Here is a 288358-nt window from a genome sequence, read left to right on the forward strand (position 1 = left end):
CATAGCTTTGACTATATGGACCTTTGTTGGCAAAGTAATTTCTCTGCTTTTTAATATGCTGTCTAGGTTTGTCATAGCTTTCCCTCCAATAATCAAGCATCTTTTAATGTCATGGCTGAAGTGATTTTGGAGTCCGTGGTGATTTTGGAGCCCAAGAAAATAAAATTTGTCACCGCTTCCACTTTTTCCTCTTCTATTTGCCATGAAGTGATGGGACTGGATGCCATGATATTGGTTTTATGAATGTTGAGTTTTAAGCCAGCTTTTTCACTCTCCTCTTTCACCTTTATCAAGAGATTCTGGGAGAACAAGATGGTGCAGGAGTAGGTGGACATGGAGTACATCTCTCTTCATGGATACATCAGGAATACACCTTCAGACACAGAAGTGCATACAGCTGAGAGAGGACAGGAGGACCTGATGAACAGAAAAGAATACATAGAACCACGCAAAACTCAGGCCTGCATGGAAGGGAGGCTGAGACCTCAGCACCAGCCATGCCTCCTGCCCTGGAGGCCCCACCCTGCCTTTCCTGAACTCTGAATTGGATCCTCCAACTGGCCTCCCATCTGTCTGGCCTCAGACCAGCCTGAGCAGAGGCACACGTGGCTCGTCTCCTCATGTTTCAATCCCATCATTCCCCCTCCTCAGCTTCCTTCCTCTCGCCACTTCTGCCCTATGACAATGTGACAGTGTGCTCTGCTGCAGAAACAGATGTGCCTGACCGCACGGGCAGCTTTGATGCTGTCATGGAAAAAAAAGCAAGAGGGAACAAGAGGCAGAGTGTGCCCACCTGGGCCCTGGAACATGAGCCAGAGGGCTGCACATGCAATAACACAGGAGAACACACCAAAACATGACACAGCCCCGCCCCTTTCAAATGACCAGAGCCTGCAGCCCAACACGGCAGACCCTTCCTTGCTCTCTGGCAGATGGAAGCATTGGTCAGGCTTGCCAAGCTTGAGTTTAAAAAAAAGAAGACCCTGGAGGGAGCTTGGTGAACCTCTGACTCTGCTCTCAGCCCAAGAATAGAGCCCAAACAGTGGAAATTGTTCTCTTTCATATCCAGCCAAGGAGCCCTAGAGCAGAGAAGGTGGAAGATCTAAGGGGAGCCATGCTTAGGGAAGCCCCAGGTGTGCCTCTTAGGAGGAGTGGGCCTTGAGGACTTGATAACTTGTTTGTATCTCCTATTCCATGTCTGTAAAATTAGCCTAATGACACCCCACGGGCTGACTGTATTAAAGGAGAAAATAAGCAAGTTAAAAAAAAAAAAAGGTTCTGTAGATCCTCTTCACTTTCTGCCATTAGAATGGTATCATCTGCACATCTGAGGCTGTTGATGTTTCTCCCGGCAATCTTGATTCCAGCTTGTGCTTCGTCTAGCCTGGCATTTCCCATGATGTACTCTGCATATAAGCTAAATAAGCAGAGTGACAATTTACAGCCTTGTCATATTCCTTTCCCAATTTTGAATCACTCAGTTGTTTCATGTCCAGTTTTAACTGTTGCTTCTTGACCCACATACAGGTTTCTTAGGAGACAGATAATGTGGTCTGGTATTCTCATCTCTTTAAGACTTTTCCACAGTTTCTGGTGATCCACACAGTCGAGACTTTAGCATAGTCAGTGAAGCAGCAGTAGATATTTTTCTGGAATTCCCTTGCTTTTTCAATGATCCAGCAGATGTTGGCATTTTGATCTCTGGTTCCTCTGCCTTTTTTAAACACAGCTTGAACATCTGGAAGTTCTCGGTTTACATACTGCTGAAGCATAGCTTGAAGAATTTTGAGCATAATCCTGCTGGCTTGTGAAATGAGCACAATTTTATGTTAGTTTGCACATTCTTTGTCATTGCCCTTCTTTGGGATTGGAATGAAAACTGACCTCTTCTAGTTCTGTGGCCATTGCTGAATTTTCCAAATTTGCTGGCATATTGAGTGTAGCACTTAACAGCATCATCTTTTAGGATATTAAATAGCTCAGCTGGAATTCTGTCATCTCCACTAGCTTTGTTCATAGTAATATTTCTGAAGGCCTACTTCACACTCCAGGATGTCTGGCTCTAGGTGAATGATCACACCATTGTGGTTATCCGGGTCATTAAGACCTTTTTTGTATAGTTCTTCTGTTCTTGCCACCTCTTCTTAATCTCTTCTACTTCTGTTAGGTCCTTATAGTTTCTGTCCTTTATCGAGCCCATCTTTGCATGAAATGTTCCTTTGGTATCTCTGATTTTCTTGAAGAGATCTCTAGTCTTTCCCATTCTATTGCTTGCCTCTATTTCTTTGCATTGTTCATTTAAGAAGGCTTTCTTATCTCTCCTTGCTATTCTCTGGAACTCTGCTTTCCCTTTCTCCCTTGCGTTTTGCTTCTCTTCTTTTCTCAGCTATTTGTAAGGCCTCCTCAAACAACCACTTTGCCTTCTTGTGTCTTTTTTTCTCTGGGGTGGCTTTGGTCACTGCTCTCTGTATAGTGTTATGAACCTCTGTACATAGTTGTTCAGGCACTTTGTCTATCAGATCTAATCCCTTGAATCTATCCATCACTGCCACTACATAATCATAAGGGATTTGATTTAGGTAATACCTGAATAGCCAAGTGACTTTCCCTTTCTTCAATTTAAGCTTGAATTTTGCAATAAAGAGCTCATGATCTGAGCCATAGTCAGCTCCCAGTCTTATTTTTGCTGACTGTATGGAGCTTCTCTATCTTAGGCTACAAAGCATATAATCAGTCTGATTTTGGTCTTGACCATTTGGTGAAATCCATGTGTATAGTCATCCCTTTTGTTGTTAGAAGAAGAGTATTTGCTATGACCCTTGTGTTCTCTTGACAAAATTCTGTTATCCTTTGCACTGCTTCATTTTATAATTCAAGGCCAAACTTGTGTATTACTCCAGGTAGCTCTTGACTTCCTACTTTTGCATTCCAATCCCCTATAATGGAAAAGACATCTTTTTTTAATGTTAGTTTTAGAAGATGTTGTAGTTCCTCACAGAACCGGTCAACTTCAGCTTCTTCAGCATTAGTGGATGGGGGCATAGACTTGGATTACTGTGATATTGAATGGTTTGCCTTGGAAACGAACCAAGATCATTCTGTTGTTTTTGAGATGGCACCCAAGTACTGCATTTCAGACTCTCTTATTGACTGTGAGGGCTACTCCTTTTCTTTTAAGGAATTCTTGCCCACAGTAGTAGATATAACGGTCATCTGAATGAAAGTCACCCATTCGGGTCCATTTTAGTTCAGATTCCTAAGATGTCAATGTTTACTCTTTCCATCTCTTACTTGACCACGTTCAGTTTACCTTGATTCATGAACCTAACAATCCAGGTTCCTATGCAACGTTGTTCTTTACAGTACCAGACTTTACTTTCACCACCAGACACATCTACAGCTGAGCGTCATTTCTGCTTTGGCCCAGCCGCTTCATTCTTTCTAGAGCTAGTAGTAATTGCCCTCTTGTTCTTCCCCAGTAGCATATTGGATACTTTCTGACCGGGGGGGCAGATATGACATCTTCCAGTGTCATATCTTTTTGCCTTTTCATACTGTTCATAGGGCTCTTGGAGCAAGAATGCTAGAGTGGTTTGCCATTTCCTCCTCCAGTGACCACTTTTTGGCAGAACTCTTCACTGTGACTTATCCGTCTTGGGTGGCCCTGCACTGCAAGCTCGTAGCTTCATTGGGTTATAAAAGCCCCTTTACCACAACAAGACTGTAATCCATGCAGGGGATTCCTAGGGGGCACAGTGGTAAAGCATCCACTGCCAATGCAGGAGATGCGAGTATGATCCCTGGATTGGGAATACCCCCTGGAGTAGGAAATGCTTCCAGTATTCTTGCCTGGAAAATTCCATGGATAAAGGAGCCTGGGCAGACTACATCCATGGGGTCACAAAGAGTCAGACACCATTAGCACGCACATATGCATGTGAGTACAGAATGGGTTTAAGGGTATCAGTGTTTACTCTCATGATCTCATGGCTGTCTGGGAGCTGTGCTCACTGCCACTGCCCAGCATCATGAGAGAATCACACCATGTATTGCTAGCCTGGGAAAAGATCAGAATTTGAAATATGGTTTTTACTGAATGCATATCACCTTCACACCAACATAAAGTTGAAAAAATTTTAAGTTAAACCATCCTAAGTTGGGACTGTCTGTAGTATTTATTTATATATAAGAGCCATGCTTGAATCAGTATAATATTGAAAACTCTTAAATGGAGTTCTGTTGTTTCTCCACATAAACTAGCCTTAAAAATGCTAGGATAAATATAAATTCTCTGAAATTATTTTAATCTGACTTATTACTATCATGGTGTCCCTCTCTGGTGGATTTTACTCTTAGGGTCACACTGACTCCAGGTATTCCAGTATAATTTGGCATATGCCAAACTTATTCAAAAAGAAGGAAATTATGGTTTTTCTATTAAAACTCAGTAAACATCTTATAACCTCATCACAGAGAGACAATTTAGAGCTAGTATCACCTTTAGGAGCCAACTTCCTCAAGAGCTGTCAGGCTGAGAAAATTCTTTAGGTGCCTGGTAGGAGAGAATAATCTTGTGTTGAGATTCTTGTCAGCTCAAAGAACTTGCTCTCAAAGCCTTGCAGTCCCCAAACTTTGCCTTCTTGGAACATTCAGAGCAGCCCTGACTCTTTACAAAATACAGTGACAGGAGCAGATATGGGTACTTGATTTTCTGAAGCAGCCTTTTGCATATCCAACTAAATTAAGGAGCATAAGCATCTGCTTTAAATGCAGAATCTCCCTTACAAAGTTAAGGGCTTGAGGGGAAAAAAAGACAAGGTAAAGTACTTTTTAGGATCTTTTCTTTTAAACCTTTCATTTTACATTGGGGTATAGCCAGTTAACAAACAGTGTTATAATAGTTTCAGGTGAACAGCGAAGGGACTCAGCCATACACACACATGTATCGGTTCTCCCCAAACTCCCCTCCCATCCAGGCTGTCACATAACAGCAGAGTTCCATGTGACATACAGTAGGTCCTTGTTAGTTATCCATTTTTTATGTAGCAGTGTGTACATGTCCATCCCAAACTCCCTATCTCATTCCCCCTGTCCTTTTCCCCAGCAACCATAAGCTCATTCTCTTAAGTCTGTGAACCTGTTTCTGTTTTATAAGAAAGAATATTTGTATCATTTCTTTTTATATGCTGCATATATAAGGAAAGTCATACAATATTTCTCCTGTCTTCAGTCAGTATCACACTCTGTAGGCCCATCCACATTGCTGCAAATGGCATTATTTCATCCTTTTAAATGGCTGAGTAATATTCCATTGTATATATGTACCAGTCTTCTTTAACCATTCCTCTGTTGATGGACATTTAGGTTGCCTCCATGTCTTGTCTATTGTAAATAGTACTGTGATGAGCACTGGGGTGCTGTAGCCTTTCAGATCATGTTCCCACCCCCCACCCCCCACCCCATATATAGGCCCAGGAGTGGGACTGCAGAGTTATATGGTAACTCTGTAGTTTTTTAAGGAATCTTTATACTATTCTGCATAGTGACTGTACCAGTTTACATTCCCACCAACAGTGTGGGAGGGTTCCCTTCTCTCCATACCCTCTCCAGCATTTATTGTTTGTGGATTTTTTGTGTGTGTGATAGCTATCCTGGCTCGTGTGAGGTGATACCTCATTGTAGTTTTGATTTGCATTTCTGTAATAATTAGTGGTGTTGAACATCTTTTCACGTGCCTTTGGCCATTTGTATGTCTTCTTTGGAAAAATGTCTATTTAGGTCTTCTGTCCATTTTTTGAGTGCGTTGTTAATATTTTATACATTGTTGTTTATGTTATGTTGTTTATATATTTTATATAACATCACAAGCTGTTTATAAATTTTGGAGACCAGTCCCCTTGTTGGTCACATCATTTGCAAATATTTTCTCCTGATCTGTGGGTCGTTTTTCTGTTTTGTTTATTGTTTCCTTTGCTGTGCAAAAGCTTTTAAGTAGGTCCCATTTGTTTATTTTTGTTTTTATTTCCATTATTATGGGAGATGGATTGAAAAAGATATGCTACAATTTATGTCAGTGTTTTCTGCCTTTCTTTTCCTCTAGGAGTTTTGTAGTGTCTGGTCTCACATTTAGGCCTTTAATTGTAGAGTCTTTCTTTAAAAGATGATGAAAGTGTTACGAAAATAAGTATCCAGAAGGTTTTACTGAACAAGCATAAATATGACTGAGAAATAAACCTTTGGTTTTTGTCTTTTATTAGAATCCAATGTAATTGGAAGGGAAGTTTTCTGCAGTAACTTTAAAGGTAACTCTACTAATTTTTTTAAAAAGAGATACAAATTATAGAGTGGGTTTTAATGATTTTCTAGAATTATTTATAATGGCATAATAATCCCAACAAGTATCAACTCAAATATCCATTAGAAGAGCAAATATTATCTAAATTATGACACATACATACATGGGTACATCATATAGTTTTGTTTAAAAAAATATTAGTTTCAAAGTGATTCGACCATTTTGCATTCCCACCAGCAAGGCATGAGTTCCAGTTGCTTCATATCCTTGTCAGCACTTCCCATTGTCAATTTTTAAAAATCTTAGCCATTCTAGTGGGTGTGTAGTGGTATTTCATTGTAATTTTATTTTGCTTTTCTTTGACGATGATGAGTATTGAGCATCTTTTCATGTGCTTATTGACCATTCATATATTTCTTTTGTGAAGTGTCTTCAAATCTTTTGCCTCCTTTTTTTTTTTTTTTTTTTTTAATTTTTTACTGAGTTTTAAGAGATCTTTATATGTATTCTGGGAACAAGTTCTTTTTCAGTTACCTGCTTGAAAGTATTTTCTTCTACTCTATGGGTTGCCTTGTCATTTTCTTAACTGTGTTTTTTAAAGAGCAACAGTTTTTAATTTTAAAGAAATCCATTTCATCAATATTTTATGGTTCATGCTTTTTGTGCCCTGTTTTAGAAATCTTTGTCTAACACAAGATCACAAAGATTTCCTTCAAATTTTTCTTTTAGAAACATAATATTTAAGTTTAAAATTTCAGTTCCATTTAGATTCATTCTGAGTTAATTTCTGTGTATGATATGAAGGGTTTGAAGTTTTTTTTCTCATACAGATAACCAGTTGCTATTATTTTTGTAAAGTTAAATTCTCACCACCTAACCCAGTTTCATTCCTCAGCACTCAACTTAAGAGGACTGAAAACATATCCACACAAAAATTCGTACAGCCGTGTTTATAGTCAGCTTGTCAAGAAATGTAAACAGCTCAAATTGTCCATCAGTTAGTGAACAGATAAATTGTGGGATAATCATATTATGGAATAGTACTCAGCAATAAAAAGTCATAGGCTATATATGCAACACGAATAATCTCAATGATACAGGACTTGAAAGCAGTCAGACACAAAGGCTGCGTGATGTGTTCCATTAGACGACATTCTAATAGAGGCAACGTGACAGTGACGGCGCAGATCGATGACTGCCCTGAGGCTGGCAGTCAGGGTAAGAAACTGGCTGGAAACGGGCGTGAGAAAACCGTTCAGGGCACAGACGATGTCTGTCATGACGAGCTGTCTACATTACTGGATGTAATTGCCAAAACTCTGTTTGTAAAATGGGAAAGTGTTATTGTGTGTATATCTTAATAAATCTATGAACAGGAGAAAATGGAAAAGGAAGTAAGTGAAATTTTTTAAGAGAGACTCTTCCTGGAGAATTGATACTTTTAGCATTCTGTAATGACCTTCTATAAAAATAACACCTGAGATGCACAATTCATTGAGCAGTATGACCCTGTTATTGTACAGGAGACTTATTTTTTTCTTTAAAGTATTTTATATTGGGGTATAACTGAATAATGTTGTGACAGTTTTAGGTGAACAGCAAAGGGATTCAGTCATGCATGGATCATTCTTATTGCATGCATGCTAAGTCGCTTCAATTAATGTCTGACTTTGCGACCCCATGGCCTGAAGCCCTCCAGATTCTTCTGTCCATGGGATTCTCCAGGCAAGAATACTGGAGTGGGTTGCCATGTCCTTTTCCAGGGGCTCTTCCCAACGCAGGGATTGAACCATTGTCTCAAGTCTCCTGCACTGGCAGGCAGGTTCTTTACCATTAACGCCACCTGGGAGGCCCAGAAGGAGGGAAGGTCCTTGCCATAGGAGGGTCAGTCATTGAGAAATCCCTGATTTTCAAAGGAGAAACAGCCAACAAGTTTTAGAACAGGGTTGTTATATATTCAGCTAAGACCTTGGCTGTGCTTACATACCAGATGCCCCCACTCATCTCTCCCAGATTCTGAATAAAAATCCTAAACCTGCCCTGGTCCATCCTGTAGAGACAGGCTGTGTGCTATGCAGAATCAACAAATGAACAATGTGGGAAATCACTCCAAAAATAAAAAGCCTTGCACACAGCTTGAGGAGGACCCAAGACGTGGGGGAAAGGGGAGAGGGCTGACTCGAGACAGTGGTGTTTAATTTACGAAAGGACAGAGGCCCAGCTACCCTCAGGACTGCTGCAGGGCAGGAGCTGGCACTAGAGCAACCTGCGTTCCTCTACAGACTTACTGATGTAGTGGTGGGGTCTCGGCGCAGAGGAACTGCTCTGCGGTCCTACGATTAGGTGGCCATGATTTAGTGAGCCCCTGGAGCTGTGACCTTCACAAGTGCTTCTCAGATTGGTTCCCCCAGCCCTTAGGAGAGACAAGAAGGTACTGGAATTGGGTATTGTTATTCTTCCATGTTGGCAAAATAGTTTGCTAAGGGTGGGCCTTGTTAAGAAGATATATTTACATATGGCTACTTTTCTACTCTCTCTGCTCAAAAAGTGAGGATTTTTTTTCTCCTGTCTTTACTGAGAAGCTGCTAGGGTTCCAGGAGGTAAATCTCATGAAAGTGTGGGAACCCTCCTAAGACTGGGCACCCCTGCCATTTTTAACTCTCAAACTTGTCCAACTGAGGCCTCCAGCAATTTGTTAATTATAGATTAGGTTTTCCTGTCCTGGTACTGGGGCTTCCCAGGTGGCTCAGGGGTAAAGAATCCGCCTGCCAGTGTAGGAGGCATGGGTTCAATCCCCGGTTGGGAAGATCCCCTGGAGAAGAAAATGGCAACCCACTCCAGTAGCCTTGCCTGGAAAATCATATGGACAGAGGAGCCTAGCAGGCAGCAGTCCATGGGGTCACAAAAGAGTTGGACAGGACTTAGCGACTAAAAACCAAAAGCCTGGTTGTGGTTACCTGCTGCTGGCCTTCTGCTCCTCCAGGAGGTTGTGATTCTCTGTATCTGCTTGTCTGTCTCTTCAGCTCGAGGGGCAGCAGTTTGCCCTGAACAAACTTCAGTTCTCTGGTGGATCTAAGAAGAGCTGTTGATTTTCAGTTTGCTCAGCTGTTTTCTTATTGTGTTAAAGGGATAGCTGCCTTCCAGGCTCCTTAAATGCTAGACAAGATTCTGAAGTTTTAAACACTTCTCTCTGAGTGGTAACAGTATCAGTGTTCTGTGTTTTTTTCTGGTACTTTCTGTACCTTTGTACTTTTCTTACTTTCCACATTTTCTACAATGTGCATATATTTATTTTATTAGAAAAAAGGAAAATAAATGTTCTCAGAAAAAGTTTTAAGTGAATTTAATCCCTGTTGATGTGGAGGAAAATAAGGCAAGTTGCAGAGAATAGTACTGTACTTAAGAAACAAACTGAACATTCAACCCCAGCACAGCTTACTATCTATATTAACATGACTTTACAATTCCGTTGTCATCATTAGCATAATTGAAGTTTTTCAGGAAAACCTTGCCCCGGCAAATAATTATTGTCTATTATATAAGCTTCCTATAAGACACGTCAGCTCTTCAGGAGAAAGCAACATAGTTAATGGATAGCTATGCCCTAAGACTCTTAGATTGCCCCCTCAAAATCCTTACCTTACTCCTTCCACAGTCCTAAACTGTGTATCACAGTTTTTACCCAGTCTTAACCAAAATCAGATTTCAAGAAAATCCAACCTTGACTTTCCTTCTCAAACTACCAAAGCTCAATTAAGGCAGTGGGTTCCCTTACCACAGTAAGCAGTGAGTTCCACTTCATCTTCTTATTAGGTTACACTGGTGATAGCTGGGGAGCTGGCCTTTGACGGTGTATGTTTCTGTGTGTGTGTGTGTTTTAATGTGAGGAAGAACAGGCAGAAGTAATCACATCAAGCTATTAAAGCTGATTGCCTGGTAGGGGTGAATTCCAAATTAATTTTCTTTGTATTTCACTCGTTGTGGTGGACATATGTCCATTTTATCATCTTGGAGGAGAAATTTAAAGGTTTAACAAGACAATTTAAAATGCGTATTTTTCTGGTGGGGCACTATGAGTCCAGTCTCTCTAAGGTTTATAGTCTCACAGTAAGCATTGCTTCACAGCAGTTATTGAGTTCACAAAGAGGCCTCTGTTGAATGGATAAATAACAAAGTCCTACTATACAGCACATGGAACTATATTCAAAATCCTATGATGAACCATAATGAAAAATATGAAAAAGCGTGTGTATATATGTGTATGAATGAATCACTTTGCTGTACAGTAGAAACTAGTACAACATTGTAAATCAACTACACTTCAATAAAATATGCTTTGAAAAATGACAGAGGCCTCTTTCTAGTATATATATATTTTTAAAAAGAAACCAATGTTTATAAACAGGAATGCTGGTTTTTCCATAGTCTTGACTTAGTTGTCTTGCTTTCTTCAACTTGGAAAACCCCTTTGGAAAATTCTTACTGAAAATGATGCAGAATACAGATACTGTTTTGCATAAAGGGCTTAGTCACTAGGAACATGTCAACTCCACCCTCTGTTAATAAGCTCAGTGTCCTAAACCACACCAGTGATGAGTAGAGCTCACCTGGGCACAGATCTAGCAGTTCTAGACAAACCAGTCGTCGGTTCTTGCCCTGCGCTGCTTCATGTTTGATGACCTCTCCCCAAGTATAACAGAGACTGAAACCCTGCGATTCATGTACTGTATGACAGAATGTGTGAATAAGGACAGAAATGTTACTTTATCTGGTTTGATGTGGCTCTTATTTAGCAAATTTTAAGCAGAGGAATAGACTAGGCCATTCCTCCAGCGTATCTGTAGAGTGAGATTGACTCTTACTATAATATTCTCATGGGAACTACATTTATTCATAAGGAGAGAATATGTCTCCAGCTTTCTGCTAAGAAGACCAAAAATATTTCCCCCAAGTATTATAGTTTATCAGTCTGAATGAGGTTCAAGTTAAGCACAATTGAAGCTTGCATCCTGGTAACCTATATGACAGAAAAGCTGTGTCAGAAAGAGAAAAAAATATTCAGACTTTTCAGTTATTTCCATTTATATTGGTTTTACCAGAATGATGATTGTGTGATGGATGTACATGCCTGTACCAGTGATCTAAATCAGGATCAGGACCACTGTGGCCTCATACTGTTCCCCAAGAGTGAAATAATGGGGATTAAGAATCTGATAGCTTTAGCAGTGGTCCTTTGATTTGAGCATGACCAGAATCACCTGGAGGGCCCTAGTGCCATCCACGTCAGCGGGATCTCAGGGGCCTTTAGGATCCAATGGCAGCTGGGTGTAAAGGACAAGGTATTAACCCTTGTGGAGTGGCTTGTCACCAAGAGAAAGAACCAAGGTAGTGGAGGAGCCGAGCCAAGAAAACCAGATAGAGGAAAGTTCCATTCTAAGTCATGGAAACCAAACACCTAAGCCAGGACTCATTTGTAAGCCTGGTAATATCAGCAGCTGCCAAACAAAGGGGTACCTGGAGCTTATCAGTAAGATCAGTTCCAGGCTTCACTCACTGGGGAGGTAGGGAAGCTGCAAGGAAGATGGGTTTTGGAGGCAAACAAATCTTAACTTTCAAATTATGCTTTGGGGCACTGGCCATAGCTTCAGTCTCTCCTTTGCATCATCCTTATTTATGGAAAGGGAATAAGAACTATGCCTTCTTCCCAGGGTTCTTGTAATTAAATAATTCTAGTAAAAGATCAAGTACATTGCCTGATACTCTTAGCTTCCTTCTTCTGTTCCTGGAAAACTTTTGCTTTTGGAAAGAACGAAGCCTACCCCTGGGCTCAGCTACTGGAAACAGACAAGGTGGATGCTGTGACCAGGTTAAAAATAGGCGGATGTGCAGATGCCTCTTAGTCATGCATGATCACGTTCCCTGCCAGCTCACTAGTGTTCTAAGAGCCACCTTCTGCCTTTCCTTTCTACTTTAGCCAGGGAGAACAACACAGCAAGACAGCAGGAGAGAAATCAGAGAACATCCTTCACCCATAGACGTCCTAAACCATAAAGACAATGGTTTGGATGGCTTTAGAACAGTAGTGCCTTTAATAGCAAATCATCTCAATAAGAAAAACTAATGTGGTTTATTCTTTCCTGGGAGTCTGCAGTCCTACGGTGGTCAGCAAACTAAACAAGCCAAGAAGGGAAACCAACACATTCTGCAATGCTTAAACTGGAAATTCAGACCTGAGTGGACATTTAGAAAGACAGGAATTTTGCAGGAGGATTGCATTTTGTGTGGGTCAAATTTCCTTCAAGATTCAAAGAAAGATGCATTGGCAGTTCCTCATATTATGAAAGTAAGAATCCCATAGTTCTCCTTAGACATTTCTAAGAAATGAAGTTTCCACCAACTAATGCGTTAGAGACAAGAGAAAATGCTTCCATTCTGGTCCTTGTCATTGGTTAAGAATCAAGTGGGTGGGGGTGGGATGGGATAGAGTAGTCATTAATGAACCCTAGTAGAAAGGTATATGGGGTGTTCATTGAACCAGTCTTTGAAAATGAGCAATTTTCTGATGTTTCTAAATTAATATGAATATAGATTTACTAAATACCAAGGTATAAATCTATATTATCATAGATAGGCATACTTCATTTTACTGCGCTTTGCCTTATTGTGCTTTGTAGATACTGTGTTTTTCGCAAATTGAAGGTTTGTGGGGACCCCCGCCTCCAGCAAGTCTGTTAGTACTACTTTCCAGTAGCGTTTGCTCGCTTCATGCTTCTGTGTCACGTGTTAGTGGTTCTGATGCTTTCTCATTATTATACGTGTTGTGGTGATCTGTGATCTGATTATTACTACCATGACTTGCTGAAGCCTCAGATGATGGTTAGAAGGTATGTATGTTATTTTTTAGACATAATGCTATTGCACACTCAATGCTGTTATACACTTAAGACTAGAGTATAGTGCAAACTGAACTTTACATGCAATGGGAAGCCAAAAACTCGTGGGACTCACTCTATTGTGCTGTTCACTGTGTTGATCTAGAACTGGACCTGCAGTATATCTGAGGTGTACCTGTGGATTTTCTGGTAAGTAAATGGAAGTTAAACCACTAGAAAAGGTTGAGCGGGGCTTAGTGTGACTCAGTCCATGGCATCATCAGTCCTGTTATGTAAGTTTAAAGTCACACAAGCAATAAACTCTGCTCCCTTGCAACACACCGGTTCATTCTAGGGGATACTCTTAGTCTTAAAGAATTTTTTCCTACCATCTGCACTGTAGAAAGAGCTTGCCTGGCCCTCTGCAGGAGACGCTTACTCAGGCACCAGGGTTTTAATCTCCCAGAACTCAAAAACCAGAGGCAGTGTTTGTTGAGCTCAGTTATATCTTTATTAGGAAAGCACCAACACCACATTCTTGGAAATTACTGGAATTTTATTTGCCTCAGGCTTATGACTTGCAACCAAAGACATTGTGCAAAGAAAGCAAAGATTAAGTACACTTTAGGGAGAAGGAGACGATACACGTTGGTAACATAGGAGATAAGGTTGACAAAAGAAGCCATCCATTACACTATATAGATTGCAATATTCAATAGCGATTTCAACAAAACTTTTTTTAAAATCAAGAGCGAAAAAATTAAGCAATGTTTACAGTAGACATAAATCTTATACAATTCAAAAAGCATTTTTTTTTTTCAGATCATAGAGCATAAAATGGAAAAATGTCTATGTAGGTGAAGTCTAACTACTGTACATTTATCACCTATTAAAGTTGCTTATATGTACCACAGTGTAAAAAAAAACAATACCAAACAAATAAAAACCTTGAAAATTGCCTGATGAAAAATAAAATAACCAGTGGCTTTTAATGGCTTCTCCTGGTTATCAGTGCTACAAAAAGACAAAAATCTTCTCATTTGAACAGGTGATAAAACCAGGCACAATCAAACTGTTACCAAATTAGACCCACCCATAGAAATATACCATCCACCCACATTTTTTCCATCAAAAGCTTTTTTGTTTTAATCTTTGAGGCCCATTTGGTCACAATATGTTACAAAGGTTTGTGTATGCGTGTGTGTTTTTTTACACCATGATATCATATGTTTGTCTGGCACTATTCTAAAGCTAGTTTATAGATGATAATGATATAGAAACGACCCAGTGCCCATAAGAGAAATGAACTCACTGGGTAGAGACGAGAGAGGGGAAGAAGGAGTTCCATTCTACCAAGAAAAAAATGTCCGTAGTGATCACTCATCATCAGTCCCACTGGCTTCAGATTGTTCCTAAAAGTAAATGTAGGACAGAAAGACAATAAGCCATGGAGAGGCAATGTGGAAAAGAAATGACATTGTGGAAACAGTTAACCCTGCTAGTAAAGAGGCATCAACAGGCTCTGTGCTGAAAAGGGGAGCTCCTACTTGGAAACCCCAAAGCAGTGCCAGCCGTCTGTTGCAGAGCTGTGCTCTCTTGCAGTTGGGTATGAAAAGTTCACGGCCTATGGTTTCTTTATGGCTCTGCTGGATCTTTGTTGCTGTGCGAGGGCTTTCTCTAGCTGCGGCTCTAGAGTGCGGGCCCAGCAGTTGTGGCACGTGGGCTTACCTGGACCATGGCATGTAGAGTCCTCCTGGAGCAGGGACTGAATCTGTGTCTCCTGCATTGGCAGGCAGACTCCCAACCGCTGGACCACCGGGGAAGCTCATGGCTAGTGGTTTCTATTTTGAGCATTATTGTTAGAAAATCCATGGGCTTCCCAGGTGGTGCAGTGGTAAAGAATCCACCTACCACTGCAAGAGATGTGGGTTCAGTCACTGGGTCGGGATGATCTCTTGGAGGAGGGAGTGGCAACCTGCTGCAGTATTCTTGCCTGGAAAATCCCATGGAGAGCAGGCTACAGTCCATGGGGTTGCAAAGAGTCAGACATGACTGAGCATGCACACATTGGCAAGGGAGAATAAAGTACTGTGCCTTTGATTTTAGGATTTTAAATGTATTTGAAAATGCTTGTGTCAAGGGTTCAGGCTGGGTGGGGTGGGATAAGAATGCTAAACTTTTCTCAACAGACCTCAATGGCAAATATGTTGAAGGAAAATCAAACTAGCATACATTCGAACATGGAAAATTAACTTTCCAGAAAGCAAAAGAAGGGGATTGCTGGTAGGGAACTTGGAAGTCCTCTGGAAAGTGAATGAAATGGAGAGCCCTTCAGAAGGCACTGTATTAGAAGCTACCTGGGCTGCCCACAGAGTCAAGGGCAGCACCCCAGACTGAGCTATCCTCTTTGGGTCTGAAATCAGCCTCTGCTGTTTACTTACATGACCTGCAGTAAAACACACATAACATAGATAAGCACTGATTTCTGTAGTAAGGTGAGATTGACATGTATCTTAGGATTATGATAAGCATTAAGTATGGTACCATATGAGATGGTCCTTATGTCAGGACCTGGCTCCATCAATGCACCCTGAATTTTTCAAATTTTAAAAATAACACCTCTAGGTATGTAAAATTCATCTGAGTTCTTTGTATGGCACCTGAAGTAGCAACTCAGATCCAAAACTCTGACATCCTATCACTTTTTCTCAGCCTCTCATGTAATGGTTATTTCCTCCGTATACCACTATATACTAGGTATGCTGGGTGGTATGGCTATAAAATATTAACCGGCCATGCAAAAAACTCTATTTGTAAGTAGGCACTGGGAAGATAAAGGGAAAGAGGGAACTTGATTTAGCAGTTTTTCATTTTTGAAGACAATAAACAAAGCCCCAAATTCTTTGTTATAAATGACGCAGCTCAGTTCACAACCCTCAATAATGAAATCTCACCAAATCTTTACATTTTCAATTCTGAGTAATAAAGCATAGAGGGTGGAAGGCGCATGGGCGTACGAGAGGGAAACAGAAGTGGGGAGGGCTTCCCAACTTCAGCGAAGACAGCCGTACTTACATTTTCATCTTGCTCTTCATCGCTGTCAAAATCGCTCACCACGGGCTTGGCTTTTCCTCGGTTTGGCCTTTTCTTGCCTTTTCCTTTGTCCCGGCCTTTCTCATCCTTTTTATTGAGCTTGATTTTCACCTTAACAGATTTCGCTACAATGAAACCAAACGGACAGCAATGAGGAATCACAGGGGAATCTTTTCACAAGTAGTAAAATGATCCCAGCCTACAGATGACAGACTGCCCAGAATGTCCTTGACTCATGCCTGTTCTCCAGTGGCTGATCCAATTATAGTTAGCACTCTTTCACTTGCAAATGTGTCTTGGTTTGCATGATAAGTTACATAGTCACCCTAAACATGCAACTAGACGGAATGGGGTCCCAGAGGGAAGCTGCGCTGGGTCATTTTCCAGGTCTCTTGATGGCTGAACAGGGATCTTCCTAATAACCAGGATGGTGAAAGCTGCCTTACTGACTGCATGGAGGGGTATGGGCATTTTTTAAAAGAGAACTTTGACATTAAAAAACGTACGTAAGTGTAAAAGGGTTTTTTTAAAAAAACCAATGATTTTACTGTTTAAATAACTCCATTTGACTTAAAAAGTTAACAGCACAGCAAGGTACAAAATGGAAAGTAAAAACAAACAAATGAATTTGAAAGCTTTTTTCTCTCTTCTCTAGTCTCTCTTCCTACTGTTTTCTTTCTGGTGATTATTTCCAGAAAAAGTAGTATACATCCCTATTTGCAAATATATTCATCCCTGTGTGTGTGTATGAATCTCTATAGATGACATAAAATTCCATATAATTCTGTATACAGAGAATATAAAGAATACAAGTATACACACATACAGAAAGATGGCACCCATTTCCACTTTCACAGAACTGTTCTGAGGATAGAAATAAAAACATTTGGAAGAAAGAGGTCAAAGTGTTATACCACAATTACAGGTATACATCCCAAGGTACACAGAAAATCTGTCCTCCAGCATTGTTCTGGGACAGGTGTCCCTAGAACAGCATTTTCAGGATTGGATGATGAGGTGACTGAGAATGAATGTCTCTCATTCAAACTCCTTTTGTTGGAATATCATGTCTGGTGGTGTCTTGAGACCCTAGAAATAGATAATTGTCATGGAGGCAATCAGCTCTGGAGGGAATCTCAGAGATGAGAACTTTTCAGACTCCTATGAAGGGGGAGAGACCCACTGAACATTTCCAGAGATTAAGTCTTCCATGGACATGTAGGCTGACAAAAAGGATGAGACACAGCTGTTCTGAAGGGTAGGGACAACATATGCCCTCCCCCTATCCCAAATAGGGCAGAAGCCGGCAAATCCTAGTGCACAAAACAGTATTTCTAGTCCAGGCTTCTTCCATCTACCATACCCACATGTCTGCCGCTTAATGAGCTATAAGGCAGGGACACGTTGCTTTGGGTAGAGTCATTTAGGACAGGAAGAAGAGACTGGGCATGAGAAGGTCTGCCTATTAATGGAAATGTGTGTAAGATGTGAAGGCCTTTAAATTTAAAAAATAGTAATTTGGAAAGAAAAAGTGTACTACCTTTCCCTATACAGGTGTAGTTCTTCCTGACACAGGAGTACAGGAAATCCATGAAAGTCAGGAAAAGGCAGAAGATGGGCAGCAAAGGCGAGAAAGTACATGCTCAAGAACACAATCTAAATACTTACAGGAGTGGTGGGCACTGGAAAGCCATCAGGGTCGTGAGTCAGTGGATTGTGTTCCTCCACAAAACCCACCTAAAAGGCTGCCACAGGCTACTAGGCTAAGAAACTGGCCCTTTAAGCAGACGGGCCCTTTAAACAGCATTCTAAGGCTCTATGCTACCACCACATAGACCTGTGACAAGTTCTAATTAACCAGGGTGGTAGGCAGAATGATGATGCCTCCCAGAGATGTCCCTGTCCTAATCCTCAGACCCTGTCAATACATTCACTTTGCACTGCAGCAGGGAGCATACCGTAATCCCTTGGGATGGGGAGATTATCCTAGACCAACCAGGTAGGCTCAGTCTAATCACAGGTCCTTCAAAGTGGAAGAAGAGGAGCTCCCGGTTCAAGATGATGACACAAGAAGAGGCTGAACTCGCCTCCTCCCACAGACACACTGAATGTAAGCTACAAATGGGACAACTGCCTCTGAAAAAGATGCAGAAACTGGCCGAGGGACACCTCCACACCGGGCAAATGAGGCAGGTAAGAGGAGCGAAGAGGCTGAGACATAATCTCACAGCAAACCCGACCCCTGGTGCAGTGACCCACAGCTGGTCCAGATCCAGGGATTCCTAAATAAGGGAAAACCCAAAGAGACGCCCACTGACACATACTGTAATTAGAATGTCAAAACTTAAAAAACCTTAACAGCAGCAAAAATAACTTAGGCACAAGGGAACCCCTGAGAAGACTAGCAGTAGATTAAGCAGAACTGGGTAATAACCTATGTGGGGAAAGAATCTGAAAAAGAATGGATGCATGTCTGTGTACAACTGAATCACTTTTCCGTGCAGCTGAAGCTAGCACAGCACTGCAAGTCAACTATACTGCAATATGAAATAAAGTGTTTTAAAAATGGACATTTGTGACAGCATGGATGCACCAAGAGGGCAATATGCTAAATGAAATAAATCAGAGAGCAAAAGATACTGTACAATTTCACTTATATGTGAGATTAAAAACTAAACAGATATGGTGGTCGCAGAGATGGGGTGGGAAATGGGTGAAGGGAATCAAAAGGTATACCTCTCCAGTTATAAATAAGTCATGGGGTTTAAGGTAAGCAGGGTGAGTACAGTGAATATTGTACTGCATATCTGAAATGTGCTAAGAGTACATCTTCAAAGTTCCTGTCACGAAAAAAAAAATTTTTTTTCTAATTATGTGGTGATGGATGTCAAGGAGATTTACTGTGATCATTTCAAAATATACACAAATATGGCATCATTATGCTGTATATTTGAACCTAATATATACGTTATACCTCAACAACAAAAAGACTGTGGATGAAGAGGAGGCAGAAGAGAGGGTCAAAGAGATGCAACATGAGAAGGAGACACGAGATGGATTCTCCCCTGGAACCCCCACAAAGGAACGCAGGCTGCTAACACCTCGATTTTGGCCCAGAGAGACCCCCAGCAAACTTGTGACCTACAGAAGTGAGACAGTAAGTGTAAGTTGTACTGAGGCTTGTTTGCGGTCATTTGTTAGAGTTGCCATAGAAAGTTAATACACTAAGTCTCAGGAGAGGTTAGGGAAAAAGTCAACTGATAGCTGGGATACGAAGGGAGCTATTTGAAAACAGATTAGCAATCTCGCTCTAAAATTCGGAACTGTTTAGCTAGAAAAAATTATGTCGACTTACTCATCAAACACTAGGATATAAAAACTAGGGAGTAACCAGACGAAACCGAAAAAGGTGAAACTAGTACTTAAGGGGCAGAATCACTAAAGAGAATAATCCCGAGAGCAGATGCGGGTGTGGGGAAACACTTAAGTGCTCTGCTGACAAAGATGTCAGCTCCATTCTCTGTGGCAATACGTAGGCATCAGATGTGTTTTTAAAATGTGTGCGGTGATTTATGGGTAAGAATGTTCAGACAGCATTATTCAGAGTGAGATTACTCCCTGTTGGTACATTCATTAATGGGTGTTCGTATATATGGCTGTATAAAAACCTCTTTGCTGTGGGAAAATGTTCCTAATAGAAAAACCATGCTACAAAACAGTGTGTGATTCTTCTATAAATATTTGTGTGTAGAAAAAAACTGGAAGGCAACTGGAGTTAAATGTATATCGGGTGATGGAATTTTACCAATTTTCTTTTCTTAAAAATATTTTCCAAGTTGTCTGTACTAAGCATGTATCTAATAAAAAAATTTTAAAGCATACCTATACTGTTTTATCTAGAAGACTATAATTACTTTGAGAGGAAGTATGGGGTGAAAACATAATTAGGTAAGGAGAAATTTTAGATGTTTTCAAGGCAGCCTTAACCTTTGAAATAATATGGTTACCCATCCAGGCTGGCACTAGATTAAGACTAGGGAGATTCTTGCCTTGGGTGAAAAACTTGAGAGGGCTCCAAGATTCAGTAACCAAGATAAATACCAGTCGATGCGATGTTTTAAAAGCTCAAAATTCATGGCCAAAAAAACCCCATGATGAATAAAATATCACAACTTAGAAGACAGGATCAGTATCTGATCCACGAAGGACAAAATGCACCACAGTCTGAGTGTCAAGGTGGTGATTCTCAAAGTGCAGTGCTGGATGCACCCCCCGAGCACCCAGTGGAGACACGAGCCTCCCAGACCCCACTGCAGGCAACCGAGTCAGAAACTCAGGGGTGGAGCCCAGCAGCCACCCAGATTAGAGACCCACCGTGCTGGGTAACAGCAAGGTGGTATTAGCAGCCGCGCTGGTAGAAAACGTCTATTACACTGATTTCCAAAGGCAACATTCAGTGTGTGCTGTGAGCCTGGCCACATGCTACGCTCTTGCGTGGTTGGAGGTGTATCTAGAAGCTCAGTTTTACACAGGCGGACGCTGAGCTCCAGCAAGGTTAAGTCCACTGCCAGGGTTGCCCAGAAAGGCCACAGAAGACCAAGGCCTAAATCCAGATCTGCCTGACTCTCACATCTGCCCTGTGAGAAACGACACAGGTGGCCAGGGCCCAAGGAAGTGGAGACACCACGTGGACTCACCCTCTGACTCCGACTCTTCTTCATCTTCCTCTTCCTCCTCTTCATTGCTTTCATCCTCACTCTCTTCCTCTTTGGCAATTTTCTGCCGAGCGCTTTTAAACACTGACTGTAAGACGATGGAGTCTTCATAGATCTAAGGGGTCAAAATAGCAACCGTTAAAAACCCCAATCTGAGGGCCTGAAATTCACAAATGCAGCGTGCTCTTTTCTTCCTTGTGCCCACACCTCTGACACCCAACAGGAAAACACCAAACTCAGATCTACAGAGAGATTCTTATTGGAAAAGTCCACATAGCTGAACTAATTTCAGCATCTGTGTGTGTGCACACATGCTTGAGAGGGAAGGGTGGGCTTCTCATTTTTGACAGCAAGACTAGAGGACAGCAAAAATGTCCTCTCATTTTTGACAGCAAGACTAGTGTTTAAAAAAATGTTATTTCTTAAGAGATCAAATTTGTGGTTACCAGAGGCAGGGGTAGGGGAAGATAGAATTGGATGAAGGTAGTCAAAAGACTGGAGAAGCAAATGGCACCCCACTCCAGTACTCTTGCCTGGAGAATCCCATGGACGGAGAAGCCTGGTAGGCTGCAGACCATGGGGTCGCCAAGAGTCGGACACAACTGAGCGACTTCCCTTTCACTTTTCACTTTCCTGCATTGGAGAAGGAAATGGCAACCCACTCCAGTGTTCTTGCCTGGAGAATCCCAGGGACGGGGGAGCCTGGTGGGCTGCCATCTATGGGGTCGCACAGAGGCGGACACAACTGAAGCGACTTAGCAGCAGCAGTCAAAAGATACAAACATCTAGTTATAAGACAAATAGTTACAGGGATGTAAGGTACTATATGGTAAATATAATCAATACTGCTGTACATTTTATATGAATGTTGTTAAGAAAGTAAATCTAAGTTCTCATTACAAAGAAACATATTTTTTTCTATTTCTTTGATTTTATATCTATATGAGATGATGGATATTCACTAAACTTACTGTGGCAATCATTTCATGATTTATGTAAGTAAAATTATACTGTACACTATAAACTTACACAGTACCTTAGGTCACTAAAATCTCAATAAATCTAGAAGGAAAAAATAAATCAAACTGTATTTCTTAAATTGTTCCATCAAGTACTGTGGTATAGCAACTTTTTTTTTAAAGGTGCAATTCTCCTAACAAAAATGGAAAACCATTATTTATTACTGACTTTATCTGTGCCAGCCAACAGTATTGCAATAAATGCTTTATTTCTAGTGTATGCACATATGTGAGGACAGCCCTGTGCGGTTGCTGAGAGAACTCTAAAGTTCAAAAATGGCCCTTTTCCTCAAAAAACAGAAGTACCATATGATCCAGCAAGCCCATTCCAGATATATACCCAAAGGAACTGAAAGCAGAGTCCCGAAGAGATGCATACACACCCCTGTTTACAATAGCACTGTTCACAGTAGCCGAGAGGTAGAAGCAGACCACATTTCATCCATAGAGGTATGGATAAACAAAATGAGGTATCCATATGGTGGAATATCACTCAGCCTTAAAAAGGAAAGAAGTCCTGTTACATGCTATACGACATGGATGAACTTTGAGGACTCGATGCTAGGTGAAATAATAAGCCACTCACAGACAGACAAATACTGTGTGATCCCTTATGAGCTGTCTAGAATAGTCAAATTCATAGAAAGAGAAGGTAGAACAGTGTTTGGTGGAAAGATTACAGAGTTTCACTTTTACAAGGTGAAAAAGTTCTGGAGATCTATTGCACAACAATGAAAATACCCTTCATGCTGCTGAGCTGTACACTTAAAAATGGTAAAGAAACACTGGGATGGGGCCACTGGGGCAGAATTTCGCCAGAGACACTATAGTTTAGCTGGATCTTAAAGGTGAGGATGATCCTATCAGGGGTCAGAAAGAGGGGTTTTTAGGAAAGGGGAGCAAAGGAAAAGATGAGGGGGCAAGAATCACAAAGATGTGTCTGGAGTGGAGCCATCATCAATTTCCTGGTTATGACATGGGATGGCTGTTATGCAAGATGTTCCTATCAAGCAACTCTGTATTTATATTCTTTCCTGCAACTGCATGTGTATCTGGGGAAGTGGGTGTTTACGGGACCTGTCTTATTGGACTATGAACTGTTTAGGTTGAGGAACAGCAAGGAGTGAGGATATAACCTCAGAAAGCAGACTATGATGATTAAATTCATTCTACATTTTAATAGTACGTGGGGAAGCTCAAAGCTTGGTGGGCAGTGGACAGAATAAGAAGGTGCTTAGAGAAAGATAAACCAACATCCAGGTGGGTCTGGGAGGGAAGCCAGTCGAGAGGCCATTTATCACCCCAGGTCAGGGGTGAGGCCGTGTGGCAAACGGGGGGTGGTGGGTCAGGGTGAATATCACGATGCAGCCACAGTCCTGTGAAGAAGCTCCAGTCTACCCACAAACCGTAAGCAGGCATTCACGAAACCCTTCCGTACTGAGCCTCGGACTTAACCGTGTCCTAGTTTTCACCTTCAATTTCTTTGACGAAGGCTTGCTTTCAAGACCTGTTGTTTTGGTCAAAATAACACTAATATTAAGTCCCATTAACTGGAAAGGTATATAGTCTGTTCAAGGCACATTCTGAGGAGGCCCACATTCTCCAATTTAGTGACTAGGACTGACATGAAGATTAAAAAGCCTGATCAGGAAAGAGGCCTAAGGAATTTGATGGTGGTTTAACACTGCATTGGTTGGCAGACACGCTGGCCTGCCTTCATGTTCTTTCTGCTTCCTGAGTATGAGAGCATAGATGGGAAAAGGAGAGTTCCTACAAAAGGTGAGTGGAATTGAGGTGTAATTAAAGCGAGAGTGTCCTCCACCTACTTATTTTAATAGAATTACTTAGACTCTTATACCCACTAACTGCAGAGAAAGAAAGTAAAGAGAATTGCAGCTGACCTGATAAAAAAGCATTTTGGTAACAATTAGAGGTGATGGTTGTTTTTGCTATATAATTTTTGTTTTAAAAGAAAATAACAGTTTCAGCTCCCGAGGCAAAGTTACAATCAGAAAACCCAAGGTAAATATAACCAAATACACCATTTCTATAAAAGCAAAGATTGTACCTCTAGCTTTTAGGCATTATATTACGTTATGAACTTAAATTCCTCCTCTGGTTAAAAGCCAGGCCTTGAAAGGGAAGCACAAGTAGGAACTAGCATGGATACGGTACCAAGGAGCTGGCAGTAATGTAAAAATGCCAAAGCCTCGACTGACTTACACAGGTAAGTAACACGGAAAGATCGGCTTTGATTTTTCCTTTTCTTCTGCCAGGATAGAAAATATTTTGCTGAAAACAACACAGGCATGTTTAAGGTTAAACATGTCTCACCTGGGATCCCTCCAAGTTGAATGTCTGAGCATTGTGACAGAGGAGCATGACGTCTTTCTCCAGGTCACCCAGGCTCCGGTACTTATGATTACGAATTCTTTCCTGATGGAAATTTTGGGTAAAACAGAGTCGGGGGTGGAGGGGGGGCGGGGGGGGCGGTGGTGGCGCAGGGGTGGGGGAGGGTGGAGGTAGAAATACAACAATCAATACTTGGTTAACGAAGCCTGATCTCCCCTTTGTCTTCCCAGTAGACAGTCCTGCCAGAAAGGTGGGGCTACACAACCCCAGGGGGCGCCATCCACAGAGACCACCCTGCTTCCAAGGGGCAGTGAGGAGCATGTGACAGGAGCCTGTAAGAGCTCTGGGGTCATGGGAGCAATCTGAGACTTCTTAAACAAAATGCAGCGTAATCACTATGAACCCTCAATACGATGATTAAATAACGTACATCTAAAGGCACAGGAACATCCTGACCTTTTTAGTGCTGAGCCCTGGTGGGTGTCAGGGGCAGTAAGATAGGTCACCACTGTCAGGTCCTAATAATTACAATTTTTTCAACCTATTAACATTTCTATTTTATTTAAGAAATAAAAGTTTGTAAACAAAAGATGTACCTTTATTTTTTTGAAATCCACCGGTTTCCTAATTAATTCATAATATTCTGGTAATTCTTTTCTTGAAGGTAACTGAATGAAGACTTCACTGAGCTGTCGCCCTGAACTGTAGGGTGGGGGAAACACACAGAACCATAACAGATCACGCACTGCTGAGACAAACTTGTGTTCTCTTTCAGAAAATGTCAAGAAAGCAAAGGGCATCCCATGCATAGAAACATGGGGCTCTTTAGAGCAAAGAAAATCCTACGACTAACGCTATGAGAGATTAGTCCCTGGTGCTAACTTCAAAATCACACGAAAATACCAGTAGGTCTCCACTTCTGTCATATACGTATGGGAAGTCCACAGAGTGAATCTCTTGAGTTTGATACAAATATTTAAAATATCCCATTCCACCAAAAATTCCATTTCTAAATGAGTAATAATTGAATTGGTTATAAAAAAAATAAATACATGGACTTTCTTTCCATACCCCTTTGTTTTCACATTCACTGTATATTCAGAAAATAGTATGTGAGAACATACTCTGGAAATTCACATGAAAAGCTTTTGTATGAACTAGGGCTGTCTTATCTTTGCAGTCTTATTCCTTTGAGAGCATTTTTACACACTGTGAACCACACGTACCTTTATTATTATTTGCCGGAGGAACCCCTTCATCTTGCCTAACTCCATTTTGTGTGTATGAAGTAATTTGTGCAGAAAAGAACAAACATATTTAGCAAGTGTGGCTGCCTCATGCGCCTGGGATCAGTGCTGTACCCTCCCCCCGACCCCCTCAATTCATGGTAGCTTTATTTGAAAGCACATTTAATAGCAACAAATCTGCACATTTTGTAATTTTGAGAAACAGACTATAATACAATATAAGCATTTAACATTACTTAATGTTAGAAGCAGACACAATCAAAGGAACAAGATATAATTGAGGCTCAGGATCCTATTTTCTGACTGAGCCTATCTAGATCAATAACAGCTTGGGAGATATGGTATAGTCATTTTTCACAAAAATCTCACTTCCCTTACTATGCCATCTCCACTTCTTTTGTGAAGCCAGAAATACATGTAAAAAATAAAAATAAATCACTGCCATGTAAATTTTGGAAGGTAATCCTAGGAGTGAGTGATAATGCTAGAAGCAGCAGCAGAGAATGAGTGACAATATGCTGTTTTAATCTATAGTCCCAGTCGTATAATTAAAAAATAATCATAATGACAGTTATCATAAAAAAGGCATGCGCAGTAACTCAAATGGTTGCCTAGCAACCAGTGGGGAAAATGCTGAAGTGCAAAGGGGCCTGCATAAATTAACCGAAAATCCTGTCAAAGGGATGGGTGAGTTTTTCTGTGATACTGGGTCAGTATTTAGTTTTATTTTTTAATGCATATACAGGCCTCATGAATACTAAAACCAGGGGCTAACCCACGAGGTATAAGAAGACTGGACTTTGATAGGAAGCTGGATTTTAAAGATTACTGTGGCAAGAACCAAGGTGTTCTCTTGCCCTCAGCCACCCCTACCTCCCATTTGAGGTTGAGAAATGTGACGGTACCACCATGTATTATACCATATAGAATATGAAAAAAGCCATTTCATTTGCTGTCACCTTTGACACAGGGCCACAATCTCTGGTCTGTTTTTCTTTCTCCCATTCTGAGACTTAAATACACAAACATTTCACCAGTCTGTTAATGAATATCTGAAAGGCAATACAGGAACTTATAGATATTCATTTTTCTGTTTACAATTGGCATTCTTTATACCCTAGCAACAGTCAGACCTCTCTGTAATTTTGGATTTAACACCTGACCCTCAGTGACATCTTCAGTGTCATTTTCTACATTGCCAACAGATGGTGTTATTTTTCTATTGACGGATTACAAGTATATCTTTGCTGTGTACACCTGTGATGGACATCCTCTCAATTTCATCTGTGCTACTAGAGAAGTAGGAAAGAAGCAGTTTGCACTGAGGGTGTGGTAAAGCTCTTTTCATCAGGGACAGAATGGCTCAAACAATCTCGATCTGATGTCCTGGTCCCAAGACATATTCTAGAACCTATGAAGGAGACAAGTCCAGAGTTATCTATGCTCAATAAAAGAGACAGCTGAATGTCCTGAAACTCAGGACCAATACCTGTAAAATGACATAAATTTACTTGGTTTCAAAAACAAAGGCTCATGTGGCTTAATATTCCTATCTCACTTTGTTTATCCTCCCCCCACCCCCAACACCTCCGAAGAACCAAGGACCAGAGCTGAAGGAAGACCTGGACACCATCTAAGGAAACCTTCTTGTGGTTTCACTAGAACCATCTCCATTCAAACCCCTCAGTCTGGCTTTCAGAGCCCTCCTCAGCTCCTTCTCTGCAAACCCCGTGTCTGTCCTGCTAATGTGACTCTTCTGGTCAGAACAGCCTCTCTATGCATACTCCCAAGTACGTCAGCCGATCCCCTCTTTATCACAAATTCCAAGTCTCCCACCTCTCACTCCATGGCTAGAACATTCTCTATCCTTTCCTCCCTTCAAATATTCCATGATCCATCCAGGATCAAGAAACTGTTCTCCTCAATTAAACAACTCTTGGTACCTTGCTGCTCAGAACTTAATTCTATGTATGTTGGGTTTTCTCTCTCCTCCACAGAGCATGGGAACACTTTACGTGCAGTCAGAACCCTTCCCCCATCTCTTATCAGAGGGGATAATTCTCATTTCAACCCCAGGCAGGAAATGTCAGGTGGTCCTGAAGGACATTCAGCTTTTATATAACCTATAGAATGCACGAGGTAGCTGGACCACTTGCTAATGTTGTTATGATAACTTATTTTCCCCTAAATTAAAGGTTTTTTTAAAAAGGTAAAAAAAAAAAAAAGAAGGCAGCCTGACAGAGTTTTAAATTCTTGGCATTTCTTTCTCAAACTTAAGCTGAACAAATGCTTTTTCAATATACCTTCTCAAATACTTTTTTTCTTCACTGCCAGGAAGTTTTTTTCCCCTAAAGTACAGAACAATGGACTAATTGTACAATGATTTGCAGAAGGTGTTCCATTTCTTATCCTACCCCCAAGGCATTTTCCATTATGTCATTTTATACATTTAAGGCTTGAGCAGAAATTATAATTTCCAAGTGTGCTGTTTGCCATGGCAAAAGTGATACCCGTCCCCCTCCTCCAAAATGGTCTGATTTCCCACGTATTTCATACAACAGTCTATCACAGAATAAGAAATGTGATCCTATAAGATGTAGGGAGTGGAGAAGTAGAATAACCTAAAATACAAACATAAAGGAACCCACTGCATTTAACAGAGTTCGCAGGTGCTGGTGGGCAAACACATTTCCTCTCCAGAGGTCAAAGAGACACCTGGCTATGCTGTCATGGTACATGAGATAGAAAAGCCCTACATGCCACTATGCTAATGGCGGTTTGCAAGTCCTGCATGTAGAGTTTACATGCTTACACACACACACGCACACACGAGATTTGCTTTGCTGTGCTTCATCTGGGAGCCAGTTTTTCTCCCATTACCTCCACAAACAGAATGGCAAGAATTTCACATCTCTTCTACTGTGACTTTAAAATGATGATTACAGACATTATAAATGTCACATAAATATCAGGTCTACCTCTGATTACAGTTTAGGTAAAGCTGGAAGAGTGCATAAGGCTGTAATACTAGCTTAGAAACCTACTCCTTTAAAATGCTGGCTGCTGCTGCTGCTAAGTCGCTTCAGTCGTGTCCGACTCTATGCGACCCCAGAGACGGCAGCCCACCAGGCTCCCCTGTCCCTGGGATTCTCCAAGCAAGAACACTGGAGTGGGTTGCCATTTCCCTCTCCAATGCATGAAAGTGAAAAGTGAAAGTGAAGTCGCTCAGTCGTGTCCAACTCTTCGCGATTCCATGGACTGCAGCCTACCAGGCTCCTCCGTCCATGGGATTTTCCAGGCAAGAGTACTGGAGTGGGGTGCCATCGCCTTCTCCGAAAATGCTGGCTAGTATGTGTTTAATGATATTGGTTAAGGGTCCTTTTAAAAACATTTTTTTGGCTGCTTCATGATTTGTGTTTTTACCTGCCAAAGCTGATCTACTGACAAGAATGCCTAATGGATACTTCTGGAAAAGTAATCTCAACTAAAGCTGAAATAGGTTTTGTTTATATTTTTTTATATTTAATGAATGAATATAAAAATGTATGGTTTTCTTGCCTCCATAAGAAAATTTCATCCTGATTTAGAACACCCACTTGTAGTTGGAAAGGTTTCACAGAAAATTATTAGAGTCCTAAAGGAGTCAAACATAGGAAATCATTTGAGAAGAAAACCATAAAAACTGGGTCAGCATAGGAGGGCAGTAGGTGAAAGCATGTGTCTTTTTATAGGGTCAGATTCCTATAGGGTTTAGTAAATACCATTTAAAAATACACTTAGATCTGAGTAGCACTTTGCTTATCCGGGAAGCCCCCAGAAACCTGAGCCAGTCATACAGCAGGGGTCAGAGCACTTGCACTCTGCATTCTCTGCTGAGGCCTCTCATCTGAATCTTACTGAGTACTGACGGACAATACCGATAACTCCCAACAAGCCTGAGAATCTGACTTCCCGGCTTCTTGAAGCATATAGGAGGTAATACCAAAACAGAATGGGATGTGGGCTGACTAGCTTTTGGTAGTGGAATGGATAGCTGTGAAAATTACCCCAAGGGTTGTTTAAGGACTAGATATACAATGTGCCTATCAACCAAAATAAGGTTACCCCAGGTTTATGCAAGGTACATGCCCCAAAGTTAGGAGACTTAAAGGGCTCGCTCAGCTCAATAAGAAAAGCACCAAGGCTCTAACAAGTCTTCAATGCAATCATACTCTGATGTATGGTTTTGTGATTGGTAATCTACTCTAGGCAGAAATATGGATAAAGATATATACATATGTATATCATATGTACATGTAAAGATGTTCATCACAGGATTATTTAAAATAAGGCAGCCAATATGCTAAACAATTAGGGGAAAAAACAAGTGAGGGAATGCTAGAATCTAAAATTATGTAGTTTTAAATTATGTGCCTTAAAAGACAGGAAAAATGCTCAGTATGACATTCAATGGAAAAAAACCAACAGGATAGCAAATTGTAAATGCAATACACATTTCAACTACGTTTTTTAAAAGGCATGAACTAAGGACCAGAAGGAGAAATGTCAGAGCATAAATAAACATTAATAATAATGTGCTCTTGTTCAACAAAATGAAGATTTACAATCTAATATGATTTGGAACCATACTGTCATCCATAAATAAAGTAGACCTCAAACACTTTCCTGGGTTGCCTTCTTTGAAAGCATGCTATAAGTCAAAAATCTAATTTGATTTTTCCCAGAGAAACGTCGTCTGAGGAGCATATGACCAAGTATTGTTTATGTCACCGTAAACAGCACAGTTCGTCACCTGGCACCTTTTAACTCTTCCATATAAAGCCAAATAAACAGAATAATAGAACAATAATTCCATAAATTTTTTATTTTAAAAAAGTAGATTTTAACAGAATCTACTGTATAAAGTTCCTATCTATTCCTTCAGAATTTCCTCATTGAACTTACAACGAAGTAAGTTCTCACTGAACTTACAGCAAAGCAAAGGTGATGACCAGGACATGAGGTTTGGAGTATTATTTATTTATTGTGTATTTGGACAAGCATTTTGAGGAGACGACTGAGAAGATTTATCATCCGTCACTTGGCTTTTTAGAAATACTGACTTGGACCATCTAGTTTCCTCTTCTCTTTCTTTCCCACAACGCTTCATCACAGCAGGTGGAGGCACGGAATTCTAACTGTCCACCTGTCTCAAGGAGACGCTGCTTCCTTGGTCAGCTTTTGTCACCTCATCTTGGAGACTCAGAAGTGACTCGAAGGAAGCCTTACTTTCCAAAGGTAAGAACTCACCTTCCCTTCCACTGAATATTCTGTCCTTTGATCTCTCCCCAGGTCTCTAACTTCGTAATGTTAAAAAAAAAAAAATGCTTCAAAGCTTTTGGCTGAATTGTGATCAAGCTCAAAAAGCACAAAGCTTTTGCAGGCAAACAAAATCCAATGGCTCTCTCCCTGAGCTGCAGATCCCAAATGCCACTCTGTTAAAGTGGTGTGCCCGTGTGTTGCAGCGAGCACCCCAAGCGTGCTTTTTCCTCTAATGGCCGTTTTAGGAAATTCTTAAGGAAGACACGTGAGGTGTGATTCTAAAGAAACGAGGCAGATATTTTTCCTATGGGTGTATAAGAACATTTATGCCTAACAACTGTCCTCTTTCAGAATGATCCATTTTAAAATCAAAAGACAGAGAGTGGTTTTGAAGACAGCTTATCAGCCCTGTAAGAAAGTCAGTTTTCTTGTTTCTAGCTGGGGCTTTTTCCCCTGCCTCAGAGAGAGGTTGCTTGTGCTGGTTGTCCTGAAGCTTTGAGAGGCAGAGACCCTGGGCTCCTGGGCTAGGCTGAAGCTTGGAGCCCCGGGGAGGCCTTCTGTGCCTCAGAAAGCGGATGGGCCAAGTTTATTTGTGGGCTGCCCACCTGCTGTACATGGTTAAAATTGGCTGAGCATCATTAATAAGTGTCAAGTCACCAGGAAGCAAAGAGCGGCATATCCCAGTACACATCTGAGAGTATCAGTACTGTTTAAGGAGGGCAAAATTAAGTCCTGGTATCCACATTTCCCTGAGCTGACTCTCTCAGGACTAAATGCAACTTCTGAGCCCTCATTTCCCAATAAGTGTGCCCTATGGAAGACGAGCTTAATGGATCATTAACAGTGTTCCCTGGACAGGGGGCGGGAAATGCTGAGTTAAAGGAAGTTCAACTGGCTACTTTGTAGCAAAACACCTCCGGGGCTTTAACCACACTGGGAATTCTCCAAGAAGCCTCAGGACTAGAACCTCTAGTGAGGACCATACTCTTGAGAAAAAGCACTGCCGGGGAACATCACCTGAGGCTCTGATTTCCTCACTCGCGCTGCTAGTACACGAGTGCACAGTCGCTCAGTTGTGTCCAATTCTTTGTGACCCCATGGACCCATGGACTGTAGCCTGCCAGGCTCCTCTGCCTATGGGATTCTCCAGGCAAGAATACTGGCGTGGGTTGCCATGCCCTCTTCCAGGGGAAAATACAAGACAGACTGCCAGCCCTGTCTGTGAGCCCACAGTACCCAAACTGAGTAAGGGAAGAAAGCTTCTTCACCTAGAACTAAAATTCTCTGAGCATCTCCACTTGGTTATGCTTGTATTTCATGGCAATTTCTCTGTAATCTAATTAAATGAAAAGGGTCCTGCTTGAGCCTGAGGTCTGGTCACAGCTTCCCTCCCTCATTTAAAGAAATACTGAATGTCTGGTGCCAATGTTGCTAAAAATAAATATTGTCTAAAAGAGCTTCTTGGCTGGTCCTTAAGGGCTAGTCAATACTAACAACATAATCACAACATTAAGGGCTGTTAATAGCCATGGAGAGAGTTTAGATTTCCTAGGATGGCATATGTGGGGCTGGGTACCACAGGCCACCTTTTTCAGCCCTATTTCTGTAAATATACATTTCACCAGATCCACTTACCACTCAGGACAGAGAACCAGGAGTTTAAAGTTCTCCTCCACCTCACATCTGGGCTGCCCCAAAGTCCTGTGATCACACCTCTGAATACTCGTTCTCTCGCTCCCACACCCGCCGCCCTGTCCAGTGCTATGTCCCTCTTCTCTTGCACCCACTCACACTGAGAGGTGTATGGTCTCTAGAAGGGGTCCCGCTTTTCTCTACCTCCTCCCTGGCTGCCTACACATACATGGGCCTCCTCACCTCGCTCCCCCCACCTTGCTTCCCCCACCACACCCCTAGCTACTTTGGGGGGATTTACACTCCCCCCACAAGCCACCGACTGACTTGGCTTCCGCCGTGCCTACCCTCTCACCTGGCATGTACACTTGATTCAGACGATAGATCGGTGTTACTCCCTTATATAAGTCTTTCCAACTATGCTTTAAGGCATTTCATTTTACTCATCCCTCCCCCGCCCCATTCTCAATACTTACACAGAGACTGACATGTAGAAAATGCTCAGTGCTTTTGAACACATGGAGGGATTTTTTTTAAGAATTTTTAAAAATTAATCATAATGCAAGCTCTGAACAACATGTCTTAAACTAAGGCTTCTGGGGAGAAGCAGCATACGTGACAGTAAGGGGCCAGACAGGCTTGGAAGAGTCCCGAGGAAGCAAACGTCACCCCCTTCTATGCCTCTGGAAGCTGCAGTTTAAATGTATTTTCAAAAGATTTATCTGGGTCCTAACTATATACAGTCATGTCGTCTCCTCAGAAAGCCTAGGCATGACCCTAGGGGCCCTTAATACCCTTTAAAGTTATTAATCCACTTTTCATGGTCACATGACTATACTGATGGAAGCCGGGCAGTGGGGTGAAGGAGCTTCTGCCTGTTCCTGTGCACTGCACCAGGCATGGAGCCTGCATTATGCCTTTTAGACCCTAAAGCTTCCTTTCTACATCCTGATGGTGGAAACATTTGCCGTGTTGGTTCATATCAAGCCCCCAGAAGTCAAGGGTTTCTTGTTTCACTTCTGAAATTTGAACCCAGAACGAGTTCTTTCTCATAGTGGCAAAACCAGAACACCATTCTTGACACCTCTTAGTACCCAGTATGGTTTGTGTGTCTGGCTTCCAGGATTGATCACTGTTAACTAAGAAACATCAAAAAAATGACAATCTCGTCCAACAGCTTCATCTCCATACAGATATAGGGGGTATGAATCACCCTGATATTTAACCTCCCTATACAAACGGAGTGCCACAGCCGGTGACGGTATCTGTTCTGCAATGCTGCTTGGATTCTTCTTCCTTCTAGCCCCAAACTGGGGGGAAAAATGCCATAAGGGACATTTCTGAGGCAACTGACAAAGTGGAACATGATGGCAAAATACTGTATCGATGTATATATATTTTTAAGTACAGGCTGACCAAAAGGGGGAAAGAAGTTATTTCACTATACTAATAGCAACTCCTCACCCTTTGTCATGGCTGCACACCCCTCTCTCCCAACCGACATCATGTCATTCTCACAAAGTCTCCAAGAGAAAAGCATTTCCTCCACCCGACAGAAGCAGAGCACACGAAGGTTAAACAGGCTGCCTGAGGCTGCTTAGACCATAGGCGACGGGTAAGCCTGAAGTCGCGCCCTGAACCCAAGCTAGTGACAGACTGTCCGCACAGGTGACCGCACGGGGTCGGACAGCGCGGGGAGCACGCGCGCACAGCACCCGGCACTTTCCATTAAGCTTCGAACCGAGACAGCGCAGAGCTAAGAGGCCCGCGGGATGGAAGGCGGAAGCCGCGCTTAAAGAGGAGGGGAAGCCACAGAAACCCATGTCCGGTGGGAGGGTCCCGCTGGTGGCGCGGCTCCTGATGCCTTTGTAAGAAGCGCATTTACAGGATGGACACGCCCAAATGAAAACACAGCACGAACAGAAGCCGCAACATCTGTGCCTCCATCGCCCACTACAAGCAGGGATGATCAGGAGGCCACTGGAGGGATCTGCTTCGAAGGCCGGGTGGTGGGCCAAGGGATACCTGTATATAGAGACACAGGAATACAAGACAGATCCTGACCTGTTTCCTTCTATTTCCAACTGAGAATTACTGGGCACCTTCTCCACGTTACACCTGTGGTAGAGTAAAAAGAACACTTGAGTCAGAAGACCTGGGTCCTTATCCCAGCCCGGCTGCTTCCTCCTAGGCTGGTGACCTCTGGCGGTTCATGTCACACTTCACGCCTCAGTATAATCACCTACCTACCTTGCCCACCTCAGGGGTTCGCTGGCAAGATGACTGGGGACTTTTCCTGCCTCTTCCAAACAAGTCAATGCCTGCTACTCTGGTCCCATCTCCCTCTACACATTCCCATCAGTTGTGCTAGAAGCAGTGGGAGACAGGTAGCGTCTGCTTGGTGGGTGTGGGGGTGGTCTTAGGAAGGCAGCTTTAGCCTACCCGAGTCTAGCTCCTCATTTGTAAAATGGGGTGAGTACTTACCTCAGACAGCTGTTGTGCCCATGAGACAGGATGCTGTACTTTGCTACAGCGGTCAGCACCCAGAGGGGCCCTGAACCCTAACTCGGTTTCTGAGCACCATCTCGGTAGTCGGATCACAGAGTTAATCTCCAGCTCATCTTCAACTGGAAATGACAACCACCACACAAGAGAGGGCGCTGGCCTCTAGGGAAAGCCTCTTCAGTTGAGGATTTTGAAACTGCCCTTCTGGTGTCCCTTTGTGTGGTGGCAGAGAAGTAGGCTTCCCTGGTAGCTCAGATGGTAAAGAATCTGCCTGCAATGCAGGAGACCCAGGTTCGATCCCTGGGTCAGGAAGATTCTCTGGAGAAAGGGAATGGCTACCCACTCCAGTATTCTTGCCTGGAGAATTCCCTGGACAGAGGAGCCTGGTGGGCGACAGTCCATGGGATTGCAGAGTCAGACATGACTGAGTGACTAACACTTTAACTTTTTTCAGAGAAGTAGCTGAGAGGTGTGACACAGCTGGGAAAACCGCCCCCATCCCCTCTAGGTCTTTCTCCAGGCATAGACGGTGCCTTTGGCATACAGAGCCCATGTACAGCCACGTACACGTCCGTCCTCAGGGACACTGCCCACTCTGCCCCAGGAGAGCGGGAGGCAAGGCAGAGATAAACCCGAGAGAGAGGAGCCAAAGTACAAGACCATGCTGGAAAAGCAGAGTCAGTCAGCTGGAATGTGTGACATACAAGGGAAAGCTGCATGGTGGAAAATGAAGTCAAGAAGGTCCTAGGGCCAGATCACGGAAGACTGTCTTTCCCACGGTAGGAAGTTTGGTCACCATCGGTGAGGCGATGAGGAGCTACTGCGAGTTCTTAATCTGACAAGAGGGATTCCATGTCTCTGAGAGAAGGCAGGCCATCCACACACGGCCAGTGATGAGGGTGAGGGCCTGATGCAGACAGAGGGTGAAGACACAGAAGCAGTGAAGGGCCTGGGAGAAATGCTGAGGAAACTCTGTATGTAAGGGGATGTTGGGAATAAGGCACAGCATTGGGAGTGCTCTTTTCATGACACATTTGGGATCTTGGGTTGGTGATGGTCTTAACCAAGGGGATACAGAAGCTGAAACAGACTGTGTGGTGTCAGAATATGTAAGAGTGAAGAACATCCTGGGAATGACATATAGCACGGTAGACACATCACAAGACATGCTGCAGATACCCTGGAGAAGGGTGGGCATGGTTCCTGGACCTGGGACTGACCGAGATGACAGCTCATTAGGGAAGGGAAGCTCTGAACAGAGGAGATTCCAACAGAATAATTTCAAATGATTCTGTTAGAGTGTGGAAGGACAGACCTATGTGGGTGAGCAACCTGACTGGAAAAAAGTACAAGCAAAACAAAAAAGCTTATTAAATAATGGTATGAATTTGGCTTTAAAAATGTACACTGTGCTCAGTCTGTGTCCAACTCTTTGCAACCCCATGGACTGTAGCCCGCCAGGCTCCTTTGTCCATGGCATTTCCCAGGCAAGAATACTGGAGTAGATTGCCATTTCTTCCTCCAGGGGAAAAATGTATGTTCCTACAAATGTATCTTAAAAGACAGTATGAACACTGGTGTGAATAGTCCATCTTGGATGGAAGCCTCAGGATGATACCTGAGGGAAAGCCTTTGACATCATAAATACCTAAATGTACTCCAGGTAGAGCACTCTGAAAAGAAAATATTTAAAGAAAAGGCAACTTTTTAAAGGAAGAGTCTGTCCCTTCTGGAGTGTGGTTTGACTATATGTGGCCCTTTAAAACAGTAGCCCAGCCTCACTCAAAATTAGGGAAATGCTACAAGAGACTCTCCATTTGCAAAAAGGAGTCTGTGTACAGGAATGAAACAAGTACTCTTGGTCCTTGGGTTTGCGGTTTCCCAAGTCCTTGCAAAGGTACTATAATGTACCAGGGTAAAAATGCTGGCTCTCTTGTCCCAGGTAAATGTAGCGATAATGATGTGTATTTTTTCCCCTAAAAGGAATCATGTGTGTGCATGTTCAGTCACTCAGTGATGTCCAACTCTTTGCTACCCATGGATTGTAGCCCTCCAGACTCCTTTCTCCATGGAATTTTCCAGGCAAGGATATTGGAGTGGGTTGCCATTTCCTCCTCCAGGGGATCTTCCCGACCTAGCAAATGAACCCATGTCTCCCGCACTGCAGGCAGATTCTTTACCACTGAACCACCTGGGAAGCCCCCAAAGGGACCATAAACACCAGATAATGTTATCATAGTCTTATGTAAAGGGCTCACATGACCCCTACTTCCCAGAAATCCCCTGGCCGCTTGCCTGTTCAGAACCATCTCCCCCACCGCAGGGCAAGCTAGTAGAAGCAAGTCCTGTGAGTTTTTTAACCCTCTGGCACTCAAGGCTGGAAAGGAGGTGGGGGGGGATGCAATTAATATTTCCAGGATCAATAAATGATTTTCTACAATGTGGGGAGAGCTAAGATTCAGAACATGCTGAAGCTTTCCACCAATCCTGAAGATATCATCAGGGTTTATTAAAATGAGGGTCAAGAAGAAGACAGACTAGCCTTGGGGAAGAGAGAAGAGCCTGAAGGGCATGAAGGAGAAAAGAGCCCTTCGGCCACCCCCCGGATGCCCCGCTGGGTGCCAGGGTTAGGCAGGTGTCTCCCAGCTCCCCACTGCTCCCAAGTCCATTTGCAGGGCTGCACCTGAAGTCCAGACCCTCTGGAGACAGCAGAGCCCCTCCTCAAGGAACGCTCCTGCCAGTCTTCAAACAGCTGCTAGAGGGGGAGGAGGTGCCGATAACCTCCTCATGCCCTGTTTCCAGATTCTTCAGGAATGTGAACAATGCTCAGATTTGAAAAGCAAGGCATAAGAAATGTCGGACAAAAGCTACTCATAGGAGAGTCGATAGAGCCTATCAAGCCATTTCAAATGAGTTCAAGTGTCCAGTTGCAAACTAATTACATCCTGAAAGAGTAAGTAGATTGCTTCTGCTAATGATGTTTAAGAAATCACAGAGAATAGAATCAGGAGACTAGAGATAAGCAAATGTCCCGCTTTCAAAAGGAGAAGGGAAACTCGAGAGGGCTGTGCTTGATGTGGACCTCGGGTCAAAATTTCGGAGAAATTATTCAGATGCCACAGGGCTATTTAGAGAAGATAAATAACATCATTAAGTACTGGTAGGGGGTCTCTGAGAGAAAGCCATGGCAAGCTAACCTCATTTCATTCTTTCAGCAGGGTTTCTAGGTTGATGGATTGGGGAGGCCAGAAATACAGTATATCTTGGGTTTAACTTTTTTTGATAACCTTGAGAAAGGAGAGATAAGTGTAGGTGACAATGACAGCATGGCCATGTAAAGTTCACAGATGGTCCATCAACTTTAAAGATTACTGATTAATAAATGCACGTCAACCTTAAGTGACTTTTCAGGGGCATGTTATAGAGGACGTGTCCTTTGCCCTCTAGAAGTTTCTCGGCAATAGCTTATAGCAAACCTCTGGATGACAGCAACAACTTGGGAAAACAAGTCAACGTGTCTTTTTTTAAAAGAGGGCATAAAACTCAGTGTTACATCAATGGACCAGAACGATGGGACAACAATCAGTAAGATGAAACTAGACAGGAATAAGAATAAGCAGATACAGGATAAAGACAAAAGTCAAAGGTTTAGCTGAAGGCTAACCTTGGCAGCATTCATGTGAGAAAAGAAATGTGTGTATGTGCTGCAGGGGAGTGAGTTTTTCAGCAAGCCATGTTTTCAATGGGAGTTAACTCTGAGTCAAGGTTGGTGGAGAAAGTTAACACATTCCTGAGTGATGGTAACAGAATTTTGGTGTCCAGAAAAAGAAGGCTACCGAGCATCCTGCAACTAGCCGCCAAGGGAGTCCTTCTGGAGTTCCGGGTGCCATGTTTTTAATGGGGCACTAAGGAAGCAAACTGTGTCTAAGGAAGGGGACGAGGGTGGCCCAAGTCCAGGCTTCACTCAGACGGCAAAGTGAGGCGTTTCAACTTGAAGGAGAATGGCTTGAGGCTGATATGTTTATGCATATTTTAAAGGCTATTTCTCAGAATGAGAAGACTGACTCTCTGAAGTTCCAAGCAGAACAAATAGCTAGAAGTCAGAGGGCTGAGTCTGTCTTAATATAGGAAATGCCTGTCGTGTTTAGGGCTGTCCTTTGGTGTCGTGAATGGCTTCCTGACACAGTGAGCTGAGGCTGGGCGTGTCCACACGAGGTTAGGTGATAGTCTGCTGGGGGTGACACAGGGAGACACAGCTGGGAAACTGGACCAGACAGAGCCGAAACCCCTTCAATACTAAGAATCCCCTCTGGGAAACTCCCTCCTTATCTCAGGAACTATAAGCCATGCCTCTAGACTGGGAATAGCTCCCCCAGACCCCATTCTTCACCATCTTATTCTCCATCTCTTCACAGGGGCGATTTTAGAGGGTACAGATGTAGACTGGGATAAGTCCCTTTTCCAAGAAGTAAAGACCCTTAGGTTACATATCGTATTAACTGACAGTACAATTTTAAAAGCTTTCTATGTAAGCACGCTTAATAAATCAAAACAAAGCCCTCCAACACTACCTCACATCAAGTTTTCTACTGGAGATATAAGATGATGAGAATGGCAATAATAGACCAGTGCTACCTCTAGTAGAGACGGCTGTAGAGAGATTTCATATTTGTGTCACATAGGATTATTGGCTTTTTTCTGGGGGGGGCAGGGTGTCACATTTTTGAAAAGTACCTCTCTAAAAAAATTAGGTCTGGCACTGAAAACAAAAGCAATAAGTAGATACTTAAATTATCCTTGTTCTTTTTAAAAATATAAAGCTACATCTGTCCCGAAATCATGCAAGAACTTTGGGGGGAAAAAAAAGAAGACTGTCTCCTAAGAGCTAATTAATTCTTATATATTAGTTAAATATAGATGCCCGTTCTTATTTAATATTCTATTAATCTCCAGGACTATCAGAGCCCTAACATTTGACTGAGGTGATGGGAAGGAGGTTGGTCCAGGTGGTATTTCTTTCACAGGTAGGTTGAATTACTATATTAGTCGCTGACTTTACGGGTGCAAAAATCTCAACACATGGAGAAGTACATTTCTCGGCAGCATTTTCTAAAACCAAAAATATGATGTATCTAATTAAAGGCGCTCCTAATTTGAGTGACTCCTACTTGAGCGCCAAATTTGGTAAGAGACATAAAAAACATAGAGTAAGCTTTTTTTCTAGAGGATGACTAACACGAAATGCATATGAAACATGCAGAATGTACTTCCCAGAACATACCTAAATGTGGGTGCTAATAGAATAAGTACTTTAAGGAAAAGTAAAATAAATAAAACCAATGAAAGAGGAAAAAAACAAATGATTCAATGCCTGCATGTTGAAATATTTAAATATCCTCGCTCTGTAGTACAACCAAAGGCATGCTCCATCATCAGTCCCAGGGAAACTGCATGTTCCTGGTTTTAGAAATTACAGTATGAAAACCGTATGAGCAAGGACATTTTCTTTATGGTGCTCAGAGCTCCGCTCACCCACCTGATTTGCTATAAATAGTCTGAAAGGCTGATTATTAATAATTAAACTGTTCAAAGAGCTATATTAACTCATCAAATCCTCCTAACACCTCTAGAGGCAGGTACTGTAATCACTCCATTTTGTGGACGAGGAAACTGAGGGTCAGGGAGGTTAAGTCAGTTGCCCAGCTGCCCCACAGGCAGTAAATGGTAGAGTTCGGATTGGAATGCAGGTAGTTAAGCCAAGACCAGAGCTTAAACTACTGTGCTATGCTTAGCTGAGGTTTAAGGGAGAGACCTTCATATGACTCTGTATTTGGGGGTGGTTTTTGGAAAAGTTGTCAGCCTATGGCCCTGTGCATCAGCAAATCACAAACCCAAAAGGTTACGGAGCTGGCAGGTGATCTAAAGGAGTGAAATGAGCCAGGAATGAAAAATACAACGATAAATGACAACCGACACTCCACACTGGAGGGATGATAGCGGCCGGTGGGGACGGTGGCCATCCAGAGAGGGACAGCCCACGGGGGAGGGGGGGCAACGGCCAATTCTCTGCTCTGACGGGTACCTTAGAGGAGCCTAGGGACAGTGCTGCTGCCAGACTTTTAGGTGTTTCAAAAAAGGTGGTGATGCTGGTGGGGTGGGGGAACCCTGATGCTTTATAGGAATTCTCGCTAGATTTATGTGCTTGCTTTAAAAAAGAAAGAAAAAAAAAGAAATATAAAACAAAACAATCTGTTGGCAGTATGTGGTTTACCGGGTGGTGACCTCTTTTATACCATTAAAGGAAGAGATAGACATCACCTGGAATAAAAGGACTTTCTAAACCTCCAAGGACTTCCTTGGCTCTTCTCAGTGTTCCGGCAGACCTAGGCTCACTCAGCAGGTCATGAACACAATGCCTGTTAAACATCAAGGCACACCTGGTCAAAGCCACAGACGTGTCTCTCTCCAGAGACAAAGGCAAAAAGTTAGAGGTATATGCAGAATGACACCCTCTACTTATTTCTCTCTATGCCAGGAGCTAATAAATAAGGTCTAAGTGTCCAAACTGACTTCCTGGAAACGATTTCTGCCTCCAGCCAACCTACCAGTATAGCCAAGAAGGGACAGAGACTTGACAGAGAGCACGACTTATGCTTGGGTGACAAGTCTGCGTGTTCACCTGGGCAAAGAATGATCTCGTGGCCAAACTTCCTTTCCTAGATTACTGTCACTCCCCCATGTCAATGAACATCTTATCCAGACGTGATGTAATGGGGCCGCCCTTTGTAGCCACTTTAGAATTCTCAAAGGAAATGACTTAAAAAAAAAAAGAAAAGAAAAGAAAACAGTGAGAACAGTAAGCAGGAGGGAACCCGAGACACCCGGGAGGGAAAGAGGCCCGAGAACTTCAGACTCTGTTCACACACAGTTGCGCCTATTCCCCTTTCACTGTTTTCTGAGAAGTCTTTATATTTTCTGTAAGGAGCTATTAATAAAACCCTATGGTTGAAAATTTCTTGCTTGTTCTACTTAATCTTTATGATGAGGTTTTCTTCCTCCTACAAAAACATGTGCTAAAGTTACAGTGAAGGACTAAAAGCACAACTTAAGTTATTTGTGGCAAACAATTCCAGGTATACAGAGCAGCAGAGTTAATATCAAAGGTTTCTGGTAACTAAAAATTGATTCATGACACTAGGAAACCAAGACATAAAATGTGTTTTTTCTCATCAGTTTTTTCAACTGAAATGAGATGTGACCTTCCAATTAAAACTGCATCACATGATTACTGAATAGAAACCAAATCAACTAACCAAAATGTAGCCTAATTTATCAACTACATACAGCTGCTTGACATCTCAAAACATCTTTACTTTGGTTTTCAAATAATTGTTTACTGTTTAAAAATGGCCTGGAGATAGTGTCTGGTACAGATTTCTCAAAGTTCACATTCAAAAGCTCCATGAAAAAGAGATAAAGTTGCTGGAAAACCATCCTCTTTAGGTAGGGTTATTAGGAAGAAGGAGATGGCTTGAACAAGTGCTCAGAAATTTATATGGAAGGATTGAAAAGAGTGAAATTATACCTTTGGCTTGAGTTGTTAGAGGGGGAAAAAAAGTCTTAGCATAGTTAAGGTGAATATTCACGTTAAGACTTTGTTTTAAACCAAACCGACGCTTCCATCAAAATACCTTGGAAGGAAAGAAGAACCGGTATTTTGATGGAAGCATCGGTTTGGTTTAAAACAAAGTCTTAACGTGAATATTCACCTTAAATGTGCTAAGACTTTTTTTTCCCCTCTAACAATTCAAGCCAAAGGAATAATTTCACTCTGTTTCCAATCCTTCCATACAAATGATGGTTATTTCGGAAATCCCTTAGGGTTTTGTTTTGTTTTTTAATTTTGTCATCTAAACTCCTATTTCCAAATATCTTACATAATACCTGGTAAAACATCATACAAAATATCAAGTGTAGCCTCTCTAAATTGCATCCAAGTTTACTGATACCTCTGGAGCAAAAACCATAAACCAGGAGGAAGAAAGGGCCCTAGAACCCAGGGTGCACCCCGATGGATCATGCTCTGCAGGCAGCAGCACGTGTGGTCTTGGTGAAGACGACGGAGGTGAGGGACTGAGTGCTCACCTGTCTTTGTAGTTTATCACCGTGTCAATGATCGCATTCATCTGCTTCGTCAGTTTAGGGGGATTTGGTGACAGCTTCTCAGCTGGAGGGCGACCTCTCCTCTTCTTGGCCTTCTCCACATCTTCTTTTGCAGGATCTTTATCCACGTTTCTTCGTCTTTTTCGCTTCTTAAGCCGGACTTCCTCTTCCATTTCTTCCAAATTGCCGTCTTCAATGGCCTGTTAATTGGAAATGAAGGAGAAAAATTCAAGACAAGAGAATACTAAAAAGAAAAAAAAAATTAGATAATTAGAACAAAATGAAACAAACAAAGTAGAAATTAACAGTAATCAGTGAAATAAGAAGAAAAATAGAAAACCACCATATTGGATAAATGTATCTTTAACCCAAGTCTTATTTCCTGATCAAAATATGTGAAGGCCCGAAACACTAATAGCAAAGAATGTGACAAATACGAAGAGATTTATACATTTAAGTGTTTGAAGATAACTAAAACCAAATGACATTTCAGCTCGATGTAGGAAAAAGACCTTTACTGTCTTATTTCTGTAGAGAGTCAAAGGTAAACTGAAACAAGGGGTGAATGAGGAAAAAATTTCCCTAAGATTGCATCCTTACATTCATATAAGCTTTGACCTTCTCTTCTTTGAGGTTTTACATCAATTTATTCATGATTCACAACGTAAGTCAAAATTCCATCCAGATTTTCTTCTAACATAGCAATTAGTAAACAAGGAAACGGGAAGTACAAAGCCACATTCCTGGGTAAACGCACTTAAATCATCCGATAAAGAACACACACACTCACAAACAAAAAACACTTTTTTCCAATTACCTGCAAACGCTTGCTTTAAACCAGAGCCAGCAGCACTAGTGCAGAGAGATAATAAAATAGCTATAAAAACAACCAGGTATAAGAAGAAGCCTGTTCATAATGGGCTAAGAGATCCATGTGACAGACCCAGAAGTTTAAACTTTTTTCCCCCTCCTGGTTAATCTCAAAACTTAAGGAAAATAAAGGGAAAGGAAAAACTGCAAAGAAAAAAACAGCAATAGATAAGAGAAAATTTGACCATGGAAAAGAAAATTTTTAAAAAGACCTTTAAATTGCATATCAAGATTGGTTTCTCACACAAAATAACTGATGTTGTTATTTGTTCCTCCTGCCTCTCAATATTGCCTCCAGTATGCAAATGCTAATCAATCCTTTCTCGTAGCTGAAAAGAGCTCTAATCATAAGGCAATTACCTTCATTTCTCCACAGCACCAAACATGGCTAATATTTATGATCATGTGAGTATAACAATCAATATAAAGAGTGATTACAGCTCAGACATAATTTCTTTCACTTATGTACAATGCCTTCTGAAAAAGAAAGGTTTTGTGAAGAAAACCTGGTGCAGAACACAAAACAACCTGGCATGTTAAAAATGCCAGTGGGATTTCAGAAAGAAAAAAATAGGCTTTCTATGCATCTTCCAATGTGCAAACCCAGAGAAGCAACATGCACACAGACAGAATCCTAAAGGGACAGCCTGAGCCCAGGCCTTAATAATCAAAAGACAATTTCCATCACGATCCTACAGTGTGCAGATAACCACTATGAAGGAGGCAAGGTCTGATGAGTTATGAGGAAAAAGAAAAAAGAAGGAAGAAAAAAAAAAAAGCTCCACGTTATTTCATTAATATTCATTTGACTAAAAGCAGGACACCCACTATACAGCTAAACACACTGCAGCTAAAGCGAAGATTAAGAAAAGGAAATTTGTCCCGCAAATCTTGGAGGCTGAACATGCTAATAATAAATACAGCATGCAAGGCTGTCAACAGTTAATGGTATTGCTCTCCTCAAGCACCCAGTTACACACAGAAATACGGAGAACACCGGCTTTTGATGTGTTACACACCTACACATGCCTGGGATGTAGTTCTACTGAATCTTCAAGACGGCAACGAAAAAGGATATTTACCTTACCACTATCAGCAGGCCGGCTATCGGAAATCACAGTTAGTGGGGATAAAATTAACAAGCCAGCAAAGCAGCGAGCTGCTAGTCTCTTCATCAGCTGATCAGGAAAAAAAAGAGAGCTGGGGAAAGGCTATGTTTTCATATACAAGTAATTTTATTTTACTGAAAATTTAATACTGAAAGGATTGTGGAGACTCAAATCTGCTGTTTCATTCTACCTACTACAAGGCCCGAAGCCTTCCTCCTTCAGCCTGTTTTAATATTGACAACTACTTATCATATTTTTTTTTCCCCCTGATTATTCCAGGCAGCAGAATTAGAGATTTTTAGCTCAGGTGGTTTCTCATTCTTACTCACATTTGAACAATTAAGCCAATAAGAAAACAAATTAATATTCAAATTTATATAAAAAAAAAAACAGGTATGCTTTTTTTTGTATTTTAAAGCTTATTTTAGTGCTTTAAGAAAATAGGCTGCGTGGTTTTGGAGCAGTCTAAGATGATTTTTTTTTTGATAAAAGAATTATTTCATTAAATGCATGTAAGTTAAAGCAATGTGCATGTTCTCAAGTTTAAGTATTTTAATACAATATATTATTCTCTTTAAAGAAAATCCCAAACAACTGTGACACTTCACTTTCAGTTTCATGCTGTAAAATTTTTCATTGTTTTTCTTTTCTGGGGGATAAATGGAGAGGGGGGAAGTTGTGAAAGGATATTTCTCCTCTTACCCCTCCCTTAATTTTGCAAGAATGGAACAAACCATAAGCTTGTGATATTTGGACTTCTCAATCTCTAAATCTGGGAGTAGCTAAGAAGCGAAAACAAATTAAACTGCAAAAAGAACCAGGGAGACCATTTTTATTACAATTGCTAATACGTGCAGATTCTTATTAAATTTAGGGTTTGGAATTACAAGGAAACACACAAAGTACTGACCATTATTCCCCTTAAATTAAGGTTTTATGCAGGAATGCAGAGAACTACAAAACATTTTCCCTCCTCCCCAAAGACCCCAAACACATCCATATGCAGTGCTTTATGTTCAGGGATTTCTAAGGGTCTTTTTCTAATGGAAATCAATTCACTAAATATTTCCCAGTGCTTCTCGCACTTAAGAGAGTGGAGTAAGATTACTCCAGCCTGAAAGTAAAATTATTCATGGAAAATTTAAAATTGTTCTCCTCTTTTAAAAAAAAAAATATTTATTCAACTGGCTTCACTGACACTACTCAGGGCTAGGGGCTAGTGACACACACACAAAACTTGCTACACAATGCTCAAGTACTACCCCACAAAGAATTCCCTTCCAAACCTTTTACCAGCACAATATTGAAATAAATCACAGAAGCAAACCCCCAGTTTCCGACTGGTGACGTGTTGCGCAAGAGTGCGAGCCCTAATTCAACATACAGACGGCTCCCATGCTGAACTGCCTCTAGATTTAATGAAGTGAATAGGAAGGAAGTCGGGGAAAAAAAGTGTACAAATAAGAAATTAACGCTTTCCTTCCCTACCCAAACGGTGAGACACAACTATAGCGAAGTTTGCTGAGGCGCTTCTTCCCTTAAAGGCACACGGCACCCATTTGGCTCCCGAAGTCGCTAAGAAAGAAAAAAACCCTTCTGGTGATAAAAAATCCCCAGCCAAGTTAAAATAGTTAAGCTTATTTCAGCCTGCGTTTTTTTTTCCTGAATGAAGCTGGGAATTACTCCTTCTTCCACTGGATGGCAACCTTCTTCCCCCCACCCCCTTTTTTCTCTTTCTCTTTCAATTTAAAAAAAAATTTTTTTAAAGAATACATGATGATGACACAGGATATTCAAGGATAAGATACAGAGTGGCTTTTTCCTCAATCAGTTAAGAAAGCAGTGTGTGTGTGTGTATGTGTGTAGGTTCTGATCATAAAATGCAGGATAAGGTTGGTGTGTGTGTGTGTGTTTGTATGTATGCAGGTTCTGATCATAAAATGCAGGAGACAGTCGGTATGTGTGTGTGTGTGTGTGTGTGTGTGTGCATCCATGTGTGTGTGTAGTAGGTTCTGATCGTAAAATGCAGGAGAAGGTTGGGGTGTGTGTGTGTGTGTATGTGTGTTTGTGTGTGTAGGTTCTGAACATAAAATGCAGGAGGAGACAGTCCGTGGAGACGGTCGGTAGTACAGGATTAGCTGTTTTAAAGCAAACAGTTTGCAGCTTACAGAGCACATGGCAGACCCGGGAATAAGCCACACGTGGGTCCAGCCATGCCCCCCTCTGTCATCCCGACACACACTAAGTCTTAGTGAAAGATGAACAGTCCAGAAAGTGCGCATTATCCTGACTCTTCTCAACCCCAGGGTACAGCGAGGTGCTGTTATATGTTACTCCACGATGCCAGGCAGCAGCAGAAGGGATCCATGACTATGAATAGGTGAACAGGGACGAGCAAACAAAAGCCACAAGCCAGCTCTGGGCACACCGTTTCCCTGTGGCTGTCTTTTCCACTCAGCATCTCCAAACACACCGAGCTGTGTGGCACAGCCCTCACAGTGGAACAGACCATCTTCAGAAAAACTAAATGGAGGAATTCGAAAGCAATTCTAGACAATGCATGGATGATCTTTTTGGAGATGAAATAGGAAATTCCGTATTCTAAATTCAAATATCTGGTATTTAAATATCTGCCCCCTGACAAGGTTTCTCTCTGTGTGTTTCTTCTCTTTACCCCCTGTTTCTCTGGGGGTCCTTCTCCCTTAGGACTCTAATTGGATTCCAGAAGGCCCTCAGATGCTGCTGGAGGTAGGGGTGAGGGTTACAGAACTGAGGGCTAAGCAGTAAAGACAGAGGATTGGTGCCAATTACATGTCAATTCCACTGCTTCCTGCGGACCACTAAACTTCATTCCAATATTCAGGGAGACTAGACCTCCCTCAAGCCCTGCTAAGACCTAGAAGCAAATAATACAGGTAATGATCCCCCCAGACAACCAGGGGAATAGGAGCAGCGACTACAACCAAAAAGTGGCATTTTAAAGAAAATTCAAGATTTCATGGATAAGAAACATTTTTATAATAGGAATATTTAACAACAACAAAAATTGAACATGGAGCTCTTGCTCAAAATGCCACAATCATTTCAGTCACTCGGTTTCATAACGACTATAGCAATTTTGGATACAGAATTTCAGATCCATGGCAGAAACTGGACAATTGTTTTTGATTATCATATGAAAATTAATAAAGGGAAGCCTCATGAAAATGGAGTCAGGAGGCCAAAAGGGGGAGCTCTCACAAAGCACCACTGCATGTCAATCACAGGAAGAACTGTCAGATTCAGACCCTGAGAAGAATCATCAACAGGACAGATTCACCAGTTACAGGACCTGACTGGAACAGATATTTGGTTGACCTTTGAACAACACAGGTTTGAACTGTGTGAGTCCACTTGCACACCGATTTTTACCAGTAGGAACTACTACAGCACTACATGATCTGCAGTTGGTTTAATCCCAAGTTGGGTGCAGAGGACCTGCAGGTGTGGGGGCCCACTCTAAGTTACACACAGATTTCTGACCGCAGAGAGGGCTGGCACTCCTAACCCCCGCACTGCCCAGGCTCAACTGTACACTGCATCTCCTATAAGACAACCACTACCCCAGCAACCCAGCCGGTGAGAAACCATTATCACTCCAAACCCTTCCTTTTCTCCAAACAACCCTCCCCAACTTCTTCCTTTTTATCCATTAAAGAACACTCCTCTCCTTTGTTTGTTGGACTTGTCTATGATTTTTGTTACAGCATGGTTGTCCTGAAACATAATTCTATGCTATTCCTGAACAAACTCATTTTTGCTGATAAAATAACTTTTATTTTTGAGGTCAACAATTACCACCCCTGCCCCAAGCCATCTGTTAGGTCAATATGCATAAAATCAAATTTCCAGAGGTAAAATAAGCAAGACACAAAAAGACAAATATTGTACAATTCCATGTACATCAAAAAGGATAGCAGTGGTCCTCAGGGGTCAAACAGATAGGGGTGTGAGAACTGACTGATTAATGAGTACAGAATTTCAGTTTGAGATGATGAAAAATTTCTGGAGCAGAGAACAGTGGTAGGTACACAATAATGTACTGAAGTATACACTTAAAGAGTGGTTAAAATTATACATTTTACGCTATGTGTTTTTTATCCCAACAAAAAAAGTCCCTGTAAAAGAAAACAAATTCAACATTAAGGAAAAATCCCCAACAACTGCAGGTTCATACATGTTCCTTGCACCTCAGCACATAATGCTGTGAAATCTTGCGAGTTTTCCTTCCAAACTCAAACTTTACAATATTTCAACAAGAAGCACGTTTGGTCTTGTCCTGGCCAATGACTAGAAGCCTTTTCAGAAATCTTCAATTACTCACTCATTCAGTGTTATTAAGGAAACATCCATGATGTAAGGAAATTCCCGTACACAAGACATACCTGTTCACAAACTTTGTACCATTGTTACCAAATGCCTCAAACACTCAAGAATTGAAACAAATTAATCTGAAGGCTAAGAATTTTAGCACAGTTTTAAAACAAAATTTTTTCCTCTGGGGTTCAATTAACTGATGACAATTTTATAGACCCCCATTTCTTAATTCACTCATCTGTGAGGCAAATCAGAGGCCAGCTGAGTTCCCTGCTCTCCCTAAGTTGGGGACTGAGATGGACAATGTTGGCCACTCAGGGAAAGCAGATGGAGCCTCAGTTTAACTCAATTTCTGATACTGAGAGCTTTTCAGTTTCTTGTTTGATCACTTTAGATCACATTCGCAACAATGATCCAAGGCTCTTTCTTTCCCTCTGATAGCATAAGGAAGCCACAGAAGGAGACCTGGAGAGGAGTGGGGAAAGGGGGCCACTCTTTATACAGTGAGACAGAGTAAATTAGTACCTATTTCAGGTAAAAGAAACTTGAGGTTAGAAGAGGGAAAAAAATACATGGATTATTAAAATTATAAGCATGGGATTCTCCAGGCAAGAATACTGGCGTGGGTAACCATTCCCTTCTCCAGGGGATCTTCCCAACCCAGGGATCAAACCCACATCTCCCTCATTGCAGGCAGATTCTTAACCATCTGAGCCACCAGGGAAACCCCATAAAAGTTATTTAAGCTTCAAGATCAACTATGTACCTTTGTGGCAGTAGTAAACATAATGCTCTATTCAGAGAATGACTTGGATGCAGGGGAGGGTGGTCCCCCAAACTTCTGGCCCCATCACTCCTGCCACATTATAAACACAGTGCATTAACACCTTTGTTAGGCACGTGTTACACTTCAGCTCCCTTGGTGGAATCAACCACAGAGCCCAAGAGAGAACTTGGGAGCCTGTGAAAGCAGCTTAGAGCAACAGTGGAGAATTAAAGAAATACATGTCGGCTCTCTTACCCCAAGACCATTCACCAGTCACTATCAACTCCTAACAGACAAAACTTCACCTGCTTCTTTCCATAGCAGAGCTTCTCCGGGGGCCTAGACCACCTGTGTACTTGGAGGTTCTCAGGATATTAAAAAGGAAGAAGAAGAAGACATGCAGAAAGAATTGTGGCATAATTTCAAAGCTTACAAAGAATAATTTAATGCATCTGAGACTGAATGATTAGGGGTGTAACCTCATTGAGAGATGACGACAAATGGTGAAGTGCAGGTCCTGGGGTCAAATAATCAATACTTTTCTGGGTTTTCCTGTGACAGGCTGTCCGTGAAGCTTACAGGCCACCAGCACAAGACCAGTTCTCTGTCTGTAAACCCACCACGATTAAAGCATCAAATTCAAAGGAATTCAAATGGGGGCAAGGGTGAGAACAGGACACTTGTTCTGCTTAGGGCAGATGCAAAGAAGGCCACCAAGAGCCAAGTTCCAAGCGAGGAGACCACAAAGGTAAAGCAACATGAGAAATCAGGAGCACGGTGACTGGAGGCCATCTCTTAGAGGAAGGAAAGAGCATCAATTTCAATAAACCTGAAGACGCATGGCATCGTGAATCCTTCTCAGCTACTGCTGCCATCGCCACGGACATCGGGGTCCGTGGTTCACAGGCTGCTCACCGTGCTGCTGGGTGCTTCATGCTTTATACACATTTGCTCATTTCATCCTTACAACAACCCCCTTAGGTCCTGTTATCCTCCTCATGTTATAGGTGAGGAAACTCAGGCATGCAGAGATGAAGCATACCGTACTGGATCAAGAGATACAAACTACTCTATAAAGTAGGTGAACGACAAGGACACACTGCAGAGCACAGGGAACCGCAGCCGTTATCTTGTAATAACTTTTAATGGACTACAGTCTGTAAAAATACTAAATCACTATGCTGTGCACCCCAAATTAATGTAAGATTGTAAATCAACTATACTTCAATTAAAAAATTGAGCGGTGTAAACTCTAGAAGTCTGACTGCATAAGCCCTACGCACATTGGGAGGTTACTCTACTTCACAGAACAAAGGATGTCTCTGAGCCACCAAAGTGAAAGTGTAAGTTGCTCAGTCATGTCCGACTCTTTGCAACCCCATGGACTATACGGACCATGGAATTCTCCAGGCCAGAATACTGGAGTGGGTAAGCTGTTCCTTTCTCCGGGGGATCTTCCCAACCCAGGGATCAAATCCGGGTCTCCTGCATTGCAGGCAGATTCTTTACCAACTGAGCTATCTGGGAAATATAAGCCACCAAGAAGAGGCTAAATTATGCTCAGGCTTAGGTGAATAATACAGTCAAGAACATTGCATGGTACATCTTGGGAAGACTTCGGCAAAGACAGAAACACGCACGCACATGTGTGCTTACATACATGGCACACAGATGGACACACACACACGTACACAGTCCTTGCTTTGCATGGAAGTGAGGGACATAAAAATGACTATACAAGCTGAGACTGAACAAAGTCATTCTGATGATCAACGGGAAAATTATGGTCATTTTATGACACTGACAAATCCATGTCAAAGCATTAACTCATTGTGGGTTATGCATGTACAGGGGAATTAAAAACATAGTAAAATGAGTATTTAGTACCCTAATTTAAAACATGAGAAATATGGCATTAAAATGGTAAAAAAAAAATCTATCCAGAACATTTGGATAGCACTTGCCTTCTTATTTTCATCAAATAGCTTAGGATACAGACCAAGACCCTTTTCTAAGCCTTGGCAAATTGCCAAGAATCAGCTTTCAACATTTTATGCTTTGCCCTTTCAATGTTGTGAATCCCCCTCACGTTCCTTTAATGTGTTTTTTTGGTCTGTTTGGTACTGTCACTTCCTCTGGGACATCTTCGTCCTTTCCATCACGACTGTTTTCTTCATTACGTCATTAAGTTTGCCTTACTAAGTTTCTCTGGCTGAATATCTAGAGTCCACTCCAAAGGCCCCTGTGTGAGCCTATGTCTTTCTTCATTTAAGGTGAGGGTGGACCTTCTGATAAGGTGGTCCTCCAAGAAAGATCTGTCTAGGGTTTGGTTGCAAAGAGTCAGATACGACTGAGCAACTGAAACTGAACTGAACTGAACTGAGGTCATTGCTGCTGCTGCTGCTGCTGCTGCTAAGTCACTTCAGTCATGGCCGACTCTGTGCAACCCCAGAGACAGCAGCCCACCAGGCTGCGCCGTCCCTGGGATTCTTCAGGCAAGAACACTGGAGTGGGTTGCCATTTCCTTCTCCAATGCATGAAAGTCAAAAGTGAAAGTGAAGTCGTTCAGTCATGTCCGACTCCTAGCGACCCCATGGAATGCAGCCTACCAGGCTCCTCCATCCATGGGATTTTCCAGGCAAGAGTACTGGAGTGGGTTGCCACTGCCTTCTCCCTGAGGTCATTCAGTTCAGTTTAGTCGCTAAGTCGTGTCTGACTCTTTGGGACCCCATGAATCACAGCATGCCAGGCCTCCCTGTCCTTCACCAACTCCCGGAGTTCACTCAGACTCACGTCTATCGAGTCAGTGATGCCATCCAGCCATCTCATCCTCTGTCGTCCCCTTCTCCTCCTGCCCCCAATCCCTCCCAGCATCACAGTCTTTTCCAATGAGTCAACTCTTCGCGTGAGGTGGCCAAAGTATTGGAGTTTCAGCTTTAGCATCAGTCCTTCCAAAGAAATCCCAGGGCTGATCTCCTTCAGAATGGACTGGTTGGATCTCCTTGCAGTCCAAGGGACTCTCAAGAGTCTTCTCCAACACCACAGTTCAAAAGCGTCAATTCTTCAGCCCTCAGCCTTCTTCACAGTCCAACTCTCACATCCATACATGACCACAGGAAAAACCATAGCCTTGACTAGACGGACCTTTGTTGGCAAAGTAATGTCTCTGCTTTTGAATATGCTATCTAGGTTGGTTATAACTTTCCTTCCAAGGAGTAAGCGTCTTTTAATTTCATGGCTGCAGTCACCATCTGCAGTGATTTTGGAGCCCCAAAAAATAAAGTCTGAAACTGTTTCCACTGTTTCCCCATCTATTTCCCATGAAGTGATGGGACCGGATGCCATGATCTTCGTTTTCTGAAAGTTGAGCTTTAAGCCAACTTTTTCACTCTCCTCTTTCACTTTCATCAAGAGGCTCTTTAGTTCCTCTTCACTTTCTGCCATAAGAGTGGTGTCATCTGCATATCTGAGGTTATTGATATTTCTCCTGGCAATCTTGATTCCACCTTGTGTTTCTTCCAGTCCAGCGTTTCTATGATGTACTCTGCATAGAAGTTAAAGAAGCAGGGTGACAATATACAGCCTTGACGTACTCCTTTTCCTATTTGGAACCAGTCTGTTGTTTCATGTCCAGTTCTAACTGTTGCTTCCTGACCTGCATACAGATTTCTCAAGAGGCAGGTCAGGTGGTCTGGTATTCCCATCTCTTGAAGAATTTTCCACAGTTTATTGTGATCCGCACAGGCAAAGGCTTTGGCATGGTCAATAAAGCAGAAATAGATGTTTTTCTGGAACTCTCTTGCTTTTTTCCATGATCCAGCGGATGTTGGCAATTTGATCTCTGGTTCCTCTGCCTTTTCTAAAACCAGCTTGAACATCTGGAAGTTCATGGTTCACATATTGCTGAAGCCTGGCTTGGAGAACTTTGAGCATTACTTTACTAGCGTGTGAGATGAGTGCAATTGCACAGTAGTTTGAGCATTCTTTGGCATTGCCTTTATTTGGGATTGGAATGAAAACTGACCTTTTCCAGTCCTGTGGCCACTGCTGAGTTTTCCAAATTTGCTGGCATATTGAATGTAGCACTTTCACAGCATCATCTTTCAGGATTTGAAATAGCTCAACTGGAATTCCATCACCTCCACTAGCTTTTTTTGTAATGATGCTTTCTAAGGCCACTTGACTTCACATTCCAGGATGTCTGGCTCTAGGTCAGTGATCACACCATCCTGAGGTCATTAGGGTGGGTGCTAATCCAATATGAGTGGTGTCCTCCTAAGAGGAGAGGATTAGGACACAGACACAGGACACTGCCAGTACCTTGATCTCAGACGTCTTGCCTCCAGAACAATGACAAAGTCAGTTTTTGTTGTTTAAGCCGCTCGGTATGTTCTATTTCGTTTGGTAGCCCTGGCAAACTAATATAGATGATAACTGGAATCTCTTATTTGAGGGACTGATTTTTTTAACTGTATCATGATAATGAACATTTGTAAGTAATGCAATCAGTTAAGTTCAGTCGCTCAGTCGTGTCTGACTCTTTGTGACCCCATGAATCGCAGCACGCCAGGCCTCCCTATCCATCACCAACTCCCGGAGTTTCCTCAAACTCATGTCCATCGAGTCAGTGATGCCATCCAACCATCTCATCCTGTCGGCCCCTCCTCCTCCTGCTCCCAATCCCTCCCAACATCAGGGTCTTTTCCAATGAGTCAACTCTTTGCATGAGGTGGCCAAAGTATTGGAGTTTCAGCTTTAGCATCAGGCCTTCCAATGAACACCCAAGACTGATCTCCTTTAGGATGGACTGGTTGGATCTCCTTGCAGTCCAAGGGACTCTCAAGAGTCTTCTCCAACACCACAGTTCAAAAGCATCAATTCTTTGGTGCTCAACTTTCTTCACAGTCTAATTCTCACATCCATACATGACCACTGGAAAAACCATAGCCTTGACTAGACAGACCTTTGTTGGCAAAGTAATGTCTCTCCTTTTAATATGCTATCTAGGTTGGTCATAACTTTCCTTCCAAGAAGTAAGCATCTTTTAATTTTATGGCTGCAATCACCATCTGCAGTGATTTTCGAGCCCCCAAAAATAAAGTCAGCCACTGTTTCCCCATCCACCTATTTCCCATGAAGTGATGGGACCGGATGCCATGATCTTCGTTTTCTGAATATTGAGCTTTAAGCCAACTTTTGCAATGGGGCAGAGCAAAACCTGCTTGTATGTATATAAAACATTCCTTTGAATAAGTGATGGCAGTCTTTATCTTTCATGCCTGGAGTGTAAGGGGAGCTGTCCTGCTCTCAGTTCATCCTGCCTGGATCTACGTTCCAGATCAGGCAACTTCTCCCTGCCCTGGTCTCACCCCGTGGGTCTGAGAATGGGCCCCTGTTCTCGGGATTGCCTGTCTTCAGGCTTGTGCAGGGCCTGGCCTGAGGGTCTCTGCATAAGCCCAAGTGAGACTGACTGGCTGGGGTAGTTCTCTTCTCTTCGGAATTTGAACTACAAATGTGAAAGAGCATACCCACACTGGTGTGAGAGTTGAAGCTGAATGAGGTCATGAGGTAGCACATGCACTTGGGATGTTATTACTATTAACAATGAACAAACAGGAAACATAAGATGCAAAGAGTTTACTGTGCAAAGGAGAAACAATAGCTGGTCCCAAGGAGACTGAAATTCCATAAACACCATGCACACAAGCATCTGGTTAGGCTACATAGATGGACGTGTATGAACACACATACATATATACATGCATACACACACACACATTAAGAGTGTCAGGAGAGGAATATCTGGTTCCAGTTAAAGTTGAGAAGCCAATTGGGAAATGTACAATAATTTTAGATTTAGATTTACTCAAGTTGTATCTATATGGTACTCCTAAGTATATATAAGATTATTTGCCAAATTTGACTATCCTGCTTTATTTAATACTAAGTCAATAAAGCAAAAAATTCTAAACAGAATTTTGAGCTCCTATTAGCTAAGCAATATACATATGTTGCAAGTGCAATTTGCAATGCAATAAATTTTACAATGAATCTCTACTTTTAAAGCACAAACAAACAAGACCGAGGGAACTATGACCAGGTTTTACTAGTAAACACACTTAGCACTTTTCTGGTCTTGCTTGGTTTCCATAGCTCTGTGGCACCCTAAGCCAGGACTAGCAGTTTTGCTGGGAATCCCCAGCTGAAATTAACACAGAATCGGAGATCCCGTCAACCAAGACAGCGTCAGCAATTGGCATGGGGCAGACAAACATTGGGACAGGCTTTAATGGGCAGTGGCATTCCATTATAGATGACAATCCCTAAAATGCATCCTAGAAACAGAGCATCTAGGGAAAATCTTACGAGATGCACCTCTGAGTAAACTTGAAGGCAGCCAGCATAGTCTCTTAATGGACCTCCACCTAAGACTCTGCTCACGGTACCGGCCTTCTGCTCTCTCCACCTCACTCTGTACCAACACTCAGCTGTGTCACCCAACATTTTGATGCTAGTTATGCTTGTTACTGGAACTACATAAATGTGGGCTTCCCAGGTGGCACTGGCGGTAAAGAACCTGCCTGCCAATGCAGGAGACTTAAGAGACCCGTGTTTTGAACCCTGGGTTGAGGAAGATCCCCTGGAGGACAGCATGGCAACCTACTCCAGCAGTCTTGCCTGGAGAATCCCATGGACAGAGGAGCCTGGCGGGCTAGAGTCCATAGAGTCGCAAACAGTCTAAAACAGCTGAAGTGACAGCACAAACACACAGCTATGAAAAGAAATAGGATTCTTACTTCTACAAAACAGTGAGCGTAACCAAAGACTCCATAAAAAATGAGTTGCTTAAAAACAAAGTACTGTTGAAGTTGGCAAAGGCTAGACTCCTATAATTTGGAAAGGACCTGCCTTCACTCCCTGGTGGCTCAGAGGATAAAGCGTCTGCCTGCAATGCAGGAGACCCGGGTTCGATCCCTGCGTTGGGAAGATCTCCTGGAGAAGGAAATGGAAACCCACTCCAGTATTCTTGCCTGGAGAATCCCATGGACAGAGGAGCCTGGTGGGCTACAGTCCACGGGATCGCAAAGAGTCAGACACGACTGAGCGACTTAACTTTCTTTCTTGCCTTCACTGTGCTTTGTTAGTTTCAGGATTCCCCCTAATGGGTGGGTTAGTTAATTAGACCGAGGAATCCTTTCATGATGTATATATCTATCAAATAATCACAATGTATACTTTATATCTTATAGTTTTGTTAATTATACTGGAATAAAGCTAAAGCTTTTTTTCTCCCCCCACCCAAAGATTCTCACTCTAAAAACAGCAATACTGGAAATCCTATGTGATACATAATGGGTATTACTTATGCAAGATAGACTACTGTATTCTATCAAGCAGACTCAGAGGAAACCCAAGCCTTCCCTCAAAACTGTGACAAACAGACATATCTTATTTTTTTCCTTGAAGCTTTCATCTACATACAAGTGAGATGTGTATCATTTTCTACCCTTAACTAATATTTTCATTGACAGACTGGCTACTGGGTCTGATTATTTCAGTTAAGGTGGCTTCTGCTGTATTTTTCTTTTTGGAACAGGGGTCACAAAGAAAGGCCTATTAGCTTGCCTGTTCTTTTTTGTCATCCAGTCCTCTTCTCCCCTGCAATAAGATGGAATAGCTCCATTCTGAGTATTTCGGATGTTATTATGGGCCACACCCCATTGGTCAGATTTTACATACCCTTTTCATCACGGGATTGCCCTATTTGCATTCTTAAGTTTTCCTCAGTGAATCAGTTCAAGTCTCTTGCCTGGAGCGTTGGGATGCCCCTGACCTGGTCATCCCCCTTCTGACCTGCCTGATCTCCTGGCATGCGAACCCAGCGAGAATAACAGGATGAAGCCTGGGAGCTCCCCAGAGCACGCTATGCTTCTTCCCCACTTGGTGATTTCTCACGGTCCCCTCTGGAGTGTCTTTCACAAATCCTTACATCCATGATTGTCCTGCTTTCCTCCAGCTGTGAGACTTTCTTTTTTTTTCCTAACAGAGACCTTGCCTTATTTTTCTGTTTCCCTACAGAATCTAGCTTAGCATTGGGAGGGAAAAGTCAGGGAACAGAATGACAACTGAACACAAACTCAACTTCTAGACAGAGTTCCCTGTGAAAACTGCTCTTAGGTCATCTACCAGCTTACCAAACACTGCGACTGAATTCAAGTGCATTTGTTTTAGATATTTCTGTATTAATCAAGTACAAAGTTTCCAACTCTAGCGTCAAACTCGTATCTTCCCTGCATCGCCCTCTAGTCTTCATGCCACTTCTCACCTCCCTGTTAGCATCAACTTCTCGAGTCATCAATACTGATGAATCTCCTTCCTGACCATATAAATTCCTTTAGCAACCAAAACACTGACATTTTTCCAAACCTGCCCAAAGCCTCCTATATCCCGTTTCTATTCATCACCTCTAAACCTGTTTTGTTTCCTTTCTCTTCCATTGCTCCTTACTTAAAATCTTTCCATCCTTCAACGCTCCGGTTTTGGAACTTCCTACTTTTTTTCTCCACATTTTCCTTCCTGTGACTACAGATTCTCCCAGTTTTTCTTAGGCCTGCTTCTCTTTTGTTCTGGCTGTAACTATGCAGTCAGTGTAACTGTGTGGTCAGTGGCCCCTTCTGAGTACACAGCAGGCATCACTAATACGTCTGATGTCCTCATCAGCCACAGGCGAGATGTCTCTTAGCGAGCCTAGGAGGACTTGCCTCTGGGGCGCTTCCAAAGTGCTTTCCTGGAGGGGCTGTGAGACACACCCTGGAAGGCTCCTACGTGGGGTGTCTTCTGCTGAGCAGCCTGGACAGACTCACAAGCCTCCGTGTGTCGAATGCTTTCTGAGCAGCCCCTAACTACTGATGGCCGGTACCTGTGACGCGTCCAGTCCCCTATTTTGAATGTAGAATATTCTATGGAGATCCAAATTGGCCCTGGCTTCAAGTATGACCTCAATGCTCTCAGTTTCAAAAATTCTCCCTCCAGCCTGGCCTTACCAATCAAGATTTCCAATATCCTACCAAAAAGTTCCAAATTAAATCATTTTCTTCCGACAGAGTGAATATTTCTCTTCTGAATCCTTCTATTTCATTGAAGGGCAGCAGCATCCCCTACTCCCATCCCCAATTATCCGGAAGAGAAACCTTTAAAATTGTCGACTGTCCTTATTATAATCTATGTCCTGTCAGCCACCACGGTTTACCTCTAAAATAGTTCATCGATAGTTGTTTCCTTCCCTTTGGTCTGGTCTTCTCTTCACAGGGTCAAGTATAATGGCCTCCCTTAGGGGTGTCCCTCATCCTCTCTCTGGGGCCCTTTATATTCATCCTTTATAATGAAAACGGTTATCTTTTCTTGATCTAAAAGGAGGGACAGATCACTCATTCTCAGATTTCAGAAAGGTTCAGACTCCCCATTCTTTCTATGGAGAGGATAAAGAATATAGCCCAAATTCTTTGGTCCCGCAGAGCCTCATCTCAGTTTTTCTTCTCCACTCCCATTCCTATAAAAACTCTGCTCCCAACACACAGGGTTAGAGTAGCACGTGCCACATGCCCATGACTCCTCACGCATCCCTTCGATGGGCACCTGCTTCTCCTGGTCCCTCTTTCCTACCAAACCACGCTTGCCTTTTAAGAAATGGCCAAGCTGCCATTTCATTCATAGTACTATGCTTGACCGCTCTTTCCCCTGTTCTTTCATAGTATATTATATTACAGGTACTTTTAGTCACCATTTATTTAAATCTTCTTGGTATGAGCTTTGGCTTTGTCTTAAAATATGTCTGACATGGAAGCAACCTAAATGCCCATTGATACAGAGGTGGATAAAGAAGCCGTGGTACATACACGCAATGGAATATTACTCGGCCAGAAAAAAGAAAAAAAAAAACAGTATCATTTGCAGAGATGTGGATGGACCCAGAGGGTATCACACAGAGTGAAGTTTAGTTAGAAAGAGAAAAACAAGTATTGAATAGTATCACTTACATCATGGAATCTAGGAAAATGGTAGAGATGAACTTATTTGCAAAGCTGAAAGAGAGTCACAGATGTAGAGAACAAACTTACAGTTACCAAGGGGTGAAGGGAGTGGCAGGATGGATTGGGAGACTGGGATTGGCATATATACACTACATGTATAAAACAGGTAATAATGAGAACTGACTGTGCTGACCTAACTTGGGAAGTGAAAGTTGCTCAGTCGTGTCTGACTCTTTGCAACCCCATGGACTATGCAGTCTATGGAATTCTCCAGGTCAGATTACTGGAGTGGATAGCCTTTCCCTTCTCCAGAGGATCTTCCCAGCCCAGGGATAGAAGCCAGGTTTCCCGCATTGCAGGTGGATTCTTTACCAGCTGAGCCTCAAGGGAAGCCCAAGAATACTGGAGTGGGTAGCCTATCCCTTCTCCAGTGGATCTTCCCAACCCAGGAATTGAACCAGAGTCTCCTGCATTGCAGGCAGATTCTTTACCAACTGAGCTATCAGGGAAGCGCCATTTAGAAGGAAATTTAGAAAAGAGGGATATATGTATACATATGACTGCTTCACTTTGCTGTTACAGCAAGAAACACAACCTTGTAAAGCAACTATATTCTAATAAAAAATAACAAAAAGTCTAAACCTCCTATCAGTCTGAAATTGCTTTTGGAAGTTTTAAAAAAGTCATTTTAATAAAAATAGCCTTCCAAAGCATTTAGATTGAGGCCTTGCTCAACCAGTGGGACCCCCAAATCTTACTGAAATAAAATTAAGTCTTTATTGTTTACTCTTCTGCTTTCTCAAAATGACAGGGTTTACCAAGGAAGTGCATTCTAAGGTCTGGCTTAAAAGATTACTGTTTAAGGAAAGGCTGCAGGATTATACAGTGAATTATACTAAGCCAGATAAATGGGGCAAAATGAAGATTTTTGGTTTTGTTTGCCCTGCTCGAGCCCTCCTCTTTAAACTGCCTCTATTTTAATTGGTAATTATAAAATCTTTTGTCTCAATCCAGCTTTGAGAGTCAAATGGTTTAAATAAGATATTCAACCCCATTGGCAGAAAGGACCTTCTAAGCCGGACTAGTGATGAATCACCCCTACTTAGCTCAGAGGCAGAACCATGTGGATGACTCAAGTGAACAGGTAAGAAGGAAAAAGGGAGGCGCCTGGCCCACCAGAAACCAGGCAACAAGGAGGGTAAAGGAAGTACCCAGAGCCTGCTGCTGGGGAGGAAGTGAAGTGTTACTCACTCAGTCATGTCCGATTCTTTTGAGACCCCATGGACTGTACCTCTGTCCATGGCATTCTCCAGGCAAGAATACTGGAGTAGGTAGCCATCCCCTTCTCTAGGGGATCTTCCCGACCCAGGGACTGAACCTGGGCCTCCTGCATTGCAGGCAGCTTCTTAACCATCTGAGCCACCAGGGAAACTGGGTAGAAGGAAGTCCACAAAGGAGGCCTTTCTGGAGGAGCGGTGGGGTTAACGGCGTTCATGAGGTGTGTCTTACATCCCATCCAGAAGCTTTCTTGATATTTGCAAGCAGTGAGTTCTCCCAGGGTCATTAAGAGATTCATCTGTTGCTGATCTGACCTGAGCTCCTGAACCTTTTCAAGAAGCAGCCAAAACAACAGGCCAGGAGGACACACACTGACTGAGCAAAGGGGCTGTGAACTGGGAGGTGATTTATTTAATATCTTTCTTTTACCAAACCCCACACTCCCACAGACTTGCACTGATGTGCATTTTCAAAATCTTTAAGGCAATACATTCAACATTCCATATTAAAATACATATATACGAAATGCTGGGCTTCCCTGATGGTCCAGTGACTAAGAATCTGCCTTGCAATGCAAGGGACACTGGTTCTATCCCTGGTATTGGGAAAGACCCCACATGCCTTGGGGCAGCTAAGCCCGTGTGCCACAACTACTGAACCTGCAAGCTACAACGACTGAAGCCTGAGAGCCCAGAGCCTGTGCTCTGCAACGAGAGAAGCCGCTGCAATGAGAAGCCCTCACACCCCAACTAGAGAGTAGCCCCTGCTCTCCGCAGCTAGAGGATGAAGCGATGAAGACCCAGTGCGGGTAAAAATTAATATCTTAATAAAAGTTGCTCAGTTGTGTCCGACTTTTTGTGACCCAATAGACTGTAGCCCCCTAGGCTCCTCTGTCCATGGAATTTCCCAGGCAAGAATACTGGATTGAGTTGCCATTTCCTTCTCTAGGAGACCTTCCTGACTCAGGGATCCAACCTGTGTCTCTTACATTGGCAGGCGGATTCTTTACCACTGAGTCACCAGGGAAGCCTCCCCATGACCATCTATCACGCTCGAAGTGAATTTTTAGGATTTACTCTTTTGGTAACTTTCAAGTGTGCTCTGTGATATTACTAACTATAGTCTGAATATACCATGCTGTATATTCTATCGCCACAACTTAGTTATTTTATAACTGGAAGTTTGTATCTCCTGATCCCTTCACCCATTTCTGCCCACTCCCTAACCGTCCTCTTCTCTGACAGTCATCACTGTATTCTCTATGATTTTGGTTTTGTTTGTTCATTTGCTTTGTTTCTAAATTCCACATAAACATGAAATCATATAGTATGTCTTTCTCTGACTTATTTCACTCAGTGTAAGCCCCTCAAGGTCCATCCATGTTACTTAAAATGGCAACACTTCTGTTTTCTTTGAGGTGAATATAATTCCACTGCATGTATATACCACATTTCCTTTATCCATTCACCCACTGATGGACACTTAGGTTGTTCCTGTATCTTGTCTATTGTAAGTAACACTGCAGTAAACATGGGGGTGCATATATCTTTTCAAGATAGTGATTCTGTTTCCTTTGGATAAATACCCAGAAGTGGAATTGCTGGATCATATCATAGTTTTATCTTAAGTTTCTTGAGGAACCTCCATACTGTTTTCCATAGTGGTTGTACCAGTTAAGATTCCCACCAGCAGGAAGATCTCCTCTTTTCCAAATTCTCACCAACACTCGTTAATTCCTGTCTTTTTGAGAACTGCCATTCTAAGAAGTAGAACTGACCTTGTGGTTTTGATTTGCAGTTGCTTTATGTGGAGTCATGCTGTTGTCTGTTGGCCACCTGCATATCCTTTTTTGTACAAATGCCTATTTAGATGGCTCAATTGGATGCTGACCCTTGATGGATATATAATTTGCAAATATTCTCTCCGATTCAGTAGGCTGTCCTTTCATTCTCTTGACGGTTTCCTTTGCTGTGCAGAAACTTCTTACTTTGTTTATTTTTGTTTTTGTTGCCTTTTCTTTTGGAGTCAGATACAAAATTTGTCACCAATGTGACAAATAGCTTACTGCCTATGCTTTTTTTTTTTTTTTCTAGGAGTTTTAATGCTTCAGATCTTACATTTAAGTCCTTGATCCATTTGGAGTTAATTTTTGTGTATAGTGAAAAATAATGGTCTCATTTTATTCTTTTGCTGTCCAGTCATCCCAATACCATTTACTGAAGAGAACTTTCTTCCCCCCTTGTATATTCTTGTACTGCTGTCATAAAGTGATTGGCTATCTACACGCGGCTCAGATAGTAAAGCATCCGCCTGCAATGTGGGAGACCTGGGTTCGATCTCTGGGTTGGGAAGATCCCCTGAAGGAGGGCATGGCAACCCACTCCTGTACTCTTGCCTGGAGAATCCCCACGGACAGAGGAGCCTGGTGGGCTACAGTCCATGTCGCAGAGTCAGACACGACTGAGCAACTAAGCACAGCACAGGACATGGGCTTATTTCTGGGTTCTTTATTCTGTTTCACTGATCTATTGTACTGATTTTACACCAACAAAAATAACATTTTTATTACTATAGCTTTGTGATATAGTTCAAAATTGGGGAGCGTGATGCCTCCAGATTTGCTCTTCTTTCTCAGGATAACTTTAGCTATTCAGGACTTTTGTGGTTCTATAAAAATTTCAGTATTGTTGTATTTCTGAAAAATGTCTTTGGAATTGATAAGGATTGCACTGAATCTGTCTACTGCTTTGAGTAATATGGACATTTGGCATTATTAATTCTTCCAATCCAAATAGATTTCCATTTCTTGTGTCTTCTTCAGTGTATTTCATCAGTGACATAGTTTTCAGAATATAGGTCTTTCACCTCTTTGGTTAAATTTATTCCTAGGTATTTTATTATTTTTGATACAATTGTAAAGGGGATAGTCCTCTTTCTGATAATTCGTTGTCAGTGCATAGAAATGCACTTAATTTTTGTATGCTATTGATTTGACTGAATAAACCTGTCACCTTACTGAATTCATTCATTACTGAGTTCTAACAGTTTTCTTTGTGAAACTGAAAAGCCACAGTTGAAAGTGAGGGGAAACAGGTTGTGAAACCTGAAATGGAGAAATAAAAGCCCTGTTTATGAGAAGAAGCAAAAATTGCTACTCCAGTGTGGGGAGGCATGCCCCCACATGTGTCTTAATGGCTCTAAAAACAAAAAGTCCTTTAGCAGTGGGTGCCCAGGAAAACAGGGTGTTCTTCAGACTGATTGGAAGGACATGCAAATACAGCTGACAACAGGCTGGGGCCTGATGGGCATCATGGGTTGGGATTTACTGAAACTGTGGAGAGCCAACCCTCATAACAGGTTAAAAATACATCTGAATGCAACGGCACCACAGTAATCCCTGTCTGTGATTTTACTTGGCTCCTTTTCCAACCTGGGTATGTGAAGGTCAACAAGATTACAGGTGACTCTATTTTCTTACCCCTCTTCCATATTTCTCCTTATGCTTTTATGATGGAGAGAATCCCTCCAAATAAATTTTATTTTAAACATTGCGTGCATGCATGCTATGTCACGTCTGACTTTGTGCGACCCTATGGACTATGGCCCATCAGGCTCCCCTGTCCATGGGATTCTCCAGCGAAGAATACTGGAGTGGCTGCTTTTTCCTTCTCTGGGGGATCTTCATGACCCAGGGATTGAACCCACGTCTCTTACATCTCTTGCATTAGCAGGAGCGTTCTTTACCACCAGCACCACTTGTGAAGCCCTATTTTAACTGTTACTTTTCTTAAAAAAATATCTAGCTCTGGGTGCTGACTACAGAAATGCAAAAGACACAATTTATAAAACTACTAATAAATAGTCATTCATTAGATTTGTGTAACATAATAAAATAAAACCCCTACACTGGGTTTCTTAATTCTTTTGCAAAACAAATGTTCATGCCAGGGATTCCCCTGGAATGTTGACACTGTAGTCTGTTAGACGCCACGATATCCTTCCCAGACCTTCCAATAATATCCCATGACATTAGTGCATTTTTTTAAATTAAAGTAAATGCAAACAGATTTGGTCTTGATAATTTGGCAAGGAGACTTGATATGTTTCAATGAACAAAATAAATCCATGCAGCAGCTGTTACGTACTCCGCTTAGTAGAAGGGATTTAAAAAATGATGAGGTGGGCTATTTCTTTTTGATGACAGTGTGCTAGAAAAGTCTTTGGTCTTGGTCTATATGGAGGTGCTGAAGCCCCCAACTCCCTGAGTACAGAAAGTAGCTTCCTTTGGCAGGTAAGTGTTCCCTTCTGGCTCCACCATGCTAGTGTCCTGGCCATCATATATATATTATATCAGCACCCAGGACTCAGCTCAGCTCTCCAACAGTTACTAACACCCAGGCAGTCCTGGACACTGATCACGCACTGAGTCCACTAACACGCCTCGTCAGCCTGCACTTCTGAGAGAAAGCCTGGCTAAGAACAAGGAGAAGAATCCCTCACCCCTGACCCCTCTGAGTTTTAGTTCCTGAGGGTTAAGTCTCAGTTGGAGCCAGACCCACACAGTCCATTCTAGGGCTGCCAAAGACAAAAATCGAGGAAGGAGGCAAGCAGGTGAGATGGGCCAGGCTCTTATCCTCACCCCCATCCCTCACTTCATGACTCCAATGTGCAGATAAGGAAACAGGCCAGGGAGGTGAGGTGACTTATCTAAGATGTCACACAACAAAACAACAACACATCTGGAACCGGAGCCCCAACATCCCGATGCCTCAGGCTTGTCATCCCACTAAAATAGGAGAGGCAAGCTGGGCAAGAAGAACAGAACCACTGGAAGCCGTGATAAAGCTGAAGTTTTGAGGATATCATTTTAAATGTGTGTGTGTGTGTGTGTGTGTGTGTGTGTACACGCTCAGTTTCTCAGTTGTGTCCGACTCTTTGCAACCCTATGAACTGCCTGCTAGGCTCCTCTGTCCATGGGACTTTTCAGGCAAGAATACTGGAGTGGGTTGCCATTTCCTTTTCCAGGGCATCTTCCCAATCTAGGGATCAAATCCATTTCTCTTGCACCTCCTGCAAGTGGCAGGTGGATTCTTCACCACTGCACCACCTGGGAAGCCCATCATTTAAAATAATCTTTGGAAAATGTTCTATATTCAAGGTCCAAGGGAAAAATATTTTTAAAAAACAGCATTGTGCATTAGGAATATACTTTTTACGATGGACTATGAGCACAGTGACCTTAAATATTAGATTTCAGTAGGAGTGGCAAAACAAGAATCAAGCTTTGTCTGCAGGAAAGTTTCACGGTCCCGTCAACAATTTCTCATGATTGTGACAATTCAACACTCTTTAACAGAAAGTAAGAAAGGCATCCATCTAAAAGGTACATGGCCTTATGCTTAAGATCACCATTTTCCATTGGACACTCTCTTGTACAAAAATAGAAATGAAAATCCAATTAATTTAGTACTTTCTATTTTGTCTTTTCAAAAGACAAAATAGAAAGTTTTGTCTAATCTAACGCAGGTTAGAAAGGTTTGTCTAATCTAATGCAGGTTAGATTAGATATGTCAATTTGGTTTTTGCTTAAAAAGAAATAAGGGCTTACGCTAGAAGACAGCTGTTGTAAAATCTATAAGAATTTCCAAGGAATAGCTGGATTGAAGCGATGGTTGTACTTTTATGCATATTTAAATACTCTTCATCAATGTGTTCTGAAATTAGAACAGAGCCTTTAAAATCTTGAAAAGCTCAAGAGCACTTATGTCAAAAGCACGTATCTTTAGAAATTTTTAAGTAAGAAATCTTTACATGAAGACACAGACCATGCACTTAATGGGAAAGAATGTCAGTTATTTCTACCTTGATCTATATTTGTAAATAACACAGGATTCTACTGCCTTAACCAAAAAAACATGAAGTGTAAGCAAATACCCTCTCTGAGCCCTCATCTCTGGCTGGTACATTCACTTATTTACCAATATCTATGGAGAAGGCAATGGCACCCCACTCCAGTACTCTTGCCTGGAAAAATCCCATGGACGGAGGAGCCTGGTAGGCTGCAATCCATGGGGTCGCTAGGAGTCGGACACAACTGAGCGACTTCACTTTCAGTTTTCACTTTCATGCAAAGGAGAAGGAAATGGCAACCCACTCCAGTGTTCTTGCCTGGAGAATCCCAGGGACGGGGAGCCTAGTGGGCTGCCATCTATGGGGTCACACAGAGTCGGACATGACTGAATCGACTTAGCATAGCATAGCATGGAGTGCTTACTGTGCACAAGGCATTGCCCTACTGCTGGGATACGGCTGTGGACTAGACAGGCGAGGACCCTGGCTTTCCTGGAGCTTGGTACCAGTGGAAGAAGCCAATGACATAACCTTTAGACGGTGGCAAGGGCTGCAAAGAAGATTAACGCAGGTTATGCGACAGCTGCTGGCAGGGCCTGGCTCTTTAAGCTGGGGCAGTCGGGGAGGGTCTGTCTGGAAAGAGAGCATGAGGGCAAGGAGCTGGCCACATGGTAGTTAGGGAAGGAGCCTTGCTGGAAGTGTCCAGGAAGACAAGCCAGTGTGGCGGCCACCCAGAGAACAAGAGAAGAAGATGACATTCTAGGGCCAGGCAGAGGCCGGATGGCCATGGCCTTGGAGACCATGTTAAAGTGCCTGGATTCAATTATATACGCAGTGGGAGGCTGCTGGAGGGGTGATGTGGGGAGCGGGGCTGGGGGTAGGGGGTGGTCACAGCTGCAATCTGCTTTGGGAAGTGCCCTCCGACTTCTCTGAGGAGCCACCTGAACTGTCCTGAACAAAGAGGAGAGCTATTCTCTAAAACATCGGCAATCTGCAAGTGTCACATGCTTCCTTCAGCTCATGATGTTGGCCTCTAACGCTACAAGATCCAACCCTTCTTCCTTTTGTCAAAGTGGATGGGGGATGAACTGTGTTGTATTTTTCCTCCACTGGAGGCCAAGCAGGGTGGGGAGACCCTTGAGGAGCACAGGGGTGGCTGTTGGGGAGGCTTGGGTCTCCCAGAAGCATCCAAGAGATGAACGCTGTTGCCAACCATGTCTGGAGGTCACACCATGTGCCAAAGAGCAGCTGCCCTTCCATCCTCCAGAGTCTGAGGATGGGGGGAAGGGGAGAAATCATAAATAATGCCCCCAGAGATGTGACACTGAAAGTCTAGGGTGAAGGAGGATGGATATTTCTTAAACTCTACTGATTTCCTCAACAGTTAAAAGCCCTACAAGTCAGAACATCTCACAATCTGTTCTAATCTCTATTAATTCCCATCTGTGTACACTTAGAGACCTGCTCTTGACAAGCTCTTTAAGGTGGCTAAGTGTGCAATATTATCTCTAATAGCATCTCTCAAGTCTGACTCTTAATTGCTCTAATAAGGCGGGCCAGCACGGTGAGGAACACTAGCTCAACAATTAACACTACTTTCCCCATGCTTGCACCGTGTGGAGCTCAACCTGCTCACCGTTCAATAAATGGGCGTTGAATGGAATGTGCTTTTTAACAGCCTCCCCCAATGGACCCACTGATCAGAAAGCAGGGGATGCTCATTACTAAAAGCACAGTAAAAAGGAAAAGGAAAGCGGCTTCATGTGATTTCCGAGGTTGTCTTTAGGTAGGTGGAGGGGGACCCAGCACAGCAAAGAGAATCCAGCTCCACCCAGATCAAGAAACCAAGGTGACACACTGAGGTGGCAGCAGGGCCGGAATGCACAGACCAGCTTCCTGACTGCCAGCCCCCGGCCCTTCCTGCAGCCACGGAGGGTTAAGTAGAAAACCAGAGTCCAGAGAGTTTATAGCTGCATGAGTACAGGTTGGCTGGCTTGAGGTGAGTAAGCCTGTGCACATGCTCCATAACATACTCAGTAAGGAATCGTGTTGCCCTCCTTAATTCCATTAATGGTAAGGACGGGGGCCTCTTCACTCCTTTTACCTTTCTTCTGTAGGATTCAAGACACACAACAGAACTATTTTATTTCTTCTTTTCCTACCATCTAGGTATTCTCTGAAATAATTTAATACTTTTTCCTTAATAGCTAATTTTTTTTTTTTTGGTAATCATTAAATGCCAGGTTCTATGGTACACATATGCAAACTTCAGAAAATTATATGAAGGACCTATGATTTTCCCATTTCTATAACAAAGCTACAGGAAGGTTATACTAGGCACCCCAGGTCACAGAGCAAAATAGGTGGAGCTGGGATTTAAAAAAGCCTGGTTCATCAGATTCCAAGGTTTAGTCTCTTAACCATGATCCTATATGCCCTTGAGAGGCAGCGATCAAAGATACAGTTGCGTCAGTAAAGTTCCCTGCTCTATCTCTAACTTCCTAAAACAGCTGTGCCCTCCCCAGCTCTCACTGGGAGAATGAAGTCATTTCACAGTGTATACCTGTCCCAAAACATTACATGGTACACCTTAAGGATATACATCTTTTGTCAAAAATAAACATATTTTTAAAAAAGATTTATTGTCGTAGCTTTATGGATTTAAAAAACAAAAACAAAAAAGAATGGGACAAGAACCAAATCTTGATTCAGAAGAGCAGCCATATTTCTAAAACATCTATCTCTAAGCATTATCTCTAAGATAATGTGAACTGATGTGGGCTCCTTAGTATCGGTATGCCAGGTCCAATTCCCATGGTTACTTTCAATGTCTGCGTTAGATTTCAGAGCTAAACCTGTATATCAAAAGGTTAAAACTTGAGACTAGAATTTCCAGGCATCACAGTTTTAAGAACCAATTGAAACAAGTCTCTGTCACTTCTCAGCCTTTAGTATTTAGTATTTTAGATGATCCTCTGAGGACACTTTCTTCCATTAAACCAACCCTATTGAGTTTTGACCAAAGGGTACATATCAGATCCAATCGCTGTGAAAACAATCTAGCCCATTGATTTAAGAATAAAATAAAAAGTACATAAATTTATCAAAATTCATTTACTACGATCACATGTTTCCCCCAGACAATTCACAACTCTGATCACCATTGGTTAGTTCAGTACTTCCTCCTAAAGTGCTGAAGGACCTTGAATTTGGCAAAACCCAAATCCATTTGCTAGGGTCTTAGCTCTCCCTTGTGTATAAAAACGGAAATGCAGCTTGCTAGCCATTTTGCCCCAGTAAACTGACGATCCAATTTGAAAAGCTAAAAAATGCCACGTGGGAAAAGAAAAAGAAAATACAATTTTATGTCTTTTAAACAAAAAGCAAGGGAAGGTGATACAAAGTGACAAAACAAGAGAGGGGGGAAATACTAAAGGTATTACGCACATCATACTGTAGACGCTGCTGAGGCTGGAGCTCCAATACTTGGGCCACCTGATGTGAAGTCGACTGGAAAAGACCCAGGTGCTAGGAAAGACTGAAGGCAGGAGGAGAAGGGGACGACAGAGGATGCGGTGGTTGGATGGCATCACCGATTCAATGGACATGAGTTTGAGCAAACTCTAGGAGACAGTGAAGGACAGGGAAGCCTGTCGTACTGCAGTCCATGGAGTCGCAAAGAGTCAGACACAACTTGGCAACTGAGCAACAACAGCAATACCTTAGATGAAGGACCCTCCCAAACCTTGCCAGTATAGAATAAAGTCTTTGGGGAGAAAAGGACGTCTTACAGAATCTCTGATGTTCTCAGCTGTGATTATACCTAGGAGACCCCAGCTCCTAATTTCAGGCTGTATCACATCATACTTAATCCAGCCCAAACAGAGGAGACATTATTCTGTTTCAACGATTTCCTGAGAGAGAGGAAAAATTCTCTTCATATAAACCAGGAAATATTTTTTATTATTTCTCATTATATCTTTCAACAAAGTTTCAAATATCTTATTTAAAATCCCAACTTCTTTAAACTTTCTCAGTACTTTTTCCAGATCTTCGTGGCTAACTCTCGGTGGATTTCTCTGCCTTTTTCCCACGGAGGGTTTGGCAGAGGCTGCTTATAACGGAAAGCTGACTAACAGACCTCCTCCTTACTTGCACCCTGGTATAGCACAGCCTTTCAAGGCAGACAGGGAAACTCCACTAGGAGGTGTCACATTTTACTTCACTGATCTCCTCTACTATTTTATGGTTCAGGAGTCTCTTACTCTGTTATCTCCACTGCGCACTGTGGGAAGGGGAGACCCCACCAAAAATTCCTTTGGTGGTCAGTCCCTGGTGGCTCAGCGGTAAAGAATCCACCTGCCAATGCTGGAGACACAGGTTCAACCCCTGGGTTAGGAAGATCCCCTGAAGTAGGAAATGGCAACCCTCTCTAGTATTTTTGTCTGGGAAATCCCATGGACAGAAGGAGCCTGGAGAGCTACAGCTCGTGGGTTTGCAAAACAGTCGGACAGGACTTAGCACCTAAACACACATACAGACCTAACTATCGAGATGTCACTCTGGCACCAAAATTGTGGGAAACTCAAGCTCTTCTCTGGTGACAGACTGGTTGAGGGGAAAAAGATGTTCTGTGCTGCCTTTCCTTAAGGTCTGGAAATCCTAGGGCTTCTAAAACTAGCTGTCTCTCTTGGGAGACTGAAAGATCCGAGAATGTGAGTCTTAGCCCCATTATTTAGATAACATGGTCTGGGGCCCGACAGTGCAGGGCACTGTAGGAACAGAGCTCATATCATCACCAGGAGCTTACAAAACCAAAAGAAACATCCTTACACTCATATGTAAGGACCGCACCATAAGAAGAGACCCCACCAAGTAAGGAACCTTTTCAAATGACAGTTTCGAGGCATCAGATCCACTGTGAAACAAAAGCAGACTCCAAAGTTCCTTCCCTCTGTCGGGCTGGCAATGAAATATTATACAGAGCACATCATTTAGACTGCATTCCAATTATCCTCAAGTGCTGCAGGGCACAAATCACTCACTCGGCAATTAAATAAATTCTGGGATGTCACTAAATGTTTAGGAAGGGAAGGATTCTGAAGTTGGCAGAAGGACCAAAGGAACAGGAAGAATAGGAAAGCCAGGCATTCCATCATTCACCCTCCGCCCACTGTTAAGCTTTACAGACACCCCAGTTTTATGGGGCTCCCGCCTCAGTCATGATTATGATACTAGGAACAGCACAGCCCGTGCATGTTAGAAACACCTGGCCCAACGGGCTCATCCGACGTCTGCCAATTTAGGTCTATGAATGCCTGCCCTCAAAGATGTTTTTCCAAGAAATTATCAACATGAGCCAATTATTGGTTATGTGGAAACACACACACACAATACAGTTGAGCACTGTTACCACTGTGGGTACTCCATGGGAAAGCTATAAAATGGTAATTGACATAATACTTTTAAAACCACATTAATATTCTCTTCCATACTTTCTCAAGGGATCATTCCTTGTTCAGGGGAGCCACCTATTGCCTTGAGTAGGATTAGGGCAAAGTTAATATGCAAAGACAAAAAAAGACAAAACACCACCACTGACTTCCACAACAGGACTTGTGGTCCTACCAGCAGACAGCAGTCTAAACCAGGCTGTTGGAGAGGAGTTTCCTCAATTCTGAAGGCTCTTTGCAATTAGGAGGGGAGACTGCTGAACAGGGATCCCCAGAACCGCTCTAGAATCCACAGTGAAGAGCACCACGGCCAGGCCATGTGTGTATGGGAAGTTGCAATGTGACAGGAAGGCAGGATAGGGAGCCTTTTGCCAGGAGGAAAAGGGGGTTAAGAGGAAGAGAGGTAAGACATGAGCCCTGAGGACTTTGTTACCTGTAGTATAAGCCGCTGCGCCAGCTCCCTCCTTAGGGAGGAGATTCCAATGATGACTCTGCACACGGAAGCTCTGTGGAGCTTGCTGGTTGGTGTGTACACTGCTGTGCCAGGAGGGGTGCCGTCTGGTTCCATGGGGTGAGGGCAGGGAAGCTGGGTACCCTCCCTGAGACCATCCTGTGTGCTACTTCATTTGGTTGGCCCTCCCAATTTGTATCCTTCATAACAAAGCTGTAACCACCAGAGGTACTTTCTGGATCCACTGTAGCAAATTACTGAACCCGAGAGAGTCATGAGAACCCCCTGAATTTAGAGTCAGTCGGTCAGTAGTGCAGGTGGCCCAGGGATCCCCGCAGTGCGGCTGGCCACCAAAGTAAGCCCGGTCTTACTGGGGACTGAGCCCTTTAACTTGTGGGGTCTAAGTCCAGGTAGTTCAATACACCTAGCTAGGGCAATACACCTAGCTAGGGCTGAATGGAATATTCACTCTTCAGGCCCCAAACCTGGTATATTTTGCGGGGGCAGTGCAGGGAACAAGAGGAATGAGGCAGCAAAGATGCCCAGAGGTAGATTTACTATGAAGGCCATGGAGTGTGGGCTTTAGGATTCTCACTTTACCCGCACCTCCCAAGGCTCCAGGAAGGTCCCTCACAGTGCATTCATATAGTCAGATACTTTGACAGATATTGCAAAAGTAAGGCATTTTTGTATCACTTGTTTTAAAGAGCTTCCTGACTCACCCAACTATCAAATTCTAGAAGCTTCAGGCTTGATAACTCCCTGGTGGTGAGACTGTGATTTTTTTTTTTTTTACAAAATGGGGCTGGACTCTCCTGGATGCTCCAGCACACTGGGAAGAAAGCAACTAAGAGCTTTCAGATTCCCAACTAGAGCGCAAAAGAGCTGAGAGCACTAAGAGACCAGAGAAGCGGAGCGTCTTCATGAGATTTCAGGAAAGCTGACCAATGGAGACTGGGTAGGACCCCAGACTTTAACAGCACATGTCATCACAGACACCAGAAGATGGGACTGGCTGCATGTCACGACCTCCAGCGACAGGACAGACTGGGAGTCCTGTGCTGAGCCCAGCAGAGACGCACAGGACAGGGCACCTGCCCCAGTGTCATGATAAAACCCCAGCATCTACCTTTATCCAGATGCCATCTTGGGAAGGAAGATAGCCAGGAACCCCTACAAGGGGAGAAAAACATCCCACGGGAGGCATGGATGTTGACCTGACTATCCCCAAAAGACGAAGTTCACTTGAGACTGCCTAACACCAAAGAAATTAAGGTTTCCTCAATGGAGACAGGAATTTCAAAACAACTTTAAAAACCTTAAAAAAAAAAAAAAGTCAAATTGAGCTTTGTTTGAAATTGTGATCCTCTTCACTTAAAATAACATGAATACAGAAAAATTTTTTAAATCTTCCAACTCAACAGATTGTCTAAAGGACACTGTGGGAATTTTTAGCATACTATGATTATAAAATAAAATTTGTTTGTGATGAAACCATAATAAAATTTTCAAAGAAAATGGCCATAGCACTTCAATTCAACCTAAGTGTTCTGAGGCAGACACTGCAATCTTGTCACCAAAATCCTACCTTCCTGGGCTCACAGCCAGACCACAGTTCTCAGCCGCCCTTATAGCTAACGTGGTCCCAGGATGGCGTTCTAGCTAATGGGATGTGAGCGGAAGTCACGGAGGCCTATTCACTTAGAGTCCTTAGAACTCAGCACATACTACTCTCTGTGGTGTTCCCCGATTGGCTCAAGGGGATGGAGATGCTGAGGCTTGACAGAGTCCCTCCAGCCTCGATCCCTGAACAGCCCAGGGTGGAACGGTTGCTTCTACCAACCAGAAACACCCACCTTCAATTTTTACCTGAGAAATACAATTCTACTTAACTCTTTTGGACAGGCCCCTGAATAGGGCAGGTTTAGGTCCATCTACTGCCGAGGTGAACACTACCTGGGGCAATATTCTCACACATCAATCCTGGGCTATTTCATGTGGCAACCAATGAAATCAATGGGCCTTACTATTTGCACACGGAAGTCCAACCAAGATGCAGCATGTTAATCAATCGGGAAGGCAGGTATGTCAACAATGACCAAGAAAACTAGCAAGTTGTATTCGATCTGTTACAGAAGAATAGGCCAAGAAAAGTGAGAGTATGAGGAGAAATGTGATTAGTGTTTACTCGTGAAGGGATCAAAGGTGTGGTGGCAATTAAGCTGGGCCCTGGAGGATGAGGGAAGTGCCAAAGAAAGAGGAATGTAGGGAAGTTCATTCTAACGGCATTTGAGTCCTCAAACGTTTCATCCAGTGGGAGGTGATGCTAAAAACAGAAAAAATATTGTTCTGTTCACCCCCAGGGAATAGGATCAGGACCAGCGAGCAGCAGCTATAAGGAAAGAGGATTCTGTTCAAAGGGAAGAAGAACTAACAGTTGGGGCTGACCACTGGAAGGGCTGTGCAGACAAAAGGCAGAGTGTCTCCTCTACGGATGGTCAGCCTCTTGGCACAGGTGCCGTGGAGGATGTGATTTAAGTGTAGGACAGGGAGCTGTTCCACTGAGCTGTCTTCCAACTCAGGGACTCTATGTATCTCTGATGCCTCTGCCAAGCCGGCTTTGCACAACATTTCCAGGAGGGAGAATTATTTTAGCCCTGTTACAGTATTTCTTATAGAACAGTCTTTGCCAAGTTCCCTTTCAAGGCTGCGTTGCTTAGGTTCACCCAGTGTGTTCAATCATCAGCCAGTAGAGAACATCTCTGCACATTAGGCCCACGAGAGCCCCTTGCATAAAATTTTATTATCAAGAAAGAGCTTAATAAGCTGATATTAAACAGGATGGCCGCTGGTGAACAAGTAAACAAACGATGGATGGTAAGCATCTGTTTGAACGCCGAGGCCATGCAGCATCCCGCGTTAATCGCACGGCCTGGTCAATGGCAAGTTATCAACTCACGCTGAATATGGAGACACAGTTTCCAAGAGATGGGATTACAAAAAGGCATATTACAATAAAGCTGCCCTGAGAACAGTTTTATCCTTCTTGGGTGACTTGGTATCTTGCGAGGCACCTTAAGGTGAAAATTATGAACATCAATTTCATAGCATAGTTTCGTAAAACAAACTAGTTTTCCATTTTTAGACATACATGTTCCTTTCATTCAGTTCAGTTCAGTCACTCAGTCGTGTCCGACTCTTTGCGACCCTGTGAATCGCAGCACGCCAGGCCTCCCTGTCCATCACCAACTCCCGGAGTTCACCCAGACTCACGTCCATCGAGTCAGTGATGCCATCCAGCCATCTCATCCTCTGTTGTCCCCTTCTCCTCCTGCCCCCAATCCCTCCCAGCATCACAGTCTTTTCCAATGAGTCAACTCTTCGCATGAGGTGGCCAAAGTATTGGAGTTTCAGCTTTAGCATCATTCCTTCCAAAGAAATCCCAGGGCTGATCTCCTTCAGAATGGACCGGTTGGCAAAAGAATGTGAACCGAGTGAAGAAACACTAGACCAAAAAAAAAAGGAAGTCTACAAGATACACAATACTACCCTAACATGACTGGTAAATTAGTAACTTTCCACTTTCTTCTTATAAGTTTATCACTTCATCTTCAGAAGCGTTCATGGAGTTTCTACCGTGTGGCAGCACAGCGCTCATCGCAAGTGGTATAAACTGAAGAAGAGAAAAAATGAGGTATTCTAACCTTGAAAACTTTCTAGGATTCATAACGCTATTTACTTGAAGAGCATTTTCCATTGATTATTCAAAAAAGGATACATTCAGCTACCTTCTTGCCCAATAAACAAGATTATTTTGCTTGTAGTGTCTGGAAATTATACATTTATAAGACAGACTTTAAAATGCTGGCCTAGGTTCTTGTCTCATTTCCTATAATAATATCCAGGTAGTTAATTTATTGCTCACATAAAAGAGAATGGGAAAAGAATTTCCCCTAGCTCTGAAATGAGTATTAAGCAAAAACTCTTCCCATTAGCGAATGGATCTTAATTATGCAACTACAACCTCACAACAGTGAAACAAAAGAAATTCACAAAACCATACTCTGAGGCCACTGGAATGCCTGGATGTGAGAGTAAAACCACCACACAAAAGTTACATTTCACATGTCACAGTTCACCCATAGAGATAAGCCATGCTTTCCTTGTCCCTTTCTTCTCAGGATACCACAGACGTCAATCTTTTCAAAATTCAGATCATTCTCTCTCATCATACGACAGCCTGAGTAAATCACCTCTCAACTGGGGCCGAGACCTGTCTGCCTGTGTTATCCAATCTCAAAACTCTTCCTCCGTGGCCCTCCCACCCACCTACCTACTTACAGCCTGGGTCCTAAAATCCACGTTTTACAAAGCTTGGGAACCGCATTCCCTTCTGATAAAATGAACAACTCACAAAAACAGCTTCTATTTTGTTTGGTTTTCACCCAACCATGCTTACTATTTCCAGCACGCATTTACCGGCCCTGCCTGGAATGCACATCCCAGCCTGTTCTGTCTGCCTTGGTTCTAAGTCTGTGCCCAAAAACGAAAGTGCGGCTAAACCTTCAAAGGTCATGCTCACGTGGGCATTCACACACGTGGCTCCTAGGAGCAGTTTGATATTTCTGTGCTCAAACAGTCTGAGATCACAGACCTCAGTCAAAACGAGGAATCGACATTTTCCAAAGCAGGGAAACAAAAAAACAATCCAAACTATAGAATACCATTTCCAAGTGTCAGTGACCCAAGTCCCAGGCCCAGGCTGCATCTGCAAGGGACGGATCAGATCAAGCCAACACCAAGCTCCCAAATGCATCAGCATTCACTGATTCTGTTGTTTCTAGCCAGCTGTGCGACCTTGCAGAGTCACCTAACCTCTCTGGGCCTCAGCAAAACCAAGAGAGTACAAAGGCACCTTCCAGTGCTAATGTTATGTGCGTCTAGGAAACCGCAATGTAGTCAGAAGAGACTGCTGTCCTGAATTCTCTCAGCAAGACCTGCAAAAGTGAAACTCTGATTAAAGAACATAAAATGAGGGGGAACAACGAAAAAGACTTCAAAAGCCCACTTCCACATTTTGATTCTAACTCCAAGTGAGGCATGACCAGGCAATCACAAGTCATAAAACATTAGCGGGTCTCATAGCTCTCATAATCCTATGTTTCCAGTGACCAATTCTGCTCTCGCAAAACAACTCCTCATTATCTTCCAATGAATTGCAGAATGACTCCGCTGCAAGAGCAAAATGACTTTTCTGTGTTCAAGAGCCCCTTCTCTTCAAAGGGGCAACCAGTCCACCTCAAACGGGTCCAGCCACAGGCCTCTGATTTTACCGAGCCAACAACGCCCCACAGAGCAGGAAGTCGAGAAAGCCACACCTACCCTCAGCCACTGCTTCTCCGTGAGGGCATCGCTGTAGTCCACGTCCCGCCGCTGGCGAGACCCCCTCCCAAAGATCTTCTCCTCCTCCTCTTCACACGTCAGCCGTTCCACCTCGGCGTCATCTTTAATAATCCACGAGGGCAGCTCGTCTTCCTCCATCAGGCGGGGCTTGCGTTTCGGGTTCCGGGCATCCTCTCTCCGCCGGTCCATGTCCATGCGCTGGAAGGATGAACAGAAGTCTCACCAAAAGGCAAGGGGATTCTGTACAGTGTAGACTTAGCAACAGGTAAGTCTCTTTGCAAGTCACCTCCTATGGCTCAGGGCCCCTTCGGCATCCCCCACGGAGCTTCTGTGCTCTGACTTGTTCTAGCTCATCCCTAAGGCCAAAATCTCTTCCCTTCCCCTGTACCCATCTTTGAAATTTATTTAAGTACTTAAAAAAATACTCCTTAAAAAATTCCTTTTCTTAGTTTATGTGGGTGCAAAAGCTCCCCCTTAAGTAACACTGAGAAAATTCAAATTGGGGGTGTATTTTAAAAATATAACAGCAGAAATTGATATAATATTATTATAAATCAACTATTTCAATTTTTTAAAAAATGAGTTAAAAATATGAGCCCTGGTGATACAACTCATTGCTGCACTGGTGTAAAAGTATTCTTCAGGAATATAAAATAGAAAGTTCATTAAGAAAATTTCCTGTACCTCAACAGGGCTCATGCTTTTAATCAGACAACCAGGAAGAGTTAGTCATCAAGTGTCACTATAAAATAGCCACCCTCAGTTGGACCTGGACATGTGAGCACATAACTGGTTTATTAGTCAGTCAGTCGTGAATGTCTTCAATTTTCAGTGTACCCTGGGCTCTGGCAGAGGAATGTCCCTCAGTTCTTCAAGTTTCAAAAAGCTTAGCTCTTATGAAAATATTATGCCACAGAGTGACAGATGTCAAAGGAAATCTCATCTCAACTGATGTAAGTGAAGTGGCTTCCTTTCAACAGTCTTCAAAATGCCTATATCCCCAGGTCCTATTTTCCTTTTTAAAAATCCAGTGCACTAGTAAATAAAGTGCCATGTATTTGCCTTTAACCTATAACTAAAGAATGTGATGGTTAAAAAAAGCAAAACCTCCACTGAATTGCTGTATACATTCGTTATATGTGTCTATCACTGGCGAGACCATTTCTACAACAAACAGACCATTAACCATTAAATGATTCACCTTTTCCCTCTTCCTTCAGCTCTACTGTACTGAAATGAGAATTCAATATTAATTTTTTCTTAAGTGCTAAAACTGGTAACAGGATATAAAAGAAATTTCTGTTCAAGTCCAAACGGGATCTCTAGAATCTATTTAAAGTTCAGAGTTCCTTAAACTAGGCTTCAGCATTTTTGGAAATCATTAACTTCCCAAGATGGGCTGGGCTTGGAGCATGGCGGAGTCCCATCAGTAGATAAATGTGGCCGTCCTGTTCTGTCATCTGCTATAGTTAGCTGGAGAGGTTGCTCTTAATCCTGCCTCCTAATGCTCTGGTATCAGAAACGGGATCCAACAAACCTTTGGAATCAGCACACAGAGGATGCTTAGTTAACAGTGCAATCTAAACAGGGGCCTCTCAAGGTCATTTCCTAATAGTTATTAGATAGTATTCAAGAAAAATCATTTTTTGTTAAGGCACTGTACGGAGACAGCAAAACATCACCACTTCAGTTTTTGGTTATATGATTAGCATTTCCCATACCAAGACTCGTAAAATGACTTATGCCATGCTGCTGCTGCTGAATCACTTCAGTCGTGTCCGACTCTGTGCGATCCCATAGACGGCAGCCCACCAGGTTCCCCTGTCCCTGGGATTCTCCAGGCAAGAACACTGGAGTGGGTTGCCATTTCCTTCTCCAATGCATGAAAGTGAAAAGTGAAAGTGAAGTTGCTCAGTCGTGTCCGACCCTCAGCGACCCCATGGACTGCAGCCTACCAGGCTCCTCCATCCATGGGATTTTCCAGGCAAGAGTACTGGAGTGGGGTGCCATTGCCTTCTCCGTTATGCCATGCATTAGTCCACAAATGAGAAAATAATTCTCTTCTAATATAAAAGAAAATAAATTGCACTGCTTTTTTTTTCTTGTAGAAAGAATGCAAAAAAAATTTTTGATGAAATTTTTAATAAGATTAAAGTTCTTATGACTGTAACTCTTCCCAAAGATTTCTACTTACAGAAGACAAGTACAAAATCTGAAGCTCATATGCAAGTAAGATTAATTTATCATTTAGCTATTACATGAATATGTTTTGTCTTAACACCCAATAACCTTATGCTAATGTGTATGATTATTTTTAAGGGGAAATAATAATGCCTCTGTAGGGAACAGAGCAGCTTAAAAGCTTTCTAAAGCTTTTAAAATGTTAGTATGTTAGCACAACGTTTCAGACATGAATCTTGGCCTGTCAAAAATCTCTTTTAGTTAAAATTCATAGGTAATCAGTATAAGAGATAACTTTCTGAAGTCAGTTTTGGAACGAGACAACAAGAAAAAATATTCAAAATAAAGGTTTTATTTTAAAGAGATTATCTGCATAAAGTATATTATTTAACTACAGTGCCTAGGATACAAAAATCAAGTAATATGTCTGTATTACTATATGGTCTTCCCTGGTGGCTCAGACAGTAAAGAATCCGCCTGCAATGAGGGAGACCTGGATTTGATCCCTGAGTTGGGAAGATCCCCTGGAGGAGGGCATAGCAACACACATGAGTATTCTTGCCTGGAGAATCCCCATGGACAGAGGAGCCTGGCAGAGCTAACTTAAAAAAAAAAAAAAATAGTGGATTAAGAGTTTAAAATTTTGAATTCCAAATCTAGCTCACATTCCATTCTTGTTTCTCACTGCAGTTTTTAATCTGAACTGGCAAGGATTCAATTTGATTTCCTGCCCCCTGGTGGAGGTGCTAATGAATAGTGAATTGGCCAAAGGCAGCAGGCTGATTAAAAGACTTTAAAAAACCAACACAAGGCAAACCAAACCAAAGCAAAGCAAACCAAAAATCTGTATTATCCAAAAATGAGAAGCCAACCTTTAAGAAACCAGCACATGTTGACAAAATGAAAATGCCCACAGAAAAGCCTTCCATAGCCAGCTTCACCTGTTCCCAGTTAAAAGAAGGCTGAGCCTTGGCCAGACATCCAATCTTTTTTCTTTTTTCCGAGGCTTTCAATTTTTACAAATACCCAGCCAGAAAGGCAGAAAAGAGAAGTACTCCTTTTCCCTTATCTCCCGGCTGCTGATGGAAACCTCCATCTCTGGGCCTAATCTGATTTGAATAATGGCAGATAGCTTATCCTTTCCAAGGGCCTCAAGAGTGTCTGAGGCTATAGCGGTACTGAATTATTGCCAATCGGTGATCAGCCAAGGAAGCTGAAGGCCTCTTGCCTCGGTGTTCCCCAGTCATCTACATTTTAATAAGCTCCTCAAGGAGAGAAAAGATTAGTCTATTTCCTAAGTGTATCTCTAATCTCCCCAAACAGAGAATAATCTACAAAGGTGGTGATCGGCAGTCTGAGTTAAGAAATTTAGGTTTTATGAACACCCTGTGTTGACCATGCTGGTAAAGTCTTCTTTCTGTCATTTTTCTTCAAAGTGGCCTTACTATGGGTAGGATCGTTCATTTTATAGGGCAGGGGGAGAGTGAGCATCTCAGGGTAGGAGCTAGTCCTGTGGCTACCTAAAAATTTCCTGAGAAAGAATTAACTGTCCTTTATCTTGAATCATGGTGTGTGAGCACAATCATTGTTCCCAAGACAAAAGTCACAAAAATAACGTAAGCTTTCACACAGCTGGGACTCCCTTCTCAGACTGTCTAGGCTGAAGAGGTGGAAATTGCAAACTCTGTGGGTCATATTTGGCCCAGGGTCATATTTTACTTGGCTTGAAGTGTTAAAGTATAATAAAAAAAATCTAATTTAGTTGCAAACATCTTGCAATCCAGAGAGTGAATACAAAAACCTCACTTTTTAGTTTCTCTTGAAAAGCTGGAATTTCTGACTACATGGGACGTTCAGCTCTGTCTCCCTGAGACAAAACAACTCCCTTTGTTCACCCTTCACCACCATCCACTCACCCCTGTCCACATGCTTCCCTCATGCCCCTCTGTCTGAGACCTGGGGGCTTCAAATTTGGGGGCTTTGATTGGGGGTTCCCCAGCATTTATTCACTCACTCCACAGACAGGCTAAATGTTAGGAAGATCAAAAGATTAAACACATTGAGCGGAGCCTTTTTAGGTCCTGACCTATGCTGACATCCTCATGAGGCCTGAAATTTTGCAAATATTTATTAAGCATCTATTATGTGCCAGTAACTGGTCTGAGCACTGGGGACACAGAGGTAAATAAGATAGCTATAGTTAATGCCTTAAGAATACAATCAAATATGATGTCTGAGGGCCTCACTCACTAGCCAAGAGCCTTGCTTCCTTCCCTACTGACCTTGTGGCAGACATACATCAAATTCAGGTTTTGGCAAGATTACAGATGATTATGTATCCTGGAAAGTCAATGTTGAAACATCATGGACATTAAATTTTCAAATGTCAAGGTTCTTTGCATCTGCGTTATACCAGTGAAAGGAAACCAATTTAGATCTTTAAGGGAAAGCTATACCTTGATGCAGACCTAGAAGGTTGCTTCCCAGAACCTGCCTGCCAATACAGGAGATGAGAGACATGGGTTTGATCCTGGGGTCAGGCAGATCCCCTGGAGGAGGGCACGGCAACCCACTCCAGTATTCTTGCCTGGAGAATCCATGGACAGAGGAGCCTGGTGGGCTAAGGTCCACAGGGTCGCAAAGAGTCGGATATGACTGAACCAATTTAGCATGCACACCTTGAATCTTACCTAGAAGGTTGCTTAGGGAGGCTCTCTTCAACAGGAAGAAAAGGAAGGAGGTCATCTCAGTTCCTGTCCTCCTACTGTCCCCCTGCCCCCTCCAGGGAACATATTTGTTTGGAGCCCTAAGGAGACAGCTAGGGAATAGCTGTGAACTCTGCCTGGAGGAGCAGGGCAGGTTCCCTGAAGGATGCCTCCCAGCATTAGAAATGAGCTGGAAGCGGGGGTGTGTCTGTGGTAAGCTGGGGACCACACTGCCTGTCCTGAGGGTTCAGCTGCTACTCAGCCCTAGCCAAATGCTTCCATCAGAGGTGGGCCTGGTATTACGGCCCATGCTCATTTTCAAGAGAAGCCAGAAATCAGGATTCTTTTTTGTGTTGGCAACAGACTTCAAATTTTTAAAAAACACAGCATGGGCCAAACAAAATATGTCTGCAGGCTAAATCCAGCTAGTTTGCAGCCTCTGAACTGAAGGAAAAGGCTCAAGCTTTACAAATGAAATTTGGCCAGGGCACACAGGCCCCAGACATCGTGCATTTAACAGAAGGCGGCGGGGAGGGAATGAGGCATTTGTTTCCATGCTTTTCTGTAACATTACCATAAAAAGATCAAATTCCTCCTCTCGTCGAGCAATCATTTGGTTCAGAGTCTCGTCGTCGGGCACTTCATCTTCTTCCTGGGATTAAGAATAGAACAGAAGAGAATGAGTTAGCAGGCTTCCAGGAGAGAGGTTGGACAACTGGGGTGAGGTACCAATGACTAAGGTGAATCTCCAGAGGTGATTCTCCAGACCAATGGGACCCCATTTCAAGCCAGAAAGAAAACAGAAGGGTCATTTGCCATAAGTATTTTGCAAGCAATTCAAAGCATCTTTCCAGAGCAAAAACTGTTTAGGCAGGAAACAGTACACTCTAAGAAATACCAGTTCTTTTGAGGGTGGGAGGGGGTGTACCTTGATTCCCTTAATTTAATTTTATTTTTTTGGCCATACAGCACAGGATGCGGGATCTTAGTTCCCTGACCAGGGATCAAACCCATGCTCCCTGCATTTGGAGTATGGAGTTTTAACCACTGGCCCACCAGGGAAGTCCCTTGATTTCCTTACTTTTAAAACAGGTTACTTACTGTCTCCCTGCCTCAACGACCTCATCTGTAAAATGGGCATGACATTTACTCCACAGAGTAGATGTAGGATTTAAATAAGGAAATCCCCATGAGAATGGGTCTAGCATTAATTCTTTTAATTCCATTAACCTTATGCGCGATATAAATGCTTATCTTCAGAGCTTTATGAAGAACACGAGTATGTGAAACTTAGTGATAAGACACAAAGCAAGACCACAAAAATCACATGGATATATGTGTCAAATACATAGCCTTTAAAATATGTTTAATCAATGTATTTCAGTGGGCACTATTATGCAACTGTTACAGCTGTGGTTGTGACAACTCAAAAGGTATCAATAACAAGCCCCCCACAAAACTCTTCTTAATGCAAATAATTTAAATGAGGTAGAGAAAGCAATTAAACAAGGCCTCACATTTTCATTTTATAATATGTTAGACCAAGGCACATTACATATCTGAAAATTCCTCAGAAACCAACAGTTCTAAAAGTTTTTAGAAATGTTATTCTATAAATTTCACACTTAAAAGATTCCAGAGGTTGGGTAGATACTACAAAGCTTACAATCCAAAATGCTTTTTATTATATGCTGAGTGAGCTTGTTAAAAATCAAATGGGGAATTTCAGTGTATTAGCAGAGGGAAGAAAGGGAAGCCCAGAACTTCAAACATCCAGTTTCCCAAGTCATATTGATACATTCAAAATGAGGCAACTTGTTCCAGAAAGAGTATGAGTGTCCTAGCAGCTTAAAGGAGATGCCTCTGTCCCAAGACAATGCCTGGTGCACTGTGTCAGAAATGAATGCAGGTCAGTAACGTAAAAACTGATGACTCAAGATAAAATTACTTGTGAAAAACTTATGCTAGTTCATCTCTTGATGGAAGGCAATTTGTCTAAATACATTATTATATTTCATCTGACAAAGAAATAGACTAGTTAGAGTGGGCTGTGACTACAAGACACAAAGAATTTGGTTAGTATATCCTCTGGTGAAAAGATGTCCGGCTTTGTCCACCCTATTCCTAGGATCATGTTATCCCCTCATAGCCTATATAGTGTCAGGTTGGACTTCTCCCAAGCCCAAGATGAAAAGATGCTCTTGTAAACTGGCAAGAAGCCTGGCTTTCACAGAGCACACACTGGCTGGCAAGTGGGCAATACATCTGCTTGGTTTCCTTATGGCCTAGTGAGTGCTCCATGATCCATCAACCACGGAGATAGCTGCTGCAGATACTCAGGATCAGAGACCCTGACTGCAGGCGATCAGGGTCCACAAACATCTTCACATCAGGACACGTGCTATCCAGAAAATGGTAACATTTGTCCGACACACAGACAGCCTGGAAGGGGTGTGGAGCCCCAGCAAGTCTGCTCAGTTAGAAGCAACTGGAATCAGATTCCACTGAAGACTCCACCTGGTGGCCCTCAGACCTTTGGTCCTGTCCACAACATCCATGAGCATATTTGGTCCCTGCCAAGTGGTTCTGGACAAATACCAAAGAGCTTTTGGTGTGGACCAAATGTCTTATAGATTAAATGTCTTAACGGATGTTTTGGATAGGACCAAATGTCCTGCAAGGGCCCTGAGGACTAGGAGAGGTCAACATCTCCCTGAGGTCTCAGAAGGTTGCAAAGTTACAGGCAACACTAGATTCCAGCTAACACAGGTCGGGGTTATTTCCACAAGGCCTACATAAAACAAAACAAGCAAAAATGTCATGGAGACGCCTAGCTGAATATCAACTCTGCGTATTATTTTATTTTTTTAAATTTCCAACTGTGTAAAAAATAAAAAATAAATCACCTGACAACCTGATTCTAAATCTGTATCAAATATTCAATTTTGAGAATCAAATCTGTATCAAACATTCAATTCCTAGAATCAAATGTAGCAAATTACTTAAGATCAAAATTTTAAAAATATGAGTGAATGTATGTACATATGCATTTTCATCATTTTAGTGAAATCTAACATATAACTAATCAAATATATAAGACTGACAAGTGAAGAGGCATAACAGAAAAGTGCTCTTCAATTTGCAAAAAGATTCATTTCAGGATTCTTTTAAATATCAAGAACTACTTCACATTTCAACTTATTTCAGAAAAAAAAGTAAATGAGGTTTTTGAAAGAATCTGGCTTATAATTTATAGAAGATTTAAAAAACATTCTACTTAAGGCAAAATCAAACTATAGTTGACCTTGAACAGCTGTGACTAGTCCATGCATATATTATAGGGGACCCTTTGGACCCATGATTCCTCTGCATCCCCAGATTCAACCAACTACAGATGCATGTAGTGCTGTATTATTTAGTATGGAAAACATCTGCATGTAAGTGGACCCACACAGTTCAAACTGTGTTGTTTAAAGGTTAACTGTATATCTAATATACGCAATGAAAATAGTATTCCACATGAATATGTAAGACCAACCCATTTTTCCATTTATAAACATGGGCACACCAAACCAAATCTGTCCATCCCAAGTTAATCTTGTGATAAGGACTGATGCTGGTATTTTGTATTGTCTTATAGATTACGTACTATCTCTTAACTCTTTCAAACCCATTTGGGAATGAAAATGTAGTAACGAATGACTAAGACTAACAATCTAAAAAAACACAGCTACCCAAAGATTCCCCGAGAGAAACAAAATCGATGCATTCTTGGAACAATGTTGGCAAATAAAAAGAGATTTCTTTTTGTCAGTAATTTTCTCAGTCTTTGGTCAGCTCTTAATAGGAGAATTTGGAGTGGAGGTTAAGATCATTCTTTTTCCAGTAGAAGTATGACTCAAAGAGCTAAAGATAGCTGCAAGGGCTTCTCCTACAAACATATTGAAGTTCTGTGATCCCTGATCAAAAAGCAAGAGAGAAAAAGGGCTCTGAAGGATGGAGAGAGAAAAGGCAAGGAGGAGCCCCTCGGTTTTGTCTAGTCTCATCTAGCAGCTTCTTTCAAGAGGCCTTTCTGCAATTCTGCATCCTCCCTACAGAGGGCAGCACTCACAGTACAATCGAGCGTGCAGGTAGCATCTCTCTGGCAGAAACCAGGGAAGCACCCACTAGCCAAGCCTTCAGGTCCCTCTAGCAGCTGCTTTTAAGACACTTGTCTGGATAAGTTTCACAGGCTTTCTGTGAAATTTTTATAGGGGCAAGATAGCGGCTAATTTATTCATTTAATTAACACCAGCCCAGGAAATGCTTTAAAGAACAAAGAGGTCCTTCTTAACCCTCGCAAGACTCAAGGTCACTGACTTCTAGACTCGCCTTTCTGCCGTACCTCATTTTCCTCTTCGTGCTCCAGTATGGCCTGCAGGAAGGCCCTCCGCTCATGGCTGGAAGACTTCTGATCAAACATGCCCGCCTGGATCACCTTCTGATCCACATTCAGCTTGTACTTGGCGGCGGCGAGGATCTTCTCCTCCACGCTGTTGACCGTGCAGAGTCTCAGCACGCGGACCTCGTTTTGCTGGCCAATGCGGTGAGCGCGGTCCTGCGCCTGCAAGTCCTGTTGGAGAGAACCACATACTTGAGGGCCAATGCATTTGGGTTAGTGGCCGCGTCGCCCACCCGAGAGGAAACCAGGGAGGCGTTAATTAATCCACCTTTACTAATGCAAGATTCTGCTTACATTTATAAAATATACAAGCTACCTTCCTTCGAAAAATTCAAGGTCATTGCTAGCTGAGGGAACCTGAGTTCAAATTAACCAAGCCAACTGAAATACATCAGGTTTTGAAATCCAGGTCTCAAGATGGTTTTTTGTTGTTGTTCTTGTTGTTTGTTTTTAATGTGTCCCTAGGTTCACCAAATTTGTCCCTAACTAAAAAATAAATAAATAAATTTGATGTCACAAGTATGACTTCGATATTAACTACAACTAATCCTAAGTTTCGGAGATCTTCCCTGGTGGCTCAGATGGTAAAGCGTCCACCCACAATGCAGGAGACCTGGGTTCGATCCCTGGGTTGGGAAGATCCCCTGGAGAAGGAAATGGCAACCCACTCCAGTATTCTTGCCTGGAGAATCCCATGGACAGAGGACCCTCATAGGCTACATGGGGTCGCAGAGTCAGACACGACTGAGCGACTTCACTTTCACTTTCAACCCTAAATTGCAGGTTTAAAGTGAAAGTGAAAGTGTTTGTGGCTCAGCCCTGTCTGACTCTTTGCAACCCCATGGACTGTGTGGCCTGCTAGGCTCCTCTGTCCATGGAGTTCTAGCAAGAACACTGGTATGGGTTGCCATTCTCTTCTCTGGGGGATCTTCCTGACCCAGGAATCAAACCCAGGTTTCCCTCATTGCAGGCAGATTCTTTACCATCTGAGCCACCAGGGAAGCTGGTTGCAGGGTTAAAGGAAGGTGTTAAAGATGATTATTAAGATACTGCTGAATTATACACTCATACATTATACACATATCACACATTGTTCATAAAATGATTGTCCATGTAGCAAATTTTCTGGGATCTAATTCAAATAATCAAAGACTCAACCTTTAGTTTGGGGGAATGAAAGGGAAAGCTAGTCGAGTGGTAAACAAGTCAACATTCGGGAGATAGAAATTTGGCACTGTGTATCAAAAGTGTTAAAATTGATTGTGGTCCTTAACTTAGAAATTCCACTTCTGAAAATGCATCCTAAGGGAATAATCATGCATATGCACAAAGATTTACAATAAGGATGCACCTTTCAGCATTATATATTATTTTAAAAAGCAGAATTAAGTAAACATTCAACAGTAACAGATTGGTGAAATAAATTAGTCTTCTACCATATGTGCCAAGATAGTACATTAAAATTATACTGCAGAAAACTTAATGACACAAAGCTATAATATGTGAAAACTGCAAGTTACATATGAGTATGTACGTTATGCTCTATGTGCATATATTTATCTATACCAAGAAAAGGGAGAAAGGACAAATACTAAGAAGCCAATAATATTTACATGCATTGGAGAAGGAAATGGCAACCCACTCCAGTGTTCTTGCCTGGAGAATCCCAGGGACGGGGGAGCCTGGTGGGCTGCCGTCTCTGGGGTCGCACAGAGTTGGACACAACTGAAGCGACCTAGCAGCAGCAGCAAAATTATAGGTGTTGTTACATTTTCTTCATTTTATTTTCATGTGGTTTGGCAATTTTTTTTCTGCTTTGACTATATATTACTCTTGTAATAAAAAAATAAGGTTTTAATGAAATCTTTAAATAAAAACCTTCATAAAGCTATGAGGCAGAGTTACCTAATTTTAAGGCCACATAAAAACTTGTTGGCATGTTACTTTTATTTCGGTCCAGGTAATGGCTTCTGGGCCAATGTTAATTAGTTGTTTCCATGTGTCCTCCATTAAACCCATGTACATTTTTAGGGCAAAGGTCTGTCCCGTATCCTGCATCCCTGGCATCTTGAAAAATTTTTTTGCACAGAGCTGATACTCCATAGCTATAAGGCCATCATCCTGACAAGATGAGTTTCCTGGTCACTCATGCAGCTGTAAGACACAACAAGCTGAAGCCTGCCCAGGAGACCTGACTTTGCTGGCCCTTTACAATTAAATGACTAATTGGGCAAAAGTTTTTTCTCAGAAGATATCTGAATGGGAGAGCTAAACTATGAAGACAGCTGGGACTCATCCAAATTAGATTAGTTTCCAAAGAGGGGAAAGTGAGGAAGATCATTAAAAGCCGAAGGTATAGAGTCACTAGGGAGGAAACCCTACACTTCGTTTCCAAGCCCTGAGTCCGGTCCTCTCTCTCCACACATCTTCACCAGAAGGGCTGAGCAGCAGCCGAGTTGGGAAGTTCTGTGCCATCCGCCCCGATTATTTCCCAGAAGAGGGGTCGAATACCGATTCCAGAATAGGCCCAGTGGCAAATATTCCAGGCTCCCTGGGTCAAGAGCAAACATTGAGCAACTGTTCCTACCGAAGGCTGATACTCATTTTTCTTTCTTTTTCAATTGCACATTTTATATGTAAAAATGTGAGAATCATTCTTTGCTTGTATTGTGGTCCAGACTCAGGTGGTTGGCCAGACTTACCCCTGGGTTATAGTTTGAGCCTGTCCTAGAAGATGCTGATAAAACATAAAATACTAAGGTCCAGCTTGCAGCAGATTATGACAGGTGAGGAAGTGGAGAGCACGGACCATCTACAAACACGGGAACAAGTTCTTGAACCCTTGGGAGCTTGTTGCCATTACGTTTTTGCTGGTGGTGGAGGTGGTGGTGGTGGTGTTTTTTCACATGTTTAACATGATCTGTTTGGAAAATAGCAAAAATGACTATTTCTAGGCTGAAGTTTATGCAAGGTAAGCCTGTGGGCTTCCATGCCAAAAATAGGGGGAAATATCAATATTATGACAAAGAGGTAAGTATTACAATCACTGAATGGATTATTTACCATTTCTGCGGTCTTAGAGATCTGGAACCCCATCACACTGATTTAGGTGTGATGATATCTGAAGATAAGAACACAGCCTGAGAAAAGGACCTCCAAAGTAACTGTGCTGTTGACCTCTCTGTAATAACAACACAGCTCCTGCTCCACGGGTTAAAGTAAATAAAATAAAGTAAATACCCGTGTTTCTCTTAGAAGTTTGGAAATGAGAGTCCTGGTGACTCCAAAAGGTTTTAGTGATAATTCCACATTCGTATGTTCTATCTTTGACTTTAGCAATGGCCTCCAATTAGCAATTTTAAGGCCAGAATCTTCAACCTGTCAACCTATGTCAAATTAACCCCCTTTCACCAATGTGCCTTAATTTTGATTCAATGCAATAAAGAATAATTACAGGAAAAAAGTGTTTCTTCAATACATGCTGAAGCCAAGATGGAAAAAGAACTCTACAACTTTTATTTGGAGGGGGAGGTAACATTTATGCAAGTGTACAGGGTTGAAAGAACCCAAAGCCAGGATTTAAACCCTAACTTAGACATGGGTGTGAATCCTGGCTGTGCTTCCTGGGTTTCTTTACAGATAAAATACTCTGAGGATTACCTGAAATGAGGTATGCAAAGTGCCTCATAGTATCTGGGAGAGTTGTTGTTTAGTAAAAGTTAGTTCTCCTGCCTTTTAAATGAAAAATTAGTGTTCATCTGTATCACTCTAAGATCACTGATTTCTGAAAATTAAAAAAATAAGTCTGCCCAAACTAATGGCCATGTTTAAATAACAGGCATGAAAGAAAAAAAAATCTAGTCATTCTAGTTAACCAAATCAGGTGGAAATGAATCTACCTACGGCAGATATATAAATATCTGCAGAAATATATGGCCCAGTGCGAGGAATTTGGGATAAATTAGACCAGAGGAAATGTGGGGGTCTGTGTTTTGTTGCCCAAGTTTCAATTCACATGCATTGTGAACTGTTAGGCATGCATGTAACTTACTTTGATTCTGGGGTTCCATTTTAGCTACTGTTCATAAACGTGTGTGTGTGTGTGTGTGTGTGTGTGTGTGTGTGTGTGTGACAGAGAGGTAGAGACAGAAACGCATGGATGTCCCAGCATCCTTTCTCATGGTATACTAGCATTTCTGGAAACTAGATTTCCTTGGATTCTTAGCATAAACACTGTGCCAATGAGGGTGAACAGCTGAGATGCCACAGAAGTGTTTATCCTGGAAGATAAAATCTAGTGAACTCTCCATTCACCTACACCCAGGTTACTGTATCTCATTGAATATTTAGGCAGCAGCAACGAGGGTGATGTAAACAGCCAGGCAGACTGAGCGTCCTGGGAGGAGGGGAATCACACATCCTTCCCTAGATACTTAGCCTAGCTCAGTGCCCATGGCATAACAGCCCTTCAAAAAATGTTTGTGGAACATTTACCACGACAAGAGGAAAACTGTGGGTTTCTCCTGGGTCTCCCTGTGATTTGGAAAGAAATATGGGATATAAAAATATACAAGGCATATAAGACTATCTCCCGAAGACTAATACACTATATGCTGGTCACCTGTGACCCTTTTCAGGGTGAGAAAATTTCAAAAGGAACTCGACTTTAATGTCATCACTGAGAAAGAATGGCTGGTGGGCACATGCAGTGGTCAAGGCTGGTGGCCACCCAAAGGTTTGGAATCACTGCTTTATTCTTGAAGTCAGGGATCCCCAGATGTGTGAGGAAGTCTGTGTCTGAATCTCCCGGAAGCTTGTGTATAGGGAAGTCTAGACAAGTGGGAAGACCCTACAAAATTAAGGGTGAGGTGCAGGGAATGACAAGCAGGCATGGCTGTTTTTAAAAAGCTCCCTCGTAATTCTAATGCATCTGAACTCCACTTCCTGACAAAAACAACTTCTGTAAGCCTTTTCCACCCAATCTTCACAAGAACCTATGAGATGGTATGATTCTGCGTATTTATAGTCCATGAGACCTGTACAGGAAGGAGTCCAGGTTAAGCTGATGTAGAATTCACCTTCCTATGTGAGAGCTGCAGTTCTCTTTACTACTGTGAATCCATATTTGTTCCAATATGAATCTAATCCTCAAAAATATCACCCTGCATGTGTGCTAAGTCGCTTCATTCATTTTCAACTCTTTGCAACTCTATGAACTGTAGCCCACCAGGCTCCTCTGTCTATGGGATTTTCCAGGCAAGAATACTTGAGTAGGTGTCCATGCCCTCCTTCAGGGAATTTTCCCGACCCAGGGATCAAACCTGCATTTCTTACGTGTCCCGCACTGACAGGCAGGTTCTTTACCACTAGCACCACCCGGGGAGCCTGAATATTGCTCTACTGAGTATCTTATAGGCAGGTATACTACCTACCTCCCAGACGAAACTGCCACAAGGGACCTATTCTATTTGTTTTTTTAGTAGCTGCTCATAGAATATTCTATGCATTTTATTTATTTATTTTTTCTTCTTCTTTTTTTATTTTTATTTTTATTTTTTTTTTATTTTTAAACTTTACATAATTGTATTAGTTTTGCCAAATATCAAAATGAATCCGCCACAGGTATACATGTGTTCCCCATCCCGAACCCTCCTCCCTCCTCCCTCCCCATACCATCCCTCTGGGCCGTCCTAGTGCACCAGCCCCAAGCATCCAGCATCGTGCATCAAACCTGGACTGGCAACTCGTTTCCTACATGATATTTTACATGTTTCATTGCCATTCTCCCAAATCTTCCCACCCTCTCCCTCTCCCATTTTAAAAAATTGAAGTATAGTTGATTTAAAATGTTTTAGGTGTACAGAATAGAATATTTTTTGACGACGATTTTAAATAAAACACACAGAATAAAAACCTAATATACAAATTGTTTGACCTTGGGGGACATTATTTCCAGCTTTCTAGGACTCATTTTTACCAGGTGACTCAGATGGTAAAAAATCCGCCTGCCACTGCAGACCCAGGTTCAAGCCCTGGGTCAGGAAGACTCCCTGGAGAAGGGAATGGCTACCCACTCGAGTATTCTTGCATGGAGAATTCCAAGGACAGAGGAGCCTGGTGGGTTACAGTCCACGTGTCCACAAAGAGTTGGACACAACTGAGCAACTAACACTTTCAAATACACTTTGCTCAGTGGCAATCCCAGGAGATGGGGGATGGAGGGGCTTAAAATGAAGGGGAACCTTGAGTTTTTGTCCTGCAAACTTGAACTCTTCAAAGGCACACCAAAGGCATGTGTAAGACGTCTCAATATCTATGTTTCAAGGGATATAAGAAAGTAGACATAACAATGTGTTGGACTGTTTTCCCTTTGGAGACATGGTCCACTTGTTTAGGAATGTGCTCTGCCCCATAAATGCATATGAGGGAACCGCTAGCCTCCCCAGTCTTCTCCAGAAGGGAGGCTAGGGCACCAAAGGCAGAGAGATGCACACCTGATGAGGATTCCAGTCGCTGTCAAAGATGACCACAGTATCAGCGGCCTGGAGATTCAAGCCCAGGCCTCCAGCTCTTGTGCTCAGCAAGAAAATGAAATACTGGGACCCAGGTTCATTGAATTTCTTTAGCAAAGCAGCACGATCTTCAGACTTGGTGGTACCTGAAGGGATGAGAAAAATAAATTTGCCAATTAACTCCTGTCTGAAAATGGCACAGAGCTAGACAAAAGGGCCTGCTTCCTTGAGAAACAGACTCAGACTCCTCTTAGTATTGGTGAGGAAACCCCTAAGGTTTTTGCACTTTTGAAAGGAAAACTGAACATCTTGCAATTAGAAAAAAGAAAGAGATAGTAAGAGACTTTTCTCTAATCAAGAAGGAATGCTCTATCTACTCCTCATTGTTCCAAAATATTGAAAAGAGTTTAAATATTCTTATAGGGAATCTGTGAAACTTACAAATCTTGTAACATTCTTACGTTAACCTAAAACTCGGTGAAAACATTTTCCGGATTTATTTTCATGCTTGAAAACACCAAATAACTTAAAAAATATACACACACACACACGTTTAAAAGGATTATTATAATGGCTTAAAGCTACTTTGCCAGTCGACTTTAGAGTGGGGACTTGTTTATGCCCAAGAGAATGGAAACAAAAGGAAATTGATTTCTACTATATTTTGCCATTCGGATGGCTACTGAGCATGATCTGGCTAGTAAAAACATAAAATGTGAATGGAATATTTTTATACTTTTTAGCAAGACTTGAAACCAAAATAATTTTTTAAAAAAAGCAATCTCTGGGTCAGTTCTCATGCTGACATTCTGAACTGTTCAGTTCAAAGGATATAAACTAAAGACAAATAAAGCTGCAGGTAATACACTTGGCAATGGATCACCCCATGGTGTCTGATGAGACTCCAAAATAGTGAATAAGCAGGGAGTATGCAACCCCAGAATACAGAGTCCACTTTTGGGCATGAAGAACATATTCTGGGGTTTCATACTCTCTGCTTATTTAGTATTTTGGAGTCTCATCAAACATCATGGGGTGAGCCATGGCCAGGTGTATTACCTGCTGCTTTGTTTGGATTTAGACCAAAATGCAGTACTTGGGGGCAATCTAAAAAAATCAATAGAATGATCTCAGTTCATTTCCAAGGCAAACTATTCAACATCACAGTAATCCATGTCTACACCCCAACCACTGATGCCAAAGAAGCTGAAGTTGACTGGTTCTGTGAAGACCTACAAGACCTTCTAGAACTAATACAAAAAAAAAAAAAAAGGTGTCCTTTTCATCATAGGGAAATGGAATGCAAAAGTAGGAAGTCAAGAGATACCCAGGATAACAGCCAACTTTGGCTTTGGAGTACAAAATGAAGCAGGCAAAAGCTAACAAGAGTTTTAGCAAGAGAACACTGGTCATAGCAAACACTTTTTCCCAACAATATAAGAGATGGCTCTACACATGAACATAACCAGATGGTCAATACCAAAATCAGATTATGTTCTTTGCAGCTGAAGATGGAGAAGTTCTATACAGTCAGCAAAAACAAGACCTGGAGCTGACTGTGGCTCAGATCATAAGCGCCTTATTACAAAATTCAGACTTAAATTGAAGAAAGTAGGGAAAACCACTAGGCCATCCAGGTACGACCTAAATCAAATCCCTTATGATTATACAGTGTAAGTGACAAATAGATTCAAAAGGATTAGATCTGATAGACAGAGTGCCTGAAGAACTATGGATGGAGGTTCATAGCATTGTATAGGAGGTGGTGACCAAAACCATACCCAAGAAAAACAAATGTAAGAAGGCAAAGTGATTGAGGAAGCTTTACAAATAGCTAAGGAAACAAAAGACATGAAAGTCAAGGAAGAAAGGGAGAGTAGTCACCCAACTGAATGCAGAGTTCCAGAGAATAGCAAGGAGAGATAGGAAGGCCTTCTTAAGTGAACAATGAAAAGAAATAGAGAAAAACAATAGACTAGAAAAGACCAGAGATCTCTTCAATAAAATCAGAGATACCAAGGCAACATTTCATGCAAGGATGAGCACAATAAAGGACAGAAATGGTAAGGAACTTAACAGAAGCAGAAGGGATTAAGAAGAGGTGACAAGAATACACAGAAGAACTATACAAAAAAAGTCTTAACGACTGGGATAACCACGATGGTGTGGTCACTCACCTAGAGCCAGACATTCTGGAGTGTGAAGTCAAGTGGGCCTTAGGAAGCATTACTACCAGCAAAGCTAGTGGAGGTGATGGAATTCCAGTTGAGGTATTTCAAATGCTACAAGATGACACTCTCAAAGTGCTGCACTCAACGTGTCAGCAAATTTGGAAGTCAGCAGTGGCCACAGGACTGGAAAAGGTCAGTTTTCATTCCAATCCCAAAGAAAAGCAATGCCAAAGACTGTTTAAACTATGATACAACTGCACTCATTTCACATGCTAGCAAGGTTATGCTCAAAATCCTACAAGCTAGGCATCAGCAGTATGTGAGCCAGGAACTTCCATATGTACCAGCTGGGTTTATAAAAGGCAGAGGAACCAGAGATCAAATTGCCAACCTTCATTGGATCATGGAGAAAGTAAGGGAGTTTCAGAAAAACATCTACTCCTGCTTCTTTGACTATGCTAAAGCCTTGGTGTGGATCGCAACAAACTATGGAGAATTCTTCAAGAGCTGAGAATACCAGACCTCCTTACCTGTTTCTTGAGCAACTTGTATGTGGGCCAAGAAACAACAGTTAGAACAATACATTGAACAATGGAATGGTTCAGAATTGGAAAAGGAGTACAAGGCTGTATATTGTCACCCTGCTTATTTAACTTCTATGCAGAGTACATCATGTGAAATGCTGGGCTAGATGAATCACAAGCTGGAATTAAGATTTCTGGTAGAAATATCAATAACCTCAGATATGCAGATGATACTACCTCTTATGCCAGAAAGTGAAGAGGAACTAAAAAGCCCTCTTGATGAGGGTGAATAAGGAGAGTGAAAAAGCTGGCTTGACACTCAATAGTCAAAAAACTTGATCATGGCATCCAGTCCCATCACTTCAAGGCAAAGGAGAAAAAGTAGACACAGTGACAGATTTTATTTTCTTGGGCTCCAAAATCACTGTGGATGGTAACTGTAGCCATAAAAACAAAAGACGCTTGCTCCCTGGAAGGAAAGCTATGACAAATGTAGACAGAGTCTTAAGAAGCAGAGACACCACTTTGCCAACAAAGGTGCATATAGTCAAAGCTACGGTTTTTCCAGTGGTCACATACGGATGTGAGAATTGGTCCGTAACGAAGGCTAAGCACCAAAGAATTGATGCTTTCAAATTGTGGTGTTGGAGAAAACTCTTGAGAGTCCCTGTATAGCAAGGAGATCAAACCAGTCAATCCTAAAAGAAATCAACCCTGAATATTCATTTGAAGCACTAATGCTGAAACTTCAATACTTTGGCCACCTGATGCGCAGAGCCGACTCTTGGAAAAGACCATGATGCTGGGAAAGATCAAGGGCAGGGGAAGGGGGCGACAGAGGATGAGATGGTTGGGTGGCATCACTGACTTAACGGACATGAATTTGAGCAAACTCCAGGAGACAGGTGAGGATAGAGGAGGCTGGTGGGCTACAGTCCACGGGGTTTCAAAGAGTCGGACACAACTTAGTTACTGAACAACAACATCACAAAGGTCCCCAGATTTGCATTCCAAATCTGTCCCTTACTCACAAAGTGTTTGTAGTGTATTCACCTGGCCATTTCATGAACTGCATTGGGGAAAAGGAAAAAAAAAAAATCCTATGATATTCCACCTGAATATATTTTACCAGAAAAATGTAGCTGCAGAGTTTTGAAAAAGGCTTTAGGCTGTTGGGAAATATGTATGCATATTACTTGATAGTCACTAACTGCCTGCTATACAAATATTATTTCTACATTATTTCTATTAGTTCTTTTTTTAAGGATGAAAATATACCCGCAATTTATTTCAGAGGATTAAAACATTTAAGTGACTGCAGCTGATGGAACTGAGTTACTGTGGAGGTTCAAGTTCCCAAATATGAGGGGAATCTGTCTTTCACATTAATAAAAATAGTACTCTCCTGTGGTGGGGGAGGGGATGTAGTTTCTGAATATAGCAAACGGGGATTAGAAACCAGGTCCTTTGGGTGTCCCCATTCAATGGAGAAATGTTCTTTAGAGCTCATTTTACTTTCTAAATCAGATTTCCAGTTGAGAAACCTGGTCAAACCTTTCAGTGATGAACTGCAAAAATTTAGATTTGCAGGGAAGGACACAAAATGTGTTTTGTTGAACAATGTTTCAAAAATGTGGTGTCCTTCTTTCTTTTATATGGTGTCCTTTCTTTTATGTTCAGAACCAGCATTCTGAGATCACAGTGAACTGTGTGCTCACAATGACAATGGAAGGCAAGTTCCGTTCTATCATGAAACCTTTTTGCTACATCATCTGTCCAGATACAGTGATTTTTTTAAAAAAATTATTGGTTCACATTTCACCCTCTGTCACAAATAGCCACAGAAACAAGCAAATAAAAATCTTTCCAATATGGGGAAATAAGACATTCCCAGAGATAACAGTACAGTCAGCTCTTTGTAGTCTTGGGTTGCACATTCAGGGATTCAACTAAGAGTGGATCAAAAGTATTTGGAATTTTTAAAAAATACTATAAAGTTCCCCAAAGCATAATTTGAATTAGCTGAGCACCAGCAATGATTTACACAGCATTCATATTGTATTAGGTATAATAAGTAATCTAGAGATGATTTAAATTATATGAAAGGACTTCCCTGGTGGTCCAGGGGTTAAAAATCCACCTGCCAATGCAGGAGACACAGGTTTGATCCATGGTCTGGGAAGATTCCACGTGTCTTGGGTTAACTGAGCCCGTGAGCCACAGCTACTGAATCTGCATGCTGCAACTTCTCAGCCTGTGTGCCCCAGAGCCTGTGCTCTGCAACAAGAGAAGCCCCCACTCAATGCAACTAGAGAAAGCCTATGCAGAGCAACGAAGACCCAGCACAGCAAAGAATAAATAAAATTAATAAGTAAAAAAATTTTTTTAATGTTATAAAAATACATAAAGTATATGGGAGGATGTGCATAGGTTATATGTAAATATTGTACCAGTTTATATCAGGGACTTGAGCATCTGCGGATTCTAGTATTTGTGGGGGTCCTGGAACCAGTCCCTGACTTGATACTGAGGAATGAGGGACCAACTGTATACACAGCATGGAACCTGACAAATTATAAGGCCAGGAAAAGATGTGATTGAGTTACTTCTCATGCAAAGCTATGGCATTTCTTATGACAAGGTTCAGAATTTTCTGGATTACTATTTCCATTAGTCAAAGGTTCCCCGAGCCAAGATATTTGCTGATCATCAGCAATCTTTGGCATACTGCTCAAGGAGATTCAAACTACCATGTCAGGGTTTATTTCCAGCCTAAGAAATGCTGCTTGTATATGGGCACAGGATTTAAAGTGTATCAAGTCCAGGTTCTTTTAGACTTTGATGCAGAACATAACCAAGAATACAATTAATAATAAAGGCAATTGTGTTGAAAATTGCAAATTTTCCAGAAGGAACACACTGTCAGGCTTTTATGATTACTCATTTTGACTTAGTTTCAGATGCTTTTGGAAAATGTTGTCTTCTGGGACTTAACTTTACTGCTTACTCTCATTCAAAAATCGTTTCTAGTGAAAACAAAGACTATGATGGAATCATAGTTAAATCTATCCATGCAACCATAATCTTTGCCAGGAAAAAAAATCTACTTATCTGTCATCAAATTTTTTTTCCTGAGGCCAAAAATCTGGGACATCAAATTGAGCAATGAAAATCCAAAGTCATTTTAACAATTGGGTTAAGGGGATGTGGTTGGAGGGTGGTACAGTTGGAAGTGGGTGTACTAATTTATCCATGTGTATGTTGATTGTTTGCCCATGAATTCTAACTCTGAAACAAATGGCTGTTGCTTCTTTCAGCTAGAGGTCCATGAAGGCTTCTGAATGCCATCTGTAACACTTAATGAACTTGCTTGCTTCTTTCCTCCAACCTACTCTTTGCTAGCAGGATCAGTGAGTGGCTCGTTCTCTTGAAATGGTCTGGTCATTTTCAATTAATTAAAAGTTGCTGAATAAGTTAAAAATCATTCTTAAAAATATTGTCTCTAGGAAAACCTGCATTTACAGAGATGAGAATTCATCTTGCTGGATTACAAAAACTGATTCTAAACTAATGTGCAATCAGAGATATCAAAGTTACAATTTGGTTTCACCATCTGCCTCATGTGTAAACTTCGGCAAGTTAACTTATCTCTCTAAATCTCTGTTTTCTCATCTGTTAAATGGGGATTGTGTTTATACCTTGTTTGCTAAGAAAAATTAAATAAATAATGCACAGGAAGTGCTTTGCCTGGTATCCCACATGTACTGATAGTAGGCATTCTATAAGCATGAGCTTTTCTGACTATTATGATTGATAAAAATAAGGGCAGCAACCAACAGACAAAGATACTCTCTCAAGCTGGCAAGGACACATGAGAAAGATTTGTTTCAAGGAAGTCACTTCTTGCCAGTTTTCCAGACTCAAATATTCCAAAGCCACAGTCCTCAGGGAGCTGAGATTCCAGTCAAAATGATACAAAGCAGTAAACAATAGTTCTGCAGGACATCCATGAGGGAAAACAGAGCTGGTGGCCTCTCACCTGAGCAGCAGTGAAGGCGGGCTTGCCTTTCAAAGGAAGAACGCTACCTGCACTTAGCCCTCAAAGAGAGGGAGGAAGGAACAGGTTGAGCCTGAGGACAAGACTCAAGGCAGATGTGCCTAAAGACAGACTGGCTGATAGACCTGTGTTATGAATTCAGAATCAATGCTTACTTAACCATTAATCTGTTTTCAGTGACTTCAAGGAGAGGGAACTGTGTTAGTAGCTCAGTCGTGTCCAGCTGTTTGTGACCGCATGGACTGTACCCCACCAGACTCCTCCGTCCATTGAATTCTCCAGGCAAGAGTACTGAAGTGGATTGCCATTCCCTTCTTTAGGGGATCTTCCTGACCCAGGGATCAAACCTGGTATGCTGCTTTACAGGTACATTCTTTACCATCTGAACCACCAGGGAAGTTCTTTAAAAAATCAAGTTTGTCAGAGGGTATAATTAATTTAAGAGTTAACAATGCCCTAATATGTATACCATATAGAGAATTCACTTAAAAATTCAAGTAAGAGAAAATATGGCAGGTCCAAAGTTGGTATATATCCAGTTGTATCCAGTTCATAGCAAGAGGGTGAGAAAATGTTGGATTGAAAATAAAGCATCTTTTAATGGAACATAAACTTTAAATTTTCCACTTGACAATAACTTGAATGTTACATTAGATAAAAATTGGTACTAGAAACACCATGCAGGAATTCAATGCTATCCTGGCTGTAAACCAGCTCCTATTCACCACTCTTGGAAAATGTTACCCCCTGCCATAGTAAGAACATTTTGGTATCCCCAATCTCTGAAATGCTAGGGCTGCCATCCAAATCATACAGCAATTTAGGAAGTATCTCTAAATTCATATTTTCTTCCGTTCATATTTTTTGGCTAATTTTTTAAAGACATGGTGTCACTCTAAAAATCAGGCAAATATTCTGCATAGTTCACAAAATCCAGCAAACAATGAAGCCATGTCTTTTAAGGTAGCATGTATATACTTCTATTTAGAAAATGAGAAAAGTTTTAATGATAGATATAATCTTATGTGGACTATTACACTGTTACTGAAGAAGGGAATTATAACTTTTATCCCTTTAAAATATGCCTTCACATTAAAACCTAAAGGTTTATCAAAATATTCTATATGGGGGGGGGGGTGCATAGAGAATAGACAAGCCCAAAGGCAAGAAGAGTTTTTTAATTTGAGTTTAGTGTAATTGTGGTACTTATAAATGATTTTAAGTCACGTGCATTGGCTTGAATGTAGGAAAAACATCTGCTCAAAGATTTCAGCTTATTTTAGGCTGGAGGATATAAAAACTGCTATCTAGAGAACCTGGACCTCACTCTGCTAATTCTTCAAACAATTTTACCCCTGCTTTTGACTGAGGTTGGATCTGAGTTGCCAGTATCCCTGTACTCTGAATAGCATGGCTGTGAAGCCTAATTCCTTACACACTCACCATCAAGGCGCAGGTAAAGGAAGTTCCGAAAAGCAAAGTAATCCTCCATGATGGTCATGAGGGACGTCATCTGGCAGAAAAGCAGCACGCGGTGGTTAGTCGCTCTCAATTTTGGCAGAATACGATCAAGTAGCTCAAACTTTCCCGAGGCCCGATACAGCTCAGCCCTGAACCCAAAAATGCAAAACAAGAAGACAGTATTACTGCTGTCTTCTTGAAGGATCCAGTAGAGCTTTGCTTTTCATACATTCAGTGCCTTGTGCATAGTAAACATTCAGTGAATAACTACAGAATGAATGAATGGATGAGTACCTAGCCACTCCAAAGCAGTGGAGAGTATTTCATGGAAAAATAGAATAAATTTGTAGAAAACCCATAAAGAGTACATTATATACTGTAGGTATGATGACAGATTCTAGAAAGAAAAGGAAACCTTCTCATGTTCTTTATAGTTTCACTCTCTGTCTCAACTCTTTCTTTCTCGCTGTCCCTCCTACACATACATACATGTATATTATGTCATTTCCTTAAATGTCTACTTATTAAATTCATAAAACAACTAATTTAGGGCATTGCAATTCCCTGAAACACTTACTGAGCATCTACAGTGTGCTAAGCACACTACTGAGCATGTGCATAAGCAAAATGGAATCTCTGCTTTCCAAATGGGCAATTAGCGACTTAGGATACGTACTAAAAAGACAAACAGATACCTTCTTTGCATAAGAACAGTGTGTGGCAAATGTCAGCCCTGGACTGCTGCCTGTTTTTGTAAATAAAGTTTTATTGGAACACGGCCAGGCTTGCTCATTTATATTTGCCTATGGCTGCTTTCAAGCTACAACGACAAAGTTGAGCTGGTGCAACTGAGACTTTTGGGACAGCGAAAGTGAAAATTTTGAGATCTGGCCCTTGGCAGAAAATAATTTGCCAGCTCCTGGTTTAGAGCATCAAGGGTGACCCCAATGAAGAAATAACAGTGTAGCCTAAAACCTGACATAAAAAGCAAAAGGCAGCCAGGTGAAGAAGGGAGACTCAGGAGTGAAGAGGAAGAGATTCCAGGAAATGGAAAGAGTATGTGCAAAGGCCCTGAGGAATAAAGGAATCTGGAGAGTCTAAAAAATGGAAAAAAAAATGGTGTGTGTGGCTTATGCATAAGTCGAGGAGTGGAGGGGGGATACTGGGAGATGAGAGCAGAGATGAAGAGGGTGGGGGGCAGGTTTAGACAGATCCTGTAGGGCTCTCTTAGTTTTAGTTTTAAGTGAAATGGAAAGCCATTGATGGGTTTTATACAGGGGGGCCACGAGAGCTGACATCTTTTTAAAAGATGTACACTGTGAAGAATGGATTGGGGAAGAGATAGACTCCTGGAGATTCACATAAAAAATAGAAATTCACATTAAAAAAATACGATGGCAGAGTGCTATCAGATAGAGAACATTAGTGAGCTAGAGTAGAGATTTTTCCCTCCCCAAGAAACCATTCTCTGCTTTTATCAACAGGGGTAATATTACATTATTAAAACTTAGTTGTAGGGGGATACTGTTGGGAAAACTCACCAGTGTATATGCATTCTAGCCTATAACATTGAAATGTAACACTGGCAGTGATTTTATGACACAGAGAACAGGTAGATTTTTCAAGGGCAGGTCTTCTCAACATCCATTCCCTGCTCTGAGAACTGTCCTTCAAACACCCGCAGAGGCCATGTTTTCAGTACACAGTCTGGCCACCCTGACAGCAGCAGCAGTGTACTCAGCATCCAGAGAGGACAGCCTGGTGGCAATGGTCCTGCATGGCTTCCAATTCCTGGTTCTTGGTCCACTGACACAGCCTGCCCTTGGGATCAAAGAATGACCCCTTTATCTTAATAAGAAAATCTCCCTGGTGCCGAAACAAGCAAAACAGAGGCTTTCTATTGATGCAAGGTACTTTTTCGTTCTTGTCACAGGCATGTGTCTCTTCAAGGTCCAAATGAAAAATATTTCTTATACAGACCATGCTCCAGCAAATGTCTGTAAAGTTGTACATGTTTATAGCAGATGAGACATCTTCCTCTCATGCACATTAATGTTAAATACTGACTTGAGATCTCATATGTTAAATTCTCTTTGAGCTCAAGCTGCACTATTGGTTATAAGTATCAACCTTCTGAAGCTCTGACAATGTTTTTAGAACACTAGGACATTGTTAAGTCTATTAAAGGAGATCTATGTCCTCTGAATAGCCACTTGCTCAAGGCATGTAGTATTTATGCCAGTAAAGTAAAAGAGAATGCTGATATCGTTCTGGTTAACAACTTCTGCACCCTCTGCTGAAGAGAGGGGCTGCTGAGGAGGCTGGCAGTACTGTATTTGTGTGACAGGAAACACTAGAGAGAAAAGTTTAGGTAGGACCAACAAACCATTTTTTGGAAGAAAAAAAAAAAATTAGGATTTACCCATTGATGACCCCATTTGAATAGCCCAGGTGTTCAGCAAAGGATTCCTTTAAAAGAGAGAGAAGAAAAAGGATTTTTAAAAACAGATCTGTAATTATTGACATAATAATTATTCTATTAGTGAGGTCATCCTATTTCTAGAATGCAATTAAACAAAATAATAAGTAAAAAAATACTCATTATGGAAAGAACCAGGAACTCAAAGCCTTTGAATTCAGACTATAGCTTTGCCAGAAATATATCCTGTAAGTTTTGGCAAGGCTCCAGACTCTCATACTGAGATGACAGGGTTAGTTCACTCATCAAACAGTGATTAAATGTTCACTGGCCCAGGGCTGTGGTAGGCAGGTACTGGGGATCCAGAAAAAAAGGAAGTAAAGGGAGTACTTACACCCCAAGGAGCTTAGAGTCTTGGTAAGAGGAAGAGCTTAATATAAGCAAACCAGGATTAATATCCACACATCAGTATACTGTGGAAATGTTCAGCAGTAAAAGTCATGATGATTACATATGTATTAAGTATCTAGATCTTAGTTTAGTGCAGTCATAACATCCCTTCCACGCTGTGCTTTTCTGCATTATAAATAAGGCCCTAAATGTACACCACCCCTCAGGTAACTGGCATCCACTTTTAAAATACAAAACTTAACTACATATTTCCCTCCTCACTGATTCTGTGGAAGAAATAAATAGCTGTTCCCCATGTGATTTTCGTATCCCTACTTGATGGAAGGGGAGGCCATCTGTGGGGAGGAGAGCACGTCACACCTTCACTTAACCACCAGCTGTCTCCCTTCTCTGCCTCCCTTCCCTCCTGGATCACCAAAGCTTTCCTCCAAGGGGACCAGATCTTTCCCGCTGGGCTCCACTCCCAAACACGCTCATCATTTACGGTGGGCCCCGGCCCCTCCGGATGCTGCCCCGCTGGCAAAATGAACGCTGATGGATCACAGCCCAAAACCCTACCCTGGCTCCAGGAATCGTGCCTTTCCTCCCTACAGGTGGCCAGTCTTGACTCGATTTTTGAGGTTCCATCTGTTTCCATCTGTATGTATCAGTGGGTGGTGATATGGTCAGGTATCAGCAGCATTTTAAAAACTCTGTTTTCAGAGCTCTGGTTTAAAGATCCCCAGGGAGGCAGTGAGCCCAGTCGGGAGACTGGGTTTCTACTATCAGGTACTATGAACAAAGGATGTGTAAGCAAACAAAACAAAGACAAAAGCAAAACGCACACGATTCACAAGTGTGATACCCTTGCCAGTCACTGTGGGTCTTGTTTCCAGGAATATCCTCCTGAAAGCTTTTCATGCTAAAAAAATTGTAAATCTAAGTCTGTCTTTCTATGGACTGCTACTTAAAATGCAAACAAGCCAGGGAAAGGAGGGTGTGTTCCTTAAGCTTAGCTTCTCTGATCCCCTTCCCCACTTCCCAGGTGTTCCAAACAGAAGCTTGAGGGTAGAAGGCATGCCCCCCAACCCTTCCTGACATGACCCAGAGTGTTTCAAAGGTGCATTTTGGTATGACAAATGAAGTAAGACTGACATTTAATTTTCATAAGTCTCAAGTCCTCAAATCCTTACTCAATCCTGAATATTCATTGTAAGGACTGATGTGAAGCTGAAGCTCCAATACTCTGGCCACCTGATACAAAGAACTGACTCATTGGGAAAGACCCTGATGCTGGGAAAAATTGAGGGCAGGAGGAGAAGGGGACGACAGAGGATGAAATAGTTCGATGGCATCACAGACTCAATGGACGAGTTTGAGCAAGCTCTGGGAGATGGGGAAGGACAGGGAAGCCTGGTGCTTTGCAGTCCATGGGATTTCAAAGAGTCAGACACGACTGAGCAACTGAACAATAACAAACCCTGTATATTTTTGCTGAATATCTAAAAATTGTTTTTAAGAAAATATAAGATGGTGGGTGACAGGTAAACCTGATATGATCCCAATCATTTTCACCATTAGACCTTTTTTCAGCTCCCCCAACCCAACATGGGTTTTGCTGGTGGCTCAGTGGTAAAGAATCCACCTATAATGCAGGAGTCACAGGAGATGTGGGTTCAGTCCCTGGGTTGGGAAGATCCCCTGGAGGAGGGCATGGCAACCCACTCCAGTTATTCTTGCCTGGAGAATCCCCATGGACAGAGGAGCCTGGTGGGCTACCGTCCATAGGGTCACAAAGAGGCAGACACGACTGAAGCGACTGAGCACACATGCATGCAACCCAACAAGCCACCCCCACTAATACATTGATACCTTATGGCCTGTTTATCACATTACTGGTTTACCAGACACTTCGTATGTTCTTTAGTTTAAACATTTATCCTTTTGCCAGCCCTATCATCTATCACCATCTGATGACAAGTCAAATACACTATAGCCTGGAGATGCTAAGTGACTTACACCGGGTTTTACAGGGGTGAAAGTGGTCTGGGGTGTGGACTCATTACCGCACCAAGGACTCTCCTGCTATGTGTCTAAGCAGGCTTGTTGGTGGGACCTTGCCCTCCTTCTTTACTACAGTTGTTGCCATTGCATTGTCATTTTACTTAAACTAAGGCCTCTCTACTCTATAAAAGGCCTGTCCCTAAAGCAACAGCAGTGTCAGGAGTTAATTCTAATTTTATCCTACAGTTGGGACAGGACTCCAGGATATGGACAGAGGTGCAATACATGCTCTTACCTAACAAGCGTGATTACCAAAAACAAGGACAAAAAAAGAAAAAGAATCTTCAAAGTCAAGAACATTTCAGTCTCATTCCCAGGAATATGCTTCTGAAAGTTAAATCCCTAGAGCCTTCTATTTATTTACTTGTTAATAAACCAGTGAAAATCCGGAGCCTGCAGCGTGCTGCCCCACGCCTCCTGCTCCTCTGAAGTGGACAGTAAGCAGCAGACTGGCAGTGACTGCTGCCAGGACCGCACACATCCAAGGGAACCCTGGAAAGTGGAGGCTACAATTCTGACTCCTTTCCCTTCCTGCTCAAGTCAATGGCTCCTACTGGGGTGAAATTGTCAACTTAGGAAACTCATTCACATGTAGCAAACAGGGCAGAAAATGTCCTCTCCCCTGAAAATAGCTTCCTAGAGACCAGAGCATCAGGATAAAAAAACCTGGATTTACACCATCATGGAAGAAGCCAGAAAGGAAAAATACAAATCTAAGAAACAGTCTAAAGTCAGTGATTTTCACAGGGCGAGTATCTCAGGAACATCTTTCCCTTCAACGAATATAAACCCATTCTTTTAGTATTTTTCCACATCATCCTTCTGAGGAAGCTGGATGTATCTGTCATTATCCTCCATGTCAGAGCACCTACTATAATGAGGCAATTCACAGTACTTACCCGAACTCACATAATGAGCCCTGGTGTACAGCATTTTCTCACCACTTCAAACTCCTGCCTATAAAATTCCAGATGCCCAAGTGTCTGATGCCAATGAGAATCCATAACCAGAAACCTCATGTCTGTTAATTCTGCTTATCAAGCTACCAGACCGTGTAGTTTCAACTTCCACATGTTTTAGCTTTGCTTTATTTTTTTATTATAATTTTGTTTTTCAATGTAGTATTAGTAGAAACTGACCGATTAGGATCAAGGTCACAACGGAGAACGCAGGCTTACCTCAATGTGCTGAAACATATACGGGTGATTGCAGATCTTTCTCAACTGCATGATGGTGTTCATTAGTGTCTTAGCACCTCCTTTCCCCTAAGGACAAGCAGAGGAGAGTCAAAATATACGTTATTAATTGATCAGCTATTTCCCATTTCTTTTTTTCCCATTTCCCTAAAGTAGGTTTCTATAGAAAGAGCAAAGAGCCATAGGTCGTCTCTGTAACCTACACTTCCTACTGTCCAAAGCTCCTGTTACTATTACACAGCCATTTCTGAATTAGATAGACCATCTTCCATGTGAGTTATCTGAGAGGAGGGAATTATATCCAGTGGATGGCTTTGAGAAATGACTGTCCATCCGGTAGGATTCTGGGAAGACAGAAGCATGGCACAGATGCCCAGGGATGAAACTGGCTTTTAAAACCTAAAATGCTAGCCTACCCTTAGGCAGATATATTGTGTGCAGACCGACACGAACAGAGCTAACTGTTTTGGTGATATGAACACCAAGACGGTGTTCATTTCTAACTGCTCCAATACAGGTAAAAGGCCAAGGGATTTCCTTTGGCAGCAACAATAATAGCTCCCAAAAAGGCCCTGTAATTTGCTTTGACAAATCAGCAGCCGTGGGGATATTTGCTGGGAGTGTCCAGTGGCACAGCCCTAAGAAGAACTATGACAGCACCTTGAGTTGTGTCACCTTCCACCACGTACCTTCTTATCTTTCTCTGAACCATCTGTGAGGAGGATCCCTTTGGCTTGCATGTGGCGATACAGAATCTTCTGCAGAGCTGACATGTCACACTTGATCACATACTCAACCTGGGGAAAGAAGAACAGTACATAGGCTAAGAGCAGGAGAGAGAAGGAGCCTGTCCTAAGGAGACTGTTGAGACATGGCTGCTGGTGGCTCTCCTGGAATCATGAAGGTATCTCTTTCTGCTTCTTGGATTCATGGAGGTTGGGGGGCGCGGGGGGGCATGATGGAGGAGCCCACAGTTATCACTGCTCAAGGTACCATTATACGGAAGGGACATGCAAAAGGTGATATGTCACTCAGGCCAGGGTCATGTTTCCTGAAATTTCTTGACTTGTTCCACATTTGAGAAAGAGAGAGGCTGGCAGACTGTTCAAGTTCATATATATTTAATACTGCTGCTGCTGCTGCTAAGTCGCTTCAGTCGTGTCCGACTCTGTGCGACCCCATAGACGGCAGCCCACCAGGCTCCCCGTCCCTGGGATTCTCCAGGCAAGAACACTGGAGTGGGTTGCCATTTCCTTCTCCAATGCATGAAAGTAAAAAGTGAAAGTGAAGTCGCTCAGTCGTGTCCGACCCTCAGCGACCCCATGGACTGCAGCCTACCAGGCTCCTCCATCCATGGGATTTTCCAGGCAAGAGTACTGGAGTGGGGTCCCATTGCCTTCTCTGATATTCAATACAGAGTGTGTGTATATATATATATATATATATATATATATATATATATATATACACGGCTTCCCTGCTGGCTCAGACGGTAGAGTCCGACTGCCTGCAATGTGGGAGACCTGGGTTTGATCCCTGGGTTGGGAAGATCCCCTGGAGAAGGAAATGGCAACCCACTCCTGTATTCTTGCCTGGAGAATTCTGTAGACAAGCCTGGCCGGCCGCAGTCCACGGGGTTGCAAAGAGTCAGACACGACTGAGGGACTAACTTTCACTTTCACATATATATGCATTTCCTCTGCTTCCCAACTATACCCTGTTTCATACAAACAGAACAGTTTGAGGAAAAACAGTACCCAGCCAATATCCTCCGATTTTTTTTTTTTTTGGAAAATATCTTTTTAAATGATCCTGTGTGGCTGGCTTCCCTCAATTCTGATCCTGAACGGAGACTCCTAAGCGCCTAGGTTGACTGTAGGTAACTACCCTCTGCTTTTGAAGGATGAGAGGATACTACTTGTGGGAACAGTAGGCAAAGCAGAGGAGTGAGCCCACAGTTAAACGCAGCTTTATGACCATCTTTTTTAGAGGCAAGGCCTTGTGTGCTTCCACTTGAAACAACGGAAAAATCCGGTTTTAAACTGTGAAAGAGAATTCACGTGTGGGTGTTTTCGCATCCACCTGCAATACTTCTCACACACTCCTAATGCACGCAGTCTGCCTTGATTATTTCCTATTATTATTTTTCTTTATGAAAAAAAGTCTCCAGAATACAAATGTGTAATTTTCATAATAAACATCAGATTAATGCCTAGAAATCTGCAGAATGTGATTAAAAGTAAATCAGCAAGCTGCCTAATGTTTAACAAACTGATTAAAAGTGATCAGGTTATTTTCAGCTCTGAGGACCAGAGTGAGGAGGTCACAGATGAAGAGAAGTTGAATATTCATCTGACTGTTGCTTTAGAAGGGGTCTGTCAGGCCAGCTGGAACCGCAATTAATAGCATTTTGCCACTTGTTTTGATGCAGCAAATCAGATTAGAGAAAGATGAGCTCTTTTGCAGAAAAGTAAAGAAAAACAAGTGACCCACCATAAAGTTTTTAATGACCTTCTTGGCCAGAGAAGAAGAACATCTCCAAGTTTTAATAAATAAGCATGCACTTAATATGGCTTTTGTGTTTTACAGACTTGATCGTGGCATGTTTTAAAGTACTTTGACTTTCTCAAGTGCTGTTAACTCTCCATGTAACTTGATCATGGTGAAGAAAATATTAAACAACTTCAGACTTTGCAAGCATAATGATAAAAATGACACCGGGGGCTAATATTATTGAGCTCTTTCTATGGACCAGGCCCTATGCAAAGGTGCTTGGTGTGCCTTCTCCCATTTTACCATATAAGAGCTGTAGGGCAGAGTTAAATTCAGTGGTGTTTGCATTTTACAGATAAGGAACCTGAGCATCAGAAATGTTAGGTGACTGGGTTGAAATGATGCAGCTATTCAATGATCCAGTTAGGATCAAACCAGCCTGCACTTTCTTAAGCTCTACACTAAACATAACCAAGAGGACTTTCAGGCTCCCTAGTTCTGCCCTGATGTTCATCTTCACTTGGGCCTCACTGCCAACCAGCCTGTGCACACCTTCCTGAAAGTGGGAAGCATGGCTGAGGCAAGCTTTAAGTGCACTAGGAGATGGCAGATCCAAAATGAGGGGCTGGGACCCTCAACCTCCTTCTCATCAGTTAGCTGCTGCCAAGAGCTGGATGGGAGGAAGCGTGGGAACGAGGCATGCACGATGATGCCATGCAGACAGGGAGGCCAGACAACCCCACAGGGGCCAAGTCAGCAGAGAAGTGAGCTCGTCCCTAGGACTTGACGGCTCCTGTAGAAAGGGGACCTCCACTCAACCCTCCTTCCTCACACCACTAGGGGGTCACAGACGCTGGTGTGATACGCATCATCAAAATCACCATCCCAAGTTTCACAACTGTATTTTACGTTTGCTCCTCGTAACTCCCCCAACAAGTCCAAGCTGTTTTGTCTTTGTATCTTCCTATAGTCTTAGGGCTGCCTTTCTAAACCTTAACTCTTCCTGAGGGCTCTTAGTAAGGTCTCCCCTGATCACTACACCTATCAGTCAATCTTCCTTTTTATTTCTCACAAACAAGTGTTTATTAAGCTTTTTTAATGGCAATCCCTTACCAAGAATACATGTTAATGTACCTCTTCTGAATACATGCCCATATATTTATTTATGAGTCATATGCATGAACTAATATTAATGCCTCAAAACACGAGTTAGTTTTAGGACATGGGTCAATATTAGGCACTTGTTTTACATCTACATTTCAAAGGGCCAAGGTGATGACATCTGATTTTTTAGCCAGTTATACCCTGATCCACTGGGATTTCTCACTGACTGACTCTCCTATGGCAAGGACCTTTCTTCCTTATGGGCTTCTCAGGTGGCGTTAGTGGTAAAAGAACTCGCCTGCCAATGCAAGAAACACAAGAGATGAGGGTTCGATCCCTAGGTGGGGAAGATGCCCTTGAGGAGGAAATGGCAACCCACTCCAGGGGTCTTGCCTGAACAATCCCATGGACAGAGGAGCCTGGCAGACCACAATCCATAGGGTAGCAAAGAGTCGGACACAACTGAAGTGATTTAACACGCATGTACCCTGTTCACTCTATAATGGGGCTGGTGAAAATTCACACTGGGAACAGGAGAGGTGGCAGGTCTGCACTTTTCCCATTGTCCACCTACCCGTACATTATTTCTCCTGTTTTCAACCTGTGATCCTGGGCAGAATCTTTTAAAAGTCTGTCATCCATCCTGAAGGTCAGGGGTGTTACAGTTTAGTTAAAATGAGATCATCCTAAAATTCTTTTATCTGGATATGGGAAACCCACAATGCTCACAACAGGCAGAAAGCAAAAGAACCCAACTGTGAGGGTGGATGGATGACCGATGTCCCAGGTGGGGGTGCTCCCCCTCACGCTCCCCATCCCCGGGATAACTGACACAATCTAGGCCAGTTACCTGATGGACTCTGTGACACAGGCATATATACCACATGGGTACCAGTGTCTGTCTGCATGTTAAATCAAAAAACTGTATATATTTTTTTTAATTTTTAGGAGAAAAATTAATATAAATAGGAGCTCTAAAATCTTCCTTCCACACCCCAGTGGACTAGTAGTAAGCACCCCACACATACATACACATACACACACCCATGTGTGCTCTGGAGACTCCTGTCCTAAAGCGCTTGAATGCCTGGATCCCTCAACCTGATGGGGTGGGTGACGCTGCCTTTCATTGTCATGCCATCGTTCGGCGACACTGCACGCCATGCCTCCAATTTCTGGTAAAGTTCCTGCACCTCCCACCCCCACCCAAGTGCTGTGCAGCGCACAGAGCAAGCCGTCAGAGCCATGCATCAAGAAAAGGGCAGACTGACAGTGATGAGGCGAGGGAAGCCTTTGTAAGAATCACACCATCTCAAACGCTGCTGGGTCTGAGTCATCTCCAAAAACCTTGACGGCCCCTGACTAGAGCATGAATCTGAAAGTTCCTCAAAATGGGCTGATGCTGAAGGAAATAAAACCTGTATATGACTCTGTAATAAGGATGATTCTCCCACCAGGTTAGGCTTATGACGGCCACTGGGACTATTATTTTCAAAGGATATGTAAAACTGGGGTGCCAACCTCATGGACATGACAATTACCTCGTAAGACTCATTATGTTGGTAAATGATCAAACTGGTCCCTTCAAGGAGCCAAATCAGGTGGTTACAGTGGCCCAGACCCTCCTCCTATATAACCCGGGAAAAGCTTTCAACCTTTATTCATAGTTTCTCCCTAAACACAATTCCTCATGTATAATTTCCCTTCCAAAAGGATGCATTATTAGAATAGGAAACCCAGACTACTGTGTGTGATACATTATCACTTTGTGTATTGAGATTTCCAAACAATAATATTAAATTTATTAAAGTCCTGGGTTCTGAAATCTATGGCATGAAACCATACGGAAGTTTCTTACAAAGTTATGTACACATCTACCATATGACCAAGCCACTCCTACATACTTCCTAAAGTGAAATGAAAACCTATGCTCACACAAAAGCCTATACACAAATGTTCACAGCAGACAAGCATAACTGTCAAAAACTATAAACCACCCAAATGTCCTACAATTAAATTGATAAGCAAACTCTGGTGCATCCATGCAATAGAATACTATCCACTAATAAAAATGAACCAACTACTGATACATCCAACACCTTGGACGTTTCTCAAATTCATTATGCTGAATGAAAAACCACAGGCAGAAGGTCTGATGGGACATATGGTCTGATTCTATTCCTAAAACATTCTGGAAAACAAAAAGCTATGAGGATGGAGGATGAACCATCGGTGCTAAGAGGCTGAGGGCAAAGCGAGAGCATGCCTAAAAAGTGACAGCACCAGGGAATTCTGGGGGGGTGGGGGGTATGGGGAGACAGAATTGTTCTGTATTTTGATTGTGATGCAGTTAACGTAACTAGGAGACCTGGGTTCAATACCTGGAGAAGGAAATGGCAACCCAATCCAGTACTCTTGCTTGGAAAATCCCATGGATGGAGGAGCCTGGTGGGCTACAGTCCATGTGGTCACAAAGAGTCAGACACGACTAAGTGACTTCACTTTAACATAACTGCATTTGTCAAAATTCAGATCTATATACCAAAGAACAGTGTATTTTATTATATTTAAATTAAAAAGTAAAATGGAAATCTACTTCCATAATTGATTCTTTTTCATGGAAACATTTGAGCGTTGCTTCCATAAAAGATTTAGCCTTTTGCGGCCATCCGCCACAACGCCTTTCTAGATTCTTTATACAGCCTGAGAAAGACATACATGTTTGTGGCTACAAGCAGATGGTGGCAGAAGAAAGCTCCTTACCCCCAAGGATAACACTTAGATGGCAGATTTTCCCCAGATCAAAGTCCTAGCAAGGTAGAAAGATCAAAGAGTGGACACTGGCCAAACCACATTAACAATAGCTACATACACATGCTAAGGGATTAGTTCATCACCTTAAAAGGGTGATGGTAAAATGCCAGGACCAGAGGACACCGAGAAACAATGAGAACAGGAAAGCAGAACCAAAGTCAGTAATAGAAACAGCGGTGCAATAGAGAAAGTAAGGACTCTGGGAGCAGCAGCTGTCATCAGCTGAGCCTTAACACGTGCCAGGCATTGCATTACGAGTACTGCATCCATTTAATCCTCTTCTATAAAGCATGTATTATCTATTTTCTAGCTCACTGCTGGGAACACTGAGACCCACCGGTTTAAGTAACATGCCAAGAGCACACAGTTAGCAAGAGACAGAGAATGCAGTGGGGACCCAGGTCCACTCTGACAGGCAGAGCCCATGATTTCCACTCCACCAGGTTACCTCCAGAAGAGGTAGCTTATCCATAGATTAAACAGACACACCTCGGGCATACCACAGGTTCAGTTCCAGGCCAACACACACAGGGTGCAATAAAGTGAGTCATATAAACGTTTTTGTTTCCTAGTGCACATAAGTTATGTTTACACACTACAGTCTATTAAGTGTGCAATAGCACTGTGTCTAAAAAAACATTGTACATACCCTAATCCAAAATACTTCATATTGTGGAAAATGCTATCCTCTGAGCCTTCAGTGAGTCACAACCTTTTTGCAATAGTAACATCAAAGATCATGGATCACCGATTCCCATAACAAATTTAACAATAATGAAAAAGCTTGAAATATTTCAAAAATTACCAAAATTTGTGACACAGGGACATGAAGTTAGCAAATACTGTTGAAAAAATGGTGCCAATAGATTTGCTTGAGGCAGGGTTGCCACAAACCTTCATTTTGTAAAAAAATGCAATTTTTCAAACTGCAAACAAGGTATATATATATGGGTATTTAATATACCTCAAATATAAAAATTTAGGTATTAAAGAGTACAAGTGTACTTCATGCAGGAAACACGCTCTTCAAAATCTAATTTTTAAAAAAAAATTTATCAATACTCAGGAAGTTTTCTTGTGAAAAGAGCCATGAAATAAATGTTTTAGTAAAGTAAGGAATTCCTTTGTGATATAACCAATCATCCCATGATCCTTATGCTGCAAAAGTCTATATTTTAATCAAATGGACTTCTTAAAAACAGGACATACTTTCAACTTGTAATATTTTTTAAATCTATCTGTATTAGCCAGTCCTGGAAATCAGTAAACAAGATTTAGAAGTTTTATGGGATGAATAAATGAGTAAGTGCGGATAATTATCTTTTATTGTATTTGTTGCTTCTAAAGAAACAAAAGGAAGAATGGGGAAAATTAAAATCTTTAACATTTCATTTCTGTAAGTTCTGGATCTCAGTAACACTAAAGGAAGCTACATGACCATTGTACCCATTCCCCAGCTTATTCAGTAACAAGGTCCACCTTGAACAGAAAGAGGGTTATCCAAAGATGTGAAGACCATAAGAAGTCAAAGAAATATTGACAGCATTCAATCCCCAAGATGCATTCACTAGCAAAATAAAATACTTAAATATTTGGGTTTTCACTATGATAAGCGTGGTATAAGAACAGTGTTAATATTTAATTTTTCTCTGACTACTAAAGATAGGGGATTAGGGGACAAAATTCTCTCTTAGTAAAGTAATCAACTTTGTACAATATCTTGCCAGCTCCCACTTAAAAATGAATAGGATGAACCAATCCGTCCAAAAAAGAGAGTCATTACACAGAAAAACACAATGATGCAAAACACACATTTCAGAATTGGCTCCTCTAAAGAGAAAAGTTACATCAAACTAACTCATGCGGCAAACGGTGCGCAATGCCAAATAATCTATCTGTAAGAAAATGAAACGCAGAATTCCAGTGTTTAGAACTCTAGCGGTTCCAAAATATGATGAGAAACATATTAAACTAATACCCAAATCCAGTCCAAAAATGTGGCGCTAAGGGCTCAAAAAGACATCCTAAAGCCCTGAAAAATCAGTGTCCAAAAACGAATCTGAAAAATATTTGCTTAAGATGTTCATAGAATCTTAATTAGATGATGTATCTATAATAAGAACCCTATTTTTCACTTACTATCAGAACAGTGACATCCCAAGCATCCAACATTGAACACATTTCTGGGAAATGTGGCAAGCATTTACTAGGCCTTCTGATAAGGATACAAGCCCCGAACTCATAGCCTTATGTGGCTCAAAGCAGAACACTTTTATGGCGCCTGTAAGAGTGAACTCAACAAGGTTAGTAAAATTAAAAAAAAAAAAATTCTAAAGTTAAAATAGAATGTCTATTCACGTACTGTTAAGTTAATGTAAGTTAAAGCTAAAATGTAATGACAGTGATTTGGTAATTTTCAAATATCTGTCCCCAAACTTTTGGAAACCAAGATGAAATGTTCAAATTTCCATTCTCTCTCTACACTAAACCCTCCAGCTTCTCTCTAACAACTACAACAAAAAAGTCCTTTAAGATATTTTCCAGTTACCTGGAACTAAAACACAAGCCTGCTATTTCAGAAACACCATTTCAGGGGCAGGTAATTTGAATATAACGGCAGGGGGAATAAATTACAACTTTTGAATTTGTAACATACCTTTTCCGGAAGCTGAGATTCAACTTCTTTCTTCAGTCTCCTCAGTAAGAAGGGTCTCAACACCTTATGCAGACGTCTGATGATCAATATAGTTTCTTCTTCATTTAAGTCCACCTGCAAGAGAACCTTAGATGAATTTGATCCTTTTTTTTTACGGTTATTTCATGTAATAACTCTTTATATTTATTATTGGTTTCAATATATGTCTGAAATTTTATGTGCATTAAGGCCAGGTTTATACCCGTCATGTACACCTCAGAATTCTGTTCCCACCTGCCTACCAGGCTGTAACAGAACAGCCTATAAACAGATGTCTTTGTCTGAATGCTGACTTCTATGGAAAAGAGTTCAGAGCCACCAGTTTCAGACTGGGAGTGTTAACAGCTCAGAATTGGAAGGGATATGATTGTGACAAAGGCTGATTGAAGACTGAGGTTGAACATGAGTGAAAGGGTAACAGTTAATGTGTTCTTACTTAAAATCGAGGGCTTCCCTGGTAGCTCAGCTAGTAAAGAATCTGCCTGCAATGCAGGAGACTTGGGTGCGGCTCCTGGATTGGGAAGATCCCCTGGAGGAGGGCATGGCAGTCCACTCCAGTATTCTTGCCTGAAGAATCCTCATGGACACAGGAGCCTGGCGGGCTACAGTCCATGGGGTCTCAAAGAGTCGGACACGACTAAGCGATTAAGCACAGCACTTAAAATTGAAGCAGTAAGTTGGGCTCTTAACTTTGTCTCAGATGCAGAAACATATGAATGGTACAGAGCTTGAACATGCAAAGAACAAGAATAAATACAGTTTATGCTGGTGGGTTGCTAAGCCCCTCTACCTGATTGCTCTGCTCTGCTGTGACTGTGTCAAGTTCAGTCCTATTTGTAAATGCTCTGCGTTCTCTTTCACCTTCCTCCACTAACCTCTAGGGGGCAGAGCTGATTGATGTTACCTTCTTCAAATGGGCAAGCCAATGAATTCCTGACAAACGGCAAGGGTACCTATAATATACCTCAAAATTAAAGGGCAAATGGTTCCAACACAAATATCCATAAAGCATTTTAAGTGCTTTTTCATTCCTATACTTAAGAAATCACTAATCAAAAGGACAGGTTCCTGTTTCTAATAAATGAGTTTTTAAGAGAAGGCAGAGAAAGGAATAATAATAAGAAATTTGAAAACAGCTACTCCAAGGTTTGCAGAATATTTATATATGCACAAAACTGAGATTCACACTAAAATCTGAAAACGATGCATACAGAAAATAACTATACACTAGTTTGGCTTTACACACAAACTCTTAATGTGGAAATGGTTTAAGGGGAAGCCCAAGTTTATAACAAGAAAATATTTTTTTTTCAAGGTTTACATGTGGTTGGTTGAGCTGTGGTTACAGACTGAACAAGTATCTCTGTATCTATCCTCCCTGTGGTCCACAGCATTTAAGCATTCCACTGGTCAGGAACACCCTCTGCTGGCCTAGCTACCACAATGGCGAAAGACAATGGGATTAGGACACCCTAGATCCTAGGATCACTTACCCATTACTGGATCCATTCTCTCAGGATGGAAAAATATCCCTGGAGTGAACGCACACCCACCCACTGACTGGCTTCCTGATATTTTACAACACCGTAAGCCACCTTGTGGTCTCAGCCTTAGGTCCTGTCATTTCATTTCTTTGTCATGCAGCGGGGAAAATAAATGTTAGGCCAGTACCCTCTCTCCAGTCATGGCAAACGGTGCATTAAACCACTGCTCGAATGTGCTGCAGCTCTTAAAAATGGTGGGGAGGAGGAAGTTGAGGAGGGCCCAGAGTTCCGGGAGCTTATTCTGCAGTGGGGTCCCGGTCAGGAGGATCCTTCTGGGGGCCACGTAGTGCGTGTTGAGGACCTGCGTCAGCTTGCAGTGGTGATTCTTCATGCGGTGGCCTTCGTCCACTATCATGTATTTCCACCGGATCTGTAATGCAAGAGGAAGGACCAACGTGGTGAACGAGGGAAACACAAGTATCCCCGAGAGGCAAGTGGTGATGTGGAAAACCAAAGAGCTCATGCTTGGTCCAGGCTGTGGCATGATACTCCTCAGCATAAACGACTCTCAGCAGTCTATTTCCTATACCTGACAGGTCATGTCACGCACCATGCAATGATGGGATGAAATAACAAAATGCGACCCCTAAGTACCTTTTCACAAAGAAGGCAACTAGGGCTCAGAAAGAAACGATCGGGCCAGGACTAGCTCCTGTGTCTTCCCATCCAGTACCTCTTCTATCAGTGCTCTGTCATGACAGCCTGCCAGATTTAAAGGCTACATAACCACTGCTCATTGAGTACAGAATATAGTTCCCCACTTGAAGCAGAGGTTAATGACTGATTCCTCCAAGACGACGTCAGCCAGTACCTATAGCAGAAGATATCTGGCTTCATGCCCTTTTTCTATTACCTCGGCTGACTACTACCTTCAGGGCTTGGCTCCTATTCTTTTTTTCTAATTTGAACTTAGTTGCTAAGATTTCAAAGTTGGAATATTTCACCTAAAAATCTGGACATGCAGCGTCTTTTAAAACATTAGAAGATCTAGCAACCTGGACTCTCTTACTTCACACGTATTCCTGACCTGCCAGGTCCATACCTGCCAGGTCCAGGACCCCGGTTTCAAGACATCTAAGATGAAAGGACAGACTCACTGGCAGAGAGGGCGGTACTAAAATAGCATTGTTCTGTTTATGCCAAAACTTCAGAATTAAACACAATATATTCCTCCAGCATGACTGTCACTTCAAAAATAAAGAATGACCATATGACACGATCTCCCTTTCTAAGTCTACACACAGTCCCCTTCCCCTCTCACATCTGATCCTTCAGCCCCCTCCAAGGTCACGTTTCTCAAAGTGAGAACAATGAGGAATATCCCACAAAGCCTATCCAATCCCCACAAAACAGTGGCAATGGCCAAGAAGAGCATCTGGCATTCAGATGTCCCTGGATCCCACTGCAAAGCTCTTAGAGAGGAAGGAAAAGCAAAGAATTCTATGAAGTCTCGCCTTCCTCAGTAGAAGCACCAGGAAAATCAGGGGAAAAGGAATAAAACATCACTCAGAAAGGGATGTCCAGGTAAAAGAAACTACCAGAGGTGTTTTGGGGTTTTTCCCCCCCCTTCCCCCACCTCCACTAAGAAAATTCCTTAAGAATAATTAAAGTTGTACAATCAATTGTCCCAAACTTACCAATAAAAGAGGCCAGAAGATAAAAATGTACTGATCAATATTCTAAATCCACCTTCCTGCCTAATTTAGCCTATAAAATAATAAGGAATCGAAGGTCTATAATTTTGCTATCGGATCTACTGCTAATTAGGTCTTCCACTCAAAAAAAACTACTACCTCTTTCCAGATTTTCATTTCTCCAGAAACAAAGGCAGTACATCCGTTACCAGGCGTCTCCGGCGAATTTTGAAATGCATATGCAGAACACACGATACAAATTTTCTTAAAAGGATCTCAAATGTACACACACATTCCCACAGTTATACTGAAAACATGTCATTTTTGACACTGCCAAATCCATCTCAGAGTGTGAAGACGACGAACTCACAGCGTTGTTGCTGGTGCCGTCTCGATTATTAAACCTCCCCTGGGAGCACGTTTCCTTCATGTATTTCCTAGGACGCCATGAAGGGAACTCTCTGTTCCCAGGGCAAAGGTTTAATGCAGAGATTGAACAGATCCCAGAAATAGTGATTCTGTTCAGTTCTGGCCATAACTTAGTGTCAGATTATAATGCTTTCAAAACACCAGAGCGTAAAAGAAATTACTAAAGGAAAAAAAATGAAGTTCTCCTACTTGCTCCATGATAGAAACTACTCCCATCGTTCTACATGAATATATTTGGAGGCAAGATGACATAAATGGAAAAAAAGATTCTATTTTTTGGCTAACGGACAGTTTAAGACCTATAAATTAGCAGATATGTAGGTCGCAGGTAGAAAACAACTCTTTCCCGACTCCAAATATATAGTCATGGAAACAACCCAGAGTCATCCAAACAAGAATAGCCCATTATTTCACTGGAAATCAACATAAAACAGGGAGAGCACAAAAGCTACAGCTTGGATAAACGTTCATATGGAGAAGACCATATGGAGAGATGCCTGCTCATCTCTGGAGAGACAAAGACACAAGAGGCATGAAGTTCCGCTGCTGACAATATCCCAGGGCAACAAAAACAATTATTTCTTCCACAAGCATGATGTTCAGAGCTGTTGGAGAGAAAAAGAGTTGCAGAAGGAACCCAGGTAAATTCTTTTAAGAGATGTAAACTCATTAACTACAACAGGATAGGTAAGAGTCCCAGGATCACTGACATGCAACAGAAAACAGCATACATAAAATTAAAAACCCATGACCAAAATATATCTGACTCTGAAAGAGAGAGGGAGAGGGCAGTCATCTAATGAGCAAATTATAGTAGTGAGTATAATTTGGGGAATATTTTAACATTCCAGTTGCGATGGTCCATAATTCGAGACAAAAGAATTTTTTTAAACATACCTTTGCAAGAATGTGCTTGTCTTTTATGATGTACTCATAAGTAGTCAGGAGGACGTTGAATTTGCCACTCCGTAGCTGGGGGACAAGAGAGCGACGCATGGCAGGGGTGCCCTGAATGGGAAGAAAATACAGATCTATATTACCCCAGGGAAGGAGATGTGCATTGTCTCTCACCACTCGTGGCTTAATGGAGCCCAGACACATGACCAAGGACTGCACGTACACGCAATTATCATATATAGATCCATTATCCAGGAGGAATGTACTTGGGAAAATTGCCCACGTCTGGGTACTTTTCAGACTCTTGTGGAGAGGCTTTCCCACTGCAGACCAAGGGAGGGCAGGGAGAGAAAAGGAAATTATGGTGACCCCAAGGTAGCAGAGAACCCGCTGCTCTGCTGAAAGGCTCCATTTCTACAGGGGCGTCCAGCCGGCGCTCGGCTGTCTGGGTAATTGCCTAACTTTGCAGGAACAGTGGGCATGGTGCTGGCATGCGGGATATGCGATATTTGTCATTTGTATTACTCTCATCAGAAACCTCGCAATATGATAATTAACAATTTTCTTCTGCATTTCACTATCTGAAAGTAATTATGGTTTATTACAGTAATCTTCTTGGGATGATTAACTCTCACTGTTTAGTACATGATGTACATGACAAAACTTTACAACCAAATACAGTTCACAGATGTGCACAAGGAACGAAGAAAATAGGGTCTATTTTTTGCTTTTCCACATTTATATATAAATACAGCATTCCAAACCTTGTAAGAAATTTTCACCACAGAAGGAGCCCATTTGTCAAATTCATACGTCCAGTTAGATAGAGTCCTGTAGAACAAAACAAAATACAGAGAGATGTTTGTATAAAAGTCTGTGGTTAAAAAGATGTTCTCATTCACTTTCAGGCCTCACCTTGAAAGAGGACAGAGAATATAAAATATCTCAACTACACATTCATTTTAAAGGTGTGGAAATACGAGATAAGTTAGAAACAAGTGCCACAAAGCGTGACAAGTTTGAGGATTCATAAGAAATCTCATGAGAGGGAAAAAAAATTAAAGAATGCATAAACACAGAGGACAAAAAAGCATCTTATTTTTAATACTGAAAGACAGCAATTACCAGAGTGATTTGGGGACTCTAAAAACAGCCATATAAATTCAGAGAAATTTGAGTCAGGAAAAAAAAATGATAAAAGCACATGAAAATACTAAATAAATCTGCCAGGAGGGAGCAGGGGGAAAATAGTAAATGTCTTAAAAAAAAAAAAAATCCCCCAAGCCATCAATGTAATCTATGAGTCAGAACATGCAAAATATAGATAAAAAGCAAAATACATGTTCAAGATGTAGATAACATGGAAAGGATGTCTAAGTACTATGAGTTCAAATAAAATGGATTTAAGAGGTCTGTGAAGAATTCTCATTTAGGCAAAATTTGAAGGAAACACTAAAACAGAAGTTTTACTTTTTCTCAAGGTCCAAGTCCATAATGAGCAGTGAGATCTAGAAGAGGACCTCAGTGAACAGGCTGCACTTGTGTGCAACCTCACACCACAGTCAGATGCACTCCCATCCAAGGAGGGTAGTTTTGAACAGGAATTCCTTCCTGCAGGTATGTCCACTCAAAACCCGCAAGGTCCACGCAGTGGACAAGGCACTGGAAATGTGATGGAAAACAGTGAAGACCTGTCCTGACAAAGCGGCATCACCACTGCAGATAAACCACAGTACTGAGGGCAGTTCAATACAAAGTTCAGAGTCTGGATTTTGATTTAGACTCTGCTTTAAAGGGGACAGTAAAGGAAGATCTAAGAATATACATTTTTTTGAATATATGTAGCCTTTTAGAAACATAAGAAAAAAATAGGAAATCTTAAAAAAATCAAAACTTTCAGCTTCATGAGCCACTTCAGGTGTGATAAAGAATGAGACCCACTATGCGGTGTGCAGGCTGTGTAGACTGCAACAACACGACGGGCTAGGAAAAAATCACTTCATTTTGTGCTTATGTAGCCAATCAAAGAGGCCAGGGTGGGAGACAGGGTGGGAAATGAAACATCTAAATCCAGATTATATGCTCTTGATAATCCCACTACAGGCTACAACTCTGCCTTAAATGACAGATGACAAATAGGGCAAGCTCTAACATAAAGAAAGATAACTGCAGAATAAATGGCTTTACTTACGAAAGGGGAACAATGATGAGATAGGGGCCATTGAGTCGTTTGTGCTCCATCAGATAAGTGATGAGTGCAATGGTCTGTATGGTCTTTCCCAGCCCCATTTCATCAGCTAAGATTCCGTTCAAATTGTTATTATACAGAGAAACCATCCATTCCAGGCCCTGGAGCTGAAATGAAGAGTAATTGCTTCAATTATCCAAGATCTGCACAGGTAATTAATACTAATACAACTCAAGTGGGGCTGCGACTTCTTAACTCCTCCGTGCTGTACGTCGGATTTCCCGCAGTAGGAACGTGGGGGAAGCACCAGCACAAAACGAAATTCAACTGTGAGCCTGTAATCGCCCCACTGCTTGGCAGGTGCTGAGTGCTAATCAGATTTAGAAGTGATGGGCTGGAGCGCTCCGGGGGGATTTTAAGCAGCTTTACCGTTCATCCCTACTTAGCATTTCACAGTATATGGCATTCTAGAATTATTAGAGATGAAGAAAACCCAAATGAAAATCCATTCTAACCACTCCAAGAACAAAAAGCCAATGTGAGAATTAAAGAAAAACAAGCCAGAAGGCAGGTTGGGCATGGAGATCACAGGTCATTAGAAACAGCCTTCCTGGTAATAAAGAGCCTGTCAGCCCCTCGGGGGTGGGGTCCCCTCAAGTGAGGTAGCAGAGTGATCACGGAGCCAGGGGCATCTGCTGGCGGAGAAAGCTCCCAGGCCTCACAGGGGAACTCTGCAATGCAGGTGCTCCCCAAAGGCAGCTGACCCCAGGAACCACCTTCAGCACAGTTAAGTACAAAAGCACAGCACCAGAGACACAGCTTTGGATTCCCACGTTACACACAAGAAAGAGTGGGTGAAAATACAAAATTGTCCAACTTTCCTCTCCAACCACCAACTCCCTTCCACCACCGTTACCACAGATGTTAGTTTAAATGAGAGGATTAACTCTGTCTCTCTCTCTATATATACATATGCATGTGTGCTCAGTCATGTCCAGCTTTTTGCAACCCCATGTCACTATAGTCTCCAGGCTCCTCTGTCTATGAATTGTCCATGAAACTGACCTGATTACAGACAGGTCAAAAGAAACATCCGTTATGTTTACAGCCTGCTGCTGCTGCTAAATCGCTTCAGTCGTGTCCGACTCTGTGCGACCCCATAGATGGCAGCCCACCAGGCTCCCCGGTCCCTGGGATTCTCCAGGCAAGAACACTGGAGTGGGGTGCCATTTCCTCCTCCAGGGCATCTACCTGACACAGAGATCAAACCTGCGTTTCTTGTGTCTCTTACATTGGCATGAAATTCTTTACCACTGCACCACCTGTGTGTGTCTGTGTGTGTGTGTAATTGCTACAGTCAATTTAGCTTGCTAATGAAGTTACGCTTAGGGAAACGTTAATTTTCATTTCTTTCATGTAAAAACAAGAAAAGTGATTCTTCCATTTTCAATATTTATTAAGTGGTGATTCTGTGAAAGGACCAGGCAAGGAGCTACAGCACAAGGATATCTACATATGTAAGATGCATGCCTCCCTTCTGAAGTTTACAAAGAGAAGCCAATAGGCCATTCATGCACCAAGAAGCAGTTGGCAGTGCGAATGTCATATTTATAAAACTGTATAGACCAGAATTTTTCTTGGGATGAGCAACTACAATGGTTTGAAGAAGTACTTGGATAAGCTTCTTGGGGTGCCTTGTACCATGCAAGATTCTGAATCATCCTAAAGGTTTTTGCAGAACAGCAGTAATACCGAGAGATGAGAAGAACAGAAAGAGGCCCTCAGGGGATGCGCAAAAGAGAGAGGGGCAGAGGAGGAATGGTGGGAACCCAGAGTGCTCAGTGGGAGGAGCTGCACGCCTGCAATGTGACCCCGAGACCACCCGACCTTTAGGAGTCAGCTAAATGCCAGACACATTTAGACACTCCATGGGAGTGGATTTCTTTCTCTATTTGTTAATGAAAATTGGCAAAGGGGCTGAATTTTGCATCTGTTTTAATCCCAGGTAAAACAGAAGCAGAAATTGATTTCATCAGGTGGACATGGGTAGTCAGAGTCCAGGAATAAGAAACTTTATGAAGCAAAAAAAAAAAACCAGAGGAGGGGCAGAGTGAGGCATGTTCAGGAAATCTTACAGCAGCCAGCAGAGGAGGAAGGCCATAGAGGAGGAGATAGGTTTGAAAAGACAGTGATGAAGAATACTTAAAAAGTTCTCAGATGGCAGAAGGAAATCAATGCGGCTTTAAAAGTTATTTATGAATAATCTAAAGAATGCACTTTCCATACACAGACATACAGGAGGTCATCAGAACCAACTCCAAGTTCCTATCTACATCAGGTAGGCCAAATCAGATGACAACAACTTTGAACTTCATGAAACTAGCATGGTCTTTGGAGAGAACATTGACCTCACTGCAGGCAGAGCACTGGTTCTCAAATTGTGCTCCAGGGACTCTTGAGGGTCTCCAGACTCTTCTGAGGAGATCACAAGATCAAAATTATTTTCTTATTAACACTAAGGCATCATCTGTCTTTTATATTGCATTGACATTTGCATTGATGACGCAAAAGCAGTAGTGGGTATAAACTGCTGGTGCTTTAACACAAATCACGGCAGTACTGAGGCAGCAGCAGCTGTATTCTTCACCTCCACACAATGGCAACCAACACAGTGCTGCATTCTCAGAGTTCAGTGGAGCCTGGACTCAAGTTCCAAAAGTTTGAGAGCTATTGGCCAAAGGTGTATATTGGGTTGGTCAAAGAGCTTGTTTAAGTTTTCCATAATATCCATAAGATGTTATGGAAAAACCTGAATGAAGTTTTGACCACATTAGTACTTCCCAAAGTGTATTCCAAAGGACCCTAATTTTATAGGATATGAAGAGGAATATGATATACGAAAAGAAAGTTTGGTGGCCAGAGAAATTTGGGCAATACGAAGCTAAACTCATTTCACTGTAGGATGCTGATACGGATGCGTGACACATTTATTTTTGCAGAGTCATGAGTTGCTGATGCACAGCATGGGCTACCAAGAGGGGTCACTGCCAGGGTGCTCAGACGTCTGACTGGCTCTGAAAGTCCTGGATGACACCTCTGATCAATTATAAGGGCCTCTGTTCATTCTTATACATCTCCAACTTTGGAATAGTAAATTATACAGTAATCCAAGTTACAGCTGATAGTATTTCCCATATTTATTAATATTTAACCACAGAACCCATTTTTCCCATTCTTTTTGGGGTCTATCTCACAGGACAAATGTTGCAAGGAACACACTTTGGAAAATACTATGAAGCGGAAGGAGGTAAAAGACAGGTGCTGACCTCATTACAGACAGGTCAAAAGAAACATCCGTTATGTTTACAGCCTGCTGCTGCTGCTAAGTCACTTCAGTCGTGTCCGACTCTGTGTGACCCCATAGACGGCAGCCCACCAGGCTCCCCCGTCCCTGGGATTCTCCAGGCAAGAACACTGGAGTGGGTTGCTATTTCCTTCTCCAATGCAGGAAAGTGAAAAGTGAAAGGGAAGTCGCTCAGTCGTGTCCGACTCTTTGCGACCCCATGGACTACAGCCTACCAGGCTTCTCCGTCCATGGGATATTCCAGGCAAGAGTGCTGGAGTGGGGTGCCATTGTCTTCTCCATGTTTACAGCCTAGTTTTCATCAAAGCATGGATGCTCACCCCTTTACTGTGTCCCCCCCCCAAAAAAAAAGCATGTAAATGTTGTAGACAGCAATTCTTAGGTGGCTGAATTCATAATGTTAAACTATAGCTACCACCGAAAGTTTTGAAGAAATATACTTCATTTACTTCAAAAAGGGACACAGATGTTCCCTGTACTCATAGAAAGTAGCTGGGTTTTCCCTTCTGAAGAGATCCATGGGTAAAACAGTTGCAAAGGTTAAGTCAGGATTTCTGAAAACAATTCATCCCAAAACCATAAAAGGGAAAATGGGTAAACGCCTTAGTGAAGAAGGTAAAATGGAACGCTCTAAACAAGAGTTACAGGCACAGCAGAGAGAACTGCTACTCTAGAAGCGATATGAGGACTTCCCTGGTGGGCCAGTGGTTAAGACTCCACAATTTCACTGCAGAGGGGCATGGGTTTGATCCCTGGCCTGGGGAACTAGGATCCCACATGCCATGAAGTATGGCCAAAAATGAAAAAAGAAAGAATCTAACCCCAGACGCCTGCCATCATCAACTCTCTTGAGCAATTAGCATGCACACAACATATCCAATCAAAATTAGGTAACAGATTGCAACTTGCCAAGAATACAGTTCCCTGTGTTACCAAGAATACACAGTTACCACATCAGTTACCTGATAATGCTTCAGGGTTCCATTAATGAGGAGGGCCGACTGCTTCTCCACCCTCTCGGAGATGGCGTGGGCCACGGTATAGTAGGACTGGGAGCCTCTGGCACTGTACTGCATGCTGTACTCATCGTCCACATCTTGCTTAGCTGTCCTGGGGCAGAGAAAGTGGAGAGTCACGCACAGGGAAGTTGTGCATGAATGGAGAGCCAAAAACAGATGCAGTAAGTAGAGCTTCATTTATCACCTCCTTCACGTGTGCATGCTCAGTCATATCCAACTCTTTGGGACGCTATAGACTGCAGCCTACCCGGCTCCTCTGTCCATGGGATTCTCCAGGCAAGAATGCTGGAGTGAGTTGCCATGCCCTCCTCCAGGGGATCTTCCCGACATAGGGATAAAACCTGAGTCTCTTGCATCTCCTGCACTGGCAGGCAGATTCTTAACCACTAGCGCCACCTGGGAAGCCCCCACACCTACTTCATGCCCAGCAGGTAAAACATATCTGTAATCCTCGCAAAAAGCAAGCAAGGCAGACGTTACTATTACCTTCCCTACTTTACACCTGTGGAGAACTTCAGACTAAGTTCAAGACTTCATGAATTTTCCCAGGTCGCATGAAGGACGCTGGCATCAGGATTTGCACACAGGCCTTCCTGACTTCAGATGACTGCTGTGAGCATGAACTGTATGCCTGCAAGTTCACACTTTGCCAGTGAAGTGTCCTAGGCCCTTGAAAATCAAAGATAAATCCTACCCACAGAACACTGCCCAAAGGTTGGACAGATTAGAGGGGGAAGAAGGTGGCATTAAAGACACGGGAAAGAGAAGAGGTAGCGTTCTGTTTTTGCACCAGGTTAACCGACTACTGTGTCACTCCACAGAGGGGGCGTGCGAGTGTGCATGCTAAGTTGCTTCATTCCTGTTGGATTCCTTGCAACCCTATGGACCGTCCATGGGATTCTCCAGGCAAGAATACTGGAGTATGTTGCCATGCTCCCCGCCTCCAAGGGATCTTCCTGACCTAGGGATCGAACCTACATCTCCTGTGGTTCCTGCATTGCAGGCAGATTCTTTACCACTTAGCCACCATGGAAGCCTCCTATGGAGGTGGGGTGGGGGTGGGCTCCTAAAACATTCAGTGAAGAAGGGGGCAGATGGATAAAGGAAAGATTATTGAAGTGGGCACAGAGCCCTGGAATAAAAGGAGAAAATATCAGAATGCCTATTTCTGGTTTTTTTTTTTTAAATCTCATCACTTTAAAATGTTCTCTTTTGCAGATTGTTTCACCACAATTTTTCTTTTAACACTAGAGCGATACAGGCAAAGAGCTGTATAGCCCACCGGTGTAGAGGATGGGTGCGGTGAGGCAAAGAGCTCGGTGCTCAGGTGAGGGGAAGGACTCTGGGGTGTTTCAGAGACTGGGCTGGGGGAGTCAGGGGCTGACCACCTGCAGCAGCGAGGACAGAGAAGGGAAGGGCACATCCCTTGTGGGTTTCTGGAGGAGTGTTGATGCCATTACGGGAGGTGGGAAAGGCTGCCGGTTGGAGGGGCAAATTTCAACTAGGATGGAAGTGCTTATGACATGAGAAACCCAGGAGTGAGGGAGTCAGGAAGGAGAAGAGGACTAAAGAAGGGGCTGAGCGGTGGGACACGCTGGTGACCTCTGATGGTGGCATTTCAAGGGGATTCTGGGCATAAAGTCAGCTTCCATCCTTAAAGACAAAATTCTCTAAAAGAAAATTCATAGGGGATAACCCTCATGAAACGCATGTACAAGAGATGAAACTCTGAGCGATACATACTCGATGATCTGCTTGGCGTCCTTCTCCGAAACCTCCTCGCTGTTTGGATCCAGAAGTATTTTCTCTTCAGTTTCCTGCCTGCTGGACTCTTCCTCCTCATCCTGGAAAAGGAACAAAGACTCCACTTTAAAATAAAGAGGGAATCCCTAGGATTGGCATTTTGTGGAAAGAAAGGGAATAGTATTCAACTTGTCAAGTGAAGTGAACGCAACCGAGGGGGGACATAAATTTAACCCTAACCTACACTAGGCAATTCCCACCGCTCTATCGCTGTTTAAACCACTGAATGAAAGAACAGAAGGAGCCCTCTAGGGATCCTGGAACCCTTGCTCCCCGGGAGTAAATACGTAAAAACCATGCCAGAAAGATGGATCTGTATCAATATTTGGTCATCAGAGAGTCTTGCAGATCAGGGGTCCCTAACCCTCGGGTCACGGATGGGTACCAGTTCATGGCCTGTTAGGAACAGGGCTGCACAGCAGGAGGTGAGCAGCGGGCAATTGAGTGAAGCTTCATCTCTATTTACAGCTGCTCCCTATTGCCTGTATCCCCATGGTCTGTGGAAAAACTCTTCCACGAAACTGGTCCCTGGTGCCAAAAAGGTTGGGGACTGCTGCTGTAGACATCTGCTCTTGATAACTGAGCCACCTTCTAAAACCCTTCTCTTCCAAAGCCAGTTGAAGAGATCTTAGTATTGTCTTTCTGATGATGCCAGTGGACCCTGGATGTTCTCACACGCCTTCACGGCGGAGGGACTGGAGCTTGTAGGCATGTGGTCTTCTGGGTGTGTGTTCTGGGGCCACTTCATATTTCTGGATATGTAGATAAACACTGTCAATAACATGGCAAAGGATTCATCACCTCCCCACCTACTTGGTTCTGCTGGCCCGTTGGAAAGCTTTACTAAATATCCATTATATCCACTACTACCCACTTGGTGTTGAAGGCTATATCTTTTCAGATAACCTAGAAGAATCCCCTTTAAAAGTAGGCTTAAAGAGAATGATGCTTTTCCATCACTTTTGAATGAAACAATGAGGACTGACAATGATCGTAATGCTGAACGTTAAATCTATGATCACAGATCATTGAACTGTAAGGGGTAAAATGAGGAGTGGGTACAGCTCCTTCATGACCAGGTGAACCCCAAGAGGGGACATGACTGGCCACAGATGAGGACCCAGTCTCTGGACCCCCAGCTCAGAGTTCACTCTGGTCCCAGTTGTCTGGAGCTGTCTGCAGTTGTCACTCTTAGGAGGGCACCCTTGGGTTGAGCAGCCTTCTTTATCTCGTCTCTGTCCCTCCCTGGCTCTCAGATTCAATGAGAAGATTCTTCCAACGGATCATTTATGGACCCATTCATCCGAGTAAACAAGAGATATTTAAAAAATTGATTTTGTAAGTTTCAAATATCTCAGAGAAAGAGTGGCCTATAAAAAAAAATAGCATTCCTCCAAAAGTATTTGCTTGTTAATAGTACGCTTTAAAAAATAATAATAACTTTTATTATCTTTCATCTTTAATCCATGGTAGATTAATTTAGGAAACACAGGTCCACAAAACAGAACAAAATAACAACAGTCTTAAAATTCTGGTGAGCTGTCACTGGTAAGGCTGCTCTGCTCTGGTGTTCTTTGAACCAAGATTCCTCTAAACTGGTAAACATCAGATTTATGACTACACACTAGCAATGCTCTAATAAAGGAGATAAAAATCTTCATTTATTTCTTCTATTTGTAATTGTTAAGCAATTTAAAGTTGATCTAGAAATACCTTGATTATTCTTTCATTTCTATTAAAAGTATACCATTTTAGGTTCTAGATACAGTAAGTATTCCTTCCAAGAGACTGAGAAAGGTGGATACCAATTATATCCAAAGAATTAAAACAAGAATCCCATTAAAAAAAAAAAAACAACAACAAAAAAAAACAACAAACCAAGAGGCTCAATAAACTCATTAAACCAAGTACATGTTGCCCTTTTTGTCCAAATTTCAATACTTACAGCTTCAAACAGGCCTAAGCACTAAAGGACTTCAGGCATTTTTAGGCTCTTAACCCTCAGTGTAAACCACTTAGAAGCATGGAATTGCTTTTCCCAAAGTAATCCATCTCCAATTTTCCTCCAGAGACCTTTCTACCACCTCCAATTTAATGCCAGCTTCTCTTTTCTTGGTTTCAAATAAATTGAGAATTCACCAAGTTTCCCCACTGGCCAGAACGAGCCCCTGAGAAGTCACTGTGAAACTAGGCATGAACCAGCGAAGCTCCGGCAAACCCTCCAGGCCAGTAGTCACCCGCTGGCTAACAGTGGCGGACGAAGAGGCAGAAGGACCCAGGTATTTTCTGAGAACATTCCAGCCAATGAACTCCAAACAGAGACACAAACATACCTCCTCCTCATAATCAGAATCACTCTCTTCACTGTCCGATCTAGGGGCAACTTCGTAACTACGAGAAAAAGAGCAGGGAGGAAGAGCAAGTTTAGCTTTTTAAATTATTATGTGTGTGTATGTGTATACACAAATACATACGGCCCATTCTATGTACAAATGACAAATGCAAGTAATAACCTCAGTTCAGCAATGGTCAGGTTGTTTCAGTTCCCAGATTTTACAAGGACCACAAAAATCTAAAAAGCCAAAGAACACCAATAATTCTGCTTTCATGCCATACCCAGGATTCATTTCCAACCAGGCGTCCAGCTGACTTGCTTTGGGTGCTTCTGGGCCAAACAGGACCTTGCCAGTTTCTGTGTGAGTCACTTTGACGGGGAGGTCACTCATCTGGCTGCTCTCGTCTATGGGCTAGACAGAAGAAAAGACACGGCACTGCTTAGTATTATGATATTCTCCCAACTCTGTGCTACAGTTTGTGGCTATCCAGCATTTGAAACCCTTTCCTGTGATTAGAAATTTTGTCTCCTGGTGAGATGCCTCCCAGGTGGGATGTGGGAGGTCACTTTTCACTAAAGAAATGGAAAACATTGGCCTTCCTTGAAGCTAAGGTGTTGGCACAAGACCTAAGCTCTGCAACTGGGCACATTCACCAAGGCTCTGAATCAGGACCTAGAAGAAAGCGAGGGCCAATGGGCACACTGGCACGAGAGCAGACAACAGTGGCAGCATTGCCAGTGCAGTGGTATTGGCCATGCCTACTCCCAAGGCCAGCTGTGTCTTCACTAACCAGGTGTAGAGTACACCACAGTAACACATCACTGAAATAACAGCGTAGTCCCAGTCAGATTATTGCCTTCCGGAGATCTGATGACCCATGCAATATCCTAGTGACATGTTGCCTTCTTACTTAAATCAAGCAGAGCTGATTCTTGCCATTTTCAACTAAGAACCCTTAAACCCCCACATATTAATTTGCTGTTGTTCAGTCACTAAGTCATGTCCGACTCTTAGGGACCCCATGGACTGCAGCATGCCAGGCTTCCCTGTCCTTCACTGTCTCCCAGAGTATGTTCAAACTCATGTCTATTATGTTGATGATGTCATCGAACCGTCTCATCCTCTGTTTCCCCTTTCTCCTCATGCCCTCAGTCTATCCCAGCATCAGGGTTTCTTCCAGTGAGTGGCTCTTCGCATCAGGTGGCCAAAGTATTGGAGCTTCAGTTCAGCCTCAGTCCTTCCAACGAATATTCAGGATACTTCCCCCAGATAAAGACTACTACAAACTCATGGTTTCAGAGAGAATGATGGAAAAAAGAAAGAGGGATTGTCACTTGTGTCATCTCTTAATGGCCAGTGTGGCTTCTGCAGAAACAATGTCATTTCATCCAAAACCAAACCATCAGGTACCTAGCCCAACCATGGGGACCTGCAATAAAGCAAAAGGCTCTGCTCATCGGAAATCTGGCAAATCGACCAGGTTTGAGCTGAAATTCGTCACTGGACTCTCAATGAAAAGTAGTTTGCTCAGAAAATTAAGAGAATAAGTGAAATTGCAGAGGCTGTGTTTAACCTACTTCAGAGAACAAACTGTTTAAAAAGGTCTAAAACTGGAGTAATCCTAGGCAAATGAATGCTATGATTACAGGGTGACTGTGCATCTAGGAGCAGGCCCCCAGGCGAGATGTCTGTTTGGAAACGCTTGATCTGTGAGGAATTCAAGTTATCCATTTCCTTTAAAGTGATAAAATTCACACATTTAGGCAATTCACTAATTCCGAAAAGTTGTTTCTAAATTGTTATTTGGAGTTAAAATGGAAAAACAGCGTGCTGTAGGTTATCTTCTATATCTAATAGGAAATGACCATGTTCCCCCTCCACCTCAAAACTGGTTCTCTCCCCCTTCTCCCTCAACACAGCACTGTCAGAAAAAGAAACATCATATTAGCAATTATCCACAAAAATAACCTGGAAAAATAAAAAGAGAAGGCTTACTCCAGAGTTTCTGTCCTTTTATGTGCGCTGAAGCAATGGTTGTGAACACTGTTACTTTGCATTTCAAGACAATGCTTCTTCCTCATTAATGTAGAAGGTCATCTATATGTTCATGTGATAAGTAGGACACCTACCGTAAGTAGCGTTTCCTACATTTCCTACTTACGTAGGAACTGCTACCATTTCCCTTGGAAGAATCATATTCCATTATCTTGACCTGTTGTACTACAGCTTGTTTTACTGTTTGTGTCATACCTCAGAGAAAACTGAGAATTGCTACAGCTGAAATTAGAACTTTGGCAGAAACACTGAGTGAACACAGCAGAGTGTAATCAAAACATTATTTCAAGACAAACCAGGTAAGATGAAGACTGCCCACTATAGCAAACAGAACATATCATGTGCTATGATTTAAAAAAAAGAAAAAAGCGTATGAGCTAATTTTCCCAGGGGATAATATAAGAGAGCTACCACACTAACACCTTAAAATCTCTCCCTATGTGCTTGTTAATTACAGACCCACGTGAGGCATGCTTTGGTAAGGCTGGGCTTTCACAAATTAGAGCGATTCCTAAGTGCCCTAACATACAATATTCTTCCCCTATAATAGCCCACTGAGTGTTTCTCACACATTAGACATTTATCCCAATCTTTTCTTTCCTTGTGATGAATTATAGCGGTTAAGTAACATTTATTGTTCAAGAGGTTTCTGCATAAAATAGTGGTTTCAACCTTTTACCTGCCATTGGGCCGTTCACATTCATAATATGACTCATGTGAACGGTGATTCTGGAAAGGAAAGAGGCAACCCTCCACCCACCCCAATCTTCCAGGCAGATTTTTCAGAATCTGTGAGAGGAGAAGGCAGTTTGAAACAAATGCCCTTCCCATCCCACTCTGAAGGACACATGCTCGTGTGAATCACTGGCACAGAACTCTGAGTTTTCAGAGAAAAAAAAAAAAATCCAATAAATCAATCACTGTATTCTGGTGATGCAGGAGAATATCAGAAATAACAGAAATAAAATTTAGAAATATACTGATGAATCTACGAATAGAAGCTATAGGGTAAGCTTACAGAAAATTAAAAAAAAAAAAAATAGGCTACCAAATACATAAATTGTTTGGCTTATGGAGTTATGAAATTTCAAAGTAAATGAAAGAAACTGGGTCATATTTTATGCTTCTGCATCATTGACAGGGAAAATGTAATTATAGAATCACTTAAGATTTTTCCACATTCTGTATATTCATAAACACATGCTTATATGTGCACAGAAAATTTCTGGAATGGTATACAAGAAACTTAATATCAGTTGATTGGCAGTCTGAGATGGAAGATTACTGTTTAGTGTATTCCTTTTATGCTATTTTAATTGTCTACTATGCTAATGGACTACTCTTTTTACTTAAAAAATGAATAGCGGAGTGAAAAATACAATTAGTATACACAGAGAATAGCAGGGCTTCATTCAGCAGAGTACAGTAAAAATGGATGCAAAATCCCTTACCTCTCCATCTGGTCCCAGGGCAGACTCTCCTCCTTCTGCGTTCTCTTCAGCCTTCTGCAAAACAATGTCAAATGTTAGGTATGAACCCAGAAGGTGGGTACAGGAAGGACCTCATGGCAACTCAGTGGCAGGCACATAACAGCATTTCATTACTACTTGTCATCATCCAACAGAGCTTAAGAATTAATGCCTTTTATGTGTGTTTCTCTTCACTCTCTGAGACAGAGTGTATATTTTATTGGCAACTTGCAGGGAGTGACTGAAGCTAGATGTGACTCAGGGTTGGCCCATTAGAGAGGGGTGGACTGTGTCTTCTAGGATGCAAAGAGCTTAAGATGTGGCAGCATTAAGACCGAGGTCACAATCTGAAATGTGGTTGTATTTGGCACTAGGAAGACACATCCTGAATCAGTTCAACTTGCTCATTCCCTTAGCAAGTTTTCTAAAAAATGTCCCCTCAAGAATGAACTCTGAATCACTCTTGGGTTATAAAAATACGAAATCATTCAAAATCCTGTGTATTCTCTGAATGCTTTTCATTCTACCTAATTGGCTTTCATAATAGCATTTCCTCAGTGGGTATATGGGGAAATTTGATGCAGATTCTGTGGTCTCATAGAAAATTCTGTCATCCTCCATTTCTTAAGCATTCCAGTATCTTAGCCCATTAACCTCTATGTGCCTCAAAGACCGCTTAAATGAAAAGCTAGGATTATGTCACATTTTGTACATACCTGATAGAGCCTCATCTGCAATAAACACAACATAGTCTGAAATTTCTTACATTTATAACAACCTCTTTAACAAGTGAAATCTTTAACACCACCTTCACGGAATCCTTATTTTAAAGTTATTCTGTGTAGTGCGATGAGGAGAAAAAAACCCAACTTCAGTCATTTCCTTTATCAAGACATTTAAGAAAATGAGCTTTCCTCCCCTGGGCCCTTTAGTTAATTAAAAATATACATAATGATACAGAATCAATATTAACTCCACTTTGTTTACTTAAGGCATTGATTGTGTAATACATTTTTTGCTTCCTGTGAAAATAACTCAATTGTCTCTTGACAAAATAGCTTTTATAGAAAATGTCTAGGGTTGAAAATCCAGTCTTTGTCTGTACTGAAGAAGGGCATTTCCCATAAATGTCTGAACTTTCTGAAGTTCTTTGCTAATTTTCTTATAAAATGTACGCGTATACATGTATGCCAAAGCACAACGCGTAAAAAATGTAGCACTTCTACCAAATGAAATGCTCCCTTTGGTTATGATTTCCCAAGAATTTGATTTTCTATTTCTGCAACCCCAAAGTGAAAATATTTCCAAGCTCAAAAGGAATGACCATCATGGAAAAGCACTGGGCCCTATATCTGGGCTATGGATTCGGAGAACAATGGCAGAAAGTCCAGAAAAGGAACCGTCCCTGCTACCAGCTCCCCTGAAAAGTCCATTTTTGGATTTCTCAGGCACTATATTCAGGCGACTTTTTCAATTAATTGCAGAAAGTCAATTAATCCCACCATTCTCTCCATACAAATAAGAAATTAGCTACAAATTTGGCAAACAAAGAATATCAAATGAGACAATGAATAAGCCAATTTCCAGTATCTAGCTAGTGAAAATGGATCACTGTTTCAATGAATAGCACATTTAAAAAGTCTGCAGGACCACAAATAACAGAGTCAAAACTATTATGAAGAACACTCTTCTATGAATATGCTATCAACCAGATAGGGTGTTATCTAAAACTGCCTCATCAGCAGGACTTTCTATTACTTAAAATCCTCTAAACTAATTTTTAAATTTCCATCTAGTATCAAATCCGAGAGGCAATGTAACATTTGACTTAGGAATCTTGGTCCTGGAATTAGGTGAACTGCATTTGAATCCCAGCTTTGTCACTAAGTGCACGAATACTTAGCCACTTGATCTTGAGCAAATCTCTTGAATCTTGGTTCCCTCCTCTGGGAAAGTAGCAGTTCCCACCTCACTGGGCTGCTGCAGGACCGGATCACCATGTTAATACGGATAATCAAGGTTACATGTAATATACATTGCGAGTGTCATTTTTCACAATGTAAAAGAATCAATGACAGTCTGAGGGTTTTTTATGTCTATACAACACACAGCACTGTCTGAAAATTGCTTCCTAACATTACAAAGTCAGGGATTTCTGTCTGTTTTGTTCACACATGTATTTCCATACCTTACAAGGGGTCCTGGCACTCAAAAGACACTAAATAAATATAGTGAATGAAGGAATGAATGAAAATAGCAAGAACAAAGCTTTCCACTTAGCATACACTCAATGAATTATCACCATTGTAATTAGGTGCCAATATATTTGCAAATCATAAAAAAGCTAAGAATGTACACACAGTTCTCTCACTGAACTGGTGCTCTATGATACTTCCTGTGTGTGCCCTGTATCTACACCCAGTTCGGCTGTGCTATTATACAAGGCGGAAGCCAGATGGCAGTCTGCTCTATGGCAGGAGATGTCAAGTTATCCCATCATGCTTTGAATTTCTTCAGTTTGGGGACAATGTCTGGTGGGTATACTTTCATAAATCCACATTCTCACATCAAACTAGTGCTGAACCCTCTACTCCCCTCCCTCCAAAAAAAAAAAAAAATTCTTTTTTTCTTTTGTTTATGGTCAACTCCAAACAGACTGTGACTGGTGCTACCACTGGAGCTAACTCTGGACAGACTCCGAGCCCCTGGTGAAACAACCTGATGCTCCTGTGGCAGTGGCTGCCTGAGGAAGTTCTGTATCAGTGAGTCTGCTCAGCTTATCTCCACTGATTAAAACAAAAACAAAATCCACTTCAGTTCAGCCACTAATCAGGGCTAAAGGAACTTTGTACTGGCTTCTTCCGACCTGCAAAAAGTTGATAACTAACTACCCTCATGGGTGGAGGGTGGAATGTAATTACGGAGGCGGATGTGACACAATATGAAAGAATTGGGCTTCCCGATTTCCAAGGCCAATGTGAATTCAAACACTCTCTTCAGGAATGTTTGTGAACAAAGCTTTGTACTCAGGTACCCATCCTCCTAGGCTGTGTAACACAATCAGTGACAAGGCAAGGACAGAAAGGAAACCCCAAACGTGAAAACCCTGAGGAAGCTGAACCCAAGAAAATGGGCTTTGGGCTTCCCTGATGGTCCAGTGGCTAAGACTTGGTGTGCTCAATGCAGGGGGCATGGGCTTGATCCCTGGTCAGGGAACTAGATCCCATATGCCGCAACTAAGGATTCCACATGCCGCAACTAAGACCCCAGCCTGGCTAAATAAGTGAATAAATATTCAAAGAAAAGAAAATGGGCTTCAATGGGTATTTTATGCAGATTACCAAAACACACGCCACAAACAGCCTCACTTTGTAAAGAAACAGTTTTATATCAAATATCTTACAAACTATATTATACAATGAACACAGTTTATCCCCCAGCAGGTGTTGTTACAATATACCGAAATATCATTTAAATGTGCTGGCATCTTAAAGACTCATTCTGCTCTGAGGGAAACCTAAGATTGTCAGGAATCACTTGGTTATTTTTACTGTCACTTAAAAGGAACTGTGAGCATTAAGATAGGTGAACAGGTAATAAAAAATACCCAAGAATATCAAGTTAACAAGCAATTGCACATGACTTAGGTCGTGCCTTGCAGGGAAAACCAGCTCCAACATTTTGACTCAAGTAACTGGTCAATCCAGTTAAGCAAGACTTTGATCCAAACTCCTGGTTTCACCCATTTTGACACTAAACTTATCAAATAAATCTAATTAATTGTGTCATTGCATTCACCTACCTTTACAATAGTCACTATACTCAAATGCCCAAAATTGCCTTAGAATATTTCTTTCACCTACAAAAATCTCCTTGTGAAGGAAAACTGCAATAAACTAATAGTCTCTGGGGAAAAGAGATAAAAGAACTGAGAAGGACTGGAGAATAAATTGAATATAAAATGTCTCAATAAGATTATAGCTTTTCATCTGATGCTGTTTTCATCATTATACCAAGATGTTTTTTTTTAATTATTTGATACCTAAAAGAAAAACACATTTTTCATCTCTATATTGATCAATACACTAGTGTCAGAAAGGTTCCCCCTCCAAAACATCCCAGATCTGAGATTCACATATAACAGTGTATATAATACTGTTTGATGAGAGGGAAAGAAAGAGAAGCAAAGGCCACAATGAAGAAGAGACTTGGCACAGTGCTCCCCCATGCATTCTCTGAGTACGTTCCCATTAGTATCGTGAGTTTCCAAGAAATGTCACAATAAACACCAAGGGTGTCGTTGTGCTGGTGTACATCCCAGTGAAAGATCTGGGAAGAGGGAATTAAATACTTTAATTTGGGCCTGAAGTCAATAGCTGGGGAAGCTGAACCTCTGAAATGACCAGACTTCTCAGCAGTAGATTCAGGGGCGGGGGGCTGGCATGGGGCTCCTGACCACAGCCCAAGGAAAAACATAGCCTAAATCTATGTAAGAAATGCCTCATTATTACCAGGAACCATCAGAGAGCAGAGGCCAAATAATTAGAAAATTCTCTTTGTAGGAGCTGGGGAGGTAAGGGAAGCAGAGTCTGCCCAAAATAAGACATCCTCATTTCCCACTGCAGGCCACAACCGCCAAGGGGCCTGTCATCGTCCCAAAAGACACCTGACTTAGTAATAGCTAACTGAGCTTCACCTAGAAAAAAATGGCCATTTATTTTCTCAACATCACAGAGAATATGCAATAAGTGGAAAAAGAAGATTTCCTTTTCAGAGAAACCTATAACCATATTTGGACACTCACTATCCTGCATTTATACCACAGAACTTCCTGATAAGATAACCAATATTTACTGAGCACTTACTATGTCCCTGGGAGCATTCAAAGTCCTTTAGATAATCTTGGGCTTCCCAGGTGCTCAGTAGTAGAGAATCCGCAAGCCAGTGCAAAGACGCAGAGACTCAGGTCTCATCCCTGGGTCGGGAAGATGCCTTGGAGTAGGAAATAGCAACCCACTCCAATATTCCTGCCTGGATAATTCCTTGGACAGAGGAGCCTAGCAGGCTATGGAGTCGCAGAGTCAGACACAATTGAGTGGGCACGCATGCATATAACCTCTGCAATCCTTACAACAAATGCAGGCTGTAGGTCCTTTTCCTATCACCTTCTAACAGATGAAGAGACTAAAGAGCTGAGTTATAGATCTCTTAATGAAATATCCTACCAGGGAACAAGAACAATTAGTATTCTATGCTTTCTGATGCAGTTATGAATTTAAAAGACAGTGTATTAATGTGATTTAGATAGTGATCCAAGTCATAAGTGAGCATGTTCACTCCTATGTGTACACACCCCCATTTCAACCTTGGGTCCCTCCAGTAGATAGGCCAGAACTCTCAGGGCAGAGGAAGTAGCCCTCCAAGGGCACAGTAAGCACACACTAACACTGTGCTCATGCTGTCCCACGTGAGCCGGGTGTCATGAGCATGACACCACAGGAGCCGGTGTCACATAGTTAGTTATTTCAATACTTGAAAAACGATTCCTCCTCTAACACTCGAGTAGATACACAGAGTTTACTTCTTTTTCTTCCACTTCAAGAGCATTAATGGAAGTCAGGTTGAGAGAGAGAAGTTTCAGAATGACTTATAAATGTATACTTCATAGAAGTGGCTGTATTGATGAGAAGAGAAAAATTAAGCAAGGTCATGTGAGGTTAAAGGAAACCTGCTTTATTATTCATTAATACCAAGTAACCAGGATCAACTCCCCAAGAAAGAAAGAGGCCTTCTCTGTTACACTGGGGTAATTCTTAAAAAATGACAAAAAGTAACAAAGTTGCCCCTTTCCAATTAAATCACAAGGTCTGTCATACTCATCTTTGATGGCAGAGGTCTTGGAGTGACCTGGATCTTATCCTTCAAGTGTTGCCACTAGTTCAGTGCTATTAGCTCACTGGGTAAAGAAGCTGTTTTCAAAAGAAAGATTTAGGGATGCCTTACTTAATAAGGGGGAGAAAATAACCCTGTAGATAGGTGCAGCGTGATATTATTTCTACGGGAAATGCTGAAAGGGATAGCATAGAATTAAACGTCCCCACGCAGCCTCCCTCCCTGACAGAGAAGCTGGAACAAACAACTCTCAATCATTCACTCTAATGGAGGGGAGAGGAACTCCAGATAATCCAAAGTGTCAAATAATCAGCTTTTGAAAGCATCCATTTTCTTTGCACTTGAATGAAGGTACATCTGAAATTGGGTGACTCACTTTGAACTAAGTCTTAAGTGACACAGTTTTCAGGAAAGACTAGAAAGGATCCCAGTGTCTTCTTGTCCTTTATCCAGTGTCTCCCAACAAGATGGCTGGGAAGGAAATTGAGCCTGATCTCCTTGGTCCTGCTAAGGGCAGGGTGTGCTCAGATGCAAGGCATCCTGACAGCATGCCAGGCAAGAGGGGAAGGGCTGATAATAAAGTAACAATTCTGCATATTTCATCACGTGAGCTCATCAGTGGGAGATGCCTGGAAAGAGACACCAGGTAGACCGGAGTCACTGGGGTGCCTATGACTCGTTTGCCAAGCAATCAGGTCGTAGTCTGGCTCCCTGCCTTCCTTCACAGCATTTGTTACAGTTTATACTTATATATTCAGGTGCATAGTTTGATTAATGTCTGCCTGTCTCCTTCTTTGGTTTAATTAGGAGGGCAGGAGAAATCTTCCTCACCTCTATACTCTCTCCCTCAGAATCTAGCACGCTGCCTAGATCACAGTAAGAGTTCGGTTAATATTTGCTGAGCAACTGCATGGAATAGGAAAAATAAGTGCTATTAGCAAATCTGAAAGCAGGAGTTTGGAAGTAGAGAGTCAACCTATAGATGATGCAGAGTTGCAAGCACCATGAAAAATACCAACAGGTTCCTGCTCTGTAAAGATTAACACAGAAACAAAAGCATAATCATTACTACTCAATTACGTATCTTTCTTTGCCTATGATGATATAGCAATTTAATACTGTGACTGTTTGCTATTTAGTGGCTAAGTCGTGTCCAACTCTTTTGCAACCCCATGGACTGTAGCCCACCAGGCTCCTCTGTCCATGGGATTTCCCAGGCAAGAATATTTGAGTGGGTTGCCATTTCCTTCTCCAGGGGATCTTCCCAACCCAGGAATTGAATCCACATCTTCTGCATTGGCAGGTAGATTCTTTACAACTGAGCCACCTGGGAAGCCCTCAATACTATGGCAACAATCCATTCATTAAAAGCCAGAAGCTCAAATTTGAGTCATTAGCTTTCAATCACAAACAAACATAGAATATGAACTGCGATGTTAAAAACACTAACAGTGACCTTTTTGTTACAGCCTCACAGAATAAACTTCAGGATTAGGAAAAACTAAAACTGCTATTTCATGGGTCCACCTATGGAACACAGGCTTCCCAGGTAATGCTAGTGGTAAAGAACCTGTCTGCCAATTGCAGGAGACATAAGAGACACTGCTTCCATCCCTGGGTTGGGAAGATCCCCTGGAGGAGGGCAGGGCAACCCACTCCAGTATTTTTGCCTGGAGAATCCCAAGGACAGAGGAGGCTAGTGGGTCCCAGTCCATAGGGTTTCAAGGAGTTGAACATGACTGAAGTGACTTAGCATGCACCTACGGAATATTACAGAATTGTATCTGGTTGCCATGTGTCAACTTTAAGTTAGAAATTGGGAGCTGGAATTTTGCAAAGTCTATAATGCGACCTTGACAAGAAAATTTGGTATTTCTCACCAAGGAAATGTCGAAATGCAAACCCTGACTCATCCCTCGTTCACCTTCACAATAAGGGGAGCTATCTTATACTAAAGAAATCAGGTGCAGAAGGCACCTTCTCAATCATTTATTCCTCCTCCTTAATTATGAAACAGGTATGAGAAGTCAGGAGCCATGAAATTAATTATTTTTTGAAAAACATTTTGTTCCATTATTCCGTGCACAGAAAAAAATGATTAAATGCTACCAGTCCTCAGTCTTCACAATTTAAAGCCTTCCTGCTGATGTCTGTACCCAGACCAATCAGGACTGACCATGAAAATGGAATAGCCACCAAGAACTATATTACCAGACTACCTAAGCTTCCAAGAGGATCTAATATATCCACAGGTCCACACAGGGAAGCAGGTTACCCTTGAAGTGAGATATACGATCTGCAGAACAGAGATTGTAAATCTTACCCTCACTTCTCATGATAATTCAGATTATTTTACATAATACTATTGTTTTCTGTAATGACCTAGAACTCTGACCTGCACATTTTCCTCACTGTAACACTAGGACAGCTGAACTGAATGAACAATCTTGGCAATAGCTGTCTGTCCAAACAGGCTGAAATATGTTACTAAAAGTATCTCAAAGCTCTCTCTTTCATCTTCCTCTGGCTCCTTTCAATCTGAACAAGGCATTTTGGTTTTCATTTTTCATTCCAGTTTCTTAACTCAGCAGTCCCCTGCCTACGCATTGCACTTGAGCAAACCCTTCTTTGGGCCATGTTTTCCCCTTTCCTATTGACTATGTGTACTTAGTTTTTTAATATTGTGTCAAACAGTGGAAATAGGAATTGAATATACATTCTGTCCATCTCCAATATGTTGTCTAATATGCCTCATCAACCCATCTATGTCAGCAGTGTTTACGGTAAAATCATCTAAGTCTTCCATGAGGGTAGTTAAGGAGTACTCATTACAGGGCAAGACAGGCCTAAAACCGGTCCCCAAACACATCCCCAGCTCAGCCACAGGCATCAGAGTACTCACCTTCTTCTTCCTCCTCCTCTTCTTCTTCTCTTTGGCCGCCTGGGCTTGCTTGTGCTCCCAAACCAGGTTAGTCAGGTTGGCCACATACTCATCAGTCTGCTGCAAGAGGTATGCTAAACGCCTGTCTTTCTTTTGATCGATCAGTTTTCTATAGCCCTCTTCATCTTCAGCCTATTAAGGAAAGAAGAGTGTGGCGAGAACATAATAAAAGTTTGTGGGCAACACCTTTTCCCACACATCCTTCTCCTGATGGTCTGAACTTTAGCGGTGTGTGCAGCAAACTGAATGATTCCAGCCGCCCAAGTCCTTGAACCCTGGCGGGGACTGGGGAACACAGGGCGGTGTGATGCCTACCTCCCAAGAACGGGGGTTCAGGGCCAGATCAACACATGTAACTACACAATTTCTGTGGTGTGATCAAGCACTTCGAGCCAACTTTCCATTCTTCTTTGTTTAAACTGCACAAAAAGCGTTACAATTTGATGATTTACCATCTGAAGCTTACCCTTAACTTTGTATTGGAAATTGTCAAACATAATCAAAAGCAGAGAAAGTAGTAAACTCACTCATATAACCAACAGCAACCAACACAATTAACTCGTGATGACGTGATGACTCGTTTCACTGCTGCCCTTCCCCCACCTCTGCCCTGTAATTCTGAACTGAATGGTCCTGAAGCAAATTCTGTAATAGCTTTTCATTCGTAAGTATTTCCATAAGTACTTCCAGAGGCGAAGAACTGAATAGGTTTTGAACAAATAATTTCTGATACTTCAAAGCATGACAGACACTGCGGTTGACAGCAAAGGTCAAGTTGTGGGGATTCTGGTCCCAGATCAGCACTGCATGGTGCACCCAGGCGACTGGAGACAAGTCATTTAGCACCTGAAGCCTGAGAGTGCTGAGCCATAAAACAGTCACAGTACTTCCCATTAAGCAACGTTATGAGGTTAAATGGAATAAAAACTCTGATGGACTCTGGATTGTTTCAAGAGAAATCTTTATACATCCCAATAAAAGGACATTTCCAAAATATTTTCTTCACATGATGCAGGATAAAAGGAACACACAGCAAAATCTTTAGAAGGCAGCTGCATTATAGAGGAGCTTGGGTTTTTCAGTCCAAGGGTGTCCCTCCAGCACTTGCCGGAGCGACAGCGGCTTCATCGCTCTTCCTGGCTGCTGTCGGCCCCGTGGATGAACATGAGCCTCGAATGCTATTATAACTCTAATTGCTTTTGGTTATGGTTGATCTCACTTGAAGAAAGAGTGATAAAAAAAAAACTTCAGTTTCTCCGTTATCTGTATATTCCATCATTTAATTGCAAAAATTAATGATTTGCAAATGCCTAATCATTAGTGTCAAACCAATCTGTTACTGAAGTTCTAATATAGTCTCACTTCAGTTGAATCAGACAAATTTGATTGCTTACTGCTCAGATGACTATAAAATGGTCTCCCCAGCTAGTTAGCAGTCTCTGAGACAGTCCCCTCCCATCCAAAAACGGAGCAGGAGGCAGAAGATGACAAGATTTAGTAGCACCTGGACACAGAGCATTTTAAAATATGTTGTTTACTCTCTGAAATCCAAAGAAAAATTAAAGACCAAAAAATGCAAACTGTAATACCAGCCAGGACTGTGTCACTTGAAATTTTTCAGGGACATAATTACAGGTTGACCCTAATGATTTTATCTTCATCCAATACTCAGGCATTACATCCCACAAAGAATATGCAGGTCTCCTATCAATATACATCACACACACTTTTCTAAAATCCATGGTGTGCTCTGAGATTTGATTCCAAAAATAAGTGGCCAATAAAAGCAAATATGTAGGCCTATGACATAAACCAATTCCTCCTGTGTTTATATATCCATTAAAAAGTAACGGTAGAAATGGAATGACCCATGAATAGCATTCCACAATAACACAGCTATAACAAAAAAGAAGTATTTCAAAATTAACTGAAAAATCACTTTTTAAACTGTAAAAGAAACATTTCTACCATTTAAAAAAAAAAAAAAAGATAAGCATAAGTATCAGAGACTTCAAAAAAAAAAAAAAAACTTCCTAGATTCCAAGACACAATTTAATGAGATATTCATTCAAAACAACTTCTGTCATTAGTCTCAAAGAAGCACTATTTTTTAAACCACTTTTTAAATACCACACTGTATTTTCTTTGCTAATATATCATTCAAAATTTTTTCATTAATGTTAGTCTTTTTTTCTCACTGGAATTTTTCACAGTGCTTTAGTATTGATATTATACTTGCTTTAAAAGATGACTTTAGGAGTTTTCTTCTTTTTCTATTCCATGAAACAATTTAATTTAGGCCCTCCATATCTGTGGTTTCTGCATCCGCATCTATAGATGCGGAAGGCTCACTGTCCTACACCATTTCATATAAGAGACTTGAGCATCACGGATCTTGGTATCTGGTGGGGTCCTGGGACCAATCTGTGGATGCCAAGGAATGATTGTATGGTAGGGAGATCATCTTAAAGATTTGGCAGAAATCACAATGAAATATCCTGGACTTTCTGCTTTTGGCAATGGAAGAAAAGGAGAGAATAAGAGAAAAGAGGCACTACTTTAAAAAGAACTGCCACTTCCATCCTTCCAGGTCTGGTCATCAAAACTCCTAAAAACTAGAGAACCTATCTTCACGTGAGAAGCTATCATCGAACTGGCAGTGCCAGTGCCACCCTAGGACATGGAAACACTGTACTCATCAGTGGTAGCCCTTGACTACTGGCATTGCGTTGTCTAGGGAAAAGAAGGTATTTTTACCTTATCCCTGTGAAGTTTAAAGGAATGGATTAGTATACTTGATAAACACCTTTTACTTTCTCCTTGTACCATGGCATGTTTCTCAGTGCAGATGGCTATGAGCAAAGCATTTTCCTGAATTTCCATAGGCAGGGTCCTTACCATCAGCCTCCGCATTCTCTCCTTCTCAATCCGCTCCGTCTCTTTCTTCTGCTCCCTTTCGGTGTTGGCATGCCAGGTGGCCACTGCTTTGGAAAGCTTCTGGATCTTGCCAGCCACAGACCGATGATACTCCTTAAAGTCTTTTGCATGTTGCAAAATACTGTTCAGGTATTCCTAAAGGATCCACAGCAGGGAGAAGAGAAGGCTGAACATCCAGTTCCCAGTTACAGTTTCAACCCAGTCCAAGAAAACTCGCAGTGTGTACTGAACAGCAAGGGGGAACTAGAACCTATTTGGAATGGGCGCCCTGGTGGGTCTCCACAGCTGAGGTGTGGGCTACGGGGTGGTGGAAGAGGTGACCTCTCCAAGTCTGTTTCAGTGCCAGCCTGTAGAAAAGAAGCCTCCCAGGTCCTGAGGGTGTGGCCACATGAAAACGGAAAGACCCGAGATTGAGAGGTACCTTCAAGATGGTGATGATGAAATTTAAAGCAAATCACTCTCGAATAAAGCCCAGGGAAACAGGTACTATACTGAGAGGACAAACAGTTGAATCACGTTATGAAAGTAGTGCTCTCACTTAAATACCTTAGAATTGTCACCCAAAATGAGTTTTATAGGAAGCTAAAATGGCCACACACCATTTGTATGCAGTTGTTAAATAAAGAAGGGGAAACGCATAACCTTATTTACACTAAAGTCCAACACTTTGCAAAACAAAACCAATCAAGGCACTTTGCAACAAAACCAAATTAAGCTCTGAAAAACAAAATTTATAGGATTATGACACGAGAATCAAATCCTACATCAAAATATTTCCAAATCTCTGGAAAGGAATGTTTTAAAATATCTGCCCTTGTGAAACCTCCAACTGGGCCCATGAAAAGCCCAGGATACTATATTTATATTTGTTATAAAAATAACTGCTTGCCCTCTTCTTTCCAAGCTCCCTCTCCCCTAGGATTTTGTCCTAGGAAACCTTCCTGCACCCACCTCCTCAGCAGCCTCCCATGGGGTTATGACTATGACACTTGATTGGAATTCAGAGAGCAGTGCCCTCCGCCCTCATCCTGCACTGACTGTTCTGTGTCCTTGGGGAGGTCACCTCTCTGCTGGGCCTAAGCTTTCTCATCTATGAGACGGTGTGGTCGGGCCTCCTAAGCTGCCAGGATCCTCTCTGTGATGTCCCCACCACCCACAGGGGCCCATCTCTCAGGGGCTCTGACTCGGCCCAGTCACATGGCGGGGCCCGAGTACCTGGTGCTTCTGCCTTCGCTTCCGCTCCTGCTCGATCTTCTGCTGCTTCTCCAGCTTCTCCGTCATGCGGGCTTCCCTCAGGGTCTGGCGCTTGCTCCGCTTGTACGCTTTGGAGTTGAGGGCCGTCTCCAGGGTCGTGTCCCGTCGCATGCAGGCCACCACCTCCTGTCGCAGCTGTCGAGAGGGGAGTGGTTAGAACATCTCCCCTGACGGAGGTCACACCCCTGTCCCCCTGCCCTCCGTTTGGTGGAGCCGAAAAGGGACTCCCTGAGTTTCTCCATCACAGCTGGCCTTCTATAAACAAAGGAACTATATCATGCCAAGGGTATCGGGTATGTTCAGAGATGCTCAAAGTTTCCTTTCCAAAAAATTCAGATAAGAAGCCAAGTATAGCACTGTCTCCAGTAAATAAGTAGAGAATGTCTTGGTTTTTAAACAAATCGATTCATTCTAATTATTTTAATGATATTAATTAGTTAATAAGCTTTAAACATTTTTTTTTACTTCATTTTAAGTGCCATGCTAATATTCTCTTTGTGTTTAAAGATTAACGTTGATGACGCTGGACAAAAAGAATAGAACTACTTCCTGTTCATATGAAGTAGCTGTAGATACCAAACAATGCTAATTCACTGTCTCATATAAAAATGGGAAATACTAGTTTTGGCTTCCTCTCACTCCTAACAATGATCTTTGAAAGGTATTTATTTGTTTTTACTATATCATGGACTTCTTTCAGATTATCATAAATATAACACCTCATTCATATCATATGTTATATGGTGGTAGAGAGTAAGGGCTGGAAACATGCATTGAAATAATTATTTGATTGAATCTGAAATCAGCATCCATTATAGTTAATATCATTGGAAAACTTCATAGATAACAGGTTTTTCAATAAAATGAAGCAAAAATCAGAAACCAATCAGAATCTAGCATGGCAAAGCTAATTTGAATGTAATCTTATTCCTGAAACTATAGTTGATTGATAGTCATTTAATAAAATTGTATTAAATGGCTTATAAAGTTACCCACAAGAAACAAACAAACGGAATGCAGTTTTTTGTTTTTTTAATTAAGCTCTAATCTACTCACATACCTATAGCCAAGTAGCTGCCAGCCACCATGATGCCCTCTTGTGATATTATAACCAACAAGGCAAACGTATTTCCAAGTTCACATGATAACAGCAAGCGGGTTGGCCGTGGAATTTTATTCACATCCTCCAATAGACCAAGTCATGCAATTCAATCCTTCCAAACTACTTTTGCTTGTTAATAATTCATTTTGCATGCCTGAGTCCTTCCCCAAACAAGCCCATCTGACTGGCCAGGAAGCATTCCTTTTCCCCTTTGGCTAAATGAGGCTGTGTGACAATTAGGGGACCTGTAGCTTGGGATCAGCAAGGCAAAACTCGCCAAAGTGAATGTTAGCTCTACTTCATCCCCCTAGTCTCCTACAGATTTAGCAATTGTAAAATAGATCGCTATGCTTGCCTTTATTAATCAGTGACTACTAAGACCATAGCAAGAACAGTAGCTACAAAATCACTGATGAGTCAGTGTTGGGGTCTGACGTGATCAGACGCTGCAAAAGTAGGTGTTGATGAATAATCTGCAGTTACAAAACATAGTTTTATGTATTTGTATAAACAATGAGCTACTAGTTAAGGGCCTTTCATATTTGTTAAAATAATTTGCATAGTCAGAGCTAAGGGTTTTAGATTTCTCTTTACAAAGAAGCTCTGATCTATCACCTTCCTGTTTTCCTTTGAAATCATAAAGACAAACATGAGCTACTCCATCTGTTCTCAAGGTTTCATCTACAGTAACAAAATGCCATAAGTCAGACTTTGGAAACCATAATATGGGAGAGAAAAAAATGTCTCTGATGTACAGAAGAGAAAAATAGAATAATAAGCGGTTCATCTTCATTACTTTTCAGTTCTGTGCTGCTGGTTGAAAAGATACACTAAATTTATATCTTTTTAATAATATTGAACAGACTTAAGGAAACGCACAGATCACACTCTGGAACAATTACATTCATTTCATTTCCTGTACCTCAGATGTGCTGGGGAAAAGTTATTACCTGACGTTGGAAATTGAGTAACCGAAGTGCTTTCAGTTCCACGGTTGCTTTGGTTCGTAAGTCTGGTGGCAAAGAGCCAGGCAGATTTTCCAGCTCCTGTATCCTATGGGCTATGCGAGCCTGAAGTCTAAAGGAGATGATAAAACGGGGGAGGGGGAGGGGAAAATAGATGTTACAGCCTGGTCTTAACTGACAGACAATAGTCTCAGGTTTACATTCATGGCAGAACACCTTGCAGATACTGATGGCAAATTTCTGACACCCAAACAGATTATCTGATGTTAAGCAGAGAAAAGCTCCCTTTGCACTAATGCCCACAGGTGCTATATTACTTAACACTTTTGGCCTTCTTCACAACCTGTCTCTAACAGCCAGGAAGGAAGGCTTGGGGTACACGGAGGAGCAAAGTCAAAGTCCCATGGCTCCCTCTGAAGAGAGAGAGAAAGTGACAGCCAGGAAAAATCTGACTTGCTCCCAGCCAGAGCGCAGAGCTGAGACAACAGAGTTCTCTTTCTAACTTCTAGGTCTGTCCTAAGGCAGTGGGGCCACTGGCCCTTCCTTCCAAGATGCTGATGATGACAGGCATTAATGCTGAGTAAACGAGAACAGTTTTAGGTGCTGAGGCCACAGAAATCAGCCAACCCAAAACTTTCAGAGAGAGAGAAAGAGCCCTGCCAACCACAACCATTTCCTCTGTGAGCAATACTTGCTTGAGAAAAGAAAAGGCAAATCAGATATCAAAAAAAAAAAAAAAAAAATCTGGTTTGGCGCGGCAGTAAATAGCAAACAGCATGTGAAAACTAAGAGTTTCTAGAAAAGGACTGCCAGGCAATCTCAGTCTGGCCATCATTAAAAAAAAAAACAAAAACAAAACAGAACTGTGGGTACTTCCTCATAATAGAGGCAGAACAGAAAATAAAAGACATCCCACTTAATTTACTTGCGATACTGTTACTGTAAGTCACAGAAACTGATTTTAGAGTTCACCTGGGTCCTATGCTTACAAATAATGATCTGCCATTTAAATCAAGTTTTATAATCAGTTCAGTTCAGTTCAGTTGTTCAGTCGTGTCAAACTCTTTGCAACCCCATGAATCACAGCACGCCAAGCCTCCCTGTCCATCACCAACTCCCAGAGTTCACTCAAACTCATGTCCATCGAGTCGGTGATGCCATCCAGCCATCTCATCCTCTGTCGTCGCCTTCTCCTCCTGCCCCCAATTCCTCCCAGCATCAGGGTCTTTTCCAATGAGTCAACTCTTCGCAGGAGGTGGTCAAAGTATTGGAGTTTCAGCTTTAGCATCAGTCCTTCCAATGAATACCCAGGACTGATCTCCTTTAGGATGGACTGGTTGGATCTCCTTGAATCACCTTCCCTCAAATTTGGGGGCAAAACTGACTTGGAATAGATGTTGACAAAGAAAGAACAGTAAATGGTAGTAAGTTAAACTAAACTAACTGCACTAAGGTGCATTTAAAGTGAAAATGAAAGTCGCTCAGTCGTGTCTGACTCTTTGTGACCCCATGGACTATACAGTCCTTGGAATTCTCCAGGCCAGAATACTGGATTGGGTAGCCTTTCTGTTCTCCAGGAGATCTTCCCAACCCAGGTCTCCCACATTGCAGGCAGATTCTTTACCAGCTGAGCCACAAGGGAAACACAAGAATACTGGACTGGGTAGCCTATCCCTTCTCCAGCAGATCTTCCTGACCCAGGAATCAAACCGGAGTCTCCTGCATTGCAGGTGTAGTTAAAGCACAATTTAATTTTCTCTCTCTCTCTCCCACACACACACATATACATCTACAAGGTAAGTCTATAACAGCACTATGTTATTGAGAAAACTGAAGTTCAGAGATACTAAGAAACATGTGGACTTCACAGAGCCAGTAAAGGAGAGAGCCAAGATGAGACTCCTCACTGGCTTTAAACCAGCACCACTGTAACACCACCACAGATAATCAAAGTACACTTTCTAACTGCAAACTCTCGTGGAACTCAGCTATAAAAGTTGATAACTAAACATTCTGTTTAAAATTAGTTTCATGGTTTTATTAACCTTTATGATGCCATATATTGATATGAAAAAGAAAACCTTCTGTGACTTGCACACTGCAAAATATCTTAATAGTTCATATAGCCCAAGTATCAGAATGCATGCATGTGTGTGTGTGTGCTAAGTCGCTTCAGTCATATTCAACTCTTTGCAACCGTATGGACTGTAGCCCACCAGGCTCCTCTGCCCATGGGGATTCTCCAGGCAACAATATTGGAGTGGGCTGTCATGCCCTCCTCCAGGGGATCTTCCCAACCCTGGGAGGGAACCTGCATCTCCTGCATTGGAAGGTAGCTTCTTTACCCCTAGTGCCACCAGGGAAGCCCAAGTATCAAAATTAGGGCTTTTTTTTTAAACAAAAATCAGAGCTGTTTGCTTTGACAGAGAAATAAAATACATTTCTCAAAACTTTAAAAATAATAATAAGGGAAATGTGTCATTTTTTTCCTGACCTCACTTGGTTGCTCATACAGTAAAGATCTGCCTGCAATGCAGCAAACCCAGGTTCGATCCTTGGGTCTAGAAGATCCCGTGGAGAAGGGACTGGCTACTCACTCCAGTATTTCTTCCTGGAGAACTGCATGGACAGAGGAGCCTCGTGGGCTTCAGTCCACAGGGTTACAAAGAGTCTGATATGACTGAACAATGAACACTTTCATGAAAATAATATTATGATAGATTCCTCTTTTATTTGGTATATATGTGTTGTTATGATTTACTGAATGATCTATTATCACCACGTGTTACTACTAGTATCATCATTGTTATCGTGTTATTTCAACAATGCATACCAACATAAACAATAGTACTTATAAATGGTTTTACCATGCAACAGACTAAAAATGTATTAGGCTCAAACAATAACAATAAACATTCATCAATTTCCTCTCGATCAAATTGTTCAAACTCTCCCAACCTTCTTCCACATTCCTTTTACTATTGATACTCATGGGATTCTAATCATGGTTTTTAACTTTTATCTGTATGAAACAAACATATACTTCCTTTATCCAATTCAATTTCTTAAACATGCACATGGCCAAAAATTCCCAAATACAGCAACAGGTGATGCATCTTAACAATTAAGATATTAAGAGAAAAATCTATTACAGTTTTTTCAAACATATAATTTAAAGGGGAAAAAAGGAAACTGAAACAATTCTACCTGTGTAGAGTAAAGGCCATACTAAGAGAAATTTAAATACTGTAGCGGGGTGAGATAAAGGCCAACGATATGGTTATTCTACTTCTTTGGTTCTATATTTACTGCAGTCCTTTTTCATCAGAATAACCCAGAATTCAAACTGTCCCTTGGCATTGTGTCTTACTCTCTTTGACAAAGTGGGTCAGGAGCTGCATTAGAGGAATGGGTGCTTTGTCCTTAATCGTCTAAACGACTGTGGAACTGGGGCTAAATAAATGATCTTAGGACAACTGGCCTGACTGTGTAGAGATTAAATCACACTGGACCAGGAGGTGGACGTTGGAGAGTGGAGAGGAGAAGCAGGGAGGTGAGAAGGTGGGGAGTTGGGTAGGTGGAGCATGGGGTCACCTGGACGTGGGAGTCGGTGGGAAGCTGGGAAGGGAAGCCCCGGAAATGGTGGCTTCTCCAAAGGACCTAGTAATTTGTCAGTGAATCTCAGATTCTCCAGGACAAAAGACTCTTTCTTTTATGGAAGGGAGGCAAGAAGTACAGAGTGTAAACTATAGGAAAAGAGGAAAGGTAGATTCCGATCTTTCCGTAAAATGATATGCATCCAATTCAGCACATGGGGAGAGGGAGTAGTAAAGGGATAGGAGGGGCTTCTTTTACATAGAGAATTTTATCTTTGTGTGGTGGTGGCTGTTAATAGAAATCTTCATTTTAAATAATGCTCCTCTCCAGACAATTTCATCTTCCCATCAATGGGATTCAGCAGGTAGTCCGATAAAGAGATTCAGGATTCTAAACTTCCCGAAACAACAACAGATGTAATACTGCATAACTGCAGGAGACTCATTTAGTGTCCTCACGGGCACAGAAAATTGAAGCAGAATTAGGTCACTCAGGTTTTTCATACAGATTGAACAGTAAATCAAGAGGGGTTACTGTTCTGGCAAGAAAAAGAGTTCCATTAAAGGCGACAGATATTTGTTCAGGTCCAGAGGAGAAGTTTATGATTCCTGTAGGAGAGTTATTTGAACAGAAAATGACACTGGTACATTTTGTTCCTTCCAGGAGCTGAGTGACACTTTTTAAAAGAAAGAGAGAGGGAGACTGACTTTTGGTAACTCTGCTGATGAAGTGGTTCTTGGTAATTTTTGAGAAGGAATTTTCAGGGTTGTAATGGAGGCCAGGGCAGTACAAAAAACACTAGGCTGGCTTCCCGAAGCTGGGGGACTAGTATGCTGTTTTCATACTAAGTTCTGACTTGATACCAAAGAGCGCTCACATCATTCAAAGATACTTTTCTCAAATAAATCCCTTTCAGTGTGAAATATATTTCTTTCTCATGTGACATTTGTAGAATTTACATGCTAACATTATAATTCCTAGAGCACTTCTGATCAACCCTCTAACTCTAGGTGGAAGAACTGAAGTGAAATATATTGACAGGGGCAAAGAAAGCATGCCAAAACACCAAAAAAAAGAAAGGTACTGACACTACAGAGAAAAGCAATAAAGTTCCATCACAAAGAAAAGATGGTCTAAAAGAAAGGATCCAATTTAAATGACAACAAAACGTTTTTAACTGAAGAGCTTATATAGATCTGAGGCAGAGTGTTCACATGCAGAAACTTACATGTGCTATTACTGAAAAAGCAAAGTTAATTTTGTCAAAATTCTGATTTCATGATGAACAGGAAAAGCAGCCAAGTGACTTAAAAGTAAAAAAAAAAAGTTAAGATTCTGACAATTTTCTTTCATTTTTCATAGACAAGGTAAGTGATATTACAACAAAGGAATGAACATCTGGTTAAAGAATTTCTGACAAATGATTTCTGCTCAAACCAAGTTTATAAAATTATAAAAGAGACTTAAAAAAAAAAAAAAAAAAAGACCTTTCTCAAATCCTCAATCAGAAGAGAGAGTTACACCGGACTCTTCCTATCAGTGCTAAAGGGTAGTAAGTAAGCCATTCTCTCAAAGAGGGAGAAAGGGGGGTTTTAGCTGTCTTTTACAAGGGCCTAAGGGACTTAATCTAACCCTTTTTAAGGAATATATTTAACTAATTTCTGCAACTGGATAATTTATCTTCATATAGGCAGAAGTCAGCTCTTGCTCTGTAACTAAAGAAGATAAAAGATACCCCTGCAAAACCCTGCCAGTATAAACCTAAGCTTCTCAAGACAGCCATGGGAGATTTCAGGCCAAAACACCCACCAGCTTTTTGAACGTAGGGTTGCCAGATTGGTCACTTCAAAAGCCAGGCAGCTTAACAGAAGAGGAAACATGTTATCAAGTAATAATAATAACATGACAATTAGCCATTCCACCACCTTCTGCAATGCTTGTAATTCAGAAGATACTGATGGACACATGTTTTTAACTTGACACAGGTATGGAGGACAAAAACCTTTCCACATACTAGAATAGGCTAAACAGTAATTATTAATACCGTGTACTTTGGGAGACCATCCTTTAAGATAATTTCCCAAAAAAGTGTTAAAATGAGCTCGTTACAAGAAAACTCTGCAAATACAGTTCTGGTAAAAATGACAAAGAAAATTTAGGACTCAATAAGTGCGCACACACACACACCCCCCATAATATAGGCTGAAGAAGGAAAAAAATATTAAGAATTAATGCTTTTGAACTGTGGTGTTGGAGAAGACTCTTGAGAGTCCCTTGGACAGCAAGATCAAATTAGTCAATCCTGAAGGAAATCAGTCCTGAATATTCACTGGAAGGACTGATGCTGAAGCTGAAGCTCCAATACTTTGGCCACCTGACGTGAAGAACTGACTCACTGGAAAAGACCCTGATACTGGGAAAAACTGAAGGCAGGAGGAGAAGGGGACAACAGAGGATGAGATGGTTGGATGGCATCACTGACTCAATGGACATGAGTTTCAGCAAGCTCCAGGAGTTGGTGATGGACAGGGAAGCCTGGCATGCTGCAGTCCGTGGGGTTGCAAAGAGTTGGACACGACTGAGCAACTGAACTAAACTGAAGGAAAAAATCCCAGATGCATTTCTAGATACAGTGTCTGTGTTATAAGGGGTTTATGTGATTCAACAAAGGGACTGGTAGCTCTGTACGGTCAAGGTGGGGAAAAAATGTTAGCACTTAGGAAGTCAGAATTTTAAACAATACCCCACTATCCCATTTATTGTCTTTTAAAATGGCTTTTGGCTTTTTTATTCAATAGCAACATAAAGAAAGGACTGAATATGAATATTTTTTCTGCCCCAAATGAGTATACAGTGCTGATATTTGACTTTTATACCACACAGAAATTATTCACCCAACAGAATCTGCCTATCAGTACTGAAATATCAATTGATGATGAGTATCTAGCTCTCTAGGGATACATGAAAAGCTGGAAACAGCAATATAAAAGCTCTTAATTGAGGATTAATAATGGCAGTGAGAATAAAGTTATACTCTTCATCCAAAAAGCTATACACATTTAATGGCAAGTTATTGTGATTTCTTTCAGAGTAACTCTCAAAGCTGATAAATTAGTATTTTAATATAATAATAGATAAGTAGTCATGTATTTTACAATAAAGAGTAAGGTAATGTTTTTAAAGGGATTCTAGATATTATTTTTTTCCTGGGCTCCAAAATCACTGCAGATGGTGACTGCAGCCACAAAATTAAAAGACGCTTGCTCCTTGGAAGAAAAGCTATGACAAATCTAGACAGCATATTAAAAAGCAGAGACATTACTTTGCCAACAAAGGTCCATCTAGTCAAAGTCATGGTTTTGCCAATAGTCATGTATGGATGTGAGAGCTGGACCATAAAGAAGGCTGAACGCCAAAGAATTGATGCTTTTGAACTGTGGTGTTGGAGAAGACTCTTGAGAGTCCCTTGGACTGCAAGGAGATCAAACCAGTCAATCTTGAATATTCATTAGGAGGACTGATGCTGAAGTTGAAGCTCCCAATACTTTGGCCACTTGATTCGAAGAGCCAACTCATTAGAAAAGACCCTGATGCTAGGAAAGACTGAAGGCAGGAGAAGGGGATGGGAGAGCACAAGATCGTTGGATGGCATCACTGACTCAATGAACATGAGTTTGAGCCAGCTCCAGGAGATGCTGAAGGACAGGGAAGCCTGGTGTGCTGCAGTCCATGGGGTCTCAAAGAGTAGGACACAACTGAGTGACTGAACAACAAAAGACATTATTTTGGGCTTCCAGGTGGCACCAGTGGTAAAGAATCTGCCTGCCAATGCTGGAGACATAAGAGACTCTTATTAGATGCCAGGGTCAGGAAGATCCCCTGGGGGCGGGCATGGCAACCCACTCCAGTATTCTTGCCTGGAGAATTCCCATGGACAGAAGACCCTGGCGGACTACAGTCCATAGGGTTGCAAAGAGTCAGACATAACTAAAGCAATATAGCATGAAAGCACAGACATTATTTCCTAACGTTCTCTATAATGTTTAACCCCTAATTGTCTTAAGTTAAATCACACTTGGGAAATAATAATAATAGCTAATATGTATTGAAAGTCTTGGTATAATTTTATCTTCTCCCTATAAAAGATAATATTGCATAATACCTTCTTTTAACATAAGGGGAAACTGAGTCACAGAAAACAGATGTACCTTGAGGAAGGCAACACAGACACTTAGTGGCAGGGCACACTTTTTGGCTAACTCTCGAAACCAGGGCTTCCCTGGTGGCTCAGCTGGTACAGAATCCGCCTGCAGTGCAGAAGACCTGGGTTTGATCCCTGGGTTGGGAAGATCCCCTGGAGAAGGGAATGGCTTGCCTACTCTAGGATTCTGGCCTGGAGAACTCCATGAACTATATAGTCCATGGGGTCGCAAAGAGCCAGACACGACTGAGTGACTTTCACACACACATACACCCGAATCCATGATCTTAGCTTCATTTTATCTTGACTCAGTTCTTCCTGGACTCTTTTTTTTTTTTTTGAAATTAACCATTTAGAATCTACTAACTACTGGATCATGGAAAAAGCAAGAGAATGCCAGAAAAACATCTAGTTCTGCTTTATTGACTATGCCAAAGCCTTTGACTGTGTGGATTACAATAAACTGTGGAAAATTCTTCAAGAGATGGGAATACCAGACCACCTGACCTGCCTCTTGAGAAACCTATATGCAGGTCAGGAAGCAACAGTTAGAACTAGACATGGAACAACAGACTGGTTCCAAATAGGAAAAGGAGTAAGTCAAGGCTGTATATTGTCACCCTGCTTATTTAACTTATATGCAGAGTACATCATGAGAAACGCTGGGCTGGAAGAAGCACAAGCTGGAATCAAGATTGCCAGGAGAAACATCAGTAACCTCAGATATGCAGATGACACCCCGCTTATGGCAGAAAGTGAAGAGGAACTCAAAAGCCTCTTGATGAAAGTGAAAGAGGAGAGTGAAAAAGTTGGCTTAAAGCTCAACATTCAGAAAACGAGGATCATGGCATCTGGTCCCATCACTTCATGGGAAATAGATGGGAAAACAGTGGAAACAGTGTCAGACTTTATTTTGGGGGGCTCCAAAATCACTGCAGATGGTGACTGTAGCCATGAAATTAAAAGACACTTACTCCTTGGAAGGAAAGTTATGACCAACCTAGATAGCATATTCAAAAATAGAGACATTATTTTGCCAACAAAGGTCCGTCTAGTCAAGGCTATGGTTTATCCTGTGGTCATGTATGTATGTGAGAGTTGGACTGTGAAGAAAGCTGAGCACCCAAGAATTGATGCTTTTGAACTGTGTGGTGTTGGAGAAGACTCTTGAGAGTCCCTTGGACTGCAAGGAGATCCAACCAGTCCATTCTGAAGGAGATCAGTCCTGGGTGTTCATTGGAAGGACTGATCTGAAGCTGAAACTCCAATACTTTGGCCACCTCATGCAAAGAGTGGACTTATTGGGAAAAGACTCTGATGCTGGCAAAGATTGAGGGCAGGAGGAGAAGGAGACGACAGAGGATGAGATGGCTGGATGGCATCACTGACTTGATGGACATGAGTTTGAGTGAACTCCGGGAGATGGTGATGGACAGGGAGGCCCGGCGTGCTGTGATTCATGGGGTCGCAAAGAGTCGGACACGAGTGAGCGACTGAACTGAAGTGAACTGAACTACAGTCTGCGGGCCAAACCCTGTCTGTAGCTTGTTCTCATAAATAAAGTTTCAGAGGAACACAGCCAGCCCATTATTGCCTGGCTGCATTCATGCCGTAATGGTAGAGTTGAATAGTTCTGACAGAAGCTCTAAGGCCCTTTAGAGAAAAGGTTTGTCAATCCCTGATTCAGATAAATGTGCCAAATGAAGCTTCTGGAGTAAGAGTTAAAATAAGGACCACATATGAAGACATTTAAATGTGGCCTACCCCAAAAGTGAGACCAAGCCATTGACCAACAAGTGCATGAACTGAATCAAAGAATGCATTATTTCCTTATATACAACTTCTGAAGGATGGCCTTTAGTATCAGGAGATGTCAAGCCAGCAGACACACTCAACATATGAGCCACTCACAGTCAACATTCAAGGACACACTGCCAGACTAGAACAAAATACTGCACAATCTGAGTGTGGGCTGACCACTTTCTTGTATCTTTAAGAACTCTGGGCTGAGCTTTTGATCTTGACGTGTCATCGGAGTAGATAAAAGTTTTCTGACTGCAAGAGTGAAAATCAGGCCCAGAAGCCCCGGAGGGTCCCTGCCCCAGGCTCCAGTGGCAAAGAAACTCTTCTCTGAGACTTTGTTGGAAAATCACTCTCAAGCCTGAGTCTTGGCCTCTGCAGTTTCCCTTAGGCCTTTCCCTGGTCCCACAAAGAATGACCATCACACTAGGAGACACCAGGCCCTCTAGGCTGGGTGGTAGTTGCAAGCACACATCATCTTACCCGCGGGGCAGGCGCATTACCTGTACTCCCGCTCCTGCATAATCTCCACGGGGTCCAGGCCTTGCGGTTTCTGGACAGGGCTGATCCGGCTCTGCTTCTGCTGCAGCTGCAGGATGGGCGAGGGCTGCCCCGGGGCCGGCTGCGGTACGGAGGGTCCGGGCACGGCAGCCGAGGGCGGTGGCGCTGCGGCGGGAGGCGCGGGTGAAGGCCGGCCGCTGGGCGCAGGCACCGGCAGCTTCTGCGGGGGGCTCGGGCCGCTCAGCTCAGGCCCCGGGCCTGCGAAACAAGAGCGACATGCGCAGCTGGGGAGGGAAGGTGCCCTGTGCCCACACCCCGCCTGCCTGTCGACAACCACCGCCCCCCCTCCCCGGGGCGGGGGAGGGTCTGAGGATGGGGACAAAGGAAGGTCTCAAGAGAAGAAAACAGGAGGGAAGGGAGGAAGATGAGGAAAGCCAGAAGAGAAAGGAGGAAAGGAAAAAGAAAAAAAGAATTTGGCATCTATCCCAAAGGGAAATGGCCCTAAAATGACTCTTAGGTAATAAACTGATTAAGGAATAGAGAGCCAGTTTTTAATGGAGGTCTGCAGTGGGTTTTTAAAAATAATTACAGGTGTATTTGGGGTTCTGAAAAAGCAAGGGAGTCATTCAGCGGTCAGATGCAATCTGGGTGTGGTCCCAAAATCACATTCTGCGGACTACACCACAAGCCCCCTCCTGCCCAATCTGGAATGGTCCAGCTGTAGAACCTATGCTCTACATTATACAGGCAGCAGCCCGCCAGTACTCTGATGTGAACTGAAATAAGCATGCATTTTCTGAAATAAGCATGCATTTTTCCCTAATGACCTATAAAGTATATTTCAGGCTTTATCGATACATCTAGGGAACTTAAATTTCTTACTACATGTTAGAAAATATTTCTAAAAACATTCAGTGCAGGGGAAATAAAGAATCTGCTCATTCCACCTAAGAAAACCTAGCAAAGATTAAGATTCAAGAGAGCATTTTTCTCATCTTATCAGAATAAAGGGCTATGTAATCATTAAGTTTATTAAAATGTACTTGATTAGTTAATTTAAAGCAATTTCCCACATTTAACTTTAGGAGTTTAAACTAAAAGTTTTCCATCTCTCCTCCAGGTGAATTTTTACTTATTTCAAAGTTATAAATAAAATTAGTGATGCTACCAGAGGAGTTTAGTAAATTAAAAAAAAAAAAAAATCTCTGCAAGCAGATGTTAAAACCTCCAATAGGCATTCTTCCAAGTATTTTCTGTATCTGTTCAGAGATATATTAAAATTATTAAATGGTAACAAAAATAATCATCTCCATACTTCAGAGTGACTTATTAATGTACCATACAAAGATATACATTATGAAAACTTAGACACATTTCAATTTTCAGCAAACACCAGGGAGAAGTGGGCTTAAATGACAACCCAAGGATAGCAAACATTCTGACAAGAGGAATGGGAAGAATTAGAACAAACTGCTGGGAAACTACAGTGTGTGTGAGTATGTGTGTGCCTGTGAGCATGAGTGTGTGTAGTGATGGTGTTCTTTCGATCCCCTCCTTCTGAAATTAGGTAAAACATTCCCAGAGACTTAGGGCTGGATGAGACTTCCTGAGGTAATCTATAGCCCTGTTCTAGGATTGATGACAAGTTCTGGAGGGAAAAATGCACTTCTTGTCTGTTTTTTTGTTTGTTTGTTTTAGGCACTATAGATGTACTATCATAGTAAAGAGATCCTTCTCAGCTAAGTACATTCTGATTCTTTTTCTGAATGGGAGGGCTTTTACATAATGCAAACCTTTTCACAATATTTCAGATTTAGAGTTCCTTCCATTCATATGGAAGAAACTGGTTTATAAACATTAACTCTCAGGGTTGTTAACCATTGGAATAAGTTATGGAGGGACACTTTTGATTATTTTTTTCCCTCAGGGTCTTTAAAACAGGGGAGATTTTTAAAAAAATCTGAGTTGCCTTGAGCCAAAAGAGAGGAGATAGAGATTTCTAACAGTTACTCTAATAGTGTGATTCTACGAATTTCCCTAATAAGCTCAAGAAACTAGTAGAGTTAAATATATTTGAAGACTTGGTATAATAAGCACACGAAATAAAAAATGTAATACATTGAAGCCCTCTAAAAAACCACCACCTTTAATAAAAAGAAAATCTGTGTCCTATTGATAACATCATACTAATTACCCTAAATTCAGTTTTCAGAGTGCTTTTCCTCCTTTCAAAATTTGAATAAGTTATCAATGAAAGCCATAATAGTGCAAGAGTGTACATATTTCACTTACTCTGGATGCTTTCTTCTTTAGCATGATGGCTTGTAAATACCTGTGTAGAGTCATGCCAACTCCTCGAGGTATATTCAAGTCACTATTTTTAAAAACACACAATCAAAGGGAGGTATCCAGAGCATGTCTGATATCTCTGGTTCCAAATCTAGTCATTTTCAGCCTGTGACTTGAAACTAGATCTGATATATACACAGCTGCTGCTGCTGCTGCTGCTAAGTCACTTCAGTCGTGTCCGACTCTGTGCGACCCCATAGACGGCAGCCCACCAGGCTCCCCGTCCCTGGGATTCTCCAGGGAAGAACACTGGAGTGGGTTGCCATTTCCTTCTCCATACACAGCTAGGCTTCTTTAATCCATAAATACAGAGACATTCTTATCTGGTTGAAGGACTCTTAAAGTTAAAACACAGGTAGAGAGAGACCCAAATGTAGACTTAAATATTCAGATATCCAATCTAAAAAGTATTCCAGCTTGCTGTGAACTGAAACAGGTACGTCTAAAGCACCCTGTGTCTTTCTAAAAGAACCGGTAAGTCATACCAATCAGTCGTGGGAGCCTAAGCAAGTTACTTAACCCCTGGTGCCTCAGTCTCCTCATGGGTAGAATGGAGATAATAACAGCACCTCCGCCCTGCAAGGGGGAAGTGAGGATTCAGTGAGACAGCCTGGCTGCTGCATGCTCACCCCTCAGCTCTGGTCATTTTTATTGCCACCAAGGACACCAAAGTAAAGAAGCCTAATATAATCACTCAGCTTTTCAGAAAAACTCTACAGCAAAAGAAAGGTTTTCAAGGAAATTTGGTACTGTATTAGCTAGAAGCTTTGAAAGTACGCTTTTCAAGAGCAAACTTGAAAATGTTTCCACCGTTTAATACAATTCAGCACAGATACTCAGATAAGTCGACCTGCCCTGTGCTTCCTGCTAATTCCTCATCAGAGTCACTTACAGGCAAACTCCTTTCTAATTAAACACTGCAAGTTCATTTACTGCAAACTCCTTTCTAACTAAACACTGCAAGTTCATTTACTGTCCTCCAGCCAACACGTTATACAAAAAATTCTCCTCACAGAGGCGAGGGGACTGAAGGCAGCTGCCTGCCATTAGACACGCCCAGAACACACCTACCTAACCATGAGGGGTTCTGCTTGTCTTTTAGGTGCGTTGAGCTGCCTGAATGGGTTTGTTCTGTATCAACAAAAAGCATCTCTTGACAACCAGCACACTCATGGTCTGCAGAATGATAAAAACTCACATCTTGGTATCTTTAGATGGAAAACAAATTACGTTCTTTAGCTTATCTCCTACTCTCTCACCAATATAAACAATTTAGGCTGAACTGTCTGCGGTACAAAATATGTGTCTTCCTGTCAGTCCTCATGTTAGTAGTCAAGGTAGATATTCGCCCTGACACTCTTGAGGGGTGTCGTCCCATTGCAGCTAAGGGAGGGAAGGAGTCTTTATTAGATGTCTGAATCTAAGAAACAGGTAAATAAACTTCTTAAATTACCTAAGTCTCACATGTACAGAATTTCTGTACAGAATTCCCACTTTACCTTCCGGTACAGAAGGATGTTTATGCAAATGACTATCTGTGCATTAGACAAGGATTTAAGTGGATTCCAGAGGTTGAAAAGATAAATGTAATAATGAGGCTTAAACAAAGCATACTAAGAAATTTTAGATGACAAAAGGAAAAAAAAAAAAGAGAGAGGGGCAAGTAGGAGAGCAACAAGCCCTAAAAAAGATCAGCAATAAAACTCTTGCTTTCTACCATGAAGGCTTCCCTGCCCACTGCAAAAAAAAAAAAAAAAAAAACCCAAAACCTTTTCAGTTCCTGTTTTGAAATCTGCTTTGGTCTCCAAAAAGAAAAATGAATCAGAATTAAAAGAAAAATGATGGATTCGATTTGAGAGGAGCCCACAGCAGGCAAGGACTAGAGTCACTCATCTGTTCAGTGCACACTTCCTCTGGTCAAACTGCAGTTTTCGGGTGGTGGCCCTGGCGGTATTGCTTTTGGTGAATTCTAACTTTGGAATGGGTTTGAGGCAGACCACCCCAGCCAAAAAAGCTCTCTTCGCACATGAATGACACTAGCAAATGGGACGAAAGAAAAATCATAGCTACCACCAGGAAAGTAGACATACTTAAATTGATTTTTTTTTCCCCTGGAATATTGACAGGGGTATTTATAAGCAATTATGCTGCTTTATTATTTTTTTAAAAAAAGGAGAGGGATAAACAATTAATAAAAGTAATATTCTCTTAAATAAAGAAAAACTTCTTTTGGCCTTACTTGAACTTGTCCAAAATGTCATTGCCAAAAAAAAAAAAAAAAACCTCCAAAAAGCCATTTTCAAGGAAGGTAATCATTTCCCTATGAAATCTGAGATTTGGGGGACAAGATTAGAAACGTAACCTCCTCCTGGTGGCAGGAAGGGGTCTGCTCTATTTGAGGAAAGTGTCTTCTTTTCTCCTTTGTCCACAGTCTCTTTGCCTACTCTGGCATATCGGCCCAAGTAGTATCATTTCTAATGAAGCCCAACGGCTGGAAATACAAAAGACACAGACAGTGAGTAATAAAACAAGTTTCCCCCCTAATGCCAGGAGCCTGGCGAGGGAAGATGTAGGCATCAGGTAAAGGAAAACAATAATAATAAAACGGAGCCTTCTCTTCCGGAAATGATCCAGAAAATGCACCCAGGATTGTGTTGGTTAGGACATGGAGGATTTGCTATGTACAAGTATCCAGGTAACTGAAACTCTATCCTCGAAACTTTACTTCATCATCTGGTCTCATTCTTGTGACTTTAGATGAAATGAATCATTTAGCTTTCTGCCTTCTTAAACAATACCCTGGAATCTTTTCCTGCTGTGCCTAGGTCATTGTTAAAAATAACAAACCTCACTGAGGTCCTTGATGAGGGACTACCCTAGGACAAGTTGCAGTACTCGAGAAAGTGTGCCTGTGTGACAAGGTCCCACAGTGGCCTTTTAGGAGGCATAGACTTTGCTCCCTCCTCTTGAGCTACCAACTATCCGACTGTGACCACTAAGCCTCTACTGGGAATTCCTTTAGGTAATAACGCTCCTTGTATACTGAGACGCGGGATATCAGGGTCACCAATGTTGTTGACATTGTGTCTAGAATATGAATGAAAGGCTCTCAGTAAGGAGCTGAGATGCTTTTCCTTCCTACCCACAGGCGTGCAATGCCTGCACTTGGTGCACAGACCTTGGGACAGAGCCTTTCCCTTGTTGTGAGCCTTCTGGTCATGAGGGTGCCAGGGCGGGGCAGAACATGAGGCCCCTGGCATTGAATCCTGAGTCTCCATGCTCCAGATGTGTCCCACGTGCACCGTGCTTATTACTGGGCGTGGAGCACAAGGTTTGCTAGCAGGCCCTCCGGAGGTACAAACCACACATATACACAGACAGACACTTTTGATTCTCTCTGGCGGCGTTCCTAAGAGCAAGAGTTTTTGCAATTTTAAAGCCTCTAGACACAATGAGTGTTCAAACTACCACCTAATGCACAGGTTCCCTGTACAACCTTTACAATCACTAATGTTTGGTCCCATGGGATCCTCCACCTACCAGAGCATTGCAGCCCACACACAGAAGTCTGGAAATGACACGGTACTTGTGTGCTCTTTAGAAAACCATTCCTAAGGCTCCATCTACAATTAACAAGATGAGTTTACCCTTTTAGTAGGCAACTCAGGGTTTCCTCTACCAGGAAAGAAACATCTACAAACTCAGAAGGAAGAACACTAGTAATAAAAAAAAAAAAATTCATCTGAACTCTTTCCCAATGTCTAAGTCCCAAAACCTAAGAAGAAGACCAATAATCCCAAACCAGTAGCAAAGATCAGATGTCAGGGTTGACCCAAATGAGAGGGATCCACTCACAGGAAAGGGCATGAGTGACAAGGAGGCACTCTGGAATTCAAATTTCCTGATTCAAATTCCCTGGAATTCAAAGCTCTAGTAGAACAGAACCATAAACCTTGTGCTTATCCAGTGGCTAACAAAAATCTTCCCAGAGAAAATAACATTTATGGAAGATCATCCTATAGCTTCTTGGAGCTCTGAATTCTCTCAGTGGGATCAAGCAGACCACCAGTCCATTACCAAAGACTATCGCATCTCAGCTCCTTTCAGAACGTCAGCCTCAGCTCTGATGCTGGTGTCTAGAGGAAATAGGCCATGTAGATTCTGTTACTCTATTATGAATAAATGTTACTGATGCCTCTATCATGCAGTATTCCTTACAATAATAATTTAAAAAATAATCCCGCCTGAGAAAGTTACTTTATACTCTCATGCTAGAAAAGATTCTGTGTCCTCTGAGAAACTGGTCAGCAACTTCCTTCTGAGTGGCGAGGACCAGGCACCTGACGCTATCCCCTTTCCTGACCACCATGCAGCTCCAGTCACCTTGGAAGCACAGATGCAGCCTTCACAAGAGCTCCTGGGCCCCCACCCCCATGGCTGATCTCCCAACTTTGATTTCTACTTCCCTCTGTTTCTGAATTTTCTACTTGATAATTTCTTTACCATGGGTATGCTTTCTTGCAAGCCTCCTCAAAGGTATTTTCACAACCAAAAGGATAGAAATAAATAAATCAACAGACACAAAATAGCTAAAGGAGAGGAGATTCAAGACGTGCCTGCTGGCAATGGAACACACCAGGTGCAGGGGTTGCTAACCTGGCAGGGGGTGGGGTGGATGGGCTTCCCACAAACCTTGAAGCCCTTAAAAGGGAATGCAAAGTCACAGGGGACTGTGCTTTTTGCTTAGAGCCACAGCTCTCACCAGAGTCTCTGAAGGTTTAAGAAGCATCCCTCTAGGACCCACGGCTGAGGAGACCAAGAATCGTAGCCAACTAAGCAAAGCAGACAAGGGAGCCAGCGAGGTGCGGAAGAAGGTGGCCCTGGGCTGACAGCAGCCCAGCGCTTCTGTGTGCTTAGCCATCCTTCTCTGAGCTGGACCCTCGCATTATTCACTGGGTTGCATATTAACCTACCAGATGGTCTGTTGTAGTTAACAAGGGCCTGCTGCTGCGGCTGTGGCTGCTGTGGCTGAGGCTGGGGTTGGGGCTGTGGCGGCGGCTGTTGCTGCATGCCAGGCAACGTCCTTTTCCCCTGGACTGCAAGCTGCAGTGTTTCAGGGAGGGGCTGGCCCCGGGCCAGCATCTTGTAAGCTAAAATCTGGGCTCGGAGCTGATGCAGCTGGACGGGACTGAAAGGAGAGGGACCCCTGTTGGGTTGGTTCATCGCCTGAGGGTCGCCTGGGATGAGGGGTCCTGGCTGGCTCGGTGGCATCTGTGGTGGGGTCGGGCCGCCTCCTGATATAGGGCTGGACACGTGCTCTGGGGCTCCCAGCGGAGACGGGTGCGGCGACATGTAACCTGGAATAAAACACAAGGGGAGAGGTCACAGGCTGCCCCCCACGACCCTGAAAGAGAAACATTCCTGGAGATCCTGACGATTTTCCACAACAGCATTGACTGATAGAAATTTAAAGCATATGTAACTTAATAAGTATGGGATTATATATAATTTAAAATTTATGTATATCAAATATATATATATATAATTTAAAGAAACAGACAAAATAGTAATAATGTATAATTTAAACCAACATACCCCTAATATTATCATTTCAAAGAATAAAAAATATTAGAGATTTTACATTTTTGTTTCCGTATTAAGTTACTGTACATCTCCAATGGGACTGGTCACATTTCAAGTAGTGGATAGCCCGATGTGTCCGGGAGGCTTCCCTGAATCTGCCTGCAATATAGGAGGCCCCGGTTCAATTGCTGGGTCAGGAAGATCTGCTGGAGAAGGGATAGGCTACCCATTCCAGTATTCTTGGGCTTCCTTGTGGCTCAGCTGGTAAAGAATCCGCCTGCAATGCGGGAGACCTGGATTGGGAAGATCCCCTGGAGAACAGAAAGGCTACCCAATCCAGTATTCTGGCCTGGAGAATTCCATGGACTGTATAGGCCATGGGGTCGCAAAGAGTCAGACACGACTGAGTGACTTTCACTTTCACGTGTCCTAGATGGTGAACTAGTAGGGGCTGTTGTACACCTAGAGGAAGGGCACAGGGGACAGTATTAGACATTAAAAGGAGCTCCAACCTAGAGACCAGAACCTGAAGCTGTCTGCTGTATTGCAGTGCAGAATGAGGACTCTCTTATAGGGATATTATTTGGTTTATTATTATGTACTTTATGAATAATTTGCTATTGAGGGCCTCCAATGGTTGCAGGCACTAAGCAAGGCACTGTACACGCTATTTTAGCCGAGTTTTCCCTGGAAACAAAGCCTGATGGAAAGACTGAGTGCAGCTGATTTATCTGAAAGGTGCAGGGACACTGACGGGAGTGTGGAAAGGTAAAATGAGGAAGGGATGGAAGCCAACAAGGAGTGTATGGTTAAGGCAGTTGCTGTAGTGCATGCCTGAAGATTAATCTCATGCACAAAAGCTCTGGGATAAAGTACGTAACTTGCCTCCCTATTATACCAGGGAAGGAGCTGGGGTATTTATATTCCATCACTGGTCGCTGGTTATGACTCTAGGGATCATTAGTTCCCAGGGACTTTGCCGAGTGTGTGTGTGTGTGTGTGTGTGTGTGTGTATGTAAGGTGGATGCCAATAAACCAAAAGCAAGATGGTGGTCTGGCCAGTAGATATAAGGATGATGGGAGCACAGAAATGGTACGAAGAGTTAGAGGGATGTGAGCAGAATGGAGCATACATTTTTTTCTACAATCCTCACAACACTCCCAGAAGATATGTGCTGTCACCTCATTTTTTAAAATGAGGAGAGTAAGCACGTTACACCATGTCACAATTAGATCTTGGTAACCAAGATTCACCTGATTCCAAGGCATATGTTCTTTCCATGGTCTAATATTAATTTTGTTGTATTAATATAAAAATAAGTTAAAGGCTTGAAAGCTTCCAAAATCTTCTAGAACCATTTATGTGCTCAAGCTAAGTCACTTCAGGTGTGTCCAACTCTTTGTGACTCCATGGACTGGGGCCCGCCAGGTTCCTCTGTCCATGGGATTTTCCCAGCAAGAATACTGGAGTGGGTTGCCATGTCCTCCTCCAGGGGATCTTCCCAACCCAGGGATCAAACCTATGTCTCTTACATCTCCTGCATTGGCAGATGGGTCCTTTACCACTAGTGCCACCTGGGAAGCCCAGAACCGTTTACAATGTAATATAAAAATGAGAGTAATCTGTTTGGGTGATGAAGAGACTTAAATGGAAAACTTAAGAATACTTAAGAAAGAAAAGTCAAAATGCAACAAAATGTTCAAGAAACTTATTTCAAAAGATGAACTGTAGAGTCTGGCCAAAGAATCCCTAGAAAAATATAGGACTGCACATTGCTGAAGGGAGATCCAAGAGGAAGGAGAGGACAGAGTGGTTTGCTGTACCCCAAAACATTGTCTTCCGTCCAACTGAGGGCTAACTCATCAACTCAAAGGCATTCTAAGACACAATGTAATATTAAATTAAAGGTCTTTGCCATTAATAAATCCACCTGCATCACAATTATTTTAAAGGTCATCACATAGGTGTTTATTAGGCATCTGCCATGTGTTTCAACACTTAATCAAGTTTGAGCTGAAGCTGCTCTCTGTATCTATGTGGAATTACAGAGGCTCAGGAATATCTGACCCATGCTGCCTGGGGACTCAACATCATCATTTGAAAGACTAGAGAAAATAAAGGATACAGTTCCTTTTATCTCAAATTGCCATTTGGAGAGGGAAACAAATTTAGCCTGATCCCCTAAGACAAGAGTAGGTTTTGTTCTATCAATTGGTGAGATGTAGAACTCCATTCAGAGTAATCCTGCCCTGAAGAGAAATGGAAAAACTGCTAACTCTCATTCCCGAAATCCCTACTCTATAATCGAGCACAAAAATCATGCAGGCATTAGGGTTGATCATAGAAGTTCGCCTAAGAAAATGCCCCTGCAATCAGCCTGCAAGACGAGCCGAAATTCAAATCCCAGGATGTTATTTATAACAATAAACGTTTTTAAACAGTATCAATAACATACACTTAACTTCATCATTAACGTTTTTCCTTCTTAATGAGGTTAAAATTCAACTCCAAATTGTAATGCTGGTGCAAAATGGTAGTTTGTTCATTATGAAAGCACCTCCCTACCACCCTTCTGCCAACCCTGCATCCATCACTGGAGGGAAAACTTCCTACTATAGCTACTGACATTTCATGGGAGAAGGGATACAACCAGGTGTTAAAATGGGTCACGCCTCCTGCCTTCTGGACTGTCCTCTTTCCTAAGGTCGGCACCAAGTATAGCTTACCCGTGATAAATCACACGATGCCTAATACAACTGACCAAAACATTAGACAGTCTAATCTAAGTGTCATTGCATAACACTGCTCATCAGATCGCTCTTTTCAACTCTGACTCCTGGCATGGCAAAATTATAAAGAAGAGACACTTAGTTGCACTAAGTACAATAATTCATTTTACCTCAAATTTGTTAAGAAAGAAACTAAGAGTGAAATAAAAATCATCTTCCAGAATTAATCAATACAACAAAATCTTCCCTCAAATGTGGTAAGAAAAAAACTGGGGGGTGGGAAAAATTGTTTCCTAGAATTTACAGGACATGCTAATAAAATCATTCTACCACAGTATGACATTAAAAATGTGACCGTGTTTCAGTTAAAGAGAGAGAGATTTCTTTTTATTTTTTGACATGACTAGCATTCCATAAAACTTCAGGAAAAATCAGAAAAAAATCTAAATGATAAAACAAAATAACATATTTGCATAATTATCTCTGGTTGAGAAAATGGTGAAGAAATTGCCTGAGAGTAAATATACCTTTGTCTGTAGGATGACAGTGTTGATGCAGAATCTGCTCTTTTTGAAATCTGGTTTAATTTGCTCATTTAAAAGTCGTCAAAAAATGGCAGTTTTCCTTCCCTCAGCTTCAAGGGCATTATCTCCCCAGTTTCATCTTTTTGCAGAGAGAGAGGCAATCAGCCACTCTCCTTTTAATAAACTTGAGTTTTCAAATGCCAATTTTACACAAGTTTTCTCTTTATACACACACACACAAAACATTATACTTTTCTTTGAAGGCTTTCTCTATCCAGTGGACTAAAAATAAACAATGTTATCATCGGGACCATAAGGTACACAATTTAGTATTTATTGAAGGAAATGGTTTTGCTTCTCAACCAATACCTTAAAATAACCTAATAGGTTGCTAGGTAGTTAAAGCTGGCAGTTTTCTGATCAATACCACACCTCTCTGGACCTGTGTGTTTATAAACGGCTTCCTACAATGGAGTTTTTAAAGATATATGCTATTATGGAGTCTAAATTCTTTTTAGCTCATTATATAGAATAAGACTGCATTATACCAATACTACCTTATTCAAAAGCATATTTTAAATAACGAATTCCCCAGCTTATAAGGCACTTTACTCTTCTAGAGAAAAATATTACATTCTAATTCCAATTCCATTTAATTTAATGCAGACTTCTGCATTTCAAAGTAATTATAACTTATTGAAATTATATAAAAATTAAGATCTATTTAAAAGTGTTTTTTGAATACATAAAGTTCACTTCTCTAACTGAAAAAAATTTACTAAATATCCAGTTATGTGCTAGACATTGTGCCAAGTGTTGGAAATTCCAAGAAATATCATCATTCTAGAAGTCCAAGAAAGGAACCAAGCAATGAAAGAAATTTTAAGATACATAAAAATAAAGAGCCTCACTTATGATTCATGTATTTCAAGTGTTTTCCTTTGGCGTTGTCCCAGGGCCCCACTATTAGAAGTACTGCAAAGCCAGGAGCAGACAGAGCCAGCATCTGGCTTTGAGAATCACTGAATATAACTCATCTATACCTCCCAGGTATTAAAAATGAGATCTACATTAGCTCTGTGAAGGCACTTGGCTCTTCAGAATTTAAATGATAAACCTGAAAGTATTGTCTTAATTCATTCTAACCCCTGAATGGCTCAATTTTTTTCTTCTGTACCTGAAAAAGTCCCAATTATTCAGTCTGCTTTTCTAACATGGTCAAGATTTTACGAGTCATTTGTCACACTTACATCTGTCTACCATCAAATTTCAGATCAGAGTCTAGGATCTTCAAAAACCTGCTGGAATATTAGTGAAGATGTACTCCTATGTCTCCATGAGTTGCTTATATATATATATATATATATATATATATATATATGTATATATTTAAGAGCAAATACAGGGAGATCTCTGGCAGTCCAGTGGTTAAGACTTCACCTTGATTGTAGGGTTTTGATTTTTTGTCAGGGAGCTAAGATCCCATACGCCTCATGGCCGAAACACCAAAAACATAAAACAGAAGAATACTGTAACATCTTCAATAAAGACTTTAAAAATGGTCCACGTGAAAAAAAAAAAAAAAGTGAACGTGTCTCTCCACCTGGACAGTCAAAAATCTTCCTTCAGGTGGATGGACATCTGATCAAGGATGGAGGAAAAAACTCATATACATTAAATTACAAAAATGTATATACAACAACACATAAAGCATACCCTTTGAATTAGAATATCAACACATTAGGTTAATTAGTGTTGGATTAATCACGCCTCTGACATGCTAAAATGCCCATATAGTGATTCTGAAAAGAGGTTACATTGTATCTTTGGATATACTTTCCACTATCTTCAATATGCCCTCAACAATGAGAGGGAAAAGCACCCAGGAGAAGAGAAAGCTGCCATATATTGATTTGGCCATTACTGTGGGTGGAACTGTGGGTGGAACCCTGTCCTCTATGAAGCTATATTGAAGACATACCCTCTAGTGCCTGTGACTGTGACCCTATTTGGAAATAGGATCTTTGCAGATGTAATTGAGTTAAGATGAGGTCATACTGGATCAGGGTAGATTCTGATCCAGTGACTGGTGTCCACATAGAAAGAGCGAAGTCTGGACACACAAACAAACATGGAGGTTAAATGTCATGTGGAAAACAAGACAGAGACTGGAATGACAGATCTACAAGCCAAGGAATGTCAAAATAGTGCTGGTGATCACCACAAGCTAGGAAGAGGCAAAGAAGGATTCTTCCCTAAAGACTTCAGAGCGACCACAGCCCTGCTCATATCCTGATTTCGGACTTCTGGCCTCTAGAACGTTGAGAGAATACGTTTCTATTGTTTTAAGCCAACTGGCTTGTGGCAATTTGTTACGTAGCCCTAAGAGACTAAGATAGCCATTCACCAGTGATGACAGGTTATTCCACTGCCAGAAAAAGTCACCTTATGAAGGAGGAGTGTACAATTCAAGGGACACGGGTGGCTCATCCTGCTATCACCCATCCGTGCTGCTGTGGGGAGGCAGACCTGGGTCCTCCTTTTGGACTTGTCACTTACTGGATATGCAAACTTATAGAAGCAAAGTAAATTTTCTGAGCTTTAGCTTCTCCACCTATAAAACTGGAGTGATATAATGCATCTTACAAGATCAAGGCAAAGATTCTGCATAAAGTACACAGTGTACTTTGCAGAGTGCTTGAACACATGGTGGCCAGTCAAACTACTAGGATTTTGTAAAGAAAATTGCCCATATCAAACATAAAGTTGTGTTGGTGGTGGGTAAGGGGAGATTTCTACAGGGAAAAGAAACCTGCCAGACCCCATCCTTAGACAAGTTCTGTTCTTTGCAAGTCATAATTAAAATAACAATAGGAAAGATGAAAGACTATGATATGGAGCCCAGAGCAGGTATGTAGCAGACACAAACCTTGGCTGTGCTGATCCATCGGACTCTGAGGAGGGCCCATTCCTGGGTGAGGTGGTCGCATAGCAGTGCCTTTCATGGATCCACAATGGATATCTTCAACCCCCTTGTCGTGCATACCATCCATGGGCTGAAACATTAATAGGACATCAGTTAGGCACCTCTTTAAGGCACAATATTTCTATCCGGTGCTTTAAGAGCCCATCCTATAAAGTCTTCAAAATTGTGGCCCAATCATCTATTAACCACATGATAGCCATATAATTTTACATTTATATTACATATATTACTATATACTACATAGATTTCATAGATGGGGGACAAAAAAATAAATAAAAAAGACTACACCAATAGGATCAGCAAAACTACCTGTTAAGTCAAAAGTTAAGGCTTTAAACAGTGGAAAGGTTTTTGGTTATGTCAAAACCTGCAAATAAAGATGAAGTCCTGTTGACAAGGCAGACAAATATAAGCTATTCTTCTACACCCTTTTAAGTAAGTCCTGAAACCTGCTGTATGTTGAAGTGAGTCCAAAGTCAGAATGGAGGAAGAAAAACTCTTTGAAATGTCTGTGATGATCTATTTTTTGGGTAATTTTTTTTTTCATCAGAGGGGAAGGAACCTATGGAAAGTTTAAAAGTTGAAACCAGAAAGTTCCATGGCAGTTGGGAAAAGAAAAACAGACAGGGTAGAGCAGTGAATGGGGTAAGTACCGAAAGGGAAAGAGGCTGAAGTAGATGAAGCTGGACTACAGACGGAGGAAGAAAGGAAAAGGGCGAAAGGCAGAGTTTGGAAAAGAAGAACACAGGGGCTAGAAAGGGGGCTTGAGGCCTTGTACACAACAGACCCACAAGAAACAGCCACTGAATGGACACTAATCCAATCCAGAATTGGGCAACGGAGCACGTGCTGGGGAAAGGAAAAGTCTATTCCTCCTCAAACTGGAATAGCAATTTTCAAAACAGCCTGAAAGGAATATTTCCAGGAGTTTATAGAAACCAAATGACTTTGAGCAAGAAAGTATGAGTGTTTGCAGTTTTGGAGAAAGGAAAGTTAATTTCTGCAGAGTCAAAAGCACACACTTGAAAAGAGGAGAAATTTACCATAAAGAGGATGTTCAGAAGAAAAATGGGAAGAATTTGGTATAAAGAGTGTCTCTCAGTCTGTTAAACAGTAATAATAGAGAGGAAATCAAAGCAAAGCAGCAGATGTATTTAGGCCACTTGTTTATTTATTTCCAGCAATGTTGAAAAGCAAAAAGCTGAAGCTCAGAGGGAGACGGAGGAGAAAAGACAAGGAATAAAGCTGCCTATAAAAAGATTTTCAGAAAGTGAAGCATCTGGTCAGCAGGTGTGAACTCCAGGCACGTCACCATGTCCTCACCCAGGGAATTATCTGAGGGTCTGCGGGCCGAAGAAAAGCAGGATGAGAAAATGCAAAACTTGCAGAACGAGAACAAAACAGAAAAAGAGCATCGATGGGGGTAGAAAAGAGGAGAAAACGTGACAAAGATGCTAGAGAACAAAACAGAAGGGATCAGAAGATATAATTACAAATAAAAACAATTAAGAACATAACAATGACCTAACACTTATGAGTATGTTTAACTTTTCAATGCTTAAATAATAATAAAGGTGAGCTAAATATTTCCTTCAAATTTTATCTTTCATTTCAAAGGTGAAAGCATCCTAAACCCTCCCAAAATTATTTCACCTACCTGTACTAAGGATTGCAATTGACAGATCCAGTCTATAGTATAATCCCCCAATTAATACAATATGAACACAAGACAATGTAATGACTTTGATATGTCTATATATTCAATATGTCTCCTAATAAATATGATATGGAAAATAAGCATTTATTTACATACCTGACAAGCTAAAAACCTGTATTTAAAAGAAATCAAAAAAGCAGGGAGAGATATTGGAGATATTATAGGGCTATCCATGATATAGTTAAATGAAAAAGAAGTCTCAAAGTAATTAACAATGATGATATGATTTGATTATGGTAAAAGAAAAAAAAATTAAATATATCACCTGAATATGCAAATCTATGCTTAGATGGTATTTTTATTGAAGCTGAAGAAAAGTAAGGCGCAAAAAGCGTATATACAGTGCTCACTTCAGCAGCACATATACTAGAATTGGAATGATACAAAGATTAGCATGGCACACAAATTCATAAAGTGTTCCATATTTTTTACAAAAAGAAACGCATTTGAGTCAGTTCTAACAAGGTGGATGAACCTGGAGCCTATTATACAGAGTGAAGTTAAGTCAGAAAGAAAAAGACAAATACTGTATATTAACACACACACATGGAATCTAGAAAGATGCGACTGACAATCCTATGTGCAGAGCGGAGACACAGATGTAAAAAACAGACATTTGGACTCAGCGAGAGAAGGCAAGGGTGGGATGATTTGAGGGGATACCATTAAAATGTGTACATTACCATATATAAAATAGATGACCAGTGCAAGTTTGGTGCATGAAGCAGGACACCCAAAACCAGTGCTCTGGGACAACCCAGAGGGCCAGGGTGGGGAGGGAGGCAGAAGGCGGGTTCCAGAGGGGGGATACACACGTATACCCGTAGCTGACTCATGTTGATGTATGGCAAAAACCATCACAATATTGTAATTATTTTCCAATTAAAATTAATTAATTAATTTAAAAATACATCATACAGTCTTAGTTAAAATTTAAGGAAAAAAAGTATGTACAATAAGCTATTACCTGGGGTGAACCACTTATTTAGATCAGTATGGTTTTACTTTTCAAAATAAGCATGTATTAATTTTTTTATTTGAAAACCATCAAATAACAAACATTTGTGAAAAATGGATCTTCCCTTCCCGGGCTGCAACACCTTACTTTAAAACTGACCTCCAGTTCTACCAATTAAAGAAAAGACTTGTACTTTTTTGCAGTAACCTTTCTGTTTCAAACCAGTGTCTTCCACGATTCACCTATTTAACATCAAGAAGCATCCTCACTACCTTATCTACTTGTGATATCATCCAAAAAAGATGTAAAAGGGCCGCATCTCATCAGGCCTAACCTTCAGGTAACACACAATGGCTACTCCTACCCTTCAACACAAATCGCAACAGAAGATTTTGTTCGCTTTCTCAAAAGGCCATTCTCTCCTTTTCACTTCTCCTACAAAACCATAATACCAAAGTCATACCGTTATGATCATCCCCACAGCAACAATCTGAATCTCACAAATGGCAGATTATTACAACCTTAATAACAACTGGGCCTGGACTCCACAAAATCAGAGCCCTCTTCCAAAACCAGAAGAAAGCCACTTCACAGGCAGACAGCAAAGTGCATTTTCAAGGATTCCCTAGAAACTGTTTTATTTCTGTCAAGGCTTTTTTGAAAATATTCTTTAAGAAAAGACTCACTTTCCCTTTTCCTCCTTGGGACCTATGGGATCTTTTCAGGGAAGAATAATTTTCAGTATGTTACTCATAGATGGTATAAGTTACTTAACAGACGTAGTTGGGGGGGAAAAGTAAAACTTAACTCCTACTTCTTCACCAAGTCAAAACACTTGCAACCCCCAATCCACAGAATCTGTCAAAGCTGCATATTATAGCTAACACTTTTTTAAAAGCCAAGATCAAATCTTCCTGACTGGTGTAACATCTATAACCATAAAAGAGCCTAAGAATGTATGTTTTTAATAAGGAACAAGATAAGAAGAAAACCTAGCTGATTCTCTTGTTAACCACAGTAGAAAAAAAGCGGGCAGGGGGGTGTTGGTTATCAGGGATTATTAGCCATCCATGACTCAGAAGACAAGACTGGGAAGGGGAACGAACTCACCTTGTGCATCTGATGCATGCCCTCCTGAGGGAAGTCAGCAGACCCCATCGACGGCATAGGGTGTGAGACACTAGGAGGCCCCGGACTTGGCCCCATCATACTGTGGACGGAACCGGGGGATGGTCCGGGTCCCGGACTGGGCCCAAGAATGGGTCCAGGAGAGGGTCCCGGCCCTGGCGAAGGCCCCGGGTGGGGCATCGCGCCAGGGTCTGTGGGTGTGGACATCTACTTCTCCTGTCTCTGCCAGTCGGTACAGTGATACTGAGTTGGAAAGAAGAAAAGAGAAAGGGATATTTTAAACATGATATTAAGATCAGAATAAAACCGTTGTTAGTATTTGGTGGTGCCATTTCTGTAACAAACATCAAACAGAACTCCCCTGTCTGGTCCAGATGCTTCAGAGGGCATGATATCCATATCCATATCCATCTGCCCTCCTCTTTATGAAGACCACTTGTTTAAAAGAAAAAAACAACTCTAAATGATTCTCCAGAAAGATATAAATCATCTAAGATGCAAAAAAAAAAAAAAAAAGACTCACTGGAGAAACTAAAATTTAACACATAAGCAGAATTATAAACAAGCTTGAAATTTATTACTGAAGTCAACAGATGCTCTCCATTACTTGGGCACCTTACAAGTCATTAACCACCACCCCCTCCCCCCGCAAAGCCGTTAAAATATAAAATTCCTAAAGACGTACCCAACCAAGAACCACTTGCATAAGTCAATGGGCATTCAAACTTCTCAGAGAATTCTAGATAGTCAAAAGGGGGGAAAAGTACAATTCCATAAATTGAGAATGAAAGGGAATTGCCAATCATGGGAAAAGCAGAGGTTATGGGAGTTGGACAAATATGGCTTCAAATATCCACGTATACAATTACGCAGGGAGACTAAAATGCAATAGTACACGTAAAACCACAGCTCTGCGTCTGGCACAACAAGCAGTTACTCTTCCTGAGCATTACTCCCCACCCCAGCCACCTCCACTGCAGCAGAAATGAACAGGAGGGACAGGCTAAGATGTGGTCCTCCCACCAGTTAATGGATACAAGATCACATGTACAGTTGAGGCCAGAGATTCATCCCAGCCCTCTGTGGGGTCCAAGAGTCACAAGAGAAGTCATCTACGACTCCTCGATTTCCACATGTTGATGGGGTGTGGAAATTTCGGTTCTCCAGCAAAGCAATATACCATCTCCTATGCGCCAAGATTTCCTGGCATCCCCAGTGGGGAACTGCCTCATGGGGTGGGTATGACTGACTCTTGGATATAAGCCAAAATGACTAAATAAGCTGTTTTCTGAATTCTGATGTCTCCATGATCCAGAATGACCCCAGGACAGTCATGATGACTTATTATGTCACCTGGGGCACACACCTGTATGCACAAAATTCTGATGCCGAACTCACAAAATCCTAAATGGATTTGTGTGTCCACTGACAAGTAGCAGGGTTGAAATTAGACCATAGGGGCTTGGTCACCCACAGCAGGGCTCTGTCCATAGAGAAACGACAGGTTAGAGGGAAAACTAACACACACACACACACACATTACTTCCATTCTTAGCTAACTACCGTCACCTCTCGAGGAATCTCTAGAATGTGAGGGCCATGAGGGCAAGGACTTGCTCTTCCTTGCTCCTGTTTCCCCAGCACATTCAACCAGCGTGGAGTAAAAAAAACAAAAAACAAAACAAAACTGAATGAACTGTAGACAAAATTGCATGGAAAAACTATTAATAGAGTCAATTATTAAAAAATAAAAAATTAGGAGAGCAATCAGTGCTCAAGGTATGCTCAAACAAAGAAATCTTAACAGCGGAGGCAAGGATCTGGGCCAATCTGATAAATGAATTAGGGCTAAAACAGGAAGCGATGAAAGGCTGCTTTGGAATGATTTCGAGCAAGGGATCACTCAAACTGTTTTGCTGATACAAGAGGGGACTAAGAGAACCCAGTTCAAGTGGTTTCTAAAACAACAGGGAAGCCTGGATGGTGAATTATAGCCTTGAATTCACTAGAGAGCCAAATGTTATTATTTTTTCTTTGTGATTAACAAAGCAGGCAGAAGTAACCTTTTTTTTTTGGCATTCCACCCCCTCACATACACACACACACGTACACACACACACACACGTTCAGTCAGCATTTTAAATTTAGGAAGCTGACGTCAATTCAGGGGTACTCCAAGTTTAAATGTTCTTTCATGTATATCAGCAAACTAATAAACCCCTTTATTTTTTAGTGAATAAAAGGAAATTGCTTACTTCCTGTTATGGTTTACCTTGAAACTGGCTTTAGTGGCTATGATGGTAAGATACCACAAGTTTGAACAATGAATATACAAATGCTGTCAGCCTGGTAGTTCCATTTTTCATGTTTTATATTTTAATATCTAATGATTTTCTGCATATATAATGATTTTCACCTGGGAATCTCATAGAAGGTTGTAATGAATGGTATACAGTCCCATAAAAACGCTCCTCATTTTTTGTTATAGGAAACTACCAAAAACTTCTTAGGGGAAAACACAGGAGACGGGAAGTAGGAAAGTATGGGCATATAGAGGAATGTTAACATGTTGCATGGGAAACTTTTTCTTAAGTCGAGAATCTTTAGAAGCATGCCCTTAATGCATGTGTCCATGAAATAGCATAGATGAGCACACACACAAGAAGTTAGCTCAGAGGAACAGCATAGTCTAACGAATGAGCAACGTGCCTCATGCCGCCCAGCTAAGGGATCTGGACTACTGCGCAACTTGACTGTGACTCTCTGGCTTCTGACTGGGACCCCAGAGACTTTGGGTTCCTGTTTGCCAATCTCAGGGCCACTACCAACCCTCAGGGTCCCGGGCAAAGCGCCTTTCTTCTGGGGCTTCTCAGTTTCCTCGGAGCTTGGAATTGGAGCATCTTAAGGCTCCCTGCATCTGCCAATCCATGACTTGCAGCATCTCCTGATCCCTCCAATCTTGTGTGTGGGGGCACTCATCAGTGACCCTCCCAGCAGGACCTGGGATGCGTGCTGTCTCACCATCCCCCAAAGATGCATCCAAAGAAGAGCACCTTTCAGAGATGAGGGTGCCGTCCTGGCCTCCTTTTCCTTCCTCGTCGTTTCTGATGGCAACTTCATTGTACAGCTCCAAGACCTAATCAGACTTTCTCATAGCGTAAAACAACTTGGGGGTGTAGATTACAAAGAGGGGCGAGTCTTGAGCAGAGGTGCAGGTCATGACTAAGTCCCCGTGGTTAAGGTTGAAAGTCCAGGACTGGTCAAGCCATCTTCTCCCTCACCCGTCCTCCTGCCCCCTCTGCCCAGCAATCCAAAGCCTTTTCTTCTTTCTTCCAAGCACTGATGAAGTGAGGTAGATGGGGTGGTGATGGTGGGGTTGGGGGCAGATGGATGGGGGAGAGGCTACAGCTCTGGTCACCTTGATGGGGCAGGAGCTCTTGGTCTCTCCACAAAGTTAACACTCAAAATCTATTTTTATCTGGTGTTGGAGGGGCAGGGGGTGAGTTTTACACAGTCACCAAAAAGAACGACCTGTTCCACAATTACGTGGCCAACATAATGAAGATGTGTGTGTGTGAGGAGGTAAAACAGACAGGGCCGAACACTGAACACTGGCATTGCCAGCCCCACCCCCGCCTCCATCCTCCCTGCAACGCTTCCCTCTACCTCACACCAGCACTCCCTGAGGGCCAGGCCGCTGTGTTCTTAGCCAAGAATTTTTCAGCAGTACACCCTGTCTTTTTTCGTCCTGACCCTGCCTTTACAACCGTGGAGTGTGTGCTTTTAAAAATAAAAGTCGTTGGTGCTTCCCACAACTCCAACCACCGCAGACATCTTCCCTCTGCCCGAACCTCCTTCCTCTCCCCTTTGCAGAAAGCCCGAAAGCCCCTGGGCACACCCATCTGCATATTAAAAGGAGTTCAACTTCATGGAATTTTAAGGGTCACCAGTCCAACCAAGACAACCAGAGACAAAACTTCTACCTTTGTGGTTTACTCCAGTCAGCTGAAAGACCCCTATGCCTGCAGTAATACTTAACAACACAGCCCTATGGGCTGAATCATTTTAGTGACTTGACTTGAGGATACATCTTGTTATGTCCCCGTTTAAAAGAGGAAAGCACAAAGGGACCACAGAGCTTGCCCAAAGTCACATCTGTGGGTGACTTTATCTCTTGACTCCGGGCCCATTACCAAGTCAGGGCAACATCAGGCAAGCCAGGCCGTCCACCAGCATGCAGAGCTGTCACTCAGGTTGGGCAAAATGCGCAGGGTGCAGAAACAAAGATGGAAACAATGGGAGGTGTCGCAACGGGATTAGGGTGTGGCTGTGATCGTATGTTAATGTACGAAGGGACAGAGAAGTGAAGAAAAGCCCCTGAGAGAATATGAGGCAGAGACAACGTTATGAACTTCAGAGGATGGTGATATTTAATCAAAGAACCAGAAGATCTGTTTTACTTATCTATTCTCAAATGTCCTGACTCTTTCCCTGGGCACAAGGCATGAAGGATGTAAAAGAATGACCAGAGGGCTTACCCCAAGGCTCAGCAATTCTGATGGGGAAACAAGACTTATCCATATATAGCATTGAGAAAAACACAAACAAACAAATATGCAAGCTTCTGCAAGACCAGAAGGGGTTGAGCTGGAGTGTCCATTGCAGTCACGGGCAGAATAGAAGACTTACATCTCAGAGGGCAGAGGCAAGAGAAGGGAATTAAGGGAGGCTTCATGGATAAGGTGGTGTTTCAGTGAGGGCTTGAAGTAGATAATAAACATGAGTTTACGAGAAACTGTGGTTTTCTAGTCACAGAAAAAGTTTGGGGAAACAGAGCCACCTTGACTAGACAATGCTTCTTAAATAACTGTTCGCCAAACACAATAAGGAAGCGTGGGGGAACGTGGGCTCTCCAGCAGACCTTTATCACTGCTGTGTTTACAGAAAGACATAGGGGCAAGGGCCAAAGGTGGAATATTAGAAATAAAAGTTAGGCCCAGTTCACTACCTTAAAAATCACTCTTTTAAAAGTTTTTTGGCTGTTACGGAGAATGATAAGGCTCAGGAGAGAGTTAAGATAAGAGTTCTTTTTATGTCTGTTTGCTGATTCAGACCATCTCCCCCGACCCTGAAGGATTTCTTGTTTCCTCTGTAGCTTTCTCTACAAATGAATTGATAATCCCCCCACAAGAAGTAACAACTTCCCTGGAGCTGGAACACAAGGGCTGCTGTTCTTGATGGGTGAGCAGAGAGTCGGTAACAATAGCGAGGAAGATAAAAGAAATAAACCGACCTGAAGTTTCGTTTTTAGAGGCCAAGACTGTCTGGATAGGTGGTGAAATATCCCCAAAGCCCTCGTGCTTCTTGGCCTGAGACGTGCAACTTTAAACAGTGCATGATATGATTTGTGCCACAGATAAAAACCACACTGGGCTTAGAGTGAGTATTCTACGTGGCTGGCCCGAAACTCTAAAGAAGCTCGGAAAACAGCTTTCTCCATTCAATGTCAGTTTACCATTCAAAGTTGAGGAGGTTTTAAAAAGTGGTTGGGTGAAAAGTGTGCTGCGTTTTCTGGGCTTCTGTGAACTCCTCATCGTTGAGTCAAGGGGACAAATTAGGATGTGAGCTGCCACCCTTACTTGGAATAAAAAGCCCTGGGACCATCCTTGCCCAGAGTCAGACCTGGCAAGGGCCCCAAGGCAGATCCGTGCAGGACAAGAGAGAACAACCAACTTCAAGGGCTAATTACAGCCCCATGAGCCCCAGGCGCTGCTTCAACAAGAGCTGGGCTCTTGACTCTACCACCCTGGACATACCATGAGCTGCCTTCTCAGAAGCATCTACCTGTGATGCAATTCGATGATCTCTTCGGTGAGGGCAGCCAATGTTTTCACAAAGGAAAGATTATTTTAAGCAGGGTGTTTACGAGGAAACTCAAAGTACTAGAAGCCCCTCAACAACAAAGCCCTCCGGTAGACAGCACCTGTCTAACCCCCTAACTTGTGTCCACAGGTAATCACAGATAACTATCACTTCTCAAATTTAGTTCAACCCAAACTGCTAGGCAGCTGGTCAGAAACCAAACAGACAAACCAATGAGCTAGTAGCAAAGCGTGACACTCCTGAAATCTAATTTGTGTATACACACACCCATCCTTCCTAGGTTCTGTTAGGCCTCTTTGCAAGGCAACCTAATCTGGGATGCCGATAAGAATCAATGATAGCCACTTCCTTCTCTGTTAGCTAAGATAATTTTATTTATACACTAAACACGTATATATTTTAAAAACTTCTTCTGGTTGACATGGTGTATGCTGACTGAGCAGTAAAACTTGACCATTATATGCTGAATGAAACGGTTATGTGATAGACTAGCTTTGATATGCCCGACTTTCATAGCAGCAACAAAAATTCAAGCACAAACCCTTCAAGTTCATTGCAGTTAAAATGAATAATGGTCATTTACAGTGTTAATAATTAATGCTATTAAAAAATAAATCACAGAGTAGTTTATTTGACCCCTGAATTTCAAATTCTCTTTTACAAAACTGGTGTAACAGCAGCCAGCTACAACCTCAATTTTGATATGAAGCAAATAAAATATTCCATATGAAGACACTTTGTGAGCTATCATAGAAAAATGTACATCATCACGCAGATCCTTCTAAAGGCTTCAATTTCCAACCTCGACTTGCATTCACAATCTGCTAGATAGCTCTACTTTTTGTTCATGAATTCCAATGCTCCAAACTTCTGAGAGAAGACTCCAACCCATACTGGATAAAAAATTCATGCTTTCCCCTGGAAAGCAAGTCTTTCTACCTTTTCCAACTTTATCTTTTGAAAATTCTTCTAACTGGAACCTCTTGCTCTGGGCAAGCAGGTCAAAACTGGTACACTGGTCTTCTCACAGTTTTTTTTAGGCTCGGTGCCTGTGATCTCAGGACTTTCTTCCGATCTCAGATGATCAGCTCCCAGGGCCCTCACCCCTGGCCTGCTCTGGCCACAATCTTACCCCATCGCGAAGAATATCTGCCCTGTGGACTCAAGAGAGCTCACCCAGATCTCTCCCTGTATCACGCGATCAGTGTGGTTTACAATTCACTATGCATACGTGTTCAGGCACGTTCTTTAAAAGACATAAATTCTCAATTGCAGATCATTCATTTTTTATGGAATTATAGACTTCGCTTAATAGCATTTTAGTACATGTAGGAATACAGTGCAACAGAAAACTGCCAAACAACTGCAAATATTTGCAATGTTATTACTTGCCCAGCTTTCCTCATGGACATTCATGTTTCAAGTTTAATGACTTAACTCCTGGTAGTATGATAAACACTGGACAATACAATCTCAAGTAGATAAAGAAATATACAGTTATCCTAAAGAAGAAAACACAATTCTAACATAAACTGATATAGAATTTCCCTTGGACTTCTGTTCACCTGTAAAATAACATACCCCAATGCTTTCTGGTCAGAGCTTTTTTTTTCTATTTTTAAGTAATTTTAATCCCCCAATTCTGAATTCAGTTTAAACAAAATGACAAAAGGAGAGGGGACTTATTAAATAGTTTTGAAACCTCAAATTTATTTCAACTTCTATCAACTTCATTAATTGATCTACAAAAGGGTCACCCCATATTTAAATTAGGTCAGTTTCTAAACATTTTTAAAATATTAGTGCTTACAGAGAGGTAAATGATATATAGGTGGAAGACTGATGCTTACACACCTAACACTACATAGAATTCTGTGTTATTTTTAAAGGTATAAAATTCTACAGGCATATTTCCTGATGATAACTGAATGTTCTGAAAGTCTCATATCTAATAAAACATCACAATTCACAGTAGGCTTCAGTTACATAATAATGTATAATGAAGTCCAGAAGGCCACCACTTATGTTAATATTTCAGTCAAAAATCCTGTATTTCATATCTAAAGCATCACTCTAAATGAATGAATTAATGACTTTTTCTCTCATAATTAAAATTAAATAATGTTCATAACCAACAGTCAAAAAATTCAGCTATGTAGCTCCTGAATTTCATCAGCTGTGCTATATGTTTTGCTAAGTATAAGTATTCAAGTATCTTTGACTGTATCTTTAAAATTTCTAATATATCTAAACATTTTCAAAGAAAAGGGCTATATTAATATGAAGGGGAAAAGTAAAAATAAACAGTAATAAAGTTGTAAAATTTTCCAAACCCTGGTTGCAAGATCCCACTTAACTTGGTGATAAATATCTTTTAGGCAAATAAATATGCTATGCTTCATAATGGCTCTGGAAGAACTAAGTTTCAAGACTTCTATATTCGCTGGTATAGTCCTGACTTCCTATGTAGAAAAAGTAAATACCCCAGGCCTTTCTAAATACTCTACCAATAACTTAACCACCACCTGTATTTTCTATTTTCACTACTCATAGAATGATCCATGACTTTATTAACTGGCTAGAGATTAAAATTCCATAAACAAACACTTCCAAAGATGACAGAAAATTCAGCATCCTCTATTGTTCAAAACCACCTACAGAATATGTTTAAGAAAAAGGAGCAATCATTCTTTTATAGAAAAAAATGGACAGGAAAAAAATCAGAACCAGCTCCCGAAAGCTGGCTTTTCACATTAGGGAAATTTTTTCATCTGTTCACCAGAAATACTCAGAAGAGAAAAGTGACTCATTTATATAAAGTTTCTAAGGCCACTTGTGTTAAGCAACAAATTGTCCCTGACTTCTCTAAAATCATCCTGACCAGAAACAGTGAAAATCAAAACTTTTGGTGACTAAATCAGGTCTGACCAATCTCAGTATGCTAGTGTAGGGAAACACTCCTTAGCATATATTTGTGACAATTCATTTCTCATGGCACCATGTCAAGATGTCATAAACAGTGATTTATTATTTCTCTGGAGTATCAAAAAGCTGCTGACCTAGGAGAGTTTGACAAAGGCCTTGTTTACAAAGGAAGACTTCTAAAGGAAAAAAAAAAAACAAAACTCAACATGAAAACACTGGAGGATGGCACCACTTTTATAATATATGAAAGTCTTTCCTTTCATGGTCTTGTTTCAACACATAATAAGCCCTTAAAATGAAATATCAAAATAGTACAGGAATATAAAGGGTACCACAATGATCTCTGAGAAAAGCATGAGATGTGCTTTTATGTTATCTTAAACTTCATCAAAGAAAAAAGTTTTAAATAATTATTTCTTTGCCAAAGTGTTCCTTTCTAGTTGTAGCGCCAGAAATATTTTAAACAGAATCCAAACATTAACAGTATAACAGAGGCAAAGGCATTTTTGTTTTTTGGGGGTTTTTTTGGTCAGTTCCAAGCCTCAGGTGTTGGTCAAAGCACTTTTTAAGAAACTTGACGAGAAATGCTCAAAAACCACTTAAAAAAAACGAACAAAAGAAAAGATCTAAGGCTGCTTTGAACACACTCTGGTGGTGAATATTTTCTGTGAAACCCCACAGAGCAGCTAGTCCCTGAATTGGGATGTAACTGATGTCACTCAGGAGAAAAAAGCTTCATGGAAGGAGGCACCCTCTCACCTCTGCCAATTTTTTAAGGGTTCAGATACCCCAAACTCCTCTGATTTATTTTACAATGTTATTCACCTGACTTTTCTCTTTAATGCCCCTAACAAGGTAGAGGAGAGGCTGTATACAGGTTTGCTTTTCTACTTCAAGTCACATCCATAAATATCTTATGTACCTAATGGTATCTCCAAATCTCTTCCCACCAGCAAACATTCAAGTTGTTAGGGAGCTTTAATAATAAAAAAAAAATGTCTAGAAGAATAAAAGGACAATTAGATTCCTAAAAGAGAAAAGTGTGTTTTATTTGCATAACAATTCACCAACTTGGATTCAAACCTGCCACACCTCTTAACAATTCACCAGGAAGCTAGAGGTAAGCTAGAAGCCTAGCACATCTATCATAGGCAAACAAGCCCCGAGCAGTGGTCTTGCAAATAAAATAATACTGAAACATTTGAATGTGCCAAGTAAATACACACAACCAACGCTGGGCATGGCTTTTGTTTCAGTACAGTTCTCAGAGGTTTCTGAGTCTTACTTAACACGCTTAGACAGAATTTTTCTTCCATTCAGTAATGAAAACAACAATCTTTCTGTGCCTATAAGCAGTCTCTTCCAACAAGCATGGCACATCCAGGTGTAAATTAAAAAGTCCTTTGAAATGGAAGTTGAAATTTTAACTCTGCTACTGATGCTACAGAGACGTTAAAAATAACCACTCAGTGCAGTAGACAAACGTGTATCCTTGATGTCTTCCTTATGCTCTAACATCACACACAGTTAGGAACACAGTCTGCATAATAACCAGGAGATTAAGGATAGCACCTCTCAATAATATACTGACCCAGGTCGCTTTACTTTTTCAAATGCACCAAGCTCCATTAGGTTGAGAACGGAAAGAAGAAAAAGGAAGGGGGGGTGGGGTGGACCTTGCAAAACTCTCCCAAAAGTTATATAAACAAAGGAGGGGAGAAGCCCAGTATGGGCTTTGCACCCGTGTGCTACTAAAATTACATAACACCCGCTGCAGACATTAAAGAAGGAATGGATTCTGCACAACACCCCCATCCCCCTCGACTCCCATGCCTGCCTTCTGCTCTTCAAAAACCCAAACGCCTGGCAGGACCAAGCGGACGACTTTGAATATTTAATTTCTGGAGTAAATCCGGCGAAAGCTGGAGGCACGTTTAGGCCTGAAGTTTGAATGTGCAACAGCCCCAGGGCAGAGCGACTCCACTCTCCGGACCCGAAGGAGAAAGAACTGACAAGGGACAGCAGCCAGCAAGGCCTTCTTCCCCTCGCAGTGCCTCCCGCTGGAAAGTTTTCCACGCGATCGATCGGAGGGCCGGGAGCCGGCTTCTCCCGCCCGCCTGACTTTGCAAGAAAGCCTGACCGGGAGACCGGAGGGGGCCGGGAGGGAAAGAACTGGAAAGCTCCGCACCCGGCGGGCGGCGGCGGCTCAGGCTCCTTACCTGGGGGACACGGAACAAAAAGAGGCGCGGGGCTCGCCTAGCCTGCTGTGGCGGCCCTGCCGGCGGCCGGAGCGGGTCTCCCCGCCCAAGCCCTAGGCCGGCGCTGGAGCCAGCGGCCCGGCCCCCGCAGCCGCTGCCGCTTCCTCCCTCGCGCGCGTCATGTCACGGCGATCAAACATGTCTGTGTGCGCTTCGCTGCTGTGACTTCCTGATTCTCCGCTGCTCGCGCGCGCACACTCACAGCCACACGCACACGCCACCCCCACCACTCCTCCACCACCAAACCTCGCCTTGTCCTCCCGCGGCTCCCGGGCAGGGCACGAGCAGGAGCAGCTGCCCGCGCCGCTGCTCGCGACGCACCGGCCCCAGCGCGCACAACACACACTCACACTCACGCGCAGACACACTCGCTCCGGCCCCGAGGGCGCCGAGACGCGAGCTGCGGGAGCTCGCCGCCCCCTCCCAGCCTCCCTCCTTCCTTAGTCTCCCTGCCAAACTTTTTTTTTCCTGCCTGATCCACGTCCAACTTCCCTCCACCCGCCACCCCCACCACCCCCCCTACCAGCAGTCCGGCCAGCCCCGGGCTCACCAGGATCGGCTGCAAACTGCAACCAGGATAAAAATAATAATGCAATCCAGGCGGTGGAGGCGGAGGCGAGTGCGCAGACACTGGCGGGAGGCAATTTCCCCGCGTGTGCCGGAAACCGGTCCAAGTGTCGGGACCCAGGAGCGGTTGTCCCCCTGGAGCCCGCACTGCTGCGCCGCGCCCCGCCCCGCGCGGTGCAACTGCGCCCAGGCTGCGAGGCCTGGTGTAGGGCACCCAGGGCGCCCCACTTGGTGTGCGCCCGCAGACAGAGGGTGACTACGGGCTGGCGCGCCGGACTGGTTATTTGGGGAAGTGCATCGCGACACCTTTGCAGATGGCATGGCCGTGTTTTGCAACGCAACCGGGAGGAGGGAACACGGCGAGATGGAGGGGGAAGCAGAGGAGGGAGTAAGCCAGGTTGGGATGGGAATAAAGCAAACTCGAAAGCAGGGAACAAGAAGGAAGCGGTGCGTGTCATCTCTGGGGGCAGGCTCCCTCCCGGTCTCCCCGCCTCCTGCCCTCACCAGCCTCCCCATTCGCCCCCCACCCCCTACCCCGCGCCAGCCCTTCCCTTCTACAGCGAACGCCACAGCACAGTGTGTGCGCGGGTCCTGTTTGTGACAGTCAGGCAGAGAGGATTATCCGGATCATGGCCTCCCCGGCCCGCAGCCACCGTGACTCTCCCGGGCCCGGGTGCTCCTCTAGCATCCGGATGATCGCCGGTGACCCACGCCCGAGGTTCCGGCAGCCCAAGCTAGGGAAAGATGCAGAGCAAAAGAAAACAAACCCGAGAAGGCGGAGGGCAGGATAACAGCCCAATGAGCACCTCCGACCTCCTTCTTCAGGACCTCCTCCCTCCTTTCCTCCCTCCCAGCAGTGTGGCCGGGGCTGGACACCCCGAACTTCAACACCCGAGCCCGCGCGGCCACCAGGTACCAGGGGCAGGGTCGTCCGCAGTGCCCCGGGTGCAGACCCCCGGCAGCCCCTTTGCCTAAAGGCCTGCCTACGGGTCAGCGTACCCATCCCTGCTCGCAAAGTGGAGGTGATGCCTCCGATCCCGCACGCAGCGGCCCCGCGGCGGTGGCTGCCACCGCCTCGGCGAGCCAGCTCCGGCTTCTCCCACCGCGACCAGCTCTTGTCTCCGCACCCGGAGCCCTTTAAACAAGTCCTGGGGAAGCTGGTGGCAGCCGCTTTCGTTGGCGCCCAGCCGTCAGCCCGGGCTCCTCGCCCTCTCCTCCCGCTCCCCTTCCAACTCTTCCCGGGAGGACTGCTCTAGTAGAACCGTAGCGTTTCCATACTCTTCCCGGTCCTCCTGCCACCTCCTCCCCCCAACCCGTTTTTAAGGGAATGAGGGGATTGCAACCTTGCCGAGTGCGTGCGTGTGTGTGTGTGTGTGTTGCAACCTTCGTTGGCAGCGCATCACTGATTGCCTACCTAGGGTCAAGGCTGTGGTTTGTTGGGATTTTCCTCCCCTTGCCTCCTCGAAGTAGTAATTGTTACTATTATTATTAGAACAGCAAGCTTCGGATGAAACTTTCGCGTTTCTTCCACTGCCGCCCAGGAGCTGTCGTTAAGAGCATTCCACCTGAGGCCCGCGGGGTAGGAGGCGGGCTTTTTTTGTTGTTGTTGCTGCGGCGGTTGGCCCGCCTGTTTGTTTTGGTCTCCGTGCATGCACAATAAATAATAATTAGGTTAATAATGAATAATCCCCGGCGAAGGCGGCGCGGTGCCGGAGGGGTTTGTGCGGCGGCTGCAGCCCGGAGGCCGGAGGGAGGGGAAAGAGGAGAAAGGAGTTGTAAGTTATATTTACCTTGCTCGCGAGGAGTGTGCTGGCTGAATCTCTTCCCTCTCTGAGTCACCCAGAGTACAGAAACAGAGGGAGAGAGGACTAGATTATGAATATGACTTCATTGATGACAGCCATCCCCTCCTCTTCCTAAACTCCGGCTCCGCCCCGCGTCCCACCCTCACCGCCTCCGCGGGCGCCGGAAGACGCGCCGCAGTTGGTCCAGCGAGCCGCTCCTCCCTGCCCGCCCGGGCGCGGGTTGGCGAGAAGCGCCTGTCACTCGCCCCGCTCGGCGACTCCCGGAGCTCTGGGAGGGAGGAGGGGGCGGTGTGCAAGAATGTGGATCGAGACAGCTCTACAGTATGCGTGGATCTGTGTGTGTCTGCAAGGCGCCGGCTCCCTGGCCGTGTTTGTGCCTGGAGCAGAAAAACTGCGCAGGACGCTGAAAGCCCCAAGCCCTGATGGAGGGAGTTGGGCGCCCGTTATCCTTCCCCGGCAGTCTTCCGGGGCCCCTGCCGGCCTCCTCACGGGAGGCTGGGAAGCGGAGGAGGCTAAGTGAAAGGGAGGGCAGCCGTAGTAATAGCGCGTAGTAGTTTAGGGGTATGGGAAGAAGGTGCTGGAATTTCACTGTGCCTCTGCCTGCCAGAGCGAGCCTGCGGAGGTAAAGGGAGGGGACGGGGGGGAAGGCTCCAAGTGGCACCCAAGCTGTTTGTAGCACAGTGTTGACCATGAAAAAAAAAAAAAACAGGCATCGACGTGCTGCCCGAAACTTTTTCTCCCCCACCCCGCCCCCCACCCAAGGCTGTAATTATAAATCTGTTTCTTTTCTCCCCCGTAAAAAGGAAGGAGGGCACAAAGAACATTCCTGCCAAATCTGTCTCTCTTCTAAAGGACTGCAAGCTTCCAAATGCTAATGAGGGAAGAACAGCTGAGAGGCTGAACGCTTTATAAATAAACAAACCCGCCCTAACCCCTGTGTTGACTCTGTGGACCAGACACAGCACTTTAACCTTCCCTCACCTATCGTCTTCCCGTAAGATATATACCTAAAAAAAAAAAAGAGAGAAAACAACCTCGTGGGGGCGGGCGGGAGATAGGGGGTAGTTAAAGCATGGGATCTGCTTTTGATTTAAGATAGATAATAAATCTTATTCTCTCCCGTCCGTAGTCTCTTCGCCCCCAGCCCACATTTAAGACCAGTTACGGTTGCAGACAGCAAACTGCTGGCGCTTGGTGGGTTTGAGACCTCTCCTTCCCATTTTCCTTGAAATACAGTACTTTGGCTGGATGAATAGGTCAGCGTTTGCTGAGAGAATTTTATTTTGTTTTATGAAGTGTGAAAGAATGTTAGGAGATTTTAAATCAGGGGCCTATTATTTTAGACTCGGATGAATGTAGGTGCTTGACTCAACATTAAAACTGTTCCTATATGGTAGTGTTATTAAAAGTATGACATAGCCCTTATTTTGTAATGTAACGGTTTAGTCATGCAAAGTGCACTGTGACTATTTGGTTCAAGATTTCTCCCCCCTAGAGTAAAATCCTATTTTAACACCATTTTACTGTTGCAAAATTGGCTCTATTTGGGCAACTGGGTCTGAAATACAGTTCTAGGGCGCTTAAAATTGTGCAGTGGATAAGTTGAAGGCATGAAGCTGTGGAACAGACACTGCTGCAGCCTGCTGCATGGGATCATTAAATGGCAAGAATTGTTTATGCTGCTGATCCATTGCTGGTGGAGGAAGAATCCTCAAGGGCACCATTTTCAGGTGGCTGGGAGTGTCAAGGATCACGTACCCTGTAGTTTTCTAAGGCTTTGCTACTTGCTTGTTAACCTGAGCTTCATAATTTTCTATCTATCCCAAAGTGAAACTCAAGACAACAAAAGATAACACATATAAAAGAAGTAGAATATATTATGCCCTGAAGAATCTATTGTAAGAACTTGTTTTTCTGCCTGAGGTTATGCCAGTATAACTATTAACTAGGTGAGAAATCTTAAACAAAACTAGCAATGTAGTAAAAGTAGAACTTTCAATTGCCTAATAAATTTCAGCTAATAATATAGCCAGATAACCTAGTTGTCTATAAAAGGGCTTTAACCCAATGGTGATGCTTAATACATTAGGTAATATAAGGTTTTAATTTGGGCTGGAAGCAAGGGCGGTGATCCATTTCCCTGGCATGCCAACCTTATATGCCAATTTTTAGAAATTGATGACCTCATCTTAATTCCCTTGTGAGTAAGTGCCCTTTATCCCTTTTAAGAATTTTCACCTGCTCTCCCAAATTTCAAAGAGAGAACAATCATCTTAGTGAGATACTAGCGGAAGAGACTGGTCATTCATTCCTTCTGGTGTTTTATCAGATGGAAAGTAAAGAAGAAAACAACACTCCTTTTGTTACATGTGTATATTCTTCAGTTCATGTAAAATTTTGATGCTGTACTTGGAGGGATTGGTATCTATGCATTATATGCACAATGATGGGGATGGAAAAATATAATCTGTCACTGGGAGCAGAGATTAAATATAGATATTGCATCTCCCTTTCCCTTCACATTGTTAAGAAAGCCCCACCTTCTCCCTTCAAGTCTTTACTCTGAAGAATTGTCTTGTTTGTAGCTTGCACTGCAGCAAGTAGGAATTTTATAAAATAAGGCCTACACTCAGGAGAAATGAAAAGGCAGCACCTTTCACTCAGCATGAAAAGAAGATTGTAGAACATATAGCGTGAATCTCATCTCCAAAGGAAGGCAAAATTTAACAACTGATATTAAAGAGGAAAATGATGGGATTATTTTGTTTTGCAGAAAATCACATAAAAGCAAATAGGGTTGGTGGCTAGAAGGACTCCAGGAGGCTGTACAGGATGCTAGGTTCACACAAAGCTTTTCCTTTTGGACTTTGATGAGTCATAATGTCTTCTCTGAACTTGCTTTTCTCTTTCTAGTTTGACATCAAGGAAGAGATGTCATTTTTTTCATGTCTGTATGGCTACATTCACTTGTTATGTAAGTCGGCCATGGTTGACATCCTGCATAGAGTAGACACTGGGTTTGAAAATTGACATCTAGCTACAACACCCTCTCTCTCTATATATATATGCACAAAGTCAGGAAGCTTCAAGTTTCATCCAGCAAACTATTCATGCTGGGTGAAATGTAGTCTAGCTTCAAACAGGAGCAAGTAAGACCATTTAGGGAATGAGGACTTCATCTACAGTAATGGAAACTAAACTTTGACAAAGTGAATCAGACGACATTTAATTTAGTGAAGAGTTCAGAATTAGCAAGTGGATTTACTACGGAAATAAACACTTCTCTCCTTTTTTCTAATCAACAGTCAATAAATTTAGATTCTCCACAGCCAGTCCTCCAAAATACCACCCCACTTCTCTTTGTGATCATACCATCCTCTAGTTTAAAAGCCTCTGTCTATTCCCAATCCATTCTGTGATGAATTTCAGACCTCTTAGCATGTCAGCCACAGCTGTGCAAGGACAGATCTCTACTAGCTTTCTTGACCTCCTGAAAATATGTGAGCTCAGGAAGCCTGGTTGACCTCCTGGCAACTAAGGGGCCAGACTGGATATATTAGTTCACTCTCAATGAAATGCAGGTTCCCCAAGCACATCCTCCAAAGCTCAGCTACAGCCCAGATACCTTCCAAGGGCCCTCCTTGCCCTCTCTGCCCTCCCCAGGCAAAGGAAACCGCTTGTCCTCCTCTGCTCCCATAGCAACCGGTCTGTACCATGATAGCACTTATCACTTTGATGCAATTATTTGTTTGGTATCCTCCAGTAGATGGTTAGTGCCTGGAGGGTGTAGAGCAAGTTCCATTCATCTTTGAAACTGCTACAATTAGCCGGATGCCTAGGACATCGTAGGTTGTTTAAACATTTTCTGTTGAATGAAAGGATGAGAGATATATATTAAAATTATCTGACATAGAGAATTTAGCAGGTCTCAGTTAGTGAACAAGATTATTAAGTGTTCAGAATATGTTATTTTTCCAAGCTGAAAAGGCTGATGTGTTTTAGAGTTTGTTTTGCTTTGGGTGGTGGGAGTAGGTGGGAGGTGAGGAGAAGCTATGGCTTTTGCTATCATATAAACAGCATTGAGAGGAGGTTTTGTTTCGTTTTAAAATTAGGCTAGGAATAACATGAGTACATACATGGCAGTTGTGTAATAGAGTAGTAATCATCGTAATAGCAGCTCCCTTTTATTTCTCCTTTAAAACATTTGCTGGTGTCTGTGCAGAGACCTTTATGTATGCCGTTTAATCCATTTAACCCTATGAGATATGTGATATTATCCCCATTTTACAGATAAAGAAACTGAGAGGCAATAAGTAATTTGCCTAAGATAGTCTTCTCCAAAGTGGAGTGAGCAATCTGGGAAGAACATTAGAAATTTTATTCCTTTTTCCTCTAATGATTAAAAAAATGTAAAGACCAAAAGAGAAAAAGAAAAAAGAGCTTTGTAAAGATTATACTCATTTACCATGGCAACTTAACACGGTTCCAAGTAAACCAGCCACATACCAGTCAAATAATGTATCTGAAGACTACTTAACAGAAGAGCAGGGCCCACAAGGCAGAGGGTAAGAGAGGTGCTCCGTCTGGTCCTTTCACTTTTGAGAACTTGACATTGCCTGAAGTTAATAGTTTCCACAGATTATGTTGGTGGCTGGCGCTAGTGGCAAAGCACTCAGCTGCCAATACAGGATACATAAGAGATCCGGGTTCAATCCTTGGGTTAGGAAGATCCCCTGGAGGAAGGCATGGCAACGCACTCCAGTTTTCTTGCCTGGAGGATCCCCATGTACAAAGGAGCCTGGCAGGCTGTAGTCCATAGGGTCACAGAGTCAGACACAACTGAAGCAACTTAGCACGCACGCAGGCACAGATTATGTTATCTGGTTTTAACCAATCAGTTTGAAAAACAAGTGGCTTTAAAAGATTCCTTCAGGTCTTCCCTGGTGGTCCAGTGGTTGGGAGTCACCTGTCAATGCCTGTATCCCTGGTCCAGGAAGATCCCACGTACCTCGGAACAACTAAGTCCACATGCCACAACTACTGAGCTTGCACTCCAGGGTCCGTGAGCTGCAACTGCTGAAGCCAGCAAGCCCTAGAACCCTTCCTTTGTAAGGAGAGAAGCCACCGCAGTGAGAAGCCTGCGCACCACCACGAAGAGTTCCCCCACCCGTGGTAACTAGAGAAAAGCTTGTGCAGCAACAGAGACACAGTACAGCTAAAAATAAATATTTTTTTTAAAAGAAAAGATCCCTTCAAAGAAATTGAAGAGTGAGATAAATCTGATAATGCAAAGACAGGTGAAAGTTAGGATCAAATCTGCCACTTTAACCTCTGAGGGTTCTTCGCCAGCCACACTGGGAAGTGAGAACAACGCAATCCAGTTAGATCTGGTAAGAAATAGGTTAAAGCGTTCACAGTTATCCAAGACTACTTGAAATTTAAATATAGGTTAGCCATCACTTTTTTTTTAAACCATCAATAATGATGAATTCTGACCCAAGCATATATTTTGCCTTGAGATATTACAACCAATTCAATGGTAGACTCATGATTAGCAAGCTGGGCTTCCCTTATGGTTCAGCTGGTAAAGAACCCACCTGCAAAGTGGGAGGCCTGGATTTGATCCCTGGGCTAGGAAGATCCCCTGGAGAAGGGAAAGGCTACCCACTCCAGTATTCTGGCCTGGAGAATTCCATGGACTGTGAAGTCCATGGGGTCGCAAAGAGTCGGACACGACTGAGCGACTTCCACTTAAAAATTTTTTTTTCATTATCTCAATCTCATGCTGTTATAGCTTCTGTTTAGTGTTTTATAATGCACTTGAGACATTAATACTGAATACATGTATCATGAATACATATACATAAATCATGCTCTATCTATTCTTCCCCCCACCCCTTTTTTTAACAGCAAGAGGAATGTGATCAGACAACTTGGAGATGACTAAAGAATGAAGTCAGAATTTTTAAGCCAGCTTGGTAAAACTCCAGACCCAGACTGATCTGCACTGTTCATGTAAAAATTGCCCAGTAATTTGTCATCAATACAGGTCTCTAACCCATTATGGGGTAGGGGAAAGGTGGAATCTAAATGATCTTCAGAACATTTGAGAATCCCTTGAAGCTGTGTTCAAAATTCCATGTTCATGTTAATGTGTATTTTCTGTGGAAGGAGTCCATACATTTCATCAGCTCCTCAAAGGGATCTTTCCCAAAGTGGGTAAGGATTACTGATACACAGGTACCAGCAGTATCAATGATCTAGAATACTTATTGGATAAATTAATCTTTTTTCATAACTTTTATAAAATAGGTGTGCATGTTTCATATGTCCAAACATGTCTACCCTTAAAAAAAAAAAAAAAAACTTAATAGAACTCAAAAAATTTCTCTAGAAAGTTCAAAGGCAGGATAATTTCATCCTGAAGGATCATCTCAATAATACTCCATCTTATAATATTGACTAGACAAGACAGGATTTTACAAATGTCATCCTCAACATGTTTTTGAGGCTCTGACACATCTGACACATTGCACAGTTATACATTAAGAATCAGAACATAGATTCAGGATCTGAAATTTTGTCATTGTCACAAATTGTTCAAAGATTTTAACTTTCACTTGGCAGGCCTCTGCCCTCAGTGCCCTTTGATGGGTACTGTGTTTCTCTGAGTGATAATGTGCTTCTGTACCAAGGTGACACTGTATCTCATCTCCTAGCCCCGCCACCAAGTGCTGTGGTAGGAGAATATGCTGTATCCACCTCATATACTGTTTTATTAGAGTTCATTACGGTCTTTTACTCTTAGACCACCTTCAGCTGCTACAGGACTTATCCTTTCAGTTACCATTGACTGCCTTTTTATTTGTGTGCAACCGTTTTCCTGCTTGACTTGAATTACGTCACCCACCAGATTCTTACTTCAAGTTCAGTACACAAAAGCACAATCTGCTGTTGTCTTATTTCAGTCACTTTTCTATACTTGAAGTTCTATATAAATTCAAGAGAAGAGTAGAAAATAAGCCAGGAACATATAAAAACAGAAATCACCACTAAAATTACCTTAGATGACTCTTTAAAGAACTTGAGATAAATAATCTGCTTTGGGGGAGAAAGAAAAAAAGTTGGTCTCTCCACATGTAGGGATAAAATAGATCCCACAACAATATGGTTTTATTTTAGTTTTCAATGGTTTTATCAGCTTGAATGTGATGAATATATAAAACAAGTATAAAAAGTTTGGGGAAGGGGTTGTGAACATCTGGATTCTACATGGGGCAAGGTTTAATGCTGGGCAGGAAGCTTTTATCTTCCCTCCAGATAAAGTCAACTGAACAGTCAATGACTTCAGTGAGTGCTGGGTATAAAGGCAATGCTCACATTTGGTCTGGGATTGTGCATATTCAATTGTTTATCTTATCAGGGACATTGTGATGTCTGCTGGCATTTTACTATTTTGCTGACTATTAGTGGCCTTTTGATAATAGACTATCCTTAAATACACTTCTTTATTTCCTTAAATAAATAGGAGAGAAAATAAGGGATTTGCTGATAAAAGGAACATCATAATATATAACATTTTTTTGTTTGTTTAATACTTAGGGTTTGGGGATGTGTCTGACTCTTAAAGACAGTGACATTTCACACTCTACCTATATTTTGTCAAACTGCTTGAAAAATATATCCACCTATTGGGGACTTTTGTCTTTAAGTGATACTTCATTTTATGCTGTGATTTATTTACCGACATTAATAACTGTAACCACCATTACCTGATATTCTGCAGGTCTATGGCCCCTATCAATGTTGATTGTTTTCCTGAGAGCTTAAGAATGCTGAGCTATTATTTCTAATGCTAACATAATAATTACTCATCAATTGAGGAAAGTAGATAGTGAAAACATAATTTAATAGTCTAGATAATCATTAGTAATTATCATTTAATATTAACTAATTAATTAAATATTAACATTAATCATTTAATAAATAATGACTATTCTTTCAAACGAAGTCTCAACCACAGAGCAGACATGCTGCTTGGGACCTTTTCCCAATGGGGACTCCAGATGTGCTGTGACATGGGACTTCCCAGCGCTGTATAAGTCTGAATGTTCGTCAAACACCCAATTTGGTGATGTATTCTCTGCTCTTTCTGTTTCTCATTTCTTTTAATGTTAGTATATTGAAAGTGGACTTCCCTGATAGCTCAGTTGGCAAAGAATCCACCTGCAATACAGGAGACCCCAGTTCAATTCCTGGGTCAGGAAGATTCACTGGAGAAGGGATAGGCTACCCACTCCAGAATTCTTGGGCTTCCCTTCTGGCTCAGCTGGTAATGAATCCACCTGCAATGTGGGAGACCTGGGTTCAATCCCTGGGTTGGGAAGATCCTCTGAAGAAGGGAAAGGCTACCCACTCCAGTATTCTGGCCTGGAGCATTCCATGGACTGTATAGTCCACAGGGGTTGCAAAGAGTCAGATATGACTAAGCGACTTCAGACAGCCTTCACATGCTAACATCACTAGTCACATGAACTGTCACAAACTATATACCACCGTTTGGTGTCGACATGCTAACACTGAAACCTCTTACAGTAGTCCCTGGTTTAAAAAATACACGCCAATCTCAGAACCTCTGGTTCCATGCACAAAGTCAGCACAATATACTAGACCCAATGATTGAATGGCCTGCTCATGGACACCTACAGAGATTAGACTCTTGGTCGCCTCACTCCCAGTCAGGATGCCTTCTACTATACAAGACTGTTTCTCTTTTTAAAAGAAAAAAAAAGTCCCCAAGTTCATGTTCTTCAGGTCAGTAATAGCCATCAAAACCCAACAGAAGAAATAAGCCCAGCACTATCCACGGCATGCTTTCAAATTTATTTTCCTAGACTGTGGCTTTCCAACTGTTTTAACAACTACTCTCAGTATGAAATGTATTATATATCATGACCCAATATACACATGCTTAGGTACACAAGTGAATTGTATCAGTCAGGGTCCAACTAGGAAAGCAGAGGAATTTAATTCAGGAAAATTGGTACACAGGTAACAGAAGAGCTGAGAAGTCCAATGAGGGACTGAGAGTAGCAATGGTAAGAAGTCACCCTTTCCCGTAAACTGGGTGAGCCAAGGGATGAGGCAGAATAAACAGAGCTCAGAAACCAGGGTGTTCTTGTAAAACCTGAAACCATGGTTCTCAGCTGGAGTCATGGTGGAAATGCAGCTGCTGCTACACAAGCAGCCAGAAGCATCTACGGCTCACAAAATAGAGTGTCAAGTGCTGACTGCTCCCCAAACCTCATTCCCATATCCCCAGCTGCCCCGAAACCACAGGCTCTGTTTTCCTTTCTCTTACTAGAAGTGTAAAGTATAAGTCTTCATTTTATCTAAAATTAATACCCACCTCAGCACCTCTTTTTCTTTCAATTTTTTAAAATTTAGTGCATTTTTTCTGTAATGTTAAACTATGTCCACATTAAAAAAATTTGATTAAAGAAAACAGCCTTAATTCCACTGGCTAGATCCAATTTCTTAGAATTTAGTTATCATTCTTCCTAGTCTTTCTTATTGAAGGAAAGCTATGACAAACCTAGACAGCGTATTAAAAAGCAGAGACATCACTTTTCTGGCAAAGGTCCATATAGTCAAAGCTATGATTGTAGTCATCTAGGGATATGAGAATTGGATTATAAAGAAGGCTGAGCACCGAAGAATTGATGTTTTCAAATTGTGGTGCTGGAGAAGACTCTTGAGAGTCCCTTGAACTGCAAGGCGATCAAAACAGTCAATCCTAAAGGATATCAACCCTGAATATTCATTGGAAGGACTGATGCTGAAGCTCCAATACTTTGGCCACCTGATGTGAAGAGCTGACTCATTGGAAAAGACCCTGATGCTGGGAAAGATTGAGGGCAAAAGAAGGAGGTTGGCAGAGGATGAGATGGTTAGATAGCATCATTGATTCAATGGACATGAATTTGAGTAAACTCCTGGAGATAGCAGAGGACAGAGGAGTCTGGCGTGCTGTAGTCCATGGGGTCACAAAGAATCGGACATGACTTAGTGACTGAACAGCAACAAATCATCATCTGTAATTCTAATTGTATCTTGCTTACAATTCTAATTATTCCATAAAAATCTTCCTTGTTGGAAAACCTTTCGTAACAGATTTTTGTTTTACTATTATCTGTTTCTAGTAATTCTCTCCACCAGTCCCTCCTTCACACCTGGCTAACTTTAATCTTATTCATGGCACCACTTTAGCCATCTCAAGAACCTTGGTTCAAAAAGTGAAGGCTGGGCTCCTCTGTCAACCTCAAAGGCCCTTCCTTAAACAGAAATCCATCCTTTCCAGCCTCATCTTCTATTATAGAACTGTCCCTTAGGCCAAAAGGTACCACTTATTCTTACACACACACATGTAATTTTCCCAGTGCCTTCCTTCAAACCACTCTCCCTGCTTGTAATACCACGTTCCCTTTAATGCCTCCTTTAGACCACGTGCTAGCCCATTCAGTACCCGCCCCCCACCGCCTCCCTCTCACCTGCCTTCCCCCCACCCTCTAGCCAAAAGGCTTCTCCACGTGACCCACCTATTGTGGCTACTCTCTTCTTTCTTTTTAATAATTTCTACCTGTGACTTGAGCCACTTGTTGGACAAGCTCAAGGACCATATCTTCTACCTCTCTGTATCCTCAGAGCTCAGCACAAAGGGCATGCTCAATAAATATTTATTAATGCTGCTGATGATACCCACTGTCAGCACAGCTGCTCTGCTTTCTATGATAATGAGGAAAGCAGTGCAGAACCAGTAGTGGGAAAATTCGCTGTGCTCTTCCTCAAGTGCTGCCAGAAGTCCTGAGAGGTCAGCAAACAATCCACCCCAACTGCAAAGACACAAACTTTGGAAGGAGGAAAGAAGGGAAGGAAGGAGGAAGGAAGAAAGGAAAGGGCTAATCAACGGACATTTTGCATTTTCACATAATCTACTTCCTTTAGGATATAGCCAAGATAAATGTGAAACATTCTTAGATTGTAACATCTCTATTAGAAAATGTCTTGAGACTCAGATGGTTAAACAGAGGATCATAGAAGATCCCTAATTCGAGTCCTAGGTTTTGTAAATCTAGCTGGTACATTTTAGTCCCATCATAAGCACTTTGGTATGATGGTTAAAAGCCTGGGCTCCCAAGTGGTGCTACCTGGCATGCATTTTTAACTCTACCAACTACTAGTTGCATCACCAGAAAATTTACCTAACTTTTTTGGACCCAGGTTTCCTAGCTGTGAAAGAGAGACAATGGTAATGGCATTCTAGAAAATGTTTAAATACTCACCCTCCCCTCTAAAGCTCTGATTTGTAATACATGTCAATTTCTAAGGTAGAAATAATTCGGCTGATTTCGAGCTGTTAACAGGCTCACAAGATTCCTGAAAATTGAATAGTGGACTCTTACAGGGTACCTTCCTTATAGGGTTGTTGTGAAGATGATGAGTTAATATATAAAAGCACTTAGAACTGGCCCTGGGACATCATATGCTTAGTTTGATGAATATTAGCTATTTTTATTGCACTATTTCAGTTTTCCTTCTTCCATGGAAATGGAGTATAGAAATAGCAAGTACTATTGGGAAAAAGCAGTCGCCGTGATTTTAGTTCATTTCATCCTCTTTATAATCACATGTTTCATGTTCACTACTGCCAAGCAGCCCCATTGACTTATTTGAATTTCTTTCCTTTTCCTTAATTCATCTTTTTTTGGAGCATTCTAAGAATCAGAGGACTGGCTAAAAGCCACATACCAGGAAAGAAAAATGTTATAAAAAGTAAGGATAATCCCAACTGAATAATTTCCCCTGAATAATCATTTTAAGAAAGGCTTAAGTACTTACTCAAACAACTAGATATGAAAGTTTATTCATATACAATTAGTTATTGCCCACTTGGCGGGGAGGGGTATGAATTGTAGCTTCTTTTCAAAATAATTTTATTCCCTGGTGTTCTTCTTGACACAAAATAAGTAAGAATTTTTTATTAAAAAGTATCCCTGAATACATGACCGAATAGTGACTTTCTGCTTTTTTATTTCTATCAGAAGACTTCTACTTACAAAATATCTGCATACAAATATTGTATTTTTCAAGGTGTTTCATCACAACTACCACTCAGGCAATAAATAATTGCAACCTGTAGAAAAAAGGGTGTTTTTTGATCTTTGAACCAAAAATCAACCAGCCAACAGCTCAGTTGCTTAGCCGGAGCCCCTAGGCCCCAGCACTTTTCTCTAGAATGTCTTCCTTTCTTGCTCAGCTGTTTTGTCACCCTTCTCTTTTTACAAATTCTGAATTCTCATTTCCTTCTCCCACTCAGGAAATGGTTTCTAATTTTACTTTTGCAAATTTGATTCCCTTCTCAGTCATTTTCTCTGTCGTCTCTTTCCTCCTGTTGCCATTATTTTGTTCCTTCTCTCCTAAATGCCACACTGAACATCATCTCCAACTGTCAGGGGGGCTTCAGATTATGCAGACCCTCGTTTTGCTGTTGGAGGAACACAGGAGACAGTGAAACATCGAGGCTACAATTCCATGCGAGCATCTGCTTGAATCCTCCCTACTTTGAGAACATGGAAGTCTCTCCCAACTTTTTGCCTACAGCTTCAGTTCTCCCCTTCCCCACTGCCACCCCACTGCACCCCTGACCCCTGGGCCCGGCCAACCACCCTTCTACTTTTGGTCCTTATGAATTGGACTACTCTTCTTAGGTGGAATCACACACACAGTATTTGTCTTTTTGTGAAGAGCATATTTCACTTATCATGGCGTCCTCAAGAATCATCCACGTTGAATTCAGTATTCAACAGGATTACCTTCTCTTTCAAAGCTGGATAATAGTCCATCATATGTGCATACCACATGCTGTTTATTTGTTCATCCACAGATGGATACTCAGGTTGCTTCTGCTCTTAGGCTTCCAAACAATTCTATGAACATGAGTCTGCAAATATCTGTTTTAGTTCCTGCTTTCAATTCTTGTGGATATATACCTAGCAGTGAAATTGCTGGATCATATGGTGATTCTATTGACAAATAGTTTTTTAGGAACCACAATACCGTTTTCCATGAGTCTGCTTTTCTTTGGACTCCATTTTACATTCCCACCAGCAGTACACAAGTTTTCCAACTTCTCCACATCTTTACCAGCACTTGTTAGTTTCTGGGGTTTTAATGTTTTGATAGCAGCCATCCTATTGTCATTAAAAGCTAAGAATAATTTCTGTCATAAACCACCTTGATCCCACGTTCATAATTTTCAAAATCCCTTGCATTCTGGTTGTTGCTATTAAGCTCATTTTTGCTCTAAAACATAGGACTTTGTTTCCAGGATGAGACTGCACAATCTACTTACATTCCACAACATCCTTGTTAATAGATCTCTCTCTCTCCCCTCGTTTTTCACAGTGAAAGCTATCTTGCAGGACCTCCAAGCTTGGTAAATCTCTCTCTCCAGCTTGAAGTCAGTAGCCCACTTATCCCTGAACTACAATTAACCTACTTATGGCTGACATTTACATTTCCTTCTTGTCAGCTTTATGAAGATGTAACTTACACTTAAGTGTAAAACTCAGTGAGTTTTGACAAACCTCTATAGTATTGAACCCACCGTGACAATCATGATAGAGAACATTTTTAAGGGCTTCTGTTTGACCTCTCTGCCTTAATTAAACAAATAGAAAAACGAAGTGTGTAAGAACTACCGTCAGCTCTATTAGTAATGAACAATACCACTCCAAAGTCCATCGGTATCCTTGCTTACAATCTTTGTCTTCTTGACTTTCTTACTATTGTTAAAAGATTCTTTAGAATACAAAAGGGAGATAGAAAAGCTTTACAGAGAGGAGGGAAGAAGAGGACAAGAGAGAAAAGGTATGTTTACTCTAAGCGGACTTATTTAAATAAGTTTGTGTGGGTGTCATTCAATTGTGTCCCATGGACTTCAGCCTGCCAGTCTCCTTTGTCCGCGGAATTCTCTAGGCAAGAATACTGGAGTGGGAAGCCATTCCCTTCTCCTGGGGATCTTCTTCCCGACCCAGGGATCAAACCTGTGTCTCCTGCATTGTAGGCAGATTCTTTACTGTCTGAACCACCATGGAAGCCCTTAATACTAGACTATTGGCACATAATTGCTGGGTTTTCCTTTACCTATAGTACATTGCTATATCTCTGTGATGTGAAAAACCAGTTTTTACCGAATACTTTTTGCCCCTATACTGCGCCTGTAGGCTTGTAAGTTTCCTTCCCTCTTCTTTTTGTTTCTTTTCAGAAATGCTCCTCTCTGAAATGTCGTTACTTCTTCCTTATCAATAATCTATGTTGAAATTCCATTTCTTAATGAAGTAACAATCATACAGGTCACATCAAATTCACTTCCCCCACTCCCACCCCCCCCTGGAGTTTGATTTTGTATTCCACAAACATATTATTGGGTACTTACTCTGGGCAGGGTATTCATTTGTTCTAGAAGCTTCATTTCACATCCAACAAATTCTTTACTGAGCATTTACTATGTATAGGGCAAGTCTTCAGCTTATATTCCTTTGGATTCAACTAAAATTAAGTTCTCCCTTTCCTCTTATCTAGCATGGCTTTCCCTGTGCTCCATTCACAACTGTAGGCAGCACTTGTTAACATTTTCCCCTGCACAAACGATGGCATGTTCTTTAATCCAGGTACTGCTTGGCATTCGTCATCTTTTCCCCACAGCTTTTCTAAAAGCATATTAACAGCCTTTATGCATTTGCAATTTCACTTTAAGTATTTTAATTAGAGGTCATTTAAGTTTCTTTTGAATATGTATTTAAAGGCTTTTATTCTAAATAAGTTAGTCTACTTACAACTGAATTCCATCTTGGCACTTCCAAAGCTTAAATTTTAGGACCCAATCCTAACACTGAAATAATGTCTTTAAGTAAAGTCCGTTCTGATATTTGGGCCTGTAATATCTAGTTTCCCCTGAAATTCCAAGGGTTCTTTGCATCTAGTAGGTGGTCAATAATATTTGGAATTATAGAATTTCAGAATGCAAAAGAACTGTATGGAAAAATAATATAGGGCTAAATTTCTTATGACTTTGAACTTGGCAGTGGTTTTTAGAAATGATATGAAAAGCACAAGAAACAAAACCAAGAAAGAGACAAACTAAAACTTGTCAAACCTTAAAACTTTGTACTTTAAAGGCACCTCAAGAAAGTAAAAAGACAGTTGAAGAACAAGAGAAAATACTTGCAAATCATATATCTGATAAGGGTCTAGTATCCTGAATAAATAAAGAACTCTTACAACTCAACAACAAAAAGACAAACAACCCAATCAAAAAGTAGGCAAATGAATTGAATACATGTTTCTCCAAAGAAGATATATAACTGACCAAGAAGAACAGGAAAAGATGTTATCATTAGCCATTAGGGAAATGAAAATCAAAGTCACAAGAAGATACCACTTCACACCAACCAGGATGGCTATGATAATAGTTAAAAAATTGTAAATAACAGAAAATAATAAAAATGCAACAACCAAAACAGAAAATGAGGGTGTGGAAAATAATTGGAGCCCTCATACATTGCTAGTGGGAATGTAAAATGGTACAACCTCTGTGGAAAACACTTTGGTTGCTCTTCAATCAGCTGAACATACAGTTATCATATCATATCATAGATACTTCATCCAGCAATTACATCCCTAAGCAAATAGCCAAAAGAACTGAAAGCAGGTATTCAAACAGAAACTAGTACATGAAAGTTTGTAGTAACACTATTCAGAACAGTCAAAAGGTAGAAGCAATTCAAATGTCTATCAACAGATGAATGGATAAAGAAAATGCAATATATCCACACAATGGGATATTATTTAACCATAATGATGAAGTGCTGATACATGTTATCACATGGATAAACCTTGAAAACATATGCTAAGTTAAAGAGGCCAAACACAAGAGGCCATATACTGTGTCATTCTATTTATTTGAACTTTCCAAGATAGGAGACTCTACAGAAAGCAGATTCTTGGTTTCCAGGGCTGGGGGACAGGGGAGAGTAGGAAGTGACTACTAAATGAGTATAAGGTTTCTTTTGGAGGTGATAAAAATGTTCTGAAACAAGGGAGTGATGATGCCCGCACAGCACTGTGAATGTAATAAATATCCCTGCATTATACAGTTAAAAATGGTTAAAATGGTGCATTCTGTGTTGTGTGAAAGAAAAGTGAAAGTGTTAGTTGATCAGTCACATCCAGCTCTTTGCAATGCCTTGGACTGTAGCCCACCAGGCTCCTCTGTTCATGGAGTTCTCCAGGCAAGAATACTGGAGTGGGTTGCCATTTCCTTCTCCAGGGGATCTTCCCTACCCAGGGATTGGACCCAGGTCTCCTGCATTGCAGGCAGATTCTTTATCATCTAAGCCACCAGGGAAGCCCATGTTATATGAATATTACCTCAATTAAGAAGAACTTATTGATGAATGTATTGTTCACTATCCATGTGTCAGTGTAGTAGATGTAGGGCTAATTAAGCTATTGCTTCTCTTTCTAGACTCTGAGGTCCTCCAGGGACTGACAAGTAAAATAATACAGAGCAAAGATGTGGGCTCTAAACACATACAAAGGCTGCTAGGGGACCGAGAGACGATAGTGATACAAGGACTTTCCAAATGAAGCCAGAGTCTTGGACTAATTGGTTACAAGTCTGTGAGTGCCTCTTTGTGCTGCTACTGTACTGAGCTGGGTGTTCAATAATGAGCAACAGCAGAGACCATCCATCCTTCCTGGAACTTCCACTTGGGGCACAGGCAGATATTCCTTACAACCCCCTGCAAACTGAGGTAGAAAAGGAACAGTCTATGAAAGTTCAGAATAAAGAGACTTGACCTAGACCAGAATGAGGGAAGACCTCCTTCTGAGAGTAATCCTTAAGCTGAGATCTGTGGAACAAATAGGAGGCAAGAGAGACTAGCATGGAGAGTTGGGTTAGGACTCAGTGCTTTACTGCTATGGCCCGGGTTCAATCCCTGGTTGGGGAATTAAGATCCCATGAGCCATGGAGTGCAGCCAAAAAAAGAGACTGAGAGAGCCTAGCATCAGCAAAACCTATAGCAGAAGGAAACAGGACTTTCAAGGGCATGAAAGAAGGGTGCTGCAGTTGGAGCAAGCTGCTAAGTGGGTCACGAAGCTGGAAAGACAAGTGGGGCCTGATAGAGCCCCCTATACAGATTTATGTTGGCTTAAAACTCAACATTCAAAAAACAAAGATCATGGCATCTGGTCACATCACTTCATGGGAAATAGATGGGGAAACAATGGAAACAGTGACAGACTTTATTTTCTTGGGCTCCAAAATCACTGCAGATGGTGATTGCAGCCGTGAAATTAAAAGATGCTTACTCCTTGGAAGAAAAGTTATGACCAACCTAGACAGCATATTAAAAAGCAGAGACATTACTTCGCCAACAAAGGTCCATCTAGTCAAAGCTATGGCTTTTTCAGTAGTCATGTATGGATGTGACAGCTGGACCATAAAGAAGGCTGAGTGCCGAAGGACTGATATTTTTGAACTGCAGTGTTGGAGAAGACTCTTGAGAGTCTCTTGGACTGCTAGGAGATCAAACCAGTCAATCCTAAAGGAAATCAGTCCTGAATATTCATTGGAAGGACTAATGCTGAAGCTCCAATACCTGATGAGAAGAGCTGACTCACTGGAAAAGCCCCTGATGCTGGAAAAGATTGAAGGCAAGAGGAGAAGGGGATGACAGAGGATGAGATGGTTGGATGGCATCCAAGAGTCAATGGACATGAGTTTGAGCAAGCTCCAGGAGATGGTGAAGGACAGGGAGGCCTGGTGTGCTGCAGTCCATGGGGTTGCAAAGAGTCAGACAAGACTGAGAAACTGAAGAACAAATACAGGCTCTGATAAAGATTCTGCTCTTTATCCTAAGGATGACAGGAAGGGGGCAGACAGGGGATGAGGGATGGCCACCTCCATCCCGGAGGTCAAGAATGGACTGGGGGAAGGCAAGAATAGACATGGAGTGGAGACGACTTAGGAAGCTACTATACTTGTCCAGGGGGCGTCCCCAGTGGCTCAGCGGTAAAGAACCTGTCTGTAAGGTAGGAGGCACGGGTTCGATCCCTGGGTTGGGAAGATGCTCTGGAAAAGGAAATGGCAACCCACTCCAGTAAGCTTGCCTGGAGAATCCCATGGACAGAGCCTGGAGGGCTACAGTCCATGGGGTCACAAAGAGTCAGACACCACTTAGCAACTAAAGGACAATACTTGTCCAGGGAGTAGATGATGGTGCTTGCGAGGTGGAGACAGAGATGGAGAAAAGTGGAGCTAGATCTACAGAACAGGGGTGGAGTTAGGAAGGGGAAGTCCTAGGCCCAGTGACACCATGTGCAAAGGGATGAGGCACTGAAGTGTGAAGCAGAAGATGGATGCAGCATCCCAGAGGAGTCACTCTGGTGGAATCCATGGAAAGGTATAGGTGCAGGAGCCATGGGAAGCTGCTGGAGTCTGAAGGAATCAGATCACACGGCACTCCTGATGAGCCTTATCATGGTGGACACAGGAAACTGTGAGGCATTTAAGAGGGGGAATGGGACTACCAGATTCATGTTTTACAAAGAGCATTACAGGGAAGCTAGAGAATGGATCTAGGGAGAACGAAAGGAAGATACTTTTGAGTATAAACAAGGCAATGAATTAGGAGACTGTCACAGTTCAACATAAGAGTTAATGAGAGCTAATCTCTGGACAGACTATGGGGTCGCAAAGAGTCAGACATGACTGAGTGACTAACACACACACACACACAGACACACACACAGACACAAAATCTTAAGACATGGTGTCATGAGACTGGGGGATGACAGGGGTATGAGTCTATTTCTGAGACTGGATCAGTTGATAATTACAATAGTCATGACCTGTGGCCCATATACAACCCCAATATCTTCTCCCACACGGTCCCCTGGATCCTTGCCAATGTAAGAGCTGTAGAATGAAACAAATGAAAAGATGTCATTAGAACCAAGTCTCTGGCAACATTTTGCTTTCAAAACCTACCCTCATTTTGATGTGACATTGTCACCCAACTAAACCACAGGTTCTTTAAGAAGAGGGATCATGTCTTATTTGCTGTCTCATGTCCTTATTGCTATACTTGCTGCAAAGAGGAGACTGAATAAATACTTGAATACATAAATTAAAAAGGTGTATTTCTTAGCACACCAGCCACACAACTAACATTAAGAGGAAAAATATACACACATTAAGGAATTATGGGACCTGATAGCTGCCTTTTAAGACAAAATGTTGTCCTTATTCTGCTCATGCTGCATAATAAGCTGTCATCTTTGTCACCGAGGTGTACTGGTCTCGATCGGTGCTCCATTGCCAAAGGTGTTGTATGTGCATGGCGAGGTAGACTACTTACTATGTGATTTATATAAGTCTGCAAAAAAACCCATCTCAGGCTCAACACACCTGAAAAGAGATTATCACACCATCATCCAAGTGATAGGGGTGCAAAAATTTCCTTGAATTTGTTGTTCAAAGTGTGTCAACTCCATCATGAGAGTTTTGCAACAAAGGAAAGGATTTCCATTTGTTTCCCCAGTGGTTTTGGCTTATCTGAAATGAATTCAATTCACCAGACCTCTTATCTTCAAGGACATAAGCAGATCCCATTGGAAGATCTGGTTCTGAGACCTTTTTGCTCAGAAAACTTTAGTCTCAGAAAACTTTAGTTAAGATGTAAGTCCCAAAAGGCAGAGCTTTGAACATATTGGAGTTAGGGAGAAAGCAATTAGACTAGTAATTCAGAGCTTAGGCCTTGCGTTACCAGTGTTTAAAGCTTAATAAAGGCTTTAACAAAGAACAATTAAAATCTTAGAAGGAAATCAGAGGGAAAAAAGTTCATTTGATATGTGAAGATTAAATAGCCTCTGAGTATGTGTGTATGTGTATGTATTTATATGTATTTTTAGCAGGTTTGGTCTTCTAATTATGACACAAAAATATAGAAGAAAGGTCACACAATTTCTTTTAGAATTAATTGGTGCCATCTAAGAGAGAAACTCTAATCTTTTCTCATGATAAAATCTAGTAGAGTTATAGCATTATTATTTCCCTCCATGATCTTAGACTACTTTGAAACTAGTTGTCCATCCTGTTGCTGATTTAGTAGATGGAAATGAGAGAACGTGGTGGCAATAAGTGGCAAGAGGAAAAAGTGTTAGTCGCTCAGTTGTGTCTGCCTTTTTGTGACCCCACAGACTGGCAGACCCCCCCGTGACCGCCAGGCTCTTCTGTCCATTGAATTCTCCAGGCAAGAATACTGGAGTGGGTTGCCATTTCCTTCTCCAGGGGATCTTCCCGACCCAGGGATCGAACCAAGGTCTCTCGTGTTTCAGGCAGATTCTTTACCATCTGAGCCATCAGGGAAGCTATGCTGGCAAGATGAAGGTAAGAAGGAGAAACAAGGCTCAGGGAACACACGGTGTTGCGTGGAATATTGTTGTGCTGGACTTCTCCATCTGCCTCCAGATCCACTCTCTACTCTTCTGTGCCTTGCTCTGTGCCCCAAAGACTGTATTAGTAAGCTCATTTGTCTTCTGCCTTCCAATTGATACCAGCAGGAATTCTGGGGGTGAGGGATAGTGAGGTCAGGGTGTCTATTTCCCTGTTGAGTTTCTGATTGCCTGCCTGCCTCCACCTCAGGTCACTTTGTTTTGGTTTGGGGGTGAGTAATGGGAGGGGTCATCTTTTATGGCTACTTTCCTGGGTTCAAGGGCCTGCTCCTTCCTCTCACTCTCTCATGTCTACATGTACTAATGGTCCTCTACTACTGCTGACCAGGATGCTTCATCAGACTCTGTTGATTCCCCTGAGCCCTGCCCATCCCTTTGTAAGGGTCCCTTCATTAACACGTCCCAGGTTCCATCTGAAGGTATCATCAACTAGCTTCTTGCTGGAAACCTTGACTGATACAACTGTCTTCTACCCAAATGAGGTACTAAACTCTGACAAGATGATCCTGGAAAATCCCAAGGAGACAGGGTAACAATTTTTACTGACCTTTTTCTTTGGCTTTAGTAATGAAAAAGTAAATGGATGTTTAAAATGTAATCTCTAGTTAATTATTGATGGGATAAAGCTCCCTTAGGGCCCACTCTCCTATGGTAAGCTCAGATCCCCAATAACTATAAATAAAACTATGAAACTACTTTATGAATTAAGTTGTGAACATCTTCAGTTTGAGATGCCTGAGGGGATGGCCTAGTGGCAATACTTCCTAAGCTTTCAAAAATGAAAGTGTTTGCCATTGGAAACAGTGAGTTCCACGTGGTAGGAAGTATTCAAATAGACACTGGAAAAGCAATGGATTAGAAGTTGAACTTCATAATTTTAAGGCCTTTTCCAATGTGTACTTTTATGATTATTGGATTTAAGATATAATGGTTTATCAGCAGAAATTTATTATGAAAATGTTGACTACTAAGATGGGTATTTAACTTATATGCAGAGTACATCATGAGAAACGCTGGGCTGGAAGAAGCTCAAGCTGGAATCAAGATTGCCGGGAGAAATATCAACAAACTCAGATATGCAGATGACACCACCCTTATGGCAGAAAGTGAAGACGAACTAGAAAGCCTCTTGATGAAAGTGAAAGAGGAGAGTGAAAAAGTTGGCTTAAAGCTCAACATTCAGAAAACGAAGATCATGGCATCTGGTCCCATCACTTCATGGGAAATAGATGGGGAAACAGTGGAAACAGTGTCAGACTTTATTTTTGGGGCTCCAAAATCACTGCAGATGGTGATTGCAGCCATGAAATTAAAAGATGTTTACTCCTTGGAAGAAAAGTAATGACCAACCTAGATAGCATATTGAAAAGCAGAGACATTACTTTGCCAACAAAGGTTCATCTAGTCGAGGCTATGGTTTTTCCTGTGGTCATGTATGGATGTGAGAGTTGGACCATAAAGAAGGCTGAGCGCCGAAGCATTGATGCTTTTGAACTGTGGTGTTGGAGAAGCCTCTTGAGAGTCCCTTGGACTGCAAGGAGATCCAACCAGTCCATTCTAAAGGAGATCAGCCCTGGGATTTCTTTGGAAGTAATGGTGCTAAAGCTGAAACTCCAGTACTTTGGCCACCTCATGCGAAGGGTTGACTCATTGCAAAAGACTCTGATGCTAGGAGGGATTGGGGGCAAGAGGAGAAAGGGACGACAGAGGATGAGATGGCTGGATGGCATCACTGACTCGATGGACGTGAGTCTGAGTGAACTCCGGGAGTTGGTGATGGACAGGGAGGCCTGGTGTGCTGTGATTCATGGGGTCGCAAAGAGTTGGACACGACTGAGCGACTGAACTGAACTGAACTGAAGATGGGTACTTTAATATACTGATAAGTGAACAGTATATACATAAAAAAAAAAAAAAAATCTATTGGCACTAGTGGTAAAGAACCCGCCTACCAATGCAGGAGACGTAAGATACATGGGTACGATCCCTGTGTCATGAAGATCCCCTGGAGGAGTGCATGGCAACCCACTCCAGTATTCTCGCCTGGCAAATCCCATGGACAAAGGAGCCTGGTGGGCTACAGTCTATGGGGCCACAAAGAGTCCGATACAACTGGAGTGACTTAGCATCAAAAAGCTTACAGAGAATTCACCTTCAGCATGACACGGTGAAAATCCTGGTATCTGGAGACAGATTAAATTTCTATTTCAATCCTCGTTCTTAACGAAAAGGCATGTGTCCTATGGAAGCTACTTAACATCTTTGTATTTCAGTTTTCTCACATCTTTCTCAATAGAGTAATGATGGAAATTCACTGAGATAATGCCTACAACAAATTTAGGTACTCAATAGATGTTAGTTCTCTTTGCTTCACTATCACCATTAAACTGTTCTTCCTGTTACATCAATTTATGGTGCTAAGGTAAATAAGAATGCATTTAAGATTTCTTTTTCAAGGAATAAAATAATGCCATTTGCACAACATGGAGGGACCAAGATATTACCACACAAAGTGAAGGAAGTCAGGTTCAGAAAGATGAATATTACATCACTTACATGTGAACTCTAAAGAAACTGAAACAAATGGACTTATTAAGAAACAGGATCAGTCATAAAAACTTATGGTGACCAAAAGAGGAAAGGCAGCGGAGGGATAAAATAGGAACTTGAGATCAGCGGAGATAAACTACCATACAAAAACCAGATAAACAAGAAGGTCCTATTGTGTAGTACAGGGAAATTTATTCAATGTTATAATAACTTATAATAGAAAGGAATCTGAAAAAAATTTATAGGCTGTATGTATAACACTGAATCAGTTTGCTTTACACCCGAAACTAAGACACCACTGTATATCAGCTATATTAGAATAAAAAAGTTTTAAAAGTAAGCATGCGTGGGACGATTTGGGAGAATGCCATTGAAACATGTATAATATCATACATGAAACAAATCGCCAGTCCAGGTTCGATGCATGATACTGCATGCTTGGGGCTGGTGCACTGGGACGACCCAGAGGGATGGTACGGGGAGGGAGGAGGGAGGGAGGTTCAGGATGGGGAACACATGTATACCTGTGGTGGATTCATGTTGATGTATGGCAAAACCAATACAATATTGTAAAGTAATTAACCTCCAACTAAAATAAATAAATTTATTAAAAAATAAATAAAAGTAAGCATGCAAATAAAGTTGAAAAAATTTTAATTAAAAAAAAGAATTCTGTTTTTAGTTGAAAACCACAATCAAAGTAATGATCAAGACCCTCACTTTAGCATCTCACAACTGTGAGGGCACAGTGTTTCATATCACAGCAGACATATCATATAGGAAAGTCTTTCCCCAAAGAGCTGGTATTTAAATATACTAGTGAACAAATTCTATTCATACATTGCTTTCCACCTCTAGCCATTTTGCTTGGAGCCTCACAACAACCTAATAAGCCAGACATTATTATCTTCACTTATAAAAAGAGGAATTTATAAAGGGCAGAAAATCACTCATAATCCTAGAGGAAGTGATCTTTCCGCGACTCATTCAGACATTTCAGGTTGGGGATTTCGATTAAAAAATCAAGAAACAGTTTAAAATGTAAAAAAGTAAACAACACACAGGAGCTATATAAGTTAAGCCAATCATCTCTAAATAGAGTCAGGAATTTCTAGAACACCTCCCTGGCCTGGGGCAGTGAGGCGTGAGAAAATTAGGCAGCTGAGGGGTTAAGAGCACAGACCCAGGAAACTGGATCAAATCCTGCTATCTGCATATGTCACTTGTGTCACGTTGGACCAGCTATCCAGCTTTCCATGCTTCAGTTTCCTCATCTGCAAAAAGGAGGTAAGCATAGAGCCTACTCCTGGGGGGTTTGCAAGGTTTAAATGAGATCACCCAGTTAAAGTACTTGGCATAACCCCTACTTCAGAGAAAGTGAAAAGTGAAGTTGCTCAGCTGTGTCCAACTCTTTGTAACCCCCTGAACTGTAGCCTACCAGGCTCCTCCATCCATGGGATATTCCAAGCAAGAATACTGAAGTGGATTGCCATTCCTTCTCCAGGAGATCTTCCTAACCCAGGGATTGAACCCAGGCCTCCCACATTGTAGGCAGATGCTTTACCGTCTGAGCCACCAGGGAACACTTCAGAGAAAGTGTTTAATAAATACAGTGATTACTATTGCAGGACGAAACAGCGGCATCCCAGTGGAGAGCTCATTTGCCTAGAGCCGCAGAGCCGGTTAGATGCACGGACTGGAGCCCAGACCCTGTCCAGGGTCCTTTTGTTACAACTGCACCACAGCTTAATTAGCTTTTGAAACATGGGTGATCAGAATTTCAGCTCAAAGACAGAATAACAGCTAGATAGCCTGCAACCTGCAATCGATCCATGGTGATTTTCCAGGAAGAAAACACATCACAAGCATCTATGAAGAAAACATAAATAAATCAAATTCCTTGAGAATGTGCTTGTCTTCCTCCCGTGTATGGGACTGCCTCACAGCTGAAACCCTTAAAACATGCTTGGTTGGTGACGCGAGTGACCACATTTCTTTAGGCATCAAAACGCACAGGCTTGTAACACACTTGGCTCTTCCTGTGACTGATGCTGTAGTGAGGCCCCAGAGTAGACGGTTCTGACAGCACAGAAATGGATGTGGAGATTAAAGAACTAAAGGAAAGCCTGCAATCATCTTTGAGACTAGCCTGTGCCTGGTTTTATACACACTCCTTAGCTATTTTGCATCACCTGGGATGTATCACTCCCAGCTGCAATTCAGAAAGCTTTCTTTTGGTCACATGCTACAACCAGGAAAGAAGCAGCCTCCAACCAGTTACCATACTATCCTTGGCTAATAAGGGCGGCTCCATCACAAGGCAGCGATGCTGAATGAATCTAGGCAATCGAGACTGAAATCATCTGATGAAACTTTAAACAAGATTGAGCTTAACATGATTCTTCAGCATTTTTCCTTTACTCAGATCTCTTCTGCTAGAAGCATTTGCTCTTCCTTGCTTTTTAAAGTCATTTCACATAACCCTAGACAATTCCAGGAAGCACAAGCTGACCCCATATCTTTATTGGGCTCTTGTGGCACCATTTTCCTGACTTTTCTTGGAATACAAGTAGAGCCTCACTGGGTTTATAGAGTGCTTTTCTGGTTAATGAAGACTGCACAGTCTTATTCCTAATTATGACAGTCCCTTTTGTAGTGTCATGGTTCTAGGAAAAGATTGGAAAGTTTACATCTTTAAATGCCAAGCCAGTTAAACATTTGTAGCGTACATTAAAATTCGAGGAGTTATAATATCCGATTGAATTTTTTAAGACCTCCAAGCAGTAGATACCTCTATGCAGATTGTCTGCAGATCCTCAGAGAGTAATAGATGAGGACATTTCAGTCTAGTGTATCTGAGCTGGGACACAGTAGAGAGGACTCCTGTTGGGGGGATTTGTCTGTTTGAGAGCCAGGAAGATGCCTTTCAGCCCCACCAGTTTGAGAAATCTATTCATTCTTTTCTTAAAGAATATGGTGACATTTTCCCACTTCCCTGTTAAGCATGAGGAATTTAAAACTGACTCATATAGAGGGACTTGCTTAGATCATATGTCTGGATTTTAGCCAATGATAAGGATGTTTTCAAGTATACAACCCCAGCAACACTATTGTGTTGGCTTTTGAGTTATTTTGGGGAAGTTTTGCATATTTAGCTTGCATCCCTCTAGTGGGTTCTTCGCTGTTTTGATTTCATTCCAGTTACTTAACTTCACCCTTAAAAGCAGGGGAAACTTGGAAAATACTTTTCTCGTTTAGGAAATGGGTACCTGCTGTTTCATCCATGGTGACCAAAGACAGAAGGTAATGAGAGCCTGTGGAGAAGGAAATGGCAACCCACTCCAGTATTCTTGCCTGGAGAATCCCATGGATAGAGGAGCCTGGCGGGCTACAGTGCATGGGGTCACAAAGAGTCAGACACAACTGAGTGACTGATCACACAATGAGAGCTTGACCCTACCTTGGGTCGCCTTTCATACTCATTCACACAAGACTTCCTTAAAGGAAGAGGCCAGCATGGCAGGACAGAATTTGGCTTGATGCCCAGCATTGCCACGGGTGTCACCTTTGAGTCTCACCCTCTGCCTCTGTAAAATAGGGCAACAGAGTCAATCCATGGGTCTCTCTGATAATTCTGAAATAACACATAAAGAGCACTGAGCTGTGTACCCAGGAAGTGCTTGCTATGTGATGGTTGTCTTTCCCCTTTCTTCCAAGATGATCAGATAAAATACTCAAGAGCCAGCTGGGGAAAGGAAATTCACAGCAGAAACCTCAAAAATTGTTATCCAGTGAACATGTTCTTTTTTGGTGAAGAACTGGAGAAAACTGGAGAAATATGAAACTTTTTTGTCATTAACCTTAGAACTCTCAGATGAGAAGCAGCAAGACCATCCTACATGAGGAATATATCATCAAGAAGCAGATTAGCATTGGCCTACTTGCCACCAGGGGACAATATTAGGCTATAATTATTGTGCAGATCCTTCTATGAAATGCTGAGCTGGGTGATGGCAGATCCAAAAAGAGGTATGCAACAGATCCTTCGAATAGGGGGTGCAGTGTAATGGAAAGAATAGTGGTCCTTGACTCCACATTTGGTTCAGTTCAGTAGCTCAGTCGTGTCTGACTCTTTGCGACCCCATGAACAGCAGCATGCCAGGCTTCCCTGTCCATCACCAACTCCAAGAGTCCACCCAAACTCATGTCCACTGAGTTGGTGATGTCATCCAACCATTTCATCCTCTGTCATCCCCTTCTCCTGCTGCCCTCAATCTTTCCCAGCATCAAGGTCTTTTCAAATGAGTCAGTTCTTCTCATCAGGTGGCCAAAGTATTGCAGTTTCAGCTTCAGCATCAGGCCTTCCAATGAACACCCAGGACTGATCTCCTTTAGGATGGACTGGTTGGATCTCCTTGCAGTCCAAGGGACTCCAAGAGTCTTCTCCAACACCACAGTTCAAAAGCATCAATTCTTCAGCACTCAGCTTTCTTCACAGTCCAACTCTCACATCCATACATGACCACAGGAAAAACCATAGCCTTGACTAGATGGACCTTTGTTGGCAAAGTAATGTCTCTGCTTTTTAATACGCTGTCTAGGTGGGTCATAACTTTCCTTCCAAGGAGTAAGCGTCTTTTAATTTCATGGCTGCAATCACCATCTGCAGTGATTTTGGAGCCCAAAAAAATAAAGTCTGACACTGTTTCCACTGTTTCCCCATCTATTTCCCATGAAGTGATGGGACTGGATGCCATGATCTTCGTTTTCTGAATGTTGAGCTTTAAGCCAACTTTTTCACTCTTCTCTTTCACTTTCATCAAGAGGCTTTTTAGTTCCTTTTCACTTTCTGCCATAAGGGTGGTGTCATCTGCATATCTGAGATTATTGATATTTCTCCCAGAAGTCTTGATTCCAGCCTGTGCTTCATCCAGCCCAGCATTTCTCATGATGTACTCCGCATATAAGTTAAAGAATCAGGGTGATAATATACAGCCTTGATGTACTCCTTTTCCTATATGGAACCAGTCTGTTATTCCATGTCCAGTTCTAACTGTTGCTTCCATTGCATACAGGTTTCTCAAGAGGAAGGTTAGTTGGTCTGATATTCCCATCTCTTTCAGAATTTTCCACAGTTTATTGTGATCCAGTCAAAGGCTTTGGCATAGTCAATAAAGCAGAAATAGATGTTTTTCTGGAACTCTCTTGCTTGCAACATTTGGTTACCTAATCACTAGTCAAACATCTCTAACCCCTAGTTTTCGTTGTTTTGTTTTCTTACCTGTAAAACAGGCAATGAGATTTTCTATTTCCTCACAGGGACTATTTAGAGTACAGATCCTCAAACTTTCATGTGTATAAAATGCTTCCGAGGGTCTAGGTAAAATGCAGAGTCTGGTCCAGTAGATTGGGGGCAGAGCATGGGATTTTACATTTCTAGCACTTCTGGGAGATCCTGATGCTCCTGCTCTGGAGACCACACTCTGAGAAGCAAAGGTTTAGAGGGCTGTATGATGTTATGGGCTTCCCAGGTGGCTCAGTGGTAAAGAATCTGCTTGTCAAGTGGAAGATGTGGGTTCAATCCCTGGGTTGGGGAGATACCCTGGAGAAGAAAAAGCAAACCCACTCCAGTATTCTTGATTGGAAAATCCCATGGACAGAGGAGTCTAGCGGGCTACAGTCCATGGGGCTGCAGAGTTGGAGCTGGACACGACTTAAGAGACTAAACAACAACAATGGCATATCTTTAAAAAGGACTTGTAAACTCTTAGGTACAGTAAGTGGAAGGTGTTGCCACTGGCAGTGGCATTAGTCATATATTCTACGAGAAATCTGACTTTCACGTCTTTCCATTCTATGTAGTTCTTTTCAGTGTTTCTAAAAGCAACCATATTAAAATTTAGGTGGTTTTTTTTTTAGTGTGGTTAAGATGAGGCCTATGGGAATGTACCATGTCTGGTACAACATAGATCCTATAGGAAGAAAAGAAGAGATAAAGGGAAAGAGGATGAGAGGGAAAAATATACAAGTATATTGTGTTTTAGGGGTAGAGGTGGCTGTCTCCTTTTAGTGATAAGAAGATGCAACAGAAAGAAGGGAGACAGCCTGCTGGCATATTGCATGAGTATTTAAGGAGAGCAGTAAGTGAAGACAGATTACTCAAAGGTGTTTACACTGATGATGGGAACATTTAGGGATGCCACTGTGGATAGATATGACTTGATACATTTCTAGAAACTACTCGTGGTGCCTCATCTGTCTATATATGGCTACATCTACTCACAGGCCTCTTGAGGAGAGACAGAAACACAGAGAATTTTTTTTTTTTTTTGTCAAAAAACATTACTTTTAGGTTTCATTTAAGGCCACAGATCTTACGTGTAAGTGAACAGCTTTCACTGTGTGAAGAACAGGAACTTAAAAGTTTTCTTACTTATTTTGTTATCCTAGGGAAGCCTGGTTGGCTGCAGTCTATAGGGTGGCAGAGCCAGACACGACTTAGTGACTGAACAAACAGCATGTGTTTGCCACTTGGACACAAGCCGAGGGGACTTTCATCTGCTTTGTCCACTGCTGATCCTAACAAGTGGAATTGCACCTACATGGAGCAGGTACTCAGTAAGCACTGGTTAAAGGAGCGATGAAAGAGTGAGCATGTGAGTATATAAACGCCCAGCAATACTTTCTTATGAACTTTAGAGAAGAGGTTGCAGTTTTAAACTTATTGAGGGCATCTTCTGATTTCTAAAAACCACATCTCATGTCTCATTATTTAACTCCTTTTCTTCCAAATAAATAACTTTCTCTTTCTTACTAAAAGACAGCATCCAATCCACTGTCCAAGACTTAATGAATATTCATTGAGCAGTGAACAAAAAGGACACCTTTTTTCCTTTATCCTTCTAAAAACAAGTTGCTCATGGAGACTCATCCAGAGGCTCCTTGGAGAATTGCATGTCGCAGAGTTTCCTGGAGTGTACAGGGTCATTTCTGAGTCCCTAAGGGATCTCTTTCTCCTTGCCTTGGTGACTAGGGAGCCCCAGAAACACAACTGGAGAAGAGCTGGTCGCTATGCAGGTGATCAGGGGAAGACCTCTGATGGATCTGAATCTGTCTCCTACAAACATTCTGGACCAAGGGGACACTTACAGCACCTCCTGAGGCTGAGCACTGTGGCAAGAAATGCCAGTTCCTAACTTGAATTTCCCCAGGGATGTGCCAATTGGGTCCTGACAAAGCACTAACTGAAATAATGCTTCTCTCCTATTCTGGGGACCAGTGATCCTGGGATGCCTTGGAGATGGGCCTTTAGTTTGGTAGCTCCTGAGACAACCACAGTTTACTGCCTTAACCCTTCAAAGGTGGCACTGACAGTATCTAACCGAGCAGGGTGTCACGGTGACCTGACCTTGGAAGTGGGTTAGTGGGAGCTGAGCTCCAGCTTGTGAATCCTGTTTTCAGTCTTCATGTGGTTTTAAGATTTAGCCCAATTTCCAGACTATCCCATACCCAGGCTTGAAAATGGCTTTATTTCACACTTTGCAGCAGGAGGTAAGTGGGTTTCTCTGTGAAAGTGATGGTGCCAAAGACATTGACGAACATTAAAAAATGTCTGAGCATGGCTTCAAGCCACTCAGGCTGTTTCTCATCCCGCGCCGTGCCTCGCGGAGCGTATGCAAGTTCAGAGCTCCCTTTGAAATTAGCGGCGGTTATAAGCTTGCAGCAACTCGGTGGGGCTCTGAGCAATATAACAAATGAGCCCCTTTGAAGACTAACCATTGTACGTGGGCTCTTTTTGTGCTTCCGACACTGCTTTCTCGGGGATGGTCGGTGATGGTGGGAGTAGCCCGCCAACACACGCCCTCTGGTTTTCAACTCTGGCCCTGAGAGAGGGAAGAGGGACAGGGAGGTGGGTCCTCATATTTCTTTAAAGAACTGGCCTTAAACCCTTTTGCTATCCTTTTGATATCAACACCTGGGATAAACCACCCCATGCTCACATAACCTGAGTGAAAACAAGACAAAAGCTGCTTCTCACGTGTGGTGCTTAACTGGCCTGTGCGACAACAAAAACAGCAACAGGAGCAATAAGAAAAATGAAACAAAAACAAAAAGCTATTAACAGCCAAGAGATACATTTGTATATCAGGGGTTTCACAGATAAGTTATTTACCTGAAAGCAAAGAATTGGATCTGGGATATTTTCCATGTTTCCCTGATGACATTATAGACTAAGTTGATAAACTGACACCAAGATGAAACTTCTTGAATATTTTTAAAACTAAGTAAAGTTTTTGACTTTTGACTGAATAGTCCTAAAGGGTTAGTATATGTATTTCAAATGCTAAAGGTTGATAAGGAAAATACGCTCAGGTTGCCTTTCAAACATATTTAAGAATTATTGAATTCTTGGTCCAGTTTTTCAGGTACAAGTTTGAATGGGTATTTGAATGTTGTCACTTCTTATACTAGATGCAGACTTAACTAACTTTTGCTGTGTGCTTTTTTTTATTTCTCACAACCACACTATGAGATCAAAACAGTAAACTTTACTTAGCAGATGAAAGAACCAAGGCCAGAGTTCCAATGGCAAAAAGAGCTAGTAAGAAGCAGAGATGCGTTAGGTCCAGCCCTCATCCTTCCCCAAACTGTAACCACTTCCATCACTATGGTAATCCACCCTCCTCTGCAAATACAATAATATGTTGTTTATTTATAATGAGAAATATTTGAGCTGATATTGAATTAGGGTGAAGTCCCTTTAGGCACTGAACAAAAATGATTGAAAAAAAAAAGTAAATATCAGGCGAAATGGACTTCAAGGAAACTTGCATTTCTGGATGCAAATGTGGGATAAGAAAGTTCCAAATCCTTTTTCTCATCTCTGAACTATATACTACAACAGGGGTAAAAATGGACAGAAGAGTCTTTACAGTTGTTGATTGGGTGGGTTAAGACCTCCTTGAATTCACTTTCTTAGGTTCCACCTCATTCCAAAACTGTGATAGGCAGGTATCAGATAATAAATAAGTCAAGTATGGGTGATGGAAAAAAGGGGGGAAAATTAAGTGGAGACCAGAGGTAAACAAATGCATACAAATACATGTCACACTGAGGATAAAGACAAAACACAAAGCCTGAAAAGAACAGTTGGAAGATAATAACAGCAACAAAGCTGGCTAATAAGCATTGAGGATTTTAACGATTCGCCACAGTGCTAAGCACTTTTATGTTGACTGTCTCACTTAATTCTCACTGTAGCCTTATGAATTAGGAATAAATATTTTGTTATGTTACAGACAAGGAAACTGAGGCACAGAGAAGTTAAGAGGCTCAAGGTCAACCAGCTAACAGATGATGAATTCTACATGTGAACCCGAGTATTCCAAAGTGAAGACCATGCTCTGGACTGTGCCTAGCTTCATACCAGGTTAACCTGGTATAAAACCCAGTTGTTCCCTGGCATTTGGGCTTAAAGGAAATGACTCTTTGTGCCCTCATGAGTGGAACATGAGTGGGTCAGAGGTTGCCCTTTCTCCACAGCCCCTGTGGTGCTCACAATAAGGACTGGCCTATGCCTGTCTGTCACTGGGTCCCTCCAAGGAAACTGAGGCCTGAGACCAAAATGCAACTTAGTAAAAGTGAAGAAGGGGGACCAGAATAATAAAGCTCAACCATTTAATTTGGATGGTTTACCTTGATCTTGAGAAATAATCCAAAGTATCTGGAGAGATGGATGGACTTTGTGTCCTTCAGGCAATCCCCTCAGTGCCTGCTCAGCTGTAAACATTTCTTGAGCATTGCTCCGCTGCAGGAAAAAGAAAAATCACAACCATATAGAACGGAGGCCATAAATCTGGACTAAAACTAATCTCAGTTGTTCCCGCAATGTTACTCAGCAGTCCTATTACACGTGCTTCTCCCATTTCCCCGAGCTGCAATTCCAAACCTTCACCACTCTTCAAAGCTTTCAATCTTCTCTCTTTGGGATGACCTTGTTTCTAAGGTAGGGATGAGCAGCTACCAAGAGTGGCTTTTTTCTCCCATTTCCCCATAAGCCCACCCACATCTGCATTCATCCCTTTTTTGTCTTTGTCTTCATCTATAGTAAAAAACAGTTTTCTTATCAAAGGCAATTCCATCTACTGGTGCAGTGGATATTATTCCACACTGCCTCTCTAGGAAATCTGCTTTATCAGTCACATTCTTTTCTTCCCTTCAGTGTAGTATTGGTTGTTCACTTCAGCATAAAGATATGGTCATTCCTCTCATTCAGAAAACAAACAAACAAAAAAAGCTATTTAATGGCCACTTTTCAAAAAGCATCCCCATGCTTCTTTCTTTAACAGTTATTCTTTTACAAAGTACAACCTACACTTACTCTCTCTGATTCCACATCAGTTAGTCAGTTCAGTCACTCAGTCACGTCTGACTCTTTGCGACCCCATGAATCGCAGCACACCAGGCCTCCCTGTCCATCACCAACTCCCGGAGTTAATCCAACCTCATGTCCATCAAATCGGTGATGCCATCCAGCCATTTCATTCTCTGCCGTCCCTTTCTCCTCCTGCCCCTAATCCCTCCCAGCATCAGAGTCTTTTCCAATGAGTCAACTCTTCCCATGAGGTGACCAAAATTACTGGAGTTTCAGCTTTAACATCATTCCTTCCAAAGAACACCCAGGGTTGATCTCCTTCAGAATGGACTGGTTGGATCTCCTTGCAGTCCAAGGGACTCTCAAGCGTCTTCCCCAACACCACAGTTCAAAAGCATCAATTCTTCGGCGCTCAGCTTTATTCACAGTCCAACTCCCACATCCATACATGACCACTGGAAAAACCATAGCCTTGACTAGATGGACCTTTGTTGGCAAAGTAATGTCTCTGCTTTTGAATATGTTATCTAGGTTGGTCATAACTTTCCTTCCAAGGAGTAAGCGTCTTTTAATTTCATGGCTGAAATCACTATCTGCAGTGATTTTGGAGCCCCCCAAAATAAAGTCTGACACTGTTTCCACTGTTTCCACTGTTTCCCCATCTATTTCCCATGAAGTGATGGGACCAGATGCCATGATCTTGGTTTTCTGAATGTTGGGCTTTAAGGCAACTTTTCACTCTCCACTTTCACTTTCATCAAGAGGCTTTTTAGTTCCTCTTCACTTTTTGCCATAAGGGTGGTGTCATCTGCATATCTGAGGTTATTGATATTTCTCCTGGTAATCTTGATTCCAGCTTGTGCTTCATCCAGCCCAGCGTTTCTCATGGTGTACTCTGCATATAAGTTAAATAAACAGGGTGACAATATACAGCCTTGATGAACTCCTTTTCCTATTTGGAACCAGTCTGTTGTTCCATGTCCAGTTCTAACTGTTGCTTCCTGACCTGCATTCAGATTTCTCAAGAGGCAGGTCAGGTGGTCTGGTATTCCCATCTCTTTCAGAATTTCCCACAGTTTATTGTGATCCGCACAGGCAAAGGCTTTGGCATAGTCAATAAAGCAGAAATAGATGTTTTTCTGGAACTCTCTTGCTTTTTCCATGATTCAGCGGATGTTGGCAATTTGATCTCTGGTTCCTCTGCCTTTTCTAAAACCGGCTTGAACATCAGGAAGTTCACGGTTCATGTATTGCTGAAGCCTGGCTTGGAGAATTTTGAGCATTACTTTACTAGCTTGTGAGATAAGTGCAATTGTGTGGTAGTTTGAAGATTCTTTGGCATTGCCTTTCTTTGGGATTGGAATGAAAACGGACCTTTTCCAGTCCTGTGGCCACTGCTGGGTTTTCCAAATTTGCTGGCATATTGAGTGCAGCACTTTCGCAGCATCATCTTTCAGGATTTGAAATAGCTCAACTGGAATTCCATCACCTCCACTAGCTTTGTTCATAGTGATGCTTTCTAAGGCCCACTTGACTTCACATTCCAGGATGTCTGGCTCTAGGTCAGTGATCACACCATCGTGATTATCTGGGTCGTGATGATCTTTTTTGTACAGTTCTTCTGTGTATTCTTGCCATCTCTTCTTAATATCTTCTGCTTCTGTTAGGTCCATACCATTTCTGTCCTTTATCGAGCCCATCTTTGCATGAAATGTTCCTTTGGTATCTCTGATTTTCTTGAAGAGATCCCTAGTCTTTCCCATTCTGTTGTTTTCCTCTATGTCTTTGCATTGATCACTGAAGAAGGCTTTCTTATCTCTCCTTGCTATTCTTTGGAACTCTGCATTCAGAGGCTTATATCTTTCCTTTTCTCCTTTGCTTTTCACAGCTATTTGTAAGGCCTCCTCAGACAGCCATTTTGCTTTTCTGCATTTCTTTTCCACAGGGATGATCTTGATCCCTGTCTCCTGTACAATGTCACGAACCTCCGTCCATAGTTCATCAGGCACTCTATCCATCAGATCTAGTCCCTTAAATCTCTTTCTCACTTCCACTGTATAATCATAAGGGATTTGATTTAGGTCATACCTGAATGGTCTAGTGATCTTTTCTCCACTCTAACCTGGCTCTCCCCTATTCCTGCACTGAGATAGTCCTGTGTACTTACTCACCCAACAGACTAAGCACAGTTAGTTCTCAATTTATGTGGCTTGTTCTGATGAAATTTCATATTCTTAAAAGTTCTGGTTTTGTCTCCCATGGCATTTCTCTCTCTCCTGATTTACCTCTGCATTGGTGGCTCTTTTCTGGTGTCTTGATTGGTTTCTCTCTCTCTGCCACTTCTTAAATATCAGTATTTTGTTTCCTCACTTTAGTCACTTTTGGGGGAGATCTTGTCCCTAACAATGTTTTTCATCTAAGTCTCGATTCTAAGCCCCAGTTCTATGTCTCCAAATTGTTTTCTTTTCTTTTTCTTTTTAATTTACTTTTTAATTGAAGGATAATTTCTTTACAGATTTTTGTTGTTTTCTGTCAAACTTCAACATGAATCAGCCATAGGGATACATATAGCCCCTCCCTCGCGTCTCTCTCCCTATCCCACCCCTCTAGATTGATACAATGCCCCTGTTTGAGTTTCCTGAGCCATACAGCAAATCCCCATTGACTCTCCATTTTACATATGGTAATGTAAGTTTCCATGTTGCTCTTTCCATTCATCCTACCCTTTTCTCCCCTCTCCCCATGTCCATAAGTCTGTTCTCTATGTCTGTTTCTTCACTGGTGCCCTGTAAATAAGTTCTTCAGTACCATTTTTCAGGATTCTGTATATGTGTGTTAGAATAAGATAGTTATCTTTCTCTTTCTGACTCACTTCACTCTGTATAATAGGTTCTAGGTTCATCCACCTCATCAGAACTGACTCAAATGCATTCCTTTTTGTGGCTGAGTAATATTCCACTGTGTATATGCACCACAACTTCTTTATCTATTCATCTGTCGATGGACATCTAGGTTGCTTCCATGTTCTAGCTATTGTAAATAGTGCTGCAATGAACAATGGGATACATGTGTCTTTTTCAAACCTGGTTTCCTCAGGGTATATGCCTAGGAGTGGGATTGCTGGGTCATATGGTGGTTTTATTCCTAGTTTTTTTAAGGAATCTCCATACTGTCTTCCATAGTGGCTATATCAATTTATATTCCCAACAACAGTGCAAGAGTGTTCCCTTTTCTCCACACTCTCTCTAGCATTTATTTTCTGTAGACTTTTTGATGATGGTCATTCTGACTTGTGTGAGGTGATATCTCATTGTGGTTTTGATTTGCATTTCTCTAAGAATGAGCAATGTTGAACATCTTTTCATGTGTTTGTTAGCCACCTGTATGTCTTCTTTGGAGAAATGTCTGTTTAGGTCTTTTCCCCACTTTTTGATTGGGTTGTTTGTTTTTCTGGTGTTGAGTTGTATTAATCCTTTGTCAGTTGTTTCATTTGTTATTATCTTCTCCCATCCTGAGGGTTGTCTTTTCACCTTGCTTATAGTTTCCTTTGCTGTGCAAAAGCTCTTAAGTTTAATCAGGTCCCACTTGTTTACTTTTGTTTTTATTTCCATTACTCTAGGAGGTGGGTCATAGAGGATCTTGCTTGGATTTATGTCGAGTCTTCTGCCTATGTTTTTCTCTAAGAGTTTTATACTTTCTGGTCTTACATTTAGGTCTTTAATCCATTTTGAGTTTATCTTTGTGTATGGTGTTAGAAAGTGTTCTAATTTCATTGTTTTACATGTAGTTGTCCAGTTTTCCCAGCACCATTTATGAATAGACTGTCTTTGCCTCATTGCATATTCTTGCCTTCTTTGTAAAAAATAAGGTACCCATAGGTGCATGGATTTATTTCTCGGCTTCTATCTTGTTCCATTGGCCTATATTTCTCTTTCTGTGCCAGTACCATACTGTCTTGATGACTGTAGCTTTGTAGTATAACCTGAAGTCAGGAAGGTTGATTTCTCCAGCTCCATTCTTCTTTTTCAAGGCTGCTTTGGCTATTCGGTGTCTTTTTTATTTCCACATGAATTGTGAAATTTTTTGTTCTAGTTCTGTGAAAAATGCCATTGGTAATTTGATAGGGATTGCACTGAATCTGTAGATTGCACGTGAAAGTATAGTCATTCTCACAATATTGATTCTTCCTACCCAGGAACATGGAATATCTCTCCATCTGTTTATGTCATCTTTGATTTCTTACATCAGTGTCTTATAATTTTCTGTGTACAGTTTTTTGTCTCTTTGCAGCCAAAGATGGAAAGCTCTATACAGTCAGGAAAAACAAGACCAGGAGCTGACTGTGGCTCAGACCATGAACTCCTTATTGCCAAATTCAGACTTAAATTGAAGAAAGTAGGGAAAACCACTAGACCATTCAGGTATGACCTAAATCAAATCCCTTATGATTACACAGTGGAAGTGAGAAATAGATTTAAGGGACTAGATCTGATAGATAGAGTGCCTAATGAACTATGGACGGAGGTTCGTGACATTGTACAGGAGACAGGGATCAAGACCATCCCCATGGAAAAGAAATGCAAAAAAACAAAATGACTGCCTGGGGAGGCCTTACAAATAGCTGTGAAAAGAAGAGAAGCGAAAAGCAAAGGAGAAAAGGAAAGATATAAGCATCTGAATGCAGAGTTCCAAAGAATAGCAAGAAGAGATAAGAAAGCCTTCTTCAGTGATCAATGCAAAGAAATAGAGGAAAACAACAGAATGGGAAAGACTAGGGATCTCTTCAAGAAAATCAGAGATACCAAAGGAATATTTCATGCAAAGATGGGCTCGATAAAGGACAGAAATGGTATGGACCTAATAGAAGCAGAAGATATTAAGAAGAGATGGCAAGAATACACAGAAGAACTGTACAAAAAAGATCTTCACGACCCAGATAATCACGATGGTGTGATCACTGACCTAGAGCCAGACATCCTGGAATGTGAAGTCAAGTGGGCCTTAGAAAGCATCACTACGAACAAAGCTAGTGGAGGTGATGGAATTCCAGTTGAGCTATTTCAAATCCTGAAAGATGATGCTGCGAAAGTGCTGCACTCAATATACCAGCAAATTTGGAAAACTCAGCAGTGGCCACAGGACTGGAAAAGGTCCGTTTTCATTCCAATCCCAAAGAAAGGAAATGCCAAAGAATCTTCAAACTACTGCACAATTGCACTCATCTCACAAGCTAGTAAAGTAATGCTCAAAATTCTCCAAGCCAGGCTTCAGCAATACGTGAACCGTGAACTTCCTGATGTTCAAGCCGGTTTTAGAAAAGGCAGAGGAACCAGAGATCAAATTGCCAACATCCGCTGAATCATGGAAAAAGCAAGAGAGTTCCAGAAAAACATCTATTTCTGCTTTATTGACTATGCCAAAGCCTTTGCCTGTGCGGATCACAATAAACTGTGGGAAATTCTGAAAGAGATGGGAATACCAGACCACCTGACCTGCCTCTTGAGAAATCTGAATGCAGGTCAGGAAGCAACAGTTTGAACTGGACATGGAACAACAGACTGGTTCCAAATAGGAAAAGGAGTACGTCAAGGCTGTATATTGTCACCCTGTTTATTTAACTTATATGCAGAGTATATAATGAGAAATGCTGGACTGGAAGAAACACAAGCTGGAATCAAGATTACCAGGAGAAATATCAATAACCTCAGATATGCAGATGACACCACCCTTATGGCAGAAAGTGAAGAGGAACTCAAAAGCCTGTTGATGAAAGTGCAAGTGGAGAGTGAAAAAGTTGGCTTAAAGCTCAACATTCAGAAGACTAAGATCATGGCATCCGGTCCCATCACTTCATGGGAAATAGATGGGGAAACAGTGGAAATGGTGTCAGACTTTATTTTTTTGGGCTCCAAAATCACTGCAGATGGTGACTGCAGCCATGAAATTAAAAGACACTTACTCCTTGGAAGGAACGTTATGACCAACCTAGACAGCATATTCAAAAGCAGAGACATTAGTTTGCCAACAAAGGTTTGTCTAGTCGAGGCTATGGTTTTTCCTGTGGTCATGTATGGATGTGAGAGTTGGACTGTGAAGAAGGCTGAGCACCAAAGAATTGATGCTTTTGAACTGTGGTGTTGGAGAAGACTCTTGAGAGTCCCCTGGACTGCAAGGAGATCCAACCAGTCCATTCTGAAGGAGATCAGCCCTGGGATTTTTTGGAAGGAATGATGCTAAAGCTGAAACTCCAGTACTTTGGCCACTTCATGCGAAGAGTTGACTCATTGCAAAAGACTGTGATGCTGGGAGGGATTGGGGGCAGGAGGAGAAGGGGATGACAGAGGATGAGATGGCTGAATGGCATCACTGACTCAATGGACGTAAGTCTGGGTGAACTCCAGGAGTTGGTAATGGACAGGGAGGCCTGGCGTGCTGTGATTCATGGGCTTGCAAAGAGTCGGACACGACTGAGTGACTGAACTGAACTGATGCTGAGGCAGTTTCAAAAGTAGATTAAAATTTTTAAGAGTTTTAATCATAAATGAGTGCTGAATTTTGTCAAAGACTTTTTCTGCATTTATTGAGATTACATGGTTTTGATCTTTCAATTTGTTAATATGGCGTATCACATTATTGATTTGTGTATATTGAAGAATCTTTGCATTCCTGGAATAAACCCAACTTCATCATGGTGTATGAGGTTTTTGATGTGTTGCTGAATTCTGTTTGCTAAAATTTTACTAACATTGTTAAGGATTTTTGCACCTATGTTTATCAGTGATATTGGCCTGTAGTTTTTGTGTGTGTGTGTTGTCTTTTTCTGGTTTTGGTATCAGGGTGATGGTGGTCTCATGAATGAGTTTGGAAGCGGTCCTTCCTCTGCAATTTTTTGAAAGAGTTTTAGAAGGATAGGCATTAGCTCTTCTCTAAATGTTTGATAGAATTCTCCTGTGAAGCCATATGGTCCTGGGCTTTTGTCTTTTGGGAGATTTTTGATCACAGCTTCAATTTCAGTGCTTGTAATTGGGTTGTTTATGAATTCTATTTCTTCCTGGTTCAGTCTTGGAAGATTGAACTTTTGTAGGAATCTGTCCATTTCTTCCAGGTTAAGCATTTTATTGCCATATAGTTGTTCAAAATAGTCTCTTATAATCCTTTGTATTTCTGCATTGTCTGTTATAACCTCTCCTTTTTCATTTCTAATTTTGTTGATTTGACTTTTGTCTCGTTTTTTCTTGATGAGTCTGGCTACAGACTTGTCGATTTTGTTTATCTTCTCAAAGAACAAAGCTTTTAGTTTTATTAATCTTTACTATTGTTTCTTCCATTTTTTTTCCCATTTATTTCTGCTTGAAACTTTAGGATTTCTTTCCTTCTACTAATTTTTTTTTTTGTTGTTGTTGTTCTTCTTCTTCTTTTTCCAGTTGTTTTAGGTGTAAAGTTAGGTTCTTTAGTCCATGTATTTCTTGAGGTAGGATTGTATTGCTATAAACTTCCCTCTGAGAACTGCTTTTGCTGCTTCCCATAGGATTTGAGTTGTCGTGTTTTCATTGTCATTTGTTTCTAGAGATTTTTTTGATTTCCCTTTTGATTTCTTCAGGAACCTGTTGGTTATTTAGAAACGTGTTGTTTAGTTTCCATGTGTTTGTGTTTCATTTTTTTCCCTCGTAATTGATATCTAGTCTCATAGCATTGTGGTCTGAGAAGATGCTTGACATGATTTCAATTTTCTTAAATTTACTGAGGCTTGATTTGTGACCCAAGATGTGGTCTATCCTGGAGAATGTTCCATGTGTGCTTGAGAAGGAGACATATTCTTCTGGATTTGGAGGGAATATCCTGAAGATATCAATGAGATCCATCTCATCAAATATATCATTTAAGACTTGTGTTTCCTTATTAATTTTATGTTTTGATGATCTGTCCATTGGTGTGAGTGGGTGTAAAGTCTCCTACTATTATTGCGTTACTGTCCATTTCTCCTTTTATGTCTGTTAGTGTTTGTCTTACGTATTGAGGTGCTCCTATGCTGGGTGCATAGATATTTACAATTGTTATGTCTTCCTCTTGGATTGATCCCTTGATCATTATGTCGTGTCCTTCCTATCTCTTGTAATCTTTATTTTAAGGTCTATTTTGTCTGATATGAGGATTGCTAATTTTTACATCTTCTCACTTTCAATCTGTATGTGTCTTTAGGTCTGAAATGGGTTTCTTGTAGACAGTAAATATATGGGCTTTGTTTTTGTATCCATTCAGGCAGTCTGTGTCTTTTGGTTGGAGCAGTTAATTCATTTCCATTTAAAGTAATTATTGATATATGTGTTCCTATTGCCATTTTCTTAATTGTTTGGGGTTGATTTTGTAGATATGTTTTCTTCTCTTGTATTTCTTGACTATATAAGTCTGTTTAACATTTGTTGTAAGGCTGGTTTGGTGGTTCTGAATTCTCTTAACTTTTGCTTGTCTGAAAAGCTTTTTATTTCTCCATCAATTTTGAGTGAGATCCTTGCTGGGTACAATAATCTTGGTTGTAGATTTTTCCCTTTCAATACTTTAAATATATCCTGTCATTCCCTTCTGGCCTGCAGAGTTTCCGCTGAAAGATCAGCTGTTAAGCCTATGGGGTTTCCCTTGTATGTTACTGGTTCCTTCTCCCTTCCTGCTTTTAATATTCTTGCTTTGTGTTCAGTCTTTGTTAGTTTCATTAGTAAGTGTCTTGGAGTGTTTCTCCTTGGGTTTATCCTGAATGCGACTCTTTATGTCTCTTGGATTTGATAGATTATTTCCTTTTCCATGTTGGGGAAATTTTCACCTATAATCTCTTAAAAAATGTTCTCATACCCTTTCTTTTTCTCTTCTTCTTCTCAGACCCCTATAATTTGAATGTTGGTGCATCTGATATTGTCCCAGAGGTTTCTGATTCTATCCCCAGTTCTTTTCATTCTTTTTACTTTAGTCTGCTCTTCAGAAGTTATTTCCATCATTTTATCTTCCAGCTCACTGATTCGTTCTTCTGCTTCAGATATTCTGCTACTGATTCCTTCTAGAGTATTTTTAATTTCAGTAATTGTGTTGTCTCTGAAGGTTTAGTCTAATTCTTCTAGGTCTTTTTTAATTGATTCTTGTATTTTCTCCATTTTGTTTTCAAGGTTTTTGACCATCTTTACCATCATTATTCTGAATTCTTTTTCAGGTCCTTTGCCTATTTCCTCTTCATTTATTTGGACTTCTGTGTTTCCAGTTTGTTCCTTCATTTGTATAGTATTTCTCTGCCTTTTTACTATTTTTTTTTTAACTTGTGTTTGAGGTCTCCTTTTTCCAGGCTTTAAGGTTGAGTTCTGTCTTCCTTTTGGTTTCTGCCCTCCTAAGGTTGGTCCAGTGGTTTGTACAAGTTTCATATAGGGTGAGATTTGTGCTGAGTTTTTGTTTGTTTGTTTGCTTTTCCTCTGATGGGGAAGGCTGAATGAGGTGGTACTCCTGTCTGCTGATGATTGGGTTTGTAGTTTTGTTTTGTTTGTTGTTTAGATGAGGCGTCCTGCACAGGGTGCTACTGGTGGTTGTGTGATGCTGGGTCTTGTATTCAAGTGATTTCCTTTGTGTGAGTTCTCACTATTTGATACTCCCTAGGGTCAGTTCTGGAGAAGGCAATGGCACCCCACTCCAGTACTCTTGCCTGGAAAATCCCATGGACGGAGGAGCCTGGTGGGCTGCAGTCCATGGGGTTGCTGAGCGTAGGACACGACTGAGCGACTTCCCTTTCACTTTTCACTTTCATGCATTGGAGAAGGAAATGGCAACCCACTCCAGTGTTCTTGCCTGGAGAATCCCAGGGATGGGGGAGCCTGGTGGGCTGCCGTCTATGGGGTCGCACAGAGTCGGACACGACTGAAGCAACTTAGCAGCAGCAGCAGCAGCAGGGTCAGTTCTCTGTTATTCTATGGTCTTGGAGTCAGTGCTCCCACTCCAAAGGCTCAGGGCTTGATCTCTGGTCAGGAACATAGATGCCACAAGTGGTTTATTATGGCATTAAGTGAGATTAAAACAAATATCCCAAAACGAGAAAGCAAAGATGAACCCCAGACAAATGGCAGTTACAAAATCAGGCAAATAATAATTAAGATAATGGAATATACAAATATACATAAACACCCATGAGCAAAGTCAAAATGGTACAACAAAAATAAAGTAAAATAGACTGACCCAGTGAACAAAGGAAATAAAAATTATATTTACCAGTTAAGAACAAAACTAACTAAAGCACAAATTGGAAAACAAAACTAAAGCAAGGTGCCAAGTGGGTAATAAAGAAATGAAAACAAAATTAAGAAATACGTTGAGAGGAAAGGAAAGAAAGAAAAGAAAGAAAGAATACATATGCAAAGTTAAACAGAGATAGATGAAGAAGATTTATATGCATTAAAGATTAACTGCAAGGGGAAAAGAACAGTAGGAAAGGCAAATAAAGGAATAAATATAGAAAAAATATAATAGGTTTAAAAAAATTGTAAGTTAAAATTATAAAAAAGAGAAAAGAAAAAAAGGCAGAAGAAAGAATATAGGAGAAAAGGAAAACTCTCAAGAACTGCAAAAGCCCAATGTAGAGGAAGAGGTTTATAACAACAACAAAAAAATGTGACTGAGAAAAAAAGAGAAAAAAAGCTCAAAACCTTAATTTGATTTCATAGTGCCAATAAAATCAACAACTGCAACAGAGGGGGGATAAAAGGAAAAAAAAGAAAAAAATCCAAAAGAATCTACAGAAGCAGTCAAAACATAAGAATAATAAATGCTTTTCTTGAGTCACTGCTGTCAGAGTTCTTTCCCTCGCTGGAAGTCACAGTCCATCTCACCTCCCTAGGATGCCCTCCAATACCATGCTTATCTCTGGACCTGCTGTGGGGCAGCCCAGATTCTAATCTGGTCCTACTCCTCTGTGTTCTTGCGTCCAGTGTCCACAGTTATCAGAGCTAGTGCATTTTCTTTTGTGGGAGCTCTCAATGACCTCTTATACATTCCATAGACAGAGTCTGCCTAGTTGATTGTGTGGATTTAATCCGCAGCTTTGTACAGCTAGTACAAAGGTTTTGGGTCTTCTTCCTTAGTCACACTGCCCCTAGGTTTCAGTTGTGGTTTTGTTTCCACCTCTGCATGTGGGTCGTCCACTGGGGTTTCCTCTTTAGGCTGCCCTGGAGAACTTGGGTTTGCCCCTGTGAGGGCCAGGTGTGGAGGTGGTGCAGCTGCTTGGGTCACAGGGGTTCTGGCAGCAGCAGGTACTCAGGGGAGTTGGCGGCTAGGGCAGCAGGAAATATAGTGCTCCAGAAGGATATGGCAGCCAGTATTGGCCAATACGCTCCAGTATCTTGCCTGGAGAACAGCCCCCTCCCTGACAGGGAAGCCTGGCAGGCCACAGTCCACAGGGTCATAAAGAGCTGGACATTGCCAAAGTGACCCTACATGCATAGGCTCAAGATTTTTTTTTTTTTGCTTGTGTCAGCATTGCCCCAGTGAGAGTTGAGCATGAAGGTGGTGCAGCTGCTTGGCTTGCAGGGACCCTGGCAGTGCCAAGTGTGCAGGGACACGGACTGCCTTTGCCACAGGAGTTATGGCCCTATCAGAGGTTTTTTTTTTTTTTTGAGCCTCTTGTAGCTGGAGATCAAAAGGCCTCTTTGGTCAGTCTTTCTCCATAGCTCTGCCTGTTCAGGAACTTAGTGGGCTCCCTTGCCTGGGGCCCTTCTCTGTTATTCGGTGTGTCAGGCACATAGAGGGCCCCCCTGGCTGGGGTCCTACTCTGTAGATTGGCACGCCAGGCACTTAAAGGGGCATCCTGGCTGGGGTCCTACTCTGTAGTTCAGTGCATCAGGTGTTTGATGGGCCAACCTATCTATTGTTCAGCTGCCAACGCTGGTGTATGGCAGAAGAGAGGCTATGGTGATGGCTCCATCCCCTATGCATGACTCAGCACAATCCCCTTGCTTCCATGGCTGCCTGGTTTTCCTCCACAGGCATTTCACACAATAATCTCCTCCCTCACATCCCCTCGATTCCTCTCTTCACAGACAACAGCAGCGCTTGCCCTGGGATTGCTCCATAATCCTTAACTCCAGCTCCCAGGTACTGTGCCTTCCAGGGGATATGTGTCCCTGTCCAGGGTACGTATGGCTGCGGCAAGGACTGTCTGATTCTCATTCCATTTAGGGTGCCACAGATCAGCTGTTTAACTCTCAGCCTTAAATGTTTCTCCTCTGACTCAGTCAGTTGCCCCGATGTGGGGATCAGACCCCTGCTTCAGTTCTCCCACCCACTGAGGGCAGGTCCAATGCTACTAACACTCCTATTTTTCACCCTAGTTGCTTCGTTGTACCAAGTTTTGCATGGGTCTATATATTCTTTTCCACTGGTCAGGTACTCCTGTCCCCTCTCAGCTGGTGTTCTGTATACATTTGTGTCTGAAGATGTATTCCTGATGTATCCATGGAGAGAGATGTACTCCACATCCACCTACTCCTCTGCCATCTTGTTCTCCTCCAAACTGTTTTCTAAATCAATCCACCTGGACATTCCACAGTACATCCAGAACTGAACATGCTCCTCTTTTCATGCTCATCCCTGTTACTCCACAAAACCTGCATTCTCTCCTTTATTTTGTATATTAATGAATTCTAGACCCTTTCTCTACTACCCAAGCCAATAGTCTGGAAGCCTTTGACTCCTTTCTCACATTCCAAAATAATGCATTTTTTAATTTATTTTTCTCCTATTGTAGCTCTCATCTCTAGTGGGACCACAGTCTATTTGAATAGGTCCATCAAGTCCCTTAACTACTGCAATACATCTCATGAAATTTGCTCAGTTTCCAGAAATTCCCATTTCCAATTCCTCTTTGTAGTAGCCTCAGAGTTCAAACACAAAAATTTGATTATGTTACTCCTTCGCTTACTATTGATCATTGGCCTCTCATGACTCACAGCATACACTTTAAAATCTTTGGTCTGTCTGGAAAACACGTATTCATGTTTCTTCTTCCTCTGGGAAGTTTTCCAGGACAGATTTAAATGTGTTATCCTAATCTGCCATTCATCTTTGTGGATCACCCAGTTTAGTAAATCTCATTGTATTTGCCTGTTTGTAAGTCTGATTCTTCACTTGTTCAAATATCTTGAGAACTTGCCTTCTCAACTTTGTATGCATAGCATGTAGTATACTAGTACTCATACATGTAGTATACTAGTACTATATGTACTACATGTAGTATATTAGTACTACATGTACTACATAACTAGTACTCATACATGTAGTATACTAGTACTATATGTACTACATGTAGTATATTAGTACTACATGTACTACATAACTAGTACTCATACATGTAGTATACTAGTACTATATGTACTACATGTAGTATATTAGTACTACATGTACTACATAACTAGTACTCATACATGTAGTATACTAGTACTCCACTAGGTACTCAACAAATATTTAGTTAAAGAAGAAAATGTATACATTTTTGAAAACTACATCATTTCAATGAGTGAGAAAAAATTTGCCTAGGGAGTCTCAAAGCATGCCCTTCCAAAATTAAAATTAGGAATATGCACTTGGTTGGGCTTCCCAGGTGACTCAGGGGGTAAAGAATCTGCCTTCAATGCAGGAGATGCGGGTTCAGTCCCTGGGTTGGGAAGATTCCCTGGAGGAGGGCATGGCAACCTGCTCCAGTATTCTTGCCTGGAGAATCCCATGGACAGAGGAGCCTGGTGGGCTATAGTTCACAGGGTCACAAAGAGTCAGACAGGACTGAATCGACTGAACATCCATGCATGCACCCATTTGGTTAACACAACTTGAGACAGACTGGGATGTATCCTGACCACAACTTATGCTATAATAAGAATGTTATATTCTTATTATATAACCACTGCAGCTAAGTCGCTTCAGTTGTGTCCGACTCTGTGCGACCCCGTAGACGGCAGCCCACCAGGCTCCTGCATCCATGGGATTCTCCAGGCAAGAGTACTGGAGTGGGTTGCCATTGCCTTCTCCAATGCATTAAAGTGAAAAGTGAAAGTGAAGTCGTTCAGTCGTGTCCGACTCTTAGCGACCCCACAGACTGCACCCTACCAGGCTCCTGCGTCCATGGGATTCTCCAGGCAAGAGTACTGGAGTGGGGTGCCATTGCCTTCTCCAAACCACCACTAGGACATGTATTTATTTTTAAGAACGTTAGATCATGGCTGTGAATATCCTTGACCACGTCTAACTACTTCAATGAATTAGCTGAAGTAGGTGTTGGAAAAGGGATTGGATGAGGTCTGTGCATATGCTCTGCTGAGACACTATCCTTCAAGAAGATGGGTTTCAATGCAAACAACCTAAATGTTCATTAGCAGATGAACTGATAAAGAAGATGTGGTACATATATGCAATGGAATACTACTTAGCCATACAGAACAATGAAATAATGCCATTTGTAGCACCATGAATGCAACTAGAGATTATCATACTAAGTGAAGTAAGTCAGAAAGAGAAAGACAATACCATATGATACCATTTATATATGGTATCTAAAATATGGGATAAATGAACCTATCTATAAAACAGAAACAAACTCACAAACTTGTGGTTGCCAAGGGACGGGGAGGAGGGTGAGAGATGGACTGGGAATTGGGGGTTGGTAGATGCAAACTATTCACTTTAATATTTAGAGTGAATAAATAATAGGTTTCCCTCTATAGCACAGGGAACTATATCCAATCTCCCAGGACAAACCATAATGGAAAAGAGTATTTTAAAAAAAAGAATGTATATATATGTAAAACTGAGTCATTTCACTGTACAGCAGACATTGGCACAGTATGGTACATCAACTACACTTCTATTTGAACAAAAAAAGACGATGGGTTTCAGCTTCTGATAATAGAGCCCTCAAGTCTCACGGACTCTGCAGACACTCGTCTAAGATTCATCGTACACTGAGGCCAAGAACGCACGGACCTTTTTAAACTATTGCAGCCTTCTCCTTCTGGTCTCAGGCTATAAGAACAAGGACGATTTTGTGGAGCTTCGTTTTTCAGCAAAACGAACACTTCGTCTACAAACTTTGTTTTAAATTTCCCTCACCCCAGTAAGAGACTAACAGCCAGGTCAGTCACTTCCTTACAGTAATTGTCTCTTCTCATGGGGAATATATATACAGAAAAAAAATCACATATTGAGCAATCAAAATTTGTTAAGATTTTGTTATATTCTTTTGTTTTCTTTTTTCAATTCCACATATAACCGAAAGCAAACAGTATTTGTTTTTCTCTATATGGCTTATTATAAGAATAAGTAAAATAACTACAAGCATACCCTCCAGGTTCATCCAGATTGTTGCAATTGGTAACTTTTATTCTTTTTTTTCTGACTGAGTATGTTTCATTGCATCCATTTAAAATATCTTCTTCATCCATTCATCTGTTAATGGATCTTTAGGTTGCTTCCATACCTTGACTATAACAAAACAGAAACAGACTCATGGTTATAGAGAACAAGCAAGTAACCAGCAGGGAGAGAGGCAAGGGGAGGGACAAGATAGGGGTGGAGGATTAAGAGGTACAGATAACTATTTATAAAATAAGTAAGATGCAAGGGTGTAATATACAGGACAGGGAATACAACTGATATTTTATGACAATCTCAAATGAAGCATAATCCATAAAAACATCATGTTGTGTACTTGAAAGTAACATAACATTGTATGTCAACTACTTCAATAAACATACAAACTGTTGTTTTGCACCAGCGTGTTGAAGGCAGATGTCTGGGCATTGATATCCATTTACAAACTGGGTAACCTGAGGCCAATCTCCTCCCTGTCTCTCATCCTTGTATCCTGCTTGACTCTGAGGTCTACACTCTAGGGAAAAAGAACCTCTAACCTAATCTGGCTGTGTAGGGCCTTTTAGCCTAATCCTGTGGAAATACAACTCTCCACATAATCTGTGACTTCAGTCAATACACAATTAAGACACTGATAGAGGATTACTGGTTGATATTCTCATCTTTGCCACATTCTTTTAAATTGGTTTAATGGTGGACTAAGCTAGGTCTAGAGCATGACTTATTTATTTGAACTTTGTCCTAGCCTACATTAAAATTTATATCTTCATGGGCAGCCTGTATTTTAATCATTAAACTAATTTCCTCTCCTTTTTTTTTAACCCTTGAAAAAAACGGAAAATTTTCATTTTGAATCAAAAGAGAATCATTAAAAAAAAAAAAAAAGAAAGAGAGTCATGGAATAAAAGGATTGTAAGTAGCAGGAAAAGAGGAAAGAAGGCAGATCGTCAATGGCCTAAAGTGAGAACTAAGCATTATGGCACTGGTGCTCATTGGTTGAGACTAAAACATTTTTTTTTTAAGTTTTAAAAAGATGCTCACCTTTCTGGCTAATTAGTGCTATGAAGAATGGGTACATCAACTGGCAAGACCAAATATGGTATGCCTTGTATGTTTTAGAATGTTGTTGTAAGAATTAAATATGGCAACATATATGAAAACAATTTGACAATTATCAAGTTTTCTATAAACATGTAGTGTTACCTGAGCATTCATTTCTTAGGGACCATCAATCTTGGGGTCACCAATTTCCACTGGGTCTACATGGCTTTCAGCCAGTGATTTTGGGGGAATGCTTGCCTTGATCAGCATGACAGAATTTGCTCCCATGAGAATATCAAATATCCCACTTGCAGAGTATTTTATTTGCTTTAAAGGCCAAGGATATTTTTTCTTTTTTTAAAAAATGTGAAAGACTTTCTGTTTTTGAAACAATAAGTGGCACTGACATCTCTCAAGATTGAAAGCACTATTGTCTCATTTTAAGCACCTCCTTATTATTAGGCAAGGATGTTGCTGGCAGGAATGAATAATTAGGTAACTCTTTGTGGGCACATTTTATTCAGGTCCCAAGGGGAACATGCAATTGTAACATCTCCTTGGATTACTTCACAAACATATGGCAACCGAAGCACCTGAGCCAGATGTACAAGCATATTATACCAGGTCTGTTTTAACTTAAAACTGTGAAATGCATCAGATGGTAGAGTTATTTTGGTCATGAACATCCATCATGGAAATCGTATCGAAACATCTTTTTTTTTTTTTTATTGTCCATTTTACTTGGACTGGAAATAATCAAGAACAAAATAGCTTGGAAATCATCTCTTGCAGTGGAAGATTCCAGGTAAAGTTCAAGACCTAGTGAAGTATATGGCCTGGATTTAAATGGGCCTCAGACATCTCCATATAGTTTAGTAATGCCTTTTACCAATATTCACTGCTGGCAGGTCTGAATCTCAAATCAACCGTGATTATTTTCGATTCTCTTTTCCTCATCTTGTGTTTTCACCCCTCTGGAGATGCATATGGGTAGATTAATATGGAATTTTAAAAAAATAATGAGAATGTATTTTCTACTGATTCAGTAGGGAGTTTCTTGTGTTTTTCTTTTAGCCTATTTTATTATTACCGCATTGGTTGCTTATTTTACTAGAGTCCTTCTCTGGTATTGGCTTCTTGGAATCATAGTTGTCTAAGCAGGCATGCTCATCTCATTTGCTGGTGGGAACACCACATTTCAGAGTGAATAATTTTTAACCTGAGTTACTTATGCTTCAGAATTAAAAAAAAAAAAAAAGATGCCATTGGACTTCCAGTTGTGCAGTGTTGAGCTTGGTCTGATAAGAAAATAAAGAATATACAGGCATGAGCAACAATGCTTTCCCTTCAGTACATATGTGCAAATTCCATTCACATGAATGAGCACTCTGCAAGTGTACTGCAAAGGACGTCGACCAAGTCACAGTGGAGTGTATTACTTTATCCAGTTGTTGTTTTTTTAAAGCCTTATATCGTATTCCTGAGCTTTTCCTGAGAAAGAGAGATACACAGTGCTGAGAAGATGTAAACCGTACGGTGACACTGGCACCAGGGAAAAAGTGCTTACTTTTTATAGCCAGCATGGCATAGAGCAGAGATTTTGGGGGTTGAATTACTGTGGTTGGCAAATGTTGAAGCTGACAGCAGAGGTCCACAGAGTCTTGGATAGTCTGCCTTTGTGTTACACCAAAATAAGGAAACAAAATATTTATGAACTTAATTCTGCCTCTCAATTCTTCCCCTCTTGGAAACGGCAATTCTCTGTGTGATGATATGTGTAGACGTGCAGTTCAGATGAGTTCCTCGCCAATGTGATATTCTGTAAATGTGGTGCACCTGTGTTTTCTTGGTCACCCTGCTGCCACTGGGGTGCCTTAAAGCACTTTCTTTCAAATAAGTGAGTGGGAGGTGGCAGTGGTGGGGGGAGAGTCAGGGGGAGGAGAGGGAGTATGATCTTCCCTTTCCTCTTATTTTCCAATTTCTCCTCATTTGGAATGCCTCGGAACATACATCTAGTTTCAGGTTAAGATGTCAGGTTTATCTCGGTCCAGAGATGTTGACACATCCCCCCCTGGGCCTGCAGGGGCCCTGTATGCCCTCATAGTCTACCTATTTCACAGGGATGCAGCTGTATTTATAATATGCACTCCTAATATTGCAGGACTGCTCAGGTCAGGGCTTCATGAGCCTCACGTATCAGACAGACAAGCCCACAAAACTGAGCAACACATTGAGGCCTCCTTCACAAAGCTGCCAACCCAACGTCCTCTCTCCAGGACCAGAGGGACCCTCATGTACGAATGACCCTCCACCCAGCAAGCCAACACGCTGATGAGTCTGAGAGGCGGACATTTAGGGCTGGGAGAAACCACAACAAGCCAAACGAGATGACTGGCCATGAAGGCAAGCAAAACCAACCAGGAATACCAATTCTGCGCCCTTCCTTCATTTCCACCTCCAAAGATTTAGACTTCTGATGGTAAAAAGCAACAATGTTCTGACCTGAAAGGGCTGTGAGGTTCTGTCGCCACTGGTTGTTGAAAGAATCATTCCTCAGCAGCAGCGGGACCACTGGCCTCGGCGGCAGCCGCAGTGGCAGCAACCACAGACAGCGGAGTTCAGTCCTATTGGCATCTCATTCTGGAAAGGGGAGGACGGGGAGGGAGGGAGGCAGTCTATTGGCCTCAAAAGCTGAAACATCTGCTGGAGTTATTAACAGCTTTTTGGCTGAGTTCAGCAGCAGGGCACCTTGTGGTTGATAGATTCTTCTCTCAGCAATTCAAAACAATGCAGTTAAAGCAAATTTCTCATTTTCAGAGCACAGCTTAACGAGGCGTACAGTAGTTTAAAAATAGTCACACTTAGGATGGTCAAAAGTGGTGACTACAACCCAGGGTTACCTTCGGTCCTCCGTGGTGGTGTTAACTCTGCCAGGGTGGTGTCATAACATGGATTTTTTTTTTTTTTTCCCAAAGACCACGTAGTTCACGGTTAACTCACTTTGGAGGAATTTACATTATTTATGAAGTTAATGCAGATTATCCTACGGTGTAAATATTGGCGAACTGGATCAAACCACTTAGACAGCTTGTGGCTCTCCCTTCCCAAAAGCGTACATTAAGCCTTTTTAGGCTCAGAAGTCCAATTCCAGGAAAGGTTTTGAGGGGCCAGATTTTTGAAGCTGCAGTAAAACGGAATATATGGCAACAGCTTGGGCTGGAAGAGCCCAGGGTTGGAAGGCAGGCAGGGGCTAAAGGTTCTAGCTGTAGTCCTTGTCCTAAGTGGCTGTGTGAGTCCTTGTGGGAGGGGGGTCACTTCATCTTTCTGCCTCCATTTCTTCCTGAATAAGATGATGAAGCTTATTAAGGTGTATGAAAGTCAAAGCCACTCAGTCATGTCAAACTCTTTGCAACTCCACGGACTGTAGCCCAGCAGGCTCCTCTGTCCATGGAATTCTCCAGGCAAGAATACTGGAGTGGGTTGCCATTCCTTCCTCCAGGGGATCTTCCCAACCCAGGGATCAAACCCAGGTCTCCTGCATTGCAGGTGGATTCTTTACCACCTGAGCCACCAAGGAAGCCCATGTATGTTTCCAAATGCTTCCAGCCTTTTCTGTCATCCTGGGAACTGTGGCATTCAAATCTAATTTGAAAGTGTTCCTCTTATAAGTCATAAATTGTTAACCAAGTTGAGACTGTTTGCCAATGTCTTTTTGTGTTAGCACATGACAATATGTGTGGTATTTGGGTGGGGGCATCAGACAAACAAACTGTAACATTAAATAGCTCTGTCACTCACTTCAAGTGAATGCACCATATGCTGTAACAGACGCAGGCAAAATACAACCAGGCACAGCTGGATTTCCTAGACTGTCAGTTTCTCTGGCCAGACGAGTGTCCAGCCCAAGGAAGGGTCACACATAACTTTGGGACCTACTGATCCAGTGTGATAAATTCGGCAGAACAAAGAGGGTGATGAGGGAGAGAGAATGCTGACCAGAGGAGGGCTAGCACCTGTGATGAGGCTGAAGTCTTCCCTGTCTCTCTTTCATCATCGCCCCTGTGCCCAGCACAGGATGTTCTTGTTCTGTCACTGAGCTGTGTCCAATTCTTTGTGACCCCATGGACTTCAGCACTCCAGGCTCTTCTGTCCTTCACTATCTCCTAGAATTTGCTCAAATTCACGTCTGTCGAGTTGGTGATATCATCCAAGCATCTCGTCCTCTGTTGATCCCTTTTCCTCCTGCCTTCAATCTTTCCCAGCAACAGGGTCTTTTCCAATGAGTCAGCTCTTTGCATCAGGTGGCCAAAGTCTTGGAGCTTCAGCTTCAGCATCAGTCCTTCCAATGAATATTCAGGGTTTTTTTTTTTTCCTTTAGGATTGATTGGTTTGATATCCCTGCAGTCCAAGGACTCTCAAGAGTCTTCTTCAGCACCACAATTTGAAAGCATCAATTCTTGAGCACTCAGCCTTCTTTATGGTCCAACTCTCACATCCATGCATGACTACTGGAAAAACCATAGCTTTGACTACATGGACCTTCATCAGCACAATGGTGTCTCTGCTTTTTAATATGCTGTCTGGGTTTGTCATTGCTTTCCTTCCAAGGAGCAAATGTCTTTTAATTTCATGGCTGCAGTCACCATCCACAGCACAGGATAGGAGAGTCACTGTTTTCTTAAGCACACTGATGATCTGATCCTTCACTGCAGAGGGGAATGATATAAAATGTCCTGCACTCCTCTTTCCTGCATTCTGATCCAGGCATCTCTAGCAACAGAGACAGTATTTTTATCTGTTCAAAAAGTATCCTGGTTGGTTCTAAGATAAATGTACACCCTGATGGGCAAGTGTCTCATGAATGTGGGGGTGCTTCTAGCCTCTATAACCAGCTTTTGTCATAAGGCTGGGCACATGGTCCAAATCTAACAGACGTGTCTGGTCCTTGACCTCAGGTTTCATTCATACCTGCTAGGAGTCTGGTCCAAGTAAAGTGAGTGAAAACAAACAGAAGCCTTTCCATGCTGCCCTTAAAAAGGAAACCCTTTCCAATGTGTCTTTCAGATAAAGCCCTGTGTCTTTCAGATAAAGGAGAAAAGTACCCTCAAATTCCTGTAAACCCATTTGGGCAGTACCAGCCTTGATTTGCAGATAGACACAGCTGATGTCATGCCTCATCCCCTAACATTACCAGCCCCCGTGCTGCCCTGAGGTTGGCTGTTGCCAGAAGAGGCTCATTCACTGGTAACTATTCACACCTAGAACCCTGTATGACCAGCTCCAAGCAGCTTGCTGAGAACTTCTGATGTGGGAGAGAGCAATCCCAGGGCAGACCCCCAGACTCTCGTAGGGGCATCTGACATGCCCCCTGGCTCTGTGACACAGCTGCCCTGCAGTGTTCCTGTGTCACATGGACACTGTCACCTTGTGCAATACTAAGGCAGCCACCAGTGGGCAGATGCGGCCCCGGTAGTCCAGTGTAGGCAGAGCATACGGCCCCGATCTCCGCTATGAAGTCATACCTGAATTCTAGAGACAGAGGAGATGAGAAAAGAAGACCCAGCCTTTCCTGAGAAGACAGTGACCAAGGTTTCCAGGTCAATGGGATGCCCAGCTCCTGAAACAGTGCTAGTGAACTTGGGGGCTGCAGACTTTGTGAAGGCTCACACATACCCTGCAGCTTGTTCAGCAGGTCCCAGCTGAAGCCTGGGGACTCAGGCTTCGACAGGTGACTGCAGCTCCCACCCACGGGTTGCCGAATGGAAACCTATGGCCGCAGGTTGACCTTAAGCTGGCCTTTCACAGACTCTTAAATAAAGAAATTAGGTTGATGGGAAATAAATATCAATGGATTTCTCTCCACCCCTAAATACCAACTGATCTACACAAAGGCAAGTATAACATGCCCTCATATCTTGTGTCATCTAAAGCATAGATGTTAATTTGCTGGAAATGTGTGTGTGTGTGTGAATTTTAAGCATGGTATAATTTGTCATGTCAGGGCATGCATAAGACCAACAGAAAATATTTTTTTTTTTACTGCTGGGTAAAAAGTGATAGTATTCCACTTGAACCCTGCCATATTGGATAGCTGTCATATTAAAACAATTCTAATTTAGACTCAAAGATTATGTGCAGTGTTTAGTAAAATGAAGAAATAGGAATTAGGAAATCCATGGGCTGTCTTTATTTTGACCACTATGCTAATAGTTAATTTTGAGTAAGTTGCTCAAACAGTACATAATAATTTGCCTTTTCCCTAAGTAAGTCAGACTAAACATTGTCATCACTTACTGGTAAATATGAGGCATCATACTTTTGCAGAATGACTATGGAAAATTTAGGAGTTTAATAATAATTGAATTACAACCTATTATCTTAGGTTGGTAGAATTGTCGGTAGCATTGTTCTTCTATAAAGTGAAATAAATCTGATAAAGATTTGTTATTTAAATGACGGCTGTTTCTTAGTATTGCTTCACAGATGAAAGATAAAGGAGATAATGTAATCTCAGTATTCTACAGCAAAGCAACTCTATCCAAGAGACAACAAAGGTCATCAGGTCAATTCTCAGCATTAAATGAGGATAGAGACTTAGAGAGGTTAAGCCTCATCCAAGGCTACACAGAAACATACTCCCTTTCTCAGGATAGTTGTAATGGCAAAACCAAACTCCCTTACAAGATATGTTATCAAAGACAGAGTAAGTAATCTAAGACAGGATGCCAATCATATTCTCTTTCTCTTTCACGTATTCCCTAATACTTTTCTTTTATAGAGGAGTATTTAGTGTCTGGTCCAAAAGGACTAGAAAATTTTGCTCCTGAAATCCTCAAGTGGAAAGTCTGTATTGATATCTATGAATAACCTTTGTCAACTCACCAATGAATAAATAAGTATTTTGATGTACTGAAACATTGGGTTGGCCAAAATTTTGGGGCTTTCCATAACATCTTATGGGGCCTTCCCAGGTGGCACTAGTGGTAAAAAAAAAAAAAAAAAAAATAATCAAAAAACAACCTGCCTGCCAATGCAGGAGATGTAAGAGACATGGTTTTGATGCCTGGGTCAGAAAGATCCCCCGGAGGAGGGCAAGGCAACCCACTCCATTCATGCTCAGAGAATGCCATGGACAGAAAAGGCTGGTGGGCTATATGGTCCATAGGGTTGCAAGGAGTCAGACCTGACTGAAGTGAATTAGCACACATGCACACACCATTTTACAAAAAAAACTTGAATGAACGTTTTGGCCAACTCAATAGCAAAGTGTTAGTCACTCAGTCATTTTCGACTCTTCGGTGCCCCATGGACTGTACCCCTCCAGGCTCCTCTGTCCATGGAATTTTCCAGGCAAGAATACTGAAGTGGTTTGCCATTTCCTTCTCCAGGGCATCTTCCATAAAAAATATAAGTTAGCTTCAACTGTAAGGAAGGGGTTCTGGGAAGAGATACCAACATTGTTGAATACTGAGATACCAATATTGTTGAATACTCTTTGTGTTCCAGACACCCTGCTAAGAGGATTTTAAAGTATGTGATTTATGTTCATATCTCAGTCCTGCAAAGTAGGTGCTCTTATAGATGGAGACACTGAGACCCAGAGAGGGGAAGGACATTCCCAATGCTACTATGTGGTAAACACAGGCTTTAATTTCAGACCACCTTAACCTGTTCTCTTTATTTACCCATATGTGCCACATATATGCAGAAAGATTTACATTCAAAGGAATACACATAGTAAGCGATGGGCATTATAGGTGATACCCATTATGAGAGTACAGAGGAGAGATCGCTGATACCCCCAGAATGAGTCCATTATGAATCCTGGATTAGAGTGGTCAGGTACTAGGTTTCATTGAGACAATGGAATGAGCGATGTCCTGAGGAATGGGTAGACTTTGATAGGTAAATATGATACAGAAAGACATTTTATTTGAGGAAAATAGATCCCAGCAGGAAATGCACCCTAAAGAAGCATGAGTAGAACATCTTGGCTAAAAAGGAAGGTTTCCTTTGGGAAGTCATAAAACAAAGTCCAAAGACACTTGGGTTTGGACTCAAAAAATTCAATGCCAGTGTGAAATGTTTGAATTTAATATTTTGGATAAGAGAAGACTGTAAAAAGGTTGCTTGGAGATAGATTAGAGAACCAGAGAAAGGAGGCAGGGAGGGTTTCTCAGATTTTACTACGGCAGTCCAGGTGGTGGTGATGATACAATGAAATTAAATGAAAAGGAACTTACAAGGGAAAATGAGCCCTGTTCCAAGGAGATGTGGTCACATCTGTTGACTGCTCAGTTGCTGAAAGCTTGCTGTACACTTGGTCCTGTTCTGTCATCTACAGATATAGCAAGTGAACCAGGCAGCTATACTCTTTGCTGCTGGGGACTCACCTTCTAGTGGATGATCTGGGGGCTGTGGCTTAGGTTGATACAGTCGGGGGACCTCATAGGGGAGAATTAGTTTTGTTTAAGAAGATAATTAGTCGGAGGTGAGATTTAGGTTGCCCAGGTTAAAATGTAGATGAAGCAGGTGATAATAAAGAAATATTTTAGTAGGGAGACCAGACTTAGAGAAATTAGAAAGCCCTATAGGAGAAGTGAATGGAGAAGGAAATGGCAACCTACTTTAGTATTCTTTCCTGGAGAATTCCATGGACTGAGGAGCTTGGCGGGCTGTGGTCCATGGGGTTGCAAAGAGTCGGACACACACACAGGAGAAGTGAAAAGGCATTCTTTTCATAATGTCCCTGTACATGCCCCTTGAGTCTGCTTTTATCTTTAGTTTCATCCTAGTCTCTCTCATGCACTTTATGGTGTCACTAAATTTTTGCCTATCAAGGAAGTGTAAGATTTAAATAATTCTATTTGCTTGTAGCACAGGAAGATAGCCAACTATGTTTGATTGCTTCAGAAGAGTTATGAAATTTTTTATTCCATGAAATTCTTTAGGGCAGTGCACCTCAAAATTTAATGTGCACATGAATCACCTTAGGATCATGTTAAAGTGCAGCTTCGGATTCCATGTATCTGGGTGGGGCCTGCAATCCTGCATTTCTAAGTTCCTAGGTACTGCTGCTATCGGTGGGCCTCAGATCTAACCTTGAAGCTATGGCATCATTGTATTATTAAATCTCACATTGCTCTCTACCACTGCTGTTATTGAAAACTACTTTTTGCATCTTGTAGGTAAAAACATATTAGGACAAAGATGATAAAAACAAAGGAATGTAAACTTTGTGGGAGAAAAGGCATGTAAAATTTTGCTATATAGCCAAGAATATGATATCAATGACCAAACAGAAGGGCAGATGTGTTATGGGAAATGACTTCCAGGTTGGATAGTCCAAGAAAGTTTCATAGAAAAGGATGTTTTTGAGCAGGTCAGGATTACAGTAGGGAAAGAAGGAAAGAAAAAAAAAAAAAAATCAGAGTTAGAAGATAAGATCAGTGCCATATTATTTTGATTACTGTAGATTTGTAACACATTTTGATAGCTTAGTGCCAAGCCACCTATCATTATTCCAATCTCTCAAAATTTTTTGTTTGTTGTTTTGTTTTGGTTTTATGTGAGCCTTACATCATCATGAAGTTTCAGGAAAAAAAATGTATTGAGAATGATCGTATTTCATTAAGTTTAAGGATTACTTGAGGAGGTATTGACATTTTTCTAAGGCTAAGTTTTTCTGTTTCTCCATTTATTATAGTCATTATCCTCTTCCGTAGAAGTTGACAGTCTTCTGGAAATAGTTTCCTTTTGGGTAGATTTTTGTTGTTGTTGTTAGCTGCTGTATGTAATTCTTTGTTTACTGTTATTAATGATTTTTGTGTGTGTGACTGACTTTTGCATGCCTAGTATTACTTTTGCTTTTGGGAATTATACCCTCTTAGTAAGGAACTATCTTTTCTTCAATTTTTACCTCCAAGTGGTATAGCTACTATAGTTTATTTCTCTATTATATTTTCTAATCAGTTATTGCTGATACACAGGCAAAACTCCTGGAGTTTGTATACTTAACATGTACATTTATTTCACATAAAGCTTACTAAGCTTTATTGAAATGATTCTTTGGGGTTTTTCACATAAATAATAACATTTAAGAGTGCCATAATAATTTTCTCATTTGTGCTCCATTTGTTTTTCTTATGCATTTCTAAATGCATTGGTCAGAACTTCATAAAATGCTTCATCATAAAGTTAATGTGAATAACCCAGTCTTCTGTTTTGTTTTGTCTTCTGTGGCTTTATAGTCAGATCAATGTTATTAAGTCAATATTTTAATTCATCTTCTCTATCAAGATAATTTAATATTTGTGTTCAATTTTGATTAAAAAATTATAATTCTGGATTACCATTGTTCCTTGATGACTAAACTTTTCAAGTCCTGAGTTCTTCTAGTTTCATTTCTTCTCTTGAACTTTTCAGGACGGACATTTTAATTTTAGCCCTCAGATTTCTGAGATTCTTATACACACATTCAAAAATGTGTTAGGTAGAAAATTGTTGGGCCACATCTTTTTCTTATAAAAAAAAATCTTTACATAGTTGTTCCATTGATTATGCCATTGACAGGAATATGAGACTGAGATAAGTTTGTTTCCTTGTAGAATAATCATTTTCCCCCTACCTTGAGTGGCAGAGAGATTGAATGTCAGCTCTCTGGTCTCAGATCAAAAGATGTGCAGAAAAGGACACATTAGCTAAGCTGCAATTAGGTCCTCAGGCTTTGGGCACTTCCATAAAGCTCGGGGTGATGATACATTGCATTATCCAGGTAGCTCCTACTTTTTCCAAGCATGCTTGGGTGGTGGCATGTTTATAGAAACAGATAGAAAGCTTAAAGACTTCCTGGTGGTGGGTAAGATAAAGAAGGAAGAAGTGTAATCTGAGGTACACCTTGAGATATAATATGTTTGCCAGGTCAAGGAATGGTAGATGGAAACAGTTCACTCAAAGAAACAGCATGGATGCATAGCACAGAGATGGAAAAGCAGGCCATCTCACAAAAGTAATCCACAGAGTCCATGGAGGGAATAGCTGGAGCTGAGGCCAAGCCAGTGGGATGGGGCCAGTTGCAGCTGTATCTTAAGGAAAATGGGTGTTATTCTGAAGGTAATAATCACCTAAACCAATGAGGAATCATCCAAAGTGGAAAAGTGCCATCAGGCCTGCACTTCAGATTTATTTTGCTGGCAGTCTGCATGGAATTTTGAGGGCAGGCCATTTGGAAGCCTAGATGAGAGACAAAGATCTGGAGCTGGGCAGTAGAAATGGATCAGAGACAAATGAAGCACACGTTTTGGTGTTTGAATTGACAAGGTATGTAAGAAATGTGAAAGCAGAGAGAGACAGAGGAACCAAGATGACTCCTGTTTCCTGGGCGTATACAGAAGCTGTCTAAAGAGACAGTTGTAAATAGGAAGTTTCCAGTTAAGAGAAAACTCTGGGCTGGTGAAATAGAATGGGTCTGTGTAAATGGGAGACAGTGAGGTTATTCAAAGAGAGATGATGAAAGGTGAAGCAAGAAGTGAAAGTTGAGGCCAGACACAACAAAGAAGTTGGATGAGTCAAGAGCTGGAAACCCACCTGGGGTTTGCAAGTGAAGCAATTATTAGTGACCACTGCTTGAGGAGTTCCAGTTCAGTGGGGAGCAGAAGGCAAGTAACAAGGATTTTCAGAGAAATTAGGAAAGAGGCCTCATGTGCTTCTTCTAGAAGCCAGAGGCAAAAGGAAAAGAGAAGTGTGTAGGTAGCTGATGTAGAACTAGGAATTTTGTTTGCTTAATTTTTAAGAAGTAACTGAGGAAGCAAGTCCCCAAATTGGCTTATCCTGAATCTCCAAGTTGTTTTTTATTTCTTTGACTGAACCATAGGATCTGTCTGCATTTCTAGTAATTTACTTTTTCTTCTTTTATCCTCTAAATATTTACATTTTTTCCAAAGAGTTGTTCAATTGTATTTTAACACTTTTCATCTTACTAACTCTGCTTGTTAGAGAAAACACAGAATTTCATTGAAATCAGCAACCTAGAATTGGAAGACATCTTGGATCAATTTGTCTAACCTATTCTTCCAAAGTTGTAATTTCCTTTCAGCATCCTTAACACATTTCCAGTGACAGTAAACCAAGTCAAGGCAAGTCAATCACTGGTTGGACCTACCATACCTAACAGCATGTCTGTGTTAATTCAGAAGGCATGTGTTAAGCTGCAAGTAATAGATGACTCCAAGTCAAAACTGTTTCAACAGAGATGAAAATATTTTATCAAGTAAGAATTGCTCAAGTAGGCAAGTTTCAGAGTTTGTAAAATCAGTGCTTCAACACAATATCAAAGACCCAGGATTTTTTCCATCTTTTTACTCTGCCATTCTTAGTGTCTCTGCTTAGCTTCCTCATTGTCACAATATGGCTGCCAGTACTCTGGGCATCACATGCAATCATTAGATGTCTAGCAGAAGGAAGAGGGACATACCCTGTTTAATATCTTTTTGTTGTTATTGAGGTTACCTTTTCCATGCATCCTGGAAACTATCAGGAGAAAACTATCAGGAGACTTCCACCTCAGTATCACATAATAGCAAAGAGCATGGATAATGAGCCACACAGCCTGGGTTTGTATTCTAGTTCTAATTTTATACTTTCTTAAGCCTCTCTAGCTCTCAGTTTTCTGAGCTTCAAAACTTATATAGTCATACAACTTACCTCAACTTACCCTCATAGGGTCTGTTGTTGGAATTAGCATTAATAAAGTACTTTTAAAAAGTGCCTGGCATACAATAAGTGCTCAGTAAGTTTTTATTATTATGCATTCAACAATCCTAATTGAGCTACATGCCCTTCACTTAATCAGTTACTGGCAAAAGAAATGGGGTTATTCTGATTGGCTTTGAAAACTTAATATTTATCCCTGAAATGGGGGGCTAACAATGTGTGTCTACATACAGATATATGAATAAAACTTGGACTCTATTAACCAAAATAGGAGAAAGGATGGATGGCTCTTGGAGAGACAACCAATAGTGTTGACCATGCAAGGCATAATTTGCCACTTGCTGTCATTCCATTCATTTGCAGGCTTTGGTAATATTGGGAGAAGGAATTGTAAGCAAAGACAATATTATGGTTAATATATACTAGTGATACATTGAAATACACACATTCTAAATAGGTTCATGCTTGAATCCTACTAAGTAAAACCTGAAAATACATTCAAAATACCTAACAATTAGTTTCAATATCATTCCAAGTAGCAGTTTAAAAGAACTTGTATTTTTATATCAGTTTTCAAAGCTTTATTTACTGACCTTTTCCCATTCAATTCTCACAGCAGTCAGGTGATGAAGGATAGGATTGGTATGATTACCATCTTGTGGATGATGAAATTGAGGTTCTTCAAAACCTGGTGGGAACTCTGGATATAGAGGTAAGAAGTAGCAGGATTAATACTTAAATTCAGATCACCCATTTCCTAGTAAGAAGTCTTTCTCCTCTCTCACAGTGCCTTTCTTATATAATAAAGACATTAGCAGTGGCTCACTTCAGTCTTACAGCCAAAGATGAAACACAATGGGCCAAGTATGTGCCAGACTATGTGAGCGGAGAGCCGACCATGACACTCTGAGCGCCATTTATTCTCAGAGACGTCAACACACACGTTTACGTGTCACAGTTCTATGGAGGGTTATCTGGAGTCTTGTATTATTATGACCATTCTTTCTTCAAGTGCTCAGTATTAATTGTTAACTTCTAATTTTTTTTTTAAACCAAAATTGGCACTGGGCTGTTTGGCACTCTGATCCCAGGGAATATGATCTATGAGAAAGCTTTTCACAAAAAGGACTGATCACCTAAGAAAAACAGTTTCATCCCAGAAAAAGTAAAATTTGGATAAACCTGCATTTAAAGCTAGGTAAAACTGCCCATAGCTTACAATTTTTCTTAAAAAAATTTTTTTTCATAATCAGTGGAATGGGGTGGTTAGTGACCTTTAAAGAACTTTAATTACTATTTTATTAGAAAGTGTTTGGCATGTTTTGTAAGACTGCTGTAATCATTGTTATTTACATCATGATATGCTCAATGTCTCTGCCAGAGACCCCAGCTGGGGCCCCTGCCCTCTGGACATCTGGCTAAATGATTCTACACCCCATTTCCATGGTTTGTGACAGCCCAGTAGGCCTCCTTGTGATTTCTAAATATTTCTAGAACTTACTTTTTTATGATTTTCTTTGCCTTTATGCTCTAAGATCCCACAATATGAAGGGTCTGCTCCAAATGAACCAGATATGAGGCCTCAATCTCTTCACCGGTTTCTAAAACAACAAAAGGAAAAATAAAACCCAAATTACATTTCATGAGTTAAATAACCCTCCTGAGGATTTGGGATCCACAGGGTCGGGCTACACTGAGAATCACGTAGACTCCCACTGTCGCATCCTGTCTGGAATAAATGGAACATTACTCTTCCTCTCTCAGACACACCCGATCGCCTCATCCCCAAGGTCTCACATTCTCACGCTTTATTTTCAGGCGCCTGTCAGGGTACTTTCTCTTACTCTTCTTTTTCTAGGAGGAAATCAGGTGTCAATGGCTAGCATCAATCGTGTCTTTCCGTTTTTTTACATTTGTAACTCACCTTGTTCAGTGTCTGAACTTAAAGTATAAACATATGAAAAGCTTACTTGGCCCAACTTTTTCCCCCATTCTTTTCTGAGGTGAAACCATAAATTAGAACAAAGGTTGGCAAACTATGGCTTAAGGGCCATATCTGGCCATACTCATTTATTACCATTTTTTGGAATCCTTTTTTAAATTTTTTATTTTATACTGGAGTTTATAGGTGATTTACAATGTTGTGTTAGCTTCAAATGTACAGCAAAGTGACTCAGTTATACATGTAGGCCCTGCTTGATTATTTATTTTATATATATTAGTGTGTATATTTATGTTAATCCCAACCTTCTAATTCATCTGCCCACTCCCCCCACCACATTTTCCCTTTGGTAACCATATGTTTGTCTTCTAAGTCTGTGAGTCTATTTCTGTTTTGTAAGTATGTACATTTTCTAGATTCCACGTATAAGAGATAACATGATATTTGTCTGTCTCCCCTACTTTACTTAGTATGATCATCTCTATGTGCATCAAAGGCTGGTTTCACACTCATTCCAATTGCTGAGTTGAACAGTTGCAACAGAGACCACCAAGCCCATTAAGCCAAAAATATTTGCAATCTGGCCCTTCACAGAGGAAGTCTGCCTTGATATAGACAACTCTGTTAGAGGTACCTGGAAACAGTGTCAGAATTTTTTTTTTTTTTTGGCTCCACAATCACTGCAGATGGTGACTGCAGCCATGAAATTAAAAGACGCTTACTCCTTGGAAGGAAAGTTATGACCAACCTAGATAGCATATTCAAAAGCAGAGACATTACTTTGCCAACAAAGGTCCGTCTAGTCAAGGCTATGGTTTTCCCTGTGGTCATGTATGGATGTGAGAGTTGGACTATAAAGCAAGCTAAGCACCGAAGAGTTGATGCTTTTGAACTGTGGTGTTGGAGAAGACTCTTGAGAGACCCGTGGACTGCAAGGAGATCCAATCAGTCCATTCTGAAGGAGATCAGCCCTGGAATTTCTTTGAAGGGAATGATGCTGAAGCTGAAACTGCAGTACTTTGGCCACCTCATGCGAAGAGTTGACTCATTGGAAAAGACTGTGATGCTGGGAGGGACTGGGGGCAGGAGGAGAAGGGGACGCCAGAGGATGAGATGGCTGGATGGCATCACTGACTCGATGGACGTGAGTGTGAGTGAACTCTGGGAGTTTGTGATGGACAGGGAGGCCTGGTGTGCTGCGGTTCATGGGGTCGCAAAGAGTTGGACATGACTGAGCGACTGAACTGAACTGAAGGCTTTACTATTGGAGAAGGAAATGGCAACCCACTCCAGTATTCTTGCCTGGAGAATCCCAGGGACAGAGGAGCCTGGTGGGCTGCCATCTTTGGGGTCACACAGAGTTGGACACGATTGAAGCAACTTAGCAGCAGCAGCAAGGCTTTACTATTCATGGCATTTTCATACACCTTATATATCTTGCTCATCTAGAACCTCTGAAATACCTATTCTCATTTTATAGTAAGAAAACTGGAAAGTAACTAGCCCAAGATTACACAGGTAGTATGTGACAGATCTGGGATTAGTATAGGTTAATCGGTTCACATCTTCCAGAGGATGCCCTTTGGAGAGCAGGGGAACTGATCTGCCACTGAAAGAGGAGAGGCCCACTTGTCTTCCAGCTCTTGTGATGGTAGAAGACGGGTCATTTTTGTTTGGCCGTATTCTGCTCACTCCTGAATTCTTGAGGTAAATTTGCCAGCTCACTCCCCCTCCCCTAATCTACTAGTGGGTAGGAGAATCTAAAATGGAGATGAGACAACTGCACATTAGTTCTTTTTAACTCTGCACTCATCTGGAGTAGGAGTAAAAGGCATGGAAATGCCCGAGAGTCCAAGAGTTAGAGAAGGATGCAAAGGTGTCTCAGAGCCCAGCTCCTGCTTTGGATTTGGAACTGTTGGCTTGGCCATCTCACTCTGAGTTCAGTGCTCTTTCCACTATAATAATAAGTACACGGCCGGACAGTGATGGCACAAAGTAAAGTGTTAGTCACTCAGTCATGTCTGACTCTTTGCGACCCCTTGGGCTGTAGCCCACCAGGCTCCTCAGTCCATGGGACTTTTCCCAGGCAAGAATATTGGAGTGGGTTGCCATTTCCTTCTCCAGGGGATCTTACCAACCCAGGGATCGAACCCAGATCTCCCTCATTACAGATGGATCCTTTACCATCTGAGCCACCAGGGAAGACGGTGACGGCACAAATGATTTATAATGGTTTCATTAGGAAAATGCAAAGAAGAGATGAAATTGTGTACTGGTTCCCAAATGTGACCATCTTCAATTCCTTCCCTCTCTGTAGATGCATGATGCTCCTCCCATCAAGTGGGTGGCAGAGTCTAATTCCTTTTCACTTGAATATGAGTGATCTGTGGGACAGGTTTGAGGTGGAAGAGCCATGCTGGAACTTCTGACATGTCTCAGGATATAAAAAGCCCTCTGCTTGGGTCTCTTAGAAAGCTCACCCTGAGACATTCCCTCTCAGAAACTAGCTGTCATGCTGTGAGAAATCAAAGCCACATTTCTTGAAAGGCTGCAGACAGGTGTTCTAGGCAAAGGCCCCAGCTCATCTCTCGCCAACAGCCAGCATCAGCGTCCAGCCATGTGAGAGTGCCACCTTGGATGGCCTGTCCAGTGGAGTCTCTGAATGACAGTATGAGACATCTTGAGTGGGAAGCACCCAGACAACCCATAAAATTGCAGTAGTTAACGTATTGTTGTTTCAAGCCACCACATTTTTTTGCATAGCCATATGCAGCTGTTCTGCATGTGCTCAGTCACATCTGACTCTGTGAGTACCCCAGGACTGTAGCCTGCCAGGATCCTCTGTCCATGGAATTTCCCAGGGAAGAATACTGGTGTGGGTTGCCATTTCCTACTCCAGGGGATCTTCCTGACTCAGGGATCAAACCCACATCTCCTGCATCTCCTGCACTGCCAGGCAGATTCTTTACCACTGCACCATCTGGGAAGGAAAAGGCTTAGGAATAAAAAGATAATTTAGTAACACAAGAAAAATGCACATATTTTATGAAACCAGTCAAATCAACCAAGGAATCCATTGTCTGATTACCATGAGAAAAAAGAATCCCCTCAATGGAAATTTGCTATATGACTCAGAGGGAACTCAAACCAGGGTTCTGGAACAACCTAAAGGAGTAGGAAGGGGTGGGAGGTGGGAGAGAGGTTCAAGAGGGAGGGGACATTTGCATACCTATGGTCGATTCATGTTGATCTATGGCAGAAATCAATACAGTATTGTAAAGCAGTTATCATTCAATTAAAAATAAATTTAAAAAAAAGAGTGTATGGCAGAAGAGCTTTCTGGGAATGACAGCCAGGAAGATAAAAAAGAAAAAAAGAATCCCCTAAAGGTACTGTGACAAAACAAGGTTTCAGGTTCCTTCTGCCTCTCTTAATCCTTTTGGGGGAGAGGTGGGGATGCGAGTACAGGTGAGGAGTGAGTTGTGTGCAGGAGGGAAGAGCTCCTTTTAGAACAATAATGCCTCAAGGTCATGTTCATCATTAGCAAGAGATGGTTTTCTCTTGCAGAGACTTCAAGCACAAGAATCTTATCCTACTCCTGGGGAAAATTAAAGAAGTACTGAACAGAAATTTCTAAACACCTCCCTACGACCGAGCCAAGAATGAGGATCTGCAAAAGTTTGACTTAGAGAAGGAGACTCTTGTTTGGGGGAAGGACTAGGGGGACAAGGGAGAAGAGGAATGTTGGAGAGATTCCAGGTACTGGCAGATTTCCATCTGAGCTCACTGTGGATGCCCTGAAAGGCAGTATTACAGGAAGGGGGAAGAAATATTTTGTTCTAGCTTCTGTTCTTCACATGTACTCCCAACCGGCTAATAAAAATAAGATTGTCTATGCACCCCACAGTGAATGAATTGTGTCCACGCTTTACAATCTCATTAGTGTCTAGATTTGAATGAACTCGTTTTTCTCACAGAAAGAAGGATGTCCATCTTGTGGAATGAGGGGTGCCTGAAAATGTCTTCCTTTGAGTTTAGAAGAAATAAGGATGTCCCAATACTGTTTATTGAATTTTGAAAAGGGTGTGTGTATGTGCATGTAAGAACAAGGGCAATGCTCTGGAAAAATAAGCTTCAGTCTTTCCTTCTTCAACATCTCCCACCCTCACCCCAAGCTTGTTGCTTTCACTTTTTCCCTCCCTCCTAGTGCTGGGTGCGCCATTCAGCCATCCTAACGTACTCTGCACTTTCTAACCTACTCTGCATAGAAAAGCTGACTTGTAAGGACTTGCATCTACGGACTCCCTTGCACTGGTTGAGGTCAGCCACTTGGGGGCCCTGGAGACAGACAGAAGGGATGGAACAAAGTGAGATCAGGGTATACATACCCCTGACTGTCTCTCTGCAGTCACCCTGGGCCAGTGGTATCCCTATCTAAAGGTCGAGCTTGTGTCATGACAGCCCTCTCTGTGTGACACTCTCACCATGAGTCTCAGGGAGGGTTGCTAACCCTCCTTTCTCAGGCCCAGGGCTGATGTCGCCTGTGTTTACATTATCCCAGGGTGCTGCACTAACCCTTGTGGCTTCCTCTCAACTCTCTCAACAAACACTTTATTAAATTATCATGAAATGATCCTAATTTGAGCATGCCATCTATTTCCTGCTGAGAACCTGACGGACACTCTGTTCTATTGATTATTTACATTTTAATATCAGTTTGCTCAAGGTTTTTCTCTACATGGGCTGTTTGTGATTTGAAGTCCCACCCTGGCACCACAAGGACTTTGGTCCCTAGGAATTTCAAGGGTAAATGATCAGATGCAGCTTGCATTGGTGAAAGAAGAAAAAGCAAGAAAATTTAAACCTGTCCCTCAGGAATCACACCCAAAAGAAGTCATCCACTTAATCTAACATTAATTTTATATAGTTCCCTGCCCCATACTTTCATTAAAGCGTTAAGCTAGGTAAGGGTGGAGCGCTCACTCTTCCTTCTGCCATGCTTGGGATGGAAGAGAGTACGCGGAGATTCAGGGGGTGGAGGTGGGATGGAGGTGGGTTGGGTAGCAAACACACCAAGACAAGCCTTTTCTGTTTTGTAATTGTTCTAGGATCAACCAGGACTATAACGCACAGCATCTAGAGGTGGGAAATACAGGTTTTCAGTATAATTTCTGCCTTCTCTGTCATAAATTTTTAACCATTTAAAAATTTTAAGTATAGTTAATTTATAGTGTTGTGTTAGTTCAGGTGTACAGCCAAGGGATTCTACCTCTCTGTAGATAGAGAGCTAGAAAGATAGAGATAGATACATCTATTCTTCTGATGTAATTTTGTTAGTTTTAAAACCATCATTTTCTCACATGATTTGAGTGATGTTGGTGGTGCTGTTGAAGCTACCCTGAATAATGTCTGAGTTTCTAACTTGAAGACCTCTTCAGCAGTTAACAGCACAGTGAGAGACTTGATCACATTGGTTGCTGTTTCTGTTCTCCAGTGGCCCTCTACTGCTTAGGATGCGATGTCAGACCTTAGCCTGGCATTGAAACCCCCACTGTCTGGATCAAGGCTGTCATGTGAGCCTTATTGCCAATCCTAGTCCCTCTTCTATCTCTCCCCCCACTACTCTTCCATGTAGATTAATCTTCAGCCACATCAAGCAATTCTATTGTTTTCAAACACGCTACAAGTTTCTGCCTTGTATATGAGCCACCTCCAGGCCTTTCCTGAGCGTTCCTGCCAGCTCAAGTTCCCTCCCCTTACACTCCCAGCCTTCCCACTGGCTAGTGAGCTGTTGGAGGAAAAGGTGCTTGAGTTTTTCATTTTGTGCCTCTTTCCCGCATAGCACTGTACCTTGCATGTTCTAACCTCCTCAAAAGAGTGTGTGGATCCAAATGGCAGCTTTTCAGGAACTGTTTTTAATTTTCTTTGAGAAGAACAGACAAAGTGAAGGCTCAGAAATGAGAAAGGTAAGTGTTCTGAGGTAAGAGGTAAGGGTTCTGTATTGCAGGGCAAGCCTTAACTCTTCCCTCTCAAAGCAACATCTATCTGTCTACCCAGAGATTCATCTCCATGTCTCTAGTGGATCACATTCATGCACACCTCTAAGGACAAGGATTCAGTTTAGGTGAAAGATAAATCTTGAGGGACTTCCCTGGTGGTCCAGTGGCTAAGACTCTAAGCCAGCTCTGAATGCAGGGGGCCCAGGTTCAATCCCTGGTCAGGGAATTAGATCCCACATGCCACAACCAAGAGTTCATCATATGCCACAACTAAAGATCTCATGTGCTGTGACTAAGACCTGGTGTGGTCAAATAGATATTTACTTAGACAGATTTTTTTTAAGAAAGAAATCAGTATTGTCATTTGCTGCTGCTGGTGGTATCTGCTCAGTCATGTCTGCCCTGTGGTCTGTCCATGGAATTCTCCAGGCAAGGATACTGGAGTGGGTTGCCATTCCCTGATCCTCCAGACCCAGGGATTGAACCTGGGTTTCCTGCATTGCAGGCAGATTCTTTATCATCTGAGCCACCAGGGAAATGCTCATTAAATGCAGACTCCATTTAAGATTGATAATGTGAAAGCTTTTCAAGGTACTGTTGGGGAGGGGATACTGTCTTTCATGATTTTCCCATATTTATCTGGGTAAAGAAGGAAGACAATTAGATTCAGGAGAAATCCAGAAATTGGAGAGAGAGAGCTTGAAAGTTTGAACTGTTTTCTTTTTCTGGTTGGGAAAATATGCTCTTCTGGTGTTTGATGTTCCAAAGAGATCCCTCCAGCAAGGAGTTAAGGTCGGATGTGGCCTAGTGCCCAGTGAGATCCAGTGGGAGGCTAAAGGAAGGCAGTGGATGAAGCGGTGCGGAAAATGTTCTTTCCAAATCTTACTTATTCCCCCAAGATGGGCCCCTGCTCTAACATTTACCCTGGGCCTTATAATAGCATTTGGGGAGTCATTAAAAGCTTTTGGTGTCACTATTTTAATTAAGAGCGAAAGTCCTGCATGCGCCAGACACAGTGAGGCTCTGTTACTAGTGGTCACTGGGGAGAAATGGAATGTCAAGTAAGTGCAGACTCTTGGCTACAGAGTCCTAGAACCCCTTCCTTAAAGCCTGCTTCAGAAGATTACTTCATCTAGCCAGGACGGTGAACTTGATCCACTAAAATGAAAGGTGGCTCATTCTCTCGAAATCTGTATCTGTGTCCTTACCTCTATCTATAACATTCACGTCCACTGAAATGCTGCAATACACGGTCAAATAATGAATGAGTTTATGTTTTTTGATAAAGATTGCAAAAGTGTTGCGACATTGGATCTGCAAAAAGCTAGACTCAAATCTTAAAATATGACTTATGACAGCTGCTGCCACATTTGGAGCCTTAATTTTTAAGCTTCATCCTTGAATCCCTCGCTTACAGAAGATACGCCAAATGGCAGCCAGGGAGGCAATACAAGGCACAGCACTGTATCGTCTTTCAAGACTGTGCAACTGTATTCTTTTCTTGACAAACACTACTTTGAGAGTATACTTTCTTCAGGCTACCTCTCTTCACCTTTTATGATAAACAAAGCAACCCTTTTTTTCAAATCCTTCATTTATTATGATGTACAATTGCTAAATGAGCAGATTCTGTAACCCAACCCCACTCTCCCAGCTTTGGAGGGGATCCAGGGATATTTACTTTAAGCACAGTGCAGTCTTACTGTAATAAAATACTGTATGCACAACATTTCCCAGTAACTGCTTATAGTAGGATGCTATGTACTTAGCCATTACCACTCTACCCAGGGTGCACTGTATCAGAGGAAACACTAAACTTTAACTTTTTCCTCCTCTGGGAATCTGAGAGATCACTTTGCACAGATTAACGTGTTATATACTCTATGCTCTGTAAAAATGGTTCTCCAGTACAGATTTTAGTATGCTTGTTCCTTGTCGATAGCTATGCCATAAAGACAGGGGTACAAACACAAACATGTGATGATTCTGCATATATTTAGAGAACACTTAAACATGCTAAAAAAAAAAAAAAAAAGTAATTCACGTACAACTTTGTACGGCCCAGCAGTACCACATTCAGGAAATACCTCCATAGCTGCAGACACGAGTGTGTTAATGTCTTTGATTACTTTCATATGGTACACTTGGAATTGTTAAAACACAGCTGCCACACATCAGAAGGTACTAGAAACAATCTGTTGGACAATACAACAAAATGGGAGTAAATGAATTTCACAAATACCCCATGCTAGTTACTAGGGGATGATTAACATAAAAAAGGAAAAAGAGCAAAAATTTTAAAAGTGCCAAATGCAAGAGGAAATATCCCCAAAAGTCAGTGGTCTTTTTTTGATCTTAAACATCCTTTCAAAATATCCCTCCACTATATGCTTAATGGAAAAAAAATATGTATGGACAATCCCCAATATTGATTCATAGTCTTTTCCCCCTCAAGATTATTTTACTTGTTAAGAGCAAAACTTGACAGTTTGGAGGACTAATTATTTTCCAAAGGTAGAAAAATCACCTTGCTAGAGCAAATCTCAGGGGTGCCCTGGCTTCTTTCCCTAGCTTCTAAGTGCTGTGACAATGAGTCTAATGTAGGCAGTTACCTATTCTATTCTTAAAACTTTCCAATGGAGATGATTCAGCAGTGTGTCTTAGAAGCTCATTTGGTGTCAAACTAACCACCTAAAACGACTTGGAAAATATGAGACGTGATCCCAGTGGGCATGCAAAGTTGCTAAAACACAAGAGAGGAACTTGAATTCTGTCTGAAACTGAATCTCCCGTTACAAATATTTCTTAAAGCAAGTACAGGTTTGAAGATCAGAGTTTCCTCAAAATACACAGATGGTTTTAGTGTTCCTAATGGAGTCAAAGGTTATCCTATGCATTGCTGATAGATCACGAATTCTCTTTAGTGATGTGTTGTTTCAGCAGCACTGGGTTAGAAGAGGCAAATTCTGAACAGTAGAGACACATGATGCTCTAGCAAAATGAACGTTTGAGTATTGATATGCGGAAAGTGTTAGTGTACAAAGATGTTAGAGACATGAATTTGAAAGTGATCTGTCAACACAAACAAATCAAGATTATATTCTAAGTTCAAAGCAGAAGTTTTCCTGGTTCTCATTTACTGGGAAAATGAGCAAGATAAAGAGTCTAGAGATACTGTTTTTTGTTTTTTTTTTTTTTATGTTGACGTATAGTGAGCAGTTTCCCCCAATGTAGAGAAATTGCCAATGAATGTTTAAAATTAATTGATTCAACAAATTCTTAAGGAGTACTTACTATATGCTAGGGAATGCAGCTAGGAATGACAGACAAATAGCTTGGATTTTTGGATACTTACATTTTTGTTGGAGAAGAGACAGGCAATAGACAAGTAACTTAAAAAAAATCAAACAAGGTAATTTTAGCTAATGATAAATGTCATTAAAACATAAAACTACATAGTGTGAAAGAGTGTCTGTGGGTGGAGAGATGGGCTGAAAACCTGTATAGTCAGGGAAAGCCTCTCTGAAGAAGAGGAATTTAAGCTGAGATCTGAATGACAAGAAGGAGCCAACTTTGCAAAGCCTTGAGGGAGAACATTCCAGAGACAGGAAGCAGCAAATGCAGAATCCCTCAGGTAAGAGCAAGCTTGGCATGTTCGGGGACAAACAAGGCCAGTGAGGACTGAGGGCTGTTGGTGAGGGGAGTGATGCACTTCTATTTAAGCAGGCTGTATATTTTTAGATTTTAGAGTTTGAGCTCAAAAAGATAACACGCACTCTTTAGATATTGGAAACCATTTCTGATGACGGATATAATAGCTTTTGCCTATTCTCCCAACTGTCAGAGAACAAATGTGTTTTCTCAGAAGTAAGGTCTATGCTCGCTTGGGTTTGCTGGCTCTCACCGTAGCTTGTGAATGCTGCATTCCAGGTCCCTGCAAAGTCCCCACCTTCCTGTGTGGTCAACTCTGGAAGTCCATGGTCACATATGCTCACAAATAACCCCCCACCACCATGTGGCTCTGTGATCCTCTTCTTCCTACAGTCGTGGCTGCTTCTATGGGTACAGCCCCCTTTGCTGGCCCCACCACATCTTCAGGTTTGGGGTCACCTCTGCGGGGTATGGCCCCTTCATTGCCTTGGGATAGCACTGGCATCTTCAAAAGGCACCAGTGGGCTGCACCTCCACAACACCCCCAAGGTGCCCCAACCGCCAGGGATTTCTACAAAGTAGGAGAGAATGCTGCCTTTTGTGACACTGCCCTGTTTAGGGGCTCACAAACACGGTTACTTTGTCTTCCAGTTCAGTGATGGTCCTTTCAAGTCCTCTTGACAATGCCACCAACTTCCATTCCCTCCACTGCCATCTTTAAACTCCCACATCACCTGTGCATGGGGTTCTAGCCAGGACACCAAATGCAACGGGGGTCAGCCCTCTGCTCTCAGAACTATCCCTCTCCTCCAACTGCAGATGCTTGGTGTCCAGCTCTCTATTCCCCTAGATTCACCCCATCTTTGGAGTTACTCAAATATGTTTGATAAGCCCGTTCTTTCCAATTTTCCCATATGCCAGACACGGCAGATCCCCAGTGGAGGACATAACTGTCTCAATTTACTTCCTCCTGTCCCCACCCTGGTGCATCTATGTCACCTCTGTCAAAGTCTCCATCTCCTCCTGGTTCAACTGCCAGGGTCACTGTCATGGAGGAGCCCAGCAATGCATGAGCTTTCCCCTCACTTAGGTCCCTGGAGCAGTTTATGGCAACCAGGATACCTGCAGATCTTTGAGCCTGTCTTGTGAGGAGATGACCTCCATCAATTTCAGGATCTATTCCAAGCCTTCAATAATTTTTTTTAGTCACGGAGATGACATTTTTTGGCTCTAAAAAGTTCTTTTCTGGGTCTTCTCTGTCCTTTACGACTGGCAGCTCTTTGGGGCTGCAAAACAATGCTATCCGTATACTGTCTGGCCAGATGGAAGGGCTAATTCCCCAGGCAATGGCTCCAGCCACACCTTCTGTATGTTTCAGTTCAAGCGAAGCCTTTGGCTCAGATCTCCAAAAGCACATCCTTCTAGATTCACTCCTTGTTCTCAATACGAGGTGTATTCCATGAACTCCCCTCTCACTGCATGTCATGTCCTGGTGGGCTGGATCATAGGATCGTGCATTTTGTGCAATGAACAAAGGCAGGCCAGGATGGGGCCTGGTGCCTGCCTGGCAAGCTGTGCCCCAGTGAGGGCCTGCCAGCCTGAAGAAGGTGTGTCTCCTTGCAACTCAGCTACTCAAGAGAGGCTGCTTTTTGTAATTTGCACAATGACACTGTCTGTGCTGCTCTGACAGGTGCTGGGAGGAGTGGTTTATTTCTGCATCCTAATTGTATCCTCTGGGAGCCAGCCGAGAGTTTCCATTGCCTTTGTTCTCCCAACAGGCTCACTAATTCCTAGGGAGAATACAGACCATGCACATGTCTCTTAAAAGAGTTTATCATTTAAGGAGCCGAGGTGGCACCCAAATTCTCCAGTGAAAGAGATCTTCAAGGGGCAGCGCAACTCAGAAAGTGGGTGCTCTTGTGGCCCCCACAGCTAGAACGGGGAACATAGTTAAATTTCTTCAGAAACTCCATTGAAATTATCAAATGACTTGTCTTTGAGGAAGTAACTCAATGACCAGCACGGCCCATGAACATTTTGGCATGTACCTCCATGGCATATCACGGCATCGACTTTCTAGCAGCTTGATGAGAATATGTTCTTGGCCTTGTGTTAGTTAAATCTGCATCAGGAATCTCCTTCCAAAGACAGGAAAAGATGCAACTCTTTCTTATAAGCTGTTGTCAGCACTCACTAATGTAAAACTCTAGGCCTCTGCAAGTTCTTCCCCTCCCGCTAAGTTTCTCGGAATCTTAGGTAGTACATTAGGTGAATTCAGACATAAGTCAGATTAGTCATGCTGAGTGTCAGCCAGAGAAAGAGAAACATCATATGATACCCTTATATGCACAATCTAAAAAGAAATGATACAAATGAACTAATTTACAAAATAGAAACAGACTTACAGAATGAATTTATGGTTACCAGGGGGGAAATATGGGGTAAGAGATAATTAGGGAGCTTGGGATGGACACGTACACACTGCTGTACTTCAAATGGATAACAACAAGGATCTACTGTATAGCACAGGGAACTCTACTCAGTGTTATGTGGAAGCCTATATGGGAGGGAGTTTGGGGGAGATTGCATGCATGTCTACTCGCTCAGTCATGTCTGACTCTTTGTGACCCCTTTGGACTGTAGCTCCATGGCTCCTTTTTCTATGGGATTCTCCAGGCAAGAATACTGGACAGGGTTGCCATGCCCTCCTCCAGGGGATCATCCTCACCCAGGAATCGAATCTGCGTCCCTATGTCTCCTGCACTGCAGGTGGATTCTTTGCCCAGTGAGCCATCAGGAAAGCCCTTGGGGGAGAATGGATACATGTATATGCACGGTTGAGCCCCTCTGCTGTGCACCTGAAACTATCACACTGTTAATTGGCTATGCTCCAATCTAAAATAAAAGGCTTTTAAAGAGAAATAAGTCAAATTAGTTACTGTGTATCACCTTCATTTCTGTTCTTCTGATAAGACTCTCTGTGCCCTGTGCTTGGTGTGTGGAACATGTCCTATCTCTGCCTCCTCCACTAGATGTCCACACATCTTTGCCCATCCCACACGCCTGACCAAGGGACTGTGGCCCCGGATGGGCCGAGCTATTGCTGCTTTGGCTGCTTACTACCCGCAGGGGTCTTCCTCCACCAAGGCCCAAGTAAGTACCTGTGAGATGCTGCAACTGTTCAGAATCCTGCTGTGAGTTGGGGGCATTGGTGCTTCTTCTCTTTAGATTTCTGTTACACTAGAGGGTTCCCAAAGCAGTAATGCATGTGCTTTAACACCTTAGGATGGCTCTCCGGAGCAGCCCTACCATTTTCATGCATATTATCCCAGCTCATCTCTGGACTCAGACACAGGGTGAAGGACTACGCCAGGAGCTCATCCAAGTGACAGATGCTCCGATGTATTCATGATCACCCGTCTCTGGCTCTATTCCTGACTGAGCTCGTGTTTGTGTCTCTGTTCCATTCGGACAACTGGGAAACTCCTCCGCTCATCATACAAATTGACCACCGGCAGGCCCATCTTGCCTGTTTGCCAGACTCATGAACTTTCCCCCTCCCTCAGCCCCAAGGACATATATTTTCTAGTAGTGATTAGGTCATACATTTTTTTTTTCTTTTGCTGTCACTCTGTCCATTTGTTTCATAAAAGAATTTGAGACATTCAACTATTCTGGCAGTTTCTTAAGCCGCAAAATATAGGAACGAGATATTCCATCAGTAAGCCTCTTCCACATCCTATTAATGCAGTAATGTCTCAAAAGTTTATAATTAGGATGAACTTGCTTGCCGGTTAATGAGGTCACCATGAATCAAAAATATAGAGTAAAAAGTTATACTTCTTCATTTGGATTCAAGAATATGTGTAGTGAATAAGACAGTAAAATATCTGCATTTAAACATTAAGTTGCAGTTGTTTCAAGAAGCTTAAGCTCCATCATTCGGTGAAGGCACCACTATTCTCAGCTGGGCATTTTGTACCGGCGCATAACGTATGGGCTTATGTGTATAAGCTTCAGAGAACTTAAACCAGCCTCTCCAAAAAAAATAAATAAATAAAATAAAGCATTCTGACATTTTCTAGGTTAGAGAAAAGATGTTAAATGAAAGAGGTGATCGAAAAGGCTTCACTACTTGTGTTATTGGAGAACAAATACAATGGATTGATAGGTGACTCAGGTTTACAGCAATGGGTTTCTAACTTTTTAAAAAAGTATTCTTTATCCAACCTCAAGATTTTTGCAAGCTTGAGCATATTTAAAAGTTTTGCTTTCAACTGGTAAAACAGACATGCAGTGATGTGGTGGCAAACTTCTATTAACGGGATCTCCAGGAAGAGGGTGAGGTAGCAGAAAAGGGTGGATTTGTAGCATGTGTCCATTTCTATGGTGTAAACACTCCTACTATCTGGGATTTCAACTTGCCAGAGTGATGTCTCTGCACATGGATTTGAAAGAGAGTTGCAGGAAAACACCATTATACAGTATTTCAACCACACAGGCACAAGAGGTGACACTAACCTCAAAAGCAGAGATAAGGCAGTAGAGACTTCCCCGGTGCTCCAGTGGCTAAAGAATCCACCTGCTGATGCAGGGGACACAGGTCCAGTCCCTAGTCTGGGAGGATTCCTCATTCTGCAGAGCACCTGAGCCCACGTTCCACAGTGAGAGACGCCACCACGATGAGACGCCTGTTCTCTGCAGCTAGAGGGTAGCCCCTGCCGGCCACAGCCACAGAAAGCCTGCGTGCAGCAGTGAAGACCCGGCATGGCCGAAAATAAGTAAATTTTAAAAATAAAATAAGTACCACAAGATGTTTTTAAAAAGAGAGAGAATGTAGTAAATAACAAGAAAGTGATGGGTTTTGAATATTTACTACCTATGCTTTTAATAAAAGTTATATAATTATGAGTTGATTGAACTGAAATTGAACAATGGTCATGTTTAACAAGCAACTCACAAAATTCTTGAAAGTGTAACAGCCAACTCTTGAGAACTGGCCCAAGCTTACGGCATACCACCACACATACCCAATCGGTCAGGTCCTGTAGGATCTGACTTTGGAAACAGGAAGTGCACAGACAAGGTATCGTCCAACTTTGTACCACTAACACTGGCCACATCCTTCAGAGAATATGCCAGAGGGGCCTTTCATCAATAAAATCTCAACTAATTAGAATCCGTAAAAAACAAACCCTCAGATAACTAGGTTTTCCTTTTATTTTTTAGAAAGAGAAACAAGTTGTAAGGTTGGTTTAGTGCCTGCTCTGAAAGGTTTCTAAGACAATCTATTATATCAATTTATTAAAAAAAAAAAAAACTTATTCCAGAGAAGGCTTAGATGTCAACACCATAAATTTCCTGTGCACTGAGAAAAAAATAAACAAAAGTACAAAGAAAGATAAAAGAGCAAACCTCAGTCAGGGAAGTTGCCTGGACAGCACGTTGTGGATCAGCAGCTCCGTCCTGTCCTGGCTGAACTAAGAACGGTCCCCCCGTTCCAGGTGGCCCATCTCCAGCTTGCCAGCAGACGAGAAGGGCCTGCACGAAAGGCTCTTCCTAAACAGATGTGCCAGTGCTCGGCTGAGGCAATCACATCCCTTCCCTCAGGGGTTTGAACTGCAGGAAAGAAAGAATGTGTCCAGTTAGTGAGGTGAGGCCAGAAAGAGATCATGAGGCAGTACCTGGGCCAGGTTAGTCACAAGCAGAAAGATGAGTAAGCAAAGGACAAGAGTGATGTGCCAAGTCAAGGAAGAGATAGTCTGTAAGAGGGGGAAGTGAGCAGCTTGTCCCCATTTGACCTAAATCCTTGTCAGCTGGCCAGTTCCAGGCCATGCGCAATCCCCTTAATAAACCAGGGTATGAACTAGGATGCATTGTGCTCGTTGTATCATAGGCAGAATTGTAAATGTACATAAAAAGGCACTGAAATGAGTCCCCGTATTAAGTTTTTGCTGGTATTTATTGTGTAGATCCTTAGAAATTCTGAGCAGAAGAATGGACAAATGTTTTCAATGGGAACTTTATAAATGAGCAGAACTTGCTTCACATGGCCATTTCCTAGATTAATTCTTAAGTGTAATAGCCTTGTATTAATAAATAATTCAGAGAAGATATTTTTACTGAGAACTAAGTATTCATGGTTCAGGTATGCAGCTTTGGGAAGAATTTAACCTCAAATAAAAGTTAGAGAATCTTTGAGTCTCCCTCAAATATGTTATCAAAGCCAGCTATGTGACAAAATTGTAAGTCAGATTTTCTATTTCTTACATTTTCTATAGCCTCAGCTAGGCTTCTACACAATTATTGTTGTTTTTCCGGTGATGACACCTAAGTAAGGTACTACCTTAAAAGAAAATGTAAAAAGGGTAATACTTCCATAGATTCTTGTAACATGCAAGGTAATTTTACTTACTGTCTTCCATTGGATTTTCTTAACTTTAGGAGATAGGCAGGCATGGTAATCTCCATTTTTTCCAAATGAGAACACCGAGGCTCAGAGAGAAGGTAACTTTCTTTTTATTACAGAGTTTTGGAGCTGGGACTTCAACTCCAGTCACGGTAAGAATGATAGTTAAGATGTACTGAGCCATAATCATGTGTCAGGTACTGTTGTAACCATATATCATTCCCATTTTATGGATGAGAAAACTGAGAACTCTCTTAGCCCGAGTTGCTATCAAATGAAGAGGCAAAGCTTTAAAAACGCTGATCTTAAAATGTATACATGTTTTGGGAGCTTGGAGTGAGTTAGTAGTTGAAAGTGGAGGCAGGGTTAGAGAGTAAAGAAAGCTAGTTATCACTACAAATGACCCAATTTCATTCCTTTTTTATGGCTGAGTAATAAACATTCCATTGTATATATGTACCATTTCTTCTTTTTCCATTCATCTGTTGATGGATATCTAGGTTGCTTCCATGTTTTGGCTATTGTAAATAGTACTGTGATGAACTTTGGGGCACATGTGTCTTTTTGAATTACGGCTTTCTCAGGATATATGCCCAATAGTGGGATTTCTGGGTCCTACGGTAGTTCTATTTTTAGTTTTTAAAGGAGCCTCTATACTGTTCTCCATACTGGTTGTATCAGTTAACATTCCCACCAACAGTGCAAGAGGGTTCCCTTTTTTCCACACCCTCTCAGGCATTTATTGCTTGTAGATTTTTGAGAAAAGAGCATCAGAGGCCACAGAGTCAAAAAACAAAAACAGAAGACCCAAAAGGAAAGGAACATCTATTTGTATAGTAGTGAAGAGTGTGATCTTTAGGGCCATATATGAATATTTGTCGCCACTTCCTGGTTGTGTGACCTTGTTTAACTTATCCATTCTAATCTGTTTCCAAATTTATCAAATGCATGTTATAAAAGCATTTATTTCAAAATATTTTTGTAAGTATGATATTCATTAATATACTTATGGTACCTATAACAATACCTGCTAAGGAATAATTTCTCAATAAATATTGAAAGAAAGAAAGCTAGTTGTATAGGGCCTGCAGGCAGATCATGAAAGTGAGTTAGTTCAGGTAGGGACAGGGAATAATAGAGTTACATTACCTACTGAGTCACGCCACTTAGGAATGAGTTGAGAATGGGAAACTGCCATTTCTCCAGACTGAGAAAATACTTCAGAAAAAGGAGAGTTGCTAATGAGGTACTGAGTGGAACCCAGGGAAGAGGGATTCAGTAAACTGGATTTTAGAAAGTTATGTGTATGGTGTCTTTATCACCACATTGAAAGAATATCTTCTGGTTTTCCAAAATGCATAGGCCCTCCTCTGCTGCTGCTAAGTCGCTTCAGTCGTGTCCGACTCTGTGGGACCCCACAGACGGCAGCCCACCAGGCTCCACCGTCCCTGGGATTCTCCAGGCAAGAACAATGGAGTGGGTTGCCATTTCCTGCTCCAATGCATGAAAGTGAAAAGTGGAAGTGAAGTTGCTTCAGTCGTGTCCGACTCTGTGCAACCCCATGGACTGCAGTCCACCAGGCTCCTCCATCCATGGGATTTTCCAGGCAAGAGTACTGGAGTGGGGTGCCATCGCCTTCTCCAAGGCCCTCCTCTAGGGCTGTTGAAAAGACTGAGTGAACCAGATTTTCAGCCAAATAGAGGACAAGTAGGAACAGCCAATTACTGAATTAGATGGAGATATTGGGGTGTCAACGAATATCTTGTCTTTGCTATAAATTATCCATCTGATTACAGCTTGTGCCTTCAAGACTAGTTTACACTTCAAGAATTTAATTTCAGGCCCTAAATGACTATGCGTGGCTGAAAATTCCCTTGTGCAGTGGCAGGGAAGGCTGCCAGTTACTAGCAGTGTCTTCTGTTTTGGGGTACCTGAACTGGCTTCGTGTGTGTGTGTATGTTAAGTCATTTCGGTCATGTCTGACTCTTTGTGGCCCTATGGACTGTAGCCTGCCAACCACAACAAAATGACTTTCTAAAGCATTTGGGTCAACCAAGCATTTGCTGTAATGAAAGACATCCTGGGGCTTCACAAATGTTAAGTTTGGAATCACCTCTATAACATTTCCAAAAACCTACTCATATCCTTTCACTCCCATGGCTATGATCTTTTAGATTGCTGAAACAGCATAATCTTGTATCTGAATTATAGCAATGATGGTGAGATGTGGAGTTTCTCAAGCTTCCAGTCACCCCCTCTTCTCATCATCTCTGGTGGATTCCCTCCTGCCTCAGGACTTCGGTTATAGGAAGGAACAACATCTCCATCTGCAGCCCAGGTCTCTCGTGGAATCTGATTTTGCAACTGCCAACTGACCAGGATCACTTGCATATTCCACTCACATCTCAAACTTAAAATGCCAAAAATGGGACTATTATCTTCCTATTCCCTTCACCTAAACCGACTGCTCAAAGGTGAGAGATTTGGGCCACTGCCTTTCTCGTTCATTAAGTCAGAAAGTCTTGGGTGTTATCTTCCCATCTTACCTTTCCCTCAATGGTATAATGACTCAGTGTAACAGGACTTCTTATATCCAAGCCCATCTCTTCAGACTAATGCACTCTCCAAATGGCAACAAGAAGGAGCTTTCTAAAATGCTGATCTGATCATTCTTCCTCCTGTGTAAAAAGTTCTTCATATACTTCCTATGCTCTCAGGATAAAATGACAACTCCTTAGAGTTGTCAGGTTGGTTCTTCTCCCTTGGTTGTTGTCTCGTGGTAGCAAAGAACTGAAATGAAAGACCAGTTATAGCTCAAGTAGGCAAGATTTACTGGGCATGCAGCAAGCAATACACTCCCGAGGCATGAGAGCAGATCACCCCCTGCAGGAGTGGCCCTATCCTATTTTGGCTTCCCTTTTTTATGTCCCTTATTCCCTCCCTTGAGCAGATTCCTGGGGCCTGATTGGTTATGCCCTCTGCAAATAGGAGATTGTATCAATGTATGCTTGATTGATTACACCCAAGACCAATTAGGGAGGAGGCTGTGCTTACCTGCCAGAGGTTCCCACTTAGGTCCATAACTTCCCCTTCTTGCAGGGTTTTTTTTCCTAGCAGCTTCCTCTTCGGCCCTTCCTCTTCGGCCCTTTTGGACCCTGTTTCCCTATTCTAACTAGCTAACAGAGTGATAAGAGATCCTTGAGCATTTAGTGCCTTCTACTGCTTCAAGAATCTGCCTGTCACTGCAGAAGATCTCTGGGTCAGCAAGATCTCCTGGAGAAGGAAATGACAACCCACTCCAGGATTCTTGAAAATCCTGTTCGGGAAAGCCCATGGACAGAGGAGCCTGGAAGGCTTCAGTCCATGGGGTTGCAAAAGAGTCAGACACGACTTAGTGACTAAACAACTGTTCTGCTCCCAACCTAACTTCCTGTCAGCTACATCCCTTCAGCTCCTCCTGCTCCTTTTTGCTCCTGAGCCTTTACTCCTGCTGTTTCCTTTGTGAACACCTATCAGTATCATCTGCCACTTTTTTGACTCATATTATCCTTCAAGTCTCAGCTTAGATGTTGCCTCATCTAGGAAGCCTTCCTTGATTCTATTGAGTGGGTTTACATAATCCTTCTATGAGCAGACACCTACGTTAGTACCTACTGTGGTCCACTGAGATTGCATGTTGTTAAACCTCCTGCACTGGGCTGTAAATACCTTAAGACAGGTACTTGTTTATTCCCAACAGGAAAGCAGTGCTTAGCACAGTGTCTGACACAAGGTTGATATTCCCCTTGTTCATACTATGCACACTGTATCCAAAATATCTATCTATTGAATAATAATGATATCAATATGAATTCAGTGAGTAAATGAAGCCTTATTTTAGGTTTCCCAAATGCATTCTACTAACATGAAGGCAGTTGAGAATTGTTGCATATCTTCTTGTAATCTTTTGTCCCAGAGGCATTTTAATGGAAATTTGAGTCATTCTTTTCAAATTCACTTCCATTTACTCTATAAAAATGACTTCAGCACCTGTCTCATTCTTTCTTTCCATACCATTTTTAGAGGCTTTAACATTTCTGCTAATAACTTGGTTTCCACTCGCCCTTAACCATACCAGCTGCCCATATCAGAGACAACAAACTGTTATGCAAAAACTATTAACATATTTGAGAACTGATTCTGACCTTTCCCTTGGAAACGCCACTTCCATTTCTTTCATTCTCTCACCACCAGAGCCAGACTGTCAAATGCCTTCTGGCTCCTTGAAGTTTTCCGGGTTGGGGGATCCAGGTTGCCTGTCGAATCATGTTGCCTCTCTGGGATAGACCTTGCAGTCAGCCATTCCAAAGATATGTTTGCTATCAAATCCAGATCCCCCATTCTTCTTATATTGTATCACTGACTGGTTATGAATGACTTCTAAGGGGGCTTTCTCGCCTCATATCCTTAGACCGCTGCAAGTTGCTGCAGAAAATAATGAAAGTATGCTGGTTAGGTCAGTGAAGGTTTTGTGTAACCTCATCAGCTGGACCTTAACAGAACCAAGCACAATAAAAAAGAATCTGTTTAATTCATCTTGTTGTTTACACCCTATCAAACCCATTACAGCAGCTCCAAACCTTCTCCCCTCTAAGTCCCCAGCAGAAGACTTTCCTTGTTTTGTTAGAGAACTTGGTCCACAAAGCCATTGGAATCATTGGACCAGATTTCTGCTTATCACCCTTCCTGCTCTAAAATCCTACTGTTGGAAGAAGCAAAGCCTTTGGGAAGAGAGGTTTCAGGGAAGAAATGGAAGCTGAAACTGATGGAGAGTAAAAGGTCTCCTTTTCTGAAAATGAGAGAAAAGGACAGAGATAAAGAGGGAAAACATGGCAAAATACGGAGATAATTTGACATAGAAAAATGCTGAGTTTAGACAGTAGACCTTCAGTGTCCTCACTTCCTGCAAGGGGATTTGATAGAAAGATTCTTGGAGTGGCCACTGGAAGACTTGCTCCTTTATTTCATTTTGCCTCAATATCTCCATCATCCAAAGGAGAGAGCTGGGTTACCTGGCCTCTCTGATGTCCTCTAGCACTAATGTCCTAGGAGTCAAGCAGACTTTCTGATCATCACAAAGGTCCTCTATAGTGGTGTCAGTTTTGTTTTCCCAACAAAAGATGCTGGGAATATAAAAGGAGTTTTTGTGGTTACACAATGGCAGAGATGCCCCCTTGACAGTTACCGACAGGGAAGTGACAGCAGGATCTGCTTCCACAAGAAAGCATTGTCTCTTCCCCTCAGAAATGCTGATAGAACCTCTTCACACCAAGATGGGGACCATTCATTCCACCTTTTGAGATCTCTTGGCAATGACTCTTAGGGACCAGCTGAGTTTGCAGTAGATGCTCAATAAAGGCTTCTAAAAAAATTTCTGCATCCTGGCCAAGTTATACATAATGTCAATTTTTATAACTCTGATGATTTCCCATTGACATACATTTTAATTTCAGAGAAGCTTTATCTTTGCTTCTGATTGACTTTTAATTGGCAGTGAGTCCTAATGTGGAGAAAGCTTAGTTATTAAAATGGAACCCTGCAGGGAATCCATTTGTAAAGTGATAAATCCTTTTATAGTGTGAATAATCACCCATTAATTGATCTGGTTTGTAAATTTGAATTTTCAGACGCTATGCTTTTTTTCCCCCCCTTAAATGTGGGCACAATGATGGTGTCCTCATTATAATCTTAGAGTTCAAGAAGGGTCTAACATGTATGACAGCTTTTCTATTTTACAGTTGAGTCCTTTTTTGTGACTTCCGGGCTTTCTCTTCAATTAATTCCTTTTATAGGACATCTTGGACAATTCTGTTTAAGTAATGATTTGTTGCTTGTGAAACTATTGGTCTGTTCACTTTTTAAAAAATACAATAGAGAAACTATTTGTCTCCAGGGATTTCTAGGCAACTTGCAGATTTAAAAATCCTATTCATTCCTAACGGGTTTCCTTTAATATAGAAAGGCTCTTTTCTACCTTTTACCATTTATGAAATCGAGTCACAGAAAGGCCAGCAGAACACGACTACACAGGTGTCTGTGGCTGAGATGACAAGAGAATTCAGATCACCTCACCTCTCATTAAAGAGCGCGTCGCGATTACAGAATATTTTCTGAGTTCTGTAGAACTGTATTGAGAGTGGCTTTCTGGGATGGACAGGATACTGTTCTGAAAGATGGTCACTTCAGCGAGTTGCCTCAGAGAGTGGTCCAGGTGTCTGTCTGTACAGCTGATTCTAACAAATGCCATCCCAACAATGTTTTCTAGAAATGAACTCCGTTATATTAGGTTTTCCATTGGTAAACTCAAGCTTGATAATATGCCATCCTGCTGCTTTGGGTATTATAACAGTTCATGCAGAAAGTACTGGATTAGCCTCATCAGAGATGATGATGGGGGATATAAATGTGCACGGAATATTATTACCAATAATTATATAGGGAATATTTAGGCCAGTGTTCAATCCATGATGCTCACAGTCTAGGTTATAACAAAATGAATCTCAAATGGTCTAAAGATACCTGCTTTTGAAGTAATAGTACCATAGGGGTCTTGGGTAACATTAATTAATATTTAGCATAACTCCAGGAGGTTTTTTTTTTTTTTTTTTAAGGTTGCTATGGTACACTTCCTACACCACTCCCCCATTTCCATTTCAGCTTTTTTCTTGTCCCTTTCAGATTGACACGGGCATCATTCTCTATAATATATTTTCCTTCTATTATTCTGTCCTTGGACTTATTAATCCATCATTTTATTTGGCCCTGCTTTTCAAATGTTAGATATGAGCTGTGATATTTGTCTTGGCTAGCAAAATAAACGGGATGTGAAGATTCACTCAGAATGCAATCTTTCTTATGTTCTTTTATGTCTCCAAAAGAAACCTTGGAGACATGCCTCCTTCTGACTTCATTCCCCTCTGACTAACCCCCTCCTGACAGATAACATAGCATGATCCTGAAAACCGGTTAATTATGTCCTCATCCAGATGGGAGGGGCAAGCAAGGAGGGAGCACAGAGGTTTATCATAAAAACATAAGTGATGCGGCATCAGCACCGAAGCCTCTCCATCCAAAGAGAGTGGATTACAAGCTAGAAAGAGACAATAACATTAAAAGCAGTATTTCTGTCATGAGGCCTTCTCAGAGCTGTGAAACTAACCAGCTAGTTTTTTTTTGTCCGACAGCCCATAAAAGAGCTCACAGCCAGAAAATACAAATCCCATAGTCTGCTATTATGCTGATGACAGTGAAGAAAGGGGGAAAATTGTTTCATTGCTGAATTGCAGATATAATTATGATATTTTATATATTTTGCAGCCTGTACCAAAGAGTTGTATTAATATCTACTATGCCCTATGGTGGGAGAGAAGTTAGCACCTGAATGCCGAGCACTCAGGCTCTGATTTTTGCTAAGACTGAATCCCTCTGGCTATTTACTAATATGAATTTTGTGGTCAAAGGAGAATTCAGAAGCAGGTGATAATGGCTGCATCTCTTGCAGGACCAGCTGATTCATAAAAACCACGTGGCCCAGCACGGGGAGTGAAGCTAACCGCACTTGGACAATGTGTCTTTCACTGCCAAGATCTAACTGCTTACTTCAGCCAATGAGGGATACAATGGGGCATTGAGAAAAATTTAAATACGTGGCCAGGGTTCACAGGAGGTATGTTTGTGAGTCAATCTGTGGGGCTTGCAAATCAGTGCAATTATGACACAGGGGCTTAAACTCCTGTTAGAGAGGTCACCTGCCAGTCAAGTGTGCTGTTGTGCTGGAAAAAAGATGTGAAAAGGAAAGCAAACACAAAACCTATCTATCATTACTTTCAAAGGTAGCTCAGACCACACGGCTGGGGTTGGTGATCTGGTCCTAGCTTATATTAAGAATTAAGTATTCCTGGTGAACAGCGAGCCAATAAATAAACAAACAACATTTTGGGAGATGCAGAATAGACAGGGAAATAAAATGTATAGTAATGAAATATTCATAACCTTGCATTTTTATGGACCTCAAGCACTAGTTCCATGATTTACACTATTTCTGTATGCAGTAGTATGGGATCTGCCAAACAATAATAAAGATGGCATTAGAATGCTACTGCCTCAGTGTCATGGAGAAGGGAGGATTAATCAGTATTGTACGAGAGCTGTAAACTCGAGTAAATAGAAGCACACACAGGTAGTTGGTTCCCTGCACACTTTATGCCTGGCCCATGGAAATGAAGGAGATGAGAAATACAGTCATTGTGAAAATGATGAGTGTCAGCACCCGGCTTCATGGAAATACCCGTATTACTCTCTGAACCTGTGGCTGCTCCGGGGTGCCAGTACAGGCCAGCTGCTTCTGAGCAAACGTCATGGTTATGATTGCACATTAAAAGTCACCTTTCCAAAAGACCATGGCCCGCCCGACTCCCAAACTCAGAACGCCATGTTCTGAACTCGGTCGTCTCCTTTGGGAGGAGTCTGTCTGGCTTCTGCCCTTTGCCTACTGTCCTCCAGCCCTGGGCAGGAGGGACATGGAACTGCAGATTAAAAAACCTGGAGGGAATAGATAAACAGACAGACCATCTTGCTTCAAAGACTATTTTGAACACTCCTACTACATATCTGTCTCTGCCTCTGAGAGCTGACCTCAACTCCTCCGGTATTTATCTTGTCCCAGATTTCAAGGCACAGTTGTGCAGTCCACACGGTCAGAGCTTCTGCTCCTGAGTCCTCCTCAGAGGAGCCGTTTGGCTCCCATTTTCCCTAAGGGATTAAATCTCACACTCACTGGATGCTGAGCGTGCCCTTTGCTGAGATGAAGTTATAGTAACAAAATGTGGCAGTGTTCCCTGAAAACCAGAGGGTTATCTTTGCATTTTTCTCATGTCTTTCAGACTTTGAAGAACCCTGTCAGTCACTGGGACCCTGTTCTCTAGCCTCCTCGTTTTTGAAATGAGAAAAATTAATTAGCCATCAACATCACCAACTCAATGGACATGAACTGGAGGAAACTCCAGGAGGCACTGAAGGACAGGGAAGCCTGGAATGCTGCAGTCCATGGGGCTGCAACGAGTCGGACACTACTTGGTGACTGAAAACAACGTGCTTCTAAAACATGAGCCTGATACTCAGAATATATTCACTAAACTGCCTATAGCACAAACTCTAACAATTTTCATTAAAATTTTAGCCTCTATCTTTTGATATTTACCCTACAACGGTAACCATATTTTTCCATTCTCCTTAAAGAGACAACACCAGAAGTCAAATTTCTTTCAGTTATATATTGAGATTTCAGTGAAAATGACCTAGCATGCCTGGTATTTCTTGCTAGACTTATGGGATATACTTATTGTTTTGGGCCCAAAGGCACACTTACAACATTTTTTTGAGCGAAGAAATGATCTATAACAGAGAGAGGTGGAAGCTAAACTCATATTGGTGACAAATATGCATGATTAACAAACCAACTGTGAACCTTGGGGACTAAATTATCCTTTGCTCAACACTCCATTTTCATTGCTCAGAACTGGGAGGATGTATACTGTGTGCTCCATTGCTCAATCATATCTGACTCATTGTGACCCCATGGACTGTAGCCCACCAGGCTCCTCTCTCCACAGAATTTTCCAGGCAAGAATACTGGAGTGGGTTGCCATTTCCTCCTCCAGGGGATCTCCCCGACCCAGGGATCAAACCCTTGTCTCCTGCCTCTCCTGCGTTGCAGGCGGATTCATTACTGCTGAGCCATCCTCAGAACAGGGAGGATAGTAATGAGCAAAGGGTAACAAGAGTTGGTTCTCAGGACATGCTGAAGAAATAAATCAATGAATTTGATAGTCCTAGTGAATTTTTCTTGCTTCTACATGTGATGAAGTTGGCTGTCATGTTGTTACAGAGAAATTATTTCAAAATGGGATATACTGCTGTTAAGAGAGACTTAGTGGAATACCGAACTGAATTTACACGTGGTGCTTTATTGGATCTCCTGGGAGATCTTCCAGGGCATCCCTCTTTCATCATCCTTGTGTCCCCCTCTTCTAAGAGCTGGAAAATTCTTTCACTTGGAATCTTTAGGCATAGTCTCCTCTGTCATCTACTGAGGAACACAGGTAGAACTGAGGAAGCTGTTGCTTAGTTCCAATGGTAATTTTTAGAATTTATCATTTATGCTTCACACACACATGTCTCATATAAAAGAATGGACAAGGTAATACAAAAGAGTAACAAGGTAATAAACTGAAGTTTTGTGATGCTGTTTCCTGATTCAGAGCCTTTAAAAGAAGAAAAGCTGAGGATATTTTGGGTCAGATGATTCTAAAGTATTTTGTAGATATTGATGATACTCAAAGATTAAAAATGATGGAGGGTAAATACATCATTGAAAGTAATGATAGAATCCATCGCCTATATTGGGAACAAGCGAGATGAGTTATTGCATTACTTATATTGTTGACTCATGAGTATTGTCTGAAACATGAACTCTTCTTTTGGGCTGTAGAATAGGTTCTGAACCCATCAAGATGGATAGATGCTTCTAGCCACACAATACTGTAGCCTGTTCATTCAGGCCTTTATACTCCCTGCACCTCTTCCCTAAAACAGTCCTCAAAAGAGGTGTCCTTTATTCTGAAAAGCTAATGACATCTTCCCAAATGAAGTTTTAAGACAATAAATCGCAAACTCTGCCTTTCCCTTTTCTTTTCCCCTCCTGCTGGCATCCTTGTAAATGTCTCACTCTACAACATTTTGGTCTAAGTTGGATAAAACTACTTTCCCAGGGTTCTCTATTTGCTAATAGAAAAAGAGCTGAATTGTTGCCACTGAACTTGCTGTGAAGTGCTTTGACTTCAGGTGAGCTCACAATCAGCTTAGCACGGCAGTGCTGTGATTTGGGTCATAATTAAAAGATTTTACTACAGAAAGTGACTGTGCTGTTTGTACATTCCTTTCATGTCCTTGAGGAAGAATGACATCAATCATTTATTTGCCTTTTATATGAGTTTTTAAAAGGCAGTATAGTGAAATAGGAAAAAACCAAAGCCAGAAAAGACAGACCTAGCTTCAAATCCTGGCTCTGATAATTAGGAACTCTGTGACTTTGAGCAGATGACTTAACATTATTGAGCCTTAGTTTCTTCAAGGGTGCAGTGGGGCCAGGAAGGGTTCTTATGGATTAAATTAAGTGATATATGGGGAGCTTCTTACATTTCATAGGCATTTACTTAATGCTGTACATTGTTATTGTACACTTGATTCCTTCCTGTTATCTTTCTATTTCCTTCACTATTACATACCTCTGTGAAATGGTACAGGCTCTAAACTACTTGATAAGAAGTTATGAGGATTAATGCTTCTGCTCAGGTGGCTGAGATGGTAAAGAATCTGTCTGCAATGCAGGAGACCTGGATTTGATCCTGGGGTCAGGAAGAGCTCCTGCCAAAGAGCATGACAACCCACGCCAGTATTCTTGCCTGGAGAATCCTATGGACAGAGGAACCTGGTGGGCTACAGTCCATGGGGTCACAAAGAGTAGGACATGACTGAGTAACTAACACTTTCAGACTTTCACTTAAACTATGAGGATTAATGAGATTGGTGAGCTCATTTCCTTGTCAGTCATAGGAATTAAAAGATTCTTGCTCCTTGGAAGAAAAGCTATGACAAACCTTGACAACATGTTAAAGAACACAGATATCACTTTGCTGAAAAAGGTCCATATAGTCAAAGCTATGGCTTTTCCAATAGTCATGTACAGATGTGAGAGTTGGACTGTAAAGAAGGCTGAGCACCAAAAAATTGATGCTTTCACAATGTGGTGCTGGAGAAGACTCTTCAGAGTCCCTTAGACTGCAAGGAGATCAAACCAGTCAATCTTAAAGGATACCAACCCTGAATATTCATTGGAAGGACTGATACTGAAGCTCCAATACTTTGGTCACCTGATGTGAAGAGCCAACTCATCAGAAAAGACCTTGATACTGGGAAAGATTGAGGACAGGAAAAGAAGCGGGAAACAGAGGATGAGATAGTTGGATGGCATCACTGACTCAATGGACATGAGTTTGAGCAAACTCAGGAAGATAGTAAAGGACAGGGAAGCCTGGTGTGCTGTAGTCCATGGGGTCACAAAGAGTTGGACACAACTGAATGACTGAACAAAAACGACATGGAATGGTGAAAAGATTCCTCATCCATGAAGCATTTTCCATTTGTCCTCAAAAACTTCTATGACCAATTTCAACACTTTGCTTCTATCCCTCTTTGAGCCCTAATTTAAGTAAATACTGTGGTAGAGTCTGGGGACTGGATGACTCTCTCTAAAAGACCTGAAGCTCCTTGAGGGAGGCTCAGCTTTGGTTTTTGTCCCATAGATAATACCACTACCATACTTGAAATATTTATTAACTTGGATAGAGAATGCTTTCATGGACTTGGGAGAAGAAAGGAAATTCATCCTAATTCACCCTTCAATTCTACTTAGCAGTGGGACACTGTTCAGTGGTATATGGTTCAATCCAAAGATATATTTCATTGTACACGTTTAAGAAGAGAAAATGGTCCCCATCATTCTGCTCACATCAGGAGGCACCTCAAGGAAATTTCCTGAGATTCTCTACTTACCCACTTCCCTAAGGATATGGGAGGGGATGTGTTTTCTAATTCTTTCCTTTCCACCTGAAATACTAGCTTCTTTAAAACCAGGAATAAGAAAAAAAAAAAAAAAAGGCAGCTAGGCGTTCTATGTCTAATCTTAGGTTTTATAAGATTTATACATGGCCTTTGAAGGGATGGGTAAAGAAACACAATTGCCATCACAAGCTATGGTGAAGACATGATCCAAGCTGATTGCGTTCTTTTGAAGACCCTTGTAAAGAGACTGCAGAGATGGGGTGGTGTAGCCATGCTCTTTGGGTAGAGGAAGAGAACGATCTCAGTTTTCAATTTTGGTGAAACTGGGAAATCAGGCTCTTACCAGGGAGGTTCCCCAATCTGCCACCTTTGAGGTTTAACCATGAACAAGGTCAAAGACTTTTAGTTCCTCTTCAAGGTCTGTAAATAATACTCTGAGCCATGTCCTCTGAGCTGTTTTGCAGGTACTGAAACCCACACCAAGTGGAAGAAGCTAACTGTATGCTGCCCACAAGTATGCGGACCCCAGACTGGTCAGAACAAGAAGGTTGATGATGCTGACTCCCAGTTATCTCACCACCAACCAATCAGAAGAATGTCCATGGGCTGATCACACACCCTTTCAGCTACCTGGACTCCTTGTTTCATGTCTAATAAACGCTACGCTTTCCTTCACCACAGCCCAAATGTCAGTAGACTGGCTTTACTGTGCTCGGGTTTGGTTCAGTAACAGTGTGACTAAGGCAGTGGTGAAGGATGCCTGCACCTGTCATTGTAGACATCATCAGTGATGGGCATCCCTAAGAAACTTCCAAGCTAGGGGATGTCATGATCACATAATGAAGCACTCATTTCTTATTCTATTCATGTTTCATTTAAACACTCAGGGTGAAAAATAAATTAAAAAAGGGAATTCCCTGGAGGTCTAGTGGTTAGGATTCTGTGCTTTCAGTGGTTAGAACCCACTGGGGGGCTGGGTTTGATCTCTGGTCAGGGAACTAAGATCCCACATGCTGTGTAGTGTGGCCAAAAAACCAAACACTCAGGGAGGAACCATCATGGCTAAGAATTGTAACTAACACAGATAAGGTGGGTTTGTTGTCAAATTCCCCTTGTGTCACAAATAACTACTCTGTTGACTTGAGCCTACTGCTTGAATCTCTGATTCATCTCATTTTCATCAGGATTGTTGGGAGATTTGAATGAGATCATACACACTAGCACTTTGTGAAAGGAAAAGGAACAGGGAAATGTGTGTGTGTGTGTGCGTGCGTGCATGTGTGTGTGTGTCTGCACATGTGCCCAGTCTATCCATCTCTTTGAGACCCTGAGAACTGTAGCCCACCAGGGTCCTCTGTCCATGGGATTTCACAGGCAAGGATACTGGAGAGGGTTGCCATTTCCTACTCCAGGGGATCTTCCCGACCCAGGAATGAACCTGCATCTTACCACTAGCACCACCTTCAGTTCAGTTAAGTTGCTCAGTCATGTCCGACTCTTTGCATCCCTGTGGACTGCAGCACGCCAGGCTTCCCCATCCATCACCAACTCCCAGAGCTTACTCAAACTCATGTCCATTGAGTTGGTGATGCCATCCAACCATCTCATCCTCTGTCATCCCCTTCTCCTCCTGCCTTTAATCTTTCCCAGCATCAGGGTCTTTTCAAACGAGTCAGTTCTTCGCATCAAGTGGCCAAAGTATTGGAGTTTCAGCTTCAGCATCAGTC

General features: G+C 41.9%; 1 protein-coding gene across 8 annotated transcripts; it reads right to left on the reverse strand.

The window, feature by feature from the left end:
- Positions 1-13655: 13655 nt before the first annotated feature.
- Positions 13656-193436, reverse strand: SMARCA2 (SWI/SNF related, matrix associated, actin dependent regulator of chromatin, subfamily a, member 2). Of its 8 annotated transcripts, none has more exons than XM_061425428.1 (34): positions 193315-193433; positions 179874-180134; positions 176032-176158; positions 169239-169622; positions 161919-162174; positions 151803-151929; positions 149712-149885; positions 148458-148631; positions 145521-145691; positions 136709-136762; positions 133483-133613; positions 133200-133257; positions 130807-130907; positions 129007-129154; positions 124684-124847; positions 123257-123323; positions 122493-122603; positions 119660-119902; positions 117950-118063; positions 109572-109679; positions 108865-108951; positions 105236-105282; positions 102796-102962; positions 94583-94746; positions 88032-88259; positions 84222-84299; positions 78741-78959; positions 43177-43394; positions 34591-34644; positions 24943-25048; positions 24329-24430; positions 20958-21090; positions 16243-16385; positions 13656-14579 (listed from the first exon to the last, which is right to left on the reverse strand). In XM_061425428.1, exons 2-34 carry the CDS (start codon positions 180096-180098, stop codon positions 14544-14546), a joined length of 4719 nt encoding a protein of 1572 aa, XP_061281412.1. In that variant the 5' UTR covers positions 180099-180134; positions 193315-193433; the 3' UTR covers positions 13656-14543. The 8 variants fall into 8 exon arrangements, with proteins under 8 accessions (XP_061281412.1, XP_061281414.1, XP_061281413.1 ...); XM_061425430.1 differs by lacking the exon at positions 193315-193433 and adding an exon at positions 191508-191986; XM_061425429.1 differs by lacking the exon at positions 193315-193433 and adding an exon at positions 190919-191183.
- Between the last annotated feature and the right edge of the window lie 94922 nt (positions 193437-288358).

Source organism: Bos javanicus, chromosome 8 (assembly GCF_032452875.1).
Source record: "Bos javanicus breed banteng chromosome 8, ARS-OSU_banteng_1.0, whole genome shotgun sequence".
In the NCBI taxonomy this organism is placed as follows: domain Eukaryota; kingdom Metazoa; phylum Chordata; class Mammalia; order Artiodactyla; family Bovidae; genus Bos; species Bos javanicus.

Coding starts and splice junctions, on each gene's coding strand:
- SMARCA2 (XM_061425428.1), bottom strand. CDS start 180,098: ATGTCCACACCCACAGACCCTGGCGCGATGCCCCACCCGGGGCCTTCG. Junction 133,258..133,482: donor TGGTTGGAAATGAATCCTGG/GTATGGCATGAA, acceptor TTTTTCTCGTAG/TTACGAAGTTGCCCCTAGAT. Junction 88,260..94,582: donor GCGACTGGAATCCTCATCAG/GTGTGCATCTCT, acceptor TCTCTCCAACAG/GACTTGCAGGCGCAGGACCG.